This window comes from Oncorhynchus clarkii, chromosome 17, assembly GCF_045791955.1.
Source record: "Oncorhynchus clarkii lewisi isolate Uvic-CL-2024 chromosome 17, UVic_Ocla_1.0, whole genome shotgun sequence".
Classification (NCBI taxonomy): Eukaryota; Metazoa; Chordata; class Actinopteri; order Salmoniformes; family Salmonidae; genus Oncorhynchus; species Oncorhynchus clarkii.
In genome coordinates, this window is record NC_092163.1 from 73249358 (window position 1) to 73526841 (window position 277484).

Sequence of the window (277484 nt, forward strand, 5' to 3'; positions counted from 1 at the left end):
CCTTATGTACATATTCTTTATCCCCTTACACTGTGTACAAGACATTAGTTTTGGAATTGTTAGTTAGATTACTTGTTATTACTGCATTGTCGGAACTAGAAGCACAAGCATTTCGCTACACTCGCATTAACATCTGCTAACCATGTGTATGTGACAAATAAAATTTGATTTGATTTGATTTGCAGAGTATATTGCTCTCTGTCAGGACGGACGTCGGGTCCCTGCTAAGGCTTTCCAACCGCAATTTAATAACAACATATCTGTGCGAGAATTTTACAATCTATTCCTGGCTACCGGGAGACATCTAAAAGATCTCTCTTTACCTACTGACAGAAATTATTTTGCAGAGGGTTACACAATGTATGCTTTCAATTTATCACCTGATAATGACACCTCAGGAAATCTGTCTGTGGTGTCCCAAGGTAACCTCAGGCTGGAAATGCGTTTCCGTACACCTTTAGCCTGTACCATTAGCATGATTGTTTATGCATGCTCTGATTCAATCTTGGAAGTAAATGCCCGAAGACCGGTCTTAGTGGATTATTATTAAGGATCGTTGAGCAAAGACATGAATACCCAAGAGTTGGAAGGGCTCATGAGCCAATTGATTGGAAAACAATTTTGTGGAGTGTTGGCTTGTGATGAATTACCTATTGGGAGCATGTTTATTGTCAATACCCATCCATCCTAAACACATGCCGGGTGAACATTGGCTAGCTGTGACATTAGAAGACGGAGGAAGAAAAATCAAAACTTTTTTTGAGTCCTACGGCTTTCACCCCGGTTTTACACATTTCCCCAAATCTATTAAAGAATTTTTGACCAAAACCGGATCAAAGATATACTACAGCATCAAACAAGTGCAAGATAACCTTTCCACTACATGCAGCTACATGCAAAGGGACCAGGACGACTGATCCGTGTTTCTACCTATGCCAAAGAGCCCGGGGAGTTTCTTTTGAAGATGTTATGTCTCTTTATAATGATGTTTTAAGAAGTAATGATAACGTTGTAGCTTATTTTGTCCGAAAATATCAAAAGTGTTCAAATATGTGTCCTTTAAGACCGTGTAATCAAGGCATATGCTCACGTCAAATGTTTCAAGAATGCCACAAATGTTAAATTGCTTAATTTTTCAAATAAAATTTGAACAAAAGTCTAACCACCCTGAGAGATCGGGATTAGGAAAAGGTCCGGAGGCGTTCAGGGGGGTAAACAAGTTATCATCATCCCATTCATAGGGGGGAGAGTTTTTTGGGGCATCTTTAGGGGTGCTGTAGCTCGTTGAAGGTTTTTGTTTTAAAGCTTGAATCTGTTGACAAAGGTTATAGTTGGGTACACCTGAGAGGGGAATGTTGAGGGTTGCCAGGGCCTTAAGCCAGTACATGTCCAGGCCCGTCTGAAGTTTGCTAGAGAGCATTTGGATGATCCAGAAGAAGATTGGGAGAATGTCATATGGTCAGATGAAACCAAAATATAACTTTTTGGTAAAAACTCAACTCGTCGTGTTTGGAGGACAAAGGATGCTGAGTTGCATCCAAAGAACACCATACCTACTGTGAAGCATGGGGGTGGAAACATAATGCTTTGGGGCTGTTTTTCTGCAAAGGGACCAGGACGACTGATCCGTGTAAAGGAAAGAATGAATGGGGCCATGTATCGTGAGATTTTGAGTGAAAACCTCCTTCCATCAGCAAGGGCATTGAAGATGAAACGTGGCCGGGTCTTTCAGCATGACAATGATCCCAAACACACCGCCCGGGCAACGAAGGAGTGGATTCGTAAGAAGCATTTCAAGGTCCTGGAGTGGCCTAGCCAGTCTCCAGATCTCAACCCCATAGAAAATCTTTGGAGGGAGTTGAAAGTCTGTGTTGCCCAGCAACAGCCCCAAAACATCACTGCTCTAGAGGAGATCTGCATGGAGGAATGGGCCAAAATACCAGCAACAGTGTGTGAAAACCTTGTGAAGACTTACAGAAAACATTTGACCTTTGTCATTGCCAACAAAGGGTATATAACAAAGTATTGAGATACACTTTTGTTATTGACCAAATACTTATTTTCCACCATAATTTGCAAATAATATCATAAAAATCAGGCCTCTCTCATCTTTTTAAGTGGGAGAACTTGCACAATTGGTGGGTGACCAAACTTTTTTGCCCCACTGTATATAGCCAAGCTATCATTGACTTGGTACTGGTACCCCATGTATATAGCCAAGCTATCATTGACTTGATACTGGTACCTCATGTATATAGCCAAGCTATCATTGACCTGATACTGGTACCTCATGTACAGTGCCTTGCGAAAGTATTCGGCCCCCTTGAACTTTGCGACCTTTTGCCACATTTCAGGCTTCAAACATAAAGATATAAAACTGTATTTTTTTGTGAAGAATCAACAACAAGTGTGACACAATCATGAAGTGGAACGACATTTATTGGATATTTCAAACTTTTTTAACAATTCAAAAACTGAAAAATTGGGCGTGCAAAATTATTCAGCCCCTTTACTTTCAGTGCAGCAAACTCTCTCCAGAAGTTCAGTGAGGATCTCTGAATGATCCAATGTTGACCTAAATGACTAATGATGATAAATACAATCCACCTGTGTGTAATCAAGTCTCCGTATAAATGCACCTGCACTGTGATAGTCTCAGAGGTCCGTTAAAAGGGCAGAGAGCATCATGAAGAACAAGGAACACACCAGGCAGGTCCGAGATACTGTTGTGAAGAAGTTTAAAGCCGGATTTGGATACAAAAAGATTTCCCAAGCTTTAAACATCCCAAGGAGCACTGTGCAAGCGATAATATTGAAATGGAAGGAGTATCAGACCACTGCAAATCTACCAAGACCTGGCCGTCCCTCTAAACTTTCAGCTCATACAAGGAGAAGACTGATCAGAGATGCAGCCAAGAGGCCCATGATCACTCTGGATGAACTGCAGAGATCTACAGCTGAGGTGGGAGACTCTGTCCATAGGACAACAATCAGTGGTGTATTACACAAATCTGGCCTTTATGGAAGAGTGGCAAGAAGAAAGCCATTTCTTAAAGATATGCATAAAAAGTGTTGTTTAAAGTTTGCCACAAGCCACCTGGGAGACACACCAAACATGTGGAAGAAGGTGCTCTGGTCAGATGAAACCAAAATTGAACTTTTTGGCAACAATGCAAAACGTTATGTTTGGCGTAAAAGCAACACAGCTCATCACCATGAACACACCATCCCCACTGTCAAACATGGTGGTGGCAGCATCATGGTTTGGGCCTGCTTTTCTTCAGCAGGGACAGGGAAGATGGTTAAAATTGATGGGAAGATGGATGGAGCCAAATACAGGACCATTCTGGAAGAAAACCTGATGGAGTCTGCAAAAGACCTGAGACTGGGACGGAGATTTGTCTTCCAACAAGACAATGATCCAAAACATAAAGCAAAATCTACAATGGAATGGTTCAAAAATAAACATATCCAGGTGTTAGAATGGCCAAGTCAAAGTCCAGACCTGAATCCAATCGAGAATCTGTGGAAAGAACTGAAAACTGCTGTTCACAAATGCTCTCCATCCAACCTCACTGAGCTCGAGCTGTTTTGCAAGGAGGAATGGGAAAAAATGTCAGTCTCTCGATGTGCAAAACTGATAGAGACATACCCCAAGCAACTTACAGCTGTAATCACAGCAAAAGGTGGCGCTACAAAGTATTAACTTAAGGGGGCTGAATAATTTTGCACGCCCAATTTTTCAGTTTTTGATTTGTTAAAAAGGTTTGAAATATCCAATAAATGTCGTTCCACTTCATGATTGTGTCCCACTTGTTGTTGATTCTTCACAAAAAAATACCGTTTTATATCTTTATGTTTGAAGCCTGAAATGTGTCAAAAGGTCGCAAAGTTCAAGGGGGCCGAATACTTTCGCAAGGCACTGTATATAGCCAAGCTATCATTGGTTATTGTGTATTTATTCCTCGTGTTACTATTATTGTTTTTATTAATATTATTTAATTTGTTATTGTATTCTGTGCGGAAGGGCCCGTATGTAAACATTTCACTTTTAGTGTACACCTGTTTTTTATTACAATTAAAATGTGATTTGATTTTGTTCCACCCCCACAAAAGAAACAAACACCTGCTGACCTGCTGCATGCTGGTAGAGCTAAATCAAGCACACTTCAGTATTCAGCATGTACTTTGGTCCACTTTTGGTTCCACCTGCACAATCACCCAAACATTTTGTGTCAAGTGTAGTTAATTGCTATTGTCTCCAAGTGCTACCTGTTAGTGGCAGCGCTTTCCTGTTTATTTATGCAGTGTTTCTCTGTCCAGCATATCTCATTTTTATGTGTAATGGTTGGTGTGCACTGGGAGGATGAGAGTGATGACAGTGTGGCCAAATTCAGTTGAACAAGTTTGTGCCTGCCAATTTCCCTATAGATCCGCTCTCCTTCTCGCTGGGTACGCCGTCCTCAATTATTTGTAATCCTTGATACTTATTGCAAAACTAACATTGAATATTATTATTGGATAGCTTATTGTATGAGCGACAGCACTGAAGATGATGTTTGATATGAGTTAAGGAATTTCTGTTTAAGACTTAATGAAGGCAACCTTGTGCTAACTCACTACACTACTGACATGGTATGGCTGCAGTTCCACTGCCTATACACAGGAGGGAGCAAAAGCATGCCAATCAGAGTCTCTCTCTCTCTCTCTCTCTCTCTCTCTCTCTCTGTCTGTCTCTGTCTCTTTCTCTCTCTCTCTCTTTCTGTCTCTCTCTTTCTCTCTCTCTGTCTGTCTCGGTCTCTCTCTGTCTCTGTCTCTCTCTGTCTCTCTCTCTCTCAATTCAATGGGCTTTATTGGCATGGGAAACATATGTTGCAAGTGAAATAGATAATAAACCAAAGTGAAATAAAGAATGAACAGAAAACATTACACTTACAAAAGTTCATATGTCTATATACAGTGTTGTAACGATTTTCAAATAGTTAAAGTACAAAAGTAAAAAATAAATAAACATAAATATGGGATGTATTTACATTGGTGTTTGTTCTTCACCCGTTGCCCTTTTCTTGTGGCATCAGGTCACAAGTCATGCTGCTGTAGATGCAGACTGTGGTGTTTTACCCAATAGACATGGGAGTTGTGGGTCTGTGTTATCTGCGGGAAATATATGTCTCTAATATGTTCATTCATCTGGCAGGAGGTTAGGAAGTGCAGCTCAGTTTCCATCTCATTTTGTGGGCAGTGTGCTCATAGCCTGTCTTCTCTTGAGAGCCCGGTCTGCCTACGGCGGCCTTTCTCAATAGCAAGGCTATAATCACTGAGTCTGTACATAGTCAAAGCTTTCCTTAAGTTTGGGTCAGTCACAGTGGTCAGGTATTCTGTCACTGTGTACTCTCTGTTTAGGGCCAAAAAGCAGTCTAGTTTGCTTAGTTTTTTTGTTAATTACTTAATTCTTTCCAATGTGTCATCTTTTTTTTTCTCTTGATTTGGTTGGGTCTACTTGTGTTACTGTCCTGGGGCTCTGTGTGGTCTGTTTGTGTTTGTGAACAGAGCCCCAGGACCAGCTTGCTCAGGGGACTTTCCTCCAGGTTCATCTCTCTGTAGTTGATGGCTTTGTTATGGAAGGTTTGGGAATCTCTTCCTTTTAGGTGGTTGTAGAATTTAATGGATCTTTTCTGGATGTTGCTCATTAGCGGGTAGCAGCCTAATTCTGCTCTGCATGCATTATTTTGTGTTTTATGTTGTACACTGAGGATATTTATGCAGAATTCTTCATGCAGAGTCTCAATTTGGTGTTTGTCCTATTTTGTGAATTCTTGGTTGATGAGCAGACCAAAGACCTCACAACCATGAAGGGCAGTGGGTTATATAACTGATTTAATTACTTTTAGCCAGATCCTAATGGGTATGTCGAATTTTATGTTCCTTTTGATGGCATAAAGGCCCTTCTTGCCTTGTCTCTCAGATCGTTCACAGCTTTGTGAAAGTAACTTGTGATGCTGATGTTTAGGTATGTATCATTTTTTGTGTGCTCTAGTGCAACGGTGTCTAGTTGGAATTTGTGTCAATTAAATTACTATTTAAGGTCTTTATTGGCATGGGGCAACATATGTTTACCATGCTAAATAAAGTGAAATAGAGAGAGAGAGAGAGAGAGAGAGAGATCTCTCTCTCTCAATTCAATTCAAAGGGGCTCTCATTTCTACCCTTCACACTCTCTCTCTCTCTCTCTCTGTCTCTCTCTCTCAATTCAATTCAAAGGGGCTCTCACTTCTACCCTTCACACACGGTCCAGTCTAGTCCTTATCCTCCCAACTTGAAGGTTCCATATATCAAAAAAATCATTAAAAAAACAAAAAATAGCTTTTTGGTTTGAATTTAAGGTTAGAGTTTTTTTTTTTTCATCAGATTTTAAGAAGCTAAATTGTAGAACTAGGTGGGGTTTAAGTCTTTGTGGCTGTGTTAACTAGTGACGACCCAACTTTAACTCACCATCTGTATGCTACATTGATAAATTTAGATAATTGTTTGCCACAAAGATTGTGAATTGATTTTGCCCACATGCAGGCTACTGGGCGGTTAGTGTGTGAAGTGTGCAAAAATGAGTGCAATGCTCAGCTTTCATGATGCAACAAAGAGGATTTTTTTTCATGATGGCTTCAATGGAGACACCAGATCACCTGAAAGGGGAGATGGGTGTAACTGCACGGATAATGTCCCAAATGCATCACTTTCTCATAAGGTTCTGAGTCAATTCCCACTTTGATCTCCACATCATATTTCTATAGAAATTTGAGAAACTTGGTCAGTAGAAGAGCCACGTGTTTCTATGTTTTCTATGTAACCTTAATTATGAAAAGAAAACACACACACCGGTAGCCTACTTGAAAATTATGGATACTTAAACATTGTAGGTTTTAAACCATAGGAGTCAACATTTTGCCAGTGTTTGATGCCCTTGCTTAAGAGCCTAGGGGCCCTCCAATACATATCATTCCAGGTTGAAAGGGGCGAATACCTGAGCTTATAAGCAGGTAACGTCACAGAAACTTTCTTGGAGATTTCTGAGAGTCCTGTGTGAAAGGGCTTATTCACATGGACACACTTCATTTTAAACAATGCCAGAGTCAAAGAACAAGATCACATTTTGAGGTGGGTGGCAACAAAGTGACCAAATAGCAGGGCCGCTCCAGCCTTTTGGGGTCCCTAAGCGATATTTGGTTAGGGCCCCCCCCACCAAGCAGGGATTTTTTGGAATGCCTCCCACTACGACTCAGGAAACCATCCACCTTTACAGGGTGGTGAAAGTGTAACCGGTGTGAAATGGCTAGCTAGTTAGCGGGGTGTGCGCTAATAGCGTTTCAATCGGTGACGTCACTTGCCCTGTGACCTTGAAATAGTTGTGACTGACAAAACAAAGTGACTGACAAAACAAAAGAGAAACTGCTGATGCATAACCAAATTTGAACTTACAACTTGTGTAATCTACTATTCGAGCTCGGCAGTAAATTGAGTCCCCGTAAAAACTAATTCAGGGGGCCCTAAGCAACTGCTTATGTCGCTTATGCATGGAGCCAGTGTTGTGACGAAAATGTCCCCCTTGCCAGAATCCCCCCCCCCCCCTTCGCGTTCTTCATTGCTGTGACTTGCTTGCTAGTTGAGATTTCTGCTCTTCACTCTGTTGTCAGTTTAGCCTACATTTCACTGAACTTAGTAGCAGAGAGCATTTTTGTCTGCAGTTTTCAGTTTGGCTATTTGTTTCAAGTGTGTGTGGCAGTTCTAGCTTGTATGGCGCCCTGGGCGAACCCCCCCTTCAGTGCTCGAGCACGCCCCAGCCCGCACCAGGGGGCGCCCGGTTCCGCCCCTGGCCCATGTCGCCTGTACCTACAGTTGAAGTCTGAAGTTTACATACACTTAATGTGGAGACACTAAAACTCGTTTTTCAACTACTCCACAAATTTCTTGTTAACAAACTATAGTTTTGGCAAGTCGGTTAGGACATCTACATTGTTCATGAGCAGTAATTATAATTAAGTAATTATTTCACTTATAATTCACTGTATCACAATTCCAGTGGGTCAGAAGTTGACTGTGCCTTTAAACAGCTTGGAAAATTCCAGAAAATTGTGTCATGTCTTTAGAAGATTCTGATAGACTAATTGACATAATTTGAGTCAATTGGAGGTGTACCTGTGGATGTATTTCAAGGCTTACCTTTAAATTCAGTGCCTCTTTGCTTGACATCATGGGAAAATCAGAAGAAATCAGCCAAGATTTAGAAAATAAATTGTAGACCTCCACAAGTCTGGTTCAAGCCTGAAGGTACCACGTTCATCTGTACAGACAATAGTATGCAAGTATAAACACCATGGGACCACGCAGCCGCCATACCGCTCAGGAAGGAGACGCGTTCTGTCTCCTAGAGATGAACACACTTTGGTGGGGAAAGTGCAAACCAATCCCAGAACAACATCAAAGGACCTTGTGAAGATGCTGGAGGAAACAGGTACGAAAGTATCTATATCCACAATAAAACGAGTCCTATATCGACATAACCTGAAAGGCCGCTCAGCAAGGAAGAAGCCACTGCTCCAAAACCGCCATAGAAAAGCCAGACTATGGCTTGCAACTGCACATGGGGAGAAAGATCATAATTTTTGGTCTGATGAAACAAAAATAGAACTGTTTGGCCATAATGACCATCGTTATGTTTGGAGGAAAAAAGGGGAGGCTTGCAAGCCGAAGAACACCATCCCAACTGTGAAGCACGGGGGTTGCAGCATCATGTTGTGGGGGTGCTTTGCTGCACGAGGGACTGGCGCACTTCACAAAATAGATGGCATCATGAGGGACTGGAAAATTACGTGGATATATTGAAGCAACATCTCAAGACATCAGTCAGGCAGGAAGTTAAAGTTTGGTCATAAATGGGTCTTCTAAATGGACAATGACCCCAAGCATACTTCCAAAGTTGGGGCAAAATAATTTAAGGACAACAAAGTCAAGGTATTGGAGTGGCCATCACAAAGCCCTGACCTCAATCCCATAGAAAATGTGTGGGCAGAACTGAAAAAGTGTGTGCGAGTAAGGAGGCCTACAAACCTGACTCAGTTACACCTGCTCTGTCAGGAGGAATAGGCCAGTATTCACCCAACTTATTGTGGGAAGCTTGTGGAAGGCTACCTGAAACGTTTGACCCAAGTTATACAATTTAAAGGCAATGCTACACTCAATTAATATTTGGTATGTAAACTTCTGACCCACTAGGAATGTGATGAAATAAATAAATGCTGAAATAAATCATTCTCTCTACTATTATTCTGACATTTCACATTCTTAAAATAAAGTGGTGATCCTAACTGACCTAAGACTGAGAATGTTTACTAGGATTAAATGTCAGGAATTGTGAAAAACTGAGATTAAATGTATTTGGCTAAGGTGTATGTAAACTTCCAACTTCAACTGTAAATCCGCTACTGAATTATTGTATTAGTCCATAAATAAATCTATTCATCATCTCGTCATCTCTCCCGTGTCTTATTCGACTTGTATTTTTGTAAGGATAAAAATTCAGCCATAGTTGATCGGAAATGTTTATTGCTTGCCAACATTTTACTCCCTCCTCTATGTTTAATAACACACATACATTAATTATTAATTTCGGTTGCCTATCTTGACGTGAAGTTTGTTCTGTAGAAATATTTGACTCTCATCTGTGTCACAGAAAGTATTTGACTCTAGCCACAAAATTAAGGAAATTAGAAGGGGGGATAATTCTGGCAGGGGGAAAATTTTCGGCACAACACCGGACCTGCCAAATAGCCTACTAACTTTTTGCCAACCAACTTCAGTAGTGGTCTCTCAATAGCTGTAGGTAGGCTGCTACGGGCCACAGCCCCACCTTGCAGGGAACACTACTCCGTCTCGGACTTCACAGATAACAACATTCTGAGTCAGACGGCTCAACCTCCAGTCTGAACAGATAGTCTTCATGGACTAGAGGGGATGGCTGCGCGACCGAGACTATTTTACCTACTCACAACTTTATTCCTGTTTTTTAACTACTACTCTGCATTACCGGCGACTGGCACCAAGAAAGGAAACTCGGATAAATGCAACTATAAGGTAAAAATCATCAAACGTAGCCTATCGTCGTGTTTTAGAAGTTATGTAGGTGCGTGTCAAGTCTTGTTCAAAAGACTTGAGTTATTCTGACGTCAATTTTGACGTTGTTTGTAACCTAGCTGTGGAAATTATAGCTATTTAGATATTTTTTTCTAAATAATTTGGGCGAATAAAAAACGTAACAAGAAGATACTTCAAGAAGTAAGAAACTTTTGGTTTAAATATGCAGTATTATTGTAGATTAGTGATATTTTATAATAAAGCCCATGACGAATCCACACAACTATGTTACATTGATATGGAACGAATAGAACAAAATGTAGCCAGTACTGGACAGAATAGAACAAAATGTAGCCAGTGCTGGACAGAATAGAAAAAAATGTAGCCAATACTAGACAGTTTGTACCACAACCGGAAACTGTAGAAGGTAAAACTTGTTGAAAGTGAGAAGTGGTGTGACAGGGTTGCCCAAACTCGGTCCGGTCCTGGGCGCGCGTTTTGGTTTTTGCCCTAGCACTGCACAGCTAATTACAATAATCAAAGTATCATCAAGTTTTGATTATTTGAATCAGCTGTGTAGTGCTAGGGCAAAAATCTAAACGTACACGGGGTCAGAACCGAGTTTGGGAAACCGTGGTCTATCAGATACCCAGCAATGTGTTTGACCTGAGCAAGTCACATTTCACTCGCCAATTGTCATTATAATGTTGTGAGAGTAGACATGGACTCAGTAGAGGAAGCTGATAAGAATTTAAAATGGATGAGTAAAATGGCCCAATTGTATTATTTATCAAATAGACTGAGTATTATCTCTTGCTTTTGTTTGTTGTCTTTTCCTCGGCAGTGGCTGCTTCTTTGTTGTGTGATTGACTGATGTGCTATTGAGTGAGAGATTGACCCGTAATGCATTGTCTGTGTTAGGGGCCCGGTGGCCTTTGAAGTGATTTCCTATAGGAAGTCAGGCCACTGTTTGCTCGATTAAAATTTCTTGGCATTTCCTCTTTGCAAGCACAGGCCATCTCCCCTCAACAGCTGCTTCAAACAACTCTTAGGATGCAAGTCCTCAATCAACAGTTGCTAAAAGAAACACTTGAAGTTTTAAATACACAAACTTACAGGTGTCAGGTAGTTTTTTATTCAAAGGGACTGTAAAAGTCTACATATTTTATGCCAACATGATAGAACACTCCTCCACTTGTAGTCTATTTTTGAGGAACCCACACTGGCTTTAGTTTTCGTTATAATATGCATTTGAACTTTTCTTCCATTGATACAACATAAACCTCCACATGATTGTCTACTTAAAAGCTCAAACCTTTTACATAATATTGGCAACAAAGTGATTGGACATGAGTGTGTATAGCCTACACGCAATATGAGTTTTCAACACTGATCCAAGCTTTATCACAACCGGCTGTGATTGGGAGTCCCATGGGATGGTGTACAATTGGCCCAGCTTCGTCCAGGTTTGGCTGGTGAAGACCGTCATTGTAAATAAGAATTTGTTCTTAACTGACTTGCCTAGGTTAAATAAAAAAATAAAATGAGGATCAGGCAGGATACTGTTTTGTGGATGTTGAGGTTGGCGTAGAGTTTTAATTCAGTGGAGCTTCTCTCCCATTGAGAGGGCAGCAGAAGTCTGCTGGAGGTCCCGTGGGACAGAGGTTGGCTCGGGATTAAAGTGCTTATCCTCCGGAACTCTGCTCCTTCCTTACCTCCCTCCATCCCTCACTCCCTGCCTCTCAGCGGTATTCTGTCACAGCCTCACCAAGGGGCTCGCTAAGAATGAAGATTACTCATTTATATTTTTCAAAATGAGCCAAAATTTCCATCCATCCCATTTCTCTCTAGAGGAGATTTGCTTGGATGTTTTTGTAATACACACTAAACTTCATTCATATTCCATATTTCTGTAATAACAAGAGAGAGGAAAAAGAGAACATCGACTCAAGCCAGGTTTCCTTATTGGATGGATATTACCAGCTGTGTAATCCTTTTAATCAAATGCCATTCGCCTACATCTGGTAAAGTTATGATTATAGTTCGTGGAATTGGAGCCACTGTGATATCAGCCAAACTACGAAACATATTAGTTTGAAAGAGACAGTTGGAGATTGCAACTTCTTCTTAACAGATATATCTGGGAATTGCATCCTAGGTTTCAGAGGAAGTCTGGAGGACCAATGCAATCAATAAAGTTTATAACAGGTCTCTTGGACAAATTCTGAGACTGGTGTTGTGTGCCAAATAGCACCCTATTCCCTATATAGTGCACTACGTTTGACCAGATAAAGTAGTGCACTATAAACGGATTAGTATTCCATTTGGGACGCACTCAGGTGAAATCACCCGTATTGGTTTCCCCTGGTGCTTACAACCACATACATTTTTACTCCACCACCTGGGACAATGACCTAGTTGTTTGCCTTGCCTCTATGGGCTGGTTAAAACGCTTCAAAATCCAGCATAGAACACACACTTTACATGAACGTTTTTCAGAACTAAATGAAATAAGGAAAATAGGTTAGTCTATTTGAAGAGTAAACGGTCTGCACATGCTTGATATGTTTAATTCATTGGAATAACAAATAATAGTGTTCTGTTTGTGATTTGGTAGATTTTTATTATTGGTTTCAATGGTCTGCCGTATTTCCTAATATGTGGATACTCATGCAATCAGAGGAAACAATAACATTGATAGCAGCACCACTAATCACGGTACTACTCTGTTTTAAACCTCAGACATACTGGTAGGATTGTCAAACGTTTCCCTTCCAATGGTACTTAGCACCTGAATCTCTTTTGTGTTCACACAGCAAAGACCTTGGAAATTGTCAGCCACTCAGCCTTGTTAAAATACTCCAAACCAGAAGGTGGCAGTAGCATTGTTTGACACTGCATGTTTGTGTGTGTTGATTAGTTTATGGTCTAGATTCCAATGTAAGCTAGGTAGCTATCTGCGCTAATGTTGCTATTTCGTAGAAAGCCCTGGTTGATACTAGCCAGGTGGCCACAGCTAGATAACTACCTAGCAAGATGACGAAAAAACAATTTAAATCCCTCTCCATAATACCATACTGCCAGTGCCAGCCCATTGCCACATTTTTTGCTAGCTAGCTAACGTTAGCATATTTGCTAGCTAGCGCAACATAACTAGCTAGCAAAGGACACTGCCCTAACTTTGCAGCTAACACAGGCAGCTGTTTCATGGAAATGAGCTTATCCATTGTGAGTTAATTATAATGTTAACACTAGTGGTTAGTTTGCCAGGGGGAATTATTTAGTGTTGTGTGCATTGCGTCTGTGAACTTAGCTAGCTACCATCACATAGCTTACATTGCATATGAAGTGTGACTGCTTCATCCTTGGATGTGTGGAAAAAATTCCCTATTTTTTGGGGTTGGCTCCCCCACGTGGTGGTTCGTGCTCTCTGATTGGCTCAAAATCAAGTAAAATCGATAGGTTTGTCACTACCGGGTTGGAACGCAGCAGGTACCGCTTTTGTTCTAGCAAGATTAGGAACGGCCTCCCAATAGTGGTGGAACGCTACAGGAGTGTGTTTTGCACCAACTGTCATTGTCCCAATGATTCCCAGTCATGCCTTGATATACAAATGGATGGAAAGAAAAAAAAGAAAGGACAGTGTTTTACAATGTCCCTAGACATACACAAACAGTGGCCTGGCCAAGTCTTTTATAGTGGTGGTCCTGGGATCCCTTACCAGCCCTGGCTTGACTGCACGTGTGGGACACCTTTTCCTTTCATCCACTTTCGCTTGAAGGTTACTCAAAGGAAAGAAGCACCCTCTTGTTCCCCCTTTTTCTTATGGCTGTAACATCTGGCTGCAGATGAATGATATCAGGGATGGTGCGCTTGTTTCGTAGTGTTGACAGTCTGCGAAGAGAGGGAGAAAGAAGAGAGAGAGAGAGTGAGAGAGTGTGTGTTCATTCTGTGAGTTTGTCTCTATGTGTGTGTGTGTGTGTGTGCACCCTTCACGTGTGTGTGTATGCACACGCGAATGGTGCACATGCGCATGTGCACGATTCACGTGTGTGTGTGTGTGTGTGTGTCGGGGTAACAAGGTTTAGAGTTATTCCTCTCCACCTCTTTGAGGCAGCATTGAAAACCATCCAACCAGCTCGTAACCTTGTAGGCAGTTTTGTCTCTGTTCTGTGGGAAAGTCCCTGGTTGGCTAGCTCTGAATCGGGACAGAGCCGTCGCCCTGGAGCTTTTCTCAATGAGGCCGGGGTCTTTCAGATGCACGACTGCCTGCCTTTGATTGTCAGGGAGGGAGGGAGTCCTGCTGCTAGGGAAGAATGGCTGTTTGGCCCTGATAAGCGGGAGGTATGTTAAAAGTGAATTAGAAGTCCAGTATGTCTGTTCACCTCCCCAGGGTACTGCACTGCAGTGTTGATCGGCCGGTCAGAGTCTAGCTGTTGTTGTGCCTGGTCTGGTCTTACGCAATACATTTATAAATTAATTTTTATTCAATAAATAAATGAATGATTAAACGGTCAGAATTAGAAATACTGTAAGTTAGCTTCCGTGTGGAATTGTTTGGACACACATGCGCCGTCGCACACATATACAAACAAATACACACAGAACCCCCCCCCCACACACACACACACACACAATTTTAATGACTGTGTCTGACTGACAGACTGAAGTGATTACTATCAATTATCTGCTCTTTTCTCTTTACCTCATCAGTGATCTGATATCCAGGGGAAAGTTCCTACTTCCTGCCAAAGACTCAGACCCCAGCGTGAGATTACACAGTGTTCTCTTCAAAGGCTCAAGAGTCAGATAAATGGTTACGGTACAAGGCAGTCCCCTTCCTGTGTTTCAATGTGACCCGACTGACCAGTCATTTTATTATGACTACTACGACATGAAGGCCCAGAGCCCAGAGTGAGATTACACCACGGTGGTCTGCTTTCTTGTGCTCATTGTCACTGTGTTCACTAAGCAGTTGGTGGCTCGACGGAGTTGGTGGCTCGACGGAGTTGGTGGCTCGACGGAGTTGGTGGCTCAATGTCTATTTTTATTTCGTTGAGTTAAACAATTAGGGTTACATATCGTTAGTTCATTGTAAGTAGGGAAGAGATGTGGGTGTATTTACATGCACATTAGTTACAATGTCATCCCTGCCTTAGTCATTACGGCATCAGTGCTAGGGCTTCCATGAAGAGAGGAACAGCCGATGTCTCTGTCATTATCCTGGATGCCGGATCCAGGTTTGGATAGAGGTCCCAGGGTAGTACAGACCATTCTTACAGCGTGAAGCACAACACTGCATATCCCAACAAGCACTCTCCCTCACCATACAGACATTTGCTTGCTCTGTCTCTGTCTGTCTGTCGGTGTGTCTGTAATGTGATCAGCTCTTTCTCAGCTAAACCTGGCTGGTCAGGACTAGAACAGACTGGAAGCCTTCAGCTCTTCAAATGGCTTCATTTGAATGCCATTCATATCCATAATTATGTGGATCAGGATCATTTGGATGACTCAGTTGTCCCGCCTTTAGAAAAACACCTTCGGATTTATTTGTTACTACTGTTGTTCATTGTCTTAGGATCGGATATCTTTTAGTCCACCTTAAGGCTATGTCTTCCAAGAGTCATTGAGTCCAAGAGTCTTCCAATAGTCTTCGATATAGTCCTGAAATTCCAAGACTTCACATATGATAAGGAATTGTGTTCCTCTTTTTCATCTATAAAAGGAAATGAAGTTTTATTGTTGTGTAGTTGCCCTTTCTTTATGGCGTCCTCCCTTTGAAAGGCCTGTTTGAACTTGACACAGGTTCAAACTCTTTTATTGAATGGCAAATGCAAGTTGCTCAAAGCAATGTAAGATTAGGAAATATATTATCATATTCATCAAATTCTTGGATGGAACATTGGCATGGTTTATTAAGGAAATACCTGTAGTTTAGTGACGTAAAGCTGTTAAATCCATTTGTAAATCCATTGTTAAATTTATTGTTAAATCCATTACTAAATCATTTGTTAAATCCATTGCATTAATAGCTTTCTAACAGTGGATCAATGAGAGCCAGGTAATAAATTGTACAGAATTTATACCATAGCAATTGATCTTTACAGCAGCTGTACCCTTTTTATAAGTGAATTCGTACTCTTGTCAGTCAAATCGAAACCATTATATGTCTATACAGCAGCTACAGTCATACATTTTCCTTCTCTCTTAACCTCAATCAAATATAAATCAACATTCTTAAATAGACCAGAATACCGTAGTAAGTGAATGTCTTCCAGACATGAGGTTTCTCCCTCTCTGCTCCTACTTGCCATGGAAAACAGAATAGATATCCCACTGGGAGGATGTGTTCATTTGTCTCAGCCTCTGCCCTCTGCCCCTGTCTGCTGTGTTTTCTAGAGTGTCAGCCATGCTCTGCCATGGTCTGTGTATCTACAAGGTGGGTCAGACACCCTCTGTCCCCGTCTGTGTATCTACAAGGGGGGTCAGCCACCCTCTGTCCCCGTCTGTGTATCTACAAGGGGGGTCAGCCACCCTCTGTCCCCGTCTGTGTATCTACAAGGGGGGTCAGCCACCCTCTGTCCCCGTCTGTGTATCTACAAGGGGGATCAGACACCCTCTGTCCCCGTCTGTGTATCTACAAGGGGGGTCAGCCACCCTCTGTCCCCGTCTGTGTATCTACAAGGGGGGTCAGCCACCCTCTGTCCACGTCTGTGTATCTACAAGGGGGGTCAGCCACCCTCTGTCCCAGTCTGTGTATCTACAAGGGGGGTCAGACACCCTCTGTCCCCGTCTGTGTATCTACAAGGCGGGTCAGACACCCTCTGTCCCCGTCTGTGTATCTACAAGGCGGGTCAGACACCCTCTGTCCCTGTCTGTGTATCTACAAGGCGGGTCAGACACCCTCTGTCCCTGTCTGTGTATCTACAAGGCGGGTCAGACACCCTCTGTCCCTGTCTGTGTATCTACAAGGGGGGTCAGCCACCCTCTGTCCCTGTCTGTGTATCTACTAGAGGTCGACCGATTAATCAGAATGGCCGATTAATTAGGGCCGATTTCAAGTTTTTATAACAATCGGAAATCAGTATTTTTGGGCGCCTATTTGCCGTTTAAAAAAAAAAAAAAATTATAACTAGGCAAGTCCGTTAAGAACACATTCTTATTTTCAATGACGGCCTAGGAACGGTGGGTTAACTGCCTTGTTCAGGGGCAGAACGACAGATGTTCACCGTGTCAGCTCGGGGGAGCCAATCTTGCAACCTTACAGTTAACTAGTCCAATGCAATAACGACCTGCCTCTTTCTCTTTGCACTCCACAAGGAGACTGCCTGTTATGAGAATGCAGTAAGCCAAGGTAAGTTACTAGCTAGCATTAAACTTATCTTATAAAAAACAATCAATCATAATCACTAGTTAACTACACATGGTTGATGATATTACTATTATCTAGCGTGTCCTGCGTTGCATATAATCTGACTGAGCATACAAGCATACAAGTATCTAAGTATTTGACTGAGCGGTGGTAGGCAGAAGCAGGCGCGTAAACATTCATTCAAACAGCACTTTCTTTGCGTTTTGCCAGCAGCTCTTCGTTGTGCATCAAGCATTGCGCTGTTTATGACTTCAAGCCTATCAACTCCCGAGATGAGGCTGGTGTAACCGAAGTGAAATGGCTAGCTAGTTAGCGCGCGCTAATAGCGTTTCAAACGTCACTCGCTCTGAGCCTTCTAGTAGTTGTTCCCCTTGCTCTGCATGGGTAACGCTGCTTCGAGAGTGGCTGTTGTCGTTGTGTTGCTGGTTCGAGCCCAGGGAGGAGCGAGGAGAGGGACGGAAGCTATACTGTTACACTGGCAATACTAAAGGGCCTATAAGAACATCCAATAGTCAAAGGTTAATGAAATACAAATGGTATAGAGGGAAATAGTCCTATAATTCCTATAATAACTACAACCTAAAACATCTTACCTGGGAATATTGAAGACTCATGTTAAAAGGAACCACCAGCTTTCATATGTTCTGAGCAAGGAACTGAAACGTTAGCTTTCTTACATAGCACATATTGCACTTTTACTTTCTTCTCCAACACTTTGTTTTTGCATTATTTCAACCAAATTGAACATGTTTCATTATTTACTTGAGGCTAAATTGATTTGATTGATGTATCATATTAAGTTAAATTGAGTGTTAATTCAGTATTGTTGTAATTGTCATTATTAGAAATAAATAAATAAAAAATTGTCCGATTAATCGCTATCGGCTTTTTTGGTCCTCCGATTATCGGTATCGGCGTTGAAAAATCATAATTGGTCGACCTCTAGTATCTACCAGGGTGGTCAGACACTCTCTGTCCCTGTCTGTGTATCTACAAGGGGGGTCAGCCACCCTCTGTCCCTGTCTGTGTATCTACAAGGTGGGTCAGACACCCTCTGTCCCTGTCTGTGTATCTACCAGGGGGGTCAGCCACTCTCTGTCCCTGTCTGTGTATCTACAAGGCGGGTCAGACACCCTTGGTCCCTGTCTGTGTATCTACAAGACGGGTCAGACACCCTCTGTCCCTGTCTGTTTGATGGACCAGGGGGTTCGGCAGACATGCTCTGCCCGTCTGCTGGGTAGGACTTTGGGTCAGCGACCGTCTGCTACGTGTGCTCGACCATGAAGGTCAGCTGTACAGGAGCTTCCTAAATCCATTTAACATGAAGGTGTGTGTGTGTGTGTGAGAGAGAGAGAGTGGGGGGTTAGAGAGAGAGAGGTGGGGTGTGTGTGTGTGAAGAGAGGTAGTGAGTGTGAGAGGGAGGTAGGAAGTGTGTGGTTTACGTGAGGGAGAGATGGGGAAGGTTTCAAAGCTGGAAAAGCCATCAGCTTTACAGAGAAGCTCCAGCTTTCATGGAAGGATAGAACTGAGTGTTAAACGCATGTGTTCACTTGGCATCCCTCCTCCTGAGGGTAGGTAGGGAATTATTCACTGCTGCAGGGATTTGTCTTTCACTGACACCAAGGAGGCCCACATGTTGTTCAGTGTGTGTGCTCATTCCTCCGTGTCTAAGCGCATGTTTTCTCATGTGTGTTTGTGTGAGAAACCTGGCCTCCCCTCGGGTAAAAAACAGGCCCTCTGTTTACGAAAAAGATCCAATGAGTTCTTGCTCAGTAATGTCATAGCATATGGTAGTATTTCAGACTGAGAGGCAGGCCTGCGACAAATGGTTTGTATCCCAAATGGCACCCTATTCCCAGTACAGTGCACTACTTTTGACCAGGGCCTATAGTGCTCTGGTTAAAAGTAGTGCAGTATGTAGGGAAAAGGGTGCCATTTGGGATAAAGACATTGTGATGGGAGTGAAACAGGAAAGGCATTAAGGAAAACAAAGCTAGGGAAGGATGAACATCAAGCCGTACTTAGCATGCGTTCCAAATGGCACACTATTCTCTACATAGTGCACTACTTATAACCATAGGTCCTGGTCAAAAGTAGTGTACTATATAGGGAATAGGGTGCCATTTGGGCTCAGACAGACTGCCTGGCCTGCAGCATTTGATCAATGGCTGTGTAGCAGAGGCCCCTCATCAGACTAGAGCTTTCTGTGCCCCCACGTACCTCCCATCATACCCCTCTGGGTTTTCTCTGTGTACACACCAGTCACAGACTGAGGCACAAGTCACAAGAAAGTAGTCCATGATCAGATAGGTTTTACGCCTATATTCAAATAACTGAAATGAGAGTTGTGCAACGTTTACATAGTTTGGAGTGCAATACAGTTACTGCATGTTTATAGTTTTATTTAATTAAATACAGTATATTTGCCAAACATACAAGCCTGTGATTTTTCTGTTTTGCTTGTTTTTCTCTAATTACTGAAAACCGTCAGGAGGAGTCATAGCTTGATACTCAGTTTTTGTGTGTGCGCCCGCCCTCCATGACTTACGTGTGTGACAGAACTCCTCCACAAAGCAACCTTTTATAGTCCCAAACGTGCATTAAACATCAACGCTTCCCCTGTTTCCTCATCAGGCTGACTCAGAGGCTTTTTGATCTCTCTCTCTCATGTTTGAAAGGACGTCCACATTTTCAGGATGTTTCTAATTGCCCTCCCTTCACATTAAAACACTCGCTCCGGGAGAAGTATAATTGCACAAATTTGGGAAACTGATACCTGGATCATTGATTCCATGTGGGCACCTTAGGCTAGATGGGGCTGACTGGGGAACGAAACAGAAACTTAACAACTACATGACCAATCTATTGGAATATTAATGCATTTGTCGTCTATTGTGAATATTAATGCTAGGCTCCAATGGACATAATGTAACTTTAAGGCAACGGTTCACTTATTCAACCTCCTCTTATTCCTGAAAACCAGAGAGAAGTTAGTCTGGATTTCATGTGATAAATGCCTATTCATGTTCTTACATCCACACAGGATGAAATGAACAAAAAAAGTAGAAAATTAGAATGTATCCTCTCAGAAAATGAATGTGACGTTTAAGACCTCCATTAAATTGCCATTAAGGCTGGTCTGTCAGTGAGGGGAATGTATGGAGGTTTGACAGGGGTCTATGGAGCGGTTTCTTAAACCAGAGGAGCAAACTGGGCCTCCAGTGAAGCATATTCCAGGAGGGCACACAGGAGGGCACACAGGAGGGCACACACATACAGTTGAAGTCGGAAGTTTACATACAATTCCTAATCCTAGTAAAAATTCCCTGTTTTAGGTCATTTAGGATCACCACCTTATTTTAAGAATGTGAAATGTCATAATAATAGTAGAGAGTGATTTATTTAAGCTTTTATTTCTTTCATCACATTCCCAATGGGTCAGAAGTTCACATGCACTCAATTAGTATTTAGTAGCATTGCCTTTAAATTGTTTAACTTGGGTCAAACATTTCGGGAAGCCTTCTACAAGCTTCCCACAATAAGTTGAGTGAATATTTGCCCATTCCTCCTGAGAGAGCTGGTGTAACTGAGTCGGGTTGGTAGGCCTCCTTGCTCGCACACACTTTTTCAGTTCTGCCCACAAATTTTCTATGGGATTGAAGTCAGGGCTTTGCGATGGCCACTCCAATACCTTGACTTTGTTGTCCTTATGCCATTTTGCCACAACTTTGGAAGTAAGATTGGGGTCATTGTTCATCTGGAAGACCCATTTGCGACCAAGCTTTAACTTCCTGACTTATGTCTTGAGATGTTGCTTCAATATATCCACATAATTTTCCAGCCTCATGATGCCATCTATTTTGTGAAGTGCACCAGTCCTTCCTGCAGCAAAGCATCCCCACAACATGATGCTGCCTCCCTCGTGCTTCACGGTTGGGATGGTGTTCTTCGGCTTGCAAGCCCCCCCCTTTTTCCTTCAAACATAACAATGGTCATTATGGCCAAACAGTTCTATTTTTGTTTCATCAGACCATTTCTCCAAAAAGTACGATCTTCGTCCCAATGTGCAGTTGCAAACCGTAGTCTGGGTTATTTCTGGCAGTTTTGGAGCAGTGGCTTCTTCCTTGCTGAGCGGCCTTTCAGGTTATGTCGATATGGGACTCGTTTTACTGTGGATATACATGTAGATACTTTGTACCCGTTTCCTCCAGCATCTTCACAAGGTCCTTTGCTGTTGTTCTGGGATTGATTTGCACTTTTTGCACCAAAGTACGTTAATCTCTAGGAGACAGAACGCGTCTCCTTCCTAAGGGTATGATGGCTGCGTGGTCCCATTGTGTTTATACTTGCATACTATTGTTTGTACAGATGAACGTGGTGCCTATAGACGTTTGGAAATTGCTCCCAAGGATGAACCAGACTTGTGGAGGTCTACAATTGTTTTTCTGAGGTCTTGGCTGATTTCCTCTGATTTTCCCATGATGTCAAAGCAAAGAGGCACGGAGTTTGAAGGTAGGCCTTGAAATACATCCACAGGTACACCTCCAATTGACTCAAACAATGTCAATTAGCCTATTAGAAGCTTCTAAAGCCATGACATCATTTTCTGGAATTTTCCAAGCTGTTTAAAGGCACAGTCAACTTAGTGTATGTAAACTTCTGACCTACTGGAATTGTGACACAGTGAATTATAAGTGAAATAGTTTGTAAACAATTGTTGGGAAAATGACTTGTGTCATGCACAAAGTAGATGTCCTAACCGACTTGCCAAAACTATAGTTTGTTAACAAGACATTTTGTGGAGTGGTTGAAAAACTAGTTTTAATGACTCCAACCTAACCTTCAACCGACTTCAACTGTACGTATACATAAACACAATCATGCATGCATACACACACGTGTACATACACGCACATACACAGTATTGATTTGGTGGGACCAGGGAGAGAGGGAAAATAGAAGATTGAGTTATGATGAATTAGCATTAATAGACCTTGATAAAGGACACAACGGCAATTGTCCCAGAACAAAAGGTTGGGAATGTGAAATGGGAGCCACATGTTGGGGTAATGAGAACCGCATGGTGGGTAGGTACTGGAGAGGAGAGCAGGGTACTGATTAGTACAGCCCTGCCCTGTTGGAGGAGATGACCTCATTTCCTTCTGCCCACAGCCTGGGCTGGGGCTGGGGTTAGAGAAAGAACCATGATGGTAGGATAGGGGCTGGGGTTAGAGAAAGAACCATGATGGTAGGATAAGGGCTGGGGTTAGAGAAAGAACCATGATGGTAGGATAAGGGCTGGGGTTAGAGAAAGAACCATGATGGTAGGATAAGGGCTGGGGTTAGAGAAAGAACCATGATGGTAGGATAAGGGCTGGGGTTAGAGAAAGAACCATGATGGTAGGATAAGGGCTGGGGTTAGAGAAAGAACCATGATGGTAGGATAGGGGGTTAGGGGAAGAACCCTGATGGTAGGATAAGGGCTGGGGTTAGAGAAAGAACCATGATGGTAGGATAAGGGCTGGGGTTAGAGAAAGAACCCTGATGGTAGGATAGGGGCTGGGGTTAGGTGAAGAACCATGATGGTAGGATAGGGCTGGGACTGGGATTAGGGGAAGAAACATGATGGTAGGATAGGGGCTGGGGATAGGTGAAGAACCATGATGGAAGGAAAGGGCTGGGTCTGGGGTTAGGTGAAGAACCATGATGGTAGGATAGGGCTGGGACTGGGATTAGGTGAAGAACCATGATGGTAGGATAGGGGCTGGGGATAGGTGAAGAACCATGATGGTAGGAAAGAGCTGGGTCTGGGGTTAGGTGAAGAACCATGATGGTAGGATAGGGCTGGGTCTGGGGTTAGAGGAAGAACCATGATGGTAGGATAGGGCTGGGTCTGGGGTTAGAGGAAGAACCATGATGGTAAAATAGGGGCTGGGGTTAGGTGAAGAACCATGATGGTAGGAAAGAGCTGGGTCTGGGGTTAGAGGAAGAACAATGACGAATAACAGACCACTGGGGTAGGGGTTCGGATGGGGCTAAAATATAGTCAAGGAAGGGTTAGGGGGAGTGCTGAAACCAGCATGGTCATTGTTACGTTCCCCAGTTTATGTGTTGTAGTTTGTGTATTTGCATGTGTTTTATTTCAGGAAATGGCTTCCTGAAATCCCTTAAGCAGCTGATTGGTCGACTCCAGGGCTAATTGGAGAGCTGACCCCGCCCCCTCGTCAAGACACAGCTGTCTCCAGTGGTAGGGGCTGGGTTAAGGGTTGTATGGGTAGAGTTAGTGGTGGAATTATCATACCAAGACAGCCTGGGTAAATATCTGTTTGAAAGACTCAGTACCAGAAGTATCTACAATGTGTGAACTGTCCACTATTCAGCTTTCAAGCCACATAATCCCAATTTCTCCTCTGGAACTCTTGTTAAGCATCCCATAAGAAGGACCCTTCAGCCCCACCTACCCTCAGACATACTCTTCTAGGAGTATTTATACTAAATAAACACACAGTTTAACCTTCCATTATTTAATCAAACAATCCCAAGTGTGAGAGTAATCAAATGTTGCATGCTCTCGTTCTATCTCCGTTTGTTGTTTTGTGTTCCCGGTGATTTGTTGAACAAACAGAGCGAAGTGGGTTTGTTTGTTTTTCTATGACCAGTTAATTTCAGCCTCTCCCTCTGTGATAACAGTACCACGGTAACTGAGACTCTGATTTTTCACTTAAAATGTGTGCCAAACAAAAAACATTGATTTAAAAGTTTCACAAACCATACAACTCGGGGACTACTTTTAACAATTTCCACCGACATTTTTACAGAAACACATTTACTGGAAGAACTGTGCAGATGGGAAGTTTGGTAACAGAAGTTTGGTAGTGTCCACGTTTGTGTCCACGTTTTCTCAAAACTGTTGCTGTAGATATCTGCTTGTTTCAAAGGTTTCTGCCGAAAGAATGGGGTGTCAGCTATGACATCACACATTGACTTTGAAAAAAATCTACACTGAACAAAAATATAAACGCAATGTGTAAAGTGTTGGTCCCATGTTTAATGAGCTGAAGTAAATGATCCCAGGAATGTTCCATATGCACAAAAGGCTTATTTCTCTCAAATATTTTGCACAAATTAGCATTTCTCCTTTGCCAAGATGATGATAGGTGTGGCATATCAAGAAGCTGATTTAAACGGCATGATCATTACACAGGTGCACCTTGTGCTGGGGACACTAAGAGGCCATGCTAAAATGTGCAGTTTTGTCACACAACACAATGCCACAGATGAGGGAGCGTGCAATTGGCATGCTGACATGCTGACTGCAGGAAAGTCCACAGGAGCTGTTGCCAGAAAACTGCATGTTAATTTCTTTACCATAAGCCACCTCCAATGTCGTTTTAGAGAATTTGTACGTCCAAAACAGTACGTCCAACTTGGCCTCACAACCGCAGACCACATGTATGGCATCGTGTGGGCGAGCAGTTTGCTGATGTCAACGTTGTGAAAAGAGTGGTGGCGTTATGGTATGAGCAGGAATAAGCTACAGACAACGAACACAATTTTATCGATGGCTGTTTGAATGCACAGAGATACCGTGAATAGATCATCAGGCCCATTGTCATGCCATTCATCCGCTACCATCACCTCATGTTTCAGCATGAAAATGCACGGCCCCACGCCGCAAGGACCTTGACACAATTCCTGGAAGTTGAAAATGTCCCAATCCTTCCATGGCCTGCATACTCACCAGACATGTCACACATTGAGCATGTTTGGGATGCTCTGGATCGACGTGTATGACAGCGTGTTCCAGTTCCAACCAATATACAGCAACTTCACACAGGTATTGAAGAGGAGTGGGACAACATTCCACAGGCCACAAGCAACATCCTGATCAACTCTATGTGAAGGAGATGTGTCACGCTGCATGAGGCAAACGGTGGTCACACCAGATACTGGCTGGTTTTCTGATCTACAGCCCTACCTTTTTTAGGTATGTGTGACCAACAGATGCATATCTGTATTCCCAGTCATGTGAAATCCATAGATTAGTGCTTAATGAATGTAATTTAGTAAAATCTTTGAAATTGTTGCATTTATTTTTGTTCACAATATTTTGGTTATTGAACTACAGTAAGTGAAGTGGGTTTACACCCGGTAACGGAATTGCAGTAACATAATTTCATCACGGGTCCCTGATTTGTACTATACAGAAATGCATAATTATGGATATGAATGACATTCTCTTCATGGTGATGTGCCCTAAGTAAGTACACAAAGATATAGATGTGCAATATCCTCCTTTGCATATCTGGGTATTATTCTACACACTGGCTATTACAGTGTTCAGAAAGTATTCACATCCCTTTTACTTCTTCCACATTTTGTTATGCTACAGCCTGAATTTAACATGGTGTCACTGATCTGCACACAATAACCCATCATGTCAAATAGGAATTTTGTTTGTAGAACATTTTTGAAAGTAATAAATTGATAAATGAATAATACAAATTGCACAACTGAATGCACTCAACAAAAAATATGTCTTCCACATTTAACCCAACCCCTCTAAGTCAGAGAGGAGCCTTAATCGACAGCAGTTGTTTTTGCTTAATTAACTTTCTTGCTCATGGGTAGAACAACAGATTTTTACATTTTGCCAGCTTTGGGATTTGAACCAGTGACCTTTTGGTTACAGGCCCAACACGCTTAACCGCTAGGCTACCTGCCTCTGAAAACTTGAAATGTCTTGAGTCAATAAGTATTCAACCCCTTCGTTATGGCAAGACTAAATAAGTTCAGGAGTAAGAATGTGCTTAACAAACCACATAAGTTGCATGGACTCATTCTGTGTTCAATAATAGTGGTTAACATTTGTTATGACTATCCTGTCTCTGTACCGCACACATACAATTATCTGTAAGGTCCCTCAATCGAGTAGTGAACAAGGCACTTAAGTAATATTGTGGCACAGAAATTAACTTTTTGTTCAGAATACAAAGTGTTATGTTTGGGGCAAATCCAACACAACACATCACTGAGTTCCACTCTTCACGGTGGCTGCATCATTTTATGGGTATGCTTGTCATCGACAAGGACGGGAGTTTTTTAGGATAAAAATAAACGGAATACAGCTAAGCACAGGTAAAATCTAAGAGGAAAACCTGGTTCAGTCTGCTTTCCATCAGACACTAGGATATGAATTCACCTTTCAGCTGGACAATAACCCAAAACACAAGGCCAAACTGGAGTGGCTTACCAAGGCGAATTTTCCTGAGAGACGTAGTTACAATTTTGACTCAAATCAGAAAATCTATGGCAAAACATGAAAATGGCTTTCTAGCAATGATCAACAGCCAACTTGACAAAGCTTGAATAATTTCTTAAAGAATAATGAGCAAATATTGTGCAACCCAGGTGTGCAAAACTCTTAGAGACTTACCCAAAAAGACTCACAGCTATAATCGTTGCCAAATGTGTTTCTAACATGTACTGTCCTTTGGGTGGTGAACAATTCTTGATACACACGGAAACTGCAGTGCTGCAGTTCTTGACACAAATCGGTGGCACCGGCTACCATACCCCGTTCAAAGGCACTTACAATTTTTGTCTTGCCCATTCACCCTCTGAATGACACACATATACAATCCATGTGTCAATTTTCTCAAGGCTTAAAAATCCTTCTTTAACCTGTCTCCTCCCCTTCATCTACACTGATTGAAGTGGATTTAACAAGTGACATCAATAAGGGATCACCTGGTCAGTCTATTTCATGGAAAGAGCAGGATGTTTTGAATACTCAGTGTATATAAGCCTTAATAAATATAATAACTTTTAATTTGACACCCAATTTGACCTATGAACTATGCATGTTGTTGCTCATGGGTCCTTTTGAATGGAAATGACATCTCTCTCAGCAGACGGATCAGATGATAACACTGTAAGAATCACAGCCAGGGTTACAGCCCAGCTGGGCTGTCATTGCTTATATTTTACCTCTAGTTCTTTTTAGAGTGACACAATTATAATTTGAAAAACATATATAAATCTTTAAATCTTTTTTTGTTTGTACCTACCAAATCTCTTTCGATATCCACAACTGTCTAACGCCATGTATAGAGATATTGCTTTGACTGCATTCAAATACATGTTTGATAAGCCGTGTAATTGATATTTCACAGATGCTAAAAATGGAATTTTATTCATGTTTTTTTAACATTTTAAATCTCTTTTGATATGTGTGTTGTCTGTTTTTATTTCTAATAAACAACCATATGTCTCCCACCTGGAATGGTTCCACAAACAAGGTCTTTCCTGTCACTTTTCAAAGGTAGAGGAATTCGTAGCTATAGGTCGAATGGGATTAGTTGAACCTTACAACACATACTATACGTCCAAAATGTTAGTGGTTAATTATGACCACGTATCCCCCCCCCCCAACTACCTTTCCTATCTCCCTTCCTACCTCCTTTCTTCCTTCCTTCCTCTCTCTCCAACCTACCCCCTCTCCTCCTACCACCCTCCGTCATTCTCCTTCCTCTCCACCTATTCCGCCCTAGGGGTAAGTTGTAATTTAAGTGTAATTAATCAGTGTTTGGGAAGTCGCAACGAGGTCTGCATTCTATTCATCAAATGACAGATGATGGTGTACATGTATTTTTTTCCCCCCAAAAAATGAAAAGGGTGGAAAATTCAGGAGAAGAGAGGGGTGGGTGTAAGGATGAGGGCCAAGGGGGTGTAGAGATGGGGGGGGGGGGGGGGCAGAGCAGTGGTGGGGGGATCAAACAAATAGTTGCCTTTTTTACAGATTTCTTTTAACATTTGTGTGGAGTTGTCTCCATATGTCGGGCGGTTAATAGTCTATTTAAAGAGAACTACTTGTAACTCTGCTGGATCTGCTCTGTTCCTCTTCAACTAATTACACATGTTGTGAGGTTATAGGATGCCAGAAAGAAAAACAAAGTCTTCTTTAATCATCCTGGCTCCTTTGAACACTTTGAGCAACTGTGACCAACCAACAAACAATGTATCTCTTGGCCATTAACTACACTATACTTTTGGCCAACTAAACTTCAGTCCTAGAGAGTGTATTTAGCATGGGGGCCTGTGTTTAATGAAATTCTATGAGGGTGAGAGACGCACATGTTCCCCAAACCGAACAAGCAACTTGAAAGGTCTTTCTGGGCGGATGGGTTCGGGAAGAAGTCTGGTGTGTGTGTGTGTGTGTGTGATGCAGATTATATAATTATTGTTATTATTGAGAGAAGAGCAGGAAGGAACACCTGGTTCAGATATGTCTGGTTCAGGCAGTTGGGGAGGAGGACGCCCATAGCAGACCTGGGTTCAAATTCTATTTGAAATCATTTAAAATACTTCAGCTGTGCTTGGTAGAGCTTGCCTGTCGCAGTGGATCAAATAGAAAAGTCTCAAAGCTGCAAACCCTGCCCACCTGCACACTCCAGACAGGCTAAAGCAAATAGTATTTGAACCCAGGTCTGGCCCATAGACTGCAGGTCTGGCTCTCTGTCTATCAGCTGCTGAGAGGCTGCACACTCCTTCATTATGCCCTGTACTGGACAAAGGCATACAAAGCTCTTCTGCAGCCCAAATGTTGTCTGCATGGTGGTGCAGGTTGAGTGTCGCATATGTCAAATCAAACTTTATTGGTCACGTGCACAGGTTTACAGATGTTATCGCAGGTGCAGCTAAATTATTTTGTTTCTAGCTCCAACATTGCAGTAATACCTTGAACATAATAAACAGCTCTCTATCCTCTGGATGTAAACCAAACTCACTAAAAGTGGCAGTAATAAAGACTCTCTTGAAAAAGCCAAACCTTGACCCAGAAAATATTAACTATCGGCCTATATTGAATCTCCCATTCCTCTCAAAATAAAATAAAAAAGCTCACTGCCTTCCAGAAAACAAACAATGTATACGAAATGCTTCAGTCTGGTTTTAGACCCCACCATCGCACTGAGATTGTACCGCGTGAAGGTGGTAAATGACCTTTTAATGATGTCAGACCGAGGCTCTGCAGCTGTCCTCGTGCTCCTAGACCTTAGTGCTGTTTTTCATACCATCGATCACCACATTCTTTTGGAGTAATTTGAAACACAAATTGGTCTACACAGACATGTTCTGGCCTGGTTTAGATCTTATCTCTCGGAAAGATATGTTTGTGTCTGTGGGTGGCTTGGTCCTCTGACAAATCGACTGTAAATTTTGGGGGCCTTCAAGGCTCAGTTTTAGGACCACTATTGTTTTCATTATATATTTTACCTCTTGGTGATGTCATTCAGAAACATAATGTTAATTTTTACTGCTTTGTGGATGACACACAGCTGGACATTTCGATGAACCATGGTGAAGCCCCGAAATTGCCCTCCTTGGAAGCCTGTGTTTCAGACACAAGGAAGTAGATTGCGGAAAAATGTTCTACTTTTAAACTCGGACAAAACAGCGATGCTTGTTCTAGGTCCCAAGAAACAAAGAGATCTTCTGTTGAATCTGACAATTAATCTTTGTGGTTGTCTAGTCGTCTCAAATAAAACTGTGAAGGACCTCTGCATTACTCTGGACCCTGATCTCTCTTTTGACGAACATATCAAGACTGTTTCAAGGACAGCTTTTTTCCATCTGTGTAACATTGCAAAAATCAGAAACTTTCTGTCCAAAAATGATGCGGAAAAATGTATCCATACTTCTGTTACTTCTAGATTAGATTACTGCAATGCTCTACTTTTCGGCTATCCGGATAAAGCACTAAATAAACTTTAGTTAGTGCTAAATACGGCTGCCATAATCTTAACTAGAACCAAAAAATATGATCATATTACTCCAGTGCTAGCCTCTCTACACTGGCTCCTGTTAAGGCAAGGGCTGATTTCAAGGTTTTACTGCTAACCTACAAAGCATTACATGGGCTTGCTCCTACCTATCTTTCTGATTTGGTCCTGCTGTACATACCTACACGTACACTACGGTCACAAGACGGTCACCTTGGGTTGTGCCGTGGGGGAGATCTTCGTGGGCTATACTCGGCCTTGTCTCAGGATGGTAAGTTGGTGGTTGAAGACATCCCTCTAGTGGTGTGGGGCTGTGCTTTGGCAAAGTGGGTGGGGCTATATCCTGCCTTTTTGGCCCTGTCCTGGGGTATCGTCGGACGGGGCCACAGTGTCTCCTAACCCCTCCTGTCTCAGCCTCCAGTATTTATGCTGCAGTAGTTTGTGTCAGGGGGCTAGGGTGGAGGGACCATTTCAGGTCTTAATTGATGTACACACAGAGGAACTTTAAGCTTTTGACCCTTCACTGCTGCCCTATAAATGTGGATGGGAGCGTGCTCTCTCTCTGCTGTCTCCTGTAGTCCACGTGCAGCTCCTTCATTTTGTTGACGCTAAGGGAGAGGTTATTTTCCTGGCACCACTCTGCCAGGGCTCTCACATCCTCCCTGTAGGCTGTCTCATTGTTTTTGGTAATCAGGCCTATCACTGTCACATGGGTGAATTGGGAGTACAGGAGGGGGCTGAGTATGCACCCATGTATGGCCCCCGTATTGAGAATCAGTGTGGCGGAGGTGTGGTTGCCTACCTTCACCACTTGGAGTCGGCCCGTCAGGAAGTGCAGGACCCAGTTGCACAGGAGGGGTTCAGACCCAGGGCCATGAGCTTAGTGATGAGCATGGAGGCACTAGGGGGTTGAAGGCTGAGCTGTAGGCTGTAGTTGATGAACAGCATTCTAACATAGGTATTCTTCTTGTCCAGGTGGAATAGGGCAGTGCAATGGCAATGATCTGAAATTGCAACTCAGCTTTGTCCCTGTACTGTTATTTTGCCTCTTTGATCACCTTGCCATGGTCTGTTTGTACACATCCATGTTCCCAGTCACCTTGTCATGGTCTGTTTGTACAGGTCCATGTTCCCAGTCACCTTGCCATGGTCTGTTTGTACAGGTCCATGTTCCCAGTCACCTTGCCATGGTCTGTTTGTACAGGTCCATGTTCCCAGTCACCTTGTCGTGGTTAAATGTGGTGGTTCAAACTTTCACCTTTGCACTAATGCTATCTATCCACAGTTTTTGATCTGGATAAGTTGTAATCGTCACAGTGGGAACAACATCCTCTATGCACTTCCTGATGAACCAAGTCATAGTCACGTATACGTCAATACTATTCTCAGAGGTGACTCGAAAAATGTCCCAGTCCGCCTGATCAATACCATCTTGAAGCAAAGATTCTGATTGGTCATACCAAAGTTGAACAGTCTTTACCAAAGGAGCTTCCTGTTTTAAGTTTCTGCCTATACGTGGGGAGGAGTAGAATGGAGGTGGGATCTGATTTGCCAAATGGAGGGCCTTACAGGAGGGCCTTACATCTGTTCTGGAAGAGAGAGCAGCAATGATCCAGGGTCCGTGTTGCGCGTGTAGCACAGGACAGTTGTTCAGATTCCCTTTATTAAAGTCCCCAGCTACAATAAATTCTGATTCAGGATATGCGGTTTCCAGTTTTCACATAGTGAAGTGAAGTTCCTTGAGCCATTGTGGTGCTGGCTTGGGGGGGGGGGGGGGGAATATACACAGCAGTGACGATGACTGAAGAAATTATCTCGGGAGATAATGCGGTTGGCATTTGATGGTAAGGTATTTCAGATCAGGAGAACAAAAGGACTCGAGTTACATTAAACAGAGTATGTCACAGGCCCCGATGTCTCTCTGGAAGGAGATTCTTGCCCTGAGCTTGTCTACTTTATTGTCCAGGGACTGAACGTTAGTGAGTAATATACTCAGAAACAGTGGATGGGATGCACGCCTCCTGAGTCTGACTAGGCCCCACTCCTTCTACCTCTTCTCCGGCGTCAGGGTTTGGGTGCAGCCCCTGGGATGAATAGAGCTGCCTCGGGTAGTTCAAACAGGATCCCGGTCAGGGAAGATGAATTTCTGCTCACATTTGTAGTGATTTCTTCCCGGCTATAGGTAATAACACAATAAACATTCTGAGCAAATAATGTAAATCTTGAAAAGTTGTCTTGGAGCTAGAAACATGTCTTTACTTCAATAACACCACCTGCCTGTTTTCTTTCTTTTAACTCATTCAGTAGTATCTAGGAGTCCTCTTTAAGTGGATGACATGGGTCTCACCCCTACACCATGTAAAGTAGTGGGTCCCACCCCTACACCATGTAAAGTAGTGGGTCCCACCCCTACACCATGTAAAGTAGTGGGTACCACCCCTACACCATGTAAAGTAGTGGGTCCCTCCCTGCACCATGTAAAGTAGTGGGTCCCTCCCTGCACCATGTAAAGTAGTGGGTCCCTCCCTACACCATGTAAAGTAGTGGGTCCCTCCCTGCACCATGTAAAGTAGTATGTCCCTCCCTACACCATGTAAAACATTTTGAGATCCTGTTGATAAAGCACCAAATGCTCTTTCAATGACACAAACTGATAAATCTGGTGAATCCCGGTGAAAGCTATGATCCCTTATTGATGCTGCTTGTTAAATCCACTTCAGCCAGTGTAGATGAAGGGGAGAAGACCAGTTAACTTCTTTGAGATAGGGGGCGGTATTTTGACGTCCAGATTAAAAGCGTGCCCAAAGTAAACTGCCTGCTACTCAGGCCCAGAAGCTAGAATATGCATATAATTGGTTTGGATAGGGATAGAAAACACTCTGTGAGTATAACAGAACTGAAATGGCAGGCGGAACCCCCCCCCCCCCCCCCCCCCCCCCCCCCCCCCCGATGGCTGGCACTTTTATAATAGGGCGAAATTGTGCCCGATTGCAGTTCCTAGGGCTTCCACTAGATGTCAACCGTTTTTAGAAATAGTTTCAGGCTGGTTTTTGGAAAAATGAGCCAGAAATTGTAGTTTTTCTAGGTGGCTCCCATTTTGGCTGTAATGTTTCCAAGCTCGTTAATGAGAGCGCGTTCTGTGGTATTTTTCTCCGGTAAAGACAATAACGATTCTCCGTCTTAAATGTAATTGTTTATTTGCGTATTAGGGTACCTAAGTTTTTTTATTATAAACGTTGATTGACTTGTTTGGATAAGTTTATTAGTAACGTTTGGGATTCATTTTGGATGCATTTTGATGGAGGGAAACTGGGTGGATTATTGACTGAAGCGCGCCAGCTAAACTGAGTTTTTATAGATATAAAGAAGGAGTTTATCGAACAAAAGCACCATTTGTAATGTAACTGGGACCTTTTGGAGTGCCAACCGAAGAAGATCTTCAAAGGTGAGGCACATATTATATCGCTATTTCTGACTTTCGTGACGCAACTCCATGGTTGAAAATGATTTGTTATGCATGTGTGCTGGGCGCTGTCCTCAGATAATCACATGGTTTGCTTTTTTGCTCCCATGGTAAGGACTGTTCAACTTTGATCTGCCTTTTTGACATCTGACACAGCGGCTGGATTAACAACAAGTTAAGCTTTATTTTGATGTATTGCACTTGTGATTTCATGAAAATATTTATAGTAATTTAATTTGAATTTGGCGCTCTGCAATTTCACCGGAAGTTGTCGAAATGGGACGCTTGCTGTTCTGAGGGCAAAAGGAGGTGCAATTCAATATTAGGAAGGTGTTCCTAATGTTTTGTACACTCAGTGTATGAACATATTAATAATCATTTTTATTATGATCAGAACTATTTCAGTAGGAAGTGTAGGTTAACTTTACCAGTTGATCCAAGACGACCAAATAACCCCCTTTCCTCTCCTTTCCTCTCCTTTCCTTTCCTCTCCTCTCCTCTCCTCTCATTTCCTCTCCTTTCTTCTCCTCTCCTTTCCTCTCCTTTCTTCTCCTTTCTTCTCCTCTCCTTTCCTCTCCTCTCCTCTCATTTCCTCTCCTCTCCTCTCATTTCCTCTCCTTTCTTCTCCTCTCCTTTCCTTTCATCTCCTCTCCTTTCCTCTTCTTTCCTCTCCTTTCTTCTCCTCTCCTTTCCTCTCCTTTCTTCTCCTCTCCTTTCCTCTCCTTTCCTTTCCTCTCCTTTCCTCTCCTTTCCTTTCCTCTCCTTTCCTTTCCTCTCCTTTCTTCTCCTTTCTTCTCCTCTCCTTTCTTCTCCTTTCTTCTCTCCTCTCCTCTCCTCTCCTTTCCTCTCCTTTCTTCTCCTTTCTTCTCCTTTCCTCTCCTTTCCTCTCCTTTCCTCTCCTTTCTTCTCCTCTCCTTTCCTCTCCTTTCCTCTCCTTTCCTTTCCTCTCCTTTCTTCTCCTCTCCTTTCCTCTCCTTTCTTCTCCTCTCATTTCCTCTCCTTTATTCTCCTTTCCTTTCCTCTCCTTTCTTCTCCTCTCCTTTCTTCTCATTTCCTCTCCTCTCATTTCCTCTCCATTCCTTCTTGTCCTCCTCCCCCTCCCAACTCCAGAGAGTATGGTTAATATGTTATTAGTCCTGCCCGGCCGAGCCCCCTGTGTCCTCTATAACCCTATAATATTCAGAGAGCATTGTGACCGAGGCCTGACCCTCCGTCTTCCTCATGCTCAGCCAACAACTTGACTGCCCGTTCATCTGCCACGTGGGATGCAGACAGTTATTGGCACCACACCACCACCACCGTGCCAGCCCCTCTCACCCGAAACTGTGCATTTGAAGTTTTAAAGATGCAAGTTGACTCGAGGCCATTTGACACACGGGGAGAAGAGGGGGAGAGAAGAGGAGAGGGGGAGGACATCAGAAAGAAGGGAAGGAGTGCTGGAGTCTTCCCTCTCCCTGGCAGACAGGCACCAAACCAGCATCCTGTAGTAACAGGAACAAAGGCCTGGCCTGTATATGGGGGCTGTAAAAGGCCATTGTGTAGGGAGGGAGGGTGGGTGTCGTAGAACTTGTAGCAGGCTTATTAGGAGGTGTTATGTCAACCCCCCCTAAACACACACACACACACACACACACACACACACACACACACACACACACACACACCATGGCCTGTTCCAAAGGTGTGATACTGTGGTCAGGGGGCTTACAGCCTGCTGATTGGATACAGGTGTGGCGGGTGGTGAGGCCCTGTTGCAGGTGTGTGTGTGACCAGCCTCCTGCTGAGAGCAGGGTGTTAAACTCCAGGACGGCAGGCCCGGCAGCCCATTAGTACAAGCTCAAGGCACCGCTCCGACACTTCATTCCCCTGCTAAATGAGAGATTGGGGAGATCCCGCCTTCCTCTCTGTAGCAGTAAACATTTAGTTTAGTTAGTAGCCAGCTAGGTAACTTCCTCAGAAAATGGGTCTTTTAACACTTTGAAAATGCCTTGAGCAACATTCGTTTGACCCCAAATATTGTCAGGTTTTTGCTCCCTGTAAGTAAGACTAAGGGTGTGTTTTTAGCCCAACGTGTTAGACAGAGAGACGGAAAGGAATCGAGTGGGGGGAAAAGAGTGTGTTGAAATATGGGAGAACCTGTTTAAGAGAGGAAGACCGTGTTGTATGACCTCGTGTGATGAATAGGTAATGTTTGGGTTGAAAGCACAGGGAAGTGAGTGATGAGGATGGTGGATACCTCATCTGATGGCTCCTCCTGTTCAGCCATGGTGGTCTAGTCTCTAGCCGCTCCCCCTCTTTCTGCTTCACTTCAAGCACAAACATCTGGAGGTGCAGGTCGGCGACTCGGGCAGGGACTCGGGCAGGGAGAGGTGGGAGTTTGTGTGTGTGTGTGTGTGTGTGTGTGTGTTGATGGGGGGAGCGGGGTTTGAACTGGTTGGGGGCCTCATCAATACACATCCTGAGAGGGGGAGAGAAACAGGAAGATTTCACATAAATCACATCCTGTGAGGGGGAGAGAAACAGGCAGATTTCAAGACTTTCACATAAATCCTTGATGTCAATGGAAGATTTGAGCAAAAATGAAGTTGCACATGTTGATATCCAGTTAGGACTCAGGTCTTTGTTAATTTGATAGGTGAATAAATAAACCAATGCAAATTCTGCACCACTAAATGTAGTAACACGCGCACGGCAAGCGGTACCGGAGCGCCAAGTCGAGGTCCAAGAGGCTTCTTAACAGCTTCTACCCCCAAGCCATAAGACTCCTGAACAGCTAATCAGAGGGCTACCCAGACAATTTGCATTGCCCCCCCTCCCCCTTCTTTTACACTGCTGCTTTTCTCTGTTTATTATCTATGCATAGGCTCTTTACCTTCATGTACATATTACCTCAGTTACCCTGACTAACCGGTACATTGACTCTGTACCGGTACCCCCTGCCTCGCTATTGTTATTTACTGCTGCTCTTTAATTATTTGTTACTTTTATTTCTTATTGTTTTACCTAACATGTATTTTTCTTAAAACTGTGTTGTTGGTTAAGGGCTTGTAAGCATTTCACTGTAATACCTGTTGTATTCGGCACATGTGACTAAAACCATTTGATTTGAACTCACTCACACGCATCTAGCCAGCTATACAGCCAGGCAGACAGTTATCCAGTCAGCCAGCTATTCAGCCAGCTATACAGCCAGTCAGCCAGCTATACAGCCAGTCAGCTATCCAGTCAGCCATCTATACAGTCAGCCAGCTATACAGCCAGTCAGCCAGCTATCCAGTCAGCCAGCTATACAGCCAGGCAGCCAGTTATCCAGTCAGCCAGCTATACACCCAGGTAGCCAGTTATCCAGTCAGCCAGCTATACACCCAGGCAGCCAGTTATCCAGTCAGCCAGCGATACACTCAGGCAGCCAGTTATCCAGTCAGTCAGCTATACACCCAGGCAGCCAGTTATCCAGTCAGCCAGCTATACAGCCAGTCAGCCAGTTATCCAGTCAGCCAGCTATATACCCAGCCAGCCAGCTATCCAGTCAGCCAGCTACAGTGGGGCAAAAAAGTATTTAGTCAGCCACCAAATGTGCAAGTTCTCCCACTTAAAAAGATGAGAGAGGCCTGTAATTTTCATCATAGGTACACTTCAACTATGACAGACAAAATGTTTGTTATATACCCTTTGTTGGCAATGACAGAGGTCAAACGTTTTCTGTAAGTCTTCACAAGGTTTTCACACACTGTTGCTGGTATTTTGGCCCATTCCTCCATGCAGATCTCCTCTAGAGCAGTGATGTTTTGGGGCTGTTGCTGGGCAACACGGACTTTCAACTCCCTCCAAAGATTTTCTATGGGGTTGAGATCTGGAGACTGTCTAGGTCACTCCAGGACCTTGAAATGCTTCTTACGAAGCCACTCCTTCGTTGCCCGGGCAGTGTGTTTGGGATCATTGTCGTGCTGAAAGACCCAGCCACGTTTAATCTTCAATGCCCTTGCTGATGGAAGGAGGTTTTCACTCAAAATCTCACGATACATGGCCCCATTCATTCTTTCCTTTACACGGATCAGTCGTCCTGGTCCCTTTGCAGGAAAACAGCCCCAAAGCATTATGTTTCCACCCCCATGCTTCACAGTAGGTATAGTGTTCTTTGGATGCAACTCAGCATCCTTTGTCCTCCAAACAAGACGAGTTGAGTTTTTACCAAAAAGTTATATTTTGGTTTCATCTGACCATATGACATTCTCCCAATCTTCTTCTGGATCATCCAAATGCTCTCTAGCAAACTTCAGATGGGCCTGGACATGTACTGGCTTAAGCAGGGGTACACGGCTGGCACTGCAGGATTTGAGTCCCTGGCGGCGTAGTGTGTTACTGATGGTAGGCTTTGTTACTTTGGTCCCAGCTCTCTGCAGGTCATTCACTAGGTCCCCCCGTGTGGTTCTGGGATTTTTGCTCACCGTTCTTGTGATCATTTTGACCCCACGGGGTGAGATCTTGCGTGGAGCCCCAGATCGAGGGAGATTATCAGTGGTCTTGTATGTCTTCCATTTCCTAATAATTGCTCCCACAGTTGATTTCTTCAAACCAAGCTGCTTACCTATTGCAGATTCAGTCTTCCCAGCCTGGTGCAGGTCTACAATTTTGTTTCTGGTGTCCTTTGACAGCTCTTTGGTCTTGGCCATAGTGGAGTTTGGAGTGTGACTGTTTGAGGTTGTGGACAGGTGTCTTTTATACTGATAACAAGTTCAAACAGGTGCCGTTAATGCATGTAACGAGTGGAGGACAGAGGAGCCTCTTAAAGAAGAAGTTACAGGTCTGTGAGAGACAGAAATCTTGCTTGTTTGGTGACCATAATTTGCAAATAAATTCATTAAAAATCCTACAATGTGATTTTCTGGATTTTTTTTCTCATTTTGTCTGTCATAGTTGAAATGCACCTATGATGAAAATTACAGGCATCTCTCATATTTTTAAGTGGGAGAACTTGCACAACAATAAATACTTTTTTGCCCGACTGTATATATCCAGCCAGCCAGCTATCCAGTCAAACAGCTATACACCCAGCCAACTATACACCCACCCAGCCAGCTATAGTCAGCCAGCTATAGTCAGCCAGCTATACAGTCAGCCAGCTATACAGTCAGCCAGCTATACACCCAGCCATCCAGCTATCCAGTCAGCCAGCTATACACCCAGCCAACTATACACCCACCCAGCCAGCTATACAGTCAGCCAGCTATACAGTCAGCCAGCTATACAGTCAGCCAGCCAGCTATCCAGTCAGCCAGCTATACACCCACCCAGCCAGCTATACACCCAGCCAGCTATAGTCAGCCAGCTATACAATCAGCCAGCTATACAATCAGCCAGCTACACACACAGCCAGCCAGCCAGCTATCCAGTCAGCCAGCTATCCATATAGGTGAAATAAATCAAATAAAAATTCAAATGAACTACCATAGGCCTCACAGTAATAGGGCTTAATGGTCTGTGTTATAGTTTCCCAGACTTTGTCTTTTTCCCTAGTTGGGGTTCATTTTGTGGCATCTGAGTGTTGGTAACGTGGTTGTGTTGTATTGATATGTATCACTGTCTGCCAGTTGTTCTTGTGGTCTTTCCATCCATCCATCCATCCCCCTCTCTCTCTTTCTCTCTCTCTCTGCAGGGGCTCCAGGTTCAGTCAAGTTCTGACGAGAATGGTCGGAAGCTCGGGGTCACATTCCGAACAGACAGTGAGTCTTTCTCACAGCGAAGCCTTGACTAAATGTTATCTCCACATTTAAACAATTATAGAATTGTTACTGTTTACTATTTAACATGGCCTTGCATGAAAACTGCTTTCCCTTTCCATTCCATCCTAAAGTTGCCACTTCTCAGAGTCCCCCCCCCCCCCCCCTCACCACCAAGTTAATTTCTCCAGAAGTCAAAGTTTTCTCTCTTGTAGCAAATCCGGATTTTCCCAGCAGTCGGCTGCTATTGTCCTTGACTGTCAGAGGGGAACAGCTTTTCTGAAAAGCGTCTCTGTGGTTTAGCATCACAATCGACTGCAGCTCAGAGCCAGGGGGTGTGTGTGATACAGCCCGCTGCTCCTCTTCCTCTACCTGAGAGAGAGGAGAGGACATAGGGATCATTAACAAAAGAGATGGGAGAGTGTTATAGTTATAGATGGGAGAGTGTTATAGGGGAGGGGAGAGGAGGGGAGGAGGAGAGGAGAAGAGGGGAGGAGGAGAGGAGAGGAGAGGAGAGGAGAGGAGAGGAGAGGGGAGGGGAGGGGAGGGGAGGACAGCTCCTTGCATGGCTGCACATTCTCTTCCCCAGGCTTGGCTCAGAGAGAATCTCACCCACCCACCTGTCCATCAGTCCCACCCAGCCGTTCCCGTCCATCAGCCTTCACCCAGGGAGCCCTGTTCTGTTCTGACCTCTCCATCTTAACCATGCTCTCTGTTCTGACCTCTCCATCTTAACCATGCTCTCTGTTCTGAACCCTCCATCTTAACCATGCTCTCTGTTCTGACCTCTCCATCTTAACCATGCTCTCTGTTCTGACCTCTCCATCTTAACCATGCTCTCTGTTCTGACCTCTCCATCTTAACCATGCTCTCTGTTCTGACCTCTCCATCTTAACCATGCTCTCTGTTCTGACCTCTCCATCTTAACCATGCTCTCTGTTCTGACCTCTCCATCTTAACCATGCTCTCTGTTCTGACCTCTCCATCTTAACCATGCTCTCTGTTCTGACCTCTCCATCTTAACCATGCTCTCTGTTCTGACCTCTCCATCTTAACCATGCTCTCTGTTCTGAGCTCTCTGACCCATCCTCGTTCTTCTCTTCTCTCTCTGTTGTGATCTGTGGTGTGAGGTGGGTTATCTGTGTGGTAGATGAGGTTGGAAGGGCTTCTGCTTCTGCTAATAAAGGTTGTTTTGAAATTGAAAATAGTTTTTTATCTATGTCCATCAACCTTCTCTCCTCTCTGTCTTTTAACACAGTCTAATTGTGATACGTCCTCTCTGTCTTTTAACACAGTCTAATTGTGATACGTCCTCTCTGTCTTTTAACACAGTCTAATTGTGATACGTCCTCTCTGTCTTTTAACAGTCTAATTGTGATACGTCCTCTCTGTCTTTTAACACAGTCTAATTGTGATACGTCCTGTCCTCTCTGTCTTTTAACACAGTCTAATTGTGATACGTCCTCTCTGTCTTTTAACACAGTCTAATTGTGATATGTCCTCTCTGTCTTTTAACACAGTCTAATTGTGATACGTCCTGTCCTCTCTGTCTTTTAACACAGTCTAATTGTGATACGTCCTGTCCTCTCTGTCTTTTAACACAGTCTAATTGTGATACGTCCTCTCTGTCTTTCAACACAGTCTAATTGTGATACGTCCTCTCTGTTCTTCTCCGCCAGATTGCTCTGTGAACTGGAGCCCATTGGGGAAGCATGCCATCTATGAGGTGAACAATGTGACGTTCAGCCACCTCTCCTGTGACAGCCAGGCTGCTGTGGTGGTCCACTGGATGAGCAGCCCTCTAGGTACGTAACCAAGCCGTCTACACCTGCACTGTCTATGGAATTAGAACATTCACCATGGTGAAATAAAGTAGATGCCCAGGACCTCTGGGTATGAGGTATGTACAGCTCTGCTCACTGGCATACCTCACACCGCAGCATCCCCCGTAAGGCATGAGATTAGCTATAAACCTGTACATTTTTCTCTTTGTTTTATGGGAAAATGTGTGGAATTGTATAAAGTTAGCTGTTTTCTAGAGTAGTTATGGACTGGAGATGGAAAAAGTCCCTCTGTGATTAGATGAGCAGTCCTCCCCATGCAAAAGTTAGTGGTAGGCCTACTGTTAAATTGTTTTCGATAGATCACATGACATTTGGGAGACACCATAACATTTCAAAACCTTGGTATGTGCACGTGTGTGTTTGCTTTCTACGCCTGGTGACACACAGGAGTGGTTTATGTTTATCTTCAGTATTTCAGGGCAGGCTGGGTTGAAGGGAGTAGAGTTTGTGGAGGAAAGAGGTTTGGGGACAGGAGAGGAGAGGAGAAGAGAGAAAAGGCTAATCTTCAAAGCCCTGTGTTGTCATGTTGGGCTTGTCCTGATCACAGACCCAGGTTACCTCCCCCAGCCCTTTGTTGTTGGTACTGATCACAGACCCAGGTTACCTCCCCCAGCCCTTTGTTGTTGGTACTGATCACAGACCCAGGTTACCTCCCCCAGCCCTTTGTTGTTGGTACTGATCACAGACCCAGGTTACCTCCCCCAGCCCTTTGTTGTTGGTACTGATCACAGACCCAGGTTACCTCCCCCAGCCCTTTGTTGTTGGTACTGATCACAGACCCAGGTTACCTCCCCCAGCCCTTTGTTGTTGGTACTGATCACAGACCCAGGTTACCTCCCCCAGCCCTTTGTTGTTGGTACTGATCACAGACCCAGGTTACCTCCCCCAGCCCTTTGTTGTTGGTACTGATCACAGACCCAGGTTACCTCCCCCAGCCCTTTGTTGTTGGTACTGATCACAGACCCAGGTTACCTCCCCCAGCCCTTTGTTGTTGGTACTGATCACAGACCCAGGTTACCTCCCCCAGCCCTTTGTTGTTGGTACTGATCACAGACTCAGGTTACCTCCCCCAGCCCTGTGTTGTTGGTCCTGATCAAAGACCCAGGTTACTTCCCCAGCAGGCCCCTGACAGGGAAGAGATCCATACCCTACACATCAAAGCTGTGATTTGTCTGTGAAAGAATGTGTGTGTGTTTGTCTTGACTGTCTCTGTTTGCACGCGATCTGTGCCTGTGTGACAGAGAGAGAGCAAGACTAAGAGAAAGGGAGGCCTCCTCTGCTTCCGTATGCTGAGGCGCTATTGAACTTGGTAACGCGAAGCCTTGGCTGATCCTCAGGACAATGCAGCTTGTTGTTCTCTGGGGGTTAATCCCTGGGACACTGCTCAGGTAGAGGGTTACACATTAATGGAGGAAAATAAAAGGATAAGAGAGAAGGAAAGGGGGGGAGAGAGGAGGGAGGGAGCTGAAGCTTCCGGCCCCAGGACAAAAACATGCCTGGAGACAGACAACCCAACCAGTTCGACAGCTCTTTCTTCCCACTTCTTTTTTTTTTCTCTCTGTCTCTCTGTGTGTGTTGACGGTGAGGCTGATGGTATCTGTGTGGAGGAGAGGAGGAGGTGTGTGTTACAGCCACCACAAAGAGGAGGCTCTTTCAGCTCCTCAGCTTGAACACACATACACGGAGCCTCCGCTCCCCACCGAGGTAACAGGAGCCACAGGGAATGTGTGTTTTCTGCCTCTGCTGTTGCCTCGGACTGATAAAGCAGAAACATAATTAACAGGGAGGTGCGCTGGCACACTTTGAAGGGCACGGGAATGCTCCCTTGGCACGCAGACACCCTCCCTCCTGTCCTCTGCAAACCTGGGTTCAAATGCTATTTCAAATCAATGTATAAGGTGTAGCTTTGCTTGCTTAAGCTTGCCTGTTGCTAGGAATCAATCGAGGAGTGCTTAAAGTGCAAATCCTGCCCACCTGGCACTCCAGACAGGCTAAGACACACCTGCTCGCTCACTCAGACACTGACACATCACTCTTTTCCTTCTCTTTGTTTTATGTTACTGTGTCTTCCTGTTGTTAGTCTGGTGTTCTGTTTTTTTATCTCTGTGTCTTCCTGTTGTTAGTCTGGTGTTCTGTTTTTTCATCTCTGTGTCTTCCTGTTGGTAGTCTGGTGTTCTGTTTTTTCATCTCTGTGTCTTCCTGTTGTTAGTCTGGTGTTCTGTTTTTTCATCTCTGTGTGTTACGGATACAGGTATCCTGTGTCTGTGTGTATCCTGTGTCTGTGTGTATCCTGTGTGTTTCTTTTCTCTCCTTCTCCCCTCACAGGTGAAAATCATTACTCCCCAATCAGTCAACAATCAACCCATCAATCAGAAGACACACCTCCTCCTGTTTCCTACCCTATCACAGTTCCTTCCCCATGGTTTAAAAACCCCATCATTTGTTTGTTCAGGAGCTCAATCTTTGTAATGCCATGTTGGTAGATAGCTGTTCTTTATAGATTTCAGGAGAGCTCAATCTTTGTAATGACATGTTGGTAGATCTCTGCTCTTGATAGATTTCAGTAGCACAATCTCTTTGTAAATGCCATGTATGTAGATCTCGCTCTTTGTGTAATAATTAACCTCTTCTTTTGTTTGAGCACCTCCAAATCACTTTGTCATCTCCTGTGAGTATTGTTTTTGTTTATGGTGTTTGCTGGTGGGAAAAAGGGGAAACCAAGACAAGTCGCCCATGGGCATACACTACCCGTAGGTAAACTTTGTTAAAACACACTAGTTAGAACTGGGCGGACCACCCACTGTATTTTTGGTTAGTTAGGTAGCTGTTGTTGAAATAAGCTAGTCTAGCTTAGGGGTGTTTTTGCATATTTGTTTCTTTCCTTGGGTCCAGCTCAGCCCCTTTTTCCTGCTCCCCCCATTACCGTGTGTTTAGAAATAAACCCTGAGTTTGACGGTATTATTTCGGTTGTCGTGGTTATTTCGTTCACTTTTACTTTGTCACTATTATAATTTACATGAGTTATGTTACGGGTCTCACTACCATTCCCCCTAGACGGTCGGGCCAAAAGGGATTTGTAACATAAGTGGGGGCTCATCCGGGATATGTCTTTACTGACACCCATGCCGCTCATGTAGATTGTTGTAGTGGTATAGTTCAGTGTTGAGCGTCATAGCTGAAGTAGCATTAGTGTTTGCTATTTTCGTTGGCTCTTGTGAAGTAGTGTAAGATGGCTACTTTTGATTTGAAGTCCTTTTTGGATAATCCTTCGTGGGAGGTTTTTGATAAATGTCGTAGAGTTGATTTAATGACCTTGGCTGACCATTACTCAATATCGATTCCGCAGAGTGTAGTTAAGGCGGAGGTTAAACAGCTAGTGTTAAATGTATTGTTGGAAGAGCAGGTGCTTGTGTTACCGCTGCCTGAGCATACTACCACTGTAGGGGATGTTACTGCTCCTGTAAGCCCATTGGTGTCTGATAATGAGGGCGAGGCTAAAACACCAGCCACATTGTCCCATTTTGATCCACTATCCCCACTGTCAAACGGTGATGCCAGAAGGGATGTCCGTTTAGCACAGTTACAACTAGAGGTGGAAGAGAGAGCCCAAATTAGGCGAGAGACTCTCCAGTTGGAGATGTGTAAAATTGAGGCAGAAAGAGAACAACGGCAGATGATGTGTAAAATTGAGGCAGAAAGAGAAGAACGGCAGATGATGTGTAAAATTGAGGCAGAAAGAGAAGAACGGCAGATGATGTGTAAAATTGAGGCAGAAAAAGAACAGCGGCATTTAGATTTGGAGATGGGTAAAATGGAGGCAGAAAAAGAACGAGAACAGAGGCAGATGACGTTTAAAATGCGCCAGATGGAACTGGAGGCAGAGACAGCGAGGCTAACCTTCGTTCCTACTGTTCCTGTTAGTGAGTCGTCCTCACCAGCTGTGTCCTCAAACACGTTTGACATTAGTAGGCAGATTGCCTTAGTACCTTTGTTCAGAGAGTCAGAGGTTGACTCCTATTTTTGTGTATTTGAGCGTATAGCCGTAGCATTGAAGTGGCCTGAAGAGGTATGGTGCCTATTACTTCAGTGTAAATTAACTGGTAAAGCCCAAGAGGTTTTGTCAGCGCTACCTCTGGAGGACAGTTTGAATTATGAAGTGGTCAAAGCTACTGTTCTTCGTGCCTATGAGCTTGTGCCTGAGGCATACCGACAGAGATTTAGGTCTCATAGAAAGTCTTCTAGTAAGACTTATGTGGAATTTGCTAGAGACAAGGGAAATCTGTTTGATAAATGGCATGCTGCTAGTAAGGTAACTGATTTCAACTCTCTCCGGGAGTTAATCTTGTTGGAAGAGTTTAAAAATTGCTTACCCGAACGCATTGTAGTTTACCTAAACGAACAGAAAGTATCCTCCCTGGCAGAAGCGTCTGTGTTGGCAGACGAGTTTGTGTTGACGCACAAGAGTGTGTTTTCGGCTCAAACTGAGAGTAGATCCACTGAGTTTCCTACCTTTAGCCCTAGTCGGCCCGCAGTAGTATATCAAGCACGCCAGAAGAATGAGCGTTCCTGTTTCTATTGTCATAAAGTGGGACATATGATTAATGATTGCTTCCTGCTTAAACGCAAACAAGGGATGCCTCTTCGTGCCAAGCCGCCAACAGGTGTTGGTCTAATTCGTACGGTTGTGAGGTCTGCAACAAAACAGGTGCCTCAGGGTAACTGTAGTTTGAAAGACTCAGTCCCCGACCGCAGTTATGAACCATTCATTTTCGAGGGGTTTGTGTCCCTAACGAATGACGAAGCGTCTCAGCGTCCGGTTAAAATCCTTAGAGATACTGGTGCGGCGCAGTCGTTTATATTGCATGATGTGTTGCCCTTATCTGACGATACATACTGTGGTTCCAGTGTGTTAGTGCAGGGTATTGAAATGGGTTTTGTCCCAGTGCCGTTGCACTTTGTGAAAGTACACTCTGAGTTAATCAGTGGAATATTCAGAGTGGGGGTACGTCCTAAGTTGCCAGTGAAAGGTGTGACCTTTATAATGGGTAACGATATTGCCGGAGGAAAGGTAGTACCCGTATTGGAAGTATTGGATAAAAGTGACCACTCTCTCTCGAATGAGTTGGCACAGAGTTATCCACATGTGTTCCCCGCTTGTGCTGTCACTCGTGCTCAGGCACTACAAGAGGGTGACGTGATAGATTTGTCGAACACTGTTCTGTTCAAAGAGGATGATCAAGAGGATGGATTGTGTGATACCTCTGAGAAGCTGATCACCTCTGACAAACAGCCCAGGAAAGAATCAAAGTACGTTGAAGTTATTGCTGATGCAATACAATTACCAGTCACTCGTGAGCAGCTGATTGCTAACCAAAAGGTTGACAACAAGCTTGCTAAATGTTTTTCTAGTGTTGTCTCGTTAGAAGAGGTGAAGAAGAAGAATGTGGCTTACTTCATTGATGGTAATCTCCTCATGCGTAAATGGAAATCCCATGTTGATGCAGGTGGAGATTGGAATGCTGTTTACCAAATAGTGATTCCTACAGCCTTTCGACAGAATGTGTTATCCCTTGCTCATGATCACCAGTGGTCTGGTCATTTAGGAATTACAAAGACGTATGATCGGATTCTTCGACATTTTTTTTGGCCGGGTTTAAAACAAGATGTGGCTCAGTTCTGTCGGACATGCCACACCTGTCAGATAACAGGAAAACCAAATCAGGTTATTCCTCCCGCTCCTCTGTGTCCTATACCTGTCATAGGTGAACCATTTGAGCATGTGGTGGTTGATTGTGTCGGACCGTTACCGAAGACAAAATCGGGTAACCAGTTTTTGTTAACGATAATGTGTATGGCTACAAGATACCCCGAGGCTATTCCTCTGAGAAGGATTACAGCTCCGATAGTGAGTAAAGCCTTAATAAAATTCTTCACGACATTCGGGTTACCGAAGGTGGTACAAAGCGATCAAGGTACCAATTTCCTATCCAAGCTCTTCAAGCAGGTGTTGAAATCCTTATCAATTACGCACCGTGTATCAAGCGCCTATCACCCAGAGTCTCAGGGTGCGCTTGAAAGATGGCATCAGACACTGAAGTCTATGCTACGTAAATATTGTTTGGAATCTGAGAAAGATTGGGATGAGGGAGTTCCTCTAGTTTTGTTTGCTGCTCGTGAAACTGTGCAGGAGTCCCTAGGTTTCAGCCCGGCTGAACTAGTGTTTGGTCACACAGTAAGAGGACCAATGAAAGTCCTTAAAGAACAGTTCTTGTCCCAAGAGTTGTGTACCAGAGATGAGAATGTGTTGGACTATGTTAGTCGCTTTCGTGAGCGCCTACACCAAGCTTGTGCTCTTGCAAAGGAAGCTCTGTCTTCCTCACAGAGGAGCATGAAAAGACACTATGATAAAGAGGCTGTTTCTCGTCCACTACAGCCAGGTGACCAAGTACTGGTGTTATTACCTGTTCCAGGATCTTCACTGTCAGCTCGTTTCTCTGGTCCTTATTTAATTGAAAAGAAAATAAGTGAAACTGACTATGTGCTTCAAACTCCTGATAGAAAACGCCAATCTCGTGTGTGTCACATTAACATGTTGAAAGCATACCACACCCGACCCATCACACAGTTAGATAGTTCAAAAACAGAGGAAGGTACTGCTGTCTCCTCTGCTACAACTGCAATGATAGTGGACTGTCATATTAATGATGTTGATGGCTTGGAGTTGCGCAATACTCAGCAGCAGTGTGTTAGATTGCCCAACTCAGAAATGCTGCTGTCTATCCAGTCAGGTCTGGTTCATTTAACGGATGGACAGGCTAATGATATTGTGAGGCTACTACACAGTTTTCCATGTCTCTTTAATGACGTTCCTACTCGCACAAATGTGTTGGAACATGACATTAATGTTGGAAATGCTACACCTATCAAGCAACACCCATATCGTATCAACGCTTCCAAGAGGAAGATAATGAGGGATGAGGTGAGATATTTGTTGGAGAATGACCTGGCTAAGCCAAGTTCAAGCCCTTGGAGTTCTCCTTGCATTCTGGTTCCTAAACCTGATGGTACGTCCAGGTTATGTACGGATTATCGAAAGGTAAATTCTGTCACAATGCCAGATTCGTTCCCGTTACCCAGACTGGACGACTGTATCGACACTATTGGTGCTGCTAAGTATGTGACCAAGTTGGACCTCTTAAAAGGTTACTGGCAGGTTCCGTTAACTTCACGTGCTTCTGAGATTTCTGCCTTTGTGACCCCAGACAACTTCCTTCAGTACTCAGTCATGGCTTTTGGGATGCGAAATGCACCAGCCACTTTCCAACGACTGGTTAACTCTGTACTAGCTGGCGTTCCTAATTGTAGTGCATACCTTGATGACCTAGTGATTTATTCGTCTGAGTGGTCAGATCATGTTGACTCGCTAAGGGTAGTATGTGAATGGTTGGCAACTGCTTCTCTAACCCTGAACTTGGCAAAGTGTGAGTTTGGGAAGGCTACTGTTACCTATCTCGGTAAAGAGGTTGGCCATGGACAGGTGCGCCCTGTTGATGCCAAGGTCTTGGCTATAACTGCATTCCCTGCACCTACCACTAGACGAGAGCTACGCCGCTTTTTAGGGATGGTTGGCTACTACCGTAGCTTCTGTAAAAATTTCTCTGCGGTAGTTGCTCCATTGACTGATTTGCTCAGTCCGGCAAGACCATTTGTGTTGTCCCCTGATTGTAAGAGAGCTTTTGAATCAGCGAAAGCACTATTATGTAGTACCCCTGTACTTGCTGCTCCGGATTTTGAACAACCGTTCAAGCTTGAGGTAGATGCTAGTGCCAGAGGTGCTGGTGCTGTTCTACTGCAGCAGGACAAGAGTGGAGTAGATCATCCCGTTTGTTATTTTTCACGTAAATTTAATAAATGTCAAACAAACTATGCGACAATAGAACAAGAAGCTCTTGCTTTGTTGTTGGCTCTGCAATACTTCGAAGTATACATTGGTTCCAGTGCCCTACCAGTGATTGTGTATACTGACCATAACCCCTTAGTTTTTCTCCACCGAATGTACAACCAGAACCAGCGCCTTATGCGTTGGGCGCTGATTGTACAAAATTATAATTTGGAGATCCGCCACAAAAAGGGTTCAGATAATGTGTTGGCAGATGCTTTGTCTCGTGTGTGAAGATGATTTCAGTATGTTTTGCAAGGTTGTTGATTTGTTGTGAGTGTTCATTTAAATACTGTAGTCGCAATCCCCCTAGGGTTGCTCTTTTAAGGGTGGGAGTGTTACGGATACAGGTATCCTGTGTCTGTGTGTATCCTGTGTCTGTGTGTATCCTGTGTGTTTCTTTTCTCTCCTTCTCCCCTCACAGGTGAAAATCATTACTCCCCAATCAGTCAACAATCAACCCATCAATCAGAAGACACACCTCCTCCTGTTTCCTACCCTATCACAGTTCCTTCCCCATGGTTTAAAAACCCCATCATTTGTTTGTTCAGGAGCTCAATCTTTGTAATGCCATGTTGGTAGATAGCTGTTCTTTATAGATTTCAGTAGCACAATCTCTTTGTAAATGCCATGTATGTAGATCTCGCTCTTTGTGTAATAATTAACCTCTTCTTTTGTTTGAGCACCTCCAAATCACTTTGTCATCTCCTGTGAGTATTGTTTTTGTTTATGGTGTTTGCTGGTGGGAAAAAGGGGAAACCAAGACAAGTCGCCCATGGGCATACACTACCCGTAGGTAAACTTTGTTAAAACACACTAGTTAGAACTGGGCGGACCACCCACTGTATTTTTGGTTAGTTAGGTAGCTGTTGATGAAATAAGCTAGTCTAGCTTAGGGGTGTTTTTGCATATTTGTTTCTTTCCTTGGGTCCAGCTCAGCCCCTTTTTCCTGCTCCCCCCATTACCGTGTGTTTAGAAATAAACCCTGAGTTTGACGGTATTATTTCGGTTGTCGTGATTATTTCGTTCACTTTTACTTTGTCACTATTATAATTTACATGAGTTATGTTACGGGTCTCACTACCATTCCCCCTAGACGGTCGGGCCAAAAGGGATTCGTAACACTGTGTCTTCCTGTTGTTAGTCTGGTGTTCTGTTTTTTCATCTCTGTGTCTTCCTGTTGTTAGTCTGGTGTTCTGTTTTTTTCATCTCTGTGTCTTCCTGTTGGTAGTCTGGTGTTCTGTTTTTTCATCTCTGTGTCTTCCTGTTGTTAGTCTGGTGTTCTGTTTTTTTCATCTCTGTGTCTTCCTGTTGGTAGTCTGGTGTTCTGTTTTTTCATCTCTGTGTCTTCCTGTTGGTAGTCTGGTGTTCTGTTTTTTTCATCTCTGTGTCTTCCTGTTGTTAGTCTGGTGTTCTGTTTTTTTCATCTCTGTGTCTTCCTGTTGGTAGTCTGGTGTTCTGTTTTTTCATCTCTGTGTCTTCCTGTTGTTAGTCTGGTGTTCTGTTTTTTTCATCTCTGTGTCTTCCTGTTGGTAGTCTGGTGTTCTGTTTTTTCATCTCTGTGTCTTCCTGTTGGTAGTCTGGTGTTCTGTTTTTTCATCTCTGTGTCTTCCTGTTGTTAGTCTGGTGTTCTGTTTTTTCATCTCTGTGTCTTCCTGTTGGTAGTCTGGTGTTCTGTTTTTTTCATCTCTGTGTCTTCCTGTTGGTAGTCTGGTGTTCTGTTTTTTCATCTCTGTGTCTTCCTGTTGTTAGTCTGGTGTTCTGTTTTTTCATCTCTGTGTCTTCCTGTTGGTAGTCTGGTGTTCTGTTTTTTTCATCTCTGTGTCTTCCTGTTGGTAGTCTGGTGTTCTGTTTTTTCATCTCTGTGTCTTCCTGTTGTTAGTCTGGTGTTCTGTTTTTTTCATCTCTGTGTCTTCCTGTTGTTAGTCTGGTGTTCTGTTTTTTTCATCTCTGTGTCTTCCTGTTGGTAGTCTGGTGTTCTGTTTTTTCATCTCTGTGTCTTCCTGTTGTTAGTCTGGTGTTCTGTTTTTTCATCTCTGTGTCTTCCTGTTGTTAGTCTGGTGTTCTGTTTTTTCATCTCTGTGTCTTCCTGTTGTTAGTCTGGTGTTCTGTTTTTTCATCTCTGTGTCTTCCTGTTGTTAGTCTGGTGTTCTGTTTTTTTCATCTCTGTGTCTTCCTGTTGTTAGTCTGGTGTTCTGTTTTTTCATCTCTGTGTCTTCCTGTTGTTAGTCTGGTGTTCTGTTTTTTTCATCTCTGTGTCTTCCTGTTGGTAGTCTGGTGTTCTGTTTTTTTCATCTCTGTGTCTTCCTGTTGGTAGTCTGGTGTTCTGTTTTTTCATCTCTGTGTCTTCCTGTTGTTAGTCTGGTGTTCTGTTTTTTCATCTCTGTGTCTTCCTGTTGTTAGTCTGGTGTTCTGTTTTTTTCATCTCTGTGTCTTCCTGTTGGTAGTCTGGTGTTCTGTTTTTTTCATCTCTGTGTCTTCCTGTTGGTAGTCTGGTGTTCTGTTTTTTCATCTCTGTGTCTTCCTGTTGTTAGTCTGGTGTTCTGTTTTTTTTCATCTCTGTGTCTTCCTGTTGTTAGTCTGGTGTTCTGTTTTTTCATCTCTGTGTCTTCCTGTTGTTAGTCTGGTGTTCTGTTTTTTTCATCTCTGTGTCTTCCTGTTGTTAGTCTGGTGTTGTTCTGTTTTTTTCATCTCTGTGTCTTCCTGTTGGTATTCTGGTGGTGTTCTGTTTTTTTCATCTCTGTGTCTTCCTGTTGGTAGTCTGGTGGTGTTCTGTTTTTTTCATCTCTGTGTCTTCCTGTTGGTAGTCTGGTGTTCTGTTTTTTTCATCTCTGTGTCTTCCTGTTGGTAGTCTTATGTTCTGTTTTTTCATCTCTGTGTCTTCCTGTTGGTAGTCTGGTGTTCTGTTTTTTAATCTCTGTGTCTTCCTGTTGGTAGTCTGGTGTTCTGTTTTTTCATCTCTGTGTCTTCCTGTTGGTAGTCTGGTGTTCTGTTTTTTTCATCTCTGTGTCTTCCTGTTGGTAGTCTGGTGTTCTGTTTTTTCATCTCTGTGTCTTCCTGTTGGTAGTCTGGTGTTCTGTTTTTTCATCTCTGTGTCTTCCTGTTGGTAGTCTGGTGTTCTGTTTTTTCATCTCTGTGTCTTCCTGTTGGTAGTCTGGTGTTCTGTTTTTTCATCTGTTTTTTTGTTTGTTTAGTTTCTACAATTGTAAAGCTACTTTGGGTCCTTTCAAAGTGATATATAAGTCACATATAGTATTATTATTATTAAAACAAATGCTCAATGTATTTGAAATATTGCAAATAGTATTTGAACCCATGTCAAGTACTCTGCCAGGGCACAGACTCTTTTCTCCTGCTGGTTCATATTATGGTCTCTCATAAAAAGGAAGAAAAAAGGTCTCAATGTGTTTGATGCCTGCCGTGTGTGTGTATGTGTGTGTGTGTGTGTGTGTGTATTACTATTCTTGTGGGTTCCGGAAATCACCAAAAGTCCCCACAAGGATAGTAAAACAAGGACAATTCTACCAAGAGGGGATATTTCCCATATCCCCACGAGGACAAAAGCTATTTTAGGGGTTAGGGTTAGTGTCGAAGTTAGGGTTAGTAGTTGGTGGTTAGGGTTAGTAGTTAGGGGTTAGGGTTAGTAGTTGGGGTTAGGGGTTAGAGGTTAGTAGTTGGGGTTAGTAGTTGGGGTTAGTAGTTAGGTTTAGGGAAAATAGGATTTTGAATGAAAATAAATGTTAAGACCCCACAAGGGTGTGTGTATCTTTACATGGTTCTTCACTTTATTTGTGCTGTTATCATGTTTTGGCCCAAATCCCTCATCAGTCAGGTCTGACTGACCTGTACTACAGACAAGGAGGAGGAAGGTAGAATCCATCCTGTCACACTAACCTGTACTACAGACAAGGAGGAGGAATGTAGAATCCACGCTGTCTGTCTGACCTGTCTAATAGACAACTTGTGAGGAAGGTAGAATCCATTCTGTCTGTCTGTGCCCAGTCCCTACACTATGACTTCCATCCTGTCTGACTGTGCCCAGTCCCTACACTATGAATTCCATCCTGTCTGACCGTGCCCAGCCCCTACACTATGAATTCCATCCTGTCTGACTGTGCCCAGTCCCTACACTGTGAATTCCATCCTGTCTGACCGTGCCCAGCCCCTACACTATGAATTCCATCCTGTCTGACTGTGCCCAGCCCCTACACTATTAATTCCATCCTGTCTGACTGTGCCCAGTCCCTACACTATGAATTCCATCCTGTCTTACTGTGCCCAGTCCCTACACTATGAATTCCATCCTGTCTAACCGTGCCCAGCCACTACACTATGAATTCCATCCTGTCTGACTGTGCCCAGCCCCTACACTATGAATTCCATCCTGTCTGACCGTGCCCAGCCCCTACACTATGAGTTCCATCCTGTCTGACTGTGCCCAGTCCCTGCACTGACTGTGCCCAGCCCCTACACTATGAGTTCCATCCTGTCTGACTGTGCCCAGCCCCTACAGCATGAGTTCCATCCTGTCTGACTGTGCCCAGTCCCTGCACTGACTGTGCCCAGCCCCTACACTATGAGTTCCATCCTGTCTGACTGTGCCCAGCCCCTGTATGACCATGCCCAGCCCCTACACTATGAGTTCCATCCTGTCTGACTGTGCCCAGCCCCTACAGCATGAGTTCCATCCTGTCTGACTGTGCCCAGTCCCTGCACTGACTGTGCCCAGCCCCTACACTATGAGTTCCATCCTGTCTGACTGTGCCCAGCCCCTGTATGACCATGCCCAGCCCCTACACTATGAGTTCCATCCTGTCTGACTGTGCCCAGCCCCTACAGCATGAGTTCCATCTTGACTGACTGTGCCCAGCCCCTACACTATGAGTTCCATCCTGTCTGACTGTGCCCAGTCCCTGCACTGACTGTGCCCAGCCCCTACACTATGAGTTCCATCCTGTCTGACTGTGCCCAGCCCCTGTATGACCATGCCCAGCCCCTACACTATGAGTTCCATCCTGTCTGACTGTGCCCAGCCCCTACACTATGAGGTCCATCCTGTCTGACTGTGCCCAGCCCCTACACTATGAGTTCCATCCTGTCTGACTGTGCCCAGTCCCTACACTGAGTTCCATCCTGTCTGACTGTGCCCAGTCCCTACACTATGAGTTCCATCCTGTCTGACTGTGCCAAGCCCCTACACTATGAATTACATCCTGTCTGACTGTGCCCAGTCCCTACACTGTGAGTTCCATCCTGTCTGACTGTGCCCAGCCCCTACACTATGAGTTCCATCCTGTCTGACTGTGCCCAGCCCCTACACTATGAGTTCCATCCTGTCTGACTGTGCCCAGCCCCTACACTGTGAGTTCCATCCTGTCTGACTGTGCCCAGCCCCTACACTATGAGTTCCATCCTGTCTGACTGTGCCCAGCCCCTACACTGTGAGTTCCATCCTGTCTGACTGTGCCCAGCCCCTACGCTGTGAGTTCCATCCTGTCTGACTGTGCCCAGCCCCTACACAATGAGTTCCATCCTGTCGGACTGTGCCCAGCCCCTACACTATGAGTTCCATCCTGTCTGACTGTGCCCAGCCCCTACACAATGAGTTCCATCCTGTCTGACTGTGCCCAGCCCCTACAGCATGAGTTCCAGGTCTTACCCTCTGGCTCCCTGTTTAGATTCCCCACTGTTTAGACTAACAGGTACAAGCACTCCTTCACCTCTATGGCCATTGCCATTTTAAATACAGGGAAGAGAAGGAAGAAGGCTAGGAATGATGATGTTGAGGAGAACGATGGTAATGTTTTTGATGTTGATGCTGATGATGTTTTTTGTTTTTGTCAGCACATTGTTGATATGTTGTTGACAAGATACAGAGAACTTGACTTATTAGACAACTATGGCTTGCTTAGTGCTGCCTCTAAAGTGGACTACTAGTAGGCTTACTGTGTATAGTAGTATTGATGGCTGTCAGCCCTAGGACTTGATGGAGTAGCTCATTGTATTCCATTAGGAGTTGATGGAGTAGCTCATTGTATTCCATTAGGACTTGATGGAGTAGCTCATTGTATTCCATTAGGACTTGATGGAGTAGCTCATTGTATTCCATTAGGACTTGATGGAGTAGCTCATTGTATTCCATTAGGACTTGATGGAGTAGCTCATTGTATTCCATTAGGACTTGATGGAGTAGCTCATTGTATTCCATTAGGACTTGATGGAGTAGCTCATTGTATTCCATTAGGACTTGATGGACTAGCTCATTGTATTCCATTAGGACTTGATGGACTAGCTCATTGTATTCACTAGGACTTTATGGACTAGCTAATTGTATTCCACTAGGACTTGATGGACTAGCTTATTGTATTCACTAGGACTTTATGGACTAGCTCATTGTATTCCATTAGGACTTTATGGACTAGCTTATTGTATTCACTAGGACTTTATGGACTAGCTCATTGTATTCCATTAGGACTTTATGGACTAGCTTATTGTATTCACTAGGACTTTATGGACTAGCTCATTGTATTCCATTAGGACTTTATGGACTAGCTTATTGTATTCACTAGGACTTTATGGACTAGATCATTGTTTTCACTAGGACTTTATGGACTAGCTCATTGTATTCCATTAGGACTTTTTGGACTAGCTTATTGTATTCACTAGGACTTTATGGACTAGATCATTGTTTTCACTAGGACTTTATGGACTAGCTTATTGTATTCACTAGGACTTTATGGACTAGCTTATTGTTTTCACTAGGACTTTATGGACTAGCTTATTGTATTCACTAGGACTTTATGGACTAGCTCATTGTATTCACTAGGACTTTATGGACTAGCTTATTGTATTCACTAGGACTTTATGGACTAGCTTATTGTATTCACTAGGACTTTATGGACTAGCTTATTGTTTTCACTAGGACTTTATGGACTAGCTTATTGTATTCACTAGGACTTTATGGACTAGCTTATTGTTTTCACTAGGACTTTATGGACTAGCTTATTGTATTCACTAGGACTTTATGGACTAGCTTATTGTATTCACTAGGACTTTATGGATTAGCTCATTGTATTCACTAGGACTTTATGGACTAGCTTATTGTATTCACTAGGACTTTATGGACTAGCTTATTGTATTCACTAGGACTTTATGGACTAGCTTATTGTATTCACTAGGACTTTATGGACTAGCTTATTGTATTCACTAGGACTTTATGGACTAGCTTATTGTATTCACTAGGACTTTATGGACTAGCTCATTGTATTCACTAGGACTTTATGGACTAGCTTATTGTATTCACTAGGACTTTATGGACTAGCTTATTGTTTTCACTAGGACTTTATGGACTAGCTTATTGTTTTCACTAGGACTTTATGGACTAGCTTATTGTATTCACTAGGACTTTATGGACTAGCTTATTGTTTTCACTAGGACTTTATGGACTAGCTTATTGTTTTCACTAGGACTTTATGGACTAGCTTATTGTTTTCACTAGGACTTTATGGACTAGCTCATTGTATTCCATTAGGACTTTATGGACTAGCTTATTGTTTTCACTAGGACTTTATGGACTAGCTTATTGTATTCACTATGACTTTATGGACTAGCTTATTGTTTTCACTAGGACTTTATGGACTAGCTTATTGTTTTCACTAGGACTTTATGGACTAGCTTATTGTTTTCACTAGGACTTTATGGACTAGCTTATTGTTTTCACTAGGACTTTATGGACTAGCTCATTGTATTCCATTAGGACTTTATGGACTAGCTTATTGTTTTCACTAGGACTTTATGGACTAGCTTATTGTATTCACTAGGACTTTATGGACTAGCTTATTGTTTTCACTAGGACTTTATGGACTAGCTTATTGTATTCACTAGGACTTTATGGACTAGCTTATTGTTTTCACTAGGACTTTATGGACTAGCTTATTGTATTCACTAGGACTTTATGGACTAGCTCATTGTATTCCATTAGGACTTTATGGACTAGCTTATTGTTTTCACTAGGACTTTATGGACTAGCTTATTGTTTTCACTAGGACTTTATGGACTAGCTTATTGTTTTCACTAGGACTTTATGGACTAGCTTATTGTATTCACTAGGACTTTATGGACTAGCTTATTGTATTCACTAGGACTTTATGGACTAGCTTATTGTATTCACTAGGACTTTATGGACTAGCTTATTGTATTCACTAGGACTTTATGGACTAGCTTATTGTTTTCACTAGGACTTTATGGACTAGCTTATTGTATTCACTAGGACTTTATGGACTAGCTTATTGTATTCACTAGGACTTTATGGACTAGCTTATTGTATTCACTAGGACTTTATGGACTAGCTTATTGTATTCACTAGGATTTTATGGACTAGCTTATTGTTTTCACTAGGACTTTATGGACTAGCTTATTGTATTCACTAGGACTTTATGGACTAGCTTATTGTATTCACTAGGACTTTATGGACTAGCTTATTGTATTCACTAGGACTGTGTGTTGTTGTGATCTATGTGTATTTTATGTGTTGTTTTTATGCTCCTTTCCTGCGAAACCAATTGCTCTCTGGGTCAAATAAAGTTGAACTCATTGTTGTGTCCAGAAGGGGTATATCATTGTGTCTAGGTATTGAAGGGTTATATCATTGTGTCTAGGTATTGAAGGGTTATATCATTGTGTCCAGAAGGTTTATATCATTGTGTCTAGGTATTGAAGGTTTATATTATTGTGTCCAGAAGGGTTATATCATTGTGTCTAGGTATTGAAGGGTTATATCATTGTGTCCAGAAGGTTTATATCATTGTGTCTAGGTATTGAAGGGTTATATCATTGTGTCTAGGTATTGAAGGGCTATATCATTGTGTCCAGGTATTGAAGGGTTATATCATTGTGTCCAGAAGGTTTATATCATTGTGTCCAGAAGGGTTATATCATTGTGTCTAGGTATTGAAGGTTTATATCATTGTGTCTAGGTATTGAAGGTTTATATCATTGTGTCTAGGTATTGAAGGGTTATATCATTGTGTCTAGGTATTGAAGGGTTATATCATTGTGTCTAGGTATTGAAGGTTTATATCATTGTGTCTAGGTATTGAAGGGTTATATAATTGTGTCTAGGTATTGAAGGCTTATATCATTGTGTCTAGGTATTGAAGGGTTATATCATTGTGTCTAGGTATTGAAGGGTTATATCATTGTGTCTAGGTATTGAAGGGTTATATCATTGTGTCTAGGTATTGAAGGTTTATATCATTGTGTCCAGAAGGTTTATATCATTGTGTCTAGGTATTGAAGGGTTATATCATTGTGTCTAGGTATTGAAGGTTTATATCATTGTGTCTAGGTATTGAAGGGTTATATCATTGTGTCTAGGTATTGAAGGGTTATATCATTGTGTCTAGGTATTGAAGGGTTATATCATTGTGTCTAGGTATTGAAGGGTTATATCATTGTGTCCAGAAGGTTTATATCATTGTGTCTAGGTATTGAAGGGTTATATCATTGTGTCTAGGTATTGAAGGGTTATATCATTGTGTCTAGGTATTGAAGGTTTATATCATTGTGTCTAGGTATTGAAGGTTTATATCATTGTGTCCAGAAGGTCTATATCATTGTGTCCAGAAGGGTTATATCATTGTGTCTAGGTATTGAAGGGTTATATCATTGTGTCTAGGTATTGAAGGTTTATATCATTGTGTCTAGGTATTGAAGGTTTATATCATTGTGTCTAGGTATTGAAGGGTTATATCATTGTGTCTAGGTATTGAAGGTTTATATCATTGTGTCTAGGTATTGAAGGTTTATATCATTGTGTCTAGGTATTGAAGGTTTATATCATTGTGTCTAGGTATTGAAGGGTTATATCATTGTGTCTAGGTATTGAAGGTTTATATCATTGTGTCTAGGTATTGAAGGTTTATATCATTGTGTCTAGGTATAGAGCATGTGAAGGGCTTCAGAGTTTACCTGGAGGACAAGGACCCAGAGGGGAAGCTGTGTCAGCACATGATCCTCAAAGACCCACGACAGCTCAACTTTTCTTACAGCAATGTGGTAAGTCACAGCACAGACTCAGCCAACAGGGTTTATTTTCCTTCGTGCACCTGGAAGGTGTGTGAACTAGCTTGGTATAATATAACATGCATAATAACTCAAGCTCAACTTTCCAAGTAATGTAAGTAAGTATTTAGGTGCTGAAGCCCTTACAAGACTTGATGACCGAAACACATCCATTTTGACTGCTGATAATAAATCAAAGGAATCATTTATTTTGTAAGTGCTGGCTGACCTGAAGTATACCTTCACCTTGTTATTTCCTGATAGAAGATGAACTCTCAGCCCTTCCCTGGCCTGGCCTTTGAGACGGACTACATGATCCGGATAGTTCCTTTCCCCACCTTCATGAATGACAGCTTCTTCCCTCCGTCCTTCCTGCGCACCAACTGTAAGAGAAACACTCCTCGAGCTGCCGGCCCTATTTGTAGACCGTAAACACAGTTTAATCACTACAGGCAACTTTACGTGGGATCAGACAGTGCCAGTGGTTTTACCTGGCCACATGATCACTACTGAGGAAAATCTTCAGGCCCTCATTTTGGAAAAACTCCTAGCCCTAGTGATGATCTTGTGAATTGGTAAAGTCCTGTAACTGTGGTGCAACTGTCGTGTAACTAGTGCAACTGTCGTGTAACTAGTGCAACTGTCGTGTAACTAGTGCAACAGTCGTGTAACTGTAGTGTAACTGTCGTGTAACTAGTGCAACTGTCGTGTAACTGTAGTGTAACTGTTGTGTTACTGTCGTGCAACAGTCATGTAACTAGTGCAACAGTCGTGTAACTGTAGTGTAACTGTAGTGTAACTGTAGTGTAACTGTAGTGTAACTGTTGGTGAAGACTCCCGTTGTAATTGTGTGTTTGTTCTCAGCCTGTGAAGTGCTTCTGGGACCCGACAACCTCGTCTGCAAACCATGTGAGTCCCCGTTGTACATCTACTTGCTCTTGTACCTGTGTGATGCTGTAATCATGCTATTAACAACACTTTATTAACACATCAACAACATAGTATTGACATATTTTACATAGTAAATAGCCTACTAATGTCCTTATAATTGCATAGTAATGGAGTTGAGTGTAAGGCATTGTGATTAATTGCAATGATATAGACATTCCTCTATTTTCTCATATACATACCTTTCTTTCTGTCTGGTGGTTGTGATCAGTCTGGAAGCCCAAGACCCTCAACATCTCTCAGCGGGGCACCAACCTCCATGTTGTCTTTGACCACGCCCCCTCCACCTTCGGCTTCACCGTTTACTACCTGTACTACAAACTACGACAGGAGGGACCCTTCAGGCTCAAACGCTGCAAACCGGTAAGGAAGGAAATTATGTTATAAGTATGCTCCAGAGCCTCAACATTTTCCTGGTTAGATCGTGTGGTCAGGAAAATCTCAGGGCCTTTCTTATGAGCAGTGATAATTAAGCAATGATGAGCTGCATCTTAGCCTGCATTTATCAAGCTCATCAGAGTAGAAGTGCCGATGATCTAGGATCAGTTTTGCCTTATGCCTACCCTAAAAAACATTTGTATATTTTACAATTTTAACCTTTATTTAACTAGGCAAGTCAGTTTAAGAACACATTCTTATTTACAAGGACGGCCTACCCCGGCCAAAGCCGGACGACGCTGGGCCAATTGTGCGCCGCCCTATGGTACTCCCAATCACGATACAACCTGGATACAGGAAATGGAAATGGGAGGACCTGGTCATAGATCAGCACTCCTAGTCTAAGACTATTTTTATGAATACTGCTCCTAATGTGTTTCCCAGACACTGAGGAGGATGTAGTATGAATACTGCTCCTAATGTGTTTCCCAGACACTGAGGAGGATGTAGTATGGATACGGTGTGTTGACGTGTCTGCTGCCTTGGGCTCCTCTACCAGGCCTCTGCTTGCTGGGCCTTTCTCTCTCTCTCTCTGTCTCTCTCTCTGACAATCTATGGCCTCCTGGGAGACATCCGTGGACTTATCATACTTTCCTCTCTCTCTCTCTCTCTCGCTCGCTCTCTCTCTCTCTCTTTTGCGCTCTGTTGCTCTGTTGCTCTCTCTCGCTCTCTCTTTCGCGCTCTGTTGCTCTCTCTCTCTCTCTCTCTCTCTCTCTATTTCTCTGTCTCTCTCTCTTTATTTTTCTTTCTCTCTGTCAGTGACACGAAGAACAACTCTGAGGCAGACCTGTATTCTAATAGCATTTGACATTTATTTCAAATACTTTGAGCATATGCTTTAACCTGTTGGAGTGCCAGGTCTGGTCAGACCCACTCTGACGTCCTGAAGACTTTCCCAGCAGCAGAACAGATTGTCATTACCCAAGGCTGGAGGAGAGCTGGAGGAGACCTGGAGGAGAGTAGAGGCTTTCTCTCTCATGTTGACAGAACGTGTTGCATTGTTTTAGTTGGAGAGAGAAAGATAACCTATAATCGCCCCCCTTACTCTTCCAGTCAAGTCCTCTCTCAGCCCTACAGTTATTCTGCCTGTGAACAATGACGAAAGCAGAAAAGCCAAAGCCCCCCCTAGCTAGTTCTATCAAGTCCCTTCTCTCACTGTGGTTTGAAACAGGATCTGCTTATATCATCAACAATTGGATTATTTGGACATGAGGTGGAAAGAAACTATCTTTATGTCAGTATTCTAAAGCCCTAGTCATAGATGCAGAAAACTCCTCAGCTATGTACCAAATTCAACGTGAAGATATTATCACCGCAGAAACAGCATTGATTTAGTCAGTAACATGTACACACATCCCTTCAGGAGGAACATTTAGCTGCTGTTGAAAATGGTTGATCATTGATAATCATGCACGTCTTTACTCTCTTTTTGCACAGGAGTTAAACCTGCCCAAAACAACATGTGTTCTTCAAGATGTGATACCAGGAACCTATGCGATTGAGGTAAGGATTCTGACCTCACACTACTGCAGGATTCTCTCCTGGTTGTGACTATGGTATGTTATGATTATTATACAATCACACTTAAGAAAGCTTATGGACATACTATTCTAAACCATAAAGAAACCCTGCAGCTCATATTTACCGACATCTTTTGTCCTGCAGCTGCGAGATGACACCAACACCACCAGGAGACAGGCCCAGTACCACGTGAGCCAAGGTGAGCTACCTTGCCTCTGGACTGACACACTAGATACCATCATAGCCTCACACTTCTCTGTGGACCAATAACTTTTTGCTAGACTCTCATTACATTACATAAGCACGGATGACATAAGCACGGATGACGTGCTTCTACACCTGCATTGCTCGCTGTTTGGGGTTTTAAGCTGGGTTTATGTACAGCACTTTGTGACATCAGCTGATGTAAGAAGGGCTTTATAAATAAATGTGATTGATTGATGACTGGAGGACATTATTATCACCTAAGAGTGTTCTCTTAAAGTATTCAAGTCTTGTGTACACTTTGTAGAATTAAAAACAAGCACTAAGTGGAATTGATGAGATGTATTCTAATGTATTTATTCTAATTTCTACCATAATGTCCAGCCCACTCCCCGTGGACAGGTCTTATCAGATTCATGAGATGTATTCTAATTTGTTTATTCTAATTTCTACCATAATGTCCAGCCCACTCCCCGTGGACAGGTCCTATCAGATTCATGAGATGTATTCTAATTTGTTTATTCTAATTTCTACCATAATGTCCAGCCCACTCCCCGTGGGCAGGTCCTATCGGATTCATGAGATGTATTCTAATTTGTTTATTCTAATTTCTACCATAATGTCCAACCCACTCCCCGTGGGCAGGTCCTATCAGATTCATGAGATGTATTCTAATTTGTTTATTCTAATTTCTACCATAATGTCCAGCCCACTCCCCGTGGACAGGTCCTATCGGATTCATGAGATGTATTCTAATTTGTTTATTCTAATTTCTAACATAATGTCCAGCCCACTCCCCGTGGGCAGGTCCTATCAGATTCATGAGATGTATTCTAATTTGTTTATTCTAATTTCTAACATAATGTCCAGCCCACTCCCCGTGGGCAGGTCCTATCAGAGCCATGGCCATCACTGTTCCTCTGGTCATCATTTCTGCCTTTGCTACACTCTTCACCGTCATGTGCCGCAAGAAACAACAAGGTATGTTCCTTTTATCATTGTTTTCATATTACTGCACTCCATTTTACATTCAGTCTCCATTCTGTCTGTTTACCGAGTCTAACTTTTAAAGTATTCCAACATGTACTTACATTATGAGACGTTTAGTAGATTAGGCCAGTGCTGCTGTGTCAATGCATTTCCTTTCACCCTTTTTATATGGAATTAACATTTTATTAATATGCCATCCATCCTATCCATCTATCCATCTATCTAGAGAACATCTACTCCCATCTGGACGAGGAGAGCTCTGAGTCCTCGTCTCACACCACAGCTCTGAATTCAGACAGGCCATGGCCCCGGACCAAGGTGTTTGTCTGCTACTCCACTAAGGACTGCCCCAAACACCTCGCTGTCATACAGAGCTTCGCCTTCTTCCTCCAGGACTTCTGTGGCTGTGAGGTAGGCACTAAGCTTCAGAAATAATGCTCATTGGAGCACAAACCCCCTTATCTAGATGATAGCTCCTTAGTTTAGCTCTATTAAGGGTTAACTGAGGGTTGGCTCAGGCCAGGGAATTGAATGTGAACAGACTACATGGCAGAAGCTTGAAAGTCTGGAATGTGGGTTGTGTGCCACCTGCTGGCTAGTAGGCGAATTACTACTAGTAGAAGAGGAATACCTCAGTACATACTCAAGAATAGTTTAGTATTCTGTAGTAATAATCCATAATAATGATAATAATATGAATATGCAATCGTTGCCTGACTATTGCTGTCTGTGGTTGAATTATTCCTAGAGGTGATGTTATAACACCTGTTTTAACACCTCGTACCTCTTTGATCCTCTGTATTGTGTCTTAGGTGACTCTGGACCTATGGGAGCACCTGCAGATCTGTAAGGAGGGCCAGATGTCCTGGCTGAGCCGGCAGATAGATGAGGCTCACTACATCATCACTGTCTGCTCCAAGGGCCTTAAGTACTACGTAGAGAAGAAAAACCGCAGAGGGAAATCACCAGCCAGAACTTGCCCTGGAGGTGTTTGATTTATTGATTTCATTTATTTGACAGTTGAACAAAAAATAATATACAGCTGGTTCATACATTTCATTGCAAGTTGTGGTTGTTTTAGGGAAAGGGCATACATAGTCGGTTGCTCAACTGAATGCATTCAACCGAAATGTGTCTTCTGCATTTAACCCAACCCCTCTGAATCAGAGAGGTGCGGGAGGATGCCTTGTGCCAAGTCATCGGCGCCCAGGGAGCAGTTGTTGTTGGGGGTTAGCTACCTTTCTCAAAAGTGTTCACCTTGCAGGCTCAGGGATTCGCTCTTAACCGCTAGGCTACCTGGCTCTACCTGTTTTACCTACCTTAGTTAAATGCCCTGAATGTAAATGGCTCTGGATCAGTGTTGGGGAATGTTACTTTCATGGAAAGTAACTTGTTACATTACTTTTGCATTACCAAACACAAAAAACCCTCTGAAGATACCTTGCGCGTGTTGGTCATTCATTTTATGCCCAGTAGTGGGTGCACACCACCTTTAAATGGGCTGCATTATAGTTAACCGCCAGTATCCTATTCTAACTGGGCTATACCAACTCAAGTAATAATGACAGATGCAATATATCCTTTACAATACTTAATATAAATGATTTTGTTGAATTATGTACACATGAGTAAATAAATATATAACCACCTGGCCCAGTAAAAAGAGAGCTCAAATACAACTGGCCACCAATCTGTTTTACACACAGATACGAACTGGCCAGAGAGCTCTAAAACTATACGATCACGTTGTGTAATTGTAGTGCCCTTTTCTTTTATATTTATCATGAAGACGGAGCTGGAGAAATGTCCGTTCTTATCAACTGCGCATAACCTGATCACCTAACTAAGGTGTTATTATTACCAGGCAGTAATTGGGGCACTCACCTGAACCCGATGATCCTGTGTTTGTATCGTCAGTCAAGTAACATCTGAACTTTTCTTCTACCAATTCAAAGTAATGTGAATACTTCCACAATTAAGGCTATTGTCTCTGCCATCTCGCTAGCTATCTACCATGCCTGCCAGCTACCCGCCACAATGTTCATGCTGTAAGGGGAAGCGTGCGACGAATGTAGCCTAGGAGGGAGGGATTTTAATTTTTTATTTTTGTCAACAAAGAAAAAGGGAAATAATATTGTAAAAGTAACTAAGTAACTGATTTCTTAAATTGACAAACTAATGTATTAGGTTACTCATTACCACAAAAAAAGTAATCTGAATACTCTAATGGGTTATATGTATTGCATTACCCTCCAAAATGCTCCGGATAAGAACTTCTGCTAAATTACCAAAATGTAAGGATACCACAAAGACACTAACTTATGTCCATTGGGTTTGTTTTGGAACAGATGGTGGAGCAGCAGCGGCAGCAGCGAATGGAGCAGAGCTCTTCATCGTTGCCGTGGCAATGATCGCAGAGAAGCTTCGCGAGGGGTGCCAGAAAGACCAGGACCTGTCTCGTTTCATGGCCATCTACTTCGACTACTCCCACGAGAGCGATGTCCCCACCATGCTGAGCCTGGCTCCCAAGTTTAAGCTCATGGATCAGCTCCCTCAGATGTTCAGCCTCCTCCACTCTCGACAGCTCAGTTTACCGGAGCGCGAACCGCAGCCTCTCAACATCAGCAAGAGGAACTACTTCCGGAGCAAGTCGGGGCGGTCTCTATACGTAGCCATCTGTAACATGCACCAGCACATTTCTCTGGAGCCTGATTGGTTCGAGAGGCAGCTGATGCCTGCCCCCCCAGCCCCGCCTCCGAAGCAGCGTGATGCCGCCGGAACGTCTTCGTCATCATCACCTCACATGGAGAAGTTTGACTCTGGGCTGGTGCTCAATGAGGTTCTGTTTAAGTTGCCATCAGAAAGTGAGGGTACTCTGAAGAGGAATGTGCTGCTCACGTCTCTCCCACCCAACCTCAGTCTGGCCCACTGCTCCCTGGACAGACCTGTGGGGCCTGGGCCCGGCTCAAGCCTCTCTCAGGGGGAGATCGGGGGGCTGTCGGGGGCCTCATCTGGTCTGGGTCCTCTGGGTCTGGGGTCTCTGAGGCCTGTTGTCCCTCCTCAGGCTGGGGACGGCTCGGCCAGTCCTCCAGAGATGCCCAGGGACTCGGGGATCTATGATTCGTCAGTGCCTTCCTCTGAGTTGTCCATCCCCCTCATGGAGGGCCTGTCACCTGACCAGGCTGACTCCTCCTCTCTGGCCGAAAGCGAATCATCTTCTTCCGGACTGGGTAAGAGACCAATGACTAAATATGCCTAAAAGGATGTTGTATGACATTTTCACATACAAATAGTCATGAAACATATCTTCCATATGTGATCATGAATCAAATTGTGAATGAGTCGGATTTAAAGCCCATTGCCTAAAAATGCCTAAAATGATGTATGACATTTTCACATTCAAATACAGCAGGACTGATAGTGAACCATTGGTCAGATTGACAATGAGTCATCTAATTTGAATCGGAGATGATTCAGTCTGATGAGTCAGTCAGACTGACATCATAACAGAGTTTCTCAAACCACTCCTGAGGGACTCCTGGTCGTTTCACAGAATAGTTTTATACACCGTGTCCATATTCATAAGGATCAATTCCCCTCGCCCACAAATTGGGGAAAACAAACATTCTTTCCCATTGACTCCCATTGTAAAAGATCCAACTTCTTTGTCAGTTTTTTTTTTAAATATTAAAGAAAAAACAAGACGTGCTGAAAAGCAGCTTTGTTGTTCAATGTACATGTAACCAGGCCAAATATCCAGACCTGCGGTCCACAACGCTCCCGAGTAGGGAAATGGAGCCTCACTCACTCATGTGGCTGCCATCGCCATCATGAAAAGGGGCAATAATATGTTTTTATAAGTAGTGAGAACAATCGGGAGCAAGCAATGTTGAAAAGTCAAAAAATTACATGTTGGACTTTTCTTAAATATAGTTTTGTTATTGACTGAAACAAGAAGACAACAAAAAAAGTGTGTTTGAAAAAGGGTTTTGCTGTGAGCCGATGGAGTAACCTAGGTAACCACAGGTTGTTTTTCCCACCGGCGGGTGGAGACCGTGACGTTCTGTCTAATAACAACTGGGCGTATTCAGGGGTGGAAATGGAAAAAGTCACTAATTCCCACCCCTTTCTTTGTTCTAGCACACCTGAAATCAACATGTTCAACTAATCATCAAGCCCTTGATTAGTTGAAACAGCTGTGCTACTAATAACTTGTATTTTAAAGTACTGTATTTTACATCTGGCCCATGGCCTGTTGCTAAAGTGACGTCATTTGTGTTGAATTATGTTTGTTGTGCCTCCAGAAGTTGCTGAATATCTCTTCATCTTGTGTGTCTTCAGGTGATGAGGAGCCACCTGCTGTCAGCTCTCTGCGCTGCGCCATGGCAACCATCTGTAAAGCTGAGCTCCACCAACACCATCTAAAGCAGTCTGAAGGACTGGGGCTCCCTCCTGTTCCTGTTCCTCCCTTGTAGTGAACGGAACAACAACTTTACAGTGCCTGGACACCCATAACGACACTTTACTGCCTACAAAGACACTGCCTTGATACAGACCATCATCCTGAGTTGTACGAGCTATCTAAAACATTGAATCCCAAATGAACAGTGTACGGTAACCAAGCCCATGGATGTCAGTGATGTCATCTTCTTTGGAATCTCTGTGGACTTGTGGCTGATAGAACACTGAGGAATGTTGATGTCATTGTTTTAGAACACAGAGGGTTTTGTGAAGGTTCTAAGTTGTGTGAAGACAAGGCGTTATTTAATCAAATGGTTGTATGTTGTTTTGCATCGCTGTCCTGTATTTGTTAGTGTTCTAACGGTGTTTATTTTAGACTAGGCCAGATCTTCCCTTTAAAACATCCCGTACCAGGTTACTAGTTCACTAACACACCTGCTTCAACTCCTCTAATAATCATCAACCCTAGATTACTTGAATTAGGTGTGTTAGTGCTGGGCTTGAACAAAAAATCTGCGACTTCAACACCAGATGTAGTGTGTTTCTAACTGGGACAATTTCGTGAGCCAGTAGTGATGACCATGCTCTTTTAAGTGAGAGAACGTTGGTTTGTTACTTCATTCTAATTTATTGAAAATTTTGAAATATGAAATTACTTTTTAAGGATACAAGGTGCTGAAATTATTGTGTCAAAACACTTTTACTTGTTTTTTTTTGTGTAGTTTTCACACCAATTTGTTTTACTAATAGAAAAGGTTTGACAACTCTTGTGTAAGAGATCAGATATATTGGGAGTACCTAGGGCTGTGGCGGTTCATGACATCTCGTCAGCCAGGTGATTATCAAGCAAATAACTGTCGGTCTCACGGTAATTGACCGTCAATTAACATAAACACATTTAGCATCTCCTGGTTTCCACACATAGCCTACAAGCCACTGATGCAGACATTTGGATCATCTACATTTTAAAAAGTCTATTAAATCCATGTAATAAAGCCAACACCTTCACAATAAATCCATTATTATTTTAGACAGGTCTAAAGAAACATGATGGTGAAGATAATGTAGTCTATTTCAGAAGAACTGAATTGCATACTCTGAGTTGTCCTTATGTTAGGTCCTGATCTGGCTATGCCATGTGGCTGTTGGCTACAATAGTTAATTTAGAGGACAAGACTTGGTTAGAATTCCGTGGCATTATTTTATATTATTTTATAGTATGAAGAATACAATTGAACAAAGCTGAATAAAATATAAAGGATGTTTTCTCCAAATGATTTGAGGGGTGTGCACATGTGCTATTCTGTTTTGAGCGGTTAACAAACAAATAGATACTCCTATATGCTTAATTTAAAATTAATAATGTAACTTTAGTTGTTCAACAAACGTTGGGCTATATGTTTTGATTTTTAATACATTGTAAGGCTGCATGATGAGACTAATGATCATTTGAAAAAAGTTGTTTGAAAGGCATGTGCTCTGCTTAGTTGTTTTTTTTTGCGCTGGCTGTTGCCTACACACTTCATCAGTCTCTCATTCACAATTTGACAAGCACTTGACAATGCCTCGAATTTCCCAGGGGCATCCCCTTTGTGTGGCTGATGCACCCTAAAACAAGTTGTGCGTTTGGCGGCCAGTACCCGTTGTTCCTTTCTCCCTGATAGATACATGCTTCGAAGCACCCCTCACTCACATGGCTCAGGTCGTTCTCACAAGCTACAAGTGAAGAGCAACACTTCGGGAACACAACTCCTTATCCAATTCCGAGTACATATTGAATATATTGGAAGAAGAGTCCACATTTACTTTTTGTCAACCAACAAGATGACTAGGCCTAATGAACAGCAAAAGCACTAGTCTATGTCAATCTGCTATCCCCCATAGTACAAAAGTTGACTTATTCTATTCTTTGCGAGAAATAAAAATTCCAAACATAGTCTGGGACAGTTGTGGGATGTGATAGATCCCAAATTATTACAACCACTAGCATTAAAAAAGCTTTTTTACGCGATGAGACTGAAGCAACAGATCGGAACGTTTATCTTAAAATGTGATAAACTATTAGGCTATTTCATCACATAAGCGCAGCAATGCACACATGGCAGTAGGCCATTATCAAAAGTGACTTTCAAATGCTATTATGCATGTAATGCTTTTATTATAAAGGTGCATTTTTATGCTGAACATTTTCTTCTCCGAACTTGAGTATCACGCGCTGCTTAAGTATGTATGCCAGTTAGGCTCTACCCCCCTTGTAAAGCAGATTAATGTACTTCATTTTAAGAAATTATTTGGCCACTTTAGATGTGATAATAACCTTTATCAAAACATATAGACCTATGGGCTGGGCTACATGAGGTGTGTGACTATGATTAGAAAAATTCACAAAAAAAGGGATTGTTTCTTGCAATATCAGCCCATCAATATTAGTGATAAGCTAATATTGTCACCCATCAGACTATTCTTGATTTAATCTTGTCTTTACATATACTAAATAATATCTGTGAAATGTCTCATGAAGTGTTTGATTACATTTTTGATTACATTTGCATTGATGTCAGAATGATTAGAGGGACAATAGAGTGCCGAGTACCAGGCAGTAAGCAAGTTTGGTAGACTACTAATGACCGTCAGCAGCATCAGAGCTTGGAGAAAGCCGGTGTTGCGGTAATATGGTTACCACCCCAGGAGTACCCACACTATTTGATCATATATTTGACACCAGCAGTTCTGCATTTTTTTTTGTCTCCATCAGAGGAGTGGACAGGGGTGTCCATTTTAGGAGCAATTTCATAAACTAAATGTCTTTATTTGAAACTTGGGAAATATACTGTTATTCAACTCTTAAAGAGAAACGAATTCAGCGCATTCGGAAAGTATTCAGACCCCTTGACTTTTCCCCCATTTTGTTAAAGTTACAGCCGTATTCAAAAATGTATTAAATTAACACATGTGGTCATCAATCTACACACAATACCCAGTAATGACAAAGTGAAAACAGGTTTTTAGAAATGTTTGAAATTGTACAGAAAATTTAAAAAACAGAAATACCTTATTTACATAAGTATTTAGCCCATTTGCTATAATACTTTAAATTGAGCTCAGGTGCATCCTGTTTCCATTGATCATCCTTGAGATGTTTCTTCAACTTGATTGGAGTCCACCTGTGGTAAATTCAATTGCTTGGACATGATGTGGAAAGGCAGACAACTGTCTACATAAGGTCCCACAGTTGACAGTGCATGTCAGAGCAAAAACAAAGCCACGAGGTCGAAGGAATTGTCCATAGAGCTCTGAGACAGGATTGTGTCAAGGAACAGACCTGGGGAAGTATTGAAGGTCCCCAAGAACACTGGCCTCCATCATTCTTAAATGGAAGCAGTTTGGAACCACCAAGAGTCTTCTTAGAGCTGGCCGCCCGGCCAAACTGAGCAATCGGGGGAGAAGGGCCTTGGTCAGGGAGGTGACCAAGAACCCAATGGTCACTCTGACAGAGCTCCAGAGTTAATCTGTGGAGATGGGAGAACTTTCCAGAAGGACAACCTTGTCTGCAGCACTGATCGAACATCTCTGGAGAGACCTGAAAATAGCTGTGCAGCGACACTCCCCATCCAACCTGAAAGGGCTTGATAGGATCTGCAGAGGAGAATGGGAGAAACTCCCAAAATACAGGTGCTCCAAGCTTGTAGTGTCATACCCAAGAAAACTCAAGGCTGTAATCGCTGACAAATGTGCTTCAACAAAGTACTGAGTATAGGTTCTGAATGTGATATTTTTTTATTTTTATACATTTGGACCATTTTCTAAAAACCTATTTTTGCTTTGGCATTATGGGGCATTGTGTGTAGATTTGATGAGGGGGAAAAACAATTTAATCAATTTTAGAATAAGGCTGTAACATAACAAAACGTGTAAACAAACGGTCAAGGGTTTCAGTGCCAGTCATTTTTTTACAGAGCTTTGTAAATATGCAAAAGTAGTTAAATATAATCTGTTTTGTATAGTTTTTAGATTCTTCGTTTTTTTCTACATTATATACTGTTTTATAGTACTCTAATGTAGGAAATAAACAAATTGAAATAAAGTTTATTTTTATTATTTACAACTTTGATTCTAGCCTCGGACAACCAGGTCAAGGAGATGGGACTTGCAATGATAGCTCCACAAAACGAAATGTTTTTTCCTGCTCAAAAACTAAACATGAAGAACACAATCTGTTACAATATCATTTACACTTTTTATTTGGAAACAGAGAAGTGTATTTGATATGTTCCCAGTTGAAGTGCTATTTGAAGTGGTAGACCAATTGAGTGAGCAACTGATTTCCCTGTACAATACATATAAACTTAGGTAGCAGGCGTCAAAGAAACGCCTGAAACTAGATCCCCTAAATCAGGGTTCCCTAACTGGCAGCACACTGTGGTTTTATTTGGCACTTCAAGTTTTCTGAGCAATAAATATATATATAACACTGACTGTAGAAAACATTAGGAACACCTGCTATTATTTATATAAAAAAATCTTCGAAAAATGTCAGCACGGTTTGAAATATGTGTTTTAGTCAAATATGTTTGGTCTTTTTGGGTCAATTTGCAGTCTACATATTATTTCTAATTATCTTCCGGCTCCCCGAAAATCCGCGCAACAAAAAATTCGTCCGGTGGCTGAATCTAGTTGATGATCCCTACCCTACATACCGGTCTTGAAAAGATGAAAAACAACTGTCGGTGGAGGTTCTTTCTTGTGCGCTGCTCAACCAAACCAGTAAATGTGGAGGAGGAGTTCAATCTTCGCTTTGTTCAAGCCGGGACTCGGCAGAGGTGACTGTAGCTCTGGGCCAAGTGCACTCTGTATTGGAAATCCAAGGTCCAGGTTAAGATACAGTTATGAGACAATGTATCCTATTATTGCGTGTTTCAGTAACTGTCACACGTGGTGTCATAATGTTTGGGATAGAAGTAAACCTTTGTAAAAGCTATACATATTTCCTCCAACCTACAAATTAAGTCACATGTTTGTCTATTATAGACATTATGGCTTTCATTAGGACTGACAGTCACGCTTAAATTCAGTAGCAATATGGAAAGTGTATTAACCGTTAATAATCTTCCTTTTTAGATGGTGTAGATTAGTTTCCAGTGGTGAATATAATGTACTATTGAAGAACATTGGTGTAAAGAGCGGATTAGAAATCACACCGATGACTACACTTCCTGTAGGCTATTATTTATGATTGTAATTTCCCATGGTGTGCACTGTACTGTATTATCTCACTGTAAAAAAAAAACACTTCGGTCACACACACAAACAGGCAGTGTTTATGGGCGGTGCTTGGAGCCGCTATTCAACTCCACAGTGGACCCGAATCTGTGTTCCGTGAGGCACCAAGGCGTGAAACAACCGTAGGCACAGAAAAAAAGAAGCGTAACACCTGATGGTTAAAAACAAAGATAGACTATTTCAAGGGCGATACGTTATGTATGTAAATATTGGCGATTCAAAGTGAAACTTTGTCATTATTATAAGCGGAAAAAAGTAGTTTATTATTTGTTTAACCGGGACTGTTTGGAGTTGACAGTCTATGTATGACGAGACGATTATAGATTACTTGTTTCCTCGTTCGAAAAACGTTTTAGTTTTTTGGGGAATATATTACAGTGGAAGAACTCTCATCACATGCAAACAAGCGATGGAAACAAAGACGTTTCAGGGTAAGATGTCTTTCTATTTTAACTCAAACTCATCCAATCAGACTTGCCATAATTTCCATAAATATAGTCAACACCAACTACAAACATGTTGTGGTTTATTGGTTATATTTCTTGGCCTACATTGTATGGGATACATTGTATGGGGTAGAATGTAGGCTCAATAAACTGTTAACAGGTTCTAAATCATGAACTTTATGATGTAAACCTGAACCTGAGTAACATTGAGTAATAATCTTCTTTGCATGACATTGTAGAGTATAGTCAGTAGGTAATTCCTATGACCAACCGTAGCCTATATTTTAACTCAGTTTGTGTGGTGGTGGTGGATATGGGTGAAGATGATGATGAAGTTTATAATTATGCAACCTTTATCCCACATACACACAGCTTCATTTGTCAATTCAGGAAAGCATTGCCAAGACAATTTTATCATTTTTATACTCAATCTCTCACATATCGACCTGCGTGGTGTCAGAATGGGCTCATAATGAGGTCACCAAGAGTTCAAGTGGTCAACTGTAGGAACCTACTTCTAATTCTACTGTAGCTGAGGACTGAAGTTTCCCCAGTTGTCTGTGATTTACTGTGTGTGCCTTTCTGTCTACCAGCAGAGTCAGTCCTCAGGGTCAGACACTGGTGGCCTCTGGTACTTGTAATGTTTTGTCACGTCTTTGGCCTCCCATTCGTGGTCTTTAGGAGAGCAAACATCATCAAGGTGTTGGAATGCTGCTGTCTCTTTGAGGCTGGTATTGTCACAACTTTCAGGAATCCCAGCTACTGCCTGGCAGTTTGGATTCTTCTTCTTCTTCACAGTTTCATTTGTTCCACTTCTTCGTTTTGTTTCTGTTCTATTCTCTCTCGCCCATGTACATAGGACTATTGTCACATGTCGACAGAAAGGAGCTTTAAAGGAACTGTTTGAGTGTTCTCATCAATCTCTGCCATTCATACACTTTAAGATGTTGTTTTTGACTGAGAAATAGGAATATTTCACTGGCTACGCTCAGTTGGTATTATAAACATCTACATTTCAACATTCAGTCAAAAGCCATGATGACAGACGAGGCGGCCGGGCTTTCATTTTCACATGCCGCATCTTTTTAAACAGCAGGTGTTAAGGCCTCAACTATTGAGGCCACAGTTGAGTTGTAGTAGTACCCTGGTTGTCTACACAGTGTCTCAGGCTTGTGCATACCAGGATTTGTGTGGTATGTGGGAGCTGGCAAATCAGGTTTTTGTCTGTGAACACATGGATTGAAGTGAACAGGTCAGAGTTTTGGATGTGAACACATGGGGTGAACTGAAAAGGTCAGAGTTTTGGATGTGAACACAGAAGTGGGTGAACCCAAGCATGCATACCAATTGGCACACTATTCCCTACTGTACATAGTGCACTACTTTTGATGAGAGAGGGAGAGAGGGCAAGGGAGAGTACCAGAGGACCAGCATGCTCACCCCTAATCCCCAACCTAATCCCCTTTCAATGTGGCAGAATAAATCATCTTTTGACATGGACTGACGGCTGCATTGCTTCTCTGAGGTTGGGGCTATCTCTACCCTCTCTCTCTCCCTCTCTACCCTCTCTACCCTCTCTCCGGGTCCTTTTCTCTCTCTTTCTATTCATCATCTCTCTCTCTCTCTCTCTCTCTCTCTCTCTCTGTCCCTCTCTCCGGGTCCTTCTTCTCTCTCTTTCTATTCATCATCTCTCTCTCTCTCTATCTGTCTCTCTCTTTCTCTCTCTCTGTCCCTCTCTCTCTTTCTATTCATTATCTCTCTCTCTCTAGCTCTCTCTGTCTCTCTCTTTCTCTCTCTGTCTGTCCCTCTCTCTCTCTTTTTCTCCCTTTCACACGTTCATGGCCAACGAGAGCCCTTCCCTGTGTTTTCTGCCTATGTTAGTAGTTTCTCACTGTCAGGCTTCCCTCAGTTCAGTCAGTCTCTACCTACTGTATATGGTTTTTCTCTATATTTGTCTATTTGCCACAGTGTCGATTAGAAAGTTTCCTGTCTCTTCCTCACACACATGAGTTCACACACTCACTGAGTTCAGCATGGCCAGTGAGGTAATGGCAGATTTTGTGCAGGCCTGATTGCAGAGTGGTGGTGGGAATCACAGACATAGAGTGCTGCTGGAAAGCTCCTCCAGAGGACTGGAAAGTTGTTGGGAGCTTTCATGGTTACCACTCCCATCCATTTCCCTGCCTCCAACTCTACCCTCTCTCCCTCCCTATCTACCATCTCTCCCTCTCTCCCTCCCTATCTACCATCTCTCCCTCTCTCCCTCCCTATCTACCATCCCTCCCTCCCTCCCTCCCTCTCTACCCTCTCTCCCTCCCTCCCTTCCTCTCTCCCTCCCTCTCTACCCTCTCTCCCTCCCTCTCTCCCTCCCTCTCTACCCTCTCTCCCTCCCTATCTACCGTCTCTCCCTCCCTCTCTACCCTCTCTCCCTCCCTCTCTCCCTCCCTCTCTACCCTCTCTCCCTCCCTTTCTCCCTCCCTATCTACCGTCTCTCCCTCCCTCCCTCTCTACCCTCTCTCCCTCCCTCTCTCCCTACCTCTCTACCCTCTCTCCCTCCCTATCTACCGTCTCTCCCTCCCTCTCTCTCTACCCTCTCTCTCTACCCTCTCTCCCTCCCTCTCTACCCTCTCTCTCTCCCTCCCTATCTACCGTCTCTCCCTCTCTCCCTCTCTACCCTCTCTCCCTCCCTCCCTCCCTCTCTACCCTCTCTCCCTCCCGCTCTACTCCCTCTACCGCTCTCTCTACACCCTCTCCCGCTCTCTCTCAGGGCAGAGGGTAGCAGTGTGTTTAGTAGCGTGGGAACTTTATCCCTGCTAATAACGTTTAGTAATATTCCACTCTATTCTTCTCTTTACAAACAATCTCTATATATTTTTTTATTTCCCCCCAAAAATTAAAAAATGTTCTAGTGGACAAAGCTATTCTTCAGAGGAAAGACAGGGAGATTATTTTTGCAGTTACTGTTACACCTCTTCTTGCCTAGTTGAGGTTTAGATGGTAGTGAAAGTTCTAACAGTCAAAGAGGAAAGGTTATACTATGCCCTATAGTCTTAAATGAGGAAGAGACAGTGATGTACAATACTTTAAAGTACTACTTAAGTCGTTTTTTGGGATATCTGTACTTTGCTATTTATATTTTTGACGAATTTTACTTTTACTTCACTACATTCATAAGGAAAATATATACTTTTTACTCCTTACATTTTCCCTGACGCCCAAAAGTACATTTAGAATGCTTAGCAGGACAGGAAAATTGTCAAATTCACACACTTATCAAGAGAGCACTTTTTTTTATTTAACTAGGCAAGTCAGTTAAGAACAAATTCTAATTTTACAATGACGGCCTAACCTGGCCAAACCCTCCCCTAACCCGGACGACGCTGGGCAAATTGTGCGCCGCCCTATGGGACTCCCGATCACGGCCTGTTGTGATACAGCCCTGGATCAAACTTGGGTCTATAGTGACGCCTCGAGCACTGAAATGCAGTGCCATAGACCAATTTGCCACTCGGGCCTCTGATCTGGTGGTCTCACTAAACACGAATGCTCCATTTGTAAATTATATCAGTGTTGGAGTGTGCCCAAGGCTTATCCGTATTTCTGATTTGCTTAATAAGGAATTTGAAATGATTTATACTATATACTTTTACTTTAGATATTTTAACTATATTTTAAACCAGATACTTTTAGACTTTTACTCAAGTAGTATTTTACTGGGAGAATTTCATTTTTACTTGAATCATTTTCTATTAACATATCTTTACTTTTACTCAAGTATTAAAATTGGGAACTTTTTCCACCACTGGGAAGAGATGAATTCTGCCCATTAAAAGGACAGCAAGTACACAGCATGTTGTATACTATGTATTTCTTCAGTTGATAAGTGTCTTATTTACTATGTATTACTATGGTATAGTCATATAATAATATATCAATGTGTTAGCTCATTCGAATTGGGGTTGTCCTTTGGGCTTGAACCATATGTGAGTCAATACTGTGTTCCCATAGGAAAATGGAGGCATAGGGAGTACTGAGAAAACATTGTGGTGCGTCAATGATATATCATGGGCTGGCCCTCCTAGCAGTTAAAGAGGGGAGCTGTGGGCAGTGTGAATCTGTCCCTCCCTGCCCACTATGGTACATTACTACAGTACATGTGCTGTCACCATGTTGAATACAGATGTCTCCGCATTTGCCTTTGCCCTGCAGTGTCCATATCTGTGAGAACTCTCTCTCCTGCAACTAGAACGTTATATTATTCATTTAAAGAGCAGCTGCCCCTAAAAACCAACTGCTAATTTAGAAAACAGTCTATATGGCATCGATACGAGTCAGAAACATTTATCTACTGTCCAAAATGACTACAAAGTGGAAATGGGATCATTTCAGTCAGAAAGTCAGTCTCATCCAACACTGAGTTTTGTGAGACTTGTGGTCGTGACTGCATCACAACATAAATGAATGTTGGGTTTGTTTCAATCCTTACCACATGCCGACAGTCGACAGCACACAAGTAATCGTCAATTTGTAGTGCAGCTGCACGTGACACAATCGTAACACTGTGGTAGATTGAGGTTGACATTGGATATCCATATAGGGCTAGTTAGGGACCATCTGTAATTTACACAATGTACATGGAACAATATAGTACAATTCCTATAGCTCCAAATGTCATTGACCTAACCTCAAACCAGCTATAAATTGTAGACATTCATTTACAAATATTGAAAGCATTTAATGAGAGAACTAAAAGGTGTGCAACATAAAAGTATTGTCTCATTTACATTGTGCAATTTATTGACAGTCCCTAACTATTTTATTTAATTTATTTTATTTCAACTTTATTTTACCAGATAGGCCAGTTGAGAACAAGTTCTCATTTACAACTGCGACCTGGCCAAGATAAAGCAAAGTAGTGCGACAAAAACAACAACACACGAGTTACACATGGAATAAACAAACGTACAGTCAATAACACAATAGAAACATCTGTATACAGTGTGTGCAAATGACGTAAGGAGGTAAGGCAATAAATTGGCCAATAGTGGCGAAGTAATTACATTTTAGCAATTTACACTGGAGTGATATATGTGCAGATGAGCATGTGCAAGTAGAAATACTGCTGTGCAAAAGAGCAGATAAACAAATATGGGGAAGAGGTAGGTAGTTGGCTGGATGGGCTATTTACAGATGGGCTGTGTACAGCTGCAGCAATCGGTAAGCTGCTCTGACAGCTGACGCTTAAAGTTAGTGAGGGAGATATAAGTCTCCAACTTCAGTGATTTTTGCAATTCGTTCCAGCCATTGGCAGCAGAGAACTGTAAGGAAAGGCGGAGCTTTACCTAGAAAAGACTTATAGATGACCTGGAGCCAGTGGGTTTGGCGACAAATATGTAGCGAGGGCCAGCCAACGAGAGCATACAGGTCGCAGTGGTGGGTAGTATATGGGGCTTAGGTGACAAAACGGATGGCACTGTGATAGACTGCATCCAGTTTGCTGAGTAGAGTGTTGGAGGCTAATTTGTAAATTACATTGCCGAAGTCAAGGATCAGTAGGATTGTCAGTTTTACGAGGGTATGTTTGGCAGCATGAGTGAAGGAGGCTTTGTTGTGAAATAAATTTCGCAACAAGGAAATACATTTTGCAACAAAAATATATTTAAATACATTTTTCCAAGGTCGCACACCAGCCGGCTAAAGCTAATTGTCAAAATAAGTTGTCTAACTCAACCCACCGTTAAACACAAACAAGAGACACCAACATCAAGCCACACCCCAAAACCAACTCACGTTTGAATTCATTCGTGGCTGCTAATATTTTAGTGATGAACCAAATCTAAAACCAGGCCAAATCAGGAATTGCAGTCACTCTTTAATCTTTATATGTATTTAATAGACTAGGAACTTGAAGCTGTGTTATCTGTGCTTCCGTGTGTGTTTGCTTGTCTCCTTGGTTAACAAGTTGTTAAACAAGCTGTACAACCTCGCTGGTAAACAGCTGTGTGTGTATTCACTCAACTGGATCATGTTTTGAGACAATTATTTGAGTGTGATAGGCTCTGCCAAAGCAGTAATATAGTATGTTATATAGTACTATAGTAAAATAGTATATTATATAGTACTATAGTAATATAGTATTTTTACCTGGTTAACATAATGTATTTACCATCCACTCACAGTGATGCTGTAAAGCTGTAAAGTCTCAGCCAGCCTACTGATAGGGAATGGTGTGTGTGAGAAGGTTGTGCACACACAGCAGTAGTTGCTAGGTGCTAGGAGAGGAGACACCAGCTGTTATCAGAGAGTGAGAGATAAGGACTTACTGTTTCAGGTAGTGTGTGCGTGCGTGTGTTCATGTGTATGTGTGTGTGCACGTATTAATTCTTTCCAGCTCCGCATTGCACTCTCCTCTGGTTGTTACTCTCTGTTCTCTCATGGTATTGGTGGGCAGACCGGGCACCACCCGTTGTGAACCAATCAAACTCCACCGTAGGGGATGATTTACATGGAGGAGTCTCAGCTGAGTGTCCAGTTCCTCTGCCAGACCTTTATCACTAGTTGATAAGTTGGACCTCTACAGTTGATAGGGATGAATAAAATGAAGGTGTGGTTGATACAGGGTGATCCGATGTGGGCCTATACAGAATAGCCATTTAATAGATACAGGGTGAAAAAAGTACACACATTGTGATTCATGAGTAAAAATGGTTAATATGCCCCACCAAAATTAGACAACTATACAGAAAGCCCTTAAATTGTTGAATTAAGTCAATCAAATCAATGATGAGAGGATAGTCAAATTAATTGATAACTGACACAGCAATTGTGGCATATCAGGAAGAGCTGAATGCCATTAACCAAGAGGTTGTGAGTTTAAATCCCAGGTGAAAACTTTTTGAATAATAATTACTATATGAATGAACATGCACAATGTAATCATGTTTGTGTGTGAGTATCCCTTGCCAACAGACAAAAAGAGCCTTGGCAACAGTAACAAGGCGTGATGTGTGTTAGCATTTTTTGGGGGGAGGGAGAACATTTCTTTGGAACCAACAGGCGACGTCATGACAACTGATGCACAGAAACGTTCTTGTAACGTTCTCATGAAACGTGTCTAGAATATTAATATCTTATACTCTGAGAACAACCATGTCCTGTGCACGCTTGGTGGGACGTTGATGGAATATTCTCCTAACCTTCAGAAAACTGGACACCGGAATGTTCTTGCAATGTACCCAATGCTCAGGAAACAGATGTGAGTGGGGGGGTCAGCAGGCTTTCCTTTCCAGTCCCAGGTACAGTGAGAGAGGACAGGAAACAGAGGATTGTCTCACAGTGCCCCTCCCTTTCTGTCTCTCTCTCTCTATTTCTCTCCCCACTAATCTCTACCTCTATATATGTGTATCTTTCTCTTATTAACATCCTTCATCAGGGTGGTGTTCAAATTGAACTTGCAAATGTTCCCCATAGCCTAATTTTCCCACACCATCTTTTAAAATTACAGCAGTACTCAGCAGACAGATATATATGTCTCCTTAAACAACGCTGACACAATGGACTTTCAACTGCTAACTCCTGGCAATGGAAGCTTTTAGCAGTTTTTAAGTCAGACAGAAGTGAAAAAGCCAAGTTGACAGTTGCTCCAAGATAGTTTCCTCGGGGCCTGATGGCCAGGTGATGGAGCTCCAGTTTAGAGAGCGAGAGAGAGTTAGGGAAGTCCCCCGAATTGTAGCGCCTCCAAATTCATGTCCAACACAGAGGACAGAAGAAAAACAGTTTTCTATGTTGAATTTATGGTGTTTTCGAAGTCCAATATACAGATTCAGAGTACGGAAAGTTTCGATCTGCATGAGGATCTTCAGACTGAAGCACAAGTCTTCTAGTCTGTTCTCTCTCTAGCAGTTGCCTGAGGTTGCACGTCTTCAAGTCTTAGGTAAGGATCATCAGACGAGCATGGTTCACCGAACCACCTCTGTTTTGGCCATGTGGTAATCTGGAAACGCAGACCCTCCTGCGTGTGTTGACCTTGTCATGTGGTAGTATTTACAGGGTGTTTACAGGTTGGTTTTTTTACATGATGAAACCTTGTAATTAAAAGATGACGGTTAATGTTCTCAGTAATTAGTCTACACACAGATTCGCCATGCATCACGTTCCCATCTAATCATAGTTTTCATGCCGTACATCTCCCAAAAATGAGACGGTTCAATCATAGTAAACATATCACCTCAAATCTAAGAAGTATGTTTTCCTAGATTGGCTTTTGAAACCTGACAGTCACTTGTGCCGTTTGGGTTAGTTTAGTTTTATAGTGAACATTCAGCTCTCGACATGTGCTTTTGCTGGGCATGGGGAGTTCTTCCAAGTCAGGTCACCTGTTGAGAAAAAAACTCCTGCGCCCAGTTTTTCTAAAGTGATCGGATTTGGGGCGAACAGATAGGGCTCTCGAGTGGTGCAGCGGTCTTAAGGCACTGCATCTCCATGAAAGAGGTGTCACTACAGTCCCTGGTTTGAATCCAAGCGGAATCCCATCTGGCTGTGATTGATAAATCCCATAGGGCGGTGAACAATTGCGCCAGAATTGTCCGAGTTTGGCAGGGGTAGGCTTTCATTGTAAATAAGAACTTGTTCTTAACTGATTTGCCTAGTTTAACAAAACATTTAAAAATACATAGATATAGAACGGATGTCCCCATTCAAGTCAATGATACGCCGATTCTCCTATCCATTTAATCCCATCAGCCGTGATGAACAGGGACAACTCCAGACCCAACTAAATCACAACTGCATTACCTTTCAGTGTAGACTAGACAATGGTTGATGTTGTGCACCTGTTGACCACCAGATGGCGCCAGAGGTTTGTTTTGACGATAGAGGCTCAACCATTATACTGTAGGGAACATGGCTTTATCATCTGCTCTTTCTAAACAGATGGAAACTGTCACCCTATTCTCATCAGGCTCCTGGCCATCCATTTTCAGGACTCATTGTACTTTCATCATTTTATCTAAAAGCCTTTTTAAATGTCATTATTTTGCATCCTGAAGTGCTGTTTTGGCAAACGCTCAGATTTTGCCTTACATTTCCTCATCTTTAGTTATGGAGCTTTCCTTTATTTAGCTTTTAAAGGATTACATATAGCACATTTATTTGGGTAATATAAACCCAGGGGACTAGAGGAGTACAGTAGGGTACATGGAAGTGGACTAGGGGTGTACAGTAGGGTGTATGGAAGGGGCCTATGGGAGTACAGTAAGGTGCATGAAAGGGGTGTACAGTAAGGTGCATGGAAGGGGAATATGGGAGTACAGTAGGGTGCATGAAAGAGGACTAGGGGAGTACAGTAGGGTGCATGAAAGAGGACTAGAGCAGTACAGTAGGGTGCATGAAAGAGGACTAGGGGAGTACAGTAGGGTGCATGAAAGAGGACTAGGGGAGTACAGTAGGGTGCATGGAAGAGGACTAGGAGAGTACAGTAGGGTGCATGAAAGAGGACTAGAGGAGTACAGTAGGGTGCATGAAAGAGGACTAGGAGAGCACAGTAGGGTGCATGAAAGAGGACTAGGGGAGTACAGTAGGGTGCATGAAAGATAACTAGGGGAGTACAGCAGGGTGCATGAAAGAGGACTAGGGGAGTACAGTAGGGTGCATGAAAGAGGACTAGGGGAGTATGGTAGGGTGCATGAAAGAGGACTATGGGAGTACGGTAGGGTGCATGAAAGAGGACTAGGGGAGTACAGTAGGGTGCATGAAAGAGGACTAGGGGAGTACAGTAGGGTGCATGAAAGAGGACTAGGGGAGTACAGTAGGGTGCATGAAAGAGGACTAGGGGAGTACAGTAGGGTGCATGGAAGAGGACTAGGAGAGTACGGTAGGGTGCATGCAAGAGGATTAGGGGAGTACAGTAGGGTGCATGGAAGAGGACTAGGAGAGTATGGTAGGGTGCATGCAAGAGGATTATGGGAGTACAGTAGGGTGCATGGAAGGGGAGTACAGTAGGGTGCATGGAAGGGGACTATGGGAGTGCAGTAGGGCGCATGGAAGGGGACTATGGGAGTACAGTTGGGTGCATGGAAGCATAATTCTAGAACTTTCCTATGAGAGAATAGTGAGTCACAGACAGAGTCTGTTGAGTGTGCAGTGGGCTCATTAGACCCCAGGCCATTTATGGTTATTTCCTGCTCAGTTGCTAGCTCAGCCGTATTCTAGGGGACTGAGAGGGGTCTATTGCAGTATACCAGCACATCAGGAGGACAATGACTCCAAGCTCAGATGCCTTGTATTGTTTTCATGCATGTTAACATCAGAAGCCTTCTCCCTACGTTTGCTTGGTTCACTGCTTTAGCACACTGATGTCCTAGCCGTGTCTGAATCCTGGCTTAGGAAGGCCACCAAAAATCCTGGAATTTCCATCCCCAACTACAACATTTTCCGTCAAGATGTAACTGCTAAAGGGGGCAGAGTTGCAATCTACTGTAGAGATAGCCTGCAGAGTTCTGTCATGCTATGCAGGTCTATGCCCAAACAGTTTGAGCTTCTACTTTTAAAAATCCATCTCTCCAGAAATAAATCTCTCACTGTTGCCGCTTGCTATAGACCCCCTTCAGCTCTCAGCTGTGCCATGGACACCATATGTGCATTGATTGCCCCCCATCTATTGTCAGAGTTCGTACTGTTTGGTGTTCTTCAATAGTGCTTTCCTTACCATCTTAAATAAGCATGCCCCTTTCAAGCAATGTAGAACTAAAAACAGATATAGCCCTGGTTCAGTCTGCTTTCCACCACACTGGGAGATGAATTCACCTTTCAGCAGGACAATAACCTAAAACATAAGGCAAAATCTACACTAGAGTTTTTTTACCAAGAAGACAGTGAATCTTTCTTAGTGGCAGAGTTACAGTTTTGACTTAAATCTGCTTGAAAATCTATGGCAAGACCTGACATTTTCTCATGGTTTGCACAATGCCCCTTAGTTCCAGTGAAGGGATATCTTAAAGCTACAGCATACAATGATGTTCTAGATTATTCTGTGCTTCCAACTTTGTGGCAACAGTTTGGGGAAGGCCCCTTCCTGTTTCAGCATGACAATGCCCCGTGCACAAAGCGAGGTGCATACAAAAATAGTTTGGCGAGATCTGTGTGAAAGAATTTGACTGGCCTGCACAGAGCCCTGACCTCAACCCCATCGAACACCATTGGGATGAATTGGAACGCTAGGCCTAATCGCCCAACATCAGTGCCTGACCTCACTAATGCTCTTGTGGCATGATGGAAGCAAGTTCCCGCAGCAATGTTCCAACATCTAGTGGAAAGACTTCCCAGAAGAGTGACGGCTGTTATAGCAGCAAAGGGGGGGACCAACTCTGTATTACTGCCGATGATTTTGGAATGTTCGACATACTTTTGGTCATGTAGTGTATCTCTATCTATAAACTACCTGAATAAATAGGATAACTCATCTTCACTGATTGCATTCTTTATTATTCTCAATGTATGTAAAGTTGCATCGACCATTCTCAGCTGTACCTACACAGGGAGTCAGCGCCCTTAAAGATGGTGCCAACAGAGATGTCCGCCTCGCTTCTAGTCCTTAGGAAACTGCAGTATTTTTTTTCTGTATTATTTCTTACAAGCATTTCGCTACTCTCGCAATAACATCTGCTAACCAAGTGTATGTGACCTATAAAATGTGATTTGATTTGATGTACTGCTCTGTGTGATGAGAAACAGAGACATCATGAAAACCGTGCAAAGAATCTCCCAGCACCAATCCTTCATCCAGGGAGTTAGAAAAATTATTTAGGATAATATACTGTTACATTTACATCACATTAATATGCACTGACATCACATTTAGATTGTATATTTATCTTATAATTAAGTTAACCTTAGGAAAACACAAGCACAAATCTAATCAGCGATACTGAGTGGAAGATTATTACTGTCAAACAGTGGGTTCATGTTCTTCCTGAGTTTCCTAACCTATATTTCTCTAAGGTGTGCAGTAATGAATGGTTGAGCCTGGTTCTCAGATGAGTTTATTGAGGAGGATGGCAGGGTGACTGTCAATAGCTACAGATCAGAACTACAGGCTGAGGGAAACATTTTGAGAAAGAGATGTTGGTACAGTATGTGGAGCATGCTTGGTGTTCACAGACGGAGGACAGTCTTCTCTACTGACGTGTCTTCAGCTTGTTGACAGACTCGGGCCTGAAGACATTTATCTAACTCTGACCTCACCTTTCAGAGGATCTAAGACCCACAGTTGTTAGTGTGCTAGTAACACAGTGGCTACTGACAGACTGACAGACTTTCTACCATTGATTCAACCCTTCCTGATCCGAAATTGAGACCTTAGCTACTGATTGGCCACGTCTGGACTTATCTCTGCACCCAGAACCAAATCTCATGTGCGCTGGCCAGTGAACATTTATGTCACAAGAAACTACTAGAGGTTTGAATTAAGTCAGCTCTTTAGGATATCCCAACCTGGTCTCAGAGCATTTTGTATTATTCTGTACGTAAATCTTTCACACTCCATTTAGTAAGAAATGTCACGCTTCGTTTGGTATGTATTAATTTGTAGATGTCCATCATCCATTTTGTATGATATGTTTACTGTAGTATTTACTATAGTATTCTACAGTGTATTTAACAATTATGTAGTAACTACTACACATGATCGAGGTATACTAAAGTGTGTAATATAGTATTATACAGTATACTACAGTTTACTACAAAATTCTATAGTAAACTGTAGTATTTTTTCATGTGGGTTGGAACACATCTGATCATGTTTAGTTGGCTGTGGGAACATCTCTTCACAGGGGTTTGTATCTTGGTTTTCATGTTTAGAAAAGAGAGACTGTAACAGAAAGAATTACAATTCATATTCTAAATGATCAATTTGCAAAACGTACAAAATGATACGAAATTTGAAAAACATAAATATGTTGTGAATTTTTAGCTAGCTAATAGTACCCGCAAAACACCAGTCTCAACGTCAACAGTGAAGAGACGACTCCAGGATGCTGGCCTTATAGGTAGAGTTACTCTGTCTAGTGTCTGTGTTCTTTTGCCCATCTTAATTTTTTCATTTTATTTGCCAGTCTGAGATATCGATTTTCCTTTGCAACTCTACCTGGTAGGCCAGCATCCCAGAGTCGCCTCTTCACTGTTGACGTTGGCGTTTGAATCAACGGCCATTGCCTTCCATTCTACTAGCAAGCGTGCAGTCTTTGGAAAATAAAAACAATAATTTACGCGGGAGATTAAACTACCAACGCGACATTCAAAAATGTCATATGCTTCACGGAGTCGTGGCTGGATGACGACATTATCAACATACAGCTGGTTGGTTATACGCTGCATCGGCAGGATAGAACAGCGGCGTCTGGTAAAACAAGGGGCGGCGGACTGTATCTTTTTGTAAAGAACAGCTGGTGCACGATATCTAAGGAAGTCTCGAGGTTTTGCTCGCTCTCATAAAAAGCTGTGGACCACACTATCTACCTAGAGAGTTTGTATCTGTATTTTTCATAGCTGTCTACATACCACCACAGACTGATGCTGGCACTAGGACCGCACTAAATTAGGTGTATTCCGCCATAGGCAAACAGGAAACACTACCCCAGAGGCGGCGCTCCTAATGGCCGGGGACTTTAATGCAGGGAAACTTAAATCGGTCTTACCAAATTTCTATCAGCATGTTAAATGTGCAACCAGAGGGAAACAAACTCAGGACCACCTTCACTCCACACACAGAGACACATACAAAACTCTCCCTCTCCCTCCATTTGGCAAATCTGACCATAATTCTATCCTCCTGATTCCTGCTTACAAGCACAAATGAAAGCAGGAAGCACCAGTGACATGTTTAATAAAAGAAGTGGTCAGATGAAGCAGATGCTAAGCTACAGGACTGTTTTGCTAGCACAGACTGGAATATGTTCTGGGATTCCTCTGATGGCATTGAGAAATACACCACATCAGTCATTGACTTCATCAATAAGTGCATTGACGACTTTGTCCCCACAATGACCGTACGTACATACCCCAACCAGAAGCCATGGATTACAGGCAAAAGGCTAGAGCTGCCGCTTTCAAGGAGCAGGACTCTAACCCGGAAGCTTATAAGAAATCGCGCTATTCCCGCCGATGAACCATCAAACAGGCGAAGCGTCAATACAGGACTAAGATCGAATCGTACTACACCGGCTCTGACACTCGTTGGATGTGGCAGGGCTTGCAAACCATTACAGACTACAAAGGGAAGCACAGCCGAGAGCTGCCCAGTGACACAAGCCTACCAGACGAGCTAAACTACTTCTATCCTCGCTTCGAGGCAAATAACACTGAAACATGCATGAGAGCACCAGCTGTTCAGGAAGACTGTGTGATCACGCTCTCCGCAGGCGATGTGAGTAAGACCTTTAAACAGATCATCATTCACAAGGCCGCAGGGCCAGACAGATTACCAGGATGTGTACTGCGAGCATGCGCTTACCAACTGGCACTGACATTTTCAACCTCTCCCTGTCCGTGTCTGTAATATCAACATGTTTTAAGCAGACCACCATAGTCCCTGTGCCCAAGAACACTAAGGTAACCTGCCTAAATGACTACTGACCCATAGCACTCACTTCTGTAGCCCATGAAGTGCTTTGAAAGGCTGGTCATGGCTCACATCAACACCATTATCCCAGAAACCCACTCCAATTTGCATACCGCCCTAACAGATACACAGATGATGCAATCTCTATTGCATTCCACACTGCCCTTTCCCACCTGGACAAAAGGAACAACTATGTGAGAATGCTATTCATTGACTACAGCTCAGCGTTCAACAGCATAGTGCCCTCAAAGCTCATCATTAAGCTAAGGATCCTGGGACTAAACACCTCGCTCTGCAACTGGATCCTGGACTTCCTGACGGGCCGCCCCAGGGGGTAAGGGTAGGTAGCAACACATCCGCAACGCTGATCCTCAACACAGGGGCCCCTCAGGGGTGCGTGCTCAGTCCCCTCCTGTACTCCCTGTTCACTCATGACTGCACGGCCAGGCACGACTCCAACACCATCATTAAGTTTGCCAATGGCACAACAGTGGTAGACCTGATCACTGACAACGACGAGACAGCCTATGGGAGAGAGACCTGTCCGTGAGGTGCCAAGACAACAACCTCTGCCTCAACGTGACCAATACAAAGGAGATGATTGTGGACTACAAGAAAAAGAGGATTGAGCACGCCCCCATTTTCATCGACGGGGCTGTAGTGGTGTAGGTTGAGAGCTTCAAGTTCCTTGGCGTCTACATCACCAACAAACTAACATGGTCCAAACACACCAAGACAGTCGTAAAAAGGGCACGACAAAACTTATTCCCCCTCAGGAGACTAAAAACATTTGGTATGGGTCCTCAGATCCACATAAGGTTCTACAGCTGCACCATCAAGAGCATCCTGACTGGTTGCATCGCTGCCTGGTATGGCAACTGCTCAGCCTCCGACTGCAAGGCACTACAGAGGGTAGTGCGTACGGCCCAGTACATTACTGTGGCAAAGCTTCCTGCCATCCAGGACCTCTATACCAGGCGGTGTCAGAGGAAGGCCCTAAAACCGTACCGGAGCGCCAAGTCTAGGTCCAAGAGGCTTCTAAACAGCTTCTACCCCAAAGCCATAAGACTCCTGAATATCTAATCAAATGACTCTCTGACTATTTGCATTGCCCCTCCCCCCTTTTGCACCGCTGCTACTCTCTGTTGTTATCATCCATGCATGGTCACTTTAATAACTCTACCAACATGTACATATTGCCTCAATTACCTCAACTAACCGGTGCCCAACAACATTGACTCTGTACCGGTACCCCCCGTATATAGTCTCACTATTGTTATTTTCCTGTTGCTCTTTAATTACTTGTTATTTTTTATTTCTTATTCATATTTTTTATTTTTATTTTTTTTAAACTGCATTGTTGGTTAAGGGTTTGTAAGTAAGCATTTCACTGTAAGGTCTACTACACCTGTTGTATTTGGTGCATGTGACTAATAAAATTTGATTTGCTAAATTATTATTTCATTTTATAATATAGGACAAAACACACATCACAACAAGAGAGAGACAACACTACATAAAGAGAGACATAGCAGCAGCACATGACAACACAGCATGGCAGTAACACAACATGGTAGCAGCACAAAACATGGTACAAACATTATTGGGCACAGACAACTTTTATTTATTTATTTATTTTTATTTCAGCTTTATTTAACCAGATAGGCCAGTTGAGAACAAGTTCTCATTTACAACAACACAAAGGGCAAGAAGGTAGAGACAACAATACATCGCACAAAGCAGCCACAAATACTGTCAGTAAGAATGTCCATGATTGAGTGTCCACTATGTTACGTCTAGTCTATGAGACCAGGCTGGCTATCCACATAGCCTACTTTAAACTTCCTCCCCAGTCATCAAGGCCTGCTGTAACCCTGTAGCACCTGTAGCCCGTCTAAACTAAGCCACGCTGTCTCTCAGTCATTCCTACCGCCTGTGACTCAAACATGGCTTCGCAGCTCTGAACTCTTTAGTGCACTTTAAACACACCATCACCAGATCCATGTAGATACATGGCTCTGACCACCACCATCGTCAGGCTTTGAAGTGTCCTGAATCACCAGTGAACCGTGCCCATCTTCAGACTCTCCAGACAACACCACTTCTCCCCTCTCCATTAGCCATTAAGGCCATAAAGGCTTTAGAGTGATTGTGTTTATGGATCTGGGTGTCAGTCGGCTGTCTGTCTGTGAATTTGTGTCTGTGCATGCGTGAGTGTGTGTGCGTGTGTATTCATGCTTGCGTGTGTGCGTGTGTTTAGGGTCCATCAGCTGTTTCCGGAAGTTCAAAGGGCCACACCACCACTACCAGGTTCATCTCCATTAATATTAACTGTGTGGTGATGTCATCTGTCTGGTCTCTGAGGGCCTGACTGGATGTGATTAGAGGCTGGGCTGGAGCTTCTTTAGTGTCTTTTTTTTAACCTATCTGTGGGTTAATGGACAGACATTTACACTGCTTGTCTCTCCTCTCCTCTCCTCTCCTCTCCTCTCCTCTCCTCTCCTCTCTTCCTCTCCCTCTCTTCCTCTCCCTCTCTTCCTCTCCTCCTCTCCTCCTCTCCTCTCCTCTCCTCCCATCCCCTCCTCTCCTCCTCTCCATCTCCTCCTCTCCCCTCTTCCTTCAGGCCGACGCTGCAAAAAAAGAGCTGCTTCTCTCTGCTTCCCTCACCTGACAGCTGGATGTTCAGAGGGGTAAGTTGTTTACAATGTTATATCTATTGTTAGTCAGCATCCGAATAGGGCTGTGTGTTTGGTCTGTGTTTGGTCTGTGTTTGGTCTGTGCGTGTGCGTGTGTGCGTGTGTGCGCGTGCGTGCGTGTGTGCGTGTGTGTGTGTGTGTGTGTGTCTGTGTGCGTGTGTGCGTGTGTGTGTGTGTGTGTGCGTGTCTGTGTGTGTGTGTGTGCGCGTGTGTGTGTGTGTGTGTGTGTGTTAACACTGCCATATTCATACTCCTCTGTATTGATTACAATCATTCTGAGTACAATGGATCTCTGATCCCTACTCCGGGAAATGAAAAAACATTTTTTATGTATTTATTTTCAATGAAGGAAAATGGCATTTTCACATGCAGATCTTTACCCAGGATGTCCTGTTAGTCTCTCCCCTCTATGTTTGTCTGGAGCTAGGCTGAAAGACTGGCTGGGCCTGCCCATAGGGGCTCTCGGCAAAAGTAGTGCCCTACGTGGGGAATAGGGTGCTGTTTTGGACACAGCCAGAGAGCATGTTACACATTTTACTTTCACTATGGTCTCACTTAACAATCCAGTTTGCTTGAACGTACTGGATTTCATTCATGTTTGATGAGTTTGATGGCTGATTGTATTTCATAGCAAACTTGCCACTGGATGGCAGAGGAATGAACAACTAGCTGTTTGGTTTTTGAGTGTCTTGAATTTGTTGCAGCTACAGGTAGGTAGGTACCTTGTGAGGCAAGGAGAAAACAAAGACGTTTGACAAAATGAACGTAAAGTTTCAGAACACAATGTCCCGATATCAGAGCAGTTATTACATGGTAAGATATGGTAGACAGGACCAGAGCCTTCTAGTTGGAATGTATCCAAAGCCTTATATATTTGGAATATATTTGGAATATTACAATTTTAGACTCTTTGGATGTGACTTCAGCCTTTACCATGTTCACGCTGTGGCTGTAGATTAGTTAGCTCAGGTCAGACAGCCTGTCTATTTAAGGTTCTTGTAGCTGGAGGACTCCTGTCAATCAATGTAAACAGATCCTGTTCTGTGTTGCCTATCCTGTCCATGACTTTTGGCCTCAGCTCAGTTCCCCCTCCTGCACATTGCTCTGACGCTAGCGCTCTGACAGGGTCGGTTGGGCGAGCAGACAGTGAGTCTGGTGGTTGGAACAGCCAACACAAACAAGGCCAGGGGCTGGCACTTCGCTGGCATCTCACACCCAGAGATGAGCACCGGAATCCTGGACTGATTCAGTCGCTGGAGAGGAAAACAGAGCCCTGGCCTGACTTCCTTTCTTAGGGTAGATCACAACACTGTCAGTCTACTCTGCTGCATCAGAATGTTGTTGAAGATGAACGTTTGTTTGAAATACAGTATTTTATTGTAAAACCAACACATTTTGGCAAATGCCTTTATTTGGGTCTGAAGCGTCTGAATGTTGTGTTGCACTTCGAGACTTTAAAGTTGCATATATTCCAGAGATTTCAGCTGGAGCCACGGCAACTCCAGATATAGATATCAAACACACTTTATTACTTATTTTCCTCAGTAATTACTGACTTCCTACGTGTTTCTTAATATATCATTCATGTAACATGAAAAGAACAACCCTGCTGGTGTCAAGTGGACCTATAACATTCTGGGGTCCTTTAGAATGTCTTCCAAGCACAGACCAGCACACTACTTTGGCTGTATTTCCTTTTGATTGCTTGACGTTTTTTGGTTGTGTTTGTGTGACTAAAACTGTCACAACAGTGACTGGTTTACATTGGCAGTGAGTGGATGCTTGATGGTAATCAGATTGAAACCGTATTGTCAGTGATTGTGCCAGGAAAGCACAGCGTCTTGTAAGGATAGAAGGTTGGTTTGTCTGGGAATGGGAGCGTGTATGGTGGAGGAGGCAGAACACCAACAGGTTTCCAAAAAAGGAGTTTGCCCAAATACAATGCTTTAGACACACACAGCCAGACCATTTAGAGCAGCCAATCTATCTTCTGCACTCTGGAGAATGTTCCAAAACAACTGCTTCTGGCTTTTTCTTCTGTCGAAACGTGCTGTTTGTTTCTAAAGAATTAAATGTATTAATATAGGAAACCACTAGCTAGTGACATTTAACAAAAATATGAATGCAACATGCAACAATTTCAAAGATTTTACTGAGTCACAGTTCATATAAGGAAATCAGTCAATTTACATGGTCAACAGTGGCCGAGAGTTGATATTTTTTAACATGGATTTCACATGACTGGGAATAGAGATATGCATCTGTTGGTCACAGATACCATAAAAAAAAGGTAGGGGCGTGGATCAGAAAACCAGTCAGTATCTGGTGTGACCTCCCTTTGCCTCATCTCCTTCGCATAGAGTTGATCAGGCTGTTGATTGTGGCCTGTGGAATGTTGTCCCACTCCTCTTCAATAGCTCTGTGATGTTGCTGGATATTGGCAGGAACTGGAATAAGCTGTTGTACACATCGATCCAGAGCATCTCAAACATGCTCAATGGGTGACATGTCTGGTGAGTATGCAGGCCATGGAATAACTGGGCTATTTTTAACTTCCAGGAAATGTGTACAGATCCTTGCAACATGGGGCCGTGCATTATCATGCTGAAACATGAGGTGATGGCGGCAGATGAATGGCACGGCAATGGGCCTCAGGATCTCGTCACGGTATATCTGTGCATTCAAATTGCCATTGATAAAATGCAATTCTGTTCGTTGTCCGTAGCTTATCCCTGCCCATACCATAACACCACCGCCACCATGGGGGACATCTGCCAGGTACAGTTGAAACCGGGATTCATCCACGAAGAGTACACTTCTCCAGCGTGTCAGTGGTCATCGAAGGTGAGCAGTAACCCATTGAAGTTGGTGACGACGCCAAACTGCAGTCAGGTCAAGACCCTGGTGTGAACGATGAGCACGCAGATGGGCATCCCTAAGACGTTTTTCTGACAGTTTGTGCAGAAATTCTTCAGTTGTGCAAACCCACAGTTTCATCAGCTGTCCGGGTGGCTGGTCTCAGATGATCCCGCAGGTGAAGAAGCCAGATGTGGAGGTCCTGGGCTGGCATGGTTACACGTGATCTGTGATTGTGAGGGAATTGGGCATACTGCCAAATTCTCTAAAAAGACAATGTAGGCGGCTTATGGTAGAGAAATGAACATTACATTCTCAGCTCTGGTGGATATTCCTGCTGTCAGCATGCCAATTGCACGTTCCCTGAAAACTTCAGACGTCTGTGGCATTGTGTTGTGTGACAAAACTGCATGTTATAGAGTGGCCTTTTATTGTCCCAAGCACAAGGTGCACCTGTGTAATGATCATGTTGATTATGGCTTAGATCCCGCTAACGGGATCGATATGACAACAGCCAGTGAAAGTGCAGGGCGCCAAATTCAAAACAACAGAAATCTGATAATTAAAATTCCTCGAACATAGAAGTATTTTACACCATTTTAAAGATAAACTTGTTGTTAATCCCACCACAGGGTCCGATTTCAAAAAGGCTTTACGACGAAAGCATACCATGCGATTATGTTAGGTCTGCACCTAGTCACAGAAAAACACAGCCATTTTTCCAGCCTAAGAGAGGAGTCACAAAAAGCAGAAATAGAGATAAAATGAATCACTAACCTTCTCCAGCGTGAATCACTAACCTTCTCCAGCGTGAATCACTAACCTTCTCCAGCGTGAATCACTAACCTTCTCCAGCGTGAATCACTAACCTTCTCCAGCGTGAATCACTAACCTTCTCCAGCGTGAATCACTAACCTTCTCCAGCGTGAATCACTAACCTTCTCCAGCGTGAATCACTGACCTTCTCCAGCGTGAATCACTAACCTTCTCCAGCGTGAATCACTAACCTTCTCCAGCGTGAATCACTAACCTTCTCCAGCGTGAATCACTAACCTTCTCCAGCGTGAATCACTAACCTTCTCCAGCGTGAATCACTGACCTTCTCCAGCGTGAATCACTAACCTTCTCCAGCGTGAATCACTAACCTTCTCCAGCGTGAATCACTAACCACTTTATCAACTGAACTGAAAAGGGCTTGGTCTCCCTTTTGCTTGTCATTGTGTAATTTCAACAGGGCAGGCCACCCCTGGGTCTGGACGTGTGTGTGTGTGTGTGTGTGTGTGTGTGTGTGTGTGTGTGTGTGTGTGTGTGTGTGTGTGTGTGTGTGTGTGTGTGTGTGTGTGTGTGTGTGTGTGTGTGTGTGTGTGTGTGTGTGTGTGTGTGTGTGTGTGTGTGTGTGTGTGTGTGTGTGTGTGTGTGTGTGTGTGTGTGTGTGCATGAACCTGGACCTGCTGCAGAGGTTGTTTCCGTCAGCTCCTAACGGACAGCACAACGTCAACATCTCCCCATCAAAACCTTTTGTCTTCAGCACACACACAAGAAAACCCCCCCCCACACACACACACACACACACACCAAGCTGACCAATTTGTCGTTGTGTTTTTCCTCGCTCGAGGCTGGCTGCGGGGTCACAGCCAAGTTGAGTGTGAATTGAATACAAAAGCATTAGCCACTACTCTGAGCGATGCTGTATCTATCTCAAGCAAAAGTCCTGACGAGAGATTACGATAAGGTATCCTATCTAAACACTGTAACAGGAACAGCTGCTTTCCTTCTGCCAGCAGTAGTTAGCTATATAGCTGTTTAAATAAGCTGAATCATAGTGGAGGAATGAGCTTCTCTGTCTGGTCTGGTCTGGTTCTTCATGATGCCAGTGACTCTCACTACAGACTCTCAAAACCTCCTTTGTAATAATTATCCACTACTTACTTTGATTTAGATGTTTTGAGTTTCTCGGATTTACGTTTACTATGTTACCTGTAGTCTATGAGACCAGGCTGGCCATCCACATAGAATACATTTTTTGATGCTATTTTAAACTCTTAGTACAAAAGTCCAAACTGGTAACACTTGTAACGTGTATTTTATTGTGCATTCATTTTGTTTGGAGACATCTTTCACCACACAACACTTTATCCTAAATATACATGTGCTGTGAAATACCATGAGAACATTGATCACCAAAACACAACATAATGATATCTTCTCAATGTAGTTGTTTAAGCAACCAGTTAATCCAATAGCAAAAAATGCTAGATACGTGTTTCAAAATTGCCCTTTCAATGTATGCTCAAATACTGCAAATTACAGAACGTTGTATTGTTTTCAAATTAGGCAATACACTTGCACAATCCATCAAACATGTTAATGTTTATCCCATTTGTGATCAAAGGTGTGATCATTGAAGACATCTTTCTAATTATTGATGCAAAAAAAGTACATGTACTGTTTAGATATATTTACAACATATTGTAATCAAATGAATCTAATGAAATGAATGAAAGAAACACAATGTTCAGCAGGCGCTAGTTAGCATCGAGCCTGGCTTGAGAATTTGGCCATTGGGTCTCATCAACATGGCAGTGAAGGTCCTCAGTTTTCATGTCCCCTTAGTGAAAAACCTTTTGGCATGGAGAATCCAAGCCTGACTTTGGTCTGGATTGATGTCATTGCATGCCTCATTCATGGCCTGAAGGAGAGTAGTACGCTCATGGGGATGGCGATCCTGTACCTTCTGCCTGTATTGTTATCATGTATTGTAATTATGTATTGTAGTTGTCCTGTGTGGCTAAGTTATTAAGAGCATGGAACTAGCAACACCAGAGTGGTGGGTTCTATTCTCACTGGGGTAATATACAAAAATACTGTATGTGGACGTAAAAGGCATATATTATGCTATTACGATACTGTATTGGCCAATGCAACTCTAGTGAAGCAGTGTGACCCCCCCCCCCCCCCCCCCTCCCTCCCATCAGAAAGACCAGAGCAACTTCATGTTTGATACATGTTTACTGTATAGCGGATGCATTACATTCTGATCTTGTCAATATCAGATACAAAAACAAATCACAATAGTCCTAGTAGTACATTACAGTATCATATCATACTTTATATGTATATCATTTACAAACATACATTTTCATTATGCAGTTCTCAAAATCTGTAGTAGACAAAACCAGTTTAAAATCCAGAGGTTTACCAAATGGTTAAGTGATTATCAATTAAGAGCAGTCGGATTAAGTAATAGTAAAATGTATTTAACAAACGAGAAGAAAATCATGACAAAAATAATGTGAGCATTACAATGTGAAAAGCAATGACTTTATATGAACACGTATTGCAATGTGAAACGGTGAGTTTGGTGAAAAAGAGAATGGATGACACACATGTTGTACTTAGTCATTAGAAAAGGTGCTTTGAGTTTTGAAACAGCTGCCTTTTTGACGATCTGTTGGGAGTTTTGTACTAAGAGTTGGGAAATGTAACACATACTTGTTGGGAGTTTTGTACTAAGAGTTGGAAAGTGTAACACATACTTGTTGGGAGTTTTGTACTAAGAGTTGGGAAATGTAACACATACTTGTTGGGAGTTTTGTACTAAGAGTTGGGAAATGTAACACATACTTGTTGGGAGTTTTGTACTAAGAGTTGGAAAGTGTAACACACATATGTCAGAGTCAAGGCCCGCGGGCCACATCCGGCCCGCAAGAAGGTTTTTTACGGCCCCTGGGATGATCTTGATTTATTATTAGAACCGGCCCGCAGCAAGCCGGCAGCCCGCAGATCTTTTACACGCACCAATACTACATTTCCCACAATGCAAAGGTGACGCACCGAGCAGTAGGCTGCTTCATTTCAATATTTATTGGCACAGCAGTCGTCAGCATCACAGTAAAATTAACTTTCAGATACCCATCAAAAATGGCAAAACGGAAGGTGGATACTGAGAACCGGGGGTTTCAAACAAGGTGGGAGTCGGAGTATATGTTCACGAAGGTAGCTGGAAAACCTGTGTGTCTTCTGTGTGGAGAAAGTGTGGCGGTACTGAAAGAGTATAATCTGAGACGACATTATGAAACGAAACACGCGGACAAAAACAAGAATATGGACATGGAACAAAGGCTACAAAAGGCAGAGGAATTAAAACGAGGCCTCAAATCTCGACAGGCTCTGTTCAAAAAAGCCAAATCACAAGGCCAGGCTGCTGTCAAGGCCAGTTTTATTTTGGCAGAAGAGATCGCTAAATCAGCCCGGCCATTTACGGAGGGGGATTTCATCAAAAACTGCATGATTAAAGTTTGTGACGAAGTTTGCCCAGAAAAAAGGCAACTCTTTTTAAATGTGAGTCTGAGCAGAAACACCATTGCCGAGAGAGTAGACCAGTTGTCCATCAATCTAAAAGAGCAGCTTGTGAAAAAGGGAAAAGATTTTATTGCATATTCCTTGGCTGTGGATGAGAGCACCGACATTTCTGACATTGCCCAGTTGTCAATTTTCATCCGCGGAGTGGACTCCAGCCTAAGCGTGACAGAGGAGTTTTTGGCTTTACGTCCTATGCATGGCACAACTACGGGGCATGATTTGTATGAAGAGGTGTCAAGATGTGTAAATGAGATGGAGCTGCCTTGGGAAAAACTCGTGGGTTTGACAACCGACGGAGCACCTGCGATGTGTGGACACAGGAGCGGACTGGTGGCGAAGATACGGGAAAAGATGCAAGAGGAAAACGCGACAGGTGAGCTGACAGCTTATCATTGTATCATACACCAGGAAGCGTTGTGCGGTAAAGCCTTGAAAATGGAGCATGTAATGAGCATCATCACGCGCACAGTTAACTTTATCAGAGCCAAAGGTTTGAATCACCGCCAGTTCAAGGCATTTCTGACGGAGTTAGAAACGGAGCATGGTGATTTGCCTTATCACACAGAGGTGCGATGGCTAAGCCAGGGAAAGGTGCTTCAAAGATGTTTCGAGCTTCGTGAGGAGATTTGTCTATTCTTGGACAGCAAAGGGAAAGACACAACACAACTCCGAGACGAAATGTTTCTGTGTGAAATGGCTTTTCTGTGTGACATTACGAGTCATCTGAATGCAATAAACTTGCAGCTGCAGGGTCGGGATCGTGTCATCTCTGATATGTACAGTACAGTGAAGGCATTTAAAACCAAACTGACTCTGTGGGAGACGCAGATGCGGAAAGAAAATTTGAGCCACTTTCCCAGCTGCCAGACCATGAAAGAGAAGCTCTCTACCAGTGCGTTCCCGAGCACACAGTTGGCTGATAAAATAGGTATGCTTACCACTGACTTTCGACGCCGATTTGCTGACTTTGAAGCACAAAAAAGCAGGTTGGAACTGCTCGGTAACCCATTTGCTGTTGACGTGGAAAGCTCACCACCAAACCTCCAAATGGAGTTGATTGACCTCCAATGCAATGATGCACTGAGGGAAAAATATGCGGCAGTGGGTGCTGCGGAGTTTGCCCGTTTCGTCCCCGGCACAATGCCCCAGCTGCGCATCCAGGCTGCTCAAACGTTGTCTATGTTTGGCAGCACATACCTGTGTGAACAACTGTTTTCTTTGATGAACCTGAACAAAACATCACACAGAAGTCGACTTACTGCTGAACACCTCCACTCAATTCTGAGGATTTCTTCAGCTCAGAGCCTTACCCTGAACATTGATGAACTTGTGGAAAAGATGGGACACCACCAAGTATCACCCTCAACCTCAAACAAGTGAACATTACTGTGCAATCACATATTTAGAGTTTTTACTCAGTTCAAGTTTAAAAGTTAAAATTTAATATTTGTTTTCACTGCATGTTACTTCTCCTTAAACAAAGTGTTGTTTTTGATTAATAGATTTTTGCACTTTATTTTTTTGTATTTCAATCCAATTATATTTTAAAAATATTTCAGTTGAGTGGATGATAGAAAATTGCTATTATTGTTTTTTCTTTGAAGTAAATTTAGCCCACTTTTGCTAAAATAGAAAATATAGTCTACTGATGGTGCCTTGAATACCGGTTTCTTTCATTTAATGTTCATGTTATGGGGATATTTATATAAAGGAAATTTGTCTTTTGTGTCTGTTGAAAATTAAAGATTACTGACAGAGCCATAAGAAAATATTGCTTTATTTATCTGATCATATTGTAATATATTTGTTAGGTTTTCAGTAGGTTCAATTAGGTTCACTAGACTATATGCGTCATTTAAAAAATTTTCAATGAACATTCGAACAGTCCGGCCCTCGTCTTGTAGCTGATTTTTTTATTTGGCCCTCCGTCCATTTGACTTTGACACCCCTGGTGTAACACATACTTGTTGGGAGTTTTGTACTAAGAGTTGGGAAATGTAACACATACTTGTTGGGAGTTTTGTACTAAGCGTTGGAAAGTGTAACACATACTTGTGTGAATTGCACCTAAGCGATAGGAAAAAAACTGTATTAGCAATTTTAAGCTATTAAAATCTTTCACTTTGACGGTGAACATTTGTGGGGGAGGGGGAGGCTTTGGAGGACAGTTAATTGACATTATTTGTTTTCTTTATAAACTAACTTCTTTCGGCGTATAGCCCCCATTGGTGTACTTTTTGATAATTAAATGTCCTGTTCACTCTCACAGTACCATTAGCCCCTACAATGTCTGGTGATCTGAAGGAGGTACATCATCATGGTATACAGTAAGTATTCTGACTTGAAGACACAGGGTGGGATGCAGACAGCTGTGTAAGTGGTTGACTATGTACCTCCATAGAGACTGGCTGACAGGGTATGTTTTATTTCAGTCTTTCCTGGCTCCTGGTACAGAACAGCACAGAACATGGGAGTAGTCCTCCCTACCTCCCTGTCTCCTACCTCCCTCTTTCTGTCTGTCTGTCTGTTATTTCATAGCAGGGAGAGCTGGAGGGAAGATTATGCCCTTTTCCACTCATCAACTCACTCTGACTTGTTTTCCGATTTGTTAGCCACATAACACATTTCCATCCAAATGTATTCATAGTGCATAGTTCATAGACTAAATACAAATGACTATTCATGATTATTCATAATATAAGGAGTTACAATAAATCATTATGAAGTGTTGCTATCTTATTTGTCCCAACCCAACACTGTATCACGTTTCAAGATGTATTCATCATATGTATTTATCTCCAGGCTATGAACGTTCTGTTCCTTCAACCTGGAGATCAGGTTTAGAGGCTACGACTGAGATCCCAAATGGCACCCCTATTCCCTACATAGTGCACTAGAGAATAGGGTGCCATTTATGTTCACTACTGTTCTCACCAACTCTCTCCTCCACCATTTAAACTGACACTGAGTACTAAAGAAGACTGTTCTGGTTAAAGGTTGCACCATTTCCCCATAAATAGCTGAGTTTGTAATTTTTTTTACATTTTTCCTCTCATTTTAGTGTTATCGGAACTTTGTTCGTCTGACACATTGGTTTGCCCTGTTCCTACGAGTGTAATAAAGATTATTGAATGCTACCATAAACAGTCAAAAGTTTGGACATACCTACTCATTCAAGGGTTTTTCCTTGTTTTTACTCATTTCTACATTGTAGAATAATAGTGAGGATATCAAAACTATGAAATAACACATGGAATCATGTAGTAACCAAAAAAGTGTTAAACAAATCAAAATATATTTTATATTTGAGATTCTTCAAAGTACAATCACACAATCACTCGAGCTCAACCCAATTGAGATGGTTTGGGATGAGTTGGACCACAGAGTGAAGGAAAAGCAGCCATCATATATGGGACATCCTTCAAGACTATTGGAAACGCATTCCAGGTGAAGCTGGTTGAGAGAGTGCCAAGAGTGTGCAAAGCTGTCATCAAGACAAAGGGTGGCTACTGTCGTGTCTTTACTATCATTAACTGAAGACTGATAGTTTTTTATCAAAGATTCTCTGTAATTAAGTAATACTCGATTAGACTGATTAATCATGTAACCGTAATTACTAGGAAGTCGGGGCACCAAGGAAAAATATTCAGATTACAAAGTTATAATTTCCTAAAATAACTTTTCAAATATTTTCATATCTGATCCATAGTCTTATGATTTACTTTACCTCACGTTAGTCTCATTCCAAACGTCGTAAATTGTTGGTTATCTGCACGAACCCAGTCTTCACTATGAGTCATCCATACATCAATTGTCTTAAATAATTGATTTATTACTAACTAAGTAATTCACAGAAATGCATAAACAAACAAACAAGGTAAATGTGCTTACATGAAATGAGAATGTACCCTAGTGGGCTGAACCGGCATGGCGGCTTGTTAGACAAAAGGGGAAGTGGGGGTCGACTAAGAAGTCACTACAGAGTTGATAATTATAACAATTGAAATGCTAATCCTTTGCACATGAACACTCACTCATTCGGGAACAATTGCAATCAATATATATATATTTACGCTCAGTGTGTCGTCTTGATCGCTGGTGAACAGTTCATTTATTTTGCAGAATTGTCCGTCTCTCTCCCTCTCTCTCTCTGTTGTGGTTATAGTGGATAGTTCAGAGTGACATTCATTAGTTTCGTTATAGAATGGATGTTTCGGCGGTTGTCGTTCTTCGCGTTCAATGATACCGAATTCCTAGCTGCAGAATAGTAATTAATATCAAAGACTTGTTCTTATTCTGTCGGTATCGATAGTCTAAGAGTTTAACCACGTGGTATGGTTAAAAAGATTCTACAACCTTTGTAGTGTTTTTTTTTAGAAAAACATGGTCTGCAACCTTTAGCCATCTCATAATTGAAGTAAGCTCGGTCTGCCGATCGAAAACCCGAGTGGGGGTTTGATTCGAAAGGCAGAAAAGGGCTGTCCCAGGACGCTTGACCCTAACTGGGCTCAGGGGTGGTCCTCTGATTTAGTTAACACCAATCCCCTTTTTGAGTTTTGCTTCAGTCCAAAATCATATTACACACTTTTACAAACAATACTGTTTGTTCTCATCATACACACTCATTCATCTTATACAACAATTAGATGTAAACCTCATATCTGAGGCTATTATATAAACAGCGTTATTGTAATGTGGCCACACCATCTCCCATGAGCTTCCCAAGTTGTGACAAACGGACCAGTTCGTAGCTGGATTCTTCACCGATCTTTTATACCCAAATAGGCCAACGTCATGACACTACTTTGAAGAATCTCAAATCTAAAATATATTTTGATTTGTTTAACACTTTTTTGGTTACTACATGATTCCATAAATGTTATTTCAAAGTTTTGATGTCTTCACTATTATTCTACAATGCAGAATATAGCGCAAATAAAGACCCCTGAATGAGTAGGTGTGTCCAATCCTTTGACTGGTACTGTACTTCATTGCAATGTTTCAACCGGAGTTAACTGGGTGCAGTTATCTTTTTTTCTCTGAGGATTTCTTTCCCCATGTGGAATTCCACCTGGGCGACGTGTTCAGTCTGGAGTTGGCAGCCACTAGTCCAGAGTCAGGCTCTACCTGGCACTTTACCAAATCTTTTGCACCCTGCACCTGGATAATTGTGCGCGTGCGTGTGCGTGTGTGTGTGTGTGTGTGTGTGTGTGTGTGTGTGTGTGTGTGCGTGTGTGCGTGCGTGCGTGCGTGCGTGCGTGTGTGCGGCGTGTTAACTACAGTTGAACTGTGTGGCCCTGTTGTTTGTCCTTCTCCTAACCTTTAGAGTAACTTGCGGCAAATCTCGAAAGTATTATTGTAATCTCGGACCACAAGACTAGGACAACGTGATAACATGTTGCTTCCAGTGAGGTTATCTAATGTCGTGGTCTAGCCTATACACTTTGTCGGCTATAATATTAGCTCAAAAATCTACAAAATCTCATATTGATCAGCAAACACCTTGAGTGAGGTTTTCAGACAGGAATTGGATTGAAGCATTTAAAATATATAAATATAATTCGAATGAAAGCAGAATATCGATCAACACGAACGTTTTCAACTTATGAAACACGAAACAAATGAATTAAATAAAACATTTTGGATTGAAGCGTAAAGTAACAGTAGGTCAATGCGGCGACATCCTTAATGCTAATTACAGTCGGGGTTATTCAAATAGAACTTGTACTGCAGTTCGTAAAACACTTCAAAGTGGATGAAACTGCACCTTCAGGGGCACATTTCAGACATGTATTTTATAACGTGAGTTATTGTCAGATGATTACTACTGTACTTGCTGCGTGGTGTCACCCTCAATGTGTCTTGCTGCAGCAAGCAGGTATTTTGAAAGTCACTCTTTGCTGCTCCAAACTGCAGGCTATAAATCAGCTATACATGTTGTTGTTTTATCTTGTCTCAAGATGGTTTATGTAATCCACACGTACTTAAGTAATACATTGTTACACAGGGCATGTTTTTCGGGCATACTTTCTTTATTAAAGATAAAGGTATAGTCTCAACCACTGTCATCTTGAGGACTTCAGTCTTAGCTATCTGTTATGGTGTCGTCGTCGTCCCCCCCACCGCCACCAGGAAATACAGGAAATGCTTCCAGGAAGTTGTGACTCACAGTAGCGTCTTAAATTCCTGTTAGTTTCCTGTTAGCTTCCTGTTCTCACAAGCAACACTCTGTTAGGTGAACAACATCCTGTCATACACCTACTGTACTGTAGGCAGTTAACTAAATACTTTACCATCCACTGCACAGTTGTTTCTTTCCCAAATATGGGCAATGTTGTTATCAGGTTATCTGTGTCACCAGGGCTGGAATGACGAGTGATTGAAAAAAAAACATTTATTGATTCCCATAGGGGAAATACATTGGATTTGATATGGAGTAAGATGATCACATTGAATGTGATGGTAAACATTGGTTTGCAGGCTATAAAAGTATTTCACACTGTCACACATTTCCAACAGCATGGATTTTTTTCAGTGGAAATAAAGCTTTTAAGGCATATAGTACTGCCAGTTCTTTATTGACCTCAGTAATGGGTGTGAGAAGTGGGCCACAGAACCTAATGGTCATGAGGAGAGGGCAATAGCACTGCATCCCTAATGTTGCTCTCTTTATCTGTGGCCAGAGACTGCATGGTCTGCTTGTCTGAGGTAGCAGGGCACGAGGGTGGGCGGTGCACTAACTTTTCGGACGAGAAGAAGAAAAAAACTGTGTGGTCTGTCGGCCTTTGTGACTCGTCAGGCTCGATATAGCATCAGCTCAGTTACTCCTCTCGCTACATCCTGTTGTGAAGCAGCGCGACTCGGCCTCGTCTGGCTGTCGCTCATGCATGGGGCTCTCTCTCTATCACACACTCAAACAGACACAGGCACATACACACCTCTGTGGACCCTGTGTGTGAAAAGCAAGCTGGATGTGAGACCCTTGTTTCCTGGGCTAGCAGAGGAACAGACTAGATCTGAGTCTGTGTGACCTGGGCTATCTGAAGAACAGGCTGGATCTGGGCTATCTGAAGAACAGGCTGGATCTGGGCTATCTGAAGAACAGGCTGGATCTGGGCTAGCAGAGGAACAGACTAGATCTGAGTCTGTGTGACCTGGGCTATCTGAAGAACAGGCTGGATCTGGGCTATCTGAAGAACAGGCTGGATCTGGGCTATCTGAAGAACAGGCTGGATCTGGGCTAGCAGTGGCCCTCAGTGGGAAAGGAAACCGTTAACGTGACTCTGGGGAGCAAACCGGCTCAGGGGTCCCTGATGATGGGGTGTTGTCTGTTTGTGCATCAGAAGGTGAGTAAGAGGAGAGGTCTAACCCTGCTCTGGAAGATAGTTATAGTGAGAGTCCTACCAACCCTGCTCTGGAGGATAGTTATAGTGAGAATCCTACCAACCCTGCTCTGGAGGATAGTTATAGTGAGAGTCCTACCAACCCTGCTCTGGAGGATAGTTATAGTGAGAGTCCTACCAACCCTGCTCTGAAGGATAGTTATAGTGAGAGTCCTACCAGCCCTGCTCTGGAGGATAGTTATAGTGAGAGTCCTACCAACCCTGCTCTGGAGGATAGTTATAGTGAGAGTCCTACCAACCCTGCTCTGGGGGATAGTTATAGTTATAGTGAGAGTCCTACCAACCCTGCTCTGGAGGATAGTTATAGTGAGAGTCCTACCAACCCTGCTCTGGAGGATAGTTATAGTTATAGTGAGAGTCCTACCAACCCTGCTCTGGAGGATAGTTATAGTGAGAGTCCTACCAACCCTGCTCTGGGGGATAGTTATAGTTATAGTGAGAGTCCTACCAACCCTGCTCTGGGGGATAGTTATAGTTATAGTGAGAGTCCTACCAACCCTGCTCTGGGGGATAGTTATAGTGAGAGTCCTACCAACCCTGCTCTGGAGGATAGTTATAGTTATAGTGAGAGTCCTACCAACCCTGCTCTGGGGGATAGTTATAGTTATAGTGAGAGTCCTACCAACCCTGCTCTGGGGGATAGTTATAGTTATAGTGAGAGTCCTACCAACCCTGCTCTGGAGGATAGTTATAGTGAGAGTCCTACCAACCCTGCTCTGGAGGATAGTTATAGTGAGAGTCCTACCAACCCTGCTCTGGGGGATAGTTATAGTTATAGTGAGAGTCCTACCAACCCTGCTCTGGGGGATAGTTATAGTGAGAGTCCTACCAACCCTGCTCTGGAGGATAGTTATAGTTATAGTGAGAGTCCTACCAACCCTGCTCTGGAGGATAGTTATAGTGAGAGTCCTACCAACCCTGCTCTGGGGGATAGTTATAGTTATAGTGAGAGTCCTACCAACCCTGCTCTGGGGGATAGTTATAGTGAGAATCCTACCAACCCTGCTCTGGAGGATAGTTATAGTGAGAGTCCTACCAACCCTGCTCTGGAGGATAGTTATAGTGAGAGTCCTACCAGCCCTGCTCTGGAGGATAGTTATAGTGAGAGTCCTACCAACCCTGCTCTGGAGGATAGTTATAGTGAGAGTCCTACCAACCCTGCTCTGGAGGATAGTTATAGTGAGAGTCCTACCAACCCTGCTCTGGAGGATAGTTATAGTTATAGTGAGAGTCCTACCAACCCTGCTCTGGAGGATAGTTATAGTGAGAGTCCTACCAACCCTGCTCTGGAGGATAGTTATAGTGAGAATCCTACCAACCCTGCTCTGAAGGATAGTTATAGTGAGAGTCCTACCAACCCTGCTCTGGAGGATAGTTATAGTTATAGTGAGAGTCCTACCAACCCTGCTCTGGAGGATAGTTATAGTGAGAGTCCTACCAACCCTGCTCTATAGGATAGTTATAGTTATAGTGAGAGTCCTACCAACCCTGCTCTGGAGGATAGTTATAGTGAGAATCCTACCAACCCTGCTCTGGAGGATAGTTATAGTGAGAGTCCTACCAACCCTGCTCTGGAGGATAGTTATAGTGAGAGTCCTACCAACCCTGCTCTGGAGGATAGTTATAGTTATAGTGAGAGTCCTACCAACCCTGCTCTGGAGGATAGTTATAGTGAGAGTCCTACCAACCCTGCTCTGGAGGATAGTTATAGTTATAGTGAGAGTCCTACCAGCCCTGCTCTGAAGGATAGTTATAGTGAGAGTCCTACCAACCCTGCTCTGGAGGATAGTTATAGTTATAGTGAGAGTCCTACCAACCCTGCTCTGGGGGATAGTTATAGTGAGAATCCTACCAACCCTGCTCTGGAGGATAGTTATAGTTATAGTGAGAGTCCTACCAACCCTGCTCTGGAGGATAGTTATAGTGAGAGTCCTACCAACCCTGCTCTGGAGGATAGTTATAGTGAGAGTCCTACCAACCCTGCTCTGGAGGATAGTTATAGTTATAGTGAGAATCCTACCAACCCTGCTCTGGAGGATAGTTATAGTGAGAGTCCTACCAACCCTGCTCTGGAGGATAGTTATAGTGAGAGTCCTACCAACCCTGCTCTGGAGGATAGTTATAGTGAGAGTCCTACCAGCCCTGCTCTGGAGGATAGTTATAGTGAGAGTCCTACCAACCCTGCTCTGGAGGATAGTTATAGTGAGAGTCCTACCAACCCTGCTCTGGAGGATAGTTATAGTGAGAGTCCTACCAACCCTGCTCTGGAGGATAGTTATAGTTATAGTGAGAGTCCTACCAACCCTGCTCTGGAGGATAGTTATAGTGAGAATCCTACCAACCCTGCTCTGGAGGATAGTTATAGTGAGAATCCTACCAACCCTGCTCTGGAGGATAGTTATAGTGAGAGTCCTACCAACCCTGCTCTGGAGGATAGTTATAGTGAGAGTCCTACCAACCCTGCTCTGGAGGATAGTTATAGTGAGAGTCCTACCAACCCTGCTCTGGGGGATAGTTATAGTTATAGTGAGAGTCCTACCAACCCTGCTCTGGAGGATAGTTATAGTGAGAATCCTACCAGCCCTGAAATTACCATGTATTTTATATTTTTCTGTTTCAGCCTGCATTACAAATTAAGTGATAGTTGAAATGTTAGTAGTACTTCATCCTGCTTAGCTAAGGGAATGCATAAACTGCCACAATAATTATTGTCTCAAGGTATAATATTCTTTATTCAATTTTGAACATCATCTGTAATGTTCTATTAGTAGGTTATGCAAAAAAAATGTTTGCATTGTCCAATCACACACTACTTACTACCTTTTAGGACAGACCTGTCACATATTAGTGAGATGAACAGGTCTTCACAACATCCTCTGGTCTGGAGGAAACAGAGGTAGTTTCACTGTATAGTCAAACAGAGAGCTAGTCACCATCTGTTGTGTCCCCATGCACTCAATGATCTGTATGATAAGGTGTGTGTGTGTGTGTGTGTGTGTGTGTGTGTGTGTGTGTGTGTGTGTGTGTGTGTGTGTGTGTGTGTGTGTGTGTGTGTGTGCGCGTGCGCGTACGTGTGTGTGTGTGTGTGTGTGGAAGACTCGTCACCTGTCACTCTTTACACAAAGTGTTACATGTTCCCTGGATCGGCTGCACCTGCTGTGCCTCTAGAGCAAAGACTTGCCTTAATGTGAACTAGGCTGAGTGAAGCCTTAATGTGAACTAGGCTGAGTGAAGCCTTAATGTGAACTAGGCTGAGTGAAGCCTTAATGTGAACTAGGCTGAGTGAATATAAACTAGTGAAACGTTTTGACACTAAGCTAAGCTTAGCTTAAGCTTCTTTCTACGGGAAGAAAATGATTTATTTATACCTGGTGTTGGTCTACGAGATGGGGGCTGGGGGTTGTAGGGCTTTGGAAGTTGCACTGGAAAAGGGCAGGGGGTTGGTGATGGAGAAGGGAAGGGGGTGATGGAGGAGGGAACGGGGTTAGTGATGGAGAAGGGAAGGGGGTGATGGAGGAGGGAAGGGGGTGATGGAGGAGGGAAGGGGGTGATGGAGGAGGGAACGGTGTTGGTGATGGAGAAGGGAAGCGGGTGATGGAGAAGGGAAGGGGGTGATGGAGAAGGGCAGGGGGTTGGTGATGGAGAAGGGCAGGGGGTGATGGAGAAGGGAAGTGGGTTGGTGATGGAGAAGGGCAGGGGGTGATGGAGAAGGGAAGTGGGTTGGTGATGGAGAAGGGCAGGGGGTGATGGAGAAGGGAAGGGGTGATGGAGAAGGGCAGGGGGTTGGTGATGGAGAAGGGCAGGGGGTGATGGAGAAGGGAAGTGGGTTGGTGATGGAGAAGGGCAGGGGGTGATGGAGAAGGGAAGGGGTGATGGAGAAGGGCAGGGGGTTGGTGATGGAGAAGGGAAGGGGTGATGGAGAAGGGAAGGGGGTTGGTGATGGAGGAGGGCAGGGGGTTGGTGATGGAGAAAGGCAGGGGGTTGGTGATGGAGAAGGGAAGGGGTTGATGGAGAAGGGCAGGGGGTTGGTGATGGAGAAGGGCAGGGGGTTGGTGATGGAGAAGGGCGGGGGGTTGGTGATGGAGGAGGGCGGGGGTTTGGTGATGGAGAAGGGCAGGGGGTTGGTGATGGAGAAGGGAAGGGGGTGATGGAGAAGGGCAGGGGGTTGGTGATGGAGAAGGGCAGGGGGTTGGTGATGGAGAAGGGAAGGGGGTTGGTGATGGAGAAGGGAAGGGGGTGATGGAGAAGGGCAGGGGGTTGGTGATGGAGAAGGGCAGGGGGTTGGTGATGGAGAAGGGAAGGGGGTTGGTGATGGAGAAGGGAAGGGGGTTGGTGATGGAGAAGGGAAGGGGGTGATGGAGAAGGGCAGGGGGTTGGTGATGGAGAAGGGCAGGGGGTTGGTGATGGAGAAGGGCAGGGGGTTGGTGATGGAGAAGGGAAGGGGGTTGGTGATGGAGAAGGGAAGGGGGTTGGTGATGGAGAAGGGAAGGGGGTGATGGAGAAGGGCAGGGGGTTGGTGATGGAGAAGGGCAGGGGGTTGGTGATGGAGAAGGGAATGGGCAGTGGTGTAAAGTACTTAAGTTTTTTGTGGTATCTGTACTTTACCATTTATATTTTTGACAACTTTTACTTTTACTCCATTACATTCCTAAAGAAAATAATGTACTTTTTACTCCTTAGATTTTCCCTGACTCTGTAACGTCTGCTTCCAGCCCACACCCTCAAACACGTAGATCCCCTGAACGCAGCTCACTCTCCAGATCCCAATCACCTGAATTCTAATCACCTGTTTACACACCTGTATGTTATTATCACACACTATTTAGTTCAGTTCTTTGCACCCCATCAATGTGAGGTCTTGTTTGTTTTGTGACACACCTCTATTCGGAGCTCTGTTTTTCCCGTAATTTAATCCTCCCGTGTATGATAGGACTTGGACTGCCTCACCAACGACACCTTTTGCCTATTCCCTGCCTGTACTTTACGGATTTCCTGTTATCAACCGATCTGAGTGTTGAACTGTGACCCTGGCTATCCGTAAATTAAAAAACAAGACAATTGTGTCGTCTGGTTTGCTTAATATAATACTTTTTTTTAATGATTTATACTTTTACTTTTGATACTTACAGTTGAAGTTGGAAGTTTACATCCACCTTAGCTAAATACATTTAAACTCAGTTTTTCACAATTCCTGACATTTAATCCTAGTAAAGATTTCCTGTCTTAGGGCAGGGGGGAAGGGAGATGGTGATGGAGAAGGGAAGGGAGATGGTGATGGAGAAGGGAAGGGGGTTGGTGATGGAGAAGGGAAGGGGGTTGGTGATGGAGAAGGGAATGGGGTTGGTGATGGAGAAGGGAAGGGGGTGATGGAGAAGGGAAGGGGGTTGGTGATGGAGAAGGGAAGGGGGATGGTGATGGAGAAGAGAAGGGGGTTGGTGATGGAGAAGAGAAGGGGGATGGTGATGGAGAATGGGGTGGTGATGGAAATGATGAAAAGTAGTGATGCTGCTGAGTTGTTGACTCCAGGCTTCATCATAATATCCATGTCAGAATGTCTCTGCAAACTAACTGTATATATATCAATATCTTCAATATAGATCTGTCACTCAAATGTTAATGTGTTAATTGTAAGATAAAGCTCTCTGTCAAGTTTCCCTATTATTTGGAAGTGAATCTTTCAGTTCCGTGAACTATGACTGGTGTCCTTTCAGTCGAACCAGTTGTGTTTCTCTGAATGCTTAATAAGATTTCAAATAATGATGACCTTGAGTAGTCAGTTTAACGGAAAACGTTGTCTCCAGAAACTATGGTAGAACTAAGGGCGCCAGTCATTTCCTGTTATGAAACGTTTTTTTCATCATGTGTAACATACATTCTCACTCATCATTATTCACGATCCATTCAGGACTATCCGTAACCATGGTAGCATCCACATTAATGTAGAAGTGTTTAGAAACAAATTCTATTCATATTTACAAAAAAAGTGACTCCAAAATTAAATCCATTTCTATTGGGCACAAAATAATCTGAAACACAACCAAAACAAACAGCAAATGCATCCAACAAGTTTGTGTAGTCACAACCTTAATGTAATCATTGCGCACTAGGAACATGGGACCAAATGCTACATTTTGACTACTTTAATAGACATGAAATTGTCCCAATACTTTTGGTCCCCTAAAATGGGGGACTATGTACAAAAAGTGCTGTCATTTTTTACTGAACTACCCTCATAGTCATTGTATCATTTCAAATCCAACGTGTTGGAGTACAGAGCCAAAACAACAACATGATCACGGTCCTTTTGGAGCTCACTGTAAGTGTTTAGATACGTCTGTGCTACCAAGACTATTGGCATACGGCTTCCATACAGCATGTAACACGCTCCAAACAACACACCTGTCTGCGTTGTGCTCCATGTTCCCCATTGTTCAGCTGGAGAAGATCTGTTGGAGTGTGTTGTGATGTTCTGTTTAAAGTAGGAAGGATGTGTCATTGTTGTGTTCAGCTCAGCTCCAGACAATGTGTGTGCGTCTGTGGAGACGTCGTGGAGACAATACACAAGCTTTTTGGAGAGATTTTTGTGAGGACAAACTCCGTTGTTTCAGGCCAAATATACATCAGTTGTACAACCTGAGTGTGTACCGTGTTGTACTGAGTTCACATACATAATTCATCTTTCTCTCTGTGCTTCCTGTGTTCCATTACATACATTGTTCAACTGCTCTCCCTGACCTCAGAGAAGCCCTGGTAGCCAAGCTGGAGAACACTTGTTGTCATGGAAATTAAACTGTTCTAGGGCAACAATAATAACACACTACAGCCTGTGGAGAATACAATGCCAAGTAGAAGGAAACAGCGGATGGAATCCATTTAGACTAACTGCTGCTAGGCCCGTAAATATAGCAGCCTAGTTTATCTACTAAAATGGTTGGGGAAGAGCCAACTATTAAGTGCACCAGTGATTGGCTTACTGTATGCTGGATTTCTGTTAGCCTGAGGCACATGGATGTTTCATTCCTATCGAAACTCTGAATCAGAGTATGAAAAATATAGGAATAGGCTTTACCTCTTCTTCTCACTGGCCTCATAGCCTCCATATAGAAAGAGGCTGTACCTCTTCTTCTCACTGGCCTCATAGCTTCCATATAGAAAGAGGATTTACCTCTTCTTCTCACTGGCCTCATAGCCTCCATATAGAAAGAGGCTTTACCTCTTCTTCTCACTGGCCTCATAGCCTCCATATAGAAAGAGGCTGTACCTCTTCTTCTCACTGGCCTCATAGCCTCCATATAGAAAGAGGCTGTACCTCTTCTTCTCACTGGCCTCATAGCTTCCATATAGAAAGAGGATTTACCTCTTCTTCTCACTGGCCTCATAGCCTCCATATAGAAAGAGGCTTTACCTCTTCTTCTCACTGGCCTCATAGCCTCCATATAGAAAGAGGCTTTACCTCTTCTTCTCACTGGTCTCATAGCCTCCATATAGAAAGAGACTGTACCTCTTCTTCTCACTGGCCTCATAGCCTCCATATAGAAAGAGACTGTACCTCTTCTTCTCACTGGCCTCATAGCCTCCATATAGAAAGAGACTGTACCTCTTCTTCTCACTGGCCTCATAGCCTCCATATAGAAAGAGACTGTACCTCTTCTTCTCACTGGCCTCATAGCCTCCATATAGAAAGAGACTGTACCTCTTCTTCTCACTGGCCTCATAGCCTCCATACCTTCATTTGACCTTTATCAATCACGAAAGACCCTAGAGGTTAGAAACCCTTTTTGGTTTTCATAGGTCAACCTGTAGCTTAGCAACCGTGTGAGGTAGTTAATTACTTTAATTCAGTTGCTCTCATGTTACTTAAACTTCAATGTTTGTCCCTAAAACTCACCCTTTGTGTTGTTATTGTGTGTTTACAGAAGAAGAGGAAACAGATGAGGGATGTGGACTCTCTCAGCCTGTGCAGTCTGGACATCAACGTAAGTACAGATTCAACTCAGAACACTGGCTTTGTCTTCACCCCTCCTTTCCACTCTATCGCTGTCTCTCTGACATTAACTTGTTAGGACCATCTTAAACACCTTTGTATGGTAGCTCCCATCTCTCCTCTTCTTACCGATAAGTGATATTCTAAACAACAACGGCAATTGCTCCAGAGCTGTATTTTCAAAGACAAGACTGAAGAAACCTTGACACACCAGACAGTGTGTAGCTCAGTCAAAGAACAAAATAGTTTTTAAAAAATAGCAAAAAAAATGCTTCATGGCATCAGTGATAAGTTACAGTACAGTATATGCCTTGAACTTGTGTTGGCTGTTGGCTGTTTCCACAGAATACATTGAGCGTGTCAAAACACAAAACCAACCATGTGGAATCTACTTCAACGTGTTTTTCTACTTAGCTCCTCTTTAAAGTGTAGAGGCAGCACATCTGGGTGATAATGGAAGCTGTGAGTGTATCTGGGTGGGGTGTCAGTTGATTGACAGGTCCAGAACTGGCGAAGACAGATCTGGGTGTGGGATGTATGAGGTCAGATGTGAGGTGGAACTGTTGTGTTTGAATGCAGAGCATTGTGATTTTACTGTCTTTGTCCGACCATTGTTTTTAAAACAGCACTCCTCCCTTTACCGTTTTAAAATGATATAACTCAGGTTGTAAAGTCAGAGAGAAATAGGAAACATTTCTCCATGGAATTAATTGTTTATTTTAGATACAAACGGTTTCTAATAGATCCAATCTATTTTTGGATTATCTTGTAAACACTTCATTGTGTTATTATCTTTAGCTATAGACAGTCAAACTTGTTTTCAGTATTCTAGTCAACACATTCCTTACCTACAGTTCCTACTATTATTAAGGTTTTATTTTTTTAATTCATACATTTTTATTCAAGAGCACATCAATGATAAGTAGTAAACTATTATTTTAGGAGTTACGGCCTGGCCATGTCCTGTGTAATGTAATCTAGCCCCGTGTTAGTTTGACTGGAGTCCATGGCAAGCAGAGTGCAGGACTGGGCAGGACCGGGCAGGACCAGAGCTTGTACCAGGGCAGGGATAGTCTAGAACCAGTACTACAGCCAGGGGTAAGGGTAGGGAGGTGATATGGTGCCACTTGCCTGTTTGGCCTGTGTTCAGCAGTGTGACTGACTGACTAACTGGCCTGGTCGGGCTCACACAATGGCCCGGCCTCGTATCGACAAGGCCAAGGCTCCGCTGGCAAGGGCCCACTGGAAAAGGAGGCCAACTATTGTTTCTCACTGCTTTTCCTTCTGCTGAGGAACCTATTGATCGCTATCAAGCGACTCAACGGTAAATCTACAATAACAACAACATGCTGTGGATTGTCGTAATAGGCTGTACACTCGTTAACGATAGCAGGGCCAGATGGGATGTGTGCACTGCTGGAGCTAGGAACACAAGCATTTCGCTACACCCGCAATAACATCTGCTAAATATGTGTAATACAATTTGATTTGATGCTTCTAAACCAAAGTGACGTGTATTCCACATAGGACACTCCTCTCTATTTATAGGAGTCTATATATTGTAATAAAAAATGTTGTTGATAAAACGGATAAGCGCACCCCCATGGAAGCTGTCTTGATGCTTCCCGAATTGCTACAACATGTAGAACTTTGCTACAAACTTTATTTGCAGGGTTCAACAACAGCACACGTCAGTGATCTTGTTCTGTAGATCTGTGTATTCCAGATCATAGCTAGATATGTGAAAGGTATTCAACCACTCTTTGAGGAAAATGGCAAATGTCTTAGTTGTTGATTTGACCCTAATCTTGTTTTGCCACACTACCAAGTCTGGTTTTCACTCGGCTCATAGAATTAACGTGAGACAGCCAGAAATCGAGGTTAACCTGGGGGCCCACCTGTAAGTAACAACACAGCACAATTTATTATTCTGTCTAAATCTGTCTAATCCAGCATGATAATAGTTTCATCTGGATTTGAGGACTAACACATTAATGGCATTGTTCTTAGAACTGGCTGCCCACTCGCCACAGGACACAACCACACAACAACACTAATGAGACGATTAAAGTATTCAATCAGGACCAAATACAATCCCTTTATTCTGAGCTAAACATGGCATCTTAAAGGGAAACGTCATTTTCATCATCTCCAGCACCACAACATCAACATACAGTATGTGAAAATGGCGTGTTTCTATGTTCTGTAGTAAAAAAGATAGAGATAGAGGACGAGTGTTTCCAATGACATTGTCAACCAATTAGTAGGCAATTAGTAGGCAATTAGTAGGCATTGCCTCCTCATAAATGGTTAAAATCACATGAAGCACACAGATGATGTCATTGGAAACACATCTCCCTCCATTTTCACATACACTACATGACCAAAAGTATATGGACACTTGCTTGTTGAACATCTCATTCCAAAATCCTGGGCATTAATATGGAGTTGGTGCCCCCCTTGCTGCAATAACAGCCTCCACTCTTCTGGGAAGGCTTTCCACTAGATGTTGGAACATTGCTGTGGGAACTTTCTTCCATTCAGCCACAAGAGCATTAGTGAGGTTGGGGACTGATGTTGGCCGATTAGACCTGGGGTTGAGGTATTGGTAAGGGCTCTGTGCAGGCCAGTCAAGTTCTTCAACACCGATCTCGACAAACCATTTCTGTATGGACCTTGCTTTGTGCATGGGGGCATTGTCATGCTGAAACAGGAAAGGTCCTTCCACAAACTATTACCACAAAGTTTGAAGCACAGAATTGTCTAGAATGTCATTGAATGCTGTAGCATTAAGCTTTCCCTTCACTGGAACTAAGGAGCCTAGTCCGAACCATGAAAAACAACCCCAGACCATTATTCCACTATTCATTGGGACAGGCAGCTTTCGCCTGGCATCCGCCAAACCCATACACGTCCGTCAGACTGCCAGATGGTGAAGCGTAATTCATCACTCCAGAGAACGCGTTTCCACTGCTCCAGAATCCAATGGCGGTGTGCTTTACACCACTCTAGTCGAAGGTTGGGATTGCGCATGGTGACCTTAGGCTTGTGTGCAGCTGCTCGGCCATGGAAACCCATTTCATGAAGCTCCTGGCGAATAGTTATTGTGCTGACGTTGCTTCCATAGGCAGTTTGGAACTAGGTAGTGAGTGTTGCAACCGAGGACAGACGATTTTTACCTGTTCTGTGAGCTTGTGTGGCCTACCACTTCGTGGCTGAGCCGCTGTTGCTCAGATCTAGCAGAGCAGAAATTTGACGAACTGACTTGTTGGAAAGGTGGCATCCTATGACAGTGCCACGTTGAAAGTCACTGATCTCTTCAGTAAGGCCAGTACTGCCAATGTTTGTTTATGGAGATTGCATGGCTGTGTGCTCAATTTTATGTCAGCAACGGGTGTGGCTGAAATAGACCGAATCCACTCATTTGAAGGGGTGTCCACATAATTTTGTATATATAGTGTATGTTGATGTTGGGGTGGTGTTGGAGATTAATATGAAGTTGAACCTTTTATAAATGTTGCTGTAAGAGTAATTGGTTTCATGTGAGAAAGTTGTTCTGGGCTGTAAATCAAGTTTATTTATCTACCCGTGTGTGTGTGTGTGTGTGTGTGTGTGTGTGTGTGTGTGTGTGTGTGTGTGTGTGTGTGTGTGTGTGTGTGTGTGTGTGTGTGTGTGTGTGTGTGTGTGTGTATTTGGCTGGATTCAGGGAGTGCAGAGAGCGGAATATTTAACAGGACAGAGAGGAATCAACAAACCACAACAGCCTTCAACTGTCTAGACCATTTTGCACTAACACTCTCTGTCATTAAAATAGATGGCTTCGTGAGAAAGAGGAAGTATAAATGTAGAAACCTTTATATGATTAGAACCATTTACAGTATGATAGTGTATACTCTATCCAAGTTGGTCGAAGCCCTCTGTAACAGACTCCCTTGGTATCATGTAAAATGACACAACACCTCACCAAATGTAAACAAAACTTCAGCCCAACAAGTGGCAGAGCACAGACATTATCTCCTACTTGGATTAAATAGAAACTTGTATGCAATATTTTGTTTCCAGGTAAAACCCTTTTCGGTTCCAAGTAGAAACATTTTCAGTTCCATATACTGTAGAACCCTCTCCAAAAGGGTTCTACCTGGAACTAAAAGGGTTGTACCTGGAACCAAAACGGGTTCTTCAAAGGGTTATTTAATGGGGACAGCCAAATAACTCTATTAGCTCCAAATAACTCTAATAATATTTTTTTAAAGGGAACAAAACATCAGAGAGCATTGCTCATCTCCATATGTGCTGTTAGAACCAGTGTCAGTAATAAACATTACAGTACAACAGCTTTCAGTTCTCACTGACTAACACTGAGGGTCTCTCACATCACTACAGCAGTGTGTCGGAATATTATTTTACATGTGACACGTCACTGTAGCATGGGCCTTTCTAGAGAGAAGGCTGGCAAAGGTAGTAATTATTATGCATTGTAGTCCCCCAGTTTGTTTGTCATGTTTTTATCGGGACAGACAACAATTGGCATCTGTCGTCTCCTGTCTAGTCATGTTTGTTTAAATTCAATATGAGCTCGATTGGTTTTTCATTTTGCATTTGCGTCAGCAGCTTCAATTGTATGGGATGAGCCATTCACTCTGAGAAAATATACTCTGAGGTCAGCAGCATTCACTCTGAGAAAATATACTCTGAGGTCAGCAGCATTCACTCTGAGAAAATATACTCTGAGGTCAGCAGCATTCACTCTGAGAAAATATACTCTGAGGTCAGCAGCATTCACTCTGAGAAAATATACTCTGAGGTCAGCAGCATTCACTCTGAGAAAATATACTCTGAGGTCAGCAGCATTCACTCTGAGAAAATATACTCTGAGGTCAGCAGCATTCACTCTGAGAAAATATACTCTGAGGTCAGCAGCATTCACTCTGAGAAAATATACTCTGAGGTCAGCAGCATTCACTCTGAGAAAATATACTCTGAGGTCAGCAGCATTCACTCTGAGAAAATATACTCTGAGGTCAGCAGCATTCACTCTGAGAAAATATACTCTGAGGTCAGCAGCATTCACTCTGAGAAAATATACTCTGAGGTCAGCAGCATTCACTCTGAGAAAATATACTCTGAGGTCAGCAGCATTCACTCTGAGAAAATATACTCTGAGGTCAGCAGCATTCACTCTGAGAAAATATACTCTGAGGTCAGCAGCATTCACTCTGAGAAAATATACTCTGAGGTCAGCAGCATTCACTCTGAGAAAATATACTCTGAGGTCAGCAGCTTTGTAATACAGAAGATGCCTTGATTATTTATTCATGAATTCACTCGTCCATTAACCCATTCATTCACTCATCCATTAACCCATTCATTCACTCGTCCACTAACCCATTCATTCACTCATCCATTAACCCCTTCATTCACTCATCCATTAACCCCTTCATTCACTCATTCATTCACTCACTCACTCAGTCATTCATTCACTCATCCATTAACCCCTTCATTCACTCATCCATTAACCCCTTCATTCATTCATTCACTCACTCAGTCATTCATTCATTCACCAAAGAGCAGTTGTGGATATGATACAGACAAACAGAAACAAACACCAGAACCCAGACATGAATTCTGATCCCATAACATATGATTGTGTCAGAGCTATGGGTAACTGAGTAGTGAGTGGTCTACTGGACCAACCAGGTTTATGGCTAACAGGTCACATCCTCAGTCTCTCATGAAGATCTAAGCTTTGATCTTATCCTGCATATGGTTCAGTGGAAGATGTGTCAGATCTGTATCTGATGTTTGTGGTGGGGTCAGAGGACTCAGAACCGTCTCTGTGGTGATGATCCCACGCGTGGCACTATTTCCTCTGAACTAACTCAGACAGATACAGCAGGCAAATAGTCAACATCTCCCAGGTCTCTCTTGGTCAAACATACCAGGTTCTTTCTGAGCCCTGGCAAAGCGAGGCTAATAAACATTGTTCAGAGATTTTTTTTAAACAAACAAGTGAAAACTGTGAACAATGTGCTTGCGTCTGTGAGCTGGGGATAAAATATATCCATGTTAATTCCTTTTTGCCTGGAAATGCCTGTCTGTCTGTCTGTCTGTCTGTCTGTCTGTCTGTCTGTCTGTCTGTCTGTCTGTCTGTCTGTCTGTCTGTCTGTCTGTCTGTCTGTCTGTCTGTCTGTCTGTCTGTATGTATGTATGTATGTATGTATTATAGGCCAGTGTTAGGGCTGTAGCCTGTTTGTCAGAGGGTCACCAGTATATTTCAGGACAGGTGAGTCAGGGGTTTACCTTCCTGTGTTCCTCGGACCAGAGAATAGAGACCACTGCTCTATCCTGGCGGACAGGAAGCCTGACATCAGTTGGCATTGTATAAATAACCTTGCCATGGGCTCTACCCCCTCTCTTCCTACAATGCAGCCTAATATAGTCCTGAAGACTTGGTTCAGGCAGGTTTGTAGTATTGCAGGTACTACTTAGGTACATAACACTGAGCTGCAGTGAATCAAATAATTAGTCAATTAGATGTAGTTCATGTCTGGCATGGATATTATTCACAATATGCACCCAATAAAAAAACACAGCACATGGACAGTGGGATTATTACGTGGTCATTGGATAGTTGTTTCGATGTAGAGAATATGTTGATAGATTCACATAACCATCCGTAGTCCTAGAGGACACAGTTATCAGTAGTCCTAGAAGACACAGTTATCAGTAGTCCTAGAAGACACAGTTATCAGTAGTCCTAGAGGACACAGTTATCAGTAGTCCTAGAAGACACAGTTATCAGTAGTCCTAGAGGACACAGTTATCAGTAGTCCTAGAGGACACAGTTATCAGTAGTCCTAGAGGACACAGTTATCAGTAGTCCTAGAGGACACAGTTATCAGTAGTCCTAGAGGACACAGTTATCAGTAGTCCTAGAGGACACAGTTATCAGTAGTCCTAGAAGACACAGTTATCAGTAGTCCTAGAGGACACAGTTATCAGTAGTCCTAGAGGACACAGTTATCAGTAGTCCTAGAAGACACAGTTATCAGTAGTCCTAGAAGACACAGTTATCAGTAGTCCTAGAGGACACAGTTATCAGTAGTCCTAGAAGACACAGTTATCAGTAGTCCTAGAGGACACAGTTATCAGTAGTCCTAGAGGACACAGTTATCAGTAGTCCTAGAAGACACAGTTATCAGTAGTCCTAGAGGACACAGTTATCAGTAGTCCTAGAGGACACAGTTATCAGTAGTCCTAGAAGACACAGTTATCAGTAGTCCTAGAAGACACAGTTATCAGTAGTCCTAGAAGACACAGTTATCAGTAGTCCTAGAAGACACAGTTATCAGTAGTCCTAGAAGACACAGTTATCAGTAGTCCTAGAGGACACAGTTATCAGTAGTCCTAGAGGACACAGTTATCAGTAGTCCTAGAAGACACAGTTATCAGTAGTCCTAGAAGACACAGTTATCAGTAGTCCTAGAAGACACAGTTATCAGTAGTCCTAGAGGACACAGTTATCAGTAGTCCTAGAGGACACAGTTATCAGTAGTCCTAGAGGACACAGTTATCAGTAGTCCTAGAAGACACAGTTATCAGTAGTCCTAGAGGACACAGTTATCAGTAGTCCTAGAAGACACAACTAGCAACTGTCGGGGCCTCTTTCCTGTTGACTGTCTGTATGGGGGGTACTGTTAAGGGAACTCCTCAGTGAGGGCGAGAGACCCGAGAGGGAGAGAGATAGAGAGGGGGAAGAGAGAGAGGGGTGGGAGGTGAGGGGGTCTGTAGGTACTTAGGTCATGTACAGGGTTGTGTGCAGTAGCTACAACATGAAAGAAAACTGAGCAAAATGGGGAGTGATCACCTGAACAGTTCCCGTCCAAAAATATGAATTAAGAAATGTTCCGTTGCTATTGTGTAACACAACCTGGTATGATCTGTCAGCCAGCTGTGCGTTTAGGTCAACCCTGGGTTAGCTGGCTAACTAGCTGTTTCAGGGGAGGCCAGCTGTGCGTTTAGGTCAACCCTGGGTTAGCTGGCTAACTAGCTGTTTCAGGGGAGGCCAGCTGTGTGTTTAGGTCAACCCTGGGTTAGCTGGCTAACTAGCTGCTTCAGGGGAGGCCAGCTGTGCGTTTAGGTCAACCCTGGGTTAGCTGGCTAACTAGCTGTTTCAGGGGAGGCCAGCTGTGTGTTTAGGCCAACCCTGGGTTAGCTGGCTAACTAGCTGCTTCAGGGGAGACCAGCTGTATGCTTCTACCTATCTGGTCTCTGGTGATTTGCCGGGAAATTGAAGGTTATAAAATCAGAGTGCCAGGCAAACAGCATTCCTGGGCCTGCATAGCGTGCGAGAACTGTGTGTGTGTGTTGCTCATCGTGCCCCAGGGGATCAGACGGCTAGTTCTCCACAGTGAAAACACTGACTGAGGCCTGTTACAGCAGGAGGTTGTTCCCAGTCATCATAAAGTACTCACACACACACACACACACACACACACACACACACACACACACACACACACACACACACACACACACACACACACACACACACACACACACACACACACACACACACACGCACACACACACACACACACTTATTTCAGACAGAAGATGTGGTATGTTCCCTGTCCCCAAAAAATGCTTATTTGACCCCCTTTCAAACAGCCCCTTGTTTAAAATACCGTGTTTTTTTTTACCTGGAAATGCCTCTTGAAAATGATGTAACAGACTGAAGTAAAAACAAGCCAAAACAAGGTACATTTGTGCGATTTCTGTCTGTATTTGAATGTGACTAATCACACGTTCGCTCAGACCCGTCTGACCAGTGGAACAGCATGATGGACAGTGTGGTATTTTGGTCAACAGTCCAGTTCTATCTGAAATCACTTCCTGTTAATGTACTACTCAGATTCCTCAGTGACAGCTCTGTGTTTGTGGTAGCTGGTTAGCTGCCTTTCTTTCTTTCTTTCCCTCTCTGTCTGTCATCTAGACAAACTAGAAGCTGATATACTGTGTGTGTGCTTTTAGTATCATTTTCAGATGTTTGAGCTTTCAAGAGTCTGTGTTATCTACCCTGGTGCAACAGGTTGTCAAACTCGGTTTGAGTTCTAACTTCTAAAATCATTTGAGACATTATTTCTCAGCTATGGTTCTGATAGTGGATTCTTTATCAGCTATGGTTCTGATAGTGGATTCTTTCTCAGCTGTGGTTCTGATAGTGGATTCTTTATCAGCTATGGTTCTGATAGTGGATTCTTTCTCAGCTGTGGTTCTGATAGTGGATTCTTTATCAGCTATGGTTCTGATGGTGGATTCTTTATCAGCTATGGTTCTGATAGTGGATTCTTTGTCAGCTATGGTTCCGATAGTGGATTCTGCCTGTACCCTACTGCCTTGTACCCTATTGCCTTGTACCCTACTGCCTGTACCCTACTGCCTAATACCCTACTGACTGATAACGCCACCATCTCCTGACCCAAATTCTGACAGGTTGTTTGATACCGCACCACAGCAAAGGGAGAACTGGCTTTTATACGGAATCTTTGAACGCCACTTTACTGAGCTGAGCTGCTGAGCTATATCAACAAGCAACTTTGACCTTCACCTATATATCTTCTGAAGAGCTAATTCATTCATTCCTTTGCTTAGAGTCACTACAGATGCTGTATCTTAATTTGGTCATCCTGTTGTTGCAGGAATGTTCCTGTGCAGCAGGAAATGCAAACTTGTAGTGTATTCAAGGTCTTAGTGTAATATCCACATTAAAATGTCAGACTTGATTATCCCTATGAAAAATTTATTAACCCCTACAAAAAATGTCCATTCATTATAATTTCACATAATAATTCACATTTCCTGTTGCTGCAGGACAATTTTCCTGCTGAAGCAAACTGGCTCGAAGTAAGATCCAACATCTCTATCCATCTCTCTTCTCCAGTATGCAGAGATGGTTACAGAGCACTATTACAATTGTCAAAATCATAACAACATATGTATTGTATCTAACCAGTGACAAACAGCAGAGTTGATATAGGACTGATACTTGTACAATTTAGATTTATTTAGCCTTTTTTTATTCACTAATATTGTACACCTCCAAGGGCAGCTTATTTCAACTTGTTGAAAGTGACATTTGGGTTCACAGAGGGAATAGCTTATTTAAATTAGGTCAGACTGACAAAACAGAAATGCCCTTTTATGATTCATCAAGCTTTCCTTTCTCATCATCATACATTTTCCTTTTCACATTTCCTCTCTGAAATGGTCAGTATTCCATTGTTAGTAAAACGCCACAGAGATCTTTACGGTTAGTTGATGAAAATGGGCCTTGTGCGATCCCATTCATTCAAAATGATATTCACAGATTATCGCAACATTAGAAATGAGACACTGTTATTCTGGTCTCTGTGTCTGTGTGCAGGTTGGTGGTTAGTAAGCCCAGGCAATAGCGTTTCAATTTATACCCAGCATGGACCCCTATCTTTCCACGAAGGGAAATTGATGTTCATGGGAACACTCAACCCTTAAGTAACACAAACATAGATTTCCAGTGCTGAGGTAGAAAGAGGCCTCCCTCCTCTGTAGTGTAGATCTGAGGTTTAATATGTATGAAGTGTCACGGTTGTGTTTCATTTCTAACATCAAATAAATGTTTAGCCTTTTTTTTATGGCCCTTTAAAGACACATAGTACCGAATGTGTTTCGTCATCTGGAAAGGGAGGTTGGGGCGGCTGCAACAGCTTAGTCACCCAAACGGTTTCAAGCCCCATCAAAACTCATTTTGTCATTTATTTTCTGTTGGCAACAAGATATTGTACATGGCATGTGTTGCGATGTGGTCTGAGAATGAACACGTCTAATTTCTGTTAATTTTCATGAGAGATCATCGATTTGCTCTAGGAAAATCTGGAATTAAAGAATTACTGTGTGTGGTCTCTACTGAGCCAAATGAGCCAAATGCCCAGTCTCACCTTCCACAGTAGCTAGCGTTCAGAAAATAGCCTATAATTGTGTAAGTATGTTCCCACTTCAAACCTTGAGAGCCAGTGCCACAGTAGCCTATAATCAGGGCTGGATTAATGCAGGGGTTTACCGGGGCTGAAGCCCCTGGGCCCAGGCCTGTGGCCTATACAGTACCAGTCAAAAGTTTGGACACCTACTCATCCCAGGGTTTTTCTTCATTTGTATTATTTTCTACATTGTAGAATAATAGTGAACACATAAAAAAACATGAAATAACACATAACTAAAAAAGTGTTAATCAAGTAAAAATATATTTTATATTTGAGATTCTTCAAACTCTTGGCATTCTCTCAACCAGCTTCATGGGGTAATCACCTGGAATGAATTTCAATTAACAGGTGTACCTTGTTAATTTGTGGAATTTCTTTCCTTCTTAATGCGTTTGAGCCAATCAGTTGTGTTGTGACAAGGTAGGGGGGGTATACAAAAGATAGCCCTATTTGGTAAAAGACCAAGTCCATATTATGTCAAGACCAGCTCAAATAAGCAAAGTGAAACGACAGTTCATCATTACTTTAAGACATGAAGGTCAGTTAATTCAGAAAATGTCAAGAACTTTGAAAGTTTCTTCAAGTGCAGTCATAAAAACCATCAAGCGCTATGATGAAACTTGCTCTAATGAGGACCGCCACAGGAAAGGATTATCTGCTGCAGAGGATACGTTCATTAGAGTTAACTGCACCTCAGAAAATGCAGCCAAATAAATTCTTCACAGAGTTCAAGTAACAGACACATCTCAACATCAACTGTTAAGAGGAGACTGCGTAAATCAGGCCTTCATGGTTGAATTGCTGCAAAGAAACTACTACTAAAGGACACCAATAATAAGAAGAGATTTGCTTGGGCCAAGAAACATGAGCAATGGACATTAGACCAGTGGAAATCTGTCCTTTGGTCTGATGAGTCCAAATTTGAGATTTTTGGTTCAACCGCCGTGTCTTTGTGAGACGCAGAGTAGGTGAACGGATGATCTCCACATGTGTGGTGCCCACTGTGAAACATGGAGGAGGTGTGATGGTGTGATGGTATGTAGGTGCATTGCTGGTGACACTGTCAGTAATGTATTTAGAATTCAGGGCACACTTAACCAGCATGGCTACAACAGCATTCTGCAGCGATACCCCATCCCATCTGGTTTATGCTTAGTGGGACTATCATTTGTTTTTCAACGGGACCATGACACAACACATCTCTAGGCTGTGTAAGGGATATTTGACCAAGAAGGAGAGCGATGGAGTGCTGCATCAGATGACCTGGCCTCCAAAATCAACTGACCTCAACCCACTTGAGAGTGTTTGTGATGAGTTGGAATGCAGAAGGTAAAACAGCCAGCAAGTGCTCAGCTTATGTGGGAACTCCTTCAAGACGGTTGGAAAAGCATTCCAGGTGAAGCTAGTTGAGAAAATGCCAAGAGTGTGCAAAGCTGTCATCAAGACAAAGGGTGGGTACTTTGAAGAATGATAGACAAGGACAGACAGAACAGAGAGAACAGCCAGTCAGCCAGTCAGTCCTGTCAGCCAGTCAGCCAGCCAGTCAGCCAGCCAGTCAGTCAGTCAGCCAGTCAGCCAGTCCTGTCAGCCAGTCAGTCCTGTCAGCCAGTCAGCCAGTCAGTCAGCCAGTCAGCCAGTCAGTCAGTCAGTCAGTCAGTCAGCCAGTCAGCCAGTCAGCCAGCCAGTCAGTCAGCCAGTCAGCCAGCCAGTCAGCCAGCCAGTCAGCCAGCCAGCCAGTCAGTCAGTCATCCAGCCAGTCAGCCAGCCAGTCAGCCAGTCAGCCAGCCAGTCAGCCAGCCAGTCAGCCAGTCAGCCAGTCAGCCAGCCAGCCAGTCAGCCAGTCAGCCAGCCAGTCAGTCAGTCAGCCAGCCAGTCAGCCAGTCAGCCAGTCAGCCAGTCAGCCAGCCAGTCAGCCAGCCAGTCAGTCAGCCAGTCAGCCAGCCAGTCAGAAAGTCAGCCTGCCAGTCAGTCAGTCAGCCAGTCAGCCAGCCAGCCAGTCAGTCAGTCATCCAGCCAGTCAGCCAGCCAGTCAGCCAGTCAGCCAGCCAGTCAGCCAGCCAGTCAGCCAGTCAGCCAGTCAGCCAGCCAGCCAGCCAGCCAGCCAGTCAGCCAGTCAGCCAGCCAGTCAGTCAGCCAGCCAGTCAGCCAGTCAGCCAGTCAGCCAGTCAGCCAGCCAGTCAGCCAGCCAGTCAGTCAGCCAGTCAGTCTGCCAGTCAGCCAGCCAGTCAGAAAGTCAGCCTGCCAGTCAGTCAGTCAGTCAGCCAGTCAGTCAGTCAGTCCTGTCATTTGCACTATGGTAAATAAACACACGGGATGAAACTGACTGTAATTTGATAGTCTGACAGATATCTGCTCTCCTGGTGTAAGTCTTGTTTGTATAACACCAAGCCTGTGTGCCTGCATACACACAAACACATGCATGCACGCACACACACACACTTACGGCAATACGTTGCCTCTAATTAAATGAATGGAGAATGAAGCATCCTTTATATTAGTGGCCACCAACCTTTTCTGAGTCAATATTACTTTCTGAGTCAAGATTACTTTCTGAGTCAAGATTACTTTCTGAGTCAATATTACTTTCTGAGTCAAGATTACTTTCTGAGTCAAGATTACTTTCTCAGTCAAGATTACTTTCTGAGTCAAGATTACTTTCTGAGTCCAGATGACTTTCTGAGTCAATTTCAATTTTGGTCTAAAAGTAAGCCGAGATCTTCCACTCTAATTTTTTTTATTTAAACATGATCTTAAAAAACATAAGCCTATGCAACATTAACCAATTAAAAACAATTCTGTAGCAATGAGGTTTGTGCAGTAGGCTATAGGCCCAATTGTCATGCCCTGACCTTAGAGAGCCGTTTTATTTCTCTATTTGGTTAGGTCGGGTGTGATTTAGGTGGGCATTCTAGTTTTTCTATTTCTTTGTTGGCTGGGTATGGTTCCCAATCAGAGGCAGCTGTCTATTGTTGTCACTGATTGAGGATCATACTTAGGCAGCCTTTTTTACACATTTAGTTTGTGGGATCTTGGTTTGTGTGTAGTTACTTTCTTCACTGCATGTAGCTTTACGTTTGTTTTTTTCTTTTTTTTTCTTTTTTCGGTGTCATTTAAATCAAAGTAAAATGTACGCCTACCACGCTGCACCTTGGTCCAATCCATCTCTAAACGAACGTGACACCAATACATTGTCACTGCATATTGGCTATGCTTGAATTGCCCTGCCTATGGTGTTCTTCTCAGAACATTTTGAAATTATATTTTAAAAATGTAGGTATAATCACACTGGTAATAGATAATTTGTTGTGAGCATAATTATTAGCTTTTTATTTTATTTTACTGGACTGATGGCCTGCATCTGATGATCAGTCTGAGGGGAGAGAGCTGCGGTGAGGCTGCCTCACAACCAACTCACCAAGCTTATGGAAACACTTTGCTACTCATTCATTACAGCTGCAGTGCTGGTTGTAGCGTGAGTGGAAGTAGGGAGAACACACATTTTTAAAGCTTATAAAAGTGTTGGACAAAGTATTGACAGTGCTGAATAACAACTTAAACAGAAACATACTTATAGAAATAGCAGTTATTTTCTGTATTCATTGAGTCTCTCTCTAGTCATGGTTTTAAAAGTTTTGAAATCTCATTGTCAACTTTGTTGTGCACTCAAGGTTTCTTTTTACAGTCTATGTGGGGGGAAGCTGTGCAGACACGGTGATCTGCGCTATCTGATTGGCCAGCGGTAGGCCTATAGGTGCACTTGATTTGCTCTCTGTGCCTGCCGGGAATACAGAGTTCTACCTTCAGACACATGAAATGGTTCCGAATGTGAGCTCTTTGGTTCCCTGCGCTAGGGCTGCTGAATCAAAAAATATATATAAAAGGAGCACAAAGCTTTATCGTTGTTTTTTTACAGAAATGTTTGGTGATCGACTACGAATGCCTTTGAGATCCATTTGTTGGTGACCACTGCTTTATATGGTTAAATTAGTATTCCTGTCATCCCCAATAACAACCACTCAATGCCATCTAAAACACACACACACACACACTTCTATCTCAACACCACTGGACTGTGACTCCCTAGTTAATTAACTCAGTTTCTCATCACTACTCAGGGCATCAGCCCAATGTTTAATATGGAGGAGGCACACTGCCCTTACCCATCTGGACAAGAGGAATACCTATGTGAGAATGCTGTTCATCGACTACAGCTCAGCATTTAACACCATAGTACCCTCCAAACTCATCATCAAGCTCGAGACCCTGTGTCTCGACCCCGCCCCGTGCAACTGGGTACTGGACTTCCTGACGGGCCACCCCCAGGTGGTGAGGGTAGGTAACAACATCTCCACCCTGCTGATCCTCAACACTGGGGCCCCACAAGGGTGCGTTCTCAGCCCTCTCCTGTACTCCCTGTTCACCCACGACTGCGTGGCCATGCACGCCACCAACTCAATCATCAAGTTTGCGGACAACACTACAGTGGTAGGCTTCATTACCAACAACGACGAGATGGCCTAAAGGGAGGAGGTGAGGGCCCTCGGAGTGTGGTGTCAGGAAAATAACCTCACACTCAACGTCAACAAAACAAAGGAGATGATCGTGGACTTCAGGAAACAGCAGAGGGAGCACCCCCCTATCCACATCGATGGGACAGTAGTGGAGAGGGTAGGAAGTTTTAAGTTCCTCGGCGTACACATCACGGACAAAATGAATTGGTCCACAGCGTTGTGAAGAAGGCGCAGCAGCGCCTCTTCAACCTCAGGAGGCTGAAGAATTTCGGCTTGTCACCAAAAGCACTCACAAACTTCTACAGATAAAACAATCGAGAGCATCCTGTCGGGCTGTATCACCGCCTGGTCCGGCAACTGCTCCGCCCACAACCGTAAGGCTCTCCAGAGGGTAGTGAGGTCTGCACAACGCATCACCGGGGGCAAACTACCTGCCCAGGACACCTACACCACCCGATGTCACAGGAAGGCCATAAAGATCATCAAGGACAACAACCACCCGAGCCACTGCCTGTTCACCCTGTTATCATCCAGAAGGCGAGGTCAGTACAGGTGCATCAAAGCAGGGACCGAGAGACTGAAAAACAGCTTCTATCTCAAGGCCATCAGACTGTTGAACAGCCACCACTAACATTGAGTGGCTGCTGCCAACAGACTGACTCAACTCCAGCTCACTTTAATGATGGAAATTAATGTAAAAAATGTATCACTAGCCACTTTAAACAATGCCACTTAATATACATTACTCATTTCATATGTATATGTATATACTGTACTCTATATCATCTACTGCATCTTGCCATCTTTATGTAATGCATGTATCACTAACTGATTTGATTTGTTCAATCGACTGCTTCATTCTGCTCTTCATCATGCAACAGCATTACTCAGCCTGCCAGACAAACTCTTCACCAGGCTAACACCATTACTCAGCCTGCCAGACAAACACTTCAGCCTGACAGACAAACTCTTCACCAGGCTAACAGCATTACTCAGCCTGCCAGACAACTCTTCACCAGGCTAACAGAATTACTCAGCCTGCCAGACAAACTCTTCACCAGGCTAACAGCATTACTCACCATGCCAGACAAACTCTTCACCAGGCTAACACCATTACTCAGCCTGCCAGACAAACTCTTCACCAGGCTAACAGCATTACTCAGCCTGCCAGACAAACTCTTCACCAGGCTAACACCATTACTCAGCCTGCCAGACAAACTCTTCAGCCTGACAGACAAACTCTTCACCAGGCTAACAGCATTACTCAGCCTGCCAGACAACTCTTCACCAGGCTAACAGCATTACTCAGCCTGCCAGACAAACTCTTCACCGGGCTAAAACAGTTACTCTGCCTGCCAGACAAACTCTTCACCAGGCTAACACCAATTACTCAGCCTGCCAGACAAACTCTTCACCAGGCTAACACCATTACTCAGCCTGCCAGACAAACTCTTCACCAGGCTAACACCATTACTCAGCCTGCCAGACAAACTCTTCACCAGGCTAACACCATTACTCAGCCTGCCAGACAAACTATTCACCAGGCTAACAGCATTACTCAGCCTGCCAGACAAACTCTTCACCAGGCTAACACCATTACTCAGCCTGCCAGACAAACTCTTCACCAGGCTAACACCATAACTCAGCCTGCCAGACAGGCTTCACTGAGCTGAGCTCCCTCAGTGTTCATGACTCAGGATAGAAAATAGGGCTGGGAATTGCCAGGAACCTCACAATATGATATTATCACGATACTTAGGTGCCGATACGATATGTGTTGCTATTCTTACGATTCTATTTGTATTGCGATTCTTACGATTCTATATGTATTGCGATTCGATACATCAATTTTATTGCAATTTGATGTTCCAAACATTTTGCTCACTAAATGTCTGCTGCAGGGAGACAAGGCATGGAAATAACAGTGTTGAAAACATGTTGGCTCACTATTTAAAAAGAAGATGGAGAACAAGCTAAAAATACCAACATTTTGGCGCAGGTACAGCCAACTAACGTTAGCTAATGCTAGCTAGAAAAACAACAAAATACTTGGAGTCCAAAATAATATTGCGATATGTTATTGTAGCGATTTTTCCCCCATCACTAATAATAATAGAATATTGGGTTGGACAGGTCTGTCTGGTTTCCAATACTTTCAATTCTAAAAAATGTATCAAAGTGAAGAAGCATGCTTATGTTCCCTCATTCAATGTTGTTTGAATGTCACTTGCAGATGAATACCTCAGGGGCAGAAGGCATGTTTTTGTACAGACAAGGGATGGGGTGTGAAGAGCTAACACAAGCTGCTCTGACTGATATGGACCTACAGAACTGCCAGAGGAGAGGATTTGATAATCAATTGTAACTCTCTAGTGGGTGGAAGGTTATCATGAACGCCATGACTGACTCACTGACTGACTGACTGACTGACTCACTGACTGACTCACTGACTGACTGACTGACTGACTCACTGACTGACTGACTGACTGACTCACTGACTGACTGACTGACTGACTCACTGACTGACTGACTCACTGACTGACTGACTGACTCACTGACTGACTGACTGACTGATTGACTGACTCACTGACTGACTGACCGACTCACTGATTGACTGACTGACTGACTGACTGACTGACTCACTGACTGACTGACTGACTGACTCACTGACTGACGGACTCATTGACTGACTGACTCACTGACTGACTGACTCACTGACTGACTCACTGACTGACTGACTGACTGACTCACTGACTGACTGACTGACTGACTGACTCACTGACTCACTGACTGACTGACTGACTCACTGACTGACTGACTGACTGACTCACTGACTGACTGACTCACTGACTGACTGACTCACTGACTGACTGACTGACTCACTGACTCACTGACTGACTGACTCACTGACTGACTGACTGACTGACTGACTGACTGACTGACTCACTGACTGACTGACTGACTGACTGACTGACTTACTGACTCACTGACTGACTCAGTGACTGACTGACTGGTTCACTGAGTGACTCACTGACTGACTGACTCACTGACTCACTGATTGACTGTCTGACTGACTGACTCATTGACTGACTGACTCACTGACTGACTCAGTGACTGACTGACTGACTGACTGACTGCCTGAAAGACTGACTGCCTGTCTGACTGACTGAACTATATGGATAGGACTGAATGTGAATGTTTTTTACAGAAGAACTATAAAAAAAAACATACTATATGACCATGGTAACAATTGAAAGAAAACACTTTAGAGATTGTGGGGAAATGATCAGACCATAGGTGAGGACACAACAGATCACCTGACACAAGACTGAATCCAAACATTACACTGTTGATTTTATGTGCATTTTAAATTACTGAACTTTTCACAGCATTTGTCAATAACTAAGTCTGAAAGTACTCCAGATACATTCAGTAACATAGTAAGAATATTCATTCACATTTTGGAGTAGGTACAAGATAAGAACATGATTACATGGGTTTGGGTGAGAGGTCTAACTGGTGTCTCCAAGTGGCCACACACCTCTCCAAAATGTGCACAGTTCCTAAGTGATTTCAATGCACATTTATCACTCAAGGAAAGAGTCTTCAACTAAAAGGTGCTTTTTTTGAGCACTCCTAGCTATGCCGTTGAGAGACTGAAGCAAGGACACTTCTAGTTTTTTAGTTTGTAACACAGTCCTAATTACTGTTGTTGTTTAAGCAATCCAAAAATATGACTATTTAAATCGCAATCTGGGCCATGTGGGCATAATTTGAATGTTTATTCTATTGCCGACATGGCTAGCTATGTTATAAAATATGATCGTACAGTGTTAGGCTTTTCAGACAAACAGATTGTAATGAGTGCATTTAAGTGAGTCTTCCACAGCTAATTCTCTTCACAATTCCACACAGGCTCATTGTGTTCAGGACAACCCAGGGTTTAACGCATGCCATCTTTTAACTGTGGATCTAACACAACGATCATAAACGTTGATACTGTAAATGACTCCCTTACCGTCGAGCAGCAGGTCTGATACCAACAGTCTCAGAGACAGTGTATATCTACAAGCCATCAGACTGCTGAACACATGACCTGGACTGATCACCAGCACTGACTCTCAGCACCTTAGCACACATGCACTCACTCACTCACTCACTCACTCACTCACTCACTCACTCACTCACTCACTCACTCACTCACTCACACAGATATACCCTCATCCACACACACATCACATCTGCTGCTGCCAGACCTTTATTGTTATTGCTTAATGCGGCACAATTTAAACACTTGGACTCATGGGTGTTATTTATTTATTATAATCCTCAATGTCTCATCTTTCAGAACACATCGACTCCTCTTGACTTACAGCATTTCCCTCACTCAGACAACAACAAATGTGCAAAAGTATGCCGATTAGGGGGTGTAGCGGAGAACCTGAGCTCTGACGTCCATGTATAGCATGCTACTGTACAGCCACTGCGTGTTAATTACAAAAAATGTAATTTTAAACAGAATGACGGGGGCTGTAAGTGGAAAGGGCTACTAAGGGAAAAAAACATCACTTGCTAAAAATAGTTTTGAAATATGTAACTCATGTTTCTTAATTCAGACGAAGGTAAGCTATTGGATAACATGTATTATTTAATCTACTGACTCAAATTATCATACGTCATTACCGCTATTCACTCCGCTATTCACTCCGCTATTCACTCCGCTATTCATTACCGCTATTCATTCCCGCTATTCACTCCGCTATTCATTACCGCTATTCACTACGCTATTAATTACCGCTATTCACTCCGCTATTCATTACCGCTATTCACTCCGCTATTCATTACCGCTATTCACTCCGCTATTCATTACCGCTATTCATTCCCGCTATTCACTCCGCTATTCATTACCGCTATTCACTACGCTATTAATTACCGCTATTCACTCCGCTATTCATTACCGCTATTCACTCTGCTATTCATTACCGCTATTCACTCCGCTATTCATTACCGCTATTCACTCCGCTATTCATTACCGCTATTCACTCCGCTATTCACTCCGCTATTCATTACCGCTATTCACTCCGCTATTCATTACCGCTATTCACTCTGCTATTCATTACCGCTATTCACTCCGCTATTCATTACCGCTATTCACTCCGCTATTCATTACCGCTATTCATTACCGCTATTCACTCCGCTATTCATTACCGCTATTCACTCCGCTATTCATTACCGCTATTCATTACCGCTATTCACTCCGCTATTCATTACCGCTATTCACTCCGCTATTCATTACCGCTATTCACTCCGCTATTCATTACCGCTATTCATTACCGCTATTCACTCCGCTATTCATTACCGCTATTCACTCCGCTATTCATTACCGCTATTCATTCCCGCTATTCACTCCGCTATTCATTACCGCTATTCACTCCGCTATTCACTCCGCTATTCATTACCGCTATTCACTCCGCTATTCATTACCGCTATTCACTCCGCTATTCACTCTGCTATTCACTCCGCTATTCACTCTGCTATTCATTACCGCTATTCACTCCGCTATTCACTCCGCTATTCATTACCGCTATTCACTCCGCTATTCATTACCGCTATTCATTACCGCTATTCACTCCGCTATTCACTCCGCTATTCATTACCGCTATTCACTCCGCTATTCATTACCGCTATTCACTCCGCTATTCACTCTGCTATTCATTACCGCTATTCACTCCGCTATTCACTCCGCTATTCATTACCGCTATTCACTCCGCTATTCACTCCGCTATTCATTACCGCTATTCACCCTTCTTTTTAAGGCACATGGAATTTCCCCTCTTTTTAAGGTAAATCTGGTTTGCAGATTTATAAAACTAAATAAGTATATAAAACAAATGCAACAATTATGTAAGATTCATGTTCTTTTGGGCTAAAGCACATCAGCTGAGGGCAGATGTGTATCAGCGTAGGGCCTGGGGGACCTGAAAAGAGTGGGAACAAAAATATATCTCTTATGTCTCTTAGATATCGCACATAACTGAATGCCAACAATGAACATTAAAATCACAAAAAAATCTATTGGATGTAATTTATTGATCTGCTGTATTAACCTAACCTGGTTTGTTTAGTGTCCGTATTGAAGTTGAAAGTTCACACGTGATACTGGGAGCTGGATAGATTCTATTCTGACTTTCAGAGTCGTTGACCCGTGTAGCAGTCTTGACATCTGAACCCTGACACACAAACACACTCACTCACTCACACACACACACACACATACAAACACAACCGCCCTCCCCCCTAGCCCATTTAAAAAACATCACTGTTTATCTTTCTGTCCTCTCATCATTCTCCTCTCATCATTCTCCTCTCATCTCATCTTTCTTTACCAGAACAAAGGGTGTAAATTCTGTGGTGAGTCTATTGCGAGGTGTCATTTTTAGGTGTTGATGCAGAGTTTCCTGCCACCCGGGTGTGCACCAGAATAGGGCCGTCGTCTATACGTTTATTTTAAAACACACAACAGATTAGAAAATGGATAAGCAAGAAATGACACAAAAAAGTAGCGCAAAAATAGATTGATGAGAAGTTGACGGTGGCAGGGTAGCCTAGTGGTTAGAGCGTTGGCCTAGTAACCAGAAGGTTGCAAGTTCATACCCCTGAGCTGACAAGGTACAAATCTGTCGTTCTTCCCCTGAACAGGCAGTTAACCCACTGTTCCTAGGCCGTCATTGAAAATAAGAATTAGTTATTATTAACTGACTTGCCTAGTTAAATAGAGGTAAAATAAATAAAAATAGTTGTTGTAAATATGAGGAAATTGTCGCATGGCAGATGTAGTTCTACTCTCTAGTTTTTTTTATTTTCATCCTGTATTGTGATGCCAAGAAAAAATGTCATCCTCGGAGTTACTTCAACACCATGCTCACAGTGATGCCAACTGCTGCCAGATGGTTGCAGTTAAGAGGTTGGGCCAGTAACCACAAGGTTGCTGGTTCAAACCCCTGATCTGATTAGGTGAAAAATATGTCACCGTGCCCTTGAGCAGGGCACTTAACCCTAATTGCTCGTGTAAATTGAGCGTCTGCTAAGTTACTAAAAAAGTTGTTTAAATGATCAGCATAGTAATACACTAATTAGAAGTCCCCATGTGGATTTCCAATAGATTGAACAACAGCAGATCCGACTGGGTCACTATGCATTGGCATGACATGGATAGTATATTAGTTGTATCCGTCAAACTTTATTTGAAGAGTATCTACATAATAATAATGGTGCTTATATTTCTCTTATGGACTAAGGACAACATAACACATTCATAAGCCAAACCGAGCACTTCCATGTACCATACAAAGTCATGTTTGATTATGGTAGTATCCTTTCAGTTGGGCTCCGTTTTAGTTTTCATATAGCACCTATATCCTGTTTGTATTTACGTCAGTCAACGTACACCTGTAATATCCATTGACCTATTTATTTATTACTGAACAACAGGAAACTATAATATATCTTGGAACAAACAGGTTGGACCCAGACATAATCCAGGGGTCAGTGAGTTAGTTGGACCTATAATACAGTTCCCAGCCAGGTCAGGATAGACCAACTCTATTTTCTATTGTACGATTGTTGGCACCGTGGATGGAACTGGAACTAAGGCCTCCAGTGTTTTGAAATATGCGGGCCAGGGGGCCCTTAGGTTTGAGTGACACTTCACTGAGTGACAATGTGAAAGCCAGTGTTTGTTTACAGCCAGGCAGTAGCTTGGCTCGAGTGTGAGGGGAGAGGACTGACAGGGGCTAGGCTGGTCCACGCACACACACACACACACACACACACACACAAAACACACTTTCCTCCCCCTGGCCTAGGCCCTAGCCTACACACATCCCTGGTCTTATAGGAAAACACAAAGCCAGGAACTTCTCAACCCCTCCAGAACAAACACTCTTTAAAGTGGGATCCATTTCCTGCTGGTCTGAAACTGGATTTGGGAACCGCTGCTGTGGATCACCATTACTTAAACAAATCATAAAACACAACATGCAAGGCCCCACCTCTGCTTTCTGAACCAGGAGTCTGCACTGTGCACAGGGAGCTGCTGGGGATTTAATGGACCTTTTACAGCAGTGGGCTAAATCAGGGTCACACAGAGTGTTTCTTGGTAGTCTTAAACAAATCTACTCTGAAAGAAAAGTATACACCTCACACACATGGTTATGGGCTTAAAAAAAAGACACCTGTACCATGTCAGATATAGAGGTGAATTTTGAGTTTGCATCCCAATGTTACACTTTATATACATGGAAGAAGACTGAAATATAACAAAACCGTTTGACATAGAAATACCAGATTTTTAGCAGGTTTTTTAAGTAATGTTTATTAATATAATATTAATAGCATTCCATCCATCCATCCATGAAGCCACTAGATCAGCAGCAGGAAAGGCAATGCTTTCTCTGTTTTTATTTCTATAATTTGACCAAATCATAAAACACAGCATGCACCCCAGGTGGAGCAGTCAGAGTTAGGACTCAGGGTTTATGTTCCAAGGCTTTTTCTGAGGAACTTTAAATAGAATAAAATGGCTTTTCCATACTGCACAGAACACACAGAGTTCATTCAAACGTGGTCAGGGGAGAGGTGTGCATGGCATGAGAGTCTATCCTAACAGAGGATATGTTTCAAGTTGATTATTGCATTGTTGAGTTTTGAGTTTGCAAGAAAGGCATTTCACTGTATTTGTCCGTGTGACCTTGACATTTAAAATGGTACCAATAGAAAAATAAAAGTTGAATGAGCCAATCACAGGACCTGCAGTGCTTTAGGAAGAATAAGGGACAGTTTGAAATGTACTGTGTTGGTGAGTGAGGGGGTTCCCAAAATAGGGGAGGGTTATCAAACTTGTTTTTATTTGCTTTGGGCAGCGTTGTGTGGGTTTTTTTGGGGCACGGTGGAAGGTAGTGCATTTTACCCCTGGTTTACATTCGCACTTTTGCATGTTTTACTATATCAGTTCTTCCATCCTTGACAGATTTCCTGATCTCCGTGCATGTGCCTCCCTTATATCAATGTGTTTTGGTACTTCCCTTATGCGCTACACTTATCCGCGCACTAACTATACCACAGGTCCATATAGGATAGACTGTCTATCCTGCCATCCAATCATCATTCTTAGTGACAATAGTGCTAGATGGATCGTTTGTCCAGATCGGCAATAGGCTAACTAGTATCATACCACACATAAAATCATTCAAAGCTGCACCAAAGTTCAATATAAGCAGAGGCCAGCTGTGTCATTGTTCATGAAAGAACAGTGAAGACATGAGACACGCAGCTCAAAAATATCCCCTATTTATCCTGTTTATGGACAATACCCTTATCCTACCTAGACTATCCTACAACACCACAATGCAATAAATAATTGCGTCATTCTTTTCAAGTGAGTAGAATTCTACTCTAGGCTGTAAACTACATTGAAAATATCAATAGAATAACCGCACAAAAGCCCTGTGATTTGAATATTTCATTCCATTTGGGTCCACTTGGATCAGTCGTGGGTATACTCTCGACAGTTTCTAAGGTCTAGAAAAACACAGAAGCGGACCTGTCTGGCTGTACTTTAAGTTCTGATTCTGAGATGTGCTGTCTGTGGCGGATCATCATTCTCCCAAGTCTTCCTATAATAATGTGGCCACATATGCGCCCAAGTAGTCATATGATAATATCCACGCTTATAAACACAGGGTCACTACAGTTTTAGTTATGTGTTGTCGCAAACATTATTTTGAGTTAATTCTATATGAGGGTGGAGGTTGTGCAATTCATTTTTTACTTTTGAGGGGGAGGGTCATATGTTTAATGCTGGGGATGGGGGTGCATTTTATTTTACCCCCCCTCCCTACATTTCGAACTGCCCCTAATAATGCACAATGTGCACACATTCTGCAACTCGAATTTGGTTAATGTGGTGAAGGGGTTATTTTTCTCCAGTGCGCAGCGCTTTCGTTTCGCGTGAGATACCAATACACGCTGAGACCGCACCGCAGGATCATTTTTGACTACCAAAACAGAGGCTCTCGCTACTGGCAGTCGCGGTTTTCACAGCAGCAGAGTAGACGGACACGACGCGCCGGGGATGAGTTGGCAGGAAGAGCTGTTCGATTTTACATTAGTGGAACTTGACTTCGAGCAGCCCTGGCGAGCACAGTAGCTGCTGGAAGACTAGACCGTGTCTGTGACTACCCTGCCGCATTCACAAGCTCTCTGGCCGGGGAAAGTGACAGCATGGTGGTGGCCAAGGATTACCAGTATTACCTCGTCGTGAAGAGGGCGAACTGCTCTCCGGAGGTGCAGACAGTCAGCAGCAACATCCATCCGGCTAAAGAAGTGGAGGTATGTAGATCATGTAGGGAGTCTAATATGCGATATAACTCTCATAAATTGCATTAATTTATTGCAGTGTGCACACCGCGAATTTTTTTCTCTCTAAATAAATTGAGCATGCATGCACTAAGTGGAGGCAACACTGACAGTGAGTGATGTGCATACTGGGTTGTTGTGGATATTTAATAAAACAATGTTGCAAAAGTTGAATGCAGTCACTTATGGAATGTTGACAAAATAGTATCGGCTGAAGGATTTGAGGACATTTAATGCCACATTTGTACTGATGATTGCACAACTATTTGTCATGTGAATCCCATTGTTATTAGTGTTATTATTGCTTTTGAAGTATGGAGTATTATTTTGTATATAAATGCATTGCTGAGGTCCTATTATGTAAATGTTTACCCAAAAGTAGTTTGAGGAAGTTAAATGAGTCATGAGTAAAATCTTTGCCTGAGACCGGTTGTCTAATGTCTACTCTAGACTTTAGCTCAGCAGGTTAACACAGTCACGGCAAGTAGAAGACCAGGGTTCAAACCATTCACATCAGAGCAGAAGTCTCAGGCATTGCACAGCTGATGTTTGCTCTGCTCTGCTGTGCTGTGGTGTGTTCTGTCTCTTCATTTTAACTTCTCAACTTAACCAGCCGATTTCACATAGTTATTTCATTTATAATGTTTTGTACCTTCAGCGTTTCATACTGGTGAACACGGTGACCTTTTATTCAAGTCTCTTTAGCTGTTCTGTCACAGATGAGTCAGTCAAAAGCTGTGCTCAGCTTTCTTCACAGATATACAGTACGAACTACCCTTGGGGGCATGAGAAGAGAACGGAGTGGCACCCTTTAAAATATCACACACACATCACGGGATCTGTTACAAGATGACGATCGTAGACTTGAATAAATGGTTTCTTTCTCATCTATGGCCGGAGGTTTGTTGTTGCACCTTCTCTTATGTTCTATAAGAGAAGCAGCGTAGAGGTGTTGTGACGTTGAACTGGAGAGCTTAGACGTTCACAATTCCCAGCTGATTGATGGTAGAGTGACCGGGAAGATGTTTGATCTTGCTAGCTGTGTGGAGGTAAATGGGTCTCACAGCGACATGTCATTGGACAGTAGCCAACATCTCATGAATACAGCTGTTAGGATGAATGATTTATTGGGATAGGACTGACGTGAGTGGTCTAAGCCAAATTATGCTGCTTTTCTATTCTATTCTAGCTATTCTATTCTATTCTAGCTATTCTAGCTATTCTATTATATTCTAGCTATTCTAGCTATTCTATTATATTCTAGCTATTCTATTCTATTCTAGCTATTCTATTCTATTCTAGCTATTCTAGCTATTCTATTATATTCTAGCTATTCTATTCTATTCTAGCTATTCTAGCTACCAGGACCAAATACAAATAATATCAAATAATTAAATTGGGAATTAAAAAGTCTATTCTGTCTGGTGCGTTAATCCAGGTACTATGAGAGAACATAATGTGCTCATTCCACTTTTACACTGCAGATTATGAGGTGGATGTTGAATTACTACTTTTGTTATTATGATGGTGAATGCTACCATTTCTGGCCATATGAAACTTGACTGAAGTGTTTGTTTCATTTGACATTTGACATTTGAGTCATTTAAAAGTCATTTATCCAGAGCGTCTTACTGGAGCAATTAGGGTTAAGTGCCTTCCTGTATAAAAGATGGTCTGACTCTGATACAGTGAGTCAATGCAGCATGACGATACAGTACTAATTCAAGCTGTCTGCCCCCAAGTCTTTGTCTTTGAAAAGTCAAGACTCCTATCTGGTCAATACTGTAGTAAGGAATAGTCATGTTTTCACGGAAGGACTACTAAGACCCTGGCCTTTATAACAGTAGAGAGAACACCCCTGTGGCAATGTTGGGTCGGGGGCAGGGACGGGGACTGAGACCCCCCACCACACAACATGAGTGTTCCTATTGCTCATTCTAACAGGAAGCTCAGACGTACAGCTAAGCTACTGTGGAGCCCTGTGTCAGCAGCCTCTGACATGAGAGTCACACAGTGTCTGGTCAGACACCAGAAAGTTCTGGGAAGAGGGAGGGAGGGAGTGAGGGAGGGGGAAAAGCACAAGAAATAAAGACAAGACTGTGAGGAAAGAGAGGAGAGAAGAGAGTTGAATGTGGACGACAAGCCATCTGTCCCGGGTAGCTGATCATTAGCACACACACAGATCAGCTCATATATAGCTTTCCCAGAGAGTCAGCACCTCACCTCGCTGCTCTCGTCCCCTCCCAGCCTCACAGCCTTTTTCCTCTGTCGGATCAGTTGCCTGCAGTCCTGTTCTTCCATGTTGTTGTTACCAACCTAAATCTTCTAAAACCATTACTTTCAACACATCTGTTTCTCTCTCGCTGCCTTCTAAGTCACTCTCTGGGCCTTGGGAATATTATTTATTGACCCACCGGTACTTACACTTCCTGGCAACATCTCTAGCTGACCCTGAGTATGGTAGTACTCTTTCATCTTGAAAAATGTTACATACTGTAACTCTTTTATTCATGGTTGTTATAACAGGATTCTGAATGTTACATACAGGATTTCTGACCAACCTGGAAATTGCAAGAGAAGTCCCATTTATTTCGATACTTTACGTTGAGCATTTCAAGAGAAGTCCCATTTATTTAGATACTTTACGTTGAGCATTTGTTCTTAGTTACTTAATAACTCATTTTTCATTTCAGTCATTTAGAATATGCTCTTATTCAGAGCAAATAGGGTTAAGTGCCTTGTTCAAGGGCACATCAACAGCTTTTTCACCTAGTCAGCTCATGGATTCAACCTGAATCTGAAATCAGTCATCAAGAATTCACTACATTCTCAGAAAAAAAGGGTTAAGGGACATTATTGTTCCCGCGGGTACAAAAATATCTATTTAGACATAATATATTTTTAGAGGTACATAGGGGCAATTCCACGGTAACAGAGTGATACTGAGACTCAAATAAAAACCAATGATTGCAATGTTGAACAAGCCATACAACTCAATTTCCACTAAACATTTGACAAAAACACATTTATTTGAAGAACAGTGCAGATGCAAAGTTTGGTAACAGAATGACGGTTTTGGAAAATTGTTAGAAGTTGTCCTTGTGAATGGATTTGCTTGTTTGACTTTGCAATCATTGTTTTTTGTTTGACATACATTTTAAAGTGAAAAATCTTAGTCTCAGCATCTCTCTGATATCGTGGAATTGCCCCACATATAACCTCACTTGGTAGTGTTCGGTATATTTTAGGGTAGATGTGCAGATAATCTTGTATAATGGTGCATTTTTGTACCCAATATTTTGAATATAGAGGTACAACATCACTCTCTTAAACCACGTCCATCATTTTCAATTTCCCAGCATGCTCCATTGTACCTGGAATTTTTGAATTGTTTATTTCAATGTGTGTTTTTGCAGACACATTGATTAGTCTTGAGCCACACAAAGATAAATAGCACATTTCTAAACTAATCTGTTAGTAGTTGGACTTATTGCACCCGTTACTTACATTTTAGTAATTTAGCAGACACTCTTATCTAGAGCAACATACAGTAGTGAGCATATACATTTTCATACATTGTTTGTACTGGTCCTCTGTGGGAATCAAACCCACAATCCCAGCATTGCAAGTGACATGCTCTACCAACTGAGCCGCATGGGACTTGTTAAAATAGTTTAGGTAGTCTCCTTTATCAATTTTCCCTACCTTGGCAGTCATTGTAAATGCAGGTTGCGTGTTATTAAAAGTGTTTTTTAAATATTTTTAAAATCCTAACTCTTTATGCCTTTCTGTAGGAATTACATAACACTTTGCAAGCCAGGGTATTGTGATTTGCCCGATAAGTTTCAGATCACTGGGTAAAGCTAGACTGTGAAAGTAAGGCCTTTATATGTAATACATTGTCATAAAGAGTTTAATTTCAATTATAAAATATTCTCTTATGCACTCATTTTGCAGAAAAGCTACAGGACTGAAAGTCATTGAATGCAACGACCATGTCTCTGTCACTAGCAAACACAGTCATGGGTGGTACTGGTAACTAAACATTTCGCTTACATGGCACTCTGGGAAATATGCAAATAATGTTTTACACTCAACAGTGCTACCCTAAAAAGGCAATTGTTTTACATTTTCCAATGTCCCCTACGGTACACTATTGTCTCTTTTAAGGTACGAACTGCAAGGGTACAATTATGTACCTATAACTAAAGGTTCAAAGGTGGTACCATCCAGGGTACCACTACAGTGACAAGCGTTTGTAGGCCCCACGAGGCCCGGGAACCTGGCAGCCACGTCTGGATAGCGTTAGTTTGCCAGCCAGACAGGATGTCAGCTTTGGCTGTGACAGGGAGATAGGAGTCCAGCCAGGACAGGCAGTGCTTTACTGATTGTATGAACTATGAACAGAACATAAGCTGCGATTAGTGCCAACCTATTAGTCTCTGACTCACCTCACCGGGAAGAACTAGGTGTTCTGACTGAAATCTGTTTTTTTGTTGTGTTTTATCGACGTTTCAATGAGCAAGTTTATCAGCTGAAAAATTCTGATGAAGTATTTTTAAGTGCCTGAATACGTAACACATTTTCTCATCATAATTCTTTCAATTTTAGTAAATAAAATCAAATACAATTTTATTGGTCACATACACATGGTTAGCAGATGATAATGCGAGTGTAGCGAAACGCTTGTGCTTCTAGTTCCGACCATGCAGTAAAATCTAACAAGTAATCTAACAATTTCACAACAACTACTTTATACACACAAGTGTAAAGGAATGAATAAGAATATGTACATATATTTTTATGGTTGAGCGATGTCCGAACGGCATAGGCAAGATGCAGTAGATGGCATAGAGTACAGTATATACATATGAGATGAGTAATGTAGGGTATGAAAACATTATATGAAGTGGCATTGTTTAAAGTGGCTAGTGATACATTACATCAAGATGGCAAGATGCAGTAGATGGCATAGAGTACAGCATATACATATGAGATGAGTAATGTAGTGTATGTAAACATTATATAAAGTGACATTGTTTATAAAGTGACCAGTGATACATTTATTACATCCAATTTTAAATGATTAAAGTGGCTAGAATTTTGAGTCCGATTTGAGTGGTGGTTGTAGCAGTTCTGTGCGTAGTTGGGAGGAAATATAGGCCTACAGATAAACCAGGTTGAATGTTTGCTTTTGTTTATGTAAAAAATGAGGAGGTGAGTGTATCTAAAATAAATGTTGACGTTTATAAACAAATCACTTCTGTAGCGTGGTATAGTCCCACCCCACCCCCTACACACACACACACACACACACACACACACACACACACACACAGCTCTTTTCTGTGAGATCTTTGTGACACTAACGCTGGGTATCGATGACTGCTTTTTTGTTGATGTGATATACAGACAAGTTGTTTTTATAAATAAATTAAAGTTGCCACAAAACTCTTCATTGCTGCTGGATTTCCCCCTAATTATTTGCGTTATCACAGGCACAAGAGATACGAGAACACAATGAAGTGTGTTACAGTGTTGTAAATCTGGTGTTCCACCACCATGTAATTAACCAACACGTAAAACCTATGTAAAAACTATGTGCATTGATTTACTAGTTCCAATCCAGGACAGGCAGCTTGGAGGCATGTTCAGACCGACATCAGGACATATTGAGCTGTGGGCCCCACGCCACGGCCTAATCTCACCCTCGGTGTGTGTGTGTGTGTGTGCGTGTGTGCGTGTGTGCGTGTGTGTGTGTGTGTGTGTGTCTGTGTGTGTGTGTGTGTGTGTGTGTGTGTGTGTGTGTGTGTGTGTGTGTGTGTGTGTGTGTGTGTGTGTGTGTGTGTGTGTGTGGTGCTGTATTGCTGCTCTCATGTTGAGATGTGATTAACATAACTCCCGTGGGCCAGTTTGATCAGCCCAGTATAGAAACATAATATACAGTTCCAACAGGTGTTAAGTTGAAGGATATTATTAGGAGATTTTCTGAGATCGGGCTTTATATAGACATAGCCCCGGGAAGATGCTTGAGGGCGGGGGGCATTTTGCCAGCACTACAGACGGCTATATCGGTCTGCTAATACAGGACTAGTAAAAGCTCAGTGCACTACTTTTGTGAAATATATTTGTATTAATATAATTTTTTAATTCTTATTTTTCAGGGGGTGCTGCAGCACACTCAGAACCCCTACTTCCTGCAGCACACTCAGAACCCCTACTTCCTGCAGCACACTCAGAACCCCTACTTCCTGCAGCACACTCAGAACCCCTACTTCCTGCAGCACACTCAGAACCCCTACTTCCTGCAGCTTTGCATATGAGAGACCTAGATAATTATGCAAGGTTTGTTTATACATCTGTTCTTTTTTAGAACAACCAAACCATGTGTCTGAATTTGTCTGTTTGTGCAAGTCGAAAGATATAATAAAACGAAAGGAAAGAAAAGTAGACATTGGAAAAGACAGTTCAGGGTTTATGAGGTCAAACACACAAAGGAAGACAACATTTGAAAGAGCGATACACTCTATTGTATCTAATCAGTTGATGAAGTGGTAAACAGATAACAGGTGATAACTTTTCCTATAGTCTGATATGTCTTTCGTCATACCTCTACTAGCTCTGTACTATCTATCTGCCCTGTAGAGATCAGTCTCTACTAGCTCTGTACTATCTATCTGCCCTGTAGAGATCAGTCTCTACTAGCTCTGTACTATCTATCTGCCCTGTAGAGATCAGTCTCTACTAGCTCTGTACTATCTATCTGCCCTGTATAGATCAGTCTCTACTAGCTCTGTACTATCTATCTGCCCTGTAGAGATCACTCTACTAGCTCTGTACTATCTAAATGCCCTGTAGAGATCAGTCTCTACTAGCTCTGTACTATCTATCTGCCCTGTAGAGATCAGTCTCTACTAGCTCTGTACTATCTATCTGCCCTGTAGAGATCAGTCTCTACTAGCTCTGTACTATCTATCTGCCCTGTATAGATCAGTCTCTACTAGCTCTGTACTATCTATCTGCCCTGTAGAGATCACTCTACTAGCTCTGTACTATCTATATGCCCTGTAGAGATCAGTCTCTACTAGCTCTGTACTATCTATTTGCCCTGTAGAGATCAGTCTCTACTAGCTCTGTACTATCTATCTGCCCTGTAGAGATCAGTCTCTACTAGCTCTGTACTATCTATCTCCCCTGTAGAGATCAGAGCCTCTCAGTGAGACAGGGGATGTACTAAATGACTGAGGGAGCTGCTGCTGTTGATAATGACATTGATTGGCAAGTCAATTTAAAACAGCAGAACAGATTGTGTGTTTTATGCCAGAGTAGCAGAGCCTTGAGGTCCTAGAGCTAAATTCAGCCAGTCTGTTGTTGCGTAAGTAGTATTGAAACAACATAATTTGTTTCAATCCGGTGTATTTGTCCAGGGTTACAATACAATCTGTTGGGGGTTCTGGAGGACCAGGGTTACAATACAGTCTGTTGGGGGTTCTGGAGGACCAGGGTTAATATACAAACTGTTGGGGGTTCTGGAGGACCAGGGTTACAATACAATCTGTTGAGGGTTCTGGAGGACCAGGGTTACAATACAGTCTGTTGGGGGTTCTGGAGGACCAGGGTTAATATACAAACTGTTGGGGGTTCTGGAGGACCAGGGTTACAATACAAACTGTTGGGGGTTCTGGAAGACCAGAATTAATATACAAACTGTTGGGGGTTCTGGAGGACCAGGGTTACAATACAGTCTGTTGGGGGTTCTGGAGGACCAGGGTTACAATACAATCTGTTGGGGGTTCTGGAGGACCAGGGTTACAATACAGTCTGTTGGGGGTTCTGGAGGACCAGGGTTAATATACAAACTGTTGGGGGTTCTGGAGGACCAGGGTTACAATACAGTCTGTTGGGGGTTCTGGAGGACCAGGGTTAATATACAAACTGTTGGGGGTTCTGGAGGACCAGGGTTAATATACAAACTGTTGGGGGTTCTGGAGGACCAGGGTTAATATACAAACTGTTGGGGGTTCTGGAGGACCAGGGTTACAATACAAACTGTTGGGGGTTCTGGAGGACCAGGGTTACAATACAATCTGTTGGGGGTTCTGGAGGACCAGGGTTACAATACAATCTGTTGGGGGTTCTGGAGGACCAGGGTTACAATACAATCTGTTGGGGGTTCTGGAGGACCAGGGTTACAATACAATATGTTGGAGGTTCTGGAGGACCAGGGTTACAATACAATCTGTTGGGGGTTCTGGAGGACCAGGGTTACAATACAGTCTGTTGGGGGTTCTGGAGGACCAGGGTTACAATACAGTCTGTTGGGGGTTCTGGAGGACCAGGGTTACAATACAGTCTGTTGGGGGTTCTGGAGGACCAGGGTTAATATACAAACTGTTGGGGGTTCTGGAGGACCAGGGTTAATATACAAACTGTTGGGGGTTCTGGAGGACCAGGGTTAATATACAAACTGTTGGGGGTTCTGGAGGACCAGGGTTACAATACAAACTGTTGGGGGTTCTGGAGGACCAGGGTTACAATACAATCTGTTGGGGGTTCTGGAGGACCAGGGTTACAATACAATCTGTTGGGGGTTCTGGAGGACCAGGGTTACAATACAATCTGTTGGGGGTTCTGGAGGACCAGGGTTACAATACAATATGTTGGAGGTTCTGGAGGACCAGGGTTACAATACAATCTGTTGGGGGTTCTGGAGGACCAGGGTTACAATACAGTCTGTTGGGGGTTCTGGAGGACCAGGGTTACAATACAGTCTGTTGGGGGTTCTGGAGGACCAGGGTTAATATACAAACTGTTGGGGGTTCTGGAGGACCAGGGTTACAATACAATCTGTTGGGGGTTCTGGAGGACCAGGGTTACAATACAATATGTTGGAGGTTCTGGAGGACCAGGGTTACAATACAGTCTGTTGGGGGTTCTGGAGGACCAGGGTTACAATACAAACTGTTGGGGGTTCTGGAGGACCAGGGTTACAATACAATCTGTTGGAGGTTCTGGAGGACCAGGGTTACAATACAATCTGTTGGGGGTTCTGGAGGACCAGGGTTACAATACAGTCTGTTGGAGGTTCTGGAGGACCAGGGTTACAATACAATCTGTTGGGGGTTCTGGAGGACCAGGGTTGGGAAACACTGACCTATATAGTGCACTACTTTAGACCACAGCCATATGGGGACATGGTCAAAAGTAGTGCACTTTATAGAGGAGTCTGTCTGTCTGTCTGTCTGTCTGTCTGTCTGTCTGTCTGTCTGTCTGTCTGTCTGTCTGTCTGTCTGTCTGTCTGTCTGTCTGTCTGTCTGTCTGTCTGTCTGTCTGTGTGTGTGTGTGTGTGTGTGTGTGTGTGTGTGTGTGTGTGTACGTGTGAAGCAGGTGAGTGTGAATTGTGAAGAGGGAGTATTCGGTCTGAAAATACTGTTTTCCCAAAATACTGATCAAATAGCTGCAGTGACGTCACAGGGCGCCTGAGAGAGCAGGAGAGAGGAGAGAGCAGGAGAGAGGCAAGAGCAGGAGAGAGGAAAGCACATGAGAGAGGAGAGAGCAGGAGAGAGGAAAGAACATGAGAGAGGAGAGAGCTGGAGAAGAGAGAGCAGGAGAAAGGAGAGAGCAGGAGAGAGGAGAGAGCAGGAGAGGAGAGAGCAGGAGAAAGGAAAGAGCATGAGAGAGGAGAGAGCAGGAGAGGAGAGAGCAGGAGAGGAGAGAGCAGGAGAGAGGCGAGGGCAGGAGAGAGGAAAGAGCAGGAGAGAGGCGAGAGCAGGAGAGAGGAGAGAGCAGGATAGAGGAGAGAGCAGGAGAGGAGAGAGCAGGAGAGGAGAGAGCAGGAGAGAGGCGAGAGCAAGAGAGAGGCGAGAGCAGGAGAGAGGAGAGAGCAGGAGAGGAGAGAGCAGGAGAGGAGAGAGCAGGAGAGAGGAGAGAGCAGGAGAGGGGAGATAGCAGGAGAGGGGAGAGAGCAGGAGAGAGCAGGAGAGAGGCGAGAGCAGGAGAGAGGCGAGAGCAGGAGAGAGGCGAGAGCAGGAGAGAGGAGAGAGCAGGAGAGAGGAGAGAGCAGGAGAGAGGCGAGAGCAGGAGAGAGGAGAGAGCAGGAGAGGGGAGAGAGCAGGAGAGAGCAGGAGAGAGGAGAGAGCAGGAGAGAGCAGGAGAGAGGAGGAGAGAGCAGGAGAGAGGAGAGAGAAGGAGAGAGGAGAGAGCAGGAGAGAGCAGGAGAGAGGAGGAGAGAGGCGAGAGCAGGAGAGAGGAGAGAGCAGGAGAGAGCAGGAGAGAGCAGGAGAGGGGAGAGAGCAGGAGAGAGGAGAGAGCAGGAGAGAGGAGAGAGCAGGAGAGGGGAGAGAGCAGGAGAGAGCAGGAGAGAGGAGAGAGCAGGAGAGAGGAGAGAGCAGGAGAGAGGTGAGAGCAGGAGAGGGGAGAGAGCAGGAGAGAGGAGAGAGCAGGAGAAGGGAGAGAGCAGGAGAGAGGAGAGAGCAGGAGAGAGGAGAGAGCAGGAGAGAGGAGAGAGCAGGAGAGAGGAGAGAGCAGGAGAAGGGAGAGAGCAGGAGAGAGGAGAGAGCAGGAGAGAGGAGAGAGGAAATTGAGGATGGGAGAGTAGAGTATTATTGCTGCTGAGGGTTTGCAGGTTGCAGACATCTCTTTCCGTCAGCCTGTTTCCCCCTGATGATTCTGACTGACTGCAACCACTGGAGTGTGGATCTCTTCTTCTGTTGTCCTGATGGAGTGATGCAGAATGAAGGGCATCCAGTCTTTAATCTGCCTCACACACCAGTCTACTCCCTCATCTTGTCTTCATCTATGCTGACTTTTATGGGATGTTTCTTTCCTCTATGTGCTGTTAATGTTTGTATCTGACTGTGTGTTCACAACAAGATGTCTCTCTGTGTCTACTGTGTTCTAGGAGCCCAGTAACAAGCGGGTGAAGCCCCTGTCCCGCGTCACCTCGTTGGCCAACCTCATACCTCCAGTCAAGACTGCTCCTCTGAAGCGCATAGGACAAACACTGCAGGTACAACAGTACACCGCATCATAAGATAGCTATACTGATAAATATGACCACAGAGGACAACCACTGCAGGTACATTTAAATAGTGACTAAATGCTTAATTAACGTCATTAGTAACACTTTACAGATACAACCTAGAGGTTTAATACATCATCCTGAGGTTATAATGCATTGTAACGCTTGTCATAAGCATGTATGACCCTCTTATAAGGTCTCATTATCATCTCATCATGATCATGATACTAAGTAACTTAGCTGATGGTGTGTTTGGCCGTCCCAGAAAGCCCAGCCATATAGCCAGCTAATCGGTGATGTTCTACGGAGAAATCAATCACTTTCCACTAAGTACGCCAGCCCTCCTCTGACCGGTGTGTGATGTCATGGCCGTAAACGAGTTGTGATATGTTCTGGATGGTGTTATTATGCAACACGAGGCTCAGTGATTGAAAGGTGGGAACGTTCATGCCTGGTAATCACTGGTACGTGGCCTCTACGATTAAGGCCCAAATGGTACTACTTTTGACCAGAGCGCTACAGGGTGCATCCTTTATGGTACGCATGTGAAGGGCTTTGGCCTCAAACCTGATCTCACTATCTTCACACTGGGTTTGACTAGCAGACAGGATCATCTCCACACAACATTATAGTAACATTCAGATATCAGACATAAGACTATGCGTTTGTATTGTCTTTTCATACCCTATCTGGGTTGGTGTCCTGTGAAGGGGAATTTTTCTCATCTTTGTGCCTCTTTCTATTCCGCAGCGTTCCATCAGCTTCCGCAGTGAGAGTCGGACGGAGACGCTCATGCCTCCTCGACCATGGACGCGGCCGGCCCCGCCTGCCAACACCAAGCGGCGAGACAGCAAGCTGTGGAGCGAGACATTTGACGTGCGGCTCGGACACCAGATGCTGTCCTCTAAGGAAATCAAACGCCAGGAGGTGAGGCTTTTCCTCACTGTTACCACAGGAACACTGTTACCACGGGAACACTGTTACCACGGGAACACTGTTACCACGGGAACACTGTTACAAAATGATAGAAAATACCTGCTCACTGCTCTTGTATAGTTTAATGCAACTTTTAGACCAGAAGGTTTTCGTCTGGCTTTGATTTCAAGGAGTTTAGCTAAGATTAAATTGGAGGTTGTGTGCGTGTGTTTAAACTCTAAGAATAGCATGGTTATAACAAGGATGTACATCTTCTAGAATGCATGAAATATGCTTAGATGAAGTGCCCGTGGCAAAACCCAAACCCAGAAAGAGAGATTCCCTAGTCTATGAGCAGATCCTGCCTGGTAAGCACTGATGGGAAAACCACAGATGTCTCACAGAGGAGCAACAGGGTCAGGAGTGGAGGGATGGGCTCCAATAACATCCCAGCTGCTTATTTCTCTCTCACCCCTCTCTGTCTTTCGCTCTCTCTCTCTCTCTCTCTCTCTCCCCTCTCTCTAGCTCTCCCTAATCCCCTCTCTCTATCTTTCTCTCTCTCTCCCCTTACTCTATCTCTCCCTCTGTCTTTCTCTCTCCCCTCTCTCTCCCTCTCTCGCTCTCCCCCCTCCCTCTATCTCTCCCCCCTCTCAATTCAATTCAATTCAAGGGGCTTTATTGGCATGGGAAACATGTGTTAACATTTCCAAAGCAAGTGAGGTAGATAATGTACAAAAGTGAAATAAACAATAAAAATGAACAGTACATTACACATACAGAAGTTTCAAAAGAATAAAGACATTACAAATGTCATATTATACATATATATATATATATATATATACAGTGTGGTAATAATGTACAGATGGTTAAGGGTACACAAGGGAAAATAAATAAGCATAAATATAGGTTGTATTTACAATGGTGTTTGTTCTTCACTTGTTGCCCTTTTCTTGTGGCAACAGGTGACACATCTTGCTGCTGTGATGGCACACTGTGGAATTTCACCCAGTAGATATGGGAGTTTATCAAAATTGGGTTTGTTTTTTAATTCTTTGAGGATCTGTGTAATCGGAGGGAAATATGTGTCTCTAATATGGTCATACATTGGGCAGGAGGTTAGGAAGTGCAGCTCAGTTCACTCTCTTTCTATAGCTCTCCCCTCTCTCTAGCTCTCCCTCTATCTCTCCCCCCCTCTCTCTCTAGCTCTCCCTCTATCTCTCCCCCCCTCTCTCTCTAGCTCTCCCTCTACCTCTCCCCCCCCCCCCCCCCCCCCCCCCCAGGGGACAGGGGATATGGGATAGGGGGTTCACAACAGAACCCAGCTGTCCACTGGGAAGTATTGCATTTTTAGGGGTCAACGCGGTCCTATGCTTTTCTCTCTGTGTGCATAACAGAAGTCTTGTGGCTTTAGAGAGGCTAAGTGTTGAAAGATCATCTTTCTGCAAAGACCTTTAGATTTGTCAGTCTGACATTTGTTATTTCATACATGTACTCCTTTTTCTAAAAAGACAGAAAGAAGGAAAGAAATTATGTTTATATGTTTTCAATGTTCTTTATTTGTTCATGGTGGTAGAATAGCTGATAACTTGTTGTTTTTCTGAGATGTTTGACTAAACGAGGACCCTTGTTTCACCATTCTCATGTTGTCTTTACTTCCTCTGTGTGTTTGCAGGCCATCTTTGAGCTTTCTCAGGGCGAGCGGGATCTCATTGAGGATCTGAAGCTGGCCAAGAAGGTACCAGCTGCTTATTCAATCGAGATCATTTCCCTTTTTCCTTTTCATTGAGCCTATCACAGCTAAGTTATTCTACCCTGGTGATCAGTCAGTCTCCGGTTTCCCCAGTGCTCCCACAATCACACACCTAAGACTGTAGCTCACACTCTCTCCCCCCTCTCTCTCTCTCTGCCATATTACTCTCTCTCTCTCTGCCATATTACTCTCTCTCTCTCTGCCATCTTACTCTCTCTCTCTGCCCTTTGTTTCTTTCTTTCTCTCTCTCTCTCTCTCTCTCTCTTTCTGCCCTCTGTCTCTCTCTCTATCTCTCTCTCTCTGCCCTCTGTCTCTCTCTATCTCTCTCTCTCTGCCATCTGTCTCTGTCTCTCTCTCTTTCTGCCCTCTGTCTCTCTCTATCTCTCTCTCTTTGCCCACTCTCTCTGCCATCTGTCTCTGTCTCAGTCTCTCTCTCTCTCTCTCTTTCTGTCCTCTGTCTCTCTCTCTATCTCTCTCTCTCTGCCCACTCTCTCTGCCATCTGTCTCTGTCTCTCTCTCTCTCTCTTTCTGCCCTCTGTCTCTCTCTATCTCTCTCTCTTTGCCCACTCTCTCTGCCATCTGTCTCTGTCTCTGTCTCTCTCTCTCTCTCTCTTTCTGTCCTCTGTCTCTCTCTCTATCTCTCTCTCTCTGCCCACTCTCTCTGCCATCTGTCTCTGTTTCTGTCTCTCTCTCTCTCTCTCTCTCTCTCTCTCTCTCCCTGTCTCTCTCTCTATCTCTCTCTCTCTCCCTCTCTCTCTCTCTCTCTCTCTCTCTCTCTCTCTCTCTGCTCCTGGAGATCTCTTCCACTCTCCCAGGCTTAAACTCAGTCCCAGAGGGGATCGAGTGCTATATCACTTCGCAGTTTTAACAGTTAAAATTAGAAGGCCTGTCTGAAACATGCCCACAAGACACCAACAGATGTTTAGATTATTTATGTCCAATACTGTTTCTGAAAATATCTTTAATATCTTCTGGACGTGTCCCATTTGATGGCAGTTACCTTTCTTAGCGCTGTTGTTTTACTTATATTGGGTGTGTAGTTTATATGATCCATCTACGCTTGGCTCAAGTAACTTATCTGGGTCAACCACTTGTAGATGTCCACACCACAAGCTACCAATTAACATGCCAATACCCCAAGGGTTTTTCCATCTTTAGAGGACACGCTTGATTCCGCTTTCAAAGCTTCTAAAGCGTGTTTTAAGGAAGCACGTGAGTAATATAAAGGGATACATCGAGTTTGGTTTCATTGTTACTGTTTTAATTGAAGCGTTTTCCTCTCTCTGTACCTGCAGGCGTACCATGACCCCATGCTGAAGCTGTCCATTATGACAGAGCATGAACTCACCCAGATCTTCGGAACCCTGGACTCCCTCATTCCGTTGCATGAAGGTGAGAATGGAAGCTTGCAAAGTGTAGAACCACAGGATAGGGAATTGCAAGGAAACACAGTGGCTCACACAAACACAGAAGCCATCACACACAGAGTCACGCACGCACACAGGCACACACACACAGGCACACACACACAGGCACACACGCACAAAGTTCTTACACCTAAAAGAGCCGTTAGACAGAGGCTGAGACCTCTCCTCCCTCTCCTCCCTCAGATCTGCTGAGTCGATTGCGAGAGGCCAGGAAACCAGACGGCTCTACAGAAACTGTGGGACACATTCTAGTGGACTGGGTAAGACCCCTGATGTGTGTGTGTGTGTGTGTGTGTGTGTGTGTGTGTGTGTGTGTGTGTGTGTGTGTGTGTGTGTGTGTGTGTGTGTGTGTGTGTGTGTGTGTGTGTGTGTGTGTGTGTGTGTGTGTGTGTGTGTGTACTCAGAGCTCGGTCAGTTGACCTCAGGGGTTCACACAACAACCGTAGCTGTTGATGACCCAGAGAAACGTCTATTGGTGTGAAGTCGGGTTACCCTGTGTGGAGGTTAAAATCAAAGCTCTTAACTAACATGAAACGATAACTTCCTCACAATACGAGCAGTAACACTTTAGCTGGACAGTGAGCTGGAACCAGGCTAGTTCTGCTGTGTTGTGAAGTGTGTTAGTGTGTCCAGGGCTGTTTGTTAGTGTAAGGATGCTGAGCAGCTCCTCTACCATCCCTCCGTCCCTACTTCCTGTTTACACTAGGTAGTTATGGAGGAAAACAATGCGTGCTTGCCAGGAACGCGGAGAGCCTCCTCTGCTTCTCAGCTGTTTTCTTGCCCTAGTCCCACCTCTCCTCTGAACTCCATTCCACAAGATGTCAATGTGGTTGCATAATAGAGTACATATTTCCCAATTCTACTTCATTTCCATGGTAGATGACCTGGTTTATTTAGGCCTTCATTTATCTATCGGTTACATTAACACTGTGACATTGTTCTGGTTCTGACTGCACCAGCTCAGTGACATTCCTATAGTGTTCAATGTGATGTAGACCAGGTACAATATATATATTGAATAGATCTGGCGCTCCATTCAAAGATGAAGAGACTTGTTGTATGGCAGACCTACACAGAGACTTGTTGTATGGTAGACCTACACAGAGACTTGTTGTATGGTAGACCTACACAGAGACTTGTTGTATGGTAGACCTACACAGAGACTTGTTGTATGGTAGACCTACACAGAGACTTGTTGTATGGTAGACCTACACAGAGACTTGTTGTATGGTAGACCTACACAGAGACTTGTTGTATGGTAGACCTACACAGAGACTTGTTGTATGGTAGACCTACACAGAGACTTGTTGTGTGGTAGACCTACACAGAGACTTGTTGTATGGTAGACCTACACAGAGACTTGTTGTATGGTAGACCTACACAGAGACTTGTTGTATGGTAGACCTACACAGAGACTTGTTGTATGGTAGACCTACACAGAGACCTGTTGTATGGTAGACCTACACAGAGACTTGTTGTATGGTAGACCTACACAGAGACTTGTTGTATGGTAGACCTACACAGAGACTTGTTGTATGGTAGACCTACACAGAGACTTGTTGTATGGTAGACCTACACAGAGACCTGTTGTATGGTAGACCTACACAGAGACTTGTTGTATGGTAGACCTACACAGAGACTTGTTGTATGGTAGACCTACACAGAGACTTGTTGTATGGTAGACCTACACAGAGACTTGTTGTATGGTAGACCTACACAGAGACTTGTTGTATGGTAGACCTACACAGAGACCTGTTGTATGGTAGACCTACACAGAGACTTGTTGTATGGCAGACCTACACAGAGACTTGTTGTATGGTAGACCTACACAGAGACTTGTTGTATGGTAGACCTACACAGATACTTGTTGTATGGTAGACCTACACAGAGACTTGTTGTATGGTAGACCTACACAGAGACTTGTTGTATGGTAGACCTACACAGAGACCTGTTGTATGGTAGACCTACACAGAGACTTGTTGTATGGTAGACCTACACAGAGACTTGTTGTATGGTAGACCTACACAGAGACTTGTTGTATGGTAGACCTACACAGAGACTTGTTGTATGGTAGACCTACACAGAGACTTGTTGTATGGTAGACCTACACAGAGACTTGTTGTATGGTGGACCTACACAGAGACTTGTTGTATGGTGGGGGGTCAATGCAAATAGTCCGGGTAGCCATTTAACTGTTCTGCAGTCTTGTGACTTGGGGGTCGAAGCTGTTAAGGAGCCTTTTGAACCTGGACCATGTTCTCCTGTACCACCTGCCTTGCAGAAAAAGACAACATTCTATGACTACAGTGGCTGGAGTCTTTGACCATTTTTAGGGCCTTCCTCTCCCACTGCCTGGTATAGAGTTCCTGGGTGGCATTGAGGGGAATAGGCGTTGTTGTGCCCTCTTTACAGCTGTCTTGGGACTATGATAGTTTGTTGGTGATGTGGACACCAAGGATTTTGTACCTCTCAACCTGCTCCACTACAGCTCCGTCGATGTGAATGGGTGCGTGCTCGGCCCTCCTTTTCCTGTAGTCCACGATCATCTCCTTTGTCTTGATCACGTGGTACCACACGGCCAGGTCTCTGACCTCCTCCCTATAGGCTGTCTCATTATTGGTGGTGAACAGGCCTACCACCATCGTGTCGTTGGCAAACTTAATGATGGTGTTGGAGTATGCTTGGCCACGCAGTTATGGGTGAACAGGGAGTACAGGAGGGTACTAAGCACGCACTCCTAAGGGGCCTCCGTGTTGAGGATCCATGTGGCAGATGTGTTGTTACCTACCCTTACCACCTGGGGGCGGCTGTCAGGAAGTCCAAAATCCAGTTGCAGAGGCAGGTGTTTAATCCCAGGGTCCTTAGTTTATTGATGAGCTTTGAGGGTACAGGTACAGAGTCATTTAGACAGGTTACTTTGGCGTTCTTGGGCACAGGGACTATGGTGGTCTGCTTGAAACATGTAGGTATTACAGACTCAGTCAGGGACAGGTAGAAAATGTCAGTGAAGACACTTGCCAGTTGGTCAGCACATGCTCTGACTACTAGTCCTGGTAATCCGTCTGTAAATGTTGACCTGTTTAAAGATTTTACTCACATCGGCTACGGAGAATGTGATCACAGGCTAGCCAATAGGCAGGCTAGCCAAAAGGCAGGCTAGCTTAGCTAAATAGGCAGGCTAGCCTAGCTAAATAGGCAGGCTAGCCTAGCTAAATAGGCAGGCTAGCCAAGCTAAATAGGCAGGCTAGCCAAGCTAAATAGGCAGGCTAGCCAAGCTAAATAGGATGACTAAAGACAGTACAGTATGGGGAGAACAGAGCTAAAGTTGTCTGGCTGGATGTTACTGCCTGAGCAGGATGAGATGATGACTTTAAGGAATGAAAAGTAATAAAGTCGGCAAATAAAAACTGAGCACAACTGAAGTATTTGATCAGATATCGAAAACCGTGAGACTTGTTTTTTCATCCGACCTCAAAAATAATTATGGGCGCTGTACTGCAACGCCAGCTGTGCCACCAGAGACTCTGGGTTCGCGCCCAAGCTCTGTCGTAACCGGCCGCGACCGGGAGGTCCGTGGGGCGACGCACAATTGGCCCAGCGTCGTCCAGGTTCCAGGTTAGGGAGGGCTTGGCCGGAAGGGAAATCCTTGTCTCATCGCGCACCAGCGACTCCTGTGGCGGGCCGGGCACAGTGCGCGCTAGCCAAGGTTGCCAGGTGCACGGTGTAGCCTCCGACACATTGGTGCGGCTGGCTTCCGGGTTGGATGCGCGCTGTGTTAAGAAGCAGTGCGGCTTGGTTGGGTTGTGTATCGGAGGACGCATTTCAACCTTCGTCTCTCCCGAGCCCGTACGGTAGTTGTAGCGATGAGACAAGATAGTAGCTACCAAACAATTGGATACCACGAAATTGGGGAGAAAAAGGGGTAAAATTCTAAAATAAATAAATAAATAATAATAATTATGGAACATACACACTGCATAAGAGATCCTGCAATAAATATTAACTTGACTGAAGGAGAAACTCAATTACTGACCTCTCTCTCTCTCCCCCTCCTCCCTCCACCAGTTACCATGTCTGGACTCCTACAACTCATACTGCAGTAACCAGGTGGCAGCCAAAGCTCTGCTGGACCATAAGAAGCAGGATCACCGGGTGCATGACTTCCTGCAGCGCTGCCTGGAGTCGCCCTTTAGTAGGAAGCTGGACCTGTGGAACTTCCTGGATATACCCAGGAGCCGTCTGGTCAAATACCCTCTGCTGCTCAGGGAGATCCTCAAACACACACCTAACGACCATCCGGACCGTCAACACCTGGATGAGGCAGTGAGTGGATCTGGTGATAGACATGAATGTATAAACACACACCACCCCCACACACACACACACACACACACACAACCCCTCACTAACACCCCTCCCCCTCCACACACACAACCCCTCACTAACACCCCCCCCCCCCCCCCCCACACACACACAACCCCTCACTAACACCCCCCCCCCCCTCACTCCACACACACAACCCCTCACTAACACCCCCCCTCCACACACACAACCCCTCACTAACACCCTAACACCCCCCCCCACACACACACACACAACCCCCCACTAACACCCCCCCCCCCCACACACACACACACAACCCCCACACACACATAAACCCCCCACTAACACTCCCCCCACACACACACACACACACACACAACCCTCCACTAAGACTCCAACCCCCCCACACACACACGCATACCCCCCACACACACAACCCCCACTAACACCCCCCCCCCCCCCCCCCCCACCCACACACACACACACAAAAACTTAAATCACACTTTTCATTCCCTCTTCTTGTCACCAGATCAACATGATCCAGAGCATCGTGGCTGAGATCAACACCCAGACGGGTGAGTCTGAGTGCCGTTTCTACAAGGAGCGTCTCCTCTATCTGGAAGACAGCCAGAGAGACCTGCTCATTGACAGCTCCCGCATCCTCAGCTGTCACGGGGAACTGAAGAACAACAGGGGCGCTGTGAGTAGAGCTGCCAAGCATCTATCACTATTAACGCTTTGGAGTGTAACACACAGCAGACCTGCTACACCACACAGCTATAAAAACTTACAATAACAGGTAGCTTTCGTCATGCAAACACAATGCAAACACGACTCAGTGTAGCAGCTCTTTAGCGGTAAAACGGCATGGCAACATCTGCTGACAGGGAGTTCAAATGCATACTAACACTCTACTGCTAGGTACGCCTTCTGATGTACTGTAAGTAAGGTCAACGCTGAGGATATTTGTTTAGCATTGAATGAGGCACAGTTTTACGTTTGTACCGTACAGAGATATGAATGACCTCTAAATCCACACAGACCTGTGATGGTACGAGCAAACCCGCTGACCATGACCCCTAAAGCACCACACTCTGTCACCACATATCAATACGTCTACTGGGGTCAGGGGTCAGCTCTGAGAGCATTGGTTCACCTGTAGGACCTCGCTGAGTCACTACAGACCCTGGTTCGATTCCAGGCTGTATCACACCCAGTCGTGTTTGAGTCCCGTAGGGGGGTGCATAATTGGCCTAGACTTTGTCCGGGTTAGGGTTTGGTCGGGGTAGGATTTGGCCGGGGTAGGGTTTGGCCGGGGTAGGGTTTGGCCGGGGTAGGGTTTGGCCGGGGTAGGATTTGGCCGGGGTAGGGTTTGGCCGGGGTAAGGTTTGGCCGGGGTAGGCCGTCACTGTAAATAAGAATTTGTTCTTAACTGACATGCCTAGTTAAATAAAGGTAAAATATATAAATAAATTAAATAAAGGTGAAAAATAAAAGAACGAAACCAATCATCACGTGCATAGTGTGTGTTTAGAGAAAAAACATTATCTCGTGACATGCTGAGAAGATGGTTGGGCTCTGGGTGCCGAAGTGAGGAAAAAACATAACGTTGTGGACTGTCAGTCAGAGAGAGGGGCTGTAACATTCGTTTCATCTCCTCCCTTCAACCAAAGCCTTTAATTTGGGTTTTGTTCACCATGTTTGTGCAGCATGGTACAAATTGGAAGCACCTGGTCACGTGTCGTTAGATGTTAGACGTTGTATATATCCCGATCCATCATGGGGTAGTAGTAGCATACTGGTGGTTTGGGTTTTGATACGGTTCAGTTCCCACCATCGCTCCTGCTTCAGCCCAGCAGTAATGACAGGGTAGTGGTGGTGTGGAGAGGGATGGAGAGAGTGGGAGGGGGAAAGAGGGAAGGAGAGAAGAGGGAGAGAGGGAGTAATCCCAGGAAAGGAGAGACAGAAGGCTATTAATCAGGCTGTGCTACGCTAGCTCACCATGACCGACCCAAGCGGAGACACTCACAGCCTTTCAAGTCCAGTGGGGAAAAACAGTGAAACATTACCATATTGTGTTATAACAATCAACCAATAAATCCACATGTATTATACGGAACAATGACTAAAGCCATTACACTAAAGATCTGCACATTAATTCAGCTATTTTTATCAACTGTTAATATGAGAAGAATAGAAGCCTACAGGTCGTTAGAATCTAGGTGAGGTCGGGTCAGAGTGACTCACAGTCGCCTAACAGGGCCCTTGTCTCTGTCTATCTGCAGTAAAGTGTTGTTATTTAAGGAGGAACACTGACACAGAGAGAGAAAGACAAACATATGAACGTTTCTCTTGTTTCCTCTTGTCACGCTGGTTTTACCTAAACCAGCCCATTGAAACCTGAGGGTCTCCATTCAGACACACAGAGCCTGTACTCACATCCGCCACAGATGTTCGGTTCCTTTATGCTCAACCATGACCGGCTTGTGTTCTACATTAGACTCGTTCTTATACCATCTCATAACAGTATCTCAGAAAGGTACAGAGTTGTTATAAGTGAAACTGTAAATGTTGAGAGAAGACCGATCCCTGTTTGATGGAGTGTTGTTAGTGGGTGTTCTATCGTCAGGGTTCACTGTGTTCTTACTCAACACAACCCTGGGTGCCTCTACATCACATCTCTGCTAAAGTCTATTACAACATTACAGAACTTCTTTGTCTCTACTCCCGTAAGTCTTCCAGTGTTTAGTAAACACTGGTCCTCTTAAATCAAACAGTGGAAGTGTTACAGGAACACATCATCCCTTCCTACTCCAGTTCTCAGTTCTCTTATGGATCATGCAGTGGCAGCTCAAGAAGCCATTCATCACATGGAAAGGAAAAAAATGGGCCAAAGTATCTCTGAAACTTGTGTATGAAATAGAGCATGTAAACTGGAGTGTGTTTAAAGCAAAGATACCACCCATGCTGGTGTTGTTCGTACTATTTTCTAGTCTGAGGAGTTTGATTTTCTGAGAGTAGTTGGCCTGCTGCTGAAATATCTGGCCCTGTTTGGTCCAATGACCTTATTTCCAATGTAGCTATGAATTGTATTGTGTTATGGTGTATTGCATTTTTTGTTATTGACTACTGCTGCCTCCAGAGCTCCCTTGATAAATATATTCTAATGAGATCCCATTGAATAACCTGGATAAAAATGTTTTAAATGAGGAAAAAGCAGCAGACCCTTTACGCCTTCCTTTCCCCTCTTTCTCCAGAAGTTACATGTGTTCCTGTTCCAGGACGTGCTGGTCATAACCAGGGCCATCACCCACAGCGAGCAGTTGCACTACCAGCTGTACCGCCAGCCCATCCCAGTCAGAGAGTTGCAGTGGGAGGACCTGCAGGACGGGGAGATCCGTCTGGGGGGCTCCATCAGAGGGGCCTTCAGCAACAACGAGAGGAGTGAGTGTTTAATCCATAGAATTACATATAGAACATTGGAATATGAATTATAGGATCTCTATGGTTTATCCCTAGTGGATAACGACTGTGGCCGCCGATAACTGGAGCCTGATACCCCTATCCTATTAATAATAACTAGAGCCTGACACCCCTATCATATTAATAATAACTAGAGCCTGACACCCCTATCCTATTAATAATAACTAGAGCCTGACACCCCTATCCTATTAATAATAACTAGAGCCTGACACCCCTATCCTATTAATAATAACTAGAGCCTGACACCCCTATCCTATTAATAATAACTAGAGCCTGACACCCCTATCCTATTAATAATAACTAGAGCCTGACACCCCTATCCTATTAATAATAACTAGAGCCTGACACCCCTATCCTATTAATAATAACTAGAGCCTGACAACCCTATCCTATTAATAATAACTAGAGCCTGACACCCCTATCCTATTAATAATAACTAGAGCCTGACACCCCTATCCTATTAATAATAACTAGAGCCTGACACCCCTATCCTATTAATAATAACTAGAGCCTGACACCCCTATCCTATTAATAATAACTAGAGCCTGACACCCCTATCCTATTAATAATAACTAGAGCCTGACACCCCTATCCTATTAATAATAACTAGAGCCTGACACCCCTATCCTATTAATAATAACTAGAGCCTGACACCCCTATCCTATTGTTAATAATAACTAGAGCCTGACACCCCTATCCTATTAATAATACCTAGAGCCTGACACCCCTATCCTATTAATAATAACTAGAGCCTGACACCCCTATCCTATTAATAATAACTAGAGCCTGACACCCCTATCCTATTAATAATAACTAGAGCCTGACACCCCTATCCTATTAATAATAACTAGAGCTTGACACCCCTATCCTATTAATAATAACTAGAGCCTGACACCCCTATCCTATTAATAATAACTAGAGCCTGACACCCCTATCCTATTGTTAATAATAACTAGAGCCTGACACCCCTATCCTATTAATAATAACTAGAGCCTGACACCCCTATCCTATTAATAATAACTAGAGCCTGACACCCCTATCCTATTGTTAATAATAACTAGAGCCTGACACCCCTATCCTATTAATAATAACTAGAGCCTGACACCCCTATCCTATTAATAATAACTGGAGCCTGACACCCCTATCCTATTAATAATAACTAGAGCCTGACACCCCTATCCTATTAATAATAACTAGAGCCTGACACCCATATCCTATTAATAATAACTAGAGCCTGACACCCCTATCCTATTAATAATAACTAGAGCCTGACACCCCTATCCTATTAATAATAACTAGAGCCTGACACCCCTATCCTATTAATAATAACTAGAGCCTGACACCCCTATCCTATTAATAATAACTAGAGCCTGACACCCCTATCCTATTAATAATAACTAGAGCCTGACACCCCTATCCTATTAATAATAACTAGAGTTTGACACCCCTATCCTATTAATAATAACTAGAGCCTGACACCCCTATCCTATTAATAATTACTGGAGCCTGACACCCCTATCCTATTAATAATAACTAGAGCCTGACACCCCTATCCTATTAATAATGTGGTCATTAACTTGGAATCGGCCTGTATCTAACTTCATCTCTCCTCTCCTTTCCCACATCAGCCAAAAACTTCTTCAGAGTGTCGTTTCATAGTGGCGGCCAGCTCCAGTCCCACTCGTTCCAAGCCAGCGATGCCTTCAACAAACAGCAGTGGCTCAACTGCATCCGCCAGGCCAAAGGAGCCGCTGAGTCGGCCGTGGGGGTGGGGATTCCTGTAGGGGTGGGAACCAGTAGCAGTGACCCAGACCCCCGTCCAAGCCTACTCAGCCCCCAGAGACCTCTGAGTCCTACAACACCTCCCCTCTCAAGAGCACTGTCCCCCCAGCCAGAGAGCATGGACCACAATGACAGTGACTCGTCTGTAGACTCTCCAGATTGTAGCATGGACATGGACACGGCCGAGGCGTCTGACTCCACCACAGGCTGGCCTGGCTCTGCCCAGATGGACAAAACAGACTCTAGTAGCAGCAGCAGGCCAGCAGAAGTGTGACCACTGGGGTGTCAAGGCTACACCTGGGCAGTATTGGTGGTAACATGGCGGTGTTCTTTATATGCGGGAGTGGGTGGACAGTGGGTGGATATTGTAGAGCACTTCTTTTCTCTACCCCTTTTTTTCATTTGTTGTTTTTCTCTTAACTTTCTTTCTATGAGACAGTGGTGTAGTCTATAGCAGTGGTATCCATGTGTCTTAGCTGTGACTGGCAGGTCTACTATGGATGTCTACATGGAGAGGAAGGCAGCCATGACTGGGACCTCAGGACAGTATTGTTGTTGTTGCTCCTGCTCTGACTCTTGACCTCTGCTGTGGGCGGAGTCCTCCTACCCTACAGACAGGCTCCTCTCATCACCTTCTCACCACAACTAGAAACACTGCCATCACCTCTTATCCCACTGCACTACTACTGTGGTCTCCCAGAGCAAAGAGAATACATAGATGATATTCTCTTTATATATATAGAATATATTGTATGTAGGAATCTAGAGAACCTGTTGCGTTTGCAATGATTGACCCAGTCAAAATGACCAGACGAATGTTTTCAAAGACAATCAATATGATGATATGTTGTTGTTGTTGTTAGGACTTGACATGGAGTTAGAGTTTATTTTGTTAAGGATGGGTTACAACAGTGTTAATGGGGCATAGTTGTTTGCTACAGATTCTTCCCACATCTTGGCCAGAACTAGGATGTTCCAGAACTATGGCGTTCCAGAACTATGGTGTTCCAGAACTATGGTGTTCCAGAACTATGGTGTTCCAGAACTATGGCGTTCCAGATCTAGTGCGTTCCAGATCTAGGGCGTTCCAGATCTATGGCATTCCAGAACTATGGCGTTCCAGATCTAGGGCGTTCCAGATCTATGGCGTTCCAGATCTATGGCGTTCCAGAGGTCAGCAATTGGCATCTAGAACTGGCCTCTTGGTAATGTAACCTAGTATAAACACATCACTCAGAGGGGAGAGCTGTTATTATTGGTGGGTCAAGCTGGTTTGATTAATTGGGTGTTTATTTTTTATATCCTGTCTAAAGTTAAATTCTGCATTGGTGGGAAAGGGCTCATAAGTGAGCATTCACTGTAGTCTACACCTGTTGTATTCTGCGCATGTGACCATTTTTTTTAACTTTAAATTAATATGAGTTAAAAAAAAAAAAAGATAGGACCACCTATTTCTCCACAAGTAGGAAGTGGGAACAGAAGCATTTTACATCAAGTAAACAGCCCTTCCTGGAGGAAGCAAGATTCTCCGTGGTGTTAAGAGTCAATGTCTTACAGAGAAGCTTTGTATTCAAAACAGTATTAAATGAATTATTTTTAGTGTGTTTTAGTAGTGTCAGGTTTTTATCAACCACAAAGTTCTTTACTCACTGGACATTTTTGTAAAAAAGCAATGCTGAGACTTCTGTATGGTTTAAAGAAGTAGTCGCATGTGTCATAGCTAAACTCAGACCAGTCCTCTGTCACTGGGTGCTCTCGGTGTTGAACTGATAAACTAGGACTGCTAAATCATTGGCAAAAATGTGTACGTGTCGGGTAATTATAATCTTGTGCAAGTTTACTTGTGGGGCCTCATGTTCTCTTTCATTTGAATAGAATGTCACGTGTTAAAAAAGGAATCAGTTTGATCAAGTAATCACTAAAAGAAATATCCAAAATACAGTATATTATTTTATTGTTTTGTTTTTTAAAGAAATGTATTGAAATGTATTCTTTAGGATGTCTATTTATAGTAATTGTTTTCTATGAATTAATGTTATATGCTTTTGTTTGGTTCATGCTGGAGACTAGAGGTGAGAATTATGGTTGTACAGGGAGATATGGGACTGGGAAGGGCCTAAAGAACTACACTGGAAAGGAAGGGTTTCAGAACTAGCTACGTATGTGGCTGTAGGCTATGTAAACCTTCAGACACATGGACTTGAAAGGAAAAGAGACTATATTGAAATATGATATATGAACTGACTGAAAAAGATTGACATGAACATGTATAACCTAATGGAATTAGACTGTACCAAATAAAAGATGGGAACCAAACCATATTTGTCATGTTTATTATGGTCTGTTGTGATATTAAGCTATATTCCATGTAATGACTTATCATTTTTCCCATGTAGCTGTGATCAAGTCCATTTCTAGCTATAAAATGCAATCGCTATTTCACTGATAAGATTTCTACAATACATGACAGTACATCAATACCTTAGCAGATACTTGCTAGACTCATGACAGGATACTGCAGTTGTGATTTTACTACCTTTAAATCCCTCTGTGTAACAACATGTTAGTCAAAATAATAAAAAATATAAATGTTTTATTGTCACATACACCGGATAGGTGCAATGAAATGTGTTGTTTTACAGGGTCATACAATGTATTACTACAATATAATGAGAGTCGCCATTAGCTACTGCACATGCAGCTGCTTCTCTTCCTGCGGGGTCCACAGAAAACATACAAATACATGCCCATGTACAGAACAGTACTAGACAACAACAACAACATAAGATATTACATTAAATAAAAAGAAAGAAACAAGAGTTCCTATATATATAGGAAAGACACCAAGTGACAAAAAAATACTACTATTTACACACTATTCATATATACATATTAATATTATTGTATACAGTACAGTTAAATGAGATATTTAGAAAGAATTACAGCAATGTGTAAGATTGGAGGATTGTTTTGTGTGAACTCACAATAAAGTAAAACGCCTCAACTATATTGGTAAACATCATACACAAAGAGAGTGAATTATACCGTCATGGCATGGAACACCCTTAATGGCCCAACTGTTGGAGATGCTGATTACCCCTCATGGGGCCTCTCTTAGCCAATAGTAGTGGCTGGGGCCCTCTTAGAAGGCTACCACAGGTGAGAAAGGCCTAATCAGACAAGTGTGTTGGTGTATGTCCCCTGAGCCCTGGTTAAATGGTTTGTTTAATTCCCATTTGTCATGATGCAATCACATGCAATCAGACCAAGGAGAAGACAGACACACGTTAGTTTGGATGTCAGTTTGTTTTTGCTTTCTTTACAACTCCTTGTGGAATTGTCAGGCCAAGAGCACAAACAGATCTGGGACCAGGCTAGACACAATGCCCCTGTTCCCCAGAGAGAAAGCCTTATTGGTGGGCTTACAGGCATTGGCGTACCTTGTCTCCCAAGGGCCTCGCCTCATGCCAGCTCAGGTTTCTTTTGTCCATCTGTGCATCAGGCCAACAAAACAAATAGCATGTCATTCAAGAGCTGATTATTTTAGTCAGTAAATACGTGGAAGGAAAGAGTGCTTGTGAATATTTCGGAAACACAAATTTAAAAAATATATACAATGAAATAAAACAAGCTACTCTTGTATAATGTAAAATGTAATATAAAGTGAGCCATCGTTCATTCATATACCCGCAGGTGGCGCTAAAACCCTTCGCATAAAACCCAATGCATCGATTGCCTGATCCCGCAGCGTCAGCGGTGGTGTTGGGGGGAGCAAGGCAATCCGTGCGTCGAAAACGTCAGTGAAGCAGCATGGCGGAGATGTGTTTGGAGTGTCTGTGCTCTGAGTGTGTGGGGAAAAAACACTCTCAGCCGATTTAACAAGAAAGATCAGTGTCTATTGCATTTTTTTTGGTCAAATAAGTGTTTATCTAAGATGGAGAGCCACAGTGGTGGCAGCGTCCCTGCATCGAAATACAGCTCAGTGAAATATTACATCCCACCCGAGACTTACGTTACACCAAGTCAAGATGGCGAGCATTCTGGTACTGAGCAAGCTGGTGGTACCGAGACTAGACCGAGAACTGGAGTGTCTTCTACGCAATATATTCCAAAGGCGGGGGACCGCTTGAACTTTCAAATACCGAGAAAGAACAAAGAAAAGAGAGGTAGCTACTTTCTCAATAGCTAAATTCGCCGTATATGCTAGCTAGCTGATGTTTTCCCACATTTAAATAATGCAAACGTTACTGCATGCTAGCTGGTAGCTAAGCTAGCTAGCTAGTTGTAAACAAACTGTATTCCATCTGTCTGATCATTGAATTTGAACCCGTTCAGCAAATAACTAGAGGGTAACGTTAGCTTGTTAACTTAGCATGTTCTTCGCTAAGGTCACCTGCTTTTATTGCACCTGAAATTGACACAGTTTACCCGGTCAGGTAGCTACTTTGGCTAGGTAGCCATTGGAGTGTAGAGTGGAGGTGGGCACTACATGAGAGTTGTGTTAGTTAGAGGTCTTGTGTGAAATGTGCATGCTGTTAGCCTACATCTTACACACCGTTTCAGCAGGTAACGTTAGCAAGCTAGTAGTCTTTGTTTGGACACACCCACGGTCCCTGGTTGTCGTTACATACCCTTCCAGACAGAAGTGACTTTGGATCCTAAATACAGGGAACAAGTCCGAGACAACCAGTTCTACAGGACACAATTTAGAGGTAGAGGTGCCATTTCTCGAGACCCAATTAGTCAGTATGTCGTAGTGTTTTGTATGTTATTGATAGAAAAAAATTGTTGGACCAGAATAATATAGATTTGATTTGTTACTCTGAAAAGTGTACTCTGGGTGTGTTTTTATTGCTGGGCAATTTTTAGCCCTTGATAATCTTTGTTCCGTTACACTCGGAAGATTATTCAGACCCCTTGACTTTATCCACATTTGTTACGTTACTGTTTTTATTATAAAATTAATTAAAATATTTGTTTTCCTCAATCTACACACAATACCCCATAATGACAAAGCTAAAACAGATTTAGAACATTTTGCAAATCTATAAAAAAACAACAGAAATACCTTATTTACATAGGTTTTCAGACCCTTTGCTATGAAACTCGAAATTGAGCTCGGGTGCATCCTGTTTCCATTGTGTCTTTGAGATGATTGGAGTCCACCTGTGGTAAATTATATTGATTGGACATGATTTGGTAATGCACACACCTGTCTATATAAGGTCCCACAGTTGAAAGTACATTTCAGAGCAAAAACCAAGCCATGAGGTCAAAGGAATTGTCCGTAGAGCTCCGAGACAGGATTGTGTCAAGGGACAGCTCTGGGGAAGGGTACCAAAAAATGTCTGCAGCATTGAAGGTCCCCACGAACACAGTGGCCTCCATCATTCTTAAATCGAAGACGTTTGAAATCACCAAGACTCTTCCTAGTGCTAGCCGCCCGCCCAAACTGAGCAATCAGGGGAGAAAGGGCTTTATCAGGGAGGTGGCCAAGAACCCAATGGTCACTCTGACAGAGCTCCGGAGTTCCTCTGTGGAGATGGGAGAACATTCCAGAAGGACAACCATCTCTGCAGCACTCCACCAATCAGGCCTGTATGGTAAAGTGGCCAGACAGAAGCCACTCCTCAGTAAAAGGCACATGAGAGCCCGCTTAGTTTGCCAAAAGGCACCTAAAGGACTCAGACCATGAGAAACAAGATTCTCTGGTCTGATGAAATCAAGAGAAGCCAGGTTTCCTCCAGCATCATGTCTGTAGGAAACCTGGCACCATCCCTACGGTGAAGTATGGTGGTGGCAGCATCTTGCTGTGGGGATATGTTTCAGCGGCAGGGCCTGGGAGACTAGTCGGGATCGAGGGAACGGTGAACAGAGCAAAGTTGAATAAGGAATAAGGCTGTAAAGTAACAAAATGTAGAAAAAGTCTAGGGCTCGTTATACTTTCCAAATGCATTATAAGTCATTGGATGAAGACAGACAGAAAACAGAGGGAACGCGTGCTAATTAGCCAATCGTGCTCCGAACACCTGTGTGTGTATTGGAAGAAGGAAGCCAGGAACGTGTTGTAACTGAAAAATACTGTCCGCTGCAACTGTATTAAAGCAGGTTGAAACAGCCTACAGTAAGTGTATATTTTGCATTTGTGAAATTATTTTGTGATTTGAAAGTGAAGGCTTTATCATTCTATGAACTATCACAATTTCAAATAAAATTGTATTAGTCACATGCACCGAATACACCAGGTGTAGACCTAACAGTGAAATGCCCCTAACCGACAGTGCAGTTTCAAATAATATGAATAAGAATAAGAGATACAAGTAATTAAAGGGTAGAGTTCATTAAAGTTACTATGCATAGATAATAACAGAGTGGCAGTGGTGTGGAGAGGATGTGAATAGTCTGGGTAGCCATTTGACTAGATGTTTAGGAGTCTTATGGCTTGGGGGGGTAGAAGCTGTTTAGAAGCCTCTTGGATTTGGCGCTCCGGTACCGCTTGCCGTGTGGTAGCAGAGAGAACAGTCTCTATGACAAGGGTGGCTGGAGTCTTTGACAATTTTCAGCGCCTTCCTCTGACACCGCCTGGTATAGAGGTCCTGGATGGCAGGGAGCTTGGCCCCAGGATGTACTGGGCCGCTCGCACTACCCTCTGTAGTGCCTTGCGGTGGGAGGCAGAGCAGTTGCCACACCAGGCAGTGATGCTTTCGATGGTGCAGCTGTAGAACCTTTTGAGGATGTGAGGACCCAGGCCAAATCTTTTCAGTCCCTGAGCGGGAATAGGTTTTGTTGTGCTCTCTTCACTACTGTCTTGATGTGTTTGGACCATGTTAGTTTGTTGGTAGTATGGACACCAAGGAACTTGAAGGTCTCAACCTGCTGCACTGCAGCCCCGTCGATGAGAATGGGGGTGTGCTCGGTCCTCTTTCCTGTAGTCCACAATCATAGTCCTGGCACCACACAGCCAGGTCTCTGACCTCCCTATAGGCTGTCTTGTTGTTGTCGGTGATCAGGCCTACCACTGTTGTCATCGGCAAATGTAATGATGGTGTTGGAGTTGTGCCTGGCCGTGCAGTCATGAGTGAACAGGGAGTACAGGAGGGGACTGAGCACCTACCCCTGAGGGGCCCCTGTGTTGAGGATCAGCGTGGCGGATGTGTTGTTACCTACCCTTACCACCTGGGGGCGGCTCGTCAGGAAGTCCAGGATCCAGTTGCAGAGGGAGGTGTTTAGTCCCAGGGTCCTTAGCTTATTGATGAGCTTTGAGGGCACTATGCTGTTGAATGCTGAACTGTAGTCAATGAATAGCATTTTCACGTAGGTGTTCCTTTTGTCCAGGTGGGAAAGGGCAGTGTGGAGTGCAATAGAGATTGCGTCATCTGTGGATCTATTGGGGCGGTATGCAAATTGGAGTGGGTCTAGTTGTTTCTGGGATGATGGTGTTGAACAGTTGCACTGTTCTTCCAAGTAAACAAGTTTTTGTAAAATGTTCAGTGTGAATTGTTAAAAGTAGTCATTGTACATAGAGTTGTATGGTTTGTTTTACTTTGCAATCATTGGTTTTTGTTTGGCCATCTTTAAATGATAAATCTGAGTCTCCGTGTCACGCTATTATCATGGAATTGCCCTGTTGTTATCACAATTTCTGCAGAGCGTATTGGAGTAGAATTGCAGAGCTGTCTTTCAGTCATCCCCGGTTGCGAGATGCTCTATTGAGAGCCAATTGTAGCCACCTGCGCACATTTGTTGATATTACTTGTTAATTAGTGAATTATTTGCAAAGTTATACCACATTTTTGGTCAGCAAACAGGCTTCGTACAGTCATGATATTCCTGGAAAAATCATGGTGTGTGCATTCAGCTGCTTGTGTGCAAACGTGAGGGGGCCAGAGGAGGGAGAGAGATTAGATAGGCCTACTAACTAGATACACAATATGTGTTGAATTGGCTATGCTGGATTGCAGGGGCGCAACTTTGGTTTTAGAAGTGGGAGGGACATAACAATTTTATCCAGTCGGGTAAACACTCAACAGTCTACCCAACCTCTCGGAGGCGTCCGCATGGTCCTAAAGCACACCGTTGCCTTGTTTTGTATCATATTCCAATGCTAAAACTGGGGGATGACAAAAATGCTAATGTCCCCAGTGAAAGTTGCACTCCTGCCGGCTAGTTCTCGGTAGTTAACTATTTAGCCATTATCATGTATTAATCTAATTGTCATGTCTGATTTCCTAAACTTTCCATCGGCGTAACCGCAAATGGTGACACGCAACTGATGAAAAAACGCTGCTTAGCCTAATCGGGTTGTAAACCGCATCTCCAGAGCCCAATATTGGGAGCTGAGAAATTACTGACACTGTTGAATAGAGGGGAATCCCCTCTATTCAACATTGGTCATGTCATTCTGACAACTTTAAAATATATTCCTAGAACAGCCTAATTTAAAAATATCTCCCGTCCTTGTCGAAAGGACAAGTGGCAAAATAATGTTTTTTCGAACCCTGTGTATGTACAGTGGGGCAAAAAAGTATTTAGTAAGCCACCAATTGTGCAAGTTCTCCCACTTAAAAAGAGGAGAGGCCTGTAATTTTCATCATAGGTACACTTCAACTATGACAGACAAAATGAGAAAAAAATATCCAGATAATCACATTGTAGGATTTTTAATGAATTTATTTGAAAATGATGGTGGAAAATAAGTATTTGGTCAATAACAAAAGTTTATCTCAATACTTTGTTATATACCCTTTGTTGGCAATGACAGAGGTCAAACGTTTTCTGTAAGTCTTCACAAGGTTTTCACACACTGTTGCTGGTATTTTGGCCCATTCCTCCATGCAGATCTCCTCTAGAGCAGTGATGTTTTGGGGTTGTTGCTGGGCAACACAGACTTTCAACTCCCTCCAAAGATTTTCTATGGGGTTGAGATCTGAAGACTGGCTAGGCCACACCAGGACCTTAAAATGCTTCTTACGAAGCCACTCCTTCGTTGCCCGGGCGGTGTGTTTGGGATCATTGTCATGCTGAAAGACCCAGCCACGTTTCATCTTCAATGCCCTTGCTGATGAAAGGAGGTTTTCACTCAATCTCATGATACATGGCCCCATTCATTCTTTCCTTTACACGGATCAGTCGTCCTGGTCCCTTCGCAGAAAAACAGCCCCAAAGCATTATGTTTCCACCCCCATGCTTCACAGTAGGTATGGTGTTCTTTGGATGCAACTCAGCATTCTTTGTCCTCCAAACACGACGAGTTGAGTTTTTACCAAAAAGTTATATTTTGGCTTTATCTGACCATATGACATTCTCCCAATCTTCTTCTGGATCATCCAAATGCTCTCTAGCAAACTTCAGACAGGCCTGGACATGTACTGGCTTAAGCAGGGGGACACGTCTGGCACTGCAGGATTTGAGTCCCTGGCGGCGTAGTGTGTTACTGATGGTAGGCTTTGTTACTTTGGTCCCAGCTCTCTGCAGGTCATTCACGAAGTCCCCTCTTGTGGTTCTGGGATTTTTGCTCACCGTTCTTGTGATCATTTTGACCCCACGGGGTGAGATCTTGTGTGGAGCCCTAGATCGAGGGAGATTATCAGTGGTCTTGTATGTCTTCCATTTCCTAATAATTGCTCCCACAGTTGATTTCTTCAAACCAAGCTGCTTACCTATTGCAGATTCAGTCTTCCCAGCCTGGTGCTTATATACTTATTTTCCACCATAATTTTTTTTTGCAAATAAATTAATAAAAAATCCTACAATGTGATTTTCTGGATTTTTTTCTTCTCATTTTGTCTGTTAAAGTTGAAGTGTACCGATGATGACAATGACAGGCCTCTCATCTTTTTAAGTGGGAGAACTTGCACAATTGGTGGCTGACTAAATACTTTTTTGCCCCACTTTATGTGTGGGACACTATTTAGTGCTTGATTCTAGATTTCTGAATTATTTAGTGCTTGATTCTAGATTTCTGAATTATTTTGTCACGGGACAAATAAATTGTGATTGGGATAGACAGACTGTTGAACTGACCAACCTGAGACCTCTTGTCTCCAACAGCCTTGTTCCAGTATGTGTCGTCAGAGTCCCGGGAGTTTGAAGACATCTTGACCATCCTGTCATCCAACTACAGAGAAGCCAGCTCCAACGGGATGTTCATGTACACCAAGCCAAGACTGGTCCACAGTGAGCTGCTGGAGAAGGACGTAAGCAATGCTTTAGGCTGGCTGACGTCACCCAGAAATGCCATTTAATCTGCAGCGCAGATGTTTTTTTCATATTTTCTTTTATCATTGTTTGATTGACAGTTTGTAGAGAAAAGGAGAGAGCTGAAGCAGGATGGGAGGACGGAGAAGGAACTGGAGGAGACCCATTGTTTCCTGATGGCTGACACCACCAAGGTAAGAACCTATGGCATTTACACATTTCTATGTATGATTTAGTATACATAATATGTCTAATAATACTGTTATACCCCTGGTTATAGCTGCCATGGATCTGTGAGAAGGGCCTGCTTGTGGGGCACAGCTGGATCACAGCTCTGGGGAACCCCTCCAAGGGTAAGGTCGTTGTCCCTCCACTTTTGGACTATTTAAACCTGACGAAGTGTTGGAACATGTAGTTATTAAAGTTTGTGTTATACAGATATTTCTAAACTGAAGTGAGGCTAATTGTAGAACATTTTAAATTTTGGGGGGATAGTAAAACCAAAGATTTTTATAACTAAGAGACCATCTTCTCCCACTGCCGGCCAATGGGCTTCCTCTAACCTTTCACATTTATACATCCAGTGAAATATGTCTCATTGTTCCATCTGTGGTAAAACGGTTATAAGGAGGATTAAGACTAAATTGTTTCTGTTGTGTCTTTCAGGTGTTTATTTGTCTAAAGACTCAGACCTACTGCAGATCAATCCTTTTAACCCTGGAGTCATGGGAGAGATCATCATATTCAAGGTCATCAAGGTAACAAAAACTACCATTGGTTGTTTTTCTCAAAAGTTCTCGTCCTTACATAGTCAGGGAAAATTCAAGGTAATTTTGAACATATAAATGAACGTGCTCTCTCTCTCTCACACACACACACAGGGTAAAGTGAAGAGCATCTATGAGAACATGTCAAAGAACCTTCTGGACCCCACGCCCAAGTTTGACAGCCATTTCTCCAAGAACGCCAGCAAAGTGACATCTCTCACCTCCTATAGAGCGTACGAGCTTACTCAGGTAAATACTGGTACTAACAACATTGTGTGTAGAGGACGGGGCTCAGTAGATGTGTTATACCGATTACTTACTGATACTGTTTGTTTGGAAAACAGAAACATCTGTCAAATCAAACTGAATATGCAAGTGCGGCATTAAAAGTTTCCTGTGTTTAAGTCGTCATACTGGAAGTCCCATTCTGTCCTGTTTGTCTACTCTTTCGCCCCCACAGCAATACTTCTATGAGTATGACTTTGATGAGCTGAAGTCTCGGCCGAGACACGTGTGTCCCTATGCAGTGGTCTCTTTCCAGTTCAAAGGCAAAGATGCTCCTCTTCAAGCCAAGCCCATAGCTCCCCTGAGGTACTCCAGCACAGATAGAACAATGAGACAGATATTTCACTAGATGTATGAATGTGAAGCATCCGCTTGGCGTTTCCACTCACTACCAAATATGGTTGTGGGAGGAAGCACAGTGGCCGGCAGTGGGAGGAGATGGATTTTGGCCGACGTTCTGAAAATGTTCTCATCGATGAAACATTTGATCTCCAACTCTGTTATGAACAGAGTGGATTCAGTTTTGTAGACTTTACCCTTTGCCAAAGTTTTTAAAAAAATAGCGTTATTTACAAGGAGTTTAAAGGCAAATTGAGTTATTGCAAACGCGCACTTCGGAGTAGGCGTTCCCTAACGTAAATATGTAGCTGCATGCTAGAATGGGCCAATAGGATCTCACTAGCTCGTACCAGGCTCTGCCCACCTCCTTGCTTGTTCTGCCCACTATGACTCATTTGTTCCCATTGGAAATGACAGGCTGTGGCCTAATACAGGTGTATATGTGACAATGTTAGGTAAATTGTTGTTTTCTTTCGCTATCAGGTCAAACAGCCAAACGTCTGAAGGAAGTACAGGTAATCCATATCTTTTGAGATTAATTAAAGAACAGCTCAAAAAATAAGGAGGGTTGTTTAAGTTGTAGTCACTGAGCAGTGCTCTTATCCAGAGCGACTTAATTGAGTAAGTCCAGTCATTGTGTGTGTTATTTGTTGGTGGCTGTATGATTGTCATGTCTCTTTGTCTACAGGCAGGAGTAAATACACAGTGTGGAGTGGAGAGCTGGTGAATGAGGGTAGAGCAGTGTCCCAGGTCTCTTTCTGCTCCTTCTCACCCCCCTTCCTGCCTTTCAAACTGTAAGTCATGTGACCTCCTTTTACAAATCAGTGTCAACTTGATAATGAAGTCATTGTTTATTTTAAATGTTTGTTTTTCAGCCGCATTACATCTACAGATGGCCACGTGAAGAGGATTGAATGTTAGTAAATGAACCTGTGTCTTTGTGTGTCTGTTTCTAGGCCTGAGAAGCTGGAGCTGGGTCTGGTGATGTGTATAGACCAGGTGAATCAGATGATACCCTCGGCTTTGTTCTCCTGGAACCTGTACGCAGGCAGCCACGAAGGTACACATTACACACACACACACACACACACACACGCACACACTGGTTTTAAGCAGGTGCTGGAGATCAAGTAATATACACGCTACCGTTCAAAAGTTTAGGGTCACTTAGAAATGTCCTTGTTTTTGACAACCGTTGTGCTGATTTAAAGAAGCAGTAAAACTGGCCTTTAGACTAGTTGAGTATCTGGAGCATTTGTGCATTTGATTACAGGCTCAAAATGGCCAGAAACAAAGAACTTTCTTCTGAAACTCGTCAGTCTATTCTTGATCTGAGATATGAAGGCTATTCCATGCGAGGAATTGCCAAGAAACTGAAGATCTCGTACAACACTGTCTACTCCTCCCTTCACAGAACAGCGTAAACTGTCTCTAACCAGAATAGAAAGAGGAGTGGGAGGCTCTGGTGCACAACTGAGCAAGAGGACAAGTACATTAGTGTCTAGTTTGAGAAACAGGCGCCTCAAAGTCCTCAACTACAGCTTCATTAAATAGTACCCGCAAAACACCAGTCTCAATGTCAACAGTGAAGAGGCGGCTCTGGGATGCTGGCCTTCTAGGCAGAGTTGCAAAGAAAAAGCCTTATCTCAGACTGGCCAATAAAAGAAAAAGAACACAGACATTGGACAGAGAAATATCGGGAAAAAGTGTTTTGGGCAGACCTCTAAGTTTGAGGAGTTCGGATCACAAGAAGAACATTTGTGAGACGCAGAAAAAATGAAAAGATGCTGGAGGAGTGCTTGATGCCATCTGTTAAGCATGGTGGAGGCAATGTGATGGTCTGGGAGTGCTTTGGTGATAAGTGGGAGATTTGGACAGGGTAAAAGGAACTTGAAGAAGGAAGGCACTTTGCAGCGCCATGCCATACCCTGTGGACGGCGCTTAATTGGAGCCAATTTCCTCCTACAATAGGACAATGACCCAAAGCACAGCTCCAAACTATGCAAGAACTATTTAGGAAAGAAGCAGTCAGCTGGTACTCTGTTTATAATGGAGTGGCCAGCACAGTCACAGGATCTCAACGCTATTGTGGGAGCAGCTTGACCGTATGGTTTGTGACCATCAGACCAATCCAACTTGTGGGTAGTGCTTCAGGAAGCATGGGGTGAAATCTCTTCAGATTACCTCAACAAATTGACAACTAGAATGCCAAAGGTCTGCTAGGCTGTAGTTGCTGCAAATGGAGGATTCTTTGACGAAAGCAAAGTTTGAAAGACACTTATTTAAATAAAAAATCATTTATTTATAACTTTGTCAATGTCTTGACTATATTTCCTATTCATTTTGCAACTCATTTCATGTATGTTTTCATGGAAAACAGGGACATTTCTAAGTGACCCCAAACTTTTGACCAGTAGTGTACATTATGTTTAGTGACAAGTTAGTGCAAACTGATCTATGCTTCCATGTTTTATTTATTTATTTTTCCTTTTATTGTTAAGAACAAATTGTTATTTTCAATGACAGCCTAGTAACAGTGGGTTAACTGCCTTGTTCAGGGGCAGAACGACTGATTTTTACCTTGTTACCAATATAGCAGAGTATTCAAGACGCATGAAAATTCCATTGTGAAATATAAACCGCACAATTAGAAAGACTCTGGGATTCGATCTTGCAACCTTTCAGTTACTTGTCCAACGCTCTAACCACTAGGCTACCTGCCGCCCCATGTTGTACAACATCGGTACCGGCTGTCTTTCTAATTGTGTGTTTTAGATTTCACAATGGAATGTATGTGTCTTGAATACCCAGCTGTTCCTGCCATAACCAACCAGCAATTTTGAAGAAGACCCACTACTATTCACAGGGCTTCTAATGTCTCTTCTGTAATGTCTGTGTGTTGGTATTGTAGTGTTGAAGAATGGAACCTACTGCAGTCTGCTGGAGGTAGTGGACAAGAGCAAGTCAGGTGACTGTCTGGCAGCACTGCTACAAGGCCTGGAGACACAGAGACTGGTAGGTCCAGCACCTCCTCCTGGAGAGCCACTGGGATTGCAGGCTTTTGCTCCCGGGCTGTTCTAACACCTGTTCTATGTGCAGGTGCTTGTCCACGCGTTGGCTGACAAAGGATTCCTCTTCCTCCTGTCTTCAGTTCAGATGGCTGCTCCAACTGGTAGGTCAAGAGTATAAAGTCTTATGTGCTAAAACTGTGAAGAATGTAATTGCTCTAGTAATGATTGTGTTTTTCCAGAAAGAAGAGATGGGTGGAAAAGAGGCCTTCAAGCACTCTTTGTTTTTCAAGAGTCGAGGGATGTGGCAAAATACAGTACAAATTGTCCAGCTACCCAGGAGCCTTTGCAGTCGTCATTTTCCCATGACACTGTGATGCCCCAACTTAAAAGCTTTGTCCCGGCTCTGCATCATGCCCTGGTCAAGGTGCGCTGCAACCCGCCTGCTGACCTCTCGGCCGGGGTCGAGCACCAGGCCAGGGACTACCTAAGTGGACTTCACGATGGAAAGGTATAAATGTGTGACATGATAATGAAATGCTATTATAAACCAGGTAGTTTGCGTCCTGGATGCTGATTGGCTGAAACCCGTGGTATTTTGAACATTATAAACTGGGTCGTTCGAGCGCTGAATGCTGATTGGCTGACAGCTGTGGTATAGCAGACCGCATACCACGGGTATGACAAAACATGTATTTTTACTGCTCTAATTACATTGGTAACCAGTTTATAATAGCAATAAGGCACCTCAGGGGTTTGTGGTATATGGTCAATATACCACGGCTAAGGGTGGGATCCAGGAACATGGTATATTGGCCATATACCACACATGTGCCGAATACAGTGAAATGCTTACTTACAAGCCCTTAACCAACAATGCAGTTAAAAAAACACACAAAAAAAGTAAGAAAAAACAATAATTTAAAGAACAGCAGTAAATAACAATAGCAAGAATATATACAGGGGTTACCGGTACAGAGTCAATGTACAGGGGGCACCGGCGTTGATGTAATTATGTACATGTAGGTAGAGTTATTAGAGGCTGAACAGGAGGCTGAACAGTTTCTACACCAGCCTGTGACGCAACCAGTCAGGATGCTCTCAATGGTGCAGCTGTAAAACATTTGAAGGATCTGAGGACCCATGCCAAATCTTTTCAGTCTCCTGAGGGGGAATAGGTTTTGTTGTGCCCTCTTCACGATTGTCTTGGTGTGCTTGGACCATGTTAGTTTGTTGGGGATGTTGACGCCAAGGAACTTGAAGCTCTCAACCTGCTCCACTACAGCTCCGTCGATGAGAATGGGGGTGCTTGGTCCTCCGTTTCCTGTAGTCCACAATCATCTCCTTTGTCTCGATCACGTTGAGGGAGAGGTTGTTGTCCTTGCACCACACAGTCAGGTCTCTGGGTCCTTAGCTTAGTGATTAGCTTTGAGGGCACTATGGTGTTGAGCGCTGAGCTGTAGTCAATGAACATCATTCTCACATAGGTGTTCCTTTTGTCCAGGTGTGAAAGGGCAGTGTGGAGTGCCATAGACGTGAGTAGACGTGAGTGCTACGGGTCGGTAGTCATTTAGGCAGGTTACCTTAGTGTTCTTGGGCACAGGGACTATGGTGGTCTGCTTGTAGCGTTGGTATTACAGACTCCGACAGTGAGAGGATGAAAATGTCAGTGAAACTTGCCAGTTGGTCAGCTTATGCTTGGAGTACACGTACTGGAAATCCGTCTGGCCTTGTGAATGTTGACCTGTTTAAAGGTCTTACTCACATCGGCAGCAGAGAGCGTGATCTCACAGTCGTCCGGAACAGCTGGTGCTCTCATGCATGTTTCAGTGTTACTTGCCTCGAAGCAAGCATAGAAGTTATTTAGCTCGTCTGGTAGGCTCATGTCACTGGGCAGCTCTCGGCTGTGCTTCCTTTTGTAGTTCCACATCCTACGAGCGTCGGAGCTGGTGTAGTACGATGTGATCTTATTCCTGTATTGACGCTTCGCCTGTTTGATGGTTCGTCGGAAGGCAGAGTGGGATTTATTTCAAGCTTCTGGGTTAGAGTCCCTCTCCTTGAAAGCGGCATCTCTATATTCCCCATATCGTCCAAAGACAGCCATAAGGTGCATGTTATTGATGATCTATTGGGTTTGTTATACTGTCAACCTTTCTGTATGACATGGAGCTAGTGATTTTCCATGCAAGCAGATGGTAAAGTACTGCATCATCTCTCCTCTCTAGCTCCGCCACGTTCCCATGACTGAGTACGACACCAAGCTGGATGACCGAGGGAAGCTGTTCCCGGCTCCAAAACACCACAAGCTCAACATGGAGGGCTACCTGCGCTCCTACGTCTACAGCCCTAACCTCTACACCATGCCCGTGGTCCGAGCCAAGGAGATGATGGAGAGTTACTGTGTCGTGCCTGATGACATCAGCCCTGTGACTGATTGTGAGGGTGGTAGTAGGGCCAGCGGGGACAAGCCAGTGGTAGGGTCAAAGGTCAAGCCTAATGGTCCCACTGCTGCCCAGCCTCCGGCGGTCCAGGTTAACCTCTCTCCGTTTCAGTCTCGCACTGACTCCAACCCTCAGAAGGTGAAGGAGCTGATCAACTTGATACTGAAGTGTCGGAAGAATGCAGAGGGGGATGTGAGGAAGAGGGGAGAGGCGCAGGGAGGAGCGAAGGAGGGGGCAGGCCTGTTGGACCCCCGTGGGCTGAAGAGGAAGCTGGAGAGGGATACTGCAGAGAGGACTCTGAAGTACCTGAAAAAGGCCTCACAGGAGAGGGGCGGAGTGGACAGCAGACCAGGTATGGTAGGCCTTACTGAGGGGTGGTGCCTTGGAATTGTTTCAATACTGTGGCACTGTCTTTGGGATAACATGGGTCCCAGAGTTTTCCCTTGACAGGTCATAATTAAATCATAAGTTGAAGTTGATATCCAACTTCTCGTCGATCTAGGCTCTCAGGTGGACAACTTCCTGACTCCTACCAAAACTGATACATTACATCTTGAGTTGATCCCAATCTATCTTCTGTTCTCTCACTTCCTCCCTCTAGCTGAAGGGGGCCAGAACCCGTCCTGTCTGTCCTCTCTGATGCTCCACAGTGTGGGTCTGAAAGACGTGGACCTGAGGAGAGACGGATCAGAGGCTGCAGTCAAGTTACTGAAAATGTTAACCAGCCTGAAGAATGCTGCAGGGCAACAGCCACAGAGTTCTGAGGGCAGAGGAGGAGGGTCAAGAGAGGGGGCGGAGCAAACGGAAGCTCTGCTGTTTGATAGGATGATCAAGCTGGGTCTGCCGCCCAATCAGGACATTGACCTGAGGAAACGACCTTCTGGGGGCCTGCAGGACAAGGCTGACTACTTGGAGGTACTGAACTCATCTGGCATTAGCATCACTTCAAAGAGGATATGCTTCCAATTACTTAACTACTTAGGAGCTATCGGTATGAATTCAATTACTGTAAATCCAAGTGCAATATGGGTGTGTCCTATGTGTACATGACATTGTATTATCATGCGTCTCTCTGTAGGAGCAGGCAGCAGGCAGTATGAGCAGTCTGGAAGGCTTCAGCCCCAGTTCCAATGGTGAAACGCCCAGGAGATCGCACTCGCACTGTCAGGGGGAGGAGCAGATTCCATGGGTCCTCATCCCCATTACAGGTAAGGATGGACTATCATGTTCCCTCTGTATCGCCTGACGGGGGGGGGTGAGCATTACTCCAGAGTCTTGCAATGTGCGGCCCTTCCCCAGGCCCCTCTACATCCAAGCCTGTCACGTGTGGAGATACAACAATTGAGGCTGTTCTGAGGGCAAAAGGGGGTGCAACTCAATATTAGGAAGGTGTTCCTAATGTTTTGTACACGCAGCGTATGCTATGTAGAACAGAATTGGTGTTTCTCTCGGGCATGTACAGTATGGGATCATGGCAGCTCTATATAGGCAAGCCTCAGACCAGCTCTGCTTGGAGATACCAGGTTCACGTGACATCACTTACAAAAGGTCGACCTCTTCGGAGGAAAGGTGATTGCCCTCGACTGCAACCTTCCTCTTTCGCCACATGCTCGATGACCTTCCCAACCAATCTGGGCATCGGCTCAACCTTTGTCTGCGTTTATTGTAGCCTATCAAATGGCCTATAATAGCGGCAGATTTTAGATTTCGTTTGATTGAAAATAAGTGTTAAGCTCATTAGGCCTATATTATAAATAGTATATTGCCAAATGTGATTGTCATATATGCTACACCACTGACATTATTATAGCAACAAACTACAGAGTAGGCTGCCATAAAATTATACGAAGTCAGTCAAAATACTATTTTGGGATATTTTGAATTCAAACTCCATAAGACTCTGGCGTTAGCAATCTATAGATACAGAAAGTAAATTCAAACTCAAAGGTTTTGTTGGATTTTTTTCTCTCAAATAAAGTCAGTATTAGATCCTTTTTCTGAGCACTCAAGTGAAGATCGGAGGTCTAGGCTATATCTTGCCGCCTGATGGGCCGCTAAGCCCGTCGCCGCCTGATGGGCCGCTGGTGCAGTCACTCTTCCATAGGCTACTTGTGAGGAGCAGTAGCTAGCAGTGTATCTGACTATCCTACTTTCCCTGCACCATCACTCACGTACCACAATAAGGAAATTCCAGGAAGACTTAAGATGGGGGGGGGGCATTTATTTTGTATATGTATAAAGAAATACTTGTTTACATTTCTGTGAGGAGAAGCTGATATGTGACACTATTACGATATTTACTAATACATTTTCCTCCTGTGTAGGGCTGAAGTGGAAGAGGTACTGCCAGAGAGAGAAGGACAACCCTCAGGACCCGCGCTTCGTACCCCAGGTCCCCATGGCAACCAGCAGCTACCCCCGCTGTGTTCTGGAGCGAAGGGAAAGAAACGTCACCCCTCCCCTAGAGGAGCACCCAGAGCCTAGCCCCAGTCCTCCCCTAGAGGAGCACCCAGAGCCTAGCCCCAGTCCTCCCCTAGAGGAGCCCCCAGAGCCCAGTCCCTGTCCCAGTCCCTGTCCCAGTCCCTACCCCAGTCCCTACTCCAGTCCCTGCTCCAGTCCCTACCCCAGTCCCATAGAGGATGATGAGCAATTAGCTGAAACCCCCTGTGACCCCACAGAAATAACCAACAACGAAAAGACAACCACAGACGAGACAAACCAGAGCCTCCTTCTGGTCCCTGCTACTCCAGTGAGCACCAGCCTCCCAGAGAAAAGCATCAGCCCCTCCCCTGAGCCAGGGCCAGCTGAAGAACCAACCCATACTAACCCCATAGAGGCTGGTCAGGAACAAGCTGAAGAACCAACCCATACTAGCCCCATAGAGGCTAGTCAGGAACAAGCTGAAGAACCAACCCATACTAACCCCATAGAGGCTGGTCAGGAACAAGCTGAAGAACCAACCCATACTAACCCCATAGAGGCTAGTCAGGAACAAGCTGAAGGCAGTACAGGAAAATATATACTAACTGTTGTGGCAGCTGAAGACCCAAACACAATAGAGGTTGAACAGGAGGAGGAGGTTAAAGAGGTAGAGGAACAGGTGATGGAGGAGGAAGATGTGATAGAAGTGGTAGATGAGGAACCGGTGACGGAGGAAATGGAAGAGGGAGATGAGAAGGAGGAGGAGCAGCTGGAGGAAGGGGAATTAGTGGAGGAAGAGAACGAACATGTGGAGACAGAGTTGAAACAGACAGGGCAGGTGTCACCCAGACCACCCTCCTCCATTCCTCCCATCCAGAATCCTCCTCCCATTCAAAATCCTCCTGTCCAGAGACCTGTTCTGACCAGAGTGGAAAGTATCCTGGACCAGCAGTTCAGTGACTTCTCCACAGAGATGCAGATCCTCCTGCTCAGAGAGAGTGTCCACTACAGCTCATCGCTCCTCCATACCCAGAATGCTTCACAGCAGCTCCCGGTGCATCCGCTCCTGCACTTCTCGGAGTACGTCTCCTTCTACAACTCGTCCCCTCCCATGCAGGCCTACGTCACCTCGCTCCGAGACCGCATGGGCACCATCATAAACGTACAGGACCAATGGATTCCCGGCACGTTAGCCACCCACCCTGCCCTGGTCTCATCTATCACTAACCGCCACCATGCTAACCACTCTCCTCCAACCACTACATACTGGAACCATTCTTTCTGTGGCCCTGTGTCTCAGTCTGTCCCCAGCCACCGCCTCTCTCCTGCTCCTGGCCTTAGCCTTGCTGTGTCTCAGTCTGTCCCCAGCCACCGCCTCTCTCCTGCCACTACTCCTGGCCTTGCTGTGTCTAAGTCTGTCCCCAGCCACCACCTCTCTCCTGCCCCTACTCCTGGCCTTGCTGTGTCACAGTCTGTCCCCAGCCAGCGCCTCTCTCCTGCCCCTACTCCTGGCCTTGCTGTGTCACAGTCTGTCCCCAGCCAGCGCCTCTCTCCTGCCCCTGCTCCTGGTCTTGCTGTGTCTCAGTCTGTCCCCAGCCACCGCATCTCTCCTGCCCCTGCTCCTGGCCTTGCTGTGTCTCAGTCTGTCCCCAGCCACCGCCTCTCTCCTGGTCCTGGTCTTAGCCTTGCTGTGTCTCAGTCTGTCCCAAGTCGTCACTCTCCTGGCCTGTTTGCCCCTGGTCCTGATAGCTCAAACTCTTACAGTTCTCTACCTGTGTCTCATTTTAATAATAATAGCACAATGATTCCCTCTTCATCGTTTCCCGGCACGGCCTATTCTCCTACTCTCTACCACAACCCACCACAGACACAGATGGGACTACCGCAACTCAGCTCCAGTCTAGCCCCCCTGTCCCTCCAACCACTGGACAGTCAATGGACAACTTCAACACAGAACCCTGACTCAGGCGGGAGACTGGGAACCTGCAAGCCAAGTGATATGTCAAAAGCAAATAATTGGACAACAACAACACAGAACACTGACTTGGATGTCCGAGGGCTACGAGCAGAGTTCACGCCGCAAACAAGTGCCATGTTTGAAGCAAAAGATGATGTCGTAATGGTGGATCAGCCGGTTTCAGCAGCCACCGTGGCGGCTCCACCTCCTCCTCGCACTCAGATGATTGACAGTTTGTCAGGGGTGGTCGGGCCAGTGGTAGAGCCTGTCCCAGGGCCAGGTCCCGCCTCCCCTTCAGCCATCAGTAGTCTGATCAGCCAGCTGAAGCCTGAGTTGTTCAGTAACCTGGTGGAGATTATAAAGGATGTCCAGAAAAACTCTGTCCAGTTCTACATCCACACACAGGAGAGGGAGAGGGAGGTCTCCCACCACATCAAGGTTATTGTAAAGCAACTGATCATGTAAAAAGAGCTTTAGAAATACATTTGAATGATTGAATGGTGTCTGGGGTGAGCTTTATAAATACACATTTAACCATGGAGAGAGCGCTTGGTGTGTATGTATTGTAGTAGTGTCAATGTGTGAAACTGACCTTGTTTCTCTCTCTCTCATCCCACTAGGAGTACCTCCAGAGGTTGGGTAACGTAGAACGCAGTCCTGTGAGTTTCCTGGAGAGAGAGAACCGGATGGACAAACTAATGGTTCTCATCCAGAACAAGGACATTGCAGCGCACATTCACAAGGTACACTACAGTAATATTAAATACATCATGATATTTCTATGAAATATATCCGTAATATACATCACACAACATTGTGCCTTTCTGAACGTGGACCTGGTAACTAACATGCTTGGCATCTTTAGTGTAATGAAAGAAAGTTGACCTACTGTTCTGCCATTGCCAGGTCATATCAGGTCGTAACATCAGTAACGGTAGGTCATAACATCAGTAACGGCAGGTCATAACATCAGTAACGGCAGGTCGTAACATCAGGTCGTAACATCAGTAACGGCAGGTCGTAACATCAGGCAGGTCGTAACATCAGGCATGTCGTAACATCGGTAACGGCAGGTCGTAACATCGGTAACGGCAGGTCGTAACATCAGGCAGGTCGTAACATCAGTAACGGCAGGTCGTAACATCAGGCAGGTCGTAACATCAGGCAGGTCGTAACATCAGGCAGGTCGTAACATCAGTAATGGCAGGTCATAACATCAGGTCGTAACATCAGTCAGGTCGTAACGGCAGGTCATAACGTCAGGTCGTAACATCAGTCAGGTCGTAACATCGCTAACGGCAGGTCGTAACATCAGTCAGGTCGTAACATCAGTAATGGCAGGTCGTAACATCAGTAACGGCAGGTCGTAACATCAGTAATGGCAGGTCGTAACATCAGTAACGGCTCTAAGGTGTTCTTAACTTCTTGATCCTACTTGAGACGCAGACGTCTCAAGTAGGCACCTGGAAATGCAAATGCGCTACGCTAAATGCTAAATGTACTCGTTAAAACTCAAACGTTCATTAAAATACACATGCAGGGTATTGAATTAAAGCTACACTCGTTGTGAATCTAGCCAACAAGTCAGATTTTTAAAATGCTTTTCGGCGAAAGCATGAGAAGCTATTATCTGATAGCATGCAACACCCCAAAATGCCTGAAGGCGACGTAAACAAAATAATTAGCGTAGCCGGCGCTACACAAAAACGCAGAAATAAAAAATAAAACATTCATTACCTTTGATGATATTCTTTGTTGGCACTCCTATATGTCCCATAAACATCACAAATTGGTCTTTTTCCCGATTAATAAAGTGTCAAGGCCGTTCCGCTCTAATAAGGTGGTGTTGTGTTATCATGTTGGTCAGATCCCGGCGCTGGTGCGGTTGAAGAGGCAGCCGTCGGTGATCTTCGCTGGAGTAGACAGTCTGGACGATGTGAAGAACCACACCTACAACGAGCTGTTTGTCTCTGGGGGATTCGTCGTCTCAGACGAGTTTGTCCTCAACCCTGACTACATCACTCACGGTGAGTCTTGAGTTTTAGTGGGACAGCTGTTGTGACAACAGCGGCTCAACAGCAGCATACTAACATGAAGAAAACCACAAAGGTTAAGGAGACTCAGAAAACAGCAGGCTTGCACTAATGCTTTTGGGTAGACATTGAGCACAATGTGTGTCTGGGACTGGTGATGGCCCCAACCGCCTGTTGTTTTATTGTTGACCAGCAGGGGGTTTTTACATTCAGTAACTGGGTGACATGTTGTTGTAGAGCGTCTGCGGGTGATTCTGATGTTCCTGGACCAACAGAACTCAGCAGAGAGCGTGTGGAGATGGAGGGTCCACTGGAAGACCCAGAAGAAACTCAAGGAACAGTCCAGGTACTGGTGCTTTTGAAATGGTCAACGTTCAATAGCTCCAGCATAAAATCATTATATTATGAACAAACTGGAAGGCAGTTTTTGTTGCGTTGGTGAAACTAGTATGTGCAAAACTCCAAACTAAGATTGAACTACATTTGACATTAGTCATTAAGCAGAGGACTTATCCAGAATGACTGGGGCAATCTGCAGTTGCGGCATACATTTTTGGACTTAGAAATGAATTATATGTACCCGTTGATTCTTGGAAGAATATAACTTGAATGCCGTATGAGCTTAGTTCAACTGACGCACCCCCATCAGAACCTAAAATATACGTTTGATTTTACTTCAATTTTTGTAAACAAAATAAATGCAAACTGGGTAGCCTCAACCTGGTTAAAACAACCATATTGAGGTCAGAACATCCATGAATTTGAGTGATAACATTTCTCCAGGCCCATCCCTCAGCTTTTTCCCAAAACAGTGGCGGGAGGACACTTTGTTTCAACTGCTGATTGGCCTTAAATGCAATAAGTAGAAATTCTGTTCAAAGTGGCAGGGAAAAATTGGGATTTGTTTTCTAACTTCTCAGGTTTGATTAAACTCATTCTCCTCATCTGTCCCCATCAGGTTTAAAAGTGAAGCCAGGAAGATCTTGAACCTGCTGACCACGTACCAGAAGAAAAACATTGTGGAGTTCCTGCCATACCATGAGTGTGACGCTCCATCTCGCCCCGCCCCTGACCTGGACTGTCTCCTCAAGCTGCAGGCACAGCACATTCAGCAACGACACATCATCTTCCTCACAGGTAACACACACAACCTAGACTTTGATCAAGCTGCAGGCACAGTACATTCAGCAACGACACATCATCTTCCTCACGGATAACACACACAACCTAGACTTTGATCAAGCTGCAGGCACAGTACATTCAGCAACGACACATCTTCCTCACGGGTAACACACACAACCTAGACTTTGATCAAGCTGCAGGCACAGTACATTCAGCAACGACACATCTTCCTCACAGGTAACACACACGCTAAACTAGCGCTTCTCTTTGTTTTGCTGTTCCAGAGAGCCACTTCGAGATGTTCCCCCACTACTCCAGTACTGGCATCGTCATCGCCAACATCAACGACATCATGCACAACTTCGGTGGCCTAGTTGGTTTCCATGACATCAGAGACAAGCGGTCTACCTCAGTAGACCTCATAGCTGCAGCTACTACAGGTAGTTAATATGGGTCATATTTAGGAACAGGAGTTTTTCCACTGACCATAGTCTGTAACTAGTGCCCAGAATTTGTTCTGGTCAGGTGACATGGTCAGGCAATGCTGTTGGCCAATAGGATATCACAGGATCATATTGTTTGAGGGTAACGAGGCATCTAAACAGGATCTCTAGAGCACAGAACAATTCTGCCCTTCCCAATGTTTATTCCAATTGACCCATAACACTGTTAACCTTTTGTATTTTCCATCCACAGTCCGAGAGGAAAAGCATGTTCTGGAGGAACCGATCCTTCTGGACTCCCCCTCCTCCCCAGATCGCCTGGTGGACCGCCTGTCCACTCCGCTGAACGAGGACGACTTCCATCCATCCCTCCCCGACCAGCTTGTTCCTGACGCGGGGACACCCATGGAGCTCAACTTCCAGGCCCTGAAGGAGGCCATCTCTCAGTTCAAGGCTGATAAGGCTGCTCGCTCACAGATGGCACCTCCAGAGGTGGATGGGGAGAGACCAGAGTCCCCACCAGGACCAAGGATTCCTGGCCTGGGTACAGACTCACCAGGGTGTCTAGGGGACTCTGGAGTTGGTTTCCTCACCCCTGGTCTCCTCACTCCTGGTTTCACCCCTTCCCCTGTCTCTCTCCTTGGTCCTGTCCCTCTCCGCTCCAGCCAGTCCCTTGCTGGGATCCAGAAGGAAGTGGGACTGACCCCCACATGGCAGGCTAAAGAAGCTACCCTCTCCTCACTCCACTCTAAGCTCGGTCTGAGTGTAACAGCTGGTGCCGAGGTGACCAGTGACATGTCTTTGTGTGGCTCCCAGGGCAGACTGAACGCTTTCAGCAGCCACCGGGATCCTTTAGCTGGCATTGTCACTGAGGGCCATGGGGAGTCGGGGGCCACACCCAGCAACACTAACGACCCCCCAGGCCCTGAGCCTCCAAGGTCCCAGAGGGAGAACACTAAACCCAGCCCAGTAGAAGGCAGCCTCCAGGGGGGAGGAGGAATGACTGACAAAGCCCCTAGCAGCCCCCTCCCTGGTCCTCCAGGTCCCAGGGCAGCAGCCCCCCGGCCAGTTGGTGGTGGGGATTACATAGCGGCAGCGACAGACAGACTGGCACAGGCAGCCAGACAGCAGCAGAGAAACGGCTTGTTACCCATGCCTAATACACTGTTCCTTAACAGTAACCTCAATCTGCACAACCATGGCATGAGCATATTCCAAAGGCCCATGTTGAATAGGCTGGAAGGACCTGCAGGACGGGGGGGTATTAGACCATTGATGCCTAATGCCATTGGCTGGGCTAGGATGGGCCAGGCAGGGGGGTCAGAGTCCTGTCTATGGGGCCTTCAGCAGCAGAACATGGGGCTGGGGCGCCACACATTCCCTCCACAACTGATGGGGAACCCTCATCACCCCTGGGGTAGTAACCAGACTGCTAACCAGGGGCGTGGGAATGGCCCTTGGAAGCGGTGACGAACGGCCGAGTGAACAAGCTGAAAACACTGAGGATATACCGGGACGTCCATTTTTGTTTTCTGTTGTGTCCCAATGGATAGAGAGCAACTAGCACGACTACCTACTTGACCGATAGTCAAATCTGTTCTACACATTACATTTCTTACTGAACCCTCCTGTCCCAAACAGGCCCCACTAGTGAATCTTCATTAATGATCCTAAAGAAGCGCTTTACTTGACAGGAAATGACTTTTTTTTTCCCTTCCAGATGGTGCTGCCTGCTGATGATACTACTCACTAACCTGTCAGATCTTGTCAAACCAAACAATTATATTTGTATTTTCTAGGAAAACTTTGTTATTACTTGTTTGTTTAGGGGCTGTATTCAATCAGATCCCCTTTAGCCGACATCTGCGTAGCGGTTGTTTCGGCGGTGGAACAGCAGAGCTGTCAAATCCACTAGCAGCTCCTGGCATTATACCCAGTGGACATTGTCTGAACGGTGTTGCATTAAGAGAAATCCCATTATAAGTTTGAACAGTGGAATGTGAGATGTAGTCTACACCTCCATTAGGAGATAGAAACCCTCAATATTAAGTTTCAGGATTGTTCAATTGGAGCGTGATTATTTCTATATAGCCTACACTTCCTCATTCTGAACATCTAATGGGAGAGGGCCGGGTGTGGCTGAGTGACAATTATCGCAAGAGCAGCTGCTCACCGATTTGATGCCTCAGTTTGACCTTCAACACCACTAAACCATCCACTATGCTACACGTGATCTGATTGAATCCAGGCCTAAGTTAATATCCTTGTACCTTTGGTTTTGTAAAGAAGTATACTGTAGCCATGTGGCCTTGTACAGAAAACCAGTGGTTTTTATCTTAATGTTATTTTTTACAACTTTGTTTGTATTAAAACATGCTTGTCAAAACTATGGCTTTGTTTTGTCAAACTATTTCTACTAGGACTGACTTAATACAGACATTAACAAATTGACCTTAGTTTCCCTTTAAATAATTGTATATTTAAAAAAAACTTTTATTCACACAACACAGTACATTTTAAATAACAATTTATACACATGGTCATTAGATGAAAGTCCCTTCAAAGCTTGTAAATAAACTAGTAACAGAGCCCCAGAGTGGAAGTGTCAGAATACCCATAAAACCTAGCGGTCAAAAAGGAAAGTGGTTCCAATTGTTTTTCCCCCATAGGGGATTTTAGAAACACTTAAAATAAGGGCTGTGTTTCGTGCAGGTTCACCCTGCCCTGACGTTTAACTGTAAATCTCTCTTGGACAAGGGGACTTCAACAACAATACTAGTTAGAGCGATTTGTCTACATTGATACTGACTTGGAACATATTACCAGTTACAGGGTCTTATACATTTACAATCACATATCATGTGATTCAACATATTCCTAAACTCCTGCACGTCATCTAGCTCACTTTTGCTAACCGGTATTGTCAATTCAAGACAGTTCACAGAATAGTCCAAATGTAGCCAATTTATTCATTACTACATTTAGCTAACAGTTAATCCAAAGATTCTTAAATTTGGCAGTCTGGTCCAGATCATCATGGCATTTGTACTCTTATGGCAGCTAATTAGCATTTTATTTTGAGGGGTAAATACAGGAGAATATATTGATAAAGTCCTTGTCCGAGAGTTTTACATGATTATCAAAACGTCATGCCAGGGTAAGACTACACGAAACACAGCCCTTTTGAACTGTTTCTAAAATCCCCTATGGACCCATTTCCCTGTTTGACCGCTAGGCTTTATGGGTATTATGACTCATACTGTCATACTCTATTCTATGGCTGCAAAAGCACCACTACATATCAAGTGATCACAAATACCAACACTACGATCATAGCCACTCACACACAGGCCATTACATTCTATATAATACCTACAATACTCTTCAAACCCATGTGGTCAGTAAAGTGCCAACATTTGCTTAAAATTTAAATACTCTTCACAAACTAAGATGTCGGTTCAATCATAAATGGTAAAGTGCTGTATGTTCCAGTTCAGAATAACCTAGTGCACACTGCGATGATACAGCACATTCAACACAACAATGCTATCACAAACCTTTGTCAATTTTACATCAGTTGTACAACCTGAGTGTTTACTAGGTCTATGTGCCTTTAGACGTGAGGCTGTGGGTCACGTGTTGAGGAGGTCAGTGGTGGTCCTCAGTAACAATCATTACAGGGTTCAGTCCTGTCTCCAGCTCTTTCTGCTTCTGCAACAAACCCTGGAATCAAACACAGTGCTTGTGAGCAGGAATGAAAGAAGTGAAACTAAAGTTCCCTGAAGTGTACACTCATTTAGTCCCCCTCGTGGCTTTAAAAAAGGAATGGACTGTCTTTTCACTTTTAGAGTGAACGAGAGCGCACTGAGGAGAAGGGTAGAGAATGTGACTGTGTGTAATGGACACATAGATGTAATACAGATACCTGCCGTAGCTTTGAGAGGCTCTTCAGTATGGCCTGCTGTCTCTCTGTGTTCCTAAGCAGCTCTGGGTGGAGCAGAGGGTCCTTCTGGTGGGGAGGGCTAATGGGCCTGCACTGGACCCCATCTGTCAGAATATGAAACTAGCGCTATATACAAAATATATCTGACAATACCCAGAATAAATCTGAGATGATCCCTATGCACAATAACTCTACATTATTGTAAATGTGCCTTTGGCTCCACAATAACATGACATAGTTGCAGTGTTGAGAGTAGAGCCGCAGCATGGTTCAGAACAGTGAAAATGACCTCTGACCTGTGTGTGTCTGTGGATGTGTGGAGGGTCTGGAGATGGGGGCACGGGGATCCATGTGGTACACCTCGTCGGTCCTCAGATAGGGGATGTACTCCGAGGGGGGAGGGGAGCGGTCTGTGTCCTGGAGCGAACCATGGGCCTGTGTAGGGAGGCGGGAGCCACGGGACTGGTTCTGAAGGCGGTGTTTGATAGCAGGAACTGGAGGGGATCTGGGGGGAACTCTGGAGGCGCAAGACATCATGCTGTTACATCTGACAATGTGGTAGCCTCGTTTAACCAGACGGAATGTGGTGACCTCGTTTAACCAGACGGAATGTGGTGACCTCGTTTAACCAGACGGAATGTGGTGACCTCGTTTAACCAGACGGAATGTGGTGACCTCGTTTAACCAGACGGAATGTGGTGACCTCGTTTAACCAGACGGAATGTGGTGACCCCTTTTAACCAGACGGAGTGTGATGACCTCGTTTAACCAGACGGAGTGTGGTGACCTCGTTTAACCAGACGGAGTGTGGTGACCTCGTTTAACCAGACGGAGTGTGGTGACCTCGTTTAACCAGACGGAGTGTGGTGACCTCGTTTAACCAGACGGAGTGTGGTGACCTCGTTTAACCAGACGGAATGTGGTGACCTCGTTTAACCAGACGGAGTGTGGTGACCTCGTTTAACCAGACGGAATGTGGTGACCTCGTTTAACCAGACGGAATGTGGTAGCCTCGTTTAACCAGATGGAATGTTGAAAATGATTTCATCTCAAACACGGTGTTCAGTCTGAATTAATCAGGCTATAGATGGAACACTACTGCCTTTACTTCTACTCACCTTCCACTGTGAACAGCCATGGCGTGTGTCACACCTGTGATGACATTTTTTATCCTGCCCTGTGCAGTGCTAGCAGGGTAGTTGGCTTGTGGTGGCGAGGGGTCAGCAGGCCTGAGGTCAGGTTCGGGGTCAGGGGGGTGAGGGGTTATGGTGTTCCTCTCCATCATGGTCATGAGTTCCATCTGCCTGCGGAGGCGGCTCTCCTGCCTGGTGTGTTGTAGCCCTGCAGGGTAGCGCTCTGATGCCGGGACATAGGGTTTACTGGGTCTCTGAGTGTTCCACTCTGGCCTACGACCTCCTCCCCTGTGTCTCTGGCCCTGGCCTTGGTCTGTCCGGGCAAAGGCCTCGTACAGGTCTCCTGCACCTGAGATGAGATTGTACTTTATTAATCTCCAGGAGGAAATTAGTTTTGCACATAAACATAGTAAAAAAAACAATACACACCACCTCCTACTCCTCCTCCCAGGTCGTTCAGCCAAATGTTCTCCTTCCCCGCCCTGGGGCCAGGAGGGTTCCTCTGAGCCAGCTGTGCTTCCTGCCTGCACCTCTTGGCGTTGGGAGGAGGAGGTCTGTACTCTACAGGGATGTCTGGGGTTTGCACCGCCTGGCTTCGATTACCTAGAGCCTCCACTGTGTACGTGCAGCCTGGCCTGACTGCTGGGTTCACCTCTATGCAGACACAGAGAGAACACCACACAGGCAGGCATTTTAGAATGCCTATTTACAACGGGGATTTGGTGAGTAGTAGATACATGCCTGTATAGTACACGGTACATGACACTAATTCAGATAAACACTCACAATAAAACATCTTAATTCAGTTAACCACACCCGAACTGTAACATGCTAGGAGGAATAGTGTAATGTATGTTACCAGTCTTCACTGCCATGTCCTTCCTAAGGGAGGCGGTGCTGCAAGTCTCTTCTCTCAGGGTGTCCATCTCCCTTCCTGTCCCTGTCTGGTAGTGGTATGGTCCTGAGCTGGTGTTAAAGACTAAAGACAGAACAATCAAAACCTGCTTTGCTTTCATCAAATAACAAAATTAGAACCCCAGGGTTTGAATTTTTATTTATTTTACCTTTATTTAACTAGGCAAGTCAGTTAAGAACAAATTCTTAATTTCAATGATGGCCTTGTTCAGGGGCAGAACGACAGATTTGTACCTTGTCAGCTTGGGGATTCAATCTTGCAACCTTTCGGTTACTAGTCCAACGCTCTAACCATTAGGCTACGCCAGGGAATTTAAAAAATAAATGTTTTTAGGGTTACCCGGGCCCTGCTACTCCTGTACTGAACACCATGTTCAATAGATAATCTATTGAAAAAGTTTAGTCCAGAACTAGTTATAGTCCTGTCCAGGAAACCAGAAAGCTTTGTCAAATATACAACACTGTTACTGTATAAAGCACATGTGGTCAACTCCCCTAGAGAACTAGGCCACTGGGTCAGCAGGCTTTTGATCCAACACTGCTAAAACACATCAGGGTCAGTTTCATAAGTTCCCGTTGAGCAGCTGATTTGTAGAATCTGGAACAAATTTCAACACCCCGTAGCTCTTTTGGATGCAATATGCTAGAACATCATAACATACATTAGCCTACAACCAAAAAGTCAAATAAAATAATTCCCTCATTCAGTGAATTAGGTATCAAATGGCTATATTTTGACGCAAGGTGGCTAAGCGTGAGGGTTCTAGACTGACTTTTTCCCAGTGCCAAGTAAGACATGAAAGAAGTTAGACATTTCATCTAACATGTTCAGAGAAAGTTAGATATTTTGACGTGCAACATTTCAAAATAGGATCCAGAATAGTCATATGTTTTTCTCTTTAGAGATCAATTTGACTGCATGTTTTTTGTGCATATTGTCCTAGGCCAGGGTTTTCCAAACCCGTTCCTGGAGAGCTACCCTCCTGTAGGTTTTCAATCCAACCCCAGTTGTAACTAACCTGATACAGCCAGCTAATTATTACAATCAGGTGTGCTAGATTAAGGTTGGAGCAGAAACCTACAGGACAGTCTATCTCCAGGAACAGGTTGGAGAGCCCTGGGCTAAGCCTATAGCTACATCATTTAACACATAAGGAAGTGGGGACACAAAACATTTGCTAGATTGCTAACTAAAGATATTGTTTCTAGATAGCCATACAATTGACCTTACAGTAAATGTAATGTCCTACAAAAACATGCCAGATAGCCCTACATTACCTGGCCTATTCACCTTAAATGGCTTGCTCCACACCGTTCTGCTGGCACATCATCTCAATTACACACGGTTTGTAAAAGGTGTAATTAACTCTATATTGACACTTGAGAACTTATTTAGATTATAGCTGAGACTATCTTATTTTTTAACAACATTAAGGGTAGTTGTTTTTCCTGCAATTAAATCTCGAAATGTTGCTCAACTGTCAGTATGCTTGCGCTTATGAGAACGCATCTCTCTCTTCACTCAGTGTGTAAAGGGGGGAGAGGAAGTGAGCGCCAGCAGCGAGACAGGGACAGGGCAGATACTTTCCTTGCAGGAAGCAGGTTAATGCATAATACTGTTATTTGTTTTGCCCCGTGGTAACAATTAAGCAGCGGCACAATACAACGGAAACACTGTAGTCATCTACGTTGCATTTTTTAAGACCTTTTGAAAACTGAATGGAAAGACATTTTAACACTTATTAAGGCCTTTGAATCAGATAAATGAGTTTCAGAATTTAAGGCCCTGCGGACACCCTGTAACTGTAATCACCCCGTGAGGAGACAGGTTCCCCCTCCAGAGAGAGTTGCAGCTTGGAGACGTCGTGTCCCTTCCTGGCCAGCTCTCTGATCCTCTGCTGGTGCTTGTCCTTCAGGGCCTCCTCCTGGGCCCGCTGAACACTCAGGTAAAGCTCCTCCTGCTTACGACTGTGCTGCTCCTGCAAGGACCACCACAAGTGTTACAGAGACCCCAACAAACACAATCTGTTGTCAGTTAATATAATGCATGACAAACACAACAGGAGTAGGCTAAAACTTATAATACAATTCCAAATTCGAAAAATGGAAAGAACTTAATTTGTGATTGCTAGTCATCTCTTTCATTAAAGCTGATATACTGGCAGAGATCCCCAATGAGCTCTATGTTCAGAAGTGTAACGTCCATGTGCTCTGACCTCTGTGTGCCTCTTTCTCTGAGTGTCGAGCTGGTACTGTTTCTGTAGCAGCTCTCTCTCCTGCGCCACCCTCCTCTCCTCCTCCTGCTCCACAGCCAGGCGAACGGCCTCCTCCGCCTCACGCTGCCTCCTCCTCTCCTCCACCTGAGCCTCGATGGCACGCTGGAACAGGATGGGACAACCAATCCACAATACTGTCAATCATCTTAAGAGTCTCAATGGCCAAGAGAATTTGAATTTTATTAGGATCCCCATTAGCTGACGCCATGACATAAAATAATATTCCTGGGGTCCATCATAGCACATTGCGTAATATTAAACATTAGATTAAAGGATTTGGTCTTCTACCGTTATCCCACTCATACCTGATGCTCAAGCTGTTTCACTCTCTTCCTCTCTCTCTCCTCGATCTGGGCTGGGTCCAGTAGGGCCGTCATCGTACGGAGATGGCTGAACAAAGAAATATACATCATAGAATAGCACAGAATAGAATGAATAATTGTTCCCGATCAGATGGTTAGGGGAAAACTCTTGTACTGGATGGCTCACCTTGCCTTCTGTGGGAAGCCTCCAGTGATGTCGACGCTGGCTCTCCCAAGACTGTCCCCTCCGTAGGTGCTGGCTCCGTCCCAGGCCACAGAAAGGGCTCCAAAATGGGTCCTCTGTTGACTGAGGGGCTCTGACTCGCCCCTCTCTGCAGCCACGGGGGCCTGGAGAGGGACTCTCATCTGGGGGGAGTCAAAGTGCATGGCCCAGCGCTCATGGTCCTCAGCCTGGGAGGGAGGGAGGTGGATTAGTGGAAACACGCTATTGAGCATTGTTTTCAAGTCTGGGAACCTACAGGGGTAAACATTTTAATTCTAACCTGGCACTAACAAACCCGATTCAACTAAACAATTAAAACAGCCTGTTACTTGGCTAAGATACTGTTTCTCCTGCCGGTGTCGCAGCTTGTCCTCCTCCCTCTGCCGGTCCAGATCCTGCAGCCACCTCCTATGATGCTCCTTCTTCTGAGCGCTGAAGGCATGTTCTACTGGGGTGGCCTCCTGGACATCACAATCACAAAAACAGCAGCTTTACAACAGCACTCTGTTGTAACCTTCAGTTGAGATGGCCTGTTCCCTGTAACTCGAATAGTAAATGTGTGTTTGGTACATTATGGTAGTGAATGGTACTCCACCCCCACTACGAAGGCAGATCTGATGGCAGAAGGGAGGTCTCTGTGACTGCTGTAGCTCTGAGTGGAGCACAGTGTGTCTGTGTCCTCCAGACCGGGTCCTCCTAGCATCTGGCCAGAGACCACAGAAGCTTGTCAACAAACATGTTTTCTTAGACATTGACAGTGAAAACTTTTTGCAGAAAAAAATCCATTGCCTACCCTGGTGTGTATGTGACCATCTCCAGGACCAGGTTTGGATGTGATGGTCATCCTTCCCCTTGGGCCATGGTCTGCCGTGACATCTGGTCTGCTCAGGTCTTTCTGCTGTTTCTTCAGAGCCATCTGTTCATCTTAATCAGACAGAGATCAAGCCAATCAAATCACTTCATTAATGTCTGAAAAGCTGTAGCACACCACAATACCCAGACACCAACAATCAATCAATTAAATTGATGCTCCAGAGGTCTTGTATAATGTAAGCCAGTAGTTTAAAAGTAATGCTCAGGGGCCAAAATGGGTCCCAGAAAATGGTGCACTACCTCATCCATTTCGTATGATATGTGAAATAATGTGTAACTCGTATGATATGTTACGAATTGTTTTTAAAAAATGCTGCACTGAAAGTGAAACCAGCCCCTTGCTGTATGGTGTGCTGTGGTACTGTACAATACTAGATCACAATACTTAGGTGCCAACATGATAAGTATTGCGATTCTCACGATTCTATACTGAACAAAAATATAAAGGCAACATGAAACAAATTCAAAGATTTTACTGAGTTACACTTCATAGACGGAAATCCGTAAATTTAAATAAATTCATTAGGCCCTAATCTATGACTGGGCAGGGGCGCAGTCATGGGTGGGCATAGGCCCACTCATGTGGGAGCCAGGTCCACCCACTTGGGAGCCAGGCCCAGTCAATCTGAATGAGTTTTCCCCCACAAAATGGCCTTTTACAGTAATAAATACTCCTCAGCACCTCCCTCCGACGATCCCACAGGTGAAAAAGCCAGATGTGGAGGTCCACATGGTCTGTGGGGCCTGGAGTGATACCACATGGTCTGCAGGGCCTGGAGTGATACCACATGGTCTGCGGGGCCTGGAGTGATACCACATGGTCTGCGGGGCCTGGAGTGATACCACATGGTCTGTGGGGCCTGGAGTGATACCACATGGTCTGTGGGGCCTGGAGTGATACCACATGGTCTGTGGGGCCTGGAGTGATACCACATGGTCTGTGGGGCCTGGAGTGATACCACATGGTCTGTGGGGCCTGGAGTGATACCACATGGTCTGTGGTTGTGGGGCCTGGAGTGATACCACATGGTCTGCGGTTGTGGGGCCTGGAGTGATACCACATGGTCTGCGGGGCCTGGAGTGACACCACATGGTCTGCGGGGCCTGGAGTAACACCACATGGTCTGCGGGGCCTGGAGTGATACCACATGGTCTGCGGGGCCTGGAGTGATACCACATGGTCTGCGGGGCCTGGAGTGATACCACATGGTCTGCGGGGCCTGGAGTAATACCACATGGTCTGCGGGGCCTGGAGTGATACCACATGGTCTGTGGGGCCTGGAGTGATACCACATGGTCTGTGGGGCCTGGAGTGATACCACATGGTCTGTGGGGCCTAGAGTGATACCACATGGTCTGTGGGGCCTAGAGTGATACCACATGGTCTGTGGGGCCTAGAGTGATACCACATGGTCTGTGGGGCCTGGAGTGATACCACATGGTTTGTGGGGCCTGGAGTGATACATGGTCTGCGATTGTGGGGCCAGTTGGATGTACTGCCACATTCTCTAAAACAATGTTGTAGGCGGCTTTTGGTAGAGAAATGAACAGTCAATTCTCTGGCAATAGCCACGGTGGATATTCCTGTAGTCAACATGACAATTGCACACCCCCTCAAAACTTAAACATCTGTGGCACTGTTCTGTGACAAAACTGCACATTTTAGAGTGGCCTTTTATTGTCCCCAGCACAAGGTGCATTGTGTAATGATCATGCCGTTTAAATCAGCTTCTCGATATGCCACAACTGTCCAGGTGGATCGATTATCTTGGCAAAGGAGAAATGCTCACTAAAAGGGATGTAAACAAATTTGTGCACAAAATTTGAGAGAAAAAGGTTTTTGTGCGTATGGAAATTCTGGTATCTTTTATTTCAGCTCATGAAAAATGGAACCAACACATGATGCATTTATATTTTTGTTCAGTGTATATGTATTGCAAATCGATGTTCCAAACATATTGCTCACCATATGTCTGCTGCAGAGGGATAAGAGCCATGAGAAAACTATTTTTTTTTTTTTAAACATTTTTTAATTGAACCTTTATTTAACTAGGCAAGTCAGTTAAGACCAAATTCTTATTTACAATGACGGCCTACTCCAGCCAAACCCAGACGACGCTGGGACAATTGTGCGCCGTCCTATGGGACTCCCAATCACGGCCGGATGTGAAAGAGCCTGGATTCGAACCAGGGACTGTTGCACTGTGATACAGTGCCTTAGACGGCGGTGCCAGTCGGAAGCCCAAGTTATGCAAATAAAAGTGCTGAAAACAAATTGGTTCCATATTTAAAAAGATGGAGAACAAGCTATGAAGGAAAAATACTTAGTGCATGTATTTTTTGGTGCAGGTACAGCCAATTAGCTCAAATAATATTGCGATAGTCGAAACGACACGGTATATTGTCAAAAATAATATCCTGATATGATGGGTGAAATTGATCCAGTTACACTAGTTGGTACCTAGTTCTTTCCTCCATTGTGTCCTCTTGGCCTCCAGTGCTTCTTTGTCCATCTCTCTTTCTCCCAGAGAACTGAACAGGCCAGATGGTTGACCACAAATCACCCACCTGTCCAGTAGAAAAGAAAGTATGCTAAATACATAACATAATTGCAATTTCACATTTTAGAGGTGTCTGTCAAGTGGTCAAATAGGCTACAATGTGCTCCTAGTATATTACCTTTCATCCTCGCTTTTTCCCTGTGAGTTTCCATTCCCACTAACATGTGCAGCACTTTCCTTTTCTCCCTGTTCCATTCAACAGGCAATCCTCTTTAGAGTTCCCTTCATTTCCTTGGGAATATGCAAACACTGTTAGCTACATGCATCATAGATGGTAGTGGTACATCTTCAATTTCATCATCAGGTTCATTTAACAGAGCCAATTGCACTTGAATTGGGATTATTGTAAACGTCTCACTCTAACCTGTTTGAGGCTGGCTGTGTACATCCTGATCCTGTGAGCGAATGGTTGAGTTGTTGATTGTGCTGAGGATCTGTTGGAGCTGCTCATTGGTCAAACAGACCAAACTGTCCTTCACAGTGGACTTTGGAGGTCTATCGGTGGCTATCTGCCCATGTCCTTTAGCTGAAGACACTTTGGCCAAGGCTTTGGTATTGTGGTCAGTGCTGCCCTTGGCCTTTGGTTTTGTATGATTGGATGCAACCATTGGAGTGTCATTCTTGACTGGCACAGTGTGGGTAATAGGGACTGCCTTCCTCCTCTCTGCACGTTTCCTCTGTACTCTCAGAGGCTCCTCGGATACTGGTTCGGGAAACTTCTTTGAGTTGAGAGCATTTTGTGGTCTGGTTCGAGAGAGTATCTAACATTAAATCATAAAAAGGAAAGTAAAATGACAAGGAACGTTACAGTTCATGCATTTATGACCGTAAGTTCAAAAAGTAAGGGTTGTTAGATAGCAGAAAACTCTCTTACCTTATTTGGATTCTTCGTATCAACACCTACAATCATGGCAAAACATAAATGACAACTCAAGTTAAAATCGGCTTTGATTCCTCTGAGGTATATGGTAATGTATAATGATATCTTAAAGTTTAACTGAACGGTATGATACCTACCATGATGATTGGTTAGAATTAGCCTGGGCTTTCCATTTTCAAGTTCGAACATCAGACCATCCCTGTTCACCAAAACAAAAAGGTAATAGCTATAGATCTAACGTTAGGTATGTTGCTACATAAGGCAGATATAGATTTAAGATTACAGTTTTATGCTAGCCAAATTATCTTTCCAAACTTTGATGGCTGGTTTACAAGCTTCAACTAACTATCTTGCTAACGTCACCAACTGCAAAGCTCGTTAGCTAACGTTAGCTAACGTCACCAACTGCAAAGCTCGTTAGCTAACGTTAGCTAACTTTAAACACGACTGGTGAAAGGAAAAATCATTACTCACCCCAGATTCATTTTAGCTGACAGTTGTCATTGAACTGGCTGAACGATATACATAAATCTTGGTTAGCAAAGTTATTTGGTGAGAAACATTGCTAGGTCATAATTGTCCAGTTTCCCCAAACTCCTAGCTAAACATTGATACCTCTCGATATGTTTATTGTGTCAGAGATCCTTTTCTAATATCTCTGATTGTGTATGTTGGTTGCTGTCAACGACCAATGAGAACATAAATGATTGGCTTATCACTCACAGGTTTGTATTGAGCTGCGAATCAGAATACGTCTTGCTAAATAGGTTAACTTTACGTTTCCGACATTACGGTGGTAAACCCCTGTGCTTAAAACTCAGGGTTTGACTAGATGGTATACGGGACAAGCGAGGAAGAGACGAAGCGAGAGATTTACCCCGCCCAAAATATGACCGAATGAGATAAAAAAATAAAAAAATAAATAAAAAAAGATTGTATTACGTTAGGCTTATTTGATCGAGTTGACGTTTCGTAATATTTAGGCTGTTACAAATGCATTGAGAAAACTGAGAAAAACGACTTAGTTGTGTATGTTGTTTTTATTGTTGCGCTGTCCCTACGTACACCAAATATGTTATATATAAAGATGCTCACTCACATGACTCCACACACTGCACTGACACTACAAACACACACATAACATGAAAACATCTTCATATTGACTCTACACACACACACACACACACACACGCAAACACACTCGTATACAATCATAATTTACGCCGCTGCTACGCTGTTTATCATATATCCTGATGCCTTGTAACTTTATAGGTAAAAAAATATATATTCCGTTCTGCCCCTGAACAAGGCAGTTAACCCACTGTTCCCCGGTAGGCCGTCATTGTAAATAAGAATTTGTTCTTAACTGACTTGCCTAGTTACATTTTTTTTTTAAATACAAAAATACATAACTACCTATATCACTCCAACTGTAAATATGGAATTGGAACTGACCCTGTATATAGCTTCTTACTTTCTTGTGTTCTTATTTCTATTCATCATGTTTTTGTTCTACCTTGTGTTATTTTTAGTGCTAGGTGGATATTGATTATTGCATTATTGCGTTTGGAGCTTGCAAGAAAGGCATTTCACTGTGCTTGTGCACGTGACATAACATGTTGACGTGCATATCTGGTGTCCGGAAAAATTAAGGCAGTTATACAATTATAAAAACATTACAGTACATTCATAACAGATGTCACAATACACCAAGTGTGTGCTCTCTGGCGCCTAGTCCACTATCACATATCTACAACACAACATACATTTGTATGTGTGTATAGTGCGTATGTTAACATGTGTGTGTATGCACCAATGTTTGTGTTGCTTCACAGTCCCTACTGTTCCATAAAGTGTATTTGTGTCTGTTTTTTAATCTGATTCTACTGCTTGTATTAGTTACCTGATGTGGAATAGAGTTCCATGTAGACATGGCTCTATGTAGTTCTGTGCAACTCTCATGGACTGTTCTTGTCTTGGGGATTGTGACCCTCTGGTGGCATGTTTTACGGGGGTATGCATTGGTGTCTGGGCTGTGTGCTATTAGTTTAAACATAAATTAACATTAGAATAGTCCCGCTTGATATTGCCTGCATTGAGGACGTGTATATCCTTTGCGTTGGCGGTCACTCGGCTACTTTGCCAATACAATAGATAATCTGACGGGACTCCCTACAAAAAACACGTCACTTCGACAGTTATGGCTAGCAGGGATTCAGTTTTTGTCAGAATTTACTTTTCCTATCAGGTTTAGAACGCATGCAGCAAATTAGGAGAATAAATGTGGCAGATTAGGATAATTAGGTTTAGGGTTAGCTAAAATGTGAAAACCCACTTTGGATACAGCTACGACTGGAAATGACTTTTCGTAGCAGGTTAGGGAAGTATTTTCGCTAACTTTAACCTAATTCGCATAGCATGCTACGTTACTTATCCTAACCTGCTGTGTAAATGCTCATAACCTACTAGGTTAAAGTCACTTCCGGAAGTGCCATGTTTTTTTTAAAGGAATCTCGATGGTGTACACATACAGCTACAGACATAAATTACTTTTTCGTAGCAGGTTAGGAGAACTTCCGTATCATGTTAGGATAATTCGCGTAGCCGGTTGGGATAATTAGGTTCGCGAAAATGCTCTTCTAACCTGCTACAAAATGTCCCTTCCGGTCGTAGCGATATACAAAAGTGGGTCATGTCTAGAAGGGATCCAGCTTTTGTCAAATTTACTTCAAACATATTTTTTTGGGGGGGGGGGCATTTTACCTAATCTTAACCTGCCACAATTATTATCATAACCTGCTACGTATGTTCTCCTAAGTGAATGAACGTAGCAGTTTAGGAAAATTAGGTTAGGGAAAGGGTTAGCTAAAATTCTATCATAACCTGCTACAAAAAGTAACTTCCGTCCATAGCTGCATTCTATCTAGTAACAACTGCAAACTCCGCTTTCGTTGCAGTACGATGGTGAAACGAGCACACCTGAGTAACGTGTACATTTTTGTTTCCCAATCACGCGAATGAGGAGGGGACTAATTCGGATGACACATGAAAATGTAACAACAAACGGGAAAAAAAAACTTCTGGACCATGCTAGCAAAGATACTGTTCTGTGACGCTAATACATGCTAATACTAGCTAGCATGATGAGACCAAAGAGAACCTGTTGTGTCGGTGTATGTCGTGCTTGTGGGGAAAACATTTCCAATAAAATATACGTGCACAATCTCTTCAGTCAGTTCGAAGGTCAATGTTTGAAACCATTTGACTACACCACAGCATTGGAGGACCTCACTGGACCAATTTCTCAGGACGATGCCTTACCACAGATCATTTGCGAAACGTGTCGTAAACTTCTTAAAAGGTACTACAAAAGCTTTTGCGATGTGGAGAAAATTGGCAGTATATTTCGAGAAAGTGCTCAGAAGCAGAGGGAGAGTCACTCTCTTGCATGGCGAACTCGGGACTCCCAACAAGGTGAGATTAGTATCACCCCCTTTCCCCACCAGAGAATGACAGACGCGTGTAAGGTTACCCCGCGAGATTTGACCGTAACGTTAGTAGTTGTGCCAAAGAGCGAGAACACAGGCGAAGAAGCCACGCCACATCCCCACAACGATAACATCAAACCTGAGCCTGCAGAAATCTCAGTATACCTGGAAGAAGATATGGAGCAGGATCCACAGTCTGGCGATGATGCTGCTTCTTCGAAGCTAAGCCAGGTAAACACGTGTTGTCACCTTTAATACCTGCTGTATGTTGGAGAGAAGTCGGGGGAGGGTAGTGTTAAAGGTTCTAAACATCTTGAAGTTTCAGGTTCAAGGTCGCTAGTGTACCTTCCTTTCTGGAGTCCTGCGCCACAGTAGTGCCGTGATCCAATCTCTGACAGCAATGCGGTGATCATTTACAACCTATAAAGTTGAACTTTATTCAACCGTCAAATCGTTCAGTCTTCTCTCCTCCTTCCATTGCAAATAACTGAATTTTGATAGTTTGGTCGCAAGTATCAGGTGAAAATGCTTGCTGGGCCATTAAAAGTTTAAAAAATGTATTGATTGGTATTGACATTTCCCCCTTCTAATTTTAGGTGAGTGTGCCAACTAAATACATCCTTACTGGACCCATGGAGAAACTTGTGGATAACATGTTGAATGGACAATTCTTCAGCGCAGCAAAGGCAATAATGGAAATTCCTGATTTGGCTTCCCTTGTCACTAAAGAGGTTTTGAATCAAGTCGTCAAAGAATGCAAAGAGCTCACTAGCGTTCCATTCAACTCCATACTTAGACAGACCAGTCCATCCTCTCTGGAAGCCTTCAGATGGGACACTGTTTTTACTGAATGGAAGACAACCGCACCCACGTTCCTTGGGTTTCTGGAGTCCGCAAGCACATCTACATGGGTTTCTGCCCTGACCAAAGAACGTACACAGAGAAAGAACTTCGCCATAGGCATGGCTGGAGCCACTCTTCTCAAGGTACGTTGCGGCAGGATGAGTGCACCCATGTATCGGAACTCGCTTATCATGCACCAGGCTCAGAAGAAAAAGTGCTTCAATAGGTTTGCCAGACTTGGTGTCTGTGTTACAAAGCAAAGCATGCTTCATCTGTTGAGAAGAGTGAGGGCATCTGAAGAAGTAACCAGGACTCCCTCTGCAGGTGAAGACCACAACTACGACTCAGTAGCGCCAAGAAGATCCACAGAAAATACTGACAGACAGGTGTGTAATATTTGTTTCTATCATGGTTGGAGTCAATTCCAATTAAATTTCAGTCAATTTGGGAACTAGGCCTAGACTGAAATTCCAATTGTCTTCAGTGCTTTTCTAGGCTGAACAATTGAAATTGCAATTTGATTTACTTTCTGAATCGACAAGGAATTGCCCCCAACCTCGCTTGTTTATACAGTGTCTCCAGCAGGTGTTCACGCCTTGACTTTTTCCACATTTTGTTATTACAAAGTGGGATTAAAATTGATTTAAATGTCATTTTTGTTAATGATCTACACAAGATACTCCAATGTCAAAGTGGAAGAAAACGTCTAACATTTGTAAAACATTTAGTGAAAAATTAAACAATTTCTTGATTAGAGAAGGATCCAACCCCTTCGTCAATACATGTTAGAATCACCTTTTCACACCTGGAAAGTGCAACATTTGCCCATTTTATTATTTTCAAAATTCTTCAAGCTCTGTCAAATGGGTTGTTGATCATTGCTAAACAACCATTTTCAGGACTTGCCATAGATCTTCAAGCAGATTTAAGTCAAAACTGTTTCTCTGCCACTCAGGAAGATTTACTGTCTTCTTAGTAAGCAACTCCAGTGTAAATTTGGCCTTACGTTTTCAAATACTGTCCTGCTGAAAGGTGAATTAATCTCCCAGTGTCTGGTGGAAAGTAGACTAAACCAGGTTTTCCTCTAGGATTTTACCTGTGCTTAGCTCCATTATGTATTTTTTTATCCTGAAAAACTCATAACATGATGCAGCCACCACTATACTTGAACATATGGAGTGGTACTCTGTAATGTGATGTATTAGTTTTGTCCTAAACATAACACTTTGTACTAGAGATGTACATTTTGCTGCCGACTAACCCGACCCTCATTAACCGGTCAACAAACGGTCAAATGAGGTCCATACAGTGACATGACCAACAGAAAATACTATGCATGCATACGAGGAACGGACATTTTTCATTAAGAGCTTAATGAAAACATAACAATAGCAAGCCTATAGCTTATTATTGAACACGCAACTGCAATAATGAAGCAACTATTAAAACTTAATTCTCAAACATTTTTGCCAAAATACAATTTTGCGGGGAAACAGTTCACCTGATGTGAGCCGTTCCATATGCTACAGATATGAAATTATGAAAATCTTGAATTTAGAAAGAGGGGGATCTAATAGCAACAACTAGAATGGGTTACTAATATGACTAGGATTTTGGCTTATGGACAACAAAAGAAAGTTGATATGAAAACCAATAGAACTGTAGAAAAATTATATTTAATGACACGAGGAAGTCTTATTAAAATAATGGTTGGATTTCTGCTTGGCTACTTTGATGCAAGGTAAGACATGGCTCATTATTTGAAGTAAAGTAAATTGTAAAGTAAAGTAAATTGTTTCAAACAATTATACTGCCTCACGTTCTAAAGTGGCAGGTGACGCGTTGATAGCCTGCCTACCTTTGACTATAGCCTATATGCACTCGAATTGCGAATGGGAGGTGCCCTTGAATTATGATCTGAGGTTTGAGAAGTAAAAAATGGTAACTCTTTTTAATCGCAGCCATCAAAACAGTTTTTACCACGCGATTGCGTTTATCTGTTGCGCGATGACTGGGTTTATAAAAGCTAGTTTCACTCCAAAACCAGCTTTTTGAGGAGGTGCTCTCTCGCTGTCTAACATGTGATAGGCTATTCCGCTCATCAAACTAGGCTCTGTATGCTGTGCGCGTTTAATAAATCAGATAAATGATGACTAACATACACACGAGTCAATTTAACTTGACATGTGTATTCAGGTAGCCTATAGGTCCCACTCCTATGTGTAATCAGGTAGCCTGTAGGTCCTACTTCTATGTGTAATCAGGTAGCCTGTAGGTCCTACTTCTATGTGTAATCAGGTAGCCTGCAGGTCCTACTTCTATGTGTAATCAGGTAGCCTGTAGGTCCTACTTCTATGTGTAATCAGGTAGCCTGTAGGTCCCACTCCTATGTGTAATCAGGTAGCCTGTAGGTCCTACTTCTGTGTGTAATCAGGTAGCCTATAGGCATACTTATGTGTAATCAGGTAGCCTGTAGGTCCTACTTCTATGTGTAATCAGGTAGCCTGTAGGTCCTACTTCTATGTGTAATCAGGTAGCCTGTAGGTCCTACTTCTATGTGTAATCAGGTAGCCTGTAGGTCCTACTCCTATGTGTAATCAGGTGCGTGCCCTTACTCAACATTGACAGGAGCGCTCCAAAGAAAAGACTAAATGAACAACTCGTAAATGGAATAAAATTAATCAAAAGTTGTTTCTCACAAGTGTAGCCTAAGTTGTGCAATGAGAACGGTAAAAAAACTGGAATAATAATGTATTGAATGCATTAACAGACATTACCGTAACCAAACATTTGTAGATTAGGAATTAACGGACTCGAAATTTAGCTCAGTTGCATCCTGTTTCCATTGATCATCTTTCAGGTGAGGTTGCACAGTTGACAGTGCATGTCAGAGCAAAAACCAAGCCATGAGGTCGAATGAGTTGTCTGTTGAGCTCCAAGACAGGATTGTGTTGAGGGACATATTTGGGGAAGGGTACCAAACAATGTCTGCAGCATTGAAGGTCCCCAAGAACACAGTGGCCTCTATCAATCTTAAATGGAAGAAGTTTGAAACCACTAAGACTCTTCCTAGAGCTGGCCGCCCGGCCAAACTGAGCAATCAGGGGGAGAAGGGCCTTGGTCAGGGAGGTGACCAAGAACCCGATGGTCACTCTGACAGAGCTCAGGAGTTCCTCTGTGGATATGGTTGTCCTTCTGGAATGTTCTCCCATCTCTGCAGCACTCCACCAATCAGGCCTCTATGGTAAAGTGGCCAGACAGAAGCCACTCCTCAGTAAAAGGAACATGACAGCCCGCTTGGAGTTTGCCAAAAGGCACCCAAAGGACTCTCAGACCATGAGAAACAAGACTCTCTGGTCTGATGAAACCAAGATTTAACTCTTTGGCCTGAATGCCAAGCATCAAGTCTGGAGGAAACCTGGTACCATCCCTATGGTAAAGCATGGTGGTGGCAGCATCATGCTCTGTGGATGTTTTTCAGAGGCAGGGACTGGGAGACTATTCAGGGTCGAGGCAAAGATGAACGGAGTAAAGTACAGAGATCCTTGATGAAAACCTGCTCCAGAGCGCTCAGGACCTCAGACTGGGGCTAAGGTTCACCTGTCAACAGGACAACGGCCGTAAGCACACAGCCAAGACAACGCAGGAGTGGCTTCAGAACAAGTGTCTGTATGTCCCTGAGTGGCCCAGACTTGAACCCGATCGAACATCTCTGGAGAGACCTGAAAATGGCTGTGCAGCAACGCTCCCCATCCAACCTGACATAGCTTGAGAGGATCTGCAGAGAATAATGGGAGAAACTCCCCAAATACAGGAGTGCCAAGCTTGTAGCATCATACCGGAAAAGACTCTAGGCTCTAATCACTGCCAAAGGTGCTTCAACAAAGTATTGAGTAAAGGGTCTGAAAACTGTAAAAGTGATATTTCATTATTTTTTTGGACAAATTAGCAAAAATGTCTACCTGTTTTTGCTTGTCTTTATGGGGTATTGTGTGTAGATTGATGAGGGGAAAATAACTCAAATTAATTTTATGTGGAAAAAGTTAAGGGGTCTGAATACTTTCCGAAGGCACTGTGTGTGTGTGTGCACTGTGTGCACACACACAAACTCAATTTTTCACAATTCCTGACATTTAATCATAGTAAAAATTCCCAGTATCTGGTAGCATTGCCTTTAAATTGTAACTTGGATCAAATGTTTCGGTTAGCCTTCCACAAGCTTCCCGCAATAAGTTTTGTAAATTTGGGCCCATTCCTCCTGACAGAGATGGTGTAACTGAGTCAGGTTTGTAGGCCTCCTTTCTCACGCACGCTTTTTCAGGTCCGCCCACAAATGTTCTATAGGATTGAGGTCAGGGCTTTGTGATGGCCACCCCAATACCTTGACTTTGTTGTCCTTAAGCCATTTTACCACAACTTTAGAAGTATGCTTGGGGTCATTGTCCATTTGGAAGACTCATTTGCGACCAAGCTTTAACTTGACTTGAGATGTTGCTTCAATACATCCACATAATTTTCGCTCCTCATGATGCCATCTATTTTGTGAAGTGCACCAGTCCTTCCTGCAGCAAAGCACCCCCACAACATGATGCTGCAACCCCCGTGCTTCACGGTTGGGATGGTGTTCTTCGGCTTGCAAGCCTCCCCCTTTTTCCTCCAAACATAACGATGGTCATTATGGCCAAACAGTTCAATATTTGTTTCATCAGACCAGAGGACATTTCTCCAAAAAGTACGATCTTTGTCCCCATGTGCATTTGCAAACTGTATCCTGGCTTTTTTATGGCGGTTTTGGAGCAGTGGCTTCTTCCTTGCTGAGCGGCCTTTAAGGTTATGTCGATGTAGGACTCGTTTTACTGTGGATATAGATACTTTTGTACCGGTTTCCTCCAGCATCTTCACAAGGTTCCGACTTCAACGTATATATATATATATTTTATATATACAGTGCCTTGCGAAAGTATTCGGCCCCCTTGAACTTTGCGACCTTTTGCCACATTTCAGGCTTCAAACATAAATATATAAAACTGTATTTGTTTGTGAAGAATCAACAACAAGTAGGACACAATCATGAAGTGGAACGACATTTATTGGATATTTCAAACTTTTTTAACAAATCAAAAACTGAAAAATTAGGCGTGCAAAATTATTCAGCCCCTTTACTTTCAGTGCAGCAAACTCTCTCCAGAAGTTCAGTGAGGATCTCTGAATGATCCAATGTTGACCTAAATGACTAATGATGATAAATACAATCCACCTGTGTGTAATCAAGTCTCCGTATAAATGCACCTGCACTGTGATAGTCTCAGAGGTCCGTTAAAAGCGCAGAGAGCATCATGAAGAACAAGGAACACACCAGGCAGGTCCGAGATACTGTTGTGAAGAAGTTTAAAGCCGGATTTGGATACAAAAAGATTTCCCAAGCTTTAAACATCCCAAGGAGCACTGTGCAAGCGATAATATTGAAATGGAAGGAGTATCAGACCACTGCAAATCTACCAAGACCTGGCCGTCCCTCTAAACTTTCAGCTCATACAAGGAGAAGACTGATCAGAGATGCAGCCAAGAGGCCCATGATCACTCTGGATGAACTGCAGAGATCTACAGCTGAGGTGGGAGACTCTGTCCATAGGACAACAATCAGTCGTATATTGCACAAATCTGGCCTTTATGGAAGAGTGGCAAGAAGAAAGCCATTTCTTAAAGATATCCATAAAAAGTGTCGTTTAAAGTTTGCCACAAGCCACCTGGGAGACACACCAAACATGTGGAAGAAGGTGCTCTGGTCAGATGAAACCAAAATTGAACTTTTTGGCAACAATGCAAAACGTTATGTTTGGCGTAAAAGCAACACAGCTGAACACACCATCCCCACTGTCAAACATGGTGGTGGCAGCATCATGGTTTGGGCCTGCTTTTTTTCAGCAGGGACAGGGAAGATGGTTAAAATTGATGGGAAGATGGATGGAGCCAAATACAGGACCATTCTGGAAGAAAACCTGATGGAGTCTGCAAAAGACCTGAGACCGGGATGGAGATTTGTCTTCCAACAAGACAATGATCCAAAACATAAAGCAAAATCTACAATGGAATGGTTCAAAAATAAACATATCCAGGTGTTAGAATGGCCAAGTCAAAGTCCAGACCTGAATCCAATCGAGAATCTGTGGAAAGAACTGAAAACTGCTGTTCACAAATGCTCTCCATCCAACCTCACTGAGCTCGAGCTGTTTTGCAAGGAGGAATGGGGAAAAAATGTCAGTCTCTCGATGTGCAAAACTGATAGAGACATACCCCAAGCGACTTACAGCTGTAATCGCAGCAAAAGGTGGCGCTACAAAGTATTAACTTAAGGGGGCTGAATAATTTTGCACGCCCAATTTTTCAGTTTTTGATTTGTTAAAAAGGTTTGAAATATCCAATAAATGTCGTTCCACTTCATGATTGTGTCCCACTTGTTGTTGATTCTTCACAAAAAAATACAGTTTTATATCTTTATGTTTGAAGCCTGAAATGTGGCACAAAGTCGCAAAGTTCAAGGGGGCCGAATACTTTCGCAAGGCACTGTATTTGCTGCTTCTTGACCAATAGCGTATTGACCAGTTGACTAATTGCGGTCAGCCTTAATTAGGTTATTATTGTGGAGTAACTATGTTGTTGATCCATCCTCTTTTTTAATTTTTTTTATCCTGTCACAGCCATTAAACTAACTGTTTTAAAGTAACCATTGGCTTCGTGAAATCCTTGAGCGGTTTCCTTTCTCTCCGGCAACTTGAGTTAAGGAAGGACACCTGTATCTTTAATGACGGTGTATTGATACACCATGCAAAGGGTAATTAATAACTTTACCATGCTCAAATGGATTTCTACCCATCTACCAATGGGTGCCATTTGCCAGGCATTGTAAAACCTCTTTGTGGTTGAGTCTGTTTTAATCTACTGCTCGACTGAGGGACCTTTTTATAGATATCTGTATGTGTGGGGAACAGGGATGAGGTAGTCATTCAAAAATCATGTTAAACATTATTGCACACAGTGAAGCCATGTAACTTATGTGACTTAAATTCTTACTCCTGCACTTTAGGTTTGCCAAAACAAAGGGGTTGAATACTTATTGACTCAAGCCAGTTCAGCTTTTCATTTTTAATTGATTTGTAAAAAATGTTAAAAAAAACATAATTCCACTTTGATATTATGGGGTATTGTGTGTAGGCTAGTGATGAAAAATCTCAATTTTATTTAGGCTGTAACGCAACAAAATGTGGAAGAAGTCAATGGGTGTGAATACTTTCAGAAGGCACGGTAGGTTGTGCCCTGGTTGTGATATCCATTTTATCCCCAATGTGCTCATCCCTTTGTGGGACATGGTGGTTTTTATTCAGTCATTTCATGGCAGAGCAGAGGGAAGTTCTGTCAGAGTTTTAGATGTAAAAAATATTTCAATATTTATTGAGTAATGATTTTCTTACCCTTAATGGAGCAGGAGGACCCAGAGCCCACAGCGACTGAGAAGCAGCAGGAACCAAGGACCAGTCTGGGGGAAGAGCAGCTTCCAGACTCTGGAACCACAGAGTCCACAACAGTCACATGCACTCCTCTCTTTCGGAGCAAAAACCATGGTCAGGGCCCATCCAAATGCCAGGCCAAGCCCAAACCTCTGCCCAAACCCCAGCCTCAGCCCCAACATCAGCCCCAGCCTCAGCCCCAGCCTCAGGCCCAGCCTCAGGCCCAGCCTCAGGCCCAACATCAGGCCCAGCCTCAGGCCCAACATCAGGCCCAGCCTCAGCCCCAACATCAGGCCCAGCCCAAGCCTCAGCCCAAACCCCAGCCCTTCCCCACAACCTTTCTCCTGGCCCAACCCTTCCAAACAGCACAGAACCAAACTGTTATGTTGTCTAAACAGAATGCCCCCCTGATGATATTTACACTTCCCTATGTGCAAAGCCCTGCAGCTCAAAGTGAGGAAGTCAAAGGTGTGGAAAGCACTACGTTGCACAACTACAACGTTCCTTGTTCTTGCCAGGTGTGTGGGCAATCATTTGACTTCACGCGTCATTTGATAAGACATGTTCAGATGCACTTAGCGGAGCAAAACCGTTTGTGTGGTTTGTGTGGGAAGGTCCTTGGGCCTGCAGAGAACATGGCGGTTCACCTGCAAACTCACAGTCTAATGAAAACTTTTTGTCATATTTGTGGCAAATGTTTCCCTAAGAATTCTGAGCTGAAATATCATATCAGTATTTATCACTATGTGGAGAAGCCACATCTGTGCGAAGTGTGTGGCAAAACCTTCAGACATGGCAAGGCCCTTAAAGAGCATCATACGTCCTTTCACATAGAGGGACGAGATAAGCCATATAAATGCCATTTGTGCAGAAAAGGCTTCTCGGGAGAAAGACAAGTTAAACTCCACCAGTTAACTCACACTGGAGAGAAACCGTTTCAGTGTGAAGATTGTGGCATGTGCTTCAGGGAGAAGAATACTCTTAAAGGGCACATGAGGACTCACACAGGAGAGAAACCGTATAAGTGCAGAGAGTGTGGAAAATGCTTTAGATTGTTAGGTGCTTTAAAATGTCACCTACTAACTCACACTGGAGAGAAACCGTATCGCTGCAACGTCTGTGGTAGATGCTTCAGTCAGTCCTCATCCCGCAAGACTCACATGAAAACTCACAAAATGGCTCACGCACCACAGAGTGCAGAGAGACCACAGAGTGCAGAGAGACCACAGAGTCCACAGAGTGCAGAGAGACCACAGAGTCCACAGAGTGCAGAGAGACCACAGAGTCCACAGAGTGCAGAGAGACCACAGAGTCCAGAGAGTGCAGAGAGACCACAGAGTCCAGAGAGTGCAGAGAGACCAGAGTCCAGAGAGTGCAGAAAAGGCTTTGTCGGAGTAGGATCTCTAAAATGCTGGTCCAATGGAGAGACACCATAGCTTAGATCCCCCTCACAACACATGTGAACATTTACTAAAGGGAGAACCCACAACCTGCCTTAGAAGTTGGAAAAGTGGCCTGTTCTGACACCTTTTAGAAGACAAAGACATGCCTCTAAAGTCACTTATCTTGTTTAAATACATTGTGAATTCAGCAGTTTGAAAACATCGCTAATGGACTTAGACTGACTCTCCAACATTCCACAGTACATGTCATTTTCACAAAGAGGAGTCGACAGCATGTGGTCAACTTGTCTGTCCCAAATTGTTATGAGACTGCTGACTGGTCCCAAAAATGTGTTAGTCTCACAGTTACAGATTGATTCATTTCTTTATGTTTTGGTTAAAAAGTATTGTGTATTGTAGCTGCCAGAGGATAACACAATAAAATATTTTGTACTGTTTTTCAACCACAGAAGGGACACACTTCTCATAATAATGAGAATGCATATTCACTGAATAGGTTTAGCTCCTCTTCCATGTAGTCTTACTGTTGGTTAAACCTTAAGATGCATGAGAACTGAATGTTTTTTTTCTAAAGGCATTTTATTGAGATCATATACTAAACTCAGCAAAAAAAGAAATGTCCTCTCACGGTCAACTGCGTTTATTTTCAGCAAACTTAACTTGTAAATATTTGATTGAACATAAGATTCAACAACTGAACTGAACATGTTCCACAGACATGTGACTAACAGGAATGGAATCATGTGTACCTGAACAAAGAGAGGGGGGGTCAAAATCAAAAGTAACAGTCAGTATCAGATATCACTGGTGAGAAAAAACCTCTACTCGTCAGTGAAGAGCACTTTTTGCCAGTCCTGTCTGGTCCCGCGACGGTGAGTTTGTGCCCATAGGCGATGTTGTTGCCGGTGATGTTTGGTGAGGACCTGCCTTACAACAGGTCTACAAGCCCTCAGTCCAGCCTCTCTCAGCCTATTGCGGACAGTCTGAGCACTGATGGAGGGATTGTGCGTTCCTGGTGTAACTCGGGCAGTTGTTGCCATCCTGTACCTGTCCCACAGGCGTGATGTGTGGATGTACCAATCCTGTCCAGGTGTTACACATGGTCTGCCAATGCGAGGACGATCAGCTGTCCGTTCTGTCTCCCTGTAGAGCTGTCTTGGGCGTATCACAGTACGGACATTGCAATTTATTGCCCTGGCCACATCTGCAGTCCTCATGCCTCCTTGCAGCATGCCTAAGGCACGTTCACGCAGCTGAGCAGGGACCCTGGGCATCTTTTATTTGGTGTTTTTCAGAGTCAGTAGAAAGGCCTCTTTAGTGTCCTAAGTTTTCACAACTGTGACCTTAATTGCCTACCGTTCCACAGGCGCATGTTCATTAATTGTTTATTGTTCATTGAACAAGCATGGGAAACAGTGTGAAGTTATTTGGATTTTTACAAATTATCCTTGAAAGACAGTGTCCTGAAAAAGGGATGTTTCTTTTTTTTGCTGAGTTTAGATAGTCGACTTGGTCTCAAAGAAACTGTTGTCTTTTCTGTTGTTATCTTTGTTTCACTGCAGTCCCAGAAGGTGGCGATAATGCGCCAACTTGATTGTTGTTGGGTGCGCCCTGAACCGTAGAAGAAGACTTTCAATCGTAAACAACTAGCTAACGTTAGCTGGCTGCTAGTGTGCGTTTCTTTTCGCAAAAAAATGGCCAAATTGGAGTTGCTAAGTTTGTTTCTCACTGAACGATTAACGTCTGCTGCACAGGATATATATAAAATGTTAGAAGAAACGTTTGCAGAATACCAAGCAGAGATCACTTACGTAAAGAGAGAGAATGAATTTCTACGGAAGCAGTTTAATGCTAACAGACCGAGAAAAGTGAACGTTAAACGAGGTTTGTAGGACCTAATAATGCAAATTTCATTATTGGAAATTGAAGCCATATTTCTATCTCAAAGAGAATATATCAGGGTGTGAACTAGCTACTGTAGTTGTGTTTAGGGGGAGTTGTGACATGTGCAGTGCAGTGCACGCACGTCCGCTATAGAATTGTTTTACCAAGATGTTATTTTGTCAACCATCCATAACTGCAGGTCTACGACAGATCACCCGCACTGTCTCTGTAGCAGTAGCTCCCCCAAAGCTGAAGCAGGAGTCGAGCCCCAGTCTGGGGGAGGAGGTTTCACAAACTGAGGAGAAGAAGCAAGAAGCAAGGACCAGTCAGGGGGAAGAGCAGCTTCAAGAGACTGGAACAACAGAATTGATGCCTACACCCACCACTCACTGTTGCAGCAAAGACAATGATCTTGGCCTATCCAAAACATTGCCCCAGATCCAGCCCAAGCCCTTACCCTCCTTACCCATACCCCTTCTCCTGGCTCAGCCCGCACAGCCCTTCCAAATCGCACAGAACCAAGCCGTCGTCTTATCTCATCAGATATCGCCTCTGGTCATTCAGGTTGTAAAGAAATTGTTTATTTGTAAAGACTGTGGGAAGACTTTCCGTTACATGAGTCGTTTGAAACAGCACACACGCATGGCTCACACGCAGGAAAAACCCCACTGCTGTACGTTGTGTGGAAAGTGTTTTCTTACCGCCAGCAAGTTAAAAACACACCAGCTAATACACACCGGCGAGAGACCCTACCTCTGTAATGTCTGTGGTCACTGTTTCAACCAGAGGTCGAACCTCAAAGTACACATGCAGAGGAAACACAAAGATGTCAAGGGTGTGTGAAAAAAAAAAAAATATAGCATTCAGTATACGGATTTACATTAATATTTACATTTTAGTCATTTAGAAGATGCACTTAGCCAGAGCGACTTACAGTTAATGCATTCATCTTAAGATAGCTAGGTGGGATGATGAAAAGGTTATGTGGGAAAAAGACAGCAAAAGTAAATAAAGTTGTAAGACACATCTCCCCAACCCCTACATTCAGGTCTATGTCAGTGGAGGCTGAGGGGAGAACGGCTCATATAAGTCTGGACCGGAGTGAATAGAGTGGCATTGATACCAATCCCCACATTTCCCTCCATTACCACGAGCCCGTCCTCACCAATTAAGGTGCCACCACCCTCCTGTGGTGTATATAATTTCTCCTCCCTTTCTTCCCTGTATTGTTGTCTCAAATCATAAACTACATTAAAGATGTAAAACAGCCTGTTTTCTTTTACAGGCTACAACCTCTAACTTGTATCATATTTTGGCTCATAATTGCTGGGCAGGTCTTGCATGGTAAGATGCTTTTTTGCTCGGGCTCAAAAGCAAATTCAGTCAACCCCTGATAAGTGCACATTGGTTAATTGCACCAGTCTATACAAAACAGTCTCAAGTCTCTTGGTGTGTTCTAGATGCACACGCCCAAAAATCATGAGAGGATTCATATGTTATTTCAATGTGGGGAAGATGGTAAACACTTTTCCAGGCACTGCATAAGGAGTTGGCTGTATTTTGTATGCAAAATTCACCTGGGTATACCACTCAAAGCTCACTCATTGGTATTCACTAGCCTGTGGTAGGTGCCCAAAATTATCATGCCCTTTTAAACCTACATAAACCATTTAAAAATCTTTACAGTTGTGCTGTCTTCCATAAGAACACCCTGTACCGTACTGAAAAATATGGATTAACGTGTACAATGCATTCATTTTCAGCGTTCCTTGAGAGCTGAACATGATGTTTGGGTTTGGCCTATTTAGGGCCTCGCGTTTTCCTATTATTACGGTAACAGCGGGCATTCCTTATCACGTGATCAGCGAGAGCATCTTTTAGGTCCATTTTGGATGATAGCGAGAGCTCTTGTAGCTAGCTACGACACCCGAAAATGACTAAATTGCAGTTTTTAAATGTATTTTTGACCGAGCGGCTTATGCTCGCTGCCCAGGAGATCTATAAATCCGTCGAAGACACGATTTTGGAATACCAAGAGGAGATTGCGCTCAGGGAGAGGGAGAACGACCATCTGAGACGTCGGCTTCGAGACGCTGGGATTGAAATATGGCCAGGTTAGTAGCTACCATGCTAAAATTAGCACGGAAGCCGCACGCTAGGAAACCAAATTGGTCACTAAAGTGCTGTTGTATGCATGCATAGCTGCGTAACTAGCGAAAGGGCCCTTGTTTTTTTTTTTTTTTTTAAATATATATATTACACCCTGTATTAACGCTTCGAGAAGTAGCCAGGTAACTCATGTTTTTCATAAGGCTAACATTAGCTAATAATGTAAGCGGTTGCTAACTCAGCTAGCTAGTTAGCCACCTTTGTTCCTTAGCTAGCTAGTTGTTGCGATTTAGACTAGAATTTCAGGCATCAGCCTTGCTGATTTAATTTCTGAAATCGGGTTCCTGTGATAACGTTTATATTAATTTAGTTTATCGTATTTTTCCGCGATCGTAAATCATATCTGACTGCCACGTCCCTCCCACTCTTCCATCCAGACCGTCAGTCCATGGCACTATTGGAGGAGGAGGATAGCGAGCATCCCCGCCGGGAGTGGAGCCCCAGTATGGGCCATGAGGAGCGCATCCCCATCCTGATCAAGGAGAAACGGGAGCTCAGGTACAGCCAGGGGGACGATCAGCTTCGCGGCCACGGCTCCTGCAGCACCCCAGAGTCCATGTTCACCCCTCCCCGCGTCAGCAACGAATACCCCCAGGACCCTCCCCACTCCTCCAACCTGCCCCAGAACCCGTCGGTGGAGAACAGAGAGAGGGAGCCTGGTCCCAGAAGCTCATCCAGACATGTCAAATCAGAAGGGTCCCACAGAGGCTCATCGTCGTCTTCATCCAACAGCGGCCCGCAGCCCCTGGCCACAGTCAACCCCAACTGCTCCAACGAGAACATTGACATCATTGGGGTGGAGAACGGAGGGCAGATGTCGGCGGCTAAAGGACGAGCCGGCGGGAGCAGAGGTCAGGGCTCCCACTTAGGCAACCAGGGCGCTAATTCCACCGCGGCCGCAGAGTGTGGAAAATCTCCTCTCCAGGTGCACGTGTCGTCGTTCTGCTGCAGGGTGTGCGGGGAGACGTTCAGCCACGTCGGACACCTGCATGTCCACGTCCAGGTGCACACCCGAGAAAAGCCGTATCGCTGCGGGGTGTGTGGTAAGTGCTGCAGCTCCTCCGGCAGGCTCCAGGAGCATGCCAGGAGTCACACTGGAGAGAAGCCGTACCGCTGCCAGAGCTGTGGAAAAGGATTTACCCAGATGGCCCATCTCAAGGTCCACATGCGTATCCACACAGGAGAGAAACCCTACAGCTGCCCCGTGTGTGGCAAGTGTTTCAGCCGCTCTGACAAAATCAAACGTCACCTCCAGACCCACAGCCGTGAGGGCACCTACTTCTCGGGGCAGTGAGATGAGGGAGACGCCACCGCTGGTTGTTGTTAATGAACGACTGAGTCTCGGTATATGAATGAATTGCTGATTATGGGACATTTTTAAAAAGCTAAAATTGCTGCCACTAAGACGAGGCTTGTTTTTTCTCACTCTCTCTCTCTCTCTGAGCTATTCTGTGACTTTCTTAGAATGTTTTATCTCTCCTAAGTAACAGTTCTCTCCATGCCATAGTCTATCTCTCATGCAATAGGATTTGTATTGCAGTATAGTCAATTTAGTATGTGTCCATTTTTTTTCTTTTTGTATTTGAGTTATTAGCTAGTATTTCCTAATTATTTAGTATTTTAGTAATAAGCTTGATAGCATGATGATAATGAAGTCTTCCGCTATGCGCCTTGAATGGAGTGCATTCAGGATTGCAACAATGCAGCGTTCCAATACGTGGTCTTGCCCCAGATGATTTGCACAGGGCCAATTTACACCAATTTTCAAGTTTCTAAAAGCAATGGTTGTTTTAGAATTTAATTTATTTTTGATAAAGTATATCACAGCCTCTTCTAACACTCTGAAATCTGATTTCCTGAATCACCTGGCTGAAATTCGTAAGCTGTTTTTATTTGTGTTTTTTAATGAACACTGGCTAACCGTATGGGCATTGTTTATAAACAGTTGTCCATTCTTTGAGTTTCCAAATATGGATATAAAGTAGACATATTAGCCATTGTTAGTTCGGGTGAGGTCAGAGGTGGGCATTACGGTTAGCAATAGCCCTGCCTGCTGTATTCTATGTTTCCGTACGGTTAGCCACATAAAGCCTCCCTGATATACTCAATTTTAAAGAAGCATTGCCTCTCCCTCAATCACACCAACAGCGTCATTGCATTTTGGTACACCAGAAGTATTCTGAACAAAAATATAAACGCAACAATTTCAACTATATATCATATAATGAAATCAGTCAATTGAAATAAATTCATTAGGCCCTAATATATGGATTTCACATGAATGGGCACGGGCACAGCCATGGTTGGGCCTTGGAGGGCATAGGCCCACCCACTGGGGAGCCAAGGCCAGCCAGTCAGAATGAGTTTTTCCTACAAAGGTGCTTTATTACAATTTAGACACACATATCCCTTAGTTTCATCAGCTGTCCGGGTGGCTGGTCACAGACAATCCAGCAAGTGAAGAAGTCGGATGTGGAGGTTCAGGGCTGGCGTGGTTACACTTGATCTGCGGTTCTGAGGCCGGTTGGACGTACTGCCAAATTCTCTAAAATGACTTGAGGCGGCTTATGGTAGAGAAATTAACATTCAATTCTCTGGCAACAGCTTTGGTGGACATTCCTGCAGTCAGCATGCCAATTGCATGCTCCCTCAACTTGAGATGTCTGTGGCATTCTGTTGTGACAAAACTGCACATTTTAGAGTGGCCTTTTGTTGTCCCCAGCACAGGGTGCACCTGTGTCAAGATCAGCTTGTTGATATTCCACACCTGTCAGGTGGATGGATTATCTTGGCAAACAAGAAATGCTCCATACAGGGATGTAAACAAATTTGTGCAAAACATTTGAGAGAAATACGCTTTTTGTGTATATGAAACATTTCTGGCATCTTTTATTTCCGCTCATGAAACATGGGACTAACACTTTTACTTTTTTTATACTTTTGTTCAGTATACATACATTTCCAATAGAACGCTGCATTGTAGTGCGTTCTGTGTGGTGCATGCGTTGGATATATCCAACGTATGCATCAAATTGTATGGTAGAGATACGCATTCAGTGTGGTGCATGCGTTGGATATATCCAACGTATGCATCAAATTGTATGGTAGAGATACGCGTTCAGTGTGTTTGCGTAGCAACGCAAAATGATATGCAATGGTGCTGTCAGTCTGATCAAGGCATTAGTCACGGTTGCAGAACTGTATACTGCCCCCTGAATTTCAGTCAACTTGTAACTGATACAATAACATACTATTGTCACAGAGGAGTCAACACTGAGACTGCTATTCTGCAAGATACATTTGACGTTGGTGATGATCATTCTGTGTATGACCACTATCTATCCCCCACCTCTGATGCAGATAGGGTTTGTGTGTCCGCTATGACCTGCACTACTACAGTATTTAACCAACACGGTGCAGGGAAAGACCGATTCCTCAGCTGAGTCATACAGTATTTTACCCTGTATGTGTCTGTGCTGCTTGTTTCAAGAGGATTGGTCCTGAGCTAGGTTGCTGCTGCACACATATTCACTATACTAAATACCTAGTAATGGTGGCCAGTTGTTTGCAAGTGTAAAATACATTTTTTCAGACCCTAATCAAGGTTTCTCCTGGAATAAAAAGCACTTTAGTGTATATTGTGAAAGCATTTAATCCAGGAGTATTAAATGCCGAGCTGAGACCAATGCTCATGAACAAGCAGTAGGCCTATGGCCCATACCAGATACAAACCACAGCCCCATCACTTAGGCCAAGTGTCTTGGGCAATAGGGGCTATGGGGTTGTCACAAGACAGGGCCTTTATCACCTCTCAGGACTGAGGCTACTACAGTAGGCCGTCTAACTCGATCGACATCCCTCCAGTCTCTTCCCCACAGTCTATTCTGGGACACTGCTGCTCCCACACACATTACTGTACAGTGTTGTATCATTGTGTACTAAATGTTATTTTTTAATAAACTAGTAACTGACCATGCTGTCTTTGTTCATTTCTCCATATATGGGCATACAGGCCGAGCGATGGCCGGCACTAGAATAAGATGTTTGTTTGCATGATTATTAGCCGTTCAAGTGAACAAATCAATTCCGACTGAACCTAAATGTACAGTTAAAACAACTTCACCGACACAGCAGAGTCCCTAAATCCCAAATCAAGATAAACTACCCACACCTATCTACGGTTTTTATTATCATGTAATCATTATTTAACTAGGCAACTCAGTTAAGAACCAATTCTTATTTACAATGACGGCCTTTTTTATTTATGTTTATTTCACCTTTATTTAACCAGGTAGGCCAGTTGAGAACACCTTTATTTAACCAGGTAGGCCAGTTGAGAACACCTTTATTTAACCAGGTAGGCCAGTTGAGAACAACTGCGACCTGGAATTTACAACTGCGACCTGGCCAAGATAAAGCAAAGCAGTGCGACAAAAACAACAGTTACACACATAAACAAACGTACAGTCAATAACACAAAAGAAAAGAAAAATAGAAAAATCTATGTACAGTGTGTGCAAATGTAGAAGAGTAGGGAGGTAAAGGCAATAAATATGCCCTAGAGGCGAAAAATAATTACAATTTAGCATTAACACTGGAGTGATAGATATGCAGATGATGATGTGCAAGTAGAGATACTGGGGTGCAAAAGAGCAAGAGGGTAAGTAATACTATGGGGATGAGGTAGTCGGGTGTACTATTTACAGATTGGCTGTGTACAGGTACAGTGATCGGTAAACTGCTCTGACAGCTGATGCTTAATTGGAGAGGGAGATATAAGATTCTAGCTTCAGAGATTTTTGCAATTCGTTCCAATCATTGGCAGCAGAGAACTGGAAGGAAAGGCGACCAAAGTAAGTGTTGGCTTTGGGGACTAGCGTGCTACAGATGGGTGTTGCTATGGTGACCAGTGAGCTGAGATAAGGCGGCACTTTACCTAGCAAAGACCTATAGATGACCTGGAGCCAGTGGGTTTGGCGACATATATGTATCGAGGGCCAGCCAACGAGAGCATACAGGTCGCAGTGGTGGGTGGTATATGGGGCTTTGGTGATAAAACGGATGGCACTAGGATGAACTAAATCCAGTTTGCTGAGTAGAGTGTTGTGGGCTATTTTGTAAATAACATTGCCGAAGTCGAGGATCGGTAGGATAGTCAGTTCTACAAGGGTCTGTTTGGCAGCATGAGTGAAGGAGACTGTTGCGAAATAGGAAGCCAATTCTAGATTTAATTTTGGATTGGAGATGCTTAATGTGAGTCTGGAAGGAGAGTTTACAGTCTAACCAGACACCTAGGTATTTGTAGTTGTCCACATATTCTAGGTCAGAACCATCCAGAGTAGTGATGCTAGTCGGGAGGGAGGGTGCGGACAGCAATCGGTTGAAGAGCATGCACTTAGTTTTACTAGCATTTAAAAGCAGTTGGAGGCCACGGAAGGAGTGTTTGGCGTTGAAGCTCGTTTGGAGGTTTGTTAGCACAGTGTACAAATAAGGGCCAGATGTATACAGAATGGTGTCGTCTGCGTAGAGGTGGATCAGAGAATCACCAGCCGCAAGAGCGACATCATTGATATATACAGAGGCCCTTTTGACACACTGAACACTAACTGAGAGGTGTTCCAGTTTACCTGGGCCTTGTTGGTTAGAAAGGCCTGCTCTCTGAAGTCTTTTAGTGAGCGTTTGACAGTGATGAGGGGTGGTCGTTTGACCGCGGACCCATTACACACGCTGAGGCAGTGATCGCTGAGATCCTGGTTGAAGACAGCAGAGATGTATTTAGAGGGCAAGTTGGTCAGGATGATATCTAAGAGGGTGCCATGGTTACCAATTTAAGGTTGTACCTGGTAGGTTCCTTGATAATTTGTGTGAGATTGAGGGCATTTATCTTAGATTGTACCAAAAGGCAAAAATACTGTATAAATATAGGACAAACCACATCACAACGAGACAGACACAACACTACATAATGCGAGACCTAACATAAGGCAGCAAAACATGACAACACAGCATGGTAGAAAAACAACATGGTAGCAGCACAAAAACATGGTACAAACATTATTGGGCAAAGTCAACAGCAGAGGTCAAGAAGGTAGAGACAACAATACATCATACAAAGCAGCCACAACTGTCAGTAAGAGTGTCCATGATTGAGTCTTTGAATGAAGAGATTGAGATTAAACGTTGAGGGACTAGGGGTTGATTTTGGGATTCATAGTATAAGTACCTCGCACATGCTGGAATAAATGTCTCGGTGTATCAAATAGATATATATATTTTCCATATGCTGATTGATTTGTCTCGGATGGATGATACAATTATTTGATTTCAGCTGCCCCATGTCCTTAAGTACTTACGGTAACTAACTTTTTCTGATTGTGTCACATTCGTTCTTATTTTACAAACTATGGTTTGTTGTGCCCTGCCAGCGGCCCTCGACCAGACGAAGTTACAGTTTCTAAATGTATATTTGACCGAACGGTTGATGTCAGTTGCCCAATAGATATGAGACCATATTAAAATACAAGGAGGAAATACTGTAATACAGGGAAAGAGCGAATGATCAACTGAGACGCAAACTGCACATAAATGGGATTCCATTGCCAGGTTAGTAACAGTAGACAGCTAGCGAGGATAAAACGTCCTCAGATCTTCTGTAGATATCTTATTTGAAATATGAATTAGTGTTAGCTAGCTAACCTGCCCCCGTATCTGCGTTTAGATGTCGACGATGGTATGACGTGTGTTATAATGGGCTGTACAGACGTCACTCCGTCGAACCACGTGTGAGCATGGGCGGAGTCTGATTTTTTGGAGCAATGCGTACTTTTGCTCACGTCGCAGTTGCGTTCCACCACAGAAAAATGAGACATATTTCACCTGATGTATAAATGTGAAGTATCAGGTGCCGAAAATGTCCCCCCTGCCAGAATAGCCCCACCACCCACTCTCTTCGCGTGAACTCGCACTCACTCCTTCATTGCTACGACTTGCTTACTAGTTGAGATTTCTTATCACTTTAGGTTTCATTATTTTTTTTAATGTCGGTTTGATCGTGGGAGGCACTAGTAATGTCTGCAGTTTTCGGTTTGGCTATTTGTTTCAAGTGTATTAGGCTATAAATAAATCTCTTTACCAAAATTCGTCATCTCTCCCATGTCTTATTCGACTAGTAGTTGTTCTGAAATGTTTATTTCTTGCCTACATTTTACTCCCTCTGTTTAATATAACACACATACATTAATTATGAATTATTATTATTATTAAGTTTGTTCTATAGAAAGTATTTGACTCTAGCCACAAAATTAGGGAAATTAGAAGGGGAGGAGGATTTTCTTGCCTGCCAAAATTCGACGCAGTTTATTTATTTGTATTTTATTAAAACATTTTAGAGGATGGATCAGCTTTAATATTGCTGATTGTAGCTTCCATCAATGTAATTCTCTGCATCATTTCCAACCCACCATATATTTTTGGGGTAAATATATATATTTATATATACATACCCACATATATAAACATGCATACATATATATATTTTTCTTTATTATTCCTCGCAATCCCTACCACCCTTCCCCTAATTGGAGTAAACTAATAAACAATAACACTTCAACGCTACTTAAGGATTTAACTAGCTTCAGAAGCAAACATGTCTCTACAAATTAGAAGATCTTGAACTGCGCTTACTGCTCAGGAGGATAAATAAAAACAAACAAGGGATAAAATGGCATGTTCGTCCATGAACCAGAATCTGGGTTTTTGACGAGTGGCAGCACACAGAAAAGTATCGCTTCGAAACTAGATTGGCTGTGTACAGGTACAGTTGCTTTTGCTTCACACATTTGTGCTCAACATTTTAGAGAAATTAGAGAAATTGTGCGAATGGAAACATGGGACCAACACATGTTGCGTTTATATTTTTGTTCAGTATAACTGTGTTGATCCTAAGCAACTTTGCGATATTACAGCACTGTTGGAGCTAGGAACACAACCATTTCGCTACACCCGCAATAACATCTGCTAAACATGTGTATGTGACCAATAAAATGTGATTCAATTTAATGGAAATACTTCAGTAAATGAGCAATACAAAGTATATTGAAAGCAGGTGCTTCCACACAGGTGTGGTTCCTGAGTTAATTACCCAATTAACATACCATCATGCTTAGGGTCATGTGAAAAATGCTGGGCAGGCCATTATTTTGGCTACCATGGCGACAGAGCACGAGTGTTCAGTGAATAGTTTGATGAGCATGAAAACAATTGAAACCATTTGCCATGGCTGTCTCAGTCACCAGATCTCAACCCAATTGAACACTTATGGGAGATTCTGGAGCACCGCCTGAGACAGCACTTTCCACCACCATCGACAAAACACCATATTATGGATTTTCTTGTGGAAGAATGGTGCTGCATCCCTCCAATAGAGTTCCAGACACTTGTAACATCTATGCCGATGTGCATTAAAGTTGTTCTGGCTCGTGGTGGCCCAATACCCTATTAAGACATTTAATGTTGGTGTTTCCTTTCATTTTGCAGTTACCTGTATATTCACTATAGCACAGATCTGTGGCCCATTGTTTGGAAGTGAAACAGACATTTTGGTCAGACCCAGATCAATGCTTCTCCTGGAATTAAAAGCACTTTAGATGCTGTGTATATATATATACTGTATATATATATATATATATATATATAAGGTCCTAGTATTAAACATGTCATCTCCAATAGTTCACTGTGAACAGTAATGAGTTAGAATGGTCCCCTGGAGGTTTTTGTCTAGTTCCCGGTTGGTACCGGGGATGTCCCCATGGATGTTTTTAGGACTTTCTTGAGACGTTGTGTCATGTTCCCCTGGAGGTTTTTGTCTAGTTTGTCCTGGGAACGTCACTTGATGGGAATTATTATGATCATTTATTTTGAAATAAAATGTTGCGTGTGTGTGTGTGTGTGTGTGTGTGTGTGTGTGTGTGTGTGTGTGTGTGTGTGTGTGTGTGTGTGTGTGTGTGTGTGTGTGTGTGTGTGTGTGTGTGTGTGTGTGTGTGTGTTGTCACATGCCTGTGTGTTCCTGTGAGTGCGTGTGTGTTTGTAATGCAGGTTGAGTCTGTATGTGTGGGTCCTGGGTATATATACCAGTATATACCAGTTCTTTTGGCAACACCAAAGGAAGTATACATTTCCATTGATAACACCGTTATGACATCATTCATAATCCCCTTCATTAATGTTTCAGTATCAGTCATCATAAAATCATACCAGGTTAAACATCAATCATGTGTAATCTTCAAAACATTATTATCAATTATTTTATAGTAGAACTATCTGGATGAATTGAGCTTGGGTGGTTGCTGGGTTAGTTCTGCACAGCACAAGACTTTGATAGCCTCTGCTGAGCTGAAGCCAAGGTTCTAGATTGTGGAGCTAATGCCAGTCTTCAGGTTTCAGACAAGTTGACTCAACATGTTAAAATGACACCAATTGCACGGGTGCCAGCCAGATCTGTCATCCAGGTTTGAAATTGTTCAAAATACTTTGAGCGTTTGCTTGAGCCTTTTTTTCTTTCTTCTTTGACCTATTCCATGTCCATCAAAGTAAGGGAAATAACACACGAAGACATCGATCTTGGATATTACATGATTGGTTGAAAAAGTAATAACCACCAGATAACAACATAATAATAAGCTTGATTTAATAAAGTAAAGTGTTACCCAAGTGTGTGTGTGTGTGTGTGTGTGTGTGTGTGTGTGTGTGTGTGTGTGTGTGTGTGTGTGTGTGTGTGTGTGTGTGTGTGTGTGTGTGTGTGTGTGTGTGTGTGTGTGTGTGTGTGTGTGTGTGTGTGTATTTCAATGAATGCTGTGAGTGTATTGTATGAGTATTCCAGTATGATGTGCAGGAGTTTGTGTTGTAATTGGCAGTGGGTGGTATGTGCATCCCAATTGAGGGAAGTAGTACATAAAACATTGATTTTGGTTTGTTATTATATGATTGGTTGAAATTCATTTAAAAAAAGTGTTTACTCACCAGTTAATGTAATAACATTCCATTTAGCGGGAAAAGTAATTACGTTTACCTGTCAATATTTTATTACGTTTACCAGTAAGTTATTACATGACCCTGTATATAGCTTATTTACTTTCTTATGTTTTTATTTCTATTTGCCATGTTTTTGTTCTAATTTACTTTATTTTAAAGTACTACTGATATTGATTACTGCATTTCACTGTACTTGTGCACATTACATAAAAACTTAACTTGAAATGTAATCTAAGTCTGTCCCTTACAAGTTTATATCAAATTTAGTTCATGTTGTCATGTTTCATAAAAACAGGTGTAGACTAACAGTGAAATGCTTACTTATGGTCAGTCCCGTCCCAAAATTGCAAAGGAAAAAAAAAGAAATAATAGAAAAATAATAACACAAGGAACAAATCCACAATGCCAATAACTTGGCTAAATACACAATATTTGCACATTATTCTTTTTCAAATTCTTCAAGCTCTGTCAAGTTGGTTGTTTTCAAGTCTTGCCATAGATTTTCAAGCAGATTTAAGTCAACTGTAACTAGGCCACTCAGGAAGATTTACGGTCTTCTTAGTAAGCAACTCCAGTGTAGATTTGGCCTTGTGTTTTAAGTTATTGTCCTGCTGAAACGTGAATTTGTCTCCCAGTGCCTGGTGGAAAGCAGTCTGAACCAGGTTTTCCTCAAGGATTTTGCCTGTGCTTAGCTTCATTCCATTTATTTTTGTCCTAAACTCCCTACTACTTGCTGAAGACAAGCATACCCATAACAAGATGCAGCCACCACCATGCTTACAAATCTGAAGAGTGGTACTCAGTGATGTTGTGTTAGACCTGCCACAAATATAACGCTTCAGGACATAAAGTGAATTTCTTAGCCACATTTTTTAAAGTTTTACTTTAGTGTCTTATAGCAAACAAGATGCATGTTTTGGAATATTTTTTATTCTGTACAGGCTTCCTTCTTTTCAATCTGTCGTTTAGGTTAGTATTGCGGAGTAACTACAATGTTGTTGATCCATCCTCAGTTTTCTCCTATCACAGCCATTAAACTCGGTGACAGTTTTAATGTCACCATTGGTCCCATGGTGAAATCCCTGAGCGATTTCCTTACTCTCCAGCAACTGAGTTAGGAAGGATGCCTGTATCTTTGTAGTGACTGGTATTGATACACCACAAAAGTGTAATTAATACCTTTACCATGCTCAAAGGGATATTCAACGTCAGCTTTACCATTTTTTACCCATCTACCAATAAAAGGTGCCGTTCTTTGCAAGGCATTGGAAATTCACTGCTCGACCAAGGGACCTTACAGTATGTGTGGGGTACAGAGATAAGGCAGTCATTAAATAATCATGTTAAACACTATTATTGCACACAGGGTGAATCCATGCAACTTATTATATGACTTGTTAAGCAAATGTTTTCTCCTGAACTCATTTGCCATAACAAAGGGTTTGAATACTTACTGACTCAAGACATAAGATTCAAAATACATAATTCCACTTTGACGTTGTTGGGTATTGTGTGTAGGCCAGTGACACGGCATCTCAATTTAATCAATTTTAAATGCAGGCTGTAATAACAAAATGAAAAAAAGTCAAGTGGTGTGAACACTTTCTGAAGACACTGTCTGCACTGGGTATATCAAACAAGCATTAGAGTCAACATGGGCCAACATCCCTGTGGAACGCTTTCAACACCTTGTAGGCCCCGTCACAAGACAGGGCCTTTATCACCTCTCAGGACTGAGGCTACTACAGTAGGACGTCTAACTCGATCGACATTCCTCCAGTCTCTTCCCCACAGTCTATTCTGGGACACTGCTGCTCCCACACACATTACTGTACAGTGTTGTATCATTGTGTACTAAATGTTATTTTTTAATAAACTAGTAATTGATTACCTTGTCGAAATTGTTTTGTGTTTCCTCCTCCATACACCTAAAAAGCACAGCTCAGCTCTCTAGATTGAATAGTGCTAGTGTGCATTATTATCTGACAGCGGTTCAAATTAAAGCCTAGTTTGTTGGAACACAAATTAACTATCCTGAACCTAGAGGTAAGCTGTAGCCACCACAGAGAAGCCACAGTAACCACCACAGAGAAGCCACAGTAACCACCACAGAGAAGCAACAGTAGCCACCACAGAGAAGCCACAGTAACCACCACAGAGAAGCCACAGTAACCACCACAGAGAAGCCACAGTAGCCACCACAGAGAAGCCACAGTAGCCACCACAGAGAAGCTGAATCCCCAATCAAATCAAGATGGAGCTACCTGCACCTTAGCCCATTAATCGACTAAATGAGCCTACATAATGTTACTCCTTATAGTCCAAGGACCTTACATTTAGAAGCTAATTGGCTCTGGTAGCCAAAACAGCCAAATACTCCATCTAAACATGAATCAATTCCCAATTGCAGTACGGTTCTATAAACATTAAGCCCTCTACATTCATATCACATCAAAAATAATTTCGCAAATTCAAACTATACACTTACTGTACACTGTTTTAACTGGTTTTAATACAGTTGCAGCCTACTTTTTTCAGTGACAACATGTTTGTCGTCCGTCTTCCGTTTCTACACAGGTGTTCTGAGACGTAAATAGCTAATTAGCACAGGTAGGCCTACGCCTCGGCCTTCTGTCTATAAACGACCACTGTAACATGGACATATGACAGTGTGGGAACCCTATAAAGGTGTGTAGTAATTTAACCTTCAGATTTTTGGAAAATGTCTTGCTGATATGAAAGATACGTTCCAGATGTTTCCACAACCAAGCAATGTGTTTTAACATTCAGAGCACGTTCTTGCAGCTCTTAACAAAACTCCCCCGGCCAGAACCTTCAATAGTCGCTAAAGTTAGTTAGCATCTATGAATGGGTTACCCTCACATATCCAATCCCCTCCGATCTACATCTAGTGCCAGGGGTTTATTTGGGATTTAGAGTTTGAGTAGGCCTTCCGCACATCTCTATTGTATGACTAACACAGATCTCTGTGGTAGGCCTTCCACACATATCTATAGTAGGATTACCACACATCTCTATGGTAGGCCTACCACACATCACTACAGTATGACTTCCACACATCTCTATGGTATGACTACCACACATCTCTATGGTAGGCCTACCACACATCACTACGGTATGACTTCCACACATCTCTATGGTATGACTACCACACATCACTATGGTAGGCCTGACTTCCACACTCTATGGTAGGCCTGACTTCCACACTCTATGGTAGGCCTACCACACATCACTACGGTATGACTTCCACACATCTCTATGGTAGGCCTACCACACATCTTTACGGTATGACTTCCACACATCTCTATGGTATGACTTCCACACATCTCTATGGTAGGCCTACCACACATCACTACGGTATGACTTCCACACATCTCTATGGTATGACTACCACACATCACTACGGTAGGCCTGACTTCCACACTCTATGGTAGGCCTGACTTCCACACTCTATGGTAGGCCTACCACACATCACTACGGTATGACTTCCACACATCACTACGGTATGACTTCCACACATCTCTATGGTATGACTACCACACATCACTACGGTATGACTTCCACACATCTCTATGGTAGGCCTACCACACATCTTTACGGTATGACTTCCACACATCTCTATGGTATGACTTCCACACATCTCTATGGTATGACTTCCACACATCTCTATGGTATGACTTCCACACATCTCTATGGTATGACTTCCACACATCTCTATGGTATGACTTCCAAACATCTCTATGGTAGGCCTACCACACATCACTACGGTATGACATCCACACATCTCTATGGTATGACTTCCACACATCTCTATGGTAGGCCTACCACACATCTTTATGGTAGGCCTACCAAACATCACTACGGTATGACTTCCACACATCTCTATGGTATGACTTCCACACATCTCTATGGTAGGCCTACCACACATCTTTATGGTAGGCCTACCACACATCACTACGGTATGACTTCCACACATCTCTATGGTATGACTTCCACACATCTCTATGGTAGGCCTACCACACATCACTACGGTATGACTTCCACACATCTCTATGGTATGACTTCCACACATCTCTATGGTAGGCCTACCACACATCACTACGGTATGACTTCCACACATCTCTATGGTATGACTACCACACATCTCTATGGTAGGCCTACCACACATCACTACGGTATGACTTCCACACATCTCTATGGTATGACTACCACACATCACTACGGTAGGCCTGACTTCCACACTCTATGGTAGGCCTGACTTCCACACTCTATGGTAGGCCTACCACACATCACTACGGTATGACTTCCACACATCTCTATGGTATGACTACCACACATCACTACGGTATGACTTCCACACATCTCTATGGTATGACTACCACACATCACTACGGTAGGCCTGACTTCCACACTCTATGGTAGGCCTGACTTCCACACTCTATGGTAGGCCTACCACACATCACTACGGTATGACTTCCACACATCTCTATGGTAGGCCTGACTTCCACACATCTCTATGGTAGGCCTACCACATATACTGAACAAAAATATAAATACAACATGTAAAGTGTTGGTCCCATGTTTCACGAGCTGAAATAAAAGATCCCAGAAATGTTCCATATGCACAAAAAGCTTATTTCTCTCAATTTGTGTGCACAAATTTGTTTACATCTGTTTGTGAGCATTTTTCCTTTGCCAAGATATTCCATCCGCCTGACAGATGTGGCATATCAAGAAGTTGATTAAACAGCATGATCCTTACACAAGTGCAACTTGTGCTGGGGACAAGTTGCACAAATGTGCAGTTTTCTAACACAACACAATGCCACAGATGTCTCAAGTTTTGAGGAAATGTGCAATTGGCATGCTGACTGCAGGAATGCCCACCAGAGCTGTTGACAGTGAATTGAATGTTAATTTCTCCCATAAACCGCCTCCAAAGTCATTTTAGAGAATTTGGCAGTATCAATCAATCAAATGTATTTATAAAGCTCTTTTTACATCAGCAAAGGTCACAAAGTGCTGTACAGAAACCCAGCCTCTAAAACCCCAAACAGCAAGCAATGCAGGTGTAGAAGTGGCTAGGTAAAACTCCCTAGAAAGGCAGGAACCTAGAGAGGAACCAGGCTCTGAGGGGTGGCCAGTCCTCTTCTGGCTGTGCCGGGTGGAGATTATAACAGAACATGGCCAAGATGTTCAAACGTTCATAGATGACCAGCAGGGTCAGATAATAATAATCACAGTGGTTGTAGAGGGTGCAACAGGTCAGCACCTCAGGAGTAAATGTCAGTTGGCTTTTCATAGCCGATCATTCAGAGTTAGAGACAGCAGGTGCAGTAGAGAGAGGTTCCAAAACAGCAGGTCTGGGACAAGGTTGCACGTCCAGTGAACAGGTCAGGGTTCCATAGCCGCAGGCACAACAGTTGAAACTGGAGTCACAGCATGAGCAGGTGGACTGGGGACAGCAAGGAGTCATCAGGCCAGGTAGTCCTAAGGCATGGTCCTAGGGCTCAGGTCCTCCAAGAGAAAGCGAGAAAGAGAGAAAAAAAAGAGAGAATTAGAGGGAGCATACTTAAATTCACACAGGACACTGGATAAGACAGGATAAATAGTCCAGATATAACAGACTGACCCTAGCCCCCCGGCACATAAACTATTGCAGCATAAATACTGGAGGTTGAGACTGGAGGGGTCGGGAGACACTGTGGCCCCGTCAGACGATACCTTTGGACAGGGCCAACCAGGCAGGATATAACCCCACCCACTTTGTCAAAGTACAGCCCCCACACCACTAGAGGGATATCTTCAACTACCAACCTACTATCCTGAGACAAGGCCAAGTAAAGCCCATGAAGATCTCCCCCACAGCATGAACCCGAGGAGGGCGCCAACCCAGACAGGAAGATCACATCAGTGACTCAACCTACTCAAGTGACGCACCCCTCCTAGGGACGGCATGGAAGAGCACCAGTAAGCCAGTAACCCAGCCCCTGTAATAGGGTTAGAGGCAGAGAATCCAAGTGGAGAGAGGGGAACCGACCAGGCAGAGACAGCAAGGGCGGTTCGTCGCTCCAGTGCCTTTCCGTTCACCTTCACACCCCTGGGCCAGACTACACTCAATCATAGGACCTACTGAAGAGATGAGTCTTCAGTAAAGACTTAAAGGTTGAGACCGAGTTTGCGTCTCTCACATGGGTAGGCAGACAGTTCCATAAAAATGGAGCTCTATAGGAGAAAGACCTACCTCCAGCTGTTTGCTTAGAAATTCTAGGGACAGTAAGGAGACCTGCGTCTTGTGACAATAGCGCACATGTAGGTATGTACGGCAGGACCAAATTGGAAATATAGGTAGGAGCAAGTCCATGTAATGCTTTGTAGGTTAGCAGTAAAGCCAGTACGCCCAACCGACCTCACAACTACATACCACTGTAACCCCGCCAGCCCAGGACCTCCACATCCGGCTTCTTCACCTGCGGGATCGTCTGAGACCAGCCACCCGGACGAAACTGAGGAGTATTTCTGTCTGTAATAAAACTATTTTGTGGGAAAAACTAATTCTGACTGGCTGGGCCTGGATCCCCAGTGAGTGGGCCTATGCCCTCCCAGGCACACCCATGGCTGCGCACCTGCCAATTCTTGTGAAATCCATAGATTTTGGCCTAATGAATTTATTTAAATTGACTGATTTACTTATATGAACTGTAACTCACTAAAATTGTTTATATTTTTGTTCAGTGTACATGCTGGAACAGATGTGTCAATTAATCAACTATTTTAATACATATGTTGATTGATTTGTCTCAGATGATACAATTATTTGATTTTAGCTGCCCTAGTTTCTCTAGTTATGGTGCTTTTGTAACAGTATTTCTTCCGTCCCTCTCCTTGCCCCTTCCAGGGCTCGAACCAGGGACCCTCTGCACACATCAGAAAATGCCTCCCACGAAGCATCGTTACCCATTGTTCCACAAAAGCCACGGCCCTTGCAGAGCAAGGGGACAACTACTTAAAGGTCTCAGAGCGAGTGACGTCACCAATTGAAACTCTATTAGCTCGCACCCCGCTAACTAGCTAGCCATTTCACACCGGTTACAGTCACCCCCCTTTTGACCTCCTCCTTTTCCGCAGCAACCAGTGATCCGGGTCACGGCACCAATGTAACAGTATTGCTTCCGTCCCTCTCCTCGCCCCTTCCAGGGCTCCTCAGCACACATCAACAACTGCCTCCCACGAAGCATCGTTACCCATAGTTCCACAAAAGCCGCGGTCCTTGCAGAGCAAAGGGAACAACTACTTCAAGGTCTCAGAGCGAGTGACGTCACCAATTGAAACTGTTTTAGCGTGCACCCCGCTAACTAGCTAGCCATTTCACACCGGTTACACTTTCAAGACAACTGGGAACTCAGGAGAAAGAAGAAAAAAAACAGTTCAAATTATGACGTCGTTGATTTTCAAGTCGGGAAGGCGGAGCTCTAGAAAGATACCCGAGTTTCAGACTTGGATTCCCGAATTGTTTGACCATTCACAACGATTTCCCCTCCCCAGATTTTCGAGTTCCCAGGCGTTGTTGAACGCGGCAGATGTACATATTGTAACCGCGAGTCATTTTCTGATTGCGTCACCAGAAAGCGTCACATTCTCAAAAACCGTTTGGTTTATTGTGTTTATTTAGGGTGGATGTGCCCCGGCTGCCATCGACCCTCAAAATGACCAAATTACAGTTTTTAAATGTATTTTTGACCGAACGTTTGATGTTAGCCGCCCAAGAGATATATAAGCAAGTGGAAGAGACAATATTAGAATACCAAGAAGAAATCATCCAGGGAAAGAGAGAGAATGATCAATTGAGACGCAAGTTTGGGATTCCATGGCCAGGTTGGTAATGTAGCTAGCTAACTACGTTATTTGAATAGCAAACTGTGCTAACGAGGATAATGAGCACACATTATGTAGCTAGCTATGTATTTGTTCTGAAATATGCCGTTATGAATGTGCTTTGTTTTAGCTAACCAACTATGACTGTGTCATATGCCAGTGGCTAGCTTGGCGTGTTAGCTAATGTAGCTACTGTATCTTTGTTTTCTGCAGTGCAGTCAGAGAGACGGCTAGCTAACGTTAGCATTCATGGCTAGAAAATCGGGAAACACTCTTTTCACGCCACGTCGATAAGGAAGTGACTTTTTCGTAGCAGGTTAGGAGACTGAGGTTAAGGTTAGGAAAAGGTTTAGGGAAAATGCTCTCCTAACCAGTTGCGAAAAATGTTCCTTGAAAAGAACATAGTTGTCAGTACATTCTGTGTATTCTGTTCCTCAATAGCTAGCTACTCAAACTCAGAACTGTGTGGTAGCAGGTCGTGATAGCTTTGCTAACGACACTACATTTTCCCTCCTTGACTTTCAGACCGAGAGCCCTTTGCTCCTGTAGAATCTGAGGAGGAGGGAGGCATTGGGCAAAAGCAGGAACCAGAGCCAAGGCAGACTATGGAGAAACAGGAGAGAAGGACCAGGAAGGAGGAAAATGAGTTTAGAGGACCGGACTCTCAGTCTATATTCACTCCTTCCAATGGAAATGATGACTATGATCAGAACACACCTCAACACACCTCACTCAGTCAGTTCCAAACTCTCACCGGGGAGAGTAGAGAGGGAGGCTCTCTGTCCAGCTCATCAACATCCAAACCAATCAAAACAGAGACTGAAGGACTGGGTGTTTGTCCATTTGATCCGTCAAGTGACCCCAATACATTCTCTTCGTCAGTGAACCTTGACCTTTCGGCAGCACATAGTGAGAACAGTGTAAGTATGATGGGGGTGGAAGGTGGTGAAGGACTACTGTCAGGGTTTGAGGCGCTACAGATACCACTACACATGGAACAGTCCCTTCAAAATCACCACAACACAGCATTGTGTTGCAAGGTGTGTGGGAAACCCTGTAGACATATGGGCCATTTAAACGCACACATGCAGATGCACATGAAAGAGAAGCAATTTCTTTGTGGCTTGTGTGGTAAGTCTTTTAGCTCGTCGGGAAGGTTGAAAGGTCACCAGAGGATTCACACAGGGGAGAAGCCCTATCAGTGCCATATCTGTAGAAAACGGTTCAATCAGACCGCACACCTGACGGTACACCTGAGAGTCCACACAGGTGAGAAACCGTTCAGTTGTCCCGTCTGTGGGAAGAGCTTCAGTCAGTCCAACAAGGTGAAAAGACACCTTGTAACACATTCTAGGGACAGGATGTTCCTACCAGGCCTATGAGGGAGATGCGGTAGATGTTTAAGTGGAAATGTACAGGATAGGGGTTATAACTCCATTTCAAATCCATTTCAGTGTAGGAAATGATTTGAAAATGTTTAGGCTAGCTATTTATGAGTTTAGACTAACTATTTATAATAATGTGTCTAATCAAGCATTTTACCTAAATGGCATTGTCTATGTAAAGCAATTGTCAAAAGGTATTTTTACATTGTTACGCCTACAAGTACTGAAACAGAATTTTCTGTAATACATTTTGGAAGTCAATGGACATAAACATCCAAACTACTTATTGTATTTTTAAAGCATGAAACCAACGTGTGATTTTGGTGAAAATAGTTATTGGGCAGTTGGATGTAAATGGGATGTTTTGGACATTGTTGTGTTGTGTATTTTGGTAAATAAATGTCAGAATTCTTGAAACAAACCATCAGATTTTTCGTTTTTATTTAGTGGTGGAGGTTTGGATGATTGTCGTCCCTCAAAACATTAGATGTCAAGAAGATGTTAGAAGGTGAAAAGTTGGGTGAATGAGCGAAGCTGGTGATTCAACGGAAAGAAGCAACCCTCCAAAGCGGGAGAGCTTCATAACTGCTGACAATCAGCTAAGTCGGGTGACTTAAAATATGAATTTAGTCGAGCTCAGTATGTAGAACTCTAGAACTTTGTAGAACAATAGAACATAGAATCTATCCTGGGGACAGGATGTTGTCAACAACTACTCTGGTCTCATACCCCCTCAACTGCCTGAATTATGTGATGTTCTACCTGAAAATTAAAAACCATTGGTAACAACTATAATAAACATGAAAGAGTGCATGTTTATCCTTTCTTCCTATGTGGGTTCCAGGACTATGAAAACACGGATGACTTCTGGTGCTGTGCGGTGTGGAGGGAAGGCCAGGAGGAGGTGGAGGGTGTGGTTCCCAGTACCTGGGTGGTGGGCAGGAAGGTCATGTGGCCTCCAGCCAATGGGAGGAAGGCTCTGAAAGAGAGACACAAGCCAGGAGCCAATTGGACGACATATGACCTTGTTAAGGTCAAACTATTCTCAGGTACTGAAGCATCTTACCTACCACGTACACGATGTTGAGTTTTTAGTGGTTGTGTTTGATGTTTAAATAACTTCCCCTAAAGTTCTCAGAAAATCAAGTGCAGTAATACATGTGAAATGTAAATAAGCTCCTTGTAGTGTGTCACCCCAGTGACTGAAAGAATAACTGTTTCATGATCCCATATCCCTCTTTAACTCTATTTGTGCCAAACTACCAATTCTCAGAATGCTCTCAGGGAAGCTGCAGCTACACTCTTAATGTGTTGAGAAATCTGTTGTTGTAATGAAATGTTTTTAATTGTATAGAACTGCCTTAATTTTGCCATAGCCTGAATCTGAGATCGAGCTACCTTGTATGGTTTCAGAATCTCTGGAAGAGTGTGAAGGCTACAGTAGGTCCAGTGATGAGCTCACTGACAACGGAGACAGTGAGCCCAACACGCAAAAGAAGAAGAGGAGGAGGAGGAAGAGGAGGATGGGTGAGGGGCACGTTACCGGTCAGTGTGAGATAGCCTTAACATAGACATTGATCAATTAGGATTGCTTCTGTAGGACAGTGTGTTTGACGAACATTTGATTTGAACTTTTGAACTTTTACAAAAGGCACTGATCAGATACCTCAAGGAGGACCCAGTGGAGATGGAAGGATACACACAGGTGACAGAATCCTTAGAGAATGTATTGGACCACTGTGTTGTACTTTCACTAAACTAGCCATATGTATGGAACACAATTCTGTAGCTGTACTCATTGCCTGTTTATCCAAAGGTGTGTCAGGATCCTCAAACTCTCCTCCTCTAAAGAGGAGAGTGATGACGAAATCTGGAACCCTGGAGGAGAGTTCTGGAGCTCTAGAAGCAGAACCTCAGCTGGATCCGTCTGAGCTCAGAGGGCAAGTTTCACTACATCTACCGGTGTTCCCATTGGTTTGTCACACAAGTGTTCTATGTCAGTTTGAGGCATTGAATGTGTTCTAATCAATCTCTTTTGTTGTTATTACAGCCTTGACGACGCACTCAACAAGGAGAGCTACCTCATAGAGGGACCACACTCTTCTGACGCATGTAAGAGAAACAAAGGCTGTCTAATGGTCCTGTGTGAATGTTGCCCAAAGGAGGGTTATTTTATTAAACGTTTTTTAGGGGGTAGATCAGCTTTAAAATTGCAAATAGATTACATTGATGGAAGCTACATCACTTCCAAGTCCCAATATATTTATTTGCACATAAATACATATAAGTACAGTACCAGTCAAAAGTTTGGACAACTACTCATTCAAGGGTTTTTCTTTATTTTTACTATTTCCTACATTGTAGAATTATTGTGGAGGCATCAAAACTATGAAATAACACATCATGTAGTAACCAAAAAAGTGTTAAACAAATCAAAATATATTTGAGATTCATCAAAGTAGCCACCCGTGGTGTTGATGACCGCTTTGCACACTCTTGGCATTCGCTCAACCAGCTTCATGAGGTCGTTACCTGGAATGCATTTCAATTAACAGGTGTGCCTTGTTAAATGTACATTTGTGGAATTTCTTTCCTTTCTAATACGTTTGAGACAATCCATTGTGTTGTGACAAGGTAGGGGTCGTATACAGAAGATAGCCCTATTTGGTAAAATACCAAGTCCATATTATGGCAAGAACAGCTCAAATAAGCAAAGAGGAACAACAGTCCATCATTACTTGAAGACATGAAGGTCAGTCAATCCGGAACATTTTAAGAGCTTTAAAAATGTCTTTAAGTGCAGTCGCAAAACCCATCAAGCACTATGATGAAACTGGGTCTCATGAGGACCGCCACAGGAAAGGATGACCCAGAGTGACCTCTGCTGCAGAGGATAAGTTCATTACAGTTAACTGCACCTCAGATTGCAGCCCAAATAAATGCTTTGCAGAGTTCAAGTAACAGACACATCTCAACATCAACTGTTCAGAGGAGAATCAGGCCTTCATGGTTGAAGTACTGCAAAGAAACCACGACTAAAGGACACCAATAAGAGGAGACTCTCGTGGGCAAAGAAACACGAGCAATGGACATTAGACCTTTGGAAATCTGTCCTTTGGTCTGAAGAGTCCAAATTTGAGTTTTTTTGGTTCCAACCGCCATGTCTTTGTAAGACGCAGAGTAGGTGAACAGATGATCTCCACGTGTGGTTCCCACCGTGAAGCATGGAGGAGGAGGTATGATGGCGTGGGGCTGTTTTGCTGTCTGATTTATTTAGAATTCAAGGCATACTTAATTAGCATGTCTACCACAGCATTCTGCAGCGATACATCATCCCATCTGGTTTGCGCTTAGTGGGACTGTCATTTGTTTTACAATAACCCAAAATACACTTCCAGGCAGTGTTAGGGCTATTTGACCAAGAAGGAGAGTGATGGAAATGCTGCATCAGATGACCTGGCCTCCACAATCACCCGACCTCAACCCAATCGAGATGGTGTGGGATGAGTTGGACCGCAGGGGGAAGGAAAAGCAGCCAACAAGTGCTCCGTATATGTGGGAACTCCTTCAAGAATGTTGGAAAAGCATTCCTCATTAAGCTGGTGGAGAGAATGCCAAGAGTGTGCAAAGCTGTCATCAAGGCAAAGGGTGGCTACTTTGAAGAATCTAAAATATAGTATATGTTTTTGATTTGTTCAACACTTTTTTGTTTGTTTACTACATGATATTAAATGTGTGATGTCATAGGTTTGATGTCTTCACTATTATTCTACGATGTAGAAAATAGTAAAAATAAAGAAAAACCCTTGAGTGTGTGTGTGTGTCCAAACATTTGACTGGTACTGTATATATACACCTTTAAAAATATATATATTTTCCTTTATTACTTTCTAACTCTACCACCCCTCCCCTAACACTTAGTCTTCTACTACCAGCTTATACACTATATATACATTTTATGGGCACAGGTTTATTTTACAATAGTTGTTTGTTTTTTCTCCTGTCCTTCCTCTAACCTCAATCTCCCATCTATTTCTTTCACTAAAGTTCAGAATCCATATGCGTTTTACAGACACAGTATGTTTGACATTAGTTATCTTGTTATTATTCCACCCTTCATCTTCATTCAACCCCTCCCATCTATCTCTTAACACCATCCATATTGGATTTTTATTTGCCATAAATTTTTCAACTGTGCTGTGATGTTTCACAAGTTTTGAACCTTTCTAATTCTCATAATTTCTACAGATTGTAAATTAAAAATACTTTTTTTTGCTAAAAGTATTATTATATTATTGACCGATTTTTGACTGTGACTTTTCAGATCACCCAGTAGTGCTATCTGCATAGTTAGCTCCAGGTAAATGTTGCAATTCTTCAGCCATTGCTGGACCTGCGACCATCAACAAGCTACATAGTACCAAAACAAATTATCTAATGATTCTGTCTCTTCGCAGCTAAATCTGCAGAGCTGGGAATGTTGTATCCCCAATATATATATATATATAACATTCTATTGGTTGCAAGAATTTTGCATAATTTAAATATAAAAATTCTAAGTTTTGAATCTGGCGTCATTTTGTGTATCAGTTCATAAATTGATTTCGTCAAATCTCTTCCCAACTCTTTTGCAATCTATATGGCACAGCTGTAAAATTGTTGGTCCTTAAATGAAACTGGTATACTTTTTTTTATTTATCTCGATTTTCTTTAACCAATTATTGTCTTTAATGCAGGGCCGTCAGACAAGTTCCCTACTTTTTTCCCCCTTCCACTTTCCTCTTACATTTTTGCGGTAATTCTGCAATTAGTTGGTTGTAATTTTGGGTAGAGCAGACATTTCCACATATTTTTGTTAGCTGTGTGACATAACGCCACCAGTCCTATTTACAAAATGGGAGTCACACAAGACTTATTAAAACAACAATTCTAATGATAAGCAAAACACTTAGGAGAATTAAAAGTATACATTCAATCCTTTTTTAATGAGAACATTCATCTTGCAAGAATCTATATAATACATTTCACAGTAACCCTTTCTAATAAGCAGGATATTTTTTAATTGACATTTTCTAGAAGATTTTACAAAAACACGAGGCAGGTTAAAACTGCACATTTAAAAATCTAATATTCCAAAAGAAACCCTAGACATCTCAACATTGGCTTGAAAGGGCAAATGGAGGTTCATCAGCGTACAATGACACCCTTTTGTTGTTTTCTAACCCCTTTGATATTATTGTTAATAGCTGAGATTTTAATGGCCGTAATACGCTTAACAATATATATTAATACGTTACAAGTTTTACTCAATTGTATATAGTTGTAAGAGAATACATAATCCTACTATATGTGAATTACTTCTTTGGTATTTCCACTCTCTTTTTTTAGGGGATTCTGTTTTTCCAACCTCTCAGTCCAGAGAGGGAACATTCCTAAGGTATGTGCTGCAGCTCAACAATGTAACCTTTGCATTACTAATGCCAAGGCAGATGGATAGGAAGTAAGAACACACTCTGATGTAAGTGCTGTGGAATTAAGTATCCTCCCTTTTTTGAAAAATGTTTTGTGTGTTTATAGTGGACAGGATATGATGGGAAACCTGCTGAATTCAACCCAAAGTTTTCCTCTTCCAAATGACCGTGAGTATTCTCTTTATTTAATCAATCTGGTCAGTCACACAGAAATGCATAATGGCCTGGTTCATGGACCCAGATTACACCTATTTCAGGATTTAAAAGCTCCATTAGCATGCATTTCAATCCAGGTGTAGGTTTAATTTGAATCTGGGAACCAATAAAGATTACATTGTACCACATTGTGACTCTTCCATCTCCAGAGTTCCAGGAGCAGGTCCTGGGTCTGCTGGTGGACATCAGACAGTCAGTGTGGGATCTAGGAGGAAGGGTGGGAGTTCTAGAACACTGGGGTGGTTCTAGGGGTTCTGGAACAGATTTCCATTTTGATGTGTGCAGAACCTACGAGGACATGGCCAACCTGGAGAAAGTTCTAGAGCCTCCTGAGGTCGCTGCCCAGATGGTACGTGGATCTGCAGAGCATTGAGTGATAAGCTAGCATTACAATGACAGTGTTGTTGGAACCCCAACGTACACAAAATAACTAGTTGTCTTTGTTTGTATGTTTCTCAGAAACAGTTCCTGAGCAGGATCGGTGGGAACACCTTGAGGGAAAATGTCACCAGGGTGATGGAGAGGTGGGTACTGGACACACACACACACACACACACACACTTTTGGAATGCTGAAATACGGACTCTGTTCTCTTCTTAGGCTGATGACCAATGAACTGATGAGTACCTTCAACATGAAAGGAAGGAAAGGAACCAAGAAGAGTTTTCTCACACACTCCCTCAGTAAAATCATTATTGGTAAGAGTTACCCGACTCAACAGTTAATTTCAATGTTTCGATCTGAAAGTCTGTCAGACCACGATGACGACGATCATTTTACTGCAGAAGTATTACATGTATTCCTTGTTGATGCCTCGTTTTAATGTGATTCAATGTCCACTGATCTTGTGTTCTCTCCTCTCTGAATCTTTCAGACAGCATCATGATCACCCACCCGTACGCCACAGAGTCTGCTGTGATGCACCTGATGGCCAACGTACTGAAGTACGCCCCAGACCGACGCGGAGGAGGAGGCAGACCCCCCAGACAGTCACCCCAGGTCCCCCATACCCAGAGACAGCAACACATCCAACAACACATCAACATCAAACAGGAGCAAGACTATTAATGCCTGGACACCTTCCTTCTAGCCTGCGTACCAGTCTGTTTGTGCTATTATTGTCATGCCAAGGAGTGGGATGATAGCACAGACTGGTACCCAGGCTACCTTCCTACTCTACCTGGGTCATATTCACTAGTAGTCACCAAACCAGTGTTAATTTCGTCAACAAAAATAGTGACTAAAATATTCAGCAAGCACCTATTTTTCAGTGGCAATTGACAAGACTATAACTGAATAAATAGACCCAGAAAAAGAACTAGAAATAAACTAAAATGATATTTCATTCCAGTTGACTAAAACTGGACGAGAATAAAGGATCTGACTAAAATCAGATAAGTGGACTGGACAATAGTTTTTGGAGAGATTGAGAGCTTTTCTGTGATAAGCACAATTAATATTAGCAGTGGGAAGGACTTGCCACATCACCTGGTGAGCTGGGGGGGGGAGCAAGCGATGAGTGTGGACAGACCTTCGATTATACACATCGCTCAGGCGACTCTCTTGCTTCCTCGTAGCTAACCAGTCACCACCAGCCTTCTGGTTAGCTACCCTTTGTCTGGTTAAGAAACACAAGCTGCTTTATGAAATGAAAAACAATAGCAGCGTTGAGTTTAATAGTAAAACAACAGTCTAGCTCCCTTGAGTTTAGAAAAGTAGGCTGTCTTTGATATTTGTAGTCTCGCTCAACCCTCCCACTTTCCCCACTGCATTTCATAGCCAGGTTCTGTAGCCAAGACTCCCTTTTTTCCTCAGAGAAAATGGCTTGAGAGATTTACCTTTCAAAAGATGTGACTCATAATACTTGGACCAGGACTCGAGCACTGGGTCTCGGGAGTTCAGCCATAGGGGCTCGAACTTGAGGACTTGGGACTCGATTGGGATTTGAGGTTTAATGACTTGACTACATCACTGGGTGAAATGGTCATTTAACCCCCCCCCCTTCTACTTCCTGACATCAGTGTGGCATCTGGGAAATGGTGAGAACAATGATGTGACGGAGGTGCAACCCACACTACTGTGTCAATACGTGATAGTACCTCGCCCCCTCCCTTTCTCTCCTCCCACCATCCCTCCCTGCGCTTGTGTGTCTGTTTGTTTTTTATGTAATGTGTAATATCTATGTAGGCTGAATTAGGAATTTACATGGCCCGTTAATACTTAAATATGTTTATCATATTTCTGCTGCTGGGAAGACAATAGGATGTTATGCAGAAAAATGTTTGTAGGACAAGGCTATGTATGTTTATGCACATGGGAGTCTGATTTATGTTTACTATGTGTTAATGAGGCAATACAAATGTGATGTGACTAACGGGCATTTAGTTGACAAGAAAAACTATACTAAATCAGTGAGACTTAGTGAGTGAGACTTAATTATAATTTAGTCAAACTGACTAAGATTAGTCTAAATCTAAAAAATAGTGCCAAAATGAATACTGTACCAAACGGACTGAAACAGGTACTGCCTGGTCCCAGATCAGTTTGTGTTCTTGACAAGCCCATTGCTATCATTGTCAAGCCAAACATGATAATTGCATAAGAAGATTGCAAGAGACAGACTGGCATGCATCCAGGCTAGCGCCTACTGTACTGTAGGCCTACCTGATGTACCCTCAGCCACCTTCCGCTTTAATGTTTCACATTTATTATACATGCACTGTATCTATCATCATTATTTGCCTTTTTGAATTTAGGATTAATTTAATCGTTTTTTAAGTTATGAAAATTAATTTTTGGAATGAATGATTGGAAGTAGTATTTTATAATGTACAAAGCCTTGACTTCTGGTTCTAAATAAAATGCATGCCTTGAGTTAGCCATGCCTTGAGTTAGCCATGCCTTGTGGTTTAAATATATTTGGTGAAAGGGAAAAATGTGTGCAGGTATAATGGATAGTAAAGTAGACGATGTAACATGATTGTAAATCAAAGAGATTACAACTGAAAGTTATGTAGTTTGCTGAATATTTATTCATGTTTACTGAGAAGATATACTCGCTTTGTTTGAAGATATGATACGTATTCTGCTCATAGAAATCGATAAAGATAAAAGATCAAGTATACGTTCTTCCATTTCTATGGTAGACGCGCCGATACGTGTCTGGCGCGCTGACGTCATTTCCGTAGAGTGCAACGTGCATGTTTGACAACAAGCTCTACGTGTATTTCGGGAAGATCTTTTGCCCCTAAAATCGTCCAACGATGACTAAATTACAATATCTGAATGTGTATCTGACTGAGCGTCTCATGCAAGCTGCTGGGGAAATACTAAGAGTTGTCGCAGACACAATCTCCGAGTACCAGGAAGAAATATCCCGGACAAAGAGAGAGAACAAATACCTGAAACGACAACTGAACACACCGGTTCTATCGCTGGGTATGTATCAAGCTAGCGAAGTAGCTAGTGTAGTTCCCATTTTATTTAGGCCTTATCTTGCTTAGCTAGCTAACTAGTGTGTTAAAGATCCCACCCGAATTGTATTTGACAATGTACTCTATAGGGAAGACAGCATCCCGTTTCACGAGCCAAAGTGTAGGCTTGGTCTCTTGTCATTTACTTGATGAAAGTCTGTCTCATGATTCCTTGGAGGCTGTCATTACATTATGTCTGTTGTCGTCTTTTCCTCTCAGCCCCTCAGCCCATACTGTCTTGTGTCTCGGAGCAGCAAAGTCCACCTGAGCAGCAGTACTGTGAGGAGTCGAGCCCCAGTCTGGGCCAGGAGGACCTTGAGACCACACAGATTAAAGAGGAACATGGTGAACTCGGGACCAGTCAGGAGGAAGAGCAGCTTCAAGTTCCGGAGTCTGATACCAAAGAAGACTCCATATCTACTCTTCCCTGTGTGAAAAATGATGAGGACCGACCTCAGCCTTCACATCTTCCCCAAACCAAAACTGTGGAGAACAGTGTGAGGGAGTCTCTACTGTCCAACACAACTGGACAGATCAAAACAGAACCTGATGGCTATGGAGTATCACTATCAGAACCAACCAGTGACTCGCCTCAGTCTCAGCCCGTCTCTGAAGTAAGTCCAGACTCTTTTAGAACACAAAGTCAGAACAATGAGAACACAGAAAGTGTTCCTATTGTTCTGAGAGATCTAGAAAAGAGACCAGAGGAGGATACAGACACACACTCATGTACTCAGTGTGGAGCCGTGTTCTGTGAGCTATCCCAACTGGAGGCACACATGCCATCCCACACAGTACCACACAGTGGTGACACTAGTCACAGGCAAATCATGTGCACAGTCTGTTGGAAGTCATTCACCTCTACCAGTTACCTCAAGGTCCACCAGCGTTCTCACACTAAGGAAAAGCCCTTTCACTGTGGTGTGTGTGGCAAAAGCTTCAGCTACTCAGGGAAGTTTAGGGAACACCAGCGAATTCACACAGGAGAGAGACCTTACCGCTGCCATGTGTGTGGTAAACGCTTCAACCAGTCAGCCCACCTGAAGGCCCACCTGAGGGTACACACGGGGGAGAAACCCTACTCCTGTCCTGTCTGTGGGAAAGGATTCAGTCAGTCTGGACAGATCAAGGGACACCTCAGAACTCACATCCAAGGGAGGAAGAATAATGATAACTTGGAGTGGAAAGAGCCCATGAGTGGATAAACAGTAACCTTGGAAACCGACTGATCTCACAAGCTTACATGAATGGTTCGCTACCACAGAATCAGTCTGGTAATTACGAGGCTAGATAGACAGAGCCTACTGTTCTCAAAGTGCCCAGCATTTGGGAAGAGAAATAAATAAATACATTTCTTATTTTCAGTGCTACTAATTCTACAGTAACAGTACCTCAAAGTATTCACACCCCATGACTAATTCCACATTTTGTTGTCACAGCCTGAATTCAAAATGGTAATTACGAGGTTAGATAGAGCATTCTGTTCTCAAAATGCCCAGCGATTGGGAAGAGAAAGAGATAAAGACATTTATTTTCAATGCTACAAATTTCACATTTAATTGTAAGACTAGAGGATTATAGAATGTGTCATTTTTTATTTAATTTATTTCACCTTTATTTAACCAGGTAGGCTAGTTGAGAACAAGTTCTCATGTACAACTGCGACCTGGCCAAGATAAAGCATAGCAGTGTGAACAGACAACACAGAGTTATTCATGGAGTAAACAATGATGTGTTTCGGACCCATAACTGAGGCACCGTACGTCTGAATGTATTTAAGAGAGCTGCTTAATAACATGCTATGAAAAGACTGGGCTCATCCCCTGTATTGCTAGGTGACACTAACTATGTTAGAGAGTAATATAATGTTCATTTTGGTGTTATCTCCCTTGATTTCCTCTTGATGATTCCAGTTGGAGCTGATTGGTCTTCTTGCAAATAAACTAACTCTGTCATATTGATTAAGTATGTGTGGGAACGTTTATTTCTGAATGTCTGTTACTGAATAAAACAAGTGGTCATATCAGGTCAACAAGCTAGAGTGATCAGTGGGTCTGTTAGACAATCTGCCCTCACCAATGTTGTTGTAATACTATGTTTGAACACTAGATGGTACACTTGAATTATTTCTCCACAAAAGTGTTACAATTTTAAATATTATTTTCCTTATAGGTCCTGCCTAGCAGCATAGTGTAAAATCTAGAAACCAACTTATTGTGAAGTTTATACATAAACATTCCAGGGTTTTAGTAGGGTCCCTCCTATATTAGACATATATGATAGAGCCATAGTTGAATAAGGCAGTGCTTACCTAGCTCATTCGTTTCTTTGTGCAAGAAATAAGTTTACTTCAAGGGGTCTCAACTTTGACATTGCAGGGGGGCAATCACCATGACAATCATCACCCCATTAACCAGTGTTATTATTTATCATTATGCCATCATAAAGCTGAGCCATTACACCCCCTCCCCTCGATAGAGCTAATCAGAACGATAACTGCCGCTGTGCAGACAGCAGCGTCAAATGAGGTGGAGTATTCATGCTATGTTAGTTGATAGCCTCATCATCACTGTAATGGAAAGCACAGGCATTCCTTGTGAGTTCAGCCTAGTTGATTTGATTTTGAGCTGTCTGTCATTATTACAAATAATAACTAAATCATATATGGGTCTCTCATGGGACAGGGCACAAGACAGACTCAAATGGCAGAAGATTGTTGCAGTCTCTTGTCCCACCCAGAATGAAAAAGACTAAGTAAGTAATATGTTTCAGTCCCAGACTTACATAAAACATTTGAAATATGGCCAAAAGTAGGCTACATGAAAAGTGCAATGCTGTTAACATGTTATTGTGGGTTTTCAGTGAATTTATGTAAATCACAAAGCTCATCTGCATTGTGTGGTGCAGGTAAATTCTCAGCAACAAAACCCACTGGGCACAGATTCCAGTTCAACATGTACTTTTGATTTACATTTGGCTGAGTATTTATCTAACCTGAATTAAATGTGAAATCAACAAAAAAATTAACCACGTCAAAAATTCACCACAGAACCCAGGTCTGGTCTGCACTGTGCGTATGATGAAGGGCCTCACACACGGACCCTGTAAAACATGTTGGATCTGAGCAGCAGAAGGAGGCGCGACGCGGTGAGGGAGGTTGTCAACGGGCTGTAAACTCCTCTCCTTGACTCCCCCCCCCCCCTGTCCTCTAGGGCCTGCTTTGCACTGGAGATACTCATCATATACCTGCAGGGAAGAGAAGGGAAAAGCTTTTCTGGAACTGTTTATCACAGTGTTGTAAACAGAGAAGGACTAACCCACTGGGCATGCACTGGGTGATCCATTTCTGTTTCAATGTTATTTGCCAACGTATTGTGACATGGAATCAATGTGGGAAATACATTGGATCTGAATAAAGTCCTCAACCAGTACAGTTTTCATCTCATTTCAACCAGTACAGTTTTCATCTCATTTCAACCAGTACAGTTTTCATCTCATTTCAACCAGTACAGTTTTCATCTCATTTCAACCAGGTACAGTTTTCATCTCATTTCAACCAGTACTGTTTTCATCTCATTTCAACCAGTACTGTTTTCATCTAATTTCAACCAGTACAGTTTTCATCTCATTTCAACCAGTACAGTTTTCATCTCATTTCAACCAGTACAGTTTTCATCTCATTTCAACCAGTACAGTTTTCATCTCATTTCAACCAGGTACAGTTTTCATCTCATTTCAACCAGTACTGTTTTCATCTCATTTCAACCAGTACTGTTTTCATCTCATTTCAACCAGTGCTGTTTTCATCTCATTTCAACCAGTACAGTTTTCATCTCATTTCAACCAGTACAGTTTTCATCTCATTTCAACCAGTACAGTTTTCATCTCATTTCAACCAGTACTGTTTTCATCTCATTTCAACCAGTACAGTTTTCATCTCATTTCAACCAGTACAGTTTTCATCTCATTTCAACCAGTACAGTTTTCATCTCATTTCAACCAGTACAGTTTTCATCTCATTTCAACCAGTACAGTTTTCATCTCATTTCAACCAGTTCAGTTTTCATCTCATTTCAACCAGTACAGTTTTCATCTCATTTCAACCAGTACAGTTTTCATCTCATTTCAACCAGCATTGTAAACATTGAGATTAGGATAAAACTTCAGCTTAAATACATTGACTTAACCTGACTAACAGGTTGTTACAATCTAATTTCAACATACATTATCAGAACTATGTAAACGTTGAAATTGAGTGGAAAATTGTACATAGAAACATAAACAATATTTTTCATCCTATATTCAATTGGGTGGTTAAAATTGTTGAAGTTTAGATTTGATTAGATAGTTGATAGTAAAATGGAATGTTTGAATTAACATCATTGTTTCAACGTCATGCTTTCATCCTAAATAAAGAGGTATGTTGAAATAAAATGTGATGCGACAGTCCAACGATTTCTGCCTGACCAGTGACTCTTACTGAGAGAGCAGAGAGAACATAGATATCAGAGGGAGAACAGAGAGTACAGAGAGCAGGGTAATGGTTAGTGAGTACTCATTGTGCGTCTGTCTGTCCTGGTCTTTCTGACCTTTGCCCCCAGTCTCCACAGCGGTAGTATAGGCCATAGCCCACTGCACTGAAGTGCGCCAAGCTCCATGGTGCTGCAGACAACGTAAGGTATACATACTAGTTTTGTTTTTCCTATGTAGAGATGGAGTCAAATATATTGGCAACCTTGCACTTTACAATGGAGCGGAATGTTTTGTGTTTTCTATTCTAAACGGGTTGATTGCCTATTTTTACTTTGTAGGCACCTGCAATTTACCACAGGGGAGATACATTACACAGTAAACAATGATAATTGTCCAGGCCATTGTTTTTCTTGATCCTGTGTACATGTAAACCCCAAAAGTATTTTTACATTAAATGTATTTGAGAAGAAACAGTGAATCATGCAAAGGTGCCAATATACAGTATGACAGCATCTGTATATTGGACATAAGACCATGCAAACCTGTTATAATGTAGTAAATATTCTGTTCTGTCTTTTGTTAGTATTTTTTACTTGGATAGAAAGTAACAGCCAGTGATAGGTTTTACTGAGAAGTGTTATGTGGCCACTATATCGCTGGCTGTAACGTATTGCATCACTGTTTTTAACCCCTTTGTATATTGATTGGTTTTTCAGAACAACAAGAAGCAAACAGAATACCAAACGGGAAACAGGACAGTGTGCTCCTGTTATGATGTGGGGATTTTAGCAATGTTGCGTCCAAGTCAGGAAATACACAGACATTCCAATACTCTACAATGCTTTTCAAAGGAATTGTAATTTGATTTAATGAATGAATTGGATTGGAATGGACCCCCATCCTGGTTGGATGTAGACGATGAGACAGTGCTAGGTTTTACTGTCAAGTGTTATGTGGCCACAGTATTCTGTGGTAAACCCTGTCTGTGGTAAATCCTGTCTGTGGTAAATCCTGTCTGTGGTAAACCCTGTCTGTGGTAAACCCTGTCTGTGGTAAGCCCTGTCTGTGGTAAACCCTGTCTGTGGTAAACCCTGTCTGTGGCAGGTGAAAACATTGACTCATTCACCCTCATTATCCAGGTTATCTGGTGGTAAAGGAGATATGAACTCTCCAGAGGTGGTAAAGGAGATATGAACTCTCCAGAGGTGGTAAAGCTCTCTTCCTTTCTCTCTTTATTTGTTCTATTGTTCTGCTTTTGTCTCTCCCTGTATCCCCCCTCTCTCTCAGATAGGAAACCCACACACCTCACACTAATCTGATGTCGTCACCTCATATCTCAGACATACCCCACTGTTCCTGTCTAGCCCTTTTTCTCTGCATCGATCAACCCTCCGGACCCAGGAGAGCGAGATGTTATAGTCCCAAATCTGTTTGTGCTCTTGCCAAGTCCATTGCTATCATTGTCAAGCTTAGCATGGCAATTCCATAAGGAGTGGGCAAGAGAGCAGACGCAGTGCAAAGGGAAGGGATCACTGCCGCTGCATCCCTTTCCTACCAAGGCACATGAATTGAGGAGCAAACTGAAGGAGAGAGGAGATTCAGCAACACTTGGAGGACAATGGAATTGAATTTTAAAAAAGCATATTTATTGCTGAAAGAAGAACCAGAGCATTAACAGCTTAAACAGACTTCCCTGTCATCTATGCTAAGACCTGGGTTGTTCAATCAAAATGGTTGCTTCTCCTTTGATATTTTAAGTAGAAACTGTGCTCCAATATTGCATTTTAAAAGCCTATTATATTAAAATGTAGTGACCTTTAATATAGACCTCATATTTTTTTTATATATAAATAAAGGCTTGCTAAAGTGCCTAAATTCAGCATTTTGACATGTCCCTCTGTCAACACTTGTAGGAAGATTTTAACCCACTTTAATCCCCACGTTTTCACCTTCATTGTAAAGTCCTAGTTATTTTGTTGCTTCGAATTAGTGATATATTTCCGTCTGAACTGAACTCTCATTTTAATATGGCGAAACTATTGCTTTTTAAATATTTGTTATCAAAATAAACATTGAACATCTAATAGTTAAATCATAGAGTAAAAGCAGGAGAGCTGGTTCTACTACTTAAAAAATATATATATCTGCCATTTTGTGGTGGAAAACTGAGCGTGTCAAGCCTAACACGTCAACCCTGTTAGCCACAGATAGACAGACTAGAAATGTTTTAGCAATGTATTTTTGCTGTTGTTGTGAAGCCTGCATTCAATTGCCACTTCCTTCCATTCCCACTGTCTCACAAGGGGATCACAAGTGGATGTATGCCTGATTTAACAAAAAATCATCAACCCTGTTATGTGTTGGCACTTACTAGTCTGTCATTTATTCTTTTTTATGGCAGAATGTTAAAAGTTTACCTGTATTCCAGTCTGTTATGTTAGCTAAACACTCACTCCTTGTCATGGCCAAAGAGACTGCCAATTTTGACTTGAGCTAGCAATTTTTGACAGACTGGGGCTTTTCAATGAGTGTGTGACCGAACTTTCTCTTCCTGTTTTTTTCTCCAAACTGGCTGCCATCAAAAGTGGCACCTTTTATGGAAGAAAGGTAAATGTGTGTAATTGTGTAATTATATTTTTTTGTGAGTTTGATAATCAAATAGTTTCTAGTAAGTAAATATCTCAGGAGGAGTTTTCAGAGCAGTGTAATATTTTTTCCCCACATTTAGTAAGACCTTAATAAGAGCTTGTTTATAAAGGATGTGCTATCTATGTTTTTCACCTACTGTACCCATTTACTGTCATATTAAATGTAACATATTTACTATCAACTGAGTCCTAATCACTGGTGGACTTATCATTCGACAGAAGAGGCAATTGCCTCAGGCCTCACATCAAAGGGGCCTCATGAGAGATGGGCAATTGTTTTTAAATAATATGAATTTTGCGCATGAGCCCCCCGTGCTACGCTCGAGGCATAAAACAAATATAGAAAATAAACCCCATCGAAATCTGTCTGTTTAAGTTAGAGATGTGTTTTTTTCATGAAAACGAAAAATTAGCTAAGGTTTGGGTTAGGCATAAGGTCAACAGTGTGGTTAAAGTTAGGTTTAGCTTTAAAATCTAACTTTAGGAAGAGAAATTGTAGAACTATGCAGGGTTTAGCCATACGTATGACTTTGTGGCAACTAGTGACGAACCCTCCCGCTGCAGATGCATTTTTTCGATATAGCCAATGTTGACTGTGGCTGTGGTACTAGTGACAAACTGTGGAAGGTGGCAGAGCTACAGTAGTGTTTCTCAGATCAGGAGACATCACGAAAACCGGTCTTCTCACGAAAACATCTGTAGCGTCCGAACGCCGCTACACACTAATATGACGCCTCTATGGAAAGATGAGACCCTCGTGAACACGGGGTTGTTCTCGGTTTAGCTCTACGACCCCCACAAGTTTCACGAGACTCGTCTGAAGGTAACCCGGCACCTGCAGAAAAATCGCTGAGTGGCCTTTCAGGTTATATCAATATAGGACTCGGTTTACTGTGGATATAGATACTTTTGTACTGGTTTCGTCCAGAATCTTCACAGGGTCATTTGCTGTTGTTCTGGGATTGCTTTTCACTTTCCCCACCAAAGTATGTTCATCTCTAGGAGACAGAACGAGTCTCCTTCCTGAGCGGTATGACGACTGCGTGGTCCCATGGTGTTTATACTTGCGTACTATTGTTTGTACAGATGAACGTGGTACCTTCAGGCGTTTGGAAATTGCTCCCAAGGATGAACCAGACTTGTGGAGGTCTACAATTTATTTTCTGAGGTCTTGGCTGATTTCTTTAGATTTTCCCATGATATCAAGCAAAGAGGCACTGAGTATGAAGGTAGGCCTTGAAATACATCAAATTAGCCTACTAGAAGCTTCTGAAGCCATGACATAATTTTCTGGTTTTTCCAAGCTGTTTAAAAGGCACAGTCAATTTAGTGCTTGTAAACTGTATTAAAAATAAAAAACAGAAATACCTTATTTACCAAACCATTCAGACCCTTTGCTATTCAGACATGAAATTGAGTTCAGGTGCATCCTGTTTTCATTGATCATGCTTCAGATCTTTCTACAACTTGATTGGAGTCCACCTAGTGCTGTTGCAGTGACCGAATAACTGCCACACCTGCGGTCACGAGTCATGAAGTCAAATTCCTCGTGACCGTTTAGGCATCTTCAAGCTCTGACGGTCATTAGTAGTCTACCAAACTTGCTTACTGCCTGGTACTCAGCACTCTATTGTCCCTCTAATCACTCTGACATCAATGCAAATGTAATCAAAAATGTAATCAATCACTTCATGAGAGCCCATGAGCTCCTGTTGCGCAACATTTCTATAGGCTATGAAATTACACGAGAAAGCGGAGTGATGGCCTCTATTAAAACAGGAATTGGATAAGCCGTTGTGTCTGTCCTCACTTGTAGCCTGTGATAAAGACCAGATCACGTGATGGACAGCCATGTGAGTGAGAAGTGTTTCACAGCAGGCAGCACTCAGGGAGAAGGGTTGCAAAAGGCATGGATTTTTTAAGGGTGCATTATGGCCACACAAAGGGGATGCCACCAGGAATTCGAAGCATTATCAAGTGCTTCTCAAATTGTGAATGACAGGTGTGTACAGCCTTCGCAAAAAAAAACAGAGCTTATGCCTTTCAAGCGACTGTTTTCTAATCATCATTAGCCTTACATTGTATTAAAAATCTAAACATATAGACTAATGTTTGTAGAACAACTAAAGTTACATTAATAACTCTAAATTAAGAATATAGGAGTACCTATTTCTTTGTTAACTGCTCAACACAGAATTGCAGCATGTGCGCACCTCAGGTTGTTTGGAGAAAATATCCTTTTATATGTTATTAAGCTTTGTTCAATTGTATTCTTCATACTATAAAATAATGTAAAATAATGCTATGGAATACTAAGCAAATCTTGTCTGCTAAATGAACTAGTGTAGCCCACAGCCATATGGCATAGCCAGATCAGGCCCTTGGGGGCTTTTTCTCCATCCCTAGCAAACACAGCTGATTAATCAAATGTCATTTTAAACTGAAGATCATGATTAGTTGATTATTGGAGTCAGGTGTGTTAGCTGGAGCTGTGACACCAATCAGGCCCCCAGGACTGGAATTACCCACCCCTGATAACATAAGGACAACTCAGAGCTATTCAGTTCTTCTGAAATAGACTACATTGTCTTCACCATAGTGTTTCTTTAGACCTGTCTAAAATAATAATGGATTTATTGTGGTGTTTTATTACATGGATTTAATAGACTTTTTAAAATGTAGATGATCCAAATGTCTGCAGACTGGCCTCTGCCTGGGCCTCTAAATCAATATGTCCGCCCTGGTCGTACTGTCCACTAAAGTGCACATATAATAAAAAATAAATACAACTTTTTTTTTTCTCACCCTAACACTTATGTGGAGGCTATACTGTACAAAGACTTGACTTCTGGTATAAAATAAAAATGAATGCCTTGATTTACAGTAACTGTTTGATTTATTACCTGCTGTATAATGTACCGGCATATATAAGACTAATATTAGATTATTGTATATCAATGGCATTGCAAATTAAGGTGATGTAGTGTGCTGCATAAAATATTTTTCGTTTGTTTGAAGATCTAGAAATCGATATAGATTAAAGATCCATTCTATGTTCAGGACATTTCTATGGTGAACCCGCCCACATGTGCCTAGCGCGCTGACATCACTTCCGTGCAGTACAGCGTTCATGTTTGACAACAAATTCTACGTGGATTTCGGGAAGATCTTTTGCCAGCTTTAAATCGTCCAACGATGACTAAATTACAATATCTGAATGTGTATCTGACTGAGCGTCTCATGCAAGCTGCTGAGGAAATACTAAGAGTTGTCGCAGACACAATCTCCGAGTACCAGGAAGAAATATCCCGGACAAAGCGAGAGAACCAATACCTTAAACGACACTTATTCACACCGGTCCTACCGCCGGGTATGTAGCAAGCTAGCTAAACGACTGTACTTTCTTCTCATCTGCACGAGTTATCTACATAGTTAGAAACGTGTTACATTGTATTCTACAGAATTTGACTCTGTAGGGCAGAGATAGATACATAGCTGCCTATGCCATTCCCAGAACAAACTACACTTAGCTAACGCAGTGGTGGTCTTGTCAATCAAGAGTCAACAACTGTCATTACTTTCATTGATCTCAATTTTAACTTGTCTTCTTTCCCACAGCCCCTCAGCCCATTCTCTCTTGGGTCTCAGAGCCGCGAACTCCCCCTGAACAACAGCACTGTGAGCAGGAGTGGAGGCCCAGGCTTGGCCAGGAGGACCTTGAGACCACACAGATTAAAGAGGAACAGGGTGAACTCGGGACCAGTCAGGAGGAAGAGCAGCTTCAAGTACCGGAGTCTGATACCAAAGAAGACTCCATATCTACTCTTCCCTGTGTGAAAAATGATGAGGACCGACCTCAGCCTTCACATCTTCCCCGAACCAAAACTGTGGAGAACAGAGTGAGGGAGTCTCTACTGACCAACACAATTGGACAGATCAAAACAGAACCTGATGGCTATGGAGTATCACTATCAGAACCAACCAGTGACTCGCCTCAGTCTCAGCCCGTCTCTGAAGTAAGTCCAGACTCTTTTAGAACACAAAGTCAGAACAATGAGAACACGGAAAGTGTTCCTATTGTTCTGAGAGATCTAGAAAAGAGACCAGAGGAGGATACAGACACACACTCATGTACTCAGTGTGGAGCCGTGTTCTGTGAGCTATCCCAACTGGAGGCACACATGCCATCCCACACAGTACCACACAGTGGTGACACTAGTCACAGGCAAATCATGTGCACAGTCTGTTGGAAGTCATTCACCTCTACCAGTTACCTCAAGGTCCACCAGCGTTCTCACACTAAGGAAAAGCCCTTTCACTGTGGTGTGTGTGGCAAAAGCTTCAGCTACTCAGGGAAGTTTAGGGAACACCAGCGAATTCACACAGGAGAGAGACCTTACCGCTGCTACGTGTGTGGTAAACGCTTCAACCAGTCAGCCCACCTGAAGGCTCACCTGAGAGTACACACAGGGGAGAAACCCTACTCCTGTCCTGTCTGTGGGAAAGGATTCAGTCAGTCCAGCCAGATCAAGAGACACCTCAGAACTCACATCCAAGAGAGGTAGAATAATAATAGTGGAAAGAGCCCAGGAGTGGATAAACAGTAACCTCGGAAACCGACTGATCTCACAAGCTTACGTGAATGGTTCGCTACCACAGAATCAGTCTGGTAATTACGAGGCTAGATAGACAGAGCCTTCTGTTCTCAAAGTGCCCAGCATTTGGGAAGAGAAATAAATAAATACATTTTTTATTTTCAGTGCTACTAATTCTACAGTAACAGCGCCTCAAAGTGTTCATACACCTTGACTAATTCCACATTTTGTTGTTACAGTCTGAATTCAAAATGGATTTAAAAAATAATAATAATCTCACCCATGTACACACAATACCCCATAATGACAAAGTGAAAATATATTTTTGAAATGTATTGAAAATGAAATACAGAAATATCTCTTTTACACAAGTGTTCACACCCCTGAGTCAATACTTTACAGAAGAACCTTTGGTGGTGATTACAGCTGTGAGTTTTTCTGGGTACGTCTCTCAGAGTTTGCACACCTGGATTGTATTTACAGTATTTGTCCATTTTATCATAAAAAAAATATTCAAGCTCTGTCAAATTGATTGTTTATCATTGCTAGACAGCCATTTCCAAGTCTTGCCATATATTTTCAAGCCGGTTCAAGTCAGAACTGTAACTAGGCCACTCAGGAACATTCAATTTGGTATTTGTAAGTAACTCCAGTGTATATCTGGCCTTGTGTTATAGGTTATTGTCCTGCTGAAAGGTGAATTTGTCTCCCAGTGTCTGTTGAAAAGGATTTGGCCTGTGCTTATAGCTGTTTTCTGTTTCTTTTTATCCCCCAAATTTCCTTTGCTGATGACAAGCATACCCATAACATGATGCAGCCAGAAAATATGAAGCGTGGTACTCCGCGATGTGTTGTGTTGGATTTACCCCAAACATAATGCTTTGTTTTCAGGATAAAAAGTTTATTTCTTTGCCAAATGTTTTGCAGTATTACTTAAGTGCCTTGTTGCAAACAGGAATATTTTTATTCTGTCATTTAGGTTAGTATTATGGAGTAACTTGTTGATCCATCCTCTGTTTTCTCCTATTACAGCCATTAAACAAACTGTTTCAAAGTCACCATTGGCTTCATGGTGAAATCTCTGTGCAGTTTCCTTCCTCTCCGGCAACTGAGTTAGGAAGGACACCTGTATCTTTGTAATGACTGGGTGTATTGTTACACCACCAAAGTGTAATTAATAACTTTGCTATGTTCAAAGGGATATTCAACGTCTGCTTTTTTATTTTTTTTACCCATCTACCAATAGGTGACCTTCTTTGTGAGGCATTGAAAAACCTCCCTTTGTCCTTGAAATTCACTATTCGATTGAGGGACTTTACAGATAATTGTATCTGTGGGGTACAGAGACAGGGTAGTCATTCCAAAATCATGTTAACAGCTATTATTGAACACGGAATGAGTCCATGCAACTTATTATGCGATTTGTTAAGCACATTTTTACTCCTGAACCTTTTTAGGCTTGCCATAAATTCGAGACATTTCAGCATTTAACTTTTTACTAAAAAAAATAAATAAAATGACACAAGCAAAATTACACTTTGACATTATGGGGTATTGTGTGTAGTTCAGTGATACAATCTCAATTGAATCCATTTTAAATTCAGGCTGTAACACAACAAAATGTGTCAGAAGTAAAGGGTTTGTGAACACATTCTGAAGGTACTTTAATTGTAAGACTAGATTGTTATAGAATGTGTGATGTGTTTCGCACCCATTACTGAGGCACCGTACATCTGCATTGATTTAAATGAGCTGATAAATAACATGCTATGTGTTAGGTGACACTAACTATGTTTGAGAGAAATATAATGTTCATTTTGGTGCCATCCCCTTTGATTTCCTTGTGATGATTCCAGTTGGAGCTGTTTGGTCTCCCTGCAAATAAACTAACTCTGTCATATTGATTAAGTATGTGTTGGAATGTTTATTTCTGAATGTCTGTTTCTGAATAAAACAAATGGTCACATCAGGTCAACAAGCTAGAGTGATCAGTGGGTCTGTTAGAGAATCTATCCTCACCAATGTTGTTGTAATACTATGTTTGAACACTAGATGGTACACTTGAATTATTTCTCCTTTTCAAGTCCAAATGAAAAATACTAAACAGAGTAACGATAATAACAAGGCAACTACTATCTAATAATTCAATAATTATAATAATAATAAAAATGTACATTAACTGCATAAAAAAGTTTTGTACAACTAGTTGTACAATAAAAACGACCAATAAAAACAACCGCTAACACTACTAATACATCTAATTAATCTAAGTACTTATAATACATATATAAATACATACTTTGCCAGGCCAGTCAGTATTGGACATCTATCCACATCTGAGGATGTCGGGAGATTATGTGGAATCCGGCCACTAGGGGCAACAGTGAGCGCTGTTACCTTCAAGTAGGTTTCGGATTTGGTACGGTTTTGGTAAGCATCTGCCTTTGATTTCAAAGGTTGCAAGTTCAAATCCAGCAATAGAAAGTTGTTTTTGATATTTCTGTTTTAAGCCTGTCCCAAACCATAACCATTCTGCGTTAATGCCTAACCTTAAGAATTAACTTAACTTAATATTAAACACTTTGAAATGTGACATTGGGAACAACTTTGAAATTTTGACGATTGAGAAACATGGATGAACATTAATTCTGACGTGAGACTGTGAGAGCTGGTAGCCATATTTACAAATATCTCCACATTTTGATGTTTCTATTAGTTAAAAACACAAACAGTTTGTTCTTAACATTTGAAAAATGGCTTTCTTAAATTCACTGTGGGATGCAGTCAGTTGGGCCCTTTGTGTCTGAAAGATCGTACTTCAACCCTCATGATGTTCCCTTGGAATTTTTAATTGCTGCTCTTGTTCGAAAGAAGTAATGTGAGTCTTATAAAGTGTGGTGTTCCTTAATAAATACTGGGAAATGTAAGTTGATTCATTTCAAAATAAATTGGTGCCAATGCAGTCGTCTTCTGCCCATTTAGTGATTCATACCGTGGGCAATGATGTCTTATAACAGCATCCAAGAATTCATCTGCAAAGATGGTTATGAATTACATCTAATTGGCAAAGTAAGGTCTTGTTTTGTGTTTTGACAGATGACGTCATCATAGTTTAGGATGGGAAGCAGACGGTGGGCTACTAAAGTCTTTCAGATCGATACAGTAAAACAATTCTTAGATCTGTATAGTAACCCAAACGTATATTCTTTCCAGAAGATAATCCCGAATCTAGCCTCGAATCCAGATATTTCAAACAATCAACACTTTCAGCACTTTCTTGAATTGTTAAATTGCCAGCTGTCGATATATGATAGTTGAATAGTTGAATAAGGCAGTGTTTTAGTTCATCAGTTTCTTTGTGCAATAAATAAGTGTACAACTTCAAGTTGATTTCAAGGGTCCCAACTAGACATTCATCACCCTATTCACCAGTGTTATTATTTATCATTATGCCATCATAAAGCAGAGCAGTTACACCCCCTCCCCTCGATAGAGCTAATCAGAACGATAACTGCCGCTGTGCAGACAGCAGCGTCAAATGAGGTGGAGTATTCATGCTATGTTAGTTGATAGCCTCATCATCACTGTAATGGAAAACACAGGCCTTCCTCCTGAGTTCAGCCTAGTTGATTTGATTTTGAGCTGTCTGTCATTATTACAAATAATAACTAAATCATATATGGGTCTCTCATGGGACAGGGCACAAGACAGACTCAAATGGCAGAAGATTGTTGCAGTCTCTTCTCCCACCCAGAATGAAAAAGACTAAGTAAGTAATATGTTTCAGTCCCAGACTTACATACATAAAACATTTGAAATGTGTTTAATATGTTTATTAAGAGTATTGTATTCAGTGTAACAGGACCTCTAGCCATTAGATACATAAGTGTACAACAGTCTCAATTCATCTAGCCATGGACTCTACAAGATATTGAAAGCATTTCACAGGGATGCTGGCCAATGTTGACTCCAATGCTTCCCACAGTTGGCTGGATGTCCTTTGGCTGGTGGACCATTCTTGATTCACATTGGAAACTGTTGAGCTTGAAAAACCCAGCACTGTTGCAGTTCTTGACACACTTAAACCAGTGCGCCTAGCGCACATACTGAATGGCACACATACACAATCCATGTCTCAAGGCATAAAAATCCTTCTTTAACCTGTCCACTCTCCTTCATCTACACTGACTGAAGTGGATTTAACAGGTGACATCAATACATCATAGCTTTCAATCTATGTCATGGAAAGAGCAGGTGTTCCTAATATTTTGTACAATCAGTGTATATGGCTATTCTACCATTAGAATGTTCATTTTACATGAATGAGGCTTGTGTTGGAATGCAGTCACTGTATTTCAGTAGGAAAACATACCCTTTCACTAGCTGCCTTGTTCCAGGTTTAGCAAACTGCTTTGATAATGGTGAAATAATTGAGTCTGGCGGAAGGCTTAAATGTCACTGAGTTATTGACTAATCAGTGACCTTGTGGAGAAGAGGTGGGGGCAGGGGCGGACTTAGTGATTTGGAGGCCCCATGCACAGGCCAGTCTGTGCATGGGGCCCCCCTCAGACTGACATGTAAATCTGTAAAATGTGTTACCTTTTAATGTGCCATGAGCACAACCAGTCATGATGTTTTCATCTGATTGTCAAACAAATCCCTTCAAAAACTAGGTTAGATTCACTCCTTCATTCAAAATAATTCCAGCATCTGAACAGTGCACTGTGCACCAGCCAACGTTCCTTCAATTCACAGGATGGGAAGGAGGAGATGAGGGAGGATAGGAAGGAGGAGGTGAGGGAGGATGGGAAGTAGGAGGTGAGGGAGGATGGGAAGGAGGAGGTGAGGGAGGATGGGAAGGAGGAGATGAGGGAGGATGGGAAGGAGGAGGTGAGGGAGGATGGGAAGGAGGAGATGAGGGAGGAAGGGTAAGAGGAAGTGAGGGAGGATGGGAAGGAAGAGTTGAGGGAGGATAGGAAGGAGGAGATGAGGGAGGATAGGAAGTAGGAGGTGAGGGAGGATAGGAAGGAGGAGATGAGGGAGGATAGGAAGGAGGAGGTGAGGGAGGATAGGAAGGATGAAATGAGGGAGGATAGGAGTAAGGAGGTGAGGGATGATGGGAAGGAGAAGTTGAGGGAGGATAGGAAGTAGGAGATGAGGGAGGATAGGAAGGAGGAGATGAGGGAGGATAGGAAGTAGGAGGTGAGGGAGGTTAGGAAGGAGGAGATGAGGGAGAATAGGAAGAGGAGGTGAAGGACGATAGGAAGGAGGAGGTGGGGGAGGATAGAAAGAGGAGGTGAAGGACGATAGGAAGGAGGAAGAGGTGAGGGAGGAAAGGAAGGAGGAGGTGGGGGAGGATAGGAAGGAGGAAGAGGTAAGGGAGGAAAGGAAGGAGGAGGAGGTGAGGGAGGATAGGAAGGAGGAGGAGGTGAGTGAGGATAGGAAGGAGGAGGAGGTGAGTGAGGATAGGAAGGAGGAAGAGGCGAGGGAGGAAAGGAAGGAGGAGGTGAGGGAGGATAGGAAGAGGAGGGGAAGGATGATAGGAAGGAGGAGGTGGGTGAGGATAGAAAGAGGAGGTGAAGGACGATAGGAAGGAGGAAGAGGTGAGGGAGGAAAGGAAGGAGGAGGTGGGGGAGGATAGGAAGGAGGAAGAGGTGAGGGAGGAAAGGAAGGAGGAGGTGATGGAGGATAGGAAGGAGGAGGAGGTGAGTGAGTGAGTGAGGATAGGAAGGAGGAAGAGGCGAGGGAGGAAAGGAAGGAGGAAGAGGTAAGGGAGGAAAGGACGGAGGAGGAGGTGAGGGAGGATAGGAAGGAGGAGGAGGTGAGTGAGGATAGGAAGGAGGAAGAGGCGAGGGAGGAAAGGAAGGAGGAAGAGGTAAGGGAGGAAAGGAAGGAGGAGGAGGTGAGGGAGGATAGGAAGAGGAGGTGAAGGACGATAGGAAGGAGGAGGTGGGGGAGGATAGAAAGAAGAGGTGAAGGACGATAGGAAGGAGGAAGAGGTGAGGGAGGAAAGGAAGGAGGAGGTGGGGGAGGATAGGAAGGAGGAAGAGGTGAGGGAGGAAAGGAAGGAGGAGGTGAGGGAGGATAGGAAGGAGGAGGAGGTGAGTGATGATAGGAAGGAGGAAGAGGCGAGGGAGGAAAGGAAGGAGGAAGAGGTGAGGGAGGAAAGGAAGGAGGAGGAGGTGAGGGAGGATAGGAAGGAGGAGGTTAGAAAGGAGAAGGTTGTGCAAGAAAAATGACATGATTTTATCCTGCCTTCCAATAGCTTTGAAGGAACCTGAACCCAAATGAAAATACTGTACTTACAGATGTCTTTTTAGTTCCACCCTCCAGATTCCATCCAGAACAAACTGAAACATTTTGTAACAGTCAGTTTATAGCCCTTCAGTTGGAGTTAGGTATAAATCTGATGGTACTTTGTGGTCAGCTGCAGCTGTGTAGGTTGGGAGCAGACATGACATGGATTCCAATTGTATTAGAAATAATTTCAAGTACAGTTGAAGTCAGAAGTTTACATACACCTTAGCCAAATACATTTAAACTCAGTTTTTTTACAATTCCTGACATTTAATCCTAGTAAAAATTCCCTGTCTTAGGTCAGTTAGGATCACCACTTTATTTTAAGAATGTCAGAATAATAGTAGAGAGAATGATTTATTTCATATTTTATTTCTTTCATCACATTCCCAGTGGGTCAGAAGTTTAAATACACTCAATTAGTATCTGGCATTGCCTTTAAATTGTGTGTGTGTGTGTGTGTGTGTGTGTGTGTGTGTGTGTGTGTGTGTGTGTGTGTGTGTGTGTGTGTGTGTGTGTGTGTGTGTGTGTGTACATGACAGAATGCAGAAAATATAATAAATAAGAAAGAGAGAAAGGAAGAGAGCTTAACAGCCCCTGGAGAGTTCATATCTCCTTTACCACCAGAGAACAGAGAGAACATAGAGAACATAGAGAGCAGAGAGAACATAGAGAGCAGAGATAACAATGAGAAAATAGAGAGCAAAGAGGGAAAATAGAAAGCAGAGAGAAAACAGAGAAAACAGAGAACATAGAGAACACAGAGAACACAGAGAACATTGAGAGCAGAGAGGACACAGAGAACATAGAGAGCAGAGAGAACATAGAGAACAGAGAGAACATAGAGAACACAGAGAACATAGAGAACATAGAAAACAATGAGAACATAGAGAGCATGGAGAGAAAATAGAGATCAGAGAGAACATAGAGAGCAGAGAGAGCAGAGAGAACAGAGAGAGCAGAGAGAGCAGAGAGAACATAGAGAACATAGAGAGCAGAGAGAACATAGAGCCACCCCACATAGCCTGGTTCCTCTCTAGGTTTCTTCCTAGGTTCTGGCCTTTCTAGCGAGTTTTTCCTAGCCACCATGCTTCTACATGCTACTACCTGCATTGCTTGCTGTTTGGGGTTTTAGGCTGGGTTTCTGTACAGCACTTTGAGATATCAGCTGATGTACGAAGGGCTATATAAATACATTTGATTTGATTTTAAATTTGATAGAGAACATAGAGAACATAGAGAACAGAGAGAACAGAGAGAACAGAGAGAGCAGAGAGAACATAGATAACATAGAGAGCAGAGAGAACAGAGAGAGCAGAGAGAACATAGAGAACAGAGATAACATAGAGAACAGAGAGAGCAGAGAGAACATAGAGAACAGAGAGAGCAGAGAGAGCAGATAGAACATAGAGAACAGAGAGAACATAGAGAACATAGAGAACAGAGAGAGCAGAGAGAACAGAGAGAGCAGAGAGAACATAGAGAACATAGAGAACAGAGAGAGCAGAGAGAACAGAGAGAGCAGAGAGAACATAGAGAACAGAGAGAGCAGAGAGAGCAGATAGAACATAGAGAACAGAGAGAACATAGAGAACATAGAGAACAGAGAGAGCAGAGAGAACAGAGAGAGCAGAGAGAACATAGAGAACATAGAGAACAGAGAGAGCAGAGAGAACAGAGAGAGCAGAGAGAACATAGAGAACAGAGAGAACATAGAGAACATAGAGAGCAGAGAGAACATAGAGAACAGAGAGAACATAGAGAACAGAGAGAGCAGAGAGAACATAGAGAACAGAGAGAGCAGAGAGAACATAGAGAACAGAGAGAGCAGAGAGAACATAGAGAACAGAGAGAGCAGAGAGAACATAGAGAACCGAGTAATGGTTATTGAGTACTCATTGTGTCTGTCTGTCTTGGTCTTTCTGACCTTTGCCCCCAGCCCCCACAGCAGCAGCTCAAAGCCCACTGCAGTTTGACTTACTGAGGTGCACCGAGCTGCATGGAGCAGCACACACATGTTTTTGTCTGTTAGTATACTCAATCCAGATAGAAAATCATCTGCTAATTGAATGGACACAAGACCATGTACAGTACACCTGTTTAATGTAGTGAGGCTTCTGTTCTTTGTTCTTAGTAGAATATTTCACCTCAATAGAAGATAAGAGCCAGTGATACGTGTTTACTGCTATGTGAAGTTTAATGTGGATAAAACACTGCTGGATGTAAGGTTGATTGGTTTTTCAGAACAACAAGAAGCAAACAGAATACCAAACGGGAAACAGGACATTGTGCTCCTGTTATGATGTGGGGATTTTAGCAATGTTGCGTCCAAGTCAGGAAATACACAGACAATCCAATACTCTACAATGCTTTTCAAAGGAATTGTAATTTGATTGAATGAATGAATTGGATTGGAATGGACCCCCATCCTGGTTGGATGTAGACGATGAGACAGTGCTAGGTTTTACTGTCAAGTGTTATGTGGCCACAGTATTCTGTGGTAAACCCTGTCTGTGGTAAACCCTGTCTGTGGTAAACCCTGTCTGTGGTAAACCCTGTCTGTGGTAAACCCTGTCTGTGGTAAATCCTGTCTGTGGTAAACCCTGTCTGTGGTAAATCCTGTCTGTGGTAAACCCTGTCTGTGGTAAACCCTGTCTGTGGTAAACCCTGTCTGTGGTAAACCCTGTCTGTGGTAAATCCTGTCTGTGGTAAATCCTGTCTGTGGTAAACCCTGTCTGTGGTAAACCCTGTCTGTGGTAAACCCTGTTTGTGGTAGGTGAAAACATTGACTCATTCACCCTCATTATCCAGGTTCTCTGGTGGTAAAGGAGATATGAACTCTCCAGAGGTGGTAAAGGAGATATGAACTCTTCTGAGGTGGTAAAGGAGATATGAACTCTCCTGAGGTGGTAAAGGAGATATGAACTCTCCTGAGGTGGTAAAGGAGATATGAACTCTCCTGAGGTGGTAAAGGAGATATGAACTCTCCTGAGGTGGTAAAGGAGATATGAACTCTCCAGAGGTGGTAAAGGAGATATGAACTCTCCAGAGGTGGTAAAGGAGATATGAACTCTCCTGAGGTGGTAAAGGAGATATGAACTCTCCTGAGGTGGTAAAGGAGATATGAACTCTCCTGAGGTGGTAAAGGAGATATGAACTCTCCTGAGGTGGTAAAGGAGATATGAACTCTCCTGAGGTGGTAAAGGAGATATGAACTCTCCTGAGGTGGTAAAGGAGATATGAACTCTCCTGAGGTGGTAAAGGAGATATGAACTCTCCTGAGGTGGTAAAGGAGATATGAACTCTCCTGAGGTGGTAAAGGAGATATGAACTCTCCTGAGGTGGTAAAGGAGATATGAACTCTCCAGAGGTGGTAAAGGAGATATGAGGTGGTAAAGGAGATATGAACTCTCCTGAGGTGGTAAAGGAGATATGAACTCTCCAGAGGTGGTAAAGGAGATATGAACTCTCCTGAGGTGGTAAAGGAGATATGAACTCTCCTGAGGTGGTAAAGGAGATATGAACTCTCCTGAGGTGGTAAAGGAGATATGAACTCTCCTGAGGTGGTAAAGGAGATATGAACTCTCCTGAGGTGGTAAAGGAGATATGAACTCTCCTGAGGTGGTAAAGGAGATATGAACTCTCCTGAGGTGGTAAAGGAGATATGAACTCTCCTGAGGTGGTAAAGGAGATATGAACTCTCCTGAGGTGGTAAAGGAGATATGAACTCTCCTGAGGTGGTAAAAGAGATATGAACTCTCCTGAGGTGGTAAAGGAGATATGAACTCTCCTGAGGTGGTAAAGGAGATATGAACTCTCCTGAGGTGGTAAAGGAGATATGAACTCTCCTGAGGTGGTAAAGCTCTCTTCCTTTCTCTCTTTGTTATTTGTTCTATTTTTCTGCCTTCTGTCATGTACACACACACGCACGCACGCACACACACACACACACACACACACACACACACACACACACACACACACACACACACACACACACACACACACACACACACACACACACACACACACACACACACATACATACCTCATACCTCATGCCTCAGACATACCCCACAGTTCCTGTCCAACCCTTTTCCTCATCGATCTACCCTCCGGCCTCAGCGTGTGAGTTCAGACAGAAAGAGAGAGGAGAACCAAAGCCAGAGAGATAGCTGTCCATCCAAAACCCGCAGTGTGTGAGCCTCCATGGTTAAAACCCACTGCATCTCTATTTCTCATTACTCAACATGGTGGCCAGTCACATCAGATCTGCCGACTCTGTCTGACTCTGTCACTCTGTCACGGTGTGTGTTATTTCTCCACACACCAGCGCCCGTGGGGAGCCAACACACTGATTGATTTATCCCCCAGTACCTCTCTTTCTCCATGGGTTTATCCCCCCTCCCCCTCTTTCTCCATGGGTTTATCCCCCCTCCCTCTCTTTCTCCATGGGTTTATCCCCCTCCCTCTCTATGGGTTTATCCCCCTCTACCTCTCTTTCTCTATGGGTTTATCCCCCAGTACCTCTCTTTCTCCATGGGTTTATCCCCCAGTACCTCTCTTTCTCCATGGGTTTATCCCCCCTCCCCCTCTTTCTCCATGGGTTTATCCCCCTCCCTCTCTTTCTCTATGGGTTTATCCCCCCTCCCCCTCTTTCTCCATGGGTTTATCCCCCCTCCCTCTCTTTCTCCATGGGTTTATCCCCCCTCCCTCTCTTTCTTCATGGGTTTATCCCCCTCCCTCTCTTTCTCCGTGGGTTTATCCCCCCTCCCTCTCTATTATTTATATTTTTGGCAACTTTTACTTTTATTTTCTTTCGGAATGTAGTGAAGTTATGTACTTTTTACTCCATACATTTTCCCTGACTCCCAAAAGTACTTGTTACATTTTCAATGCTTAGCAGGACAGAAAAACTTATCAAGAGAACATCCCTGGTCATCCCTACTGCCTCTGATCTGGCAGACTCACTGAACACAAATGCTTTGTTTGTAAAGAGTGTTGGAGTGTTGGAGTGTTGGAGTGTTGGAGTGTGCCCCTGGCTATTTGTCACTAAAATAAAAAACAAGAAAATTGTACCGTCTGGTTTGCCTAATATAAGGAATTTGAAATGATTTATACTTTTACTTTAGATACTTTAAAAGTATTTGGTTTGAAATATTCTTCACTTTCACTCAAGTAGTATTTTACTTTTCTAATGAGATATCTTTATCTTAACTCAAGTTAAACAATTGGGTACTTTTCCACCACTGGGGTTAGTTCCTGTTTTGTCGTGTAAGTCATTGATATGATGTGTTAACCAACACCAGGAAGGAGACTGCGTTCCAAATGGCATTCACTATACAGTCCACTACTTTTGACCAGGGCCCATAGGGTGTCATTTGGGAGAAATCCTGGCTGTAGATAGATAGCATGAGTTACTGCTGATCATCATAGTATTCTGACAGTGGGAAGGTACTGGCTTGTCCATCCAATCTAAATACTACACAGCCTGTCATGTATGTTCATCATTACCAGTTATTAATTGAAAGTACTTTTGCTGTAGACGGCTATAAGTGTAAAAACTCATTTTGTTATGATTGGCAGTGACTTTACATAATGGTGTTATTTGAGAGCCATTTTCTACAGTGCGCTTTGTCACCCATCATCATCATCATCATCAATCATGTGTGGTTTCTTGCTGTGGGTCTTTGGATTTGAGTTATACAGTACTTTCACAATTCAAAGCCTAACTTTTCAAACAGTAACTTTTCAAAGCCCAGAACTTTTTTTCATGATGAATTGTCACAAGGTGTGTGTTGCTCTTCAGTAGATCGGTGAAGCTCAGATATTAAGGCTGTAATGTAATACGGTGTCCTAAAAAAAAGCCCTTGAATAATATTTGTGTCTGGCTGAGATGGAATGCATAATGTTCCCACTGGGAATGGTTTATAAATCCCAGTTGTGGTGACATTATGAGGGCTATATATGGTGATATTAGGAGGGCTATATATCTGAAAAGAGAGGGACAAGCATCTAAACAAGCATCTGAAGTTCTGTGTTGTCACTGAAGTATCTCAGGTTTGTTGAGCTGAAAATACATTTTAACATTTGCTTCATAATTTGTCTCTAACATTGTGTAATAAATAACAATGAATTCATTGTGAATTTGATCAAAGATGACTGCTTTTTGTTTGCCTCCTGAGCCTCATCGTGTGGAGAATGACAATCTTAAGAAACTCAATCTTCTAACAACCCAAAATAAAGTAAATTATAAGTAAATTTAAAAAAGTAAATAAAGTAAATTTTCCCTCAGAACAGCCTCATTTGGGGCGGCAGGGTAGCCTAGTGGTTAGCCGAGCATTGGTCTAATAACCGAAAGGCTGCAAGTTCAAATCCCCGAGCTGACAAGGTACAAATCTGTCGTTCTGACCTGCCCTGAACAGGCAGTTAACCCACTGTTCCTAGGCCGTCATTGTAAATAAGAATTTGTTCTTAACTGACTTGCCTAGTTAAATAATAAATGGACTCTACAAGGTGTTGAAAGCCTTCCACAGGGATGCTGGCCCATGTTGACTCCAATGCCTCCCACAGTTGTGTGAAGTTACCTGGATGTCCTTTGGGTAGTGGACTATCTTGATACACAGGAAACTGTTCAGTGTGAAAAACCCAGCAGCGTTGCAGTTCTTGACACAAACCAGTGCGTCTGGCACCTACTACCATACCCTGTTCAAAGACGCTTAAATATTTTGTCTTGCCCATTCACCCTCTGAATGGCACACATACACAATCCATGTCTCAATTGTCTCAAGGCATAAAAATGATTGAAGTGAATTTAACAAGTGACATCAATAAGCGATCATAGCTTTCACCTGGATTCACCTGGTCAGTCTATGTCATGGAAAGAGCAGGTGTTGTTAATGTTTCGTATACTCATTGTAAGTCTCTGCTGTAGGTAATCACTTTCTTGCTCGAACAATCTTTAAATCGCAGCCTTCCGTGTTTCCCCTTCTCCTCTCCCTCTCTGTACAGTACAGTATATGCAACCAGTGCTTGTGTAATACCAACCAGTGTGTATTACCAACCAGTGTGTAATACCAACCAGTGTGTATTACCAACCAGTGTGTATTACCAACCAGTGTGTATTACCAACCAGTGTGTATTACCAACCAGTGTGTAATACCAGCCAGTGTGTATTACCAACCAGTGTGTAATACCAGCCAGTGTGTATTACCAACCAGTGTGTAATACCAACCAGTGTGTATTACCAACCAGTGCTTGTGTATTACCAACCAGTGTGTATTACCAACCAGTGTGTAATACCAGCCAGTGTGTATTACCAACCAGTGTGTAATACCAACCAGTGTGTATTACCAACCAGTGCTTGTGTATTACCAACCAGTGTGTATTACCAACCCGTGTGTAATACCAACCAGTGTGTATTACCAACCAGTGTGTATTACCAACCAGTGTGTATTACCAACCAGTGTGTAATACCAACCAGTGTGTATTACCAACCAGTGTGTAATACCAACCAGTGCTTGTGTAATACCAACCAGTGTGTATTACCAACCAGTGTGTAATACCAACCAGTGTGTATTACCAACCAGTGTGTAATACCAACCAGTGTGTAATACCAACCAGTGTGTATTACCAACCAGTGTGTAATACCAACCAGTGTGTATTACCAACCAGTGTGTAATACCAACCAGTGTGTAATACCAACCAGTGTGTAATACCAACCAGTGTGTATTACCAACCAGTGTGTAATACCAACCAGTGTGTATTACCAACCAGTGTGTAATACCAACCAGTGTGTAATACCAACCAGTGTGTAATACCAACCAGTGTGTACCAACCAGTGTGTAATACCAACCAGTGTGTACCAACCAATACCAACCAGTGTGTATTACCAACCAGTGTGTACCAACCAGTGTGTATTACCAACCAGTGTGTATTACCAACCAGTGTGTAATACCAACCAGTGTGTATTACCAACCAGTGTGTATTACCAACCAGTGTGTAATACCAACCAGTGTGTATTACCAACCAGTGTGTTACCAACCAGTGTGTATTACCAACCAGTGTGTATTACCAACCAGTGTGTAATACCAACCAGTGTGTAATACCAACCAGTGTGTATTACCAACCAGTGTGTATTACCAACCAGTGTGTAATACCAACCAGTGTGTATTACCAACCAGTGTGTATTACCAACCAGTGTGTAATACCAACCAGTGTGTATTACCAACCAGTGTGTAATACCAACCAGTGCTTGTGTATTACCAACCAGTGTGTAATACCAACCAGTGTGTATTACCAACCAGTGTGTAATACCAACCAGTGTGTAATACCAGCCAGTGTGTATTACCAACCAGTGTGTAATACCAGCCAGTGTGTATTACCAACCAGTGTGTAATACCAACCAGTGTGTATTACCAACCAGTGCTTGTGTATTACCAACCAGTGTGTATTACCAACCCGTGTGTAATACCAACCAGTGTGTATTACCAACCAGTGTGTATTACCAACCAGTGTGTATTACCAACCAGTGTGTAATACCAACCAGTGTGTATTACCAACCAGTGTGTAATACCAACCAGTGCTTGTGTAATACCAACCAGTGTGTATTACCAACCAGTGTGTAATACCAACCAGTGTGTATTACCAACCAGTGTGTAATACCAACCAGTGTGTAATACCAACCAGTGTGTATTACCAACCAGTGTGTAATACCAACCAGTGTGTATTACCAACCAGTGTGTAATACCAACCAGTGTGTAATACCAACCAGTGTGTAATACCAACCAGTGTGTATTACCAACCAGTGTGTAATACCAACCAGTGTGTATTACCAACCAGTGTGTAATACCAACCAGTGTGTAATACCAACCAGTGTGTATTACCAACCAGTGTGTAATACCAACCAGTGTGTATTACCAACCAGTGTGTAATACCAACCAGTGCTTGTGTATTACCAACCAGTGTGTATTACCAACCAGTGTGTATTACCAACCAGTGTGTAATACCAACCAGTGTGTATTACCAACCAGTGTGTATTACCAACCAGTGTGTAATACCAACCAGTGTGTAATACCAACCAGTGTGTAATACCAACCAGTGTGTAATACCAACCAGTGTGTATTACCAACCAGTGTGTATTACCAACCAGTGTGTAATACCAACCAGTGTGTATTACCAACCAGTGTGTATTACCAACCAGTGTGTAATACCAACCAGTGCTTGTGTATTACCAACCAGTGTGTATTACCAACCAGTGTGTAATACCAACCAGTGTGTATTACCAACCAGTGTGTATTACCAACCAGTGTGTAATACCAACCAGTGTGTATTACCAACCAGTGTGTATTACCAACCAGTGTGTAATACCAACCAGTGTGTATTACCAACCAGTGTGTAATACCAACCAGTGCTTGTGTATTACCAACCAGTGTGTAATACCAACCAGTGTGTATTACCAACCAGTGTGTAATACCAACCAGTGTGTAATACCAACCAGTGTGTAATACCAACCAGTGTGTATTACCAACCAGTGCTTGTGTAATACCAACCAGTGTTTGTGTAATTCCAACCAGTGTGTAATACCAACCAGTGTGTAATACCAACCAGTGTGTATTACCAACCAGTGCTTGTGTAATACCAACCAGTGCTTGTGTAATACCAACCAGTGTGTAATACCAACCAGTGCTTGTGTAATACCAACCAGTGCTTGTGTAATACCAACCAGTGTGTATTACCAACCAGTGCTTGTGTAATACCAACCAGTGCTTGTGTAATACCAACCAGTGTGTAATACCAACCAGTGTGTAATACCAACCAGTGTGCAATACCAACCAGTGTGTATTACCAACCAGTGCTTGTGTAATACCAACCAGTGCTTGGGTTTATCCCCGTGGGTTTACTCTAATACTGTAATACTGTTTGCCATACAGTTGAATTAAGATATTTAATCTCTTGTATAATCCCCTATTGGGATTAGGGGAAATTAATTATAACATTAGAGAACATTACGCCAAAAAAGAGTACAGGCAGTTTCTTTTTCTTTTTTTTTTTAGGAAACTTTGAAACTGAGACTTCAAGAAAATTCAGCAAGTTGCGATTCTGTCAAAGGAAGGACTTTTGTTTTTGGTCAGAAGAGAAAGGGCTTGACAGTTCCATTACATTTGCTGTGACACTTGGTGAAAGCACAAGACATAACCCCTGGAGACAACCATGCTTTGAGTAGAAACTACTAATGGGTCGACTAAGAATGTAGTCTGTTTTTGAGGGAGAAAACTGTCACAGATGGTTCTACATGGAACCCAAAATAGTCTATTTTTGAGGGAGAAAACTGTCACAGAGGGTTCTACATGGAACCCAAAAGAGTCTGTTTTTGCGGGAGAAAACTGCCACAGAGGGTTCTACACGGAACCCAAAAGAGTCTGTTTTGAGGGAGAAAACTGTCAAAGAGGGTTCTACACGGAACCCAAAATAGTCTGTTTTTAAGGGAGAAAGCTGTCACAGAGGGTTCTACATGGAACCCAAAAGAGTTCTAGCGGCAACCAAAAGGGTTCTACCTGGAACCAAAAATGGTTCTCCTATGGGGACAGTTGAAGAACCCTTTTGGAACCCTTTTTTTCCTAAGTGTGTACCTAAAGCAGCTCCAAACACAGTGGTGCACCATCGATCAAAACTCATTTTATAGTCTCCTCTTCCCCTGAGTCTCTATCCAATCTATAGTCTCCTCTTCCCCTGAGTCTCTATCCAATCTATAGTCTCCTCTTTCCCTGAGTCTCTATCCAATCTATAGTCTCCTCTTCCCCTGAGTCTCTATCCAATCTATAGTCTCCTCTTCCCCTGAGTCTCTATCCAATCTATAGTCTCCTCTTTCCCTGAGTCTCTATCCAATCTATAGTCTCCTCTTTCCCTGAGTCTCTATCCAATCTATAGTCTCCTCTTCCCCTGAGTCTCTATCCAATCTATAGTCTCCTCTTCCCCTGAGTCTCTATCCAATCTATAGTCTCCTCTTCCCCTGAGTCTCTATCCAATCTATAGTCTCCTCTTCCCCTGTCTCTATCCAATCTATAGTCTCCTCTTCCCCTGAGTCTCTATCCAATCTATAGTCTCCTCTTCCCCTGAGTCTCTATCCAATCTATAGTCTCCTCTTCCCCTGAGTCGCTATCCAATCTATAGTCTCCTCTTCCCCTGAGTCTCTATCCAATCTATAGTCTCCTCTTTCCCTGAGTCTCTATCCAATCTATAGTCTTCTCTTCCCCTGAGTCCCTATCCAATCTATAGTCTCCTCTTCCCCTGAGTCTCTATCCAATCTTTAGTCTCCTCTTCCCCTGAGTCTCTATCCAATCTATAGTCTCCTCTTCCCCTGAGTCTCTATCCAATCTATAGTCTCCTCTTCCCCTGAGTTTCTATCCAATCTATAGTCTCCTCTTCCCCTG

The 277484-nt window shown here is 43.3% G+C and overlaps 9 protein-coding genes and 1 long non-coding RNA gene across 14 annotated transcripts; 9 read left to right on the forward strand and 1 right to left on the reverse strand.

Annotated features, from left to right (window-relative positions):
• Positions 1-9676: 9676 nt before the first annotated feature.
• On the forward strand, positions 9677-69342 carry LOC139371402 (interleukin-17 receptor D-like). Of its 2 annotated transcripts, none has more exons than XM_071111793.1 (14): positions 9677-10125; positions 39399-39465; positions 41142-41267; positions 59183-59301; positions 59572-59692; positions 60172-60216; positions 60467-60618; positions 62131-62196; positions 62359-62413; positions 63289-63399; positions 63635-63819; positions 64221-64395; positions 65757-66638; positions 67750-69342. In XM_071111793.1, the coding sequence occupies exons 1-14, from the start codon at positions 10006-10008 to the stop codon at positions 67881-67883; spliced, it is 2358 nt and encodes a 785-aa protein (XP_070967894.1). In that variant the 5' UTR covers positions 9677-10005; the 3' UTR covers positions 67884-69342. The 2 variants fall into 2 exon arrangements, with proteins under 2 accessions (XP_070967894.1, XP_070967895.1); XM_071111794.1 differs by having other exon boundaries at positions 9969-10125; positions 59575-59692; positions 67750-69143.
• A 3898-nt stretch (positions 69343-73240) lies between these two features.
• On the forward strand, positions 73241-166474 carry LOC139371399 (Rho guanine nucleotide exchange factor (GEF) 3). Of its 3 annotated transcripts, none has more exons than XM_071111788.1 (12): positions 73241-73580; positions 90833-90899; positions 113443-113502; positions 150356-150463; positions 151226-151402; positions 153066-153128; positions 154439-154535; positions 154754-154830; positions 158636-158893; positions 159423-159593; positions 162151-162337; positions 164005-166474. In XM_071111788.1, exons 1-12 carry the CDS (start codon positions 73546-73548, stop codon positions 164430-164432), a joined length of 1728 nt encoding a protein of 575 aa, XP_070967889.1. In that variant the 5' UTR covers positions 73241-73545; the 3' UTR covers positions 164433-166474. The 3 variants fall into 3 exon arrangements, with proteins under 3 accessions (XP_070967889.1, XP_070967891.1, XP_070967890.1); XM_071111790.1 differs by lacking the exons at positions 73241-73580; positions 90833-90899 and adding exons at positions 104904-105174; positions 105229-105469; XM_071111789.1 differs by lacking the exons at positions 73241-73580; positions 90833-90899; positions 113443-113502 and adding an exon at positions 138959-139428.
• A 1504-nt stretch (positions 166475-167978) lies between these two features.
• Positions 167979-191560, forward strand: LOC139371400 (protein TASOR-like). The gene is made up of 25 exons (XM_071111791.1): positions 167979-168324; positions 174209-174354; positions 174457-174549; positions 174636-174708; positions 175022-175113; positions 175237-175371; positions 175583-175713; positions 176230-176261; positions 176435-176540; positions 176703-176806; positions 178658-178761; positions 178846-178918; positions 178997-179265; positions 180980-181547; positions 181797-182110; positions 182274-182403; positions 183520-184079; positions 184128-184141; positions 184232-186011; positions 186194-186316; positions 187441-187600; positions 187844-187952; positions 188565-188743; positions 189013-189168; positions 189425-191560. Exons 1-25 carry the CDS (start codon positions 168093-168095, stop codon positions 190639-190641), a joined length of 6900 nt encoding a protein of 2299 aa, XP_070967892.1. The 5' UTR covers positions 167979-168092; the 3' UTR covers positions 190642-191560.
• Positions 191561-191646: 86 nt separating this feature from the next.
• On the reverse strand, positions 191647-203113 carry LOC139371401 (coiled-coil domain containing 66). Its single transcript, XM_071111792.1, is given in 20 exon segments — positions 191647-192894; positions 193097-193218; positions 193411-193631; positions 194233-194596; positions 194677-194901; positions 195107-195226; positions 196976-197141; positions 197379-197540; positions 197744-197828; positions 197928-198151; positions 198293-198424; positions 198559-198666; positions 198757-198887; positions 201298-201404; positions 201516-201571; positions 201573-201628; positions 201762-202158; positions 202272-202297; positions 202415-202476; positions 202752-203113. Coding segments are annotated over 20 exon segments (2850 nt in total). The 5' UTR covers positions 202763-203113; the 3' UTR covers positions 191647-192819.
• Positions 203114-205046: 1933 nt separating this feature from the next.
• On the forward strand, positions 205047-215967 carry LOC139371404 (uncharacterized). The gene is made up of 3 exons (XM_071111795.1): positions 205047-205996; positions 206362-206994; positions 214092-215967. The coding sequence occupies exons 1-3, from the start codon at positions 205400-205402 to the stop codon at positions 215547-215549; spliced, it is 2688 nt and encodes an 895-aa protein (XP_070967896.1). The 5' UTR covers positions 205047-205399; the 3' UTR covers positions 215550-215967.
• A 1163-nt stretch (positions 215968-217130) lies between these two features.
• On the forward strand, positions 217131-219077 carry LOC139371409 (uncharacterized). The gene is made up of 2 exons (XR_011627226.1): positions 217131-217400; positions 217600-219077. It is a non-coding gene; the product is annotated as an uncharacterized lncRNA (long non-coding RNA).
• Positions 219078-219279: 202 nt separating this feature from the next.
• On the forward strand, positions 219280-223540 carry LOC139371408 (zinc finger and SCAN domain-containing protein 22-like). Its single transcript, XM_071111802.1, has 2 exons — positions 219280-219514; positions 219947-223540. The coding sequence occupies exons 1-2, from the start codon at positions 219334-219336 to the stop codon at positions 220861-220863; spliced, it is 1098 nt and encodes a 365-aa protein (XP_070967903.1). The 5' UTR covers positions 219280-219333; the 3' UTR covers positions 220864-223540.
• Positions 223541-237131: 13591 nt separating this feature from the next.
• LOC139371405 (uncharacterized) lies at positions 237132-247444 on the forward strand. Of its 2 annotated transcripts, none has more exons than XM_071111797.1 (13): positions 237132-237494; positions 238020-238414; positions 239724-239928; positions 240293-240424; positions 240531-240584; positions 240696-240819; positions 240930-240991; positions 244268-244316; positions 244457-244518; positions 244716-244915; positions 245026-245090; positions 245167-245264; positions 245441-247444. In XM_071111797.1, the coding sequence occupies exons 1-13, from the start codon at positions 237326-237328 to the stop codon at positions 245632-245634; spliced, it is 1809 nt and encodes a 602-aa protein (XP_070967898.1). In that variant the 5' UTR covers positions 237132-237325; the 3' UTR covers positions 245635-247444. The 2 variants fall into 2 exon arrangements, with proteins under 2 accessions (XP_070967898.1, XP_070967897.1); XM_071111796.1 differs by having other exon boundaries at positions 237220-237494; positions 240293-240406.
• Positions 247445-247752: 308 nt separating this feature from the next.
• Positions 247753-250004, forward strand: LOC139371406 (zinc finger and SCAN domain-containing protein 22-like). The gene is made up of 2 exons (XM_071111800.1): positions 247753-248004; positions 248259-250004. Exons 1-2 carry the CDS (start codon positions 247830-247832, stop codon positions 249242-249244), a joined length of 1161 nt encoding a protein of 386 aa, XP_070967901.1. The 5' UTR covers positions 247753-247829; the 3' UTR covers positions 249245-250004.
• Positions 250005-258281: 8277 nt separating this feature from the next.
• LOC139371407 (zinc finger protein 572-like) lies at positions 258282-261272 on the forward strand. The gene is made up of 2 exons (XM_071111801.1): positions 258282-258530; positions 258779-261272. The coding sequence occupies exons 1-2, from the start codon at positions 258356-258358 to the stop codon at positions 259723-259725; spliced, it is 1122 nt and encodes a 373-aa protein (XP_070967902.1). The 5' UTR covers positions 258282-258355; the 3' UTR covers positions 259726-261272.
• The last annotated feature ends 16212 nt before the right edge of the window (positions 261273-277484 follow it).

Bases quoted from the DNA above. Each gene is read 5' to 3' on its own strand.
- LOC139371402 (XM_071111793.1), top strand. From the start codon at position 10,006: ATGGCTGCGCGACCGAGACTATTTTACCTACTCACAACTTTATTCCTG. The intron at 59,693-60,171 runs GTAAGAGAAACA...GTTTGTTCTCAG, and splicing joins GTCCTTCCTGCGCACCAACT to CCTGTGAAGTGCTTCTGGGA. The intron at 62,197-62,358 runs GTAAGGATTCTG...TTTGTCCTGCAG, and splicing joins CAGGAACCTATGCGATTGAG to CTGCGAGATGACACCAACAC.
- LOC139371399 (XM_071111788.1), top strand. From the start codon at position 73,546: ATGCAAACAAGCGATGGAAACAAAGACGTTTCAGG. The intron at 154,831-158,635 runs GTAAGACCCCTG...TCCCTCCACCAG, and splicing joins GACACATTCTAGTGGACTGG to TTACCATGTCTGGACTCCTA. The intron at 159,594-162,150 runs GTGAGTAGAGCT...CTCTTTCTCCAG, and splicing joins TGAAGAACAACAGGGGCGCT to AAGTTACATGTGTTCCTGTT.
- LOC139371400 (XM_071111791.1), top strand. From the start codon at position 168,093: ATGGAGAGCCACAGTGGTGGCAGCGTCCCTGCATCGAAATACAGCTCA. The intron at 174,550-174,635 runs GTAAGAACCTAT...CCCTGGTTATAG, and splicing joins TGATGGCTGACACCACCAAG to CTGCCATGGATCTGTGAGAA. The intron at 176,262-176,434 runs GTAATCCATATC...CTTTGTCTACAG, and splicing joins AACGTCTGAAGGAAGTACAG to GCAGGAGTAAATACACAGTG.
- LOC139371404 (XM_071111795.1), top strand. From the start codon at position 205,400: ATGCTAATACTAGCTAGCATGATGAGACCAAAGAGAACCTGTTGTGTC. The intron at 205,997-206,361 runs GTAAACACGTGT...TTCTAATTTTAG, and splicing joins CTTCTTCGAAGCTAAGCCAG to GTGAGTGTGCCAACTAAATA. The intron at 206,995-214,091 runs GTGTGTAATATT...TTAATGGAGCAG, and splicing joins CAGAAAATACTGACAGACAG to GAGGACCCAGAGCCCACAGC.
- LOC139371408 (XM_071111802.1), top strand. From the start codon at position 219,334: ATGACTAAATTGCAGTTTTTAAATGTATTTTTGACCGAGCGGCTTATG. The intron at 219,515-219,946 runs GTTAGTAGCTAC...TCTTCCATCCAG, and splicing joins TGGGATTGAAATATGGCCAG to ACCGTCAGTCCATGGCACTA.
- LOC139371405 (XM_071111797.1), top strand. From the start codon at position 237,326: ATGACCAAATTACAGTTTTTAAATGTATTTTTGACCGAACGTTTGATG. The intron at 239,929-240,292 runs GTACTGAAGCAT...GTATGGTTTCAG, and splicing joins TAAGGTCAAACTATTCTCAG to AATCTCTGGAAGAGTGTGAA. The intron at 240,992-244,267 runs GTAAGAGAAACA...CTCTTTTTTTAG, and splicing joins ACCACACTCTTCTGACGCAT to GGGATTCTGTTTTTCCAACC.
- LOC139371406 (XM_071111800.1), top strand. From the start codon at position 247,830: ATGACTAAATTACAATATCTGAATGTGTATCTGACTGAGCGTCTCATG. The intron at 248,005-248,258 runs GTATGTATCAAG...TTTTCCTCTCAG, and splicing joins CACACCGGTTCTATCGCTGG to CCCCTCAGCCCATACTGTCT.
- LOC139371407 (XM_071111801.1), top strand. From the start codon at position 258,356: ATGACTAAATTACAATATCTGAATGTGTATCTGACTGAGCGTCTCATG. The intron at 258,531-258,778 runs GTATGTAGCAAG...TCTTTCCCACAG, and splicing joins CACACCGGTCCTACCGCCGG to CCCCTCAGCCCATTCTCTCT.